The sequence below is a fragment of the Xyrauchen texanus genome, chromosome 14, assembly GCF_025860055.1.
Source record: "Xyrauchen texanus isolate HMW12.3.18 chromosome 14, RBS_HiC_50CHRs, whole genome shotgun sequence".
NCBI lineage: Eukaryota > Metazoa > Chordata > Actinopteri > Cypriniformes > Catostomidae > Xyrauchen > Xyrauchen texanus.
The window spans coordinates 2,778,189-3,024,803 of record NC_068289.1 but is presented as its reverse complement, the minus strand read 5'-3'; the positions used below and the strand labels follow the sequence as shown (position 1 = coordinate 3,024,803).

General features: G+C 39.3%; 6 protein-coding genes and 1 non-coding gene across 16 annotated transcripts; 3 read left to right on the top strand and 4 right to left on the bottom strand.

The window, feature by feature from the left end:
* Positions 1-3,590: 3,590 nt before the first annotated feature.
* Positions 3,591-38,717, top strand: slc39a10 (solute carrier family 39 member 10). The gene is made up of 10 exons (XM_052141817.1): positions 3,591-3,661; positions 23,734-24,972; positions 28,485-28,656; positions 29,115-29,290; positions 29,514-29,687; positions 31,763-31,877; positions 32,959-33,267; positions 33,376-33,456; positions 35,778-35,968; positions 36,250-38,717. Exons 2-10 carry the CDS (start codon positions 23,755-23,757, stop codon positions 36,400-36,402), a joined length of 2,589 nt encoding a protein of 862 aa, XP_051997777.1. The 5' UTR covers positions 3,591-3,661; positions 23,734-23,754; the 3' UTR covers positions 36,403-38,717.
* Positions 12,849-17,828, bottom strand: LOC127654604 (zinc finger protein 862-like). 3 transcript variants are annotated; one of them, XM_052141826.1, is made up of 9 exons: positions 17,492-17,828; positions 15,071-15,257; positions 14,636-14,963; positions 14,390-14,509; positions 14,143-14,301; positions 13,897-14,029; positions 13,659-13,812; positions 13,429-13,567; positions 12,849-13,306 (listed from the first exon to the last, which is right to left on the bottom strand). In XM_052141826.1, the coding sequence occupies exons 2-9, from the start codon at positions 15,079-15,081 to the stop codon at positions 13,022-13,024; spliced, it is 1,329 nt and encodes a 442-aa protein (XP_051997786.1). In that variant the 5' UTR covers positions 15,082-15,257; positions 17,492-17,828; the 3' UTR covers positions 12,849-13,021. The 3 variants fall into 3 exon arrangements, with proteins under 3 accessions (XP_051997786.1, XP_051997785.1, XP_051997784.1); XM_052141825.1 differs by lacking the exon at positions 17,492-17,828 and adding an exon at positions 15,461-15,557; XM_052141824.1 differs by lacking the exon at positions 17,492-17,828 and having other exon boundaries at positions 15,071-15,528.
* Positions 38,718-38,886: 169 nt separating the features above from the next.
* On the bottom strand, positions 38,887-150,549 carry dnah7 (dynein, axonemal, heavy chain 7). Its single transcript, XM_052142623.1, has 65 exons — positions 150,538-150,549; positions 150,354-150,425; positions 150,180-150,264; positions 149,874-150,021; positions 149,699-149,789; positions 149,209-149,389; positions 148,826-148,898; positions 146,183-146,308; positions 145,721-145,840; positions 145,329-145,512; positions 144,987-145,166; positions 143,922-144,194; positions 143,701-143,828; positions 140,309-140,387; positions 139,975-140,199; positions 139,446-139,592; positions 138,747-139,067; positions 137,515-137,882; positions 136,918-137,104; positions 129,880-130,073; positions 126,990-127,188; positions 124,680-124,820; positions 124,102-124,314; positions 123,836-123,945; positions 123,576-123,744; positions 119,767-119,869; positions 118,132-118,259; positions 115,608-115,820; positions 109,176-109,274; positions 108,750-108,998; positions 108,098-108,247; positions 105,036-105,218; positions 102,592-102,768; positions 97,988-98,119; positions 96,118-96,339; positions 93,640-93,837; positions 90,544-90,699; positions 90,052-90,220; positions 89,324-89,450; positions 89,006-89,225; positions 88,026-88,898; positions 87,550-87,779; positions 86,548-86,878; positions 84,862-85,208; positions 79,011-79,191; positions 77,105-77,290; positions 72,236-72,399; positions 71,612-71,766; positions 63,189-63,379; positions 61,778-61,911; positions 61,229-61,564; positions 59,916-60,042; positions 59,106-59,300; positions 58,897-58,989; positions 58,189-58,365; positions 56,789-56,950; positions 55,839-56,039; positions 54,610-54,771; positions 51,549-51,731; positions 49,541-49,678; positions 48,919-49,149; positions 45,807-45,959; positions 44,046-44,223; positions 41,794-41,897; positions 38,887-39,164 (listed from the first exon to the last, which is right to left on the bottom strand). Exons 1-65 carry the CDS (start codon positions 150,547-150,549, stop codon positions 38,958-38,960), a joined length of 11,991 nt encoding a protein of 3,996 aa, XP_051998583.1. The 3' UTR covers positions 38,887-38,957.
* A 6,490-nt stretch (positions 150,550-157,039) lies between these two features.
* Positions 157,040-157,148, top strand: trnal-caa (transfer RNA leucine (anticodon CAA)). The gene is made up of 2 exons: positions 157,040-157,077; positions 157,103-157,148. It is a non-coding gene; the product is annotated as a tRNA-Leu (tRNA).
* Positions 157,149-157,555: 407 nt separating this feature from the next.
* Positions 157,556-168,842, bottom strand: rubcnl (rubicon like autophagy enhancer). 2 transcript variants are annotated; one of them, XM_052141823.1, is made up of 12 exons: positions 168,761-168,842; positions 167,470-168,270; positions 165,985-166,153; positions 164,383-164,425; positions 164,162-164,294; positions 163,722-163,855; positions 162,516-162,580; positions 162,185-162,423; positions 158,860-158,921; positions 158,462-158,615; positions 158,074-158,164; positions 157,556-157,843 (listed from the first exon to the last, which is right to left on the bottom strand). In XM_052141823.1, exons 1-12 carry the CDS (start codon positions 168,761-168,763, stop codon positions 157,743-157,745), a joined length of 1,995 nt encoding a protein of 664 aa, XP_051997783.1. In that variant the 5' UTR covers positions 168,764-168,842; the 3' UTR covers positions 157,556-157,742. The 2 variants fall into 2 exon arrangements, 1 of the variants encoding a protein (XP_051997783.1); XR_007971953.1 differs by having other exon boundaries at positions 157,706-157,843; positions 158,431-158,615.
* A 1,102-nt stretch (positions 168,843-169,944) lies between these two features.
* lrch1 (leucine-rich repeats and calponin homology (CH) domain containing 1) lies at positions 169,945-234,319 on the top strand. Of its 4 annotated transcripts, none has more exons than XM_052141821.1 (20): positions 169,945-170,300; positions 190,166-190,310; positions 193,200-193,326; positions 194,965-195,070; positions 195,662-195,798; positions 196,545-196,675; positions 197,086-197,173; positions 199,680-199,785; positions 200,377-200,462; positions 202,166-202,233; positions 202,437-202,499; positions 202,939-203,016; positions 203,327-203,363; positions 207,042-207,098; positions 211,119-211,188; positions 212,464-212,577; positions 217,578-217,687; positions 218,425-218,562; positions 218,685-218,762; positions 234,171-234,319. In XM_052141821.1, the coding sequence occupies exons 1-20, from the start codon at positions 170,072-170,074 to the stop codon at positions 234,282-234,284; spliced, it is 2,082 nt and encodes a 693-aa protein (XP_051997781.1). In that variant the 5' UTR covers positions 169,945-170,071; the 3' UTR covers positions 234,285-234,319. The 4 variants fall into 4 exon arrangements, with proteins under 4 accessions (XP_051997781.1, XP_051997779.1, XP_051997782.1 ...); XM_052141819.1 differs by lacking the exon at positions 234,171-234,319 and adding an exon at positions 226,468-229,101; XM_052141822.1 differs by lacking the exon at positions 212,464-212,577.
* A 3,892-nt stretch (positions 234,320-238,211) lies between these two features.
* On the bottom strand, positions 238,212-245,461 carry esd (esterase D/formylglutathione hydrolase). 4 transcript variants are annotated; one of them, XM_052141833.1, is made up of 9 exons: positions 245,399-245,430; positions 244,850-244,928; positions 244,681-244,769; positions 244,166-244,264; positions 241,598-241,722; positions 239,651-239,770; positions 239,441-239,539; positions 238,898-239,065; positions 238,212-238,452 (listed from the first exon to the last, which is right to left on the bottom strand). In XM_052141833.1, the coding sequence occupies exons 2-9, from the start codon at positions 244,915-244,917 to the stop codon at positions 238,372-238,374; spliced, it is 849 nt and encodes a 282-aa protein (XP_051997793.1). In that variant the 5' UTR covers positions 244,918-244,928; positions 245,399-245,430; the 3' UTR covers positions 238,212-238,371. The 4 variants fall into 4 exon arrangements, with proteins under 4 accessions (XP_051997793.1, XP_051997791.1, XP_051997794.1 ...); XM_052141831.1 differs by lacking the exon at positions 245,399-245,430 and adding an exon at positions 245,188-245,364 and having other exon boundaries at positions 244,850-244,933; XM_052141834.1 differs by lacking the exon at positions 245,399-245,430 and adding an exon at positions 245,188-245,363.
* Positions 245,462-246,615: the final 1,154 nt, after the last annotated feature.

The following is a 246,615-nucleotide window of genomic DNA, read 5'->3' as shown; positions in this document are numbered from 1 at the left end:
ATAATATAAATCTGAATAAAACTGTATATTTATGGTATTATCTAATCAGCCGATCGTAAAATTAATTGTACTTGGGTAGCCTTTCTGTCAGATCAACAAGGCGCTTCCTTCCGCAGAACTGCCCCTCACTGGATGTTTTTTGTTTTTGGCACCATTCTGAGTAAACTCTAGCGACTGCTGTGTGTGAAAATAGCAGGAAATCAGCAACTACACAAAATCCTCAAACCAGCCCGTCTGGCACCAACAATCATGCCAGGGTCCAAATCACTGAGATCACATTTTCCCCATTTCTGATGGTTGATGTGACCCATATTTGCATGATTTTATGCATTGCACAACTGCCACATGATTGGCTGATTAGATAATCGCTTGAATATGTAGGTGTAGAGGTATACCTAATAAAGTGTTAGGTGCAGGTATATACTGTATATATATATATATATATATACTACAGTGCATCCGGAAAGTATTCACAGCGCTTCACTTTTTCCACATTTTGTTATATTACAGCCTTATTCCAAAATGGATTCAATTCATTATTTTCCTAAAAATTCTACAAACAATACCCCATAATGACAACGTGAAAGAAGTTTGTTTGAAATCTTTGCAAAGTTATAAAAAATAAAAAATGAAATAATCACATGCACATAAGTATTCACTGCCTTGTAGAATTTTGAGGAAAATAATGGATTTAATCCATTTTGGAATAAGGCTGTAACATAACAAAATGTGGAAAAAGTGAAGCGCTGTGAATACTTTCCTGTATATATATGTATATATTCCATTAAACTATTGTGCAACATCTGGACAAAGTTCCACCTCTTTTGGTTCTCTGGCCACATATGTCAAATGTCTGGTGGTACAGAATCTACCAGGATTGCTTTCTCATTGCTTTCAGTTAACCTGTAATAATTTTCTTGCTAAAAACTATTCAAAGGGTCAATTTTTGTACCCTGGTGTGGCATGGGGGGCATGGTCGTGTGTCGGTCTGCAGGAGAGAGAGAGAGAGAGTGGTAAGGCTTGTCACCTGGTTTGTAATTACCTCTAACACCTGTGTCTTATTATAGTGATACGGAGAGAGACATTTAAGGAACGCCAAGTGTCGAGAGAGGGAGAGAGAGTGACCAGAAAGCACGAGAGCAAGAGAGTGTGTTACAAGAGTGCTCATATATAATATTAAGTTGTTATCGACGGTGACCGTCGATTCTGTGTGACCAAAGAAAGGGAATAATAAAAGGACTGAACTTGAACCTGCCTCGTCTCCTGACTCCTCCATTGCTCCAATCAACCCAGTTCACACCTGGTTACATGAATATCAAACTAATACGTATTTATGTTAAGTAGCTATGTTAACACAAAAGGCTGACTTTACTTCTGTAAGAAACTCTTGCTCTTTCTCTTTTGAATGTACGATTTTTGATTCATTTCTCCATTTGCACGTTGGCAATTCATTTAGCAATATATCACTTCACCCGGTCCCTTATCAGGGTAATTAAGCCTCAGAGAGGGATAAAGGCCGATTGCGGACGGTGGTGCGACGAGAGAGAGATCGTTTTATCGCTCGTGTGTGTGTTTGTCTTTTGTTTAAGTTATCATTAAACTATTATTTATGTCGTCAAGCCGGATCTCGCCTCCTCCTTTCCATTGCACTGCTTTACACCCTGTATTCTGGAGGAGAAGATAGCACCGATACGCTGAATGTCTAGATAATTTATGTCTCTGAATTATTTACGGTTACTGTGCCCTCACAATCGTGACTTTGCCATAGTCGAAAAGAACTTCCAAGGATTGTAATTGCTCTCTTTGGTACCCCTTTGACGTAAAGAAATAAGGAGTAGCCATAACTGATAGCTATCCTCTGATATCTGATCATAAGTTTGTCTCAACCAAGGACAGGACCTCGATTCATGTTGTGGCTAACAATGATTGACCGCATGAAGATGGAAGCAGTCCATATTTGGAAAATGTTAAAATGTTTGAAGTAGTTGACCTACCAGAATACTAGAAATTGTGGTATGATGACACCTTTAATGTAACTTGCATATGACTATAATTGCTTTGGAAAGTTTGTAAACTTCACTTCGACTTCCTGTCTTTCTAACTGTTCGTCGGCATGATGCTTATTGAACCTGCAGAGAACAGTCATTTGATAATGGCAAAACCTGTCTCTGAGTTTTATTCTTCAATACACATATTGAGGACCCAGATGTTACACCCTATAATGGGTAAGAAGGATTTTAATAAAACAAAATAAAAAAAAATATATATATATATTTTAAAGAATAGATCAAAATAGATTAAACCTTTTTGGTGTCTTGATTTACATAATCCTACATTCATGAGTTTTAAAATGTTACATATGCCAGTATTTCTCCCTCACCCATACTTTGAACTTCTTAACGATACATTAATAATAAGTATCAAAATCAAATAAATTATCCTTTGCACTTTTCCTCTAAGAACTTTTCAGGACATATTCAGTTCATTTGAACAATTTTGATTTTTTTCAACAAAGAAAAAAAGAACTGCTTTCCCAACAGTTGTGCATGAAGCGATCGTCTGTGTTCCGCAACTGCTTTTGGGTCCTTGAATAACATATAAAGGGAGAGTAAGGGCAGCCGGTGGACTTTCTGGTGCCCTTCTAGGGTAAGATTGTGCCCCCTAAGGAGTTGGTGCCCTACGCAGACTGATAGTATCCGTATAGGGAGCAGCGGCACTGGGTCTTACCTTTAAATGCTTCTTTATATTATGTATATTGTATTCAAATTTGTATGTAACGGTAACAAATGACAGTTACAATTTTTGTGTGATTACGTAATGCCGTTACAAGTGTTCTGTTACTCCCCACCCTTTGTGTATGTCACTAATGTGTATGTTACATGTATTTTCACCAGTCTGGCAAGACATGAAAAGTGTCAGCACTTCACTACACAATAAATATTGAATAGCAAACAGAGATTATACTGTGTTTTCTCTGGAATACTTATAGTATGTTGCAGGTAGACTAAGAAAGAGAAAGAAGATAACATTATTGAGTGTTTTCCTTTCAATGCCAAATAACTGCCCTGACTGTGGCACATTCATTGACTTTGTATTAGCTGAAATTCTTTTTGTCATATCTTTAGTGTTCCTGTCACCTGTGACCAACAGCCGGCTGTTCCCATAAACACCATAAGGGCCTTTTTAACATTTGCTTACAAATAATATGCACAGAATTAAAATAGATGTAATAATAAACAGAAAAAGCAACAATGATAATGGTTAAAGCCAAACATGTATTTTCCTTAAACACCCATAATTACATATATTGGTCAAATGACACTAGTTTTTTGTAAATACATTTTTTTACAAAAAGTAATTAAGGAATGAAAGGATACACTTCGTCATGTGGCGTTATTAGCTTTTTAATAATAATTTCAACCATATGGCCGACATCTATCGGCCACGAGCTCAGCAGCAGGCTGGCGGAAAACACGTCAGAGCTAGTCCCACTCTGCGTAAAATGCGTTACACTCATCAAACTGTGTCGACAGATATAAGTACGTACCGTAAGTGGCTTGGAGAATTTAAAACTCCGCAGTGTGGTCGCAGTTTGGTACGGTGTGCGGCGTGAGTGTTTTAGTACCGAGCGGAGAGGAGATGCACACGGCACTCGAGTGAGGTAAACTATATAAAACCCGCTTTGTTTTCATACACTCCCACAACATGGAACCGATCAGCTTCAGATGGTCACATGAAAGCAGGGATTTAGGATATAAAGCGCAAAGTTGTATTGATAATATGGGGTTCTGTGCTAACAGTGTTAGCTGCTGTTGTGTAGATTTATAATCTTTCCGACATTTCGCATTTCAAAGCCGCTGCTCGCGCTTTTCTCGCGGTGACAAACGTGTTAAATGCGAATCTAGTTAATAAAATGAAACATGTTGATGTGTCTATGAGGTGATTTAATGTGTTGTGCAGTGAAAACGAGGACGTTTAAATTAAATAGCGTGGTTTGGGGTTTAGGATCGGTCATTTTAGGAAGTTAAGCGTGTTTAGTCTCGAAATGATGCATGTTTCAAAATAGATATTTATTTTTAAAGGTAAATATCGTTGTTGTGCTGCTTTTTTACTTGAGACTGAGGGGATAATCTGTTTTATTTTGTTTCTTTGACGTATCTGTGCACATAAGATGGGATGTAATTTGTAATTACACCGTTTACAATGCTGAGGTATTAATTAATAAGTGCACTAGCCACTTGTTTTTCCAGTTTCTTTGCACACTCTGCGCCAAGATGCTGAATGTGTAACATATGTTTCTATCGACATGATATGAGTAGCATAGTAGAGCTGTGGACTGTTTCAGAGAGGTTAATAGATTTAATATTTTTCGATTTATTTTTGTATGACATTAGATGGACGTCACTCTAATTTACATGTTGATATGAATCTAGCTTGATGTAGGACAAAAATAAATATTATGCCAAGTTGAACTGTTTTGGCACCGGAACTTCGTCATATGTCTGGATTGCGATGACGCCGGTTTCCTGTTCAGTGCACACCTGCAGAAGTGTTGCCATGTACACGTTGTGTTAAACGCAGTAAATGGGGTACACGAATCTGCAAAGTATCTGCTTAGAAAAAGCTAAATTTAAGTGTTCAAAATGTGAAACGTTTTCTTTAAATCTAAACCATTCCATTTATTATAATTGTTTGTATGTCAATGCAGCATTCACCTTGTCTCAAATGTTGCTGTCAGATCAAAAACACAAAGACATGCACAATTTTATGGAAAGCACCGTCTGTATCTTCATGGGGTGAGGAATATGATCAAAAACGTATATCACGATAACAATATACAGTTGAAGTCAGACGTTTACATACGCCTTAGCCAAATTCATTTAAACTCAGTTTTTCACAATTCCTGACATGTAGTCATAGAAAACATTCCCTGTTTTACGTCAGTTAGGATCACTAATTTATTTTAAGAATGTGAAATGTCAGAATAATAGTTTCAGCTTTTATTTCTTTCATCACATTCCCAGTGGGTCAGAAGTTTACATATTCTTTGTTAGTATTTGTTAGCATTGCCTTTATATTGTTTAACTTGGGTCAGATGTTTTGGGTTTCCTTCCTCAAGCTTCTCACAATAAGTTGCTGGAATTTTGTCCCATTCCTCCAGACAGATGCACACAAATTATTTAAGCTTAATGCCATTTTTATGCCATGTTGATCATAACATTTATCAGCTGAGGGCGCTATTATGCTGCTGTTGTTCTTGACAAACGCTACTGCTCGAAATATCAGCTTCATTAAAGCTCATATGGTATCTTGAGTGTGAGGTTTTGGAAAGAGGGGGTGTGGCTAATCTAACGTTTTTGTTTGTGGAAATTCTCGAATGACTAAAATCGCTTACAGACCCTTAATTGGATGTACATGTACATTTAGGGCTGGGCTATAAAACGATATAGCTAGATATATATCACGATAAAGAAAATCCAGATATCGCTTAGCCCTAATATCTTCTATAATATACATATAATTTTTTTTTTTTAAAAAAGGTCTTTGTTAAAGATCCAGATGATGCAATAAATTGTAAAATAATATATTAAATGTGGCCTGTTGTTTGTTAATGTTATGTAGTGGAAAATATTGGATATTCAGATGTGGTTCTACCTGTCAACGTTGCATTTACAATGTATGTTATTGTTGAGGATTAAATCATGTTAATTATGTTATGGGAAAAACGAGTGACCATGTAAACAGATTCTGGTCAGTATAGGGCTTTTCACACTGTGCTTGACCTCCGGTTAATGTCTTTTTAAACCCCGCTTTTAACCTCGCGTAAAGCAATGCTTCACACTTGTATTTTTGAAAGGAGTCAAGGCAGGCAGAGAAGGGTTAGCATCGCATTGCGGTGCCAAAAATAAACCGTGTGAAACTATGCAGTTTTAGAAAGTTGTTTAGCAATCATATAATGCCTCTGTGCTTACCTCATTTAATATTCATGCACTTTGTACAGTCGCTGAAACCTTCACGCACCGTTTATGTTCTCCATCTGAGAGAAACGGGTAAAGTGTCGAACAGTGATGGCAAACGCGATAACAGCGATGATGAAGAGACAGTATTCCTTGTTTTTATGGCATATTCCAGAAGACGAAAAACAAACAGAGCTTTGCTTGCGAACATTTCCACAGAAGAGCAGCTCCACTGACAGATTGCATGTTAGTTGTGAGCTGTATAAATAAGAAAGTTAACCCAGAGTTTACGAATGTACAGTGTGAAACCTCGGTACGTGTACCTAGGGTTATTAACTATTAACCCCTGGTAAAGTATGAAGGTTAAAACATGATACAAAATAACCCTGGATTTTGTTTTACCCAGGGTTAAGGGTGACCCTGGGTTAGTTTCATGTGTGAAAACCCTTGTGTCAGTAACTCTCCGGCTTAACCAGAAAAGGCTGCATTACCGGTTATAGACTGATAGAAACTGTGCAGTTGCTTACTTGCATTCTTAACCACAGAGACAAACACTGTGTCCTAACCAGATGTGACTTATGAGTTTTTATCCTAAGCAGCTCCTTCAGAAATGTGTTCATTGCTTGGTTTCTATTTCTGAAGTGTCACAAATTCCCACTCCTCATTTAAGTATGAAAAACATCAAATATGTCCTGATTGGTTATGATCATGCAGCAGTTATTGTTCAGTGGATAAATTGCTTATTGCTGGAATTGTACAGAGACACTGATAAGAGACACTGTGTCTCCTTATGGAATTAGTGGGACCCCCCCAACACAATCTTTTTTTCAACGTTAGGTTTAAGGAATTTTAAACTCCTTTTTCAGCCAGTCTGAAAGTTGAGCATCTTGTTTGTATTATTTTATTATAAACGGTCTCGGACACAGTCCCACAGGCCAGCATTACACACAAATTATGCAAATACGGCCTGGTATTTCTTCATGTGGCTTTTATTATTGGAAAAGAAGACTTGAGGGTAGGTAGTAGTGGTCCATAAGATTGTGCTCCTGATCAGCTATAGCCTGTATGTACTGACCTGCTGAGTACACGGTCTTGCACTGAGATTAAGGCACAGTGTCTCGGCGGGTGCGGTTTCGTTAGGGATAAGACCGATTATATTGACAGTTAAGATTTTAGGTTACCTGATAAAGCCTGTTAAATGTGTACGTTTATAGTATCAGATAAAATACTTGATGCTGATGCATTTTTACGGCAAATGTTGTGTGTGTGTGTGCGCGCGCGCATATATATATGTGTGTATAATATACGTGTGTGTGTATATATGTGTGTACGCGTGTGTATGTATGTGTGTGTGTGTGTGTGTGTGTGTGTGTGTATATATATTTATGCGTGTGTGTGTGTGTGTGTGTGTGTGTGTATATATATATATATATATATATATATATATATATATATATATATATAAGCCTGTGATCTTTTCCATGTAACAGTGTCTTCAGTTATAACTACTTCTGGTAAAGTATGTAGGGTGTATATAACTTGAGCATTCAATGATAATGAGTACTCGGTCTAACCTCTCTTTCTATTCTACTAAAAGTCAGGGATTAGAAAAAAAAAAAGGTGGGCAGTGTACTATTCTCAGACTTTTTCTTGTAATTTTTTAGCTCTGTCAGGGTTCGAAGAACATTTGTTGTCTCTGTTGAACTTCCTCTCAATGTTCTGGGGTAAAGTGTTTCTCGCAAGAACCATTTTTAGTCATAATAAACCCTTTCGTTCTGATAATGGCACTTTCAGGGACTAGACTATACGTGCAAAAGCAGCCATGAGTCAGAGAGTCTGCTTATGTCTGAAGTCTTAAGCCACACTGTTGGGCCACGTCACCTTTTTAACCACATTGTTGCTTGATAATGGTTAAAATGTTACATTTAGCCCAACTCTCTAAGTGGTGTAATTTCCTCTTGTCCTGTGCTTTAGCAATTGCTGTAGGAGTTATGAAGCCCACGATTTATGTGGAATCATTTGTAACCATTAACATTGTCTTCCATATGGTGTTGATCCAATTGGAAGATCAGGGTTTCTCATTACAATATATGATCCATTTGGTTTCTCTGAGCAAACCTAAACTATTCCTCTCTAATATTCTCCCCTGTAGCCCCCACACCATTGTCAAAATTGGCTTGACAGGCGTTAAAAATCCCTCCGATTAGATTCCTGGCTTCCCTTTGATAATCATCACAGTCTGCCTCCACTTCAGATGATTTGGATAATAGCTCTCTTGTGTCTGATGGACTTAAGCGATTGATGTCTCCCTTTAATTACAACCATCAAAGAATTCTCTCCTACACCATCCACGAAAATGCTGGATCAATACTTAAAGGAATAGTTCACCCAAAAATGGAAATTCTCTCATTATTAATTTATCCTGATGCCATCCCAGATGTGTATGACTGTCTTTCTTCAGCAGAACACACATTAAGATTTTTAGAAGACAGAACTCTTGTCAGGTCCTTATAATGTACTGTACACTGGTGACAGCATTTTGACGGTCCAAAAGTTACATTTAGGCAGCAAAAAAGTAATCCATGTGACTCCAGTCGATCAATGAAAGTCTTCTGAAGCGAATTGATACTAGGGCTGGGATAAACGATTATTTTTGAAACGATTAATCTAACGATTAATTATTATTTTTTTCAGTTTGATTTCGATTATCTCCCCATTAATTGACTAATAGCAATTTATACATGTTGATTTACATATCTGAATGAAAAAAACATGAATTCCTTAACATTGCAATATATGTTTATTGCTCTTAAAATTCCAAAATAAAAGACAACAACAGTCCTTCTGATTTAGGCTACATTCATGTTTAGCCTATTTGATGCTATAAATTAACCAAGGAAAAGATGATCGGTTCACAAGCAGCTTTAACTGAGGCAATCTGTCACGACACATTAAAGAGCCACAAAATAGTAGGCCTATTTATGGTTTAATTTTCTTTGAATGACCAAATTTGAAAGTTGAGACTTTATTAAATGTTACCTGCTTGGTCCTGTCTGTCAGCGCGTTGTCAGTGTCCTCTATGTATTTTTCACGACATTCATAGCTATAAGCGCAATATTAATAGCTATAAGCGAAAACTTTAGGTGTCAACAACCTATTATAACCTACTCCAACATCGAGTGCAAAGTGGGGAGTTAAAAAAAGTATGGTGCTCTGTCATCTGCAGCTGCTCCCGGGTGGCGCCTCTTCAGGTGCTGGTGCATTGGCATGGTGCTAGATTGGAAGGCCGTCTCCATTTTGCAAAGACGACATATCCCGGAATTTTTTCCTTTTAAATTAAAGAATTCCCATACTTTAGAGGAACGAGTGCGTGCCGCCTTGCACTTCTGATCTGAGTCTGAGGAGCCACTCGTGTTGCTACTACTCTCCGGCGCCGCCATCTTTGTTTTGAGTCTGATGAATCGACGCGCATATTTTGCGTCGATGCGTTGTCCCAGCCCTAATTGATATGTTTATGTAAAACATAAATAAATAATTAAAACATTATTAACTCTTAAAAAACGCTTCCTAACAGCAGCTGACGCGAAGCGAGTTTAAAAGTTGCAAGAATTCGTAAGCAGCGTTTGCTTACAACAGAAGAACGAATGTCATGCGAGAGTTTGGCCATTTCAGACAGCATCAGAGACCTGGATGGAAGTGCCTATTTAAAGTTAAAAACATTGTTTATTACATAAACCTATCGATTCACTTCAGAAGACGTTCATTGATCGACGGGAGTCACATGGGTTCATTTTATGGTGCCTAAATGTGACTTTTGGACAGGGCTGGCACCTGTGTACATCCAATATAAGGACCCGACAGAACTCTATCTTTTAAAAATCTTAATTTGTGTTCTGCTTAAAGGCAGTCATACACATCTGGGATGGCATCAGGGTGAGAAAATGAGAGAATTTTCATTTTTTTTTGGCTGAACTATTCCTTTACGGTGTAGGCCTCTTCCTTTGCTGGGATTTAAACCCGGTTACTGACCTTTGAGTCCAATTTACGGATGTTGTTGTGCACACAATGTTGGCTGTAGTTTGGAAACAAAGCAGTGGTAGCAAATTGCATGGATTTAGTTTACTTTGGATGTAGGTGCCGTCACAAGGAACTGTTTGATTGGTGAGAAACTTTTTTTCTGTATTTGATATCCACTTTAGGAGCTTATTGGCTTAAATCTCTCCCTCCACCCAATCCTACATACCCACCTTAACACACTTACAAATACACACACTCCCCTCTGCACTAAATCACTACTTTTGAAGGGTTCAAAGCATCAGAGCTAGTTCCATATTGCTGTAGAAGAATATTCGCTGCCAGAGTTGACTGTCTATGACCTTCTCGGACAGAAAGAGGTAAGCTGTCGGATGCACCTGCAAGCAGATCTACAGATCCTAGACTGATCTGTATTGTAATTTAACACTTTGGATAGATTGTCCAAAGCCAGTCCTAGTTGTGTGAAGATCAGCAGTTTTAAGCAAGACCTAAGGATCAGCAACTCTGGTTCATTTTGGGGTTGGTACTTTTTTAATGGAATCGTCTTTAATTGCCACTAATATTGGATCGGATGTTAGTGCTTGTAACACTGTAATACTTGGTTATGTTGTTCTTGCTCTAAATATTTTAGGTTATTTAAGGTCGTCCCACTGATGTAACAGTTGATGATCAAAACACAGGTGTTAAATTGTTACCTGTCCATAAAACTTGCATTTAAATGACTCCCGTTTGGGTGAAAACATTTCAGTCTGTTCTGGGAATGTTTGTGGTCAATGTAAAATTAAACTTTGGGGGTGTCGTGCATTTTGGTGTCCATCTGTGCTGTTTTTCAATTGTTTCCCTATGTAAACACATGGCATGCCATGGATTCGAACTTGCGACTCCAGGTGTTGTAGTGTTGCAGCGTCTTTACTTGCTGAGCTACCCAGGCCCCCCACAAACTCTCTTATTAATAAACCTGCATATTGCCAATTTTATAAATGATAAGAAATGCACAGTGATGCATATATTTTGAATCAAGTTGTGAGTCATCACGTTATAATCTAGCTGCAGCAAGCGCACATGCTCCAGGGATGAGCATCCCCACCCCAGAGTGTGCCTAAGCCGGGTGCAATTTCAATCTCTCCCCCTTAGATCGGGATATTCGCGCAACTCAGAGACGAGGTGCACAGAGAAATGCCTTGAACTTTAATAAAGCTGTAATGCATATATATATATATATATATATATATATATATATATATATATATATATATATATATATATATATATATATATATAACTGCATTAAAGTTGTAACGCTGGGGTGTTTCCTTTAAAGATGCTCCACACAAGTTTTGCTAAAGTAGAACGGCGGCTCCGCTAATTCAACAACGAGAGTGCTTCTGTATTTACTTATTTGGTATTTTTGTATAATTCCCTTGTACTTTGCGATCTATATCACCTGAAGCTGTTTGGAAAGTTTAAAGTGCATCTGTACTGCGAGTTGTTTTCTTCCTCTGTCTGGCACGAGCTGCAGTGCTGTTCTAGAGTTTCATATGATGTTATGTTAAATGAGATCAAACGGCTATTTGACAATTAACGTTTTTGTAGACCATTTTTTTTTATTGTCGATAACGTCGACTAATCATTTCAGCCCTATTTAAGATGCTGTCAACATTTTAAAATGTGTCTCGAGACACCTGCATTCTGTTATTTTCATGGCGCTACGTCTAGGATTTTTTAATTATTTGTTTTTAGCACAATGACTCATTTAGTGTGAACAGCCCCTTAATATCTTTTCTTTTAACAGTGAGATTTGACCATGTCTTTACCATGCATCAGGGTGCATTTTAACGTGAGCCGAATTACTTTTTTTCTGGACCTGCTGGAATTATTGTTTATTTTGAAGGTGTGTGTGTGTGTGTGTGTGTGTGTGTGTTTGGAGTCAAGAGGTCATGCTTATCTGAGCTTTGATGCTTAGCTTTCCACACTCCACCCAGTCCAACACAGGCCTGAGGTACTGGAGCTGGACTGTCTTTATTTTTATTTTTTTTTAATGGGGACTATATTCAACCCTCTTTTACAAATCTTTATGAGAGGTTTAGATGTTCACTGTCAGGGAGTCTACAACCAATGGACTGTATCTTCTGTCCCTTATGCAGCTATGTGTTGCTGTCATTTCCCAGAATTCCCTGTCCTTGCAAACATGTGTAGTTCCCATCTGTTGTGTGGCATCTACTCATCTGTCATGCCTCGAGGCTTCTTCTGACATATTTAAAGAGAAATCGTTATGTCATTTTTTTTCATCATGTTTGTGAAATGACTCTTGGGCCCTGATTCCACCTGATATTACGATGCCTCTTGGGTGATCCGATCACATGTGGTCAGGTGAGACACATCGCTATTTACACCTGGTCACTTAAATGCGTCTCCTGTGATAACTTGTGTTCGGATTTGGAGGGGAGGGACTCTGTTTCATGACAACATACATCAGTCACTATGTCGGTGTGTTACTGCATGATAATTAAGTTAGAAAAGACAAAGCATGAAAAACGGTGCATTGTTTCTCCCAGATGCTGTTGAAATTTAATCCAACCCTAAATGCAACGTCAAGCAGAATTATCCATTATTTTAGTGGATTACCTGTATAAAAAGATGTACAGCAGGGCTCCAGATTAACTTTTTGCCTTGGTTGCACTGGTGCGCCTAACTTTTTTATTTAGGTGCACCAGCACAAAATTTAGGTGCACCCAAATTTTTCCTCGGTTTGCGTCGCCTTTAACGGCACAATTTCAAGGTCACCTTTTTATCACGCTCCATATACATTCATATATTATGTAAATGATTTTAAACAAGAATAAGGTGTAGGTAAATACTTTTTTTATTTGAAGCACAATTATGCTGCATATAAAAATAAAAATATTTTTTAAAAAAATAAAAAAAAATGTTTAAAGTGCTTCACTGAGCTTCCAAACTAAAAACATTTAAGCAAAATAAAACATTTCAACACTTCCCTGAACTGAGACCTAACATTTCATGGCTCAAAGTCATAGCGGGTCCCCCCTTGCTGTCGCATGCCCCTCAGATGGCCAACACCTGTAACTTGGCCTTCTTGCCCTTTGGCCTTGGCTAAACCAGCTTGCCACACTCTTCCTAGCATCAAAATCCTCCAAACTGGGCCCCACACTGATTCTTATCAGATCTTCCACTGTGTCTGTGTGAAGGGATGCTCTGGTATCTGATTTGATTCTCTTCTGTGAAGAGAAACCTCTCTCACAAACAGCAGATGACACAGGGAGGACCAGCAGAATGTGGACAAGGTGCAATATGTTCTGAAAAACATACAAAAAACACATTAAAACTTGGGATGTACAAGCTGTCAAAGTTGTTTTGGATACCAAAGTTGACCATGACATTGATATTGAAATGTCATTAAAAAAGAAAACAGTAAAACCTTGTACTCTGAACTGTATGGCTCTCTGGTTAACATCAGCTCCCAAAGGTTGAGATAGGTCTTGTCCTTGAACATCCTGGTGATTAACAGCTTCAGGTCCACAAACTCTTCTTTTGCCAGCTCAGTGTTGACACCATTTCTGGAAATGACATGGATTAAACAGCCAATCAGTGTTTAAATTAACAGGATTGCCACCAGCACATATACTGTGTATTTGTCCATCATGCTACCTTGTGAGAACAGGGGAGAAGTGATCCAAGAGGAATGCAAGGTCATCAGCACCATGGTCCACTAATTCCTCTTGGTCTTCAGGCCAGCTGTCATAATTGAAGATGTTGAAGCATTTGACAGCCTTGGTTGTGGCAGAGTTGGCATCATTCTCTCCTATTGGAAGGATAAAGACATCTTAATAAATGAGTAACATAATTTCTGATCTATCAATGTGTTCATAAGACAGAGTACACTTGCCTAGGAGGCTACAGAATCTTGCTTTCAAATGTTTGACAGTGGATTTGATTGTTGCCTCCATTGCTCTTTGAAGTTTAGTGTTAGCAGTACCATCTTCTGCCAGTTTAGACACTTCACCTTTCAGTGCAACTGTCTGTGTGTGACAAAGCATAAACACATATTGTGAGTTCGATTTATAAATAAATAAATTTATAAATTAATTTTTTTAGAGTATTTCATATATCAGAAACAAAACCATAAATGTACCTGGAATTTGTATATTGGCATTTCACCATGACCCTGCTCATCCTGCTGCCTCTTCTGTAGCCTAAGGTCAGCCAGGAACTGGGACAGTTTGCCGCCAGGCTTAGGTCTTGCAGCCATTACCTCTGTGGTCACCAGCAGATTATCAAGAGCACAAACTGCCTGTTTAGACATATCAATGACTTTTACAAATACAGCTGAACCTAATAACAAATATAAGTTACAATTATATCTCATTCATCTCCCTTACTTGAGGTAGGATGGTCTCATTTTTCTGAAGTAGGAGACTAAACTTCGTTATTCCAGCAAAAACATCAGCCAGAAAGTGACAAAAAGCCACAAAAGTGCCATCTTCTATTGATTTCTTGACCTGTATCATATAACCACAGCAACTATTCAGATACATTAACAACATGGATAAATTTAATTATTGGGGGAAAATGACTGAAGGTAAAGTGGCACTAATTTAATAAATTCCCTGTGGAAATTCACTGACCTTTGTGGCTCGGCCTGCAACATCTGCATTGGCAGAGGACCCTGCCAAATGGTCCATATGACAGTGGACTGTAGTGAACTGGCCTTGATGGTCATTCTGTCCGGGTCTGAGGAAGGTCTCCAGGGCCCTGGAGACATGTGGAAGCCATCGTGTTCCTTTAACCCCACCAGGGACTAACACATCCACTCCCAGGTCCTCTCCAATGTCTTTCAGCTCCCTCATTGATTTTGGACTAAAATGATAGGTCTTCCACACCAAATGAAGCATATCATACACTTGACGGATCATTGCATTGTCCTTCTGGACCGACAACATGGCCAATTCCAATCTGTAAAGATATATCTCAATTCATTTACATATAGATACCGCTTTATAAGAAAATACACAAAAGCATGCAATGTGCATTGGGGTGTCAGGTACAAGTCTTAAGCCTACCTGTGTGGCATACAGTGAAAGGGTATGATGAAATCCCCTGCATCTTTCTGTAAAAGGGCTATAACTCCGCCTTTGCTACCAATATTAACTGCAGCACCATCAGCCCCCAGAGCAACTGTTTTTTCAAGCCAGACTCCGCACTGATCCCCAAGCACAGCAAATGATTTCTTTTTGGCGGCATATATTCCTAATAAACAAAGAAAAATGATAATGCAGGTCACTAGCCTATAGCTTGCCAGATCAATAATTTTAATATGATCAAGGCTTACTTACATTTTTATTTATGAATTTTTAATAATATTTTAGGCTATACAATTTTCTTAAGATTTCTGTTTCATATATCATGTTATATTGTGGGTAGGCCTTAACATAGGGTAACGTTACACTTACCTTGTGCACTTCAATGTGTCCAATTAGTATATTGACCGGTCTCCCTCCCTCAAGATCCGGCTGTAGACAATCACACACTCCTTCGTGGAAATGTCTGTGTCACCGTCGATCATAAATGAAATGTATGTGGAATTCGTGATGGCAACAGTCGTCTTTTTTTTTAATGTGTCGGCTATTACCCCAATAAATTGGGCACATGCAACGTCATTACTGTACATCGGGTTCACGTCTAATCCATTTTTCTTCATCAGAATAATTTCCGATCTAAATTTAGTGAATGGCAGCTCTTCTTTTGCGATGTTATAGGCGACGTTGAATTTTATTATCATCTCTGATTGTTCTGAGGACCTGATAGCTGCTGAAGTGTGTTTTTTTTAAATATTGTGCTTTTTCAGCGTTTCGAAACGTTGTTGATCCACTTACAAATGCACTGTTCCCTGCCATGCTCTGGCCACATTCTTTACAATAAATGCAGTGCATTATGTTCTCTTTCTTATTAAACCTTAACCAGGGAAACTGGTCTAACCAGTCTTTATGAAATATATATGTTTTTCCCTTTTTATTTTAAGTCTCTATCTCGGGCCCGGTAACGTTAGGCTCTACCTCCGTCTCTGAGTCGGATGCCATCTCCGACGAAGGACCAGGACTTGGCATCTTACCAGGGACTGGGGAGACTGGCTGAAGTAGCTCCGTGTCTGGGCTGTTGTCGGAGCATTGACCAGGTAGAGTGTAGGGAGGAACAGGCCTACTTTTCTTACAGAAAAAACTCTCTATGGGTCTATTTCTTTTCATTATTCGACTTCTGCGTTTTTTTTTTTTTTGCTGATGCTGATTGCCGTAACTGATTCTCTTTTGCTCCGGTCGCAATTTCAATCACACAGCACGGAGCCTACATGAATATCTGGACCACAGCCAATAAGAGGCAAAGACCCACCCCATCTCTGTCTCTGATTGGTTTAGACCACAATATGATCCAACCATGAGTGAGTTCTGTCTAGGAGAACAAACGCTTAGTTCGCGGGAAAAAAAAAAAGTTTGCCGAGAAGCAGCGGATGCGTGCGAGGACGTTAGGTGCACCGGTGCGTCCAAGGAAAAAAATTAGTCGCACCCTTACAAATTTTGGTCGCACTCTAGAGCCCTGTACAGGTGTCCGTGCTTGTCATCTGTGTTGAAATCAGACACATTTAAAAGATCAGTGAAGCTCACGTGTTTGTTATTTCCGAACTTTAATCTCTTGTTTTAGCGCAGCGGTTGATTGACAGGTGAGGTGTGGCCATCTTGTGCCGATTGTTTGTGCCCTGGAAATTTGCCCACGCTGTACCTCTGACGTTAGACCCCTTTTTATCTCCATCTAGTGAGACACTACATTTGCACAGATGTAACAAAGAATGTGGTTTTGTTCTCTTCTGGTAAAGCGTAGGCTATATTAAAGTAATTACTCAAATGTTTCCAAAAATCATGAAGGAACACGGTTTTGGTCTCAGGACTGGCACGCATTCTGTGTGTGTGTGTGTGTGTGTGTGTGTGTGGTGAAATACAATAATACTGTAATCGGTGCAGAAATTAACAGCAATAATTTATATAAATAAATCCTTTAGTCCAAGACTTGCCATGGACATATGAGTCTTGAAATGATGTTGACTACTGGTTGGTAACAGTGACAATCTATAAATTAGTTACTAAGTTACTGGAGTGGTGGTGGTGGTCTAAGCACATAACTGGTAATCAGAAGGACGCTGGTTCGAGCCCCACAGCCACCACCATTGTGTCCTTGAATAAGACACTTAACTCCAGGTTGCTCCGGGGATAAAAGCGTCTGCCAAATGCATAAATGTAAATGTAGTTACTACAGTGGTCTATTTGGACAGAATTTCCTGCAGTTATAAAAACTTTACAACGTTTGACCTTATCAGAATAGCAAGCATTGTGTCTAATGTTAACGAACATTGCCTAACTTTTGAAAGGTAATTTATTTCAAAACATCAATGTTTCCAAAAAAGCTAAAACAACAGCATAAGACATGGCACTTACCTGCTCAGATGACATGTTTTCGGATATCCATCTTTTCCTTTCATTATTTTATTTGTCCATTTGCTTTGATAAGATGTCCTGTATTCACGTGTACTCGAACCACATTCATCCGCGCAGAGGAGCAAAGCTGAAGCACAACTAAATAATGTCCTTCCGCGAGACACAAGCCGTTTTATTTTTTTAACTGCTAGAGGGCCAAAAGTTACATGGTGTAACTTTGAAGTTATTCACCCCATGTTGTAAAAGCTGCTTTATTTGATCCGGACACACCCTGCCCAGCGTTGTTCTTACAGAAAGTATTTTTTTCCCTTTGTAAGCAAAGGAATGAACTGGCAGTGGACTCAGGCATGACTTGCAAAATGCTCAGTCTAGGCATAAGCCTTGTGAGAGTCATATGAGGCATCTTAAGGGTTCACTCTATCTCTCTCTCTCCATCAGAGGATCAGGTTAATGTATAATGATGATAGGACTAGGGCTAGCCGTCAGCGCTCTCAAGCAATGGATTCCACTGAGCATGATGTCAGTATAAGTTACCATTGTAAATACAGTAGAATGCAGCTTTCCAGCTCATAGGCCATTTTTTAAGTCTTGTTGAAGAGTGTTACTTAAAACGATTAGGCTAAGTTGTCATGTAGGCACCCATGCCATTTTGAGTTCAAGTACAGCAATCTGCATATTATGTAAGGCTATAGGCCCAAATTCCAGATTGAATTTGACTTTGGCCATGTGATGGTTTGGTGTATTCTGGGAAACATTGGCTGGAATTCAAACAAATAATACAGGTGAAATCAAGACTTAATTTTTCATACTTTTCTCACATGCTTTTATGAAAACACTTTTAGGATGTCTTTATTAATGAAGCCAGTGTTATTTATTGTTATTTTATTTTCCTTAGCACATTTGCCTGCCATGAGTAACACTGAATTATCCTGTAATTTCCCTCTGGATCTCTCAATCTCAGTTACAATTGTCTCCACAGAGGGGTGCTATAGACGTGTGCCGTCAAGGTTTTGGTTGAGTGGAGACATGGTGTCTTTTTATTTTTTATTCTTATTGAATTCTTCTCTCTTCAAGTCTTGTCAGAGTCATGCAGACCAACCAACATAGATCTGTTTTCATGGTGGAAAGCAAATGCGAAGCGGTACAAGAAACTTTGAAGCTTATCAGCTTCCATTTAAAAGCTTACTTTTTCATTTACAAGTAATCTAAGTGTTTTGTGGGTTAGAGTACTCTACTACAAAATAACGCGATCTCTAGTTCAGATTTAGAATCGGGGAAAAATAAGATATTCTATGGTGCAATTATTGTATTTTGGCTCCATTTGGAGGGTTTTTAGTTAATCAAACTCTTAACGTATAACTCGTGTATAACACATTGGCTTCAATATTCAGGTTGTGCTTAAGTGCATCTGCTTGAGACTTAAAGCCCCTGAAGCTGTTCTGATCTCAGTCTGTGTTTGTGAAGGCACTGGATAAACACATCTTCGTAAACAGCAACTGCTGTTTTCATTCACAGTTGAGTTGAAATGGCTGCCCTTAGATACCCTAATGTTCAGTATTCATCTCTGCTTGTTATCATTCAAACAAAACACAACCTGCAGAAAGCATGGCTCCATCTAGAAATCTTCCTGTGCATGTATCATTTCAAGACATGGACAGAGAAATGGTATAATCTATTTTGGTACAGCACACAATATAGTGTTAATGTACAAAAAAATTAATGTCTTCATTCTTTTGCATTTGATGCAAGCATGGCTGGTGCTATACAAAAGAATGGCTCACCTTATAGAAAACCCTTTTTTCATGGTTTGGGCCACTGCCTCTTAAAATGTCTGTGCACAACACTTGCGCACATTGGATAAGCCGGTAACAACGCTGGTAAAGGTGTTTCCAAGCCATGAAATTTGTGTAATGGGCATAAAAACTACAATTGTTGTTTTGCTCATAAGACCTTAACTGGATAAAGGAAAACTGCTTGCATGACCACACATGTCAGCTTAAGGATAATATGTAAGATCGTGCATGTAAACACGCTCACTGAAACTTTAGGATCGTACTACTGTAATGTAAATCAAATGAATTAATCATTGAGGAATGCTCTGATCGATCGGCCAATGATCCAATATTAACTTCCTATAAGATTAGTATTATAAATAGCAATATTATTAATGAATTGCAAATGCAGTTATCAATATTAATGCTGCATATTGTCTGTTGCATAGAAATGTACATTTGACTGTGAAGCATTTAGTTGTGAGGGAGATGTGAATTTACTGATATTAACAACCGTAATCTTTGAAACTTTACATAGCTTCATCCTTAATTCACATGGGTTAGGCTTTAAAGCTCTTGTTAAATTCTGTAATTATGGTTTCTAAAAAACTTTGATATCGAAAATGATTAAAAACAATATCCATGTAGAGACTATAATCAACTGCCATGAAAGTGACTTATATTCCACTAATATACAATATTTAATATAATTATAGTGACAAAGAATATCTCAAATATATGCAATATTTCTGCCAGACCACCATTTCTACAGTTCGTGTTACTAACTGCAGTGCAGTAATAATAGAGATGTGTGGATTGAAAATAATTGAATTACCATTGAATGACACAATGATTTCCTGTTTACCTCGTCACTGCTGTTTAGAATACCAGGGCTGTTTAATCCGGTTTCAAAGAGCTTTGCACAGAGCCTTTAAGGTTTTCATATCTCGTGCTGTATTTACCACGGGCAGGGTCGGGGAGTAACGGAATACATGTAACGGGATTCCGTATTTAAAATACAAAATATAAGTAACTGTATTCCACTACAGTTACAATTTAAATAATTGGTAATTCGAATACAGTTACAAGTACGTTTGGAGCTTAAAAACAAATAAACCTTGTGTAAATTGTTAGCTTTACGCTAAGCTAAAATGCTATTTCTAGCCATTTTACATGCACATGTTACCAGACGCGGTCATATATTTTTATTAAGAAAATTCACATTAGATTTCTTTTTTTTAAACCATATTACATTTATTTGACCGAGTGCTAAATATACTTTTCATGCAGGACACGGATGTACACGGGGGCTTTGAAGCCAAATTGTGCTAATGCTATCCATGCGGCATGCGTCAACTGGGCGTCCCGCTAAATGTGAGCTCTATTGACAGGATCCGTGTGAGCGCCTCAACCGTGCGCTCCTTATAACGTGAGCTCTCGTGACAAATGCAGAGCGGCTCACATGTGCGATTTTAATTTGGGCTTCCATCGATATTGTTGCGCATGCAACCCATTTTACTTTACATGAGAATTTGCTATTTTAAAGTACCATGGAGGAGTTCAACCATGTGTTTACAAAATGATATCCATCCATCTTCAACCGCTTATCCGAAGTCGGGTCGCGGGGGCTGCAGCTCCAGCAGGGGGCCCCAAACTTCCCTATCCCGAACCACATTAACCAGCTCTGACTGGGGGACCCAGAGGCGTTCCCAGGCCAGTGTGTCCACCTAATCCTGGGTCTTCCCCGAGGCCTCCTCCCATCTGGACGTGCCTGAAACACCTCCCTAGGGAGGCGGCCAGGGGGCATCCTTACCAGATGCCCAAACCACCTCAACTGACTCCTATCGACGCAAAGGAGCATCCATGGATGATATCCATCCATCTTCAACCACTTATCCGAAGTCGGGTCGCGGTGGCTGCAGCTCCAGCAGGGGGCCAAAGCTCAGGTAGTCTACTCCGAGCTCCTCACGGATGACTGAGCTCCTCACCCTATCTCTAAGGGAGAAGCCCGCCACCCTTCTGAGGAAGCCCATTTCGGCCGCTTGTACTCGTGATCTAGTTCTTTGGGTCATGACCCAGCCTTCATGACCATAGGTGAGGGTAGGAACAAAAATTGACCGGTAGATCGAGAGCTTTGCCTTCTGGCTCAGCTCTCTTTTCGTGACAACGGTGCGATAGAGCGAGTGCAATACCGCCCCCGCTGCCCCGATTCTCCGGCCAACCTCCCACTCCATTGTCCCCTCACTCGTGAACAAGACCCCGAGGTACTTGAACTCCTTCACTTGGGGCAATACCTCCTTCCCTACCTGGAGTACAGACTCAATCGGTTTCCAACTGAGAACAAAATGATAATGATTGGGATTGTCTGATCAAATGACAAGATAATTGGTATCAGCTGTAGAAATCCTGATTGAAGAATCCCTAATAATTCTATTAATAATTTAATAATTCAACATTTCTGAAATTAACATGTTTATTTGATGATTTAAGTGCTCTATTGAAAGAGCCCCTTTGAATTTTGTTTTCACATTGTACATCACCACAGATGTTTCCAACAGAAAAATTCTAGTCTTTCAGTATTGTCTTATATTTCTGCACATCACCACATGACTAGGCTGGTTTTAAGATTTATTTTTTTATAAAATGATCTGCCATTTATTATTTTTTTTTTAAGTCATATAAGCAACAAAGAGCTTATTGAGGCAGCACATTGAGGCAGGGTTATCTTTAAACGGGCTGCGCTCCTGCCCCATCATATCTCCTGAAGGGTTCAGAGGTCACTCCACTCATGTTTATAAACACTGTTGTCGAGAGGAAGGACCATAATTATAGTATGTTTTGACCACCTTCACGCCTCCATTCAATTTCACACACTTTAACATGCTGAAGGAGCGCAGGCTGTAGTAAGTACTGCTCACTGAATTCTGTGACTAAAGAACCGTGTGGATGTAATAGATTATTTTGCATGATATAAAATTGATTATGTTAGTTCTTCAAGTGTGTGCTAGAGTATTTTAAATAATTGTTTGCTCTAACAAATATTTTAACATGCATTGTAACACACAATCGTGGTGATCTTTATGTACTTTCAACCCATGCATCGACTTTCAACTGTTTGGCTGACTCGTGATCCCTTCCAATAGGGAAGTTGAGTTTAATAAATGATTATAGCAATATACTCCTCACCTTTTACACTCATATAAATGTCTGTGGTGCTGTAAACACAATTTGCAGTCCGTGTCATGTTTCGGTAACATGTTGTTTTCGTTGAACACATTTTGTTGAATGTTGTTTTTAATTCAGTCCAGCATGATTTATCTGTTAACAGGTGCTTAAAAGAGGCTTAACGCTGTTCTTTTTATGTGCTTTGACGCTGTCTACCCAAACACATTTTGTTTTGATTTGCCAAGCTTGCCAGTGACCTAATAAAGATTAGCACAATTTAGCACACAGTACAATCTGCAGACATTTGTATAAGTGTGTGTGTGTGTGTGTGTGTGTGTGTGTGTGTGTGTGTGTGTGTGTATATATCTCTATCTATCATTTGTATGCAGATCTTAAAAAAATTCTCATGCTGAGATCTCTTGACAATTTAATTTAGTAGCAGTGATCATGCGTTTCCCCTCTAGGCTCACAGTAGCTGCTGTAGGGGTACCATTAAGGCTCCAAAAAAAAATAGATGCTTTTTACCCTTTTTTGACCCTTTTTTTTTTTATTAACCAGATAAGGAATTCATTATCTTTTCAGTAGAATCTGAGGTGTAGTATGTGTTTATTCAGAGTTCCCACAATCATGGAAAATCTGTAATGTGAATACACGACTTTCTAGTTGTGCATATTCCAAAATATTATGCTACACCATATTTTGCTCTGGTGTCGATGATATGCAGCGTAGAACTTGATTGCAAGCCATTTAGTGATTTTGTTAGCAAATTATTTTTTTTAGTCAAGTTATTTATGTTGAATTAGTTGAACCAGTTAAAAAATGGTCTGAATGGCTCATTAGCAAATTAGCCTGAATCAAAATCCTTATCCAGTAATCACTGAAACGGTTATGTGTGCTTTTCCACCATCGGCCGACCTGTACTGAGCATGGTGAGTAACTATTCCAGTAGCATTTCCACTTGAGCATGGTTCGGTACGATTAAATGTCAAACTGTTCTTAGGCCGGATTTCTGAGCATGGTTAGCTAATTGTACTCTACAGAGAACCATTTTGGTGGAACGCTTTTACTGATGTGGCGGCTCACAATTGGTCACTTGCTCAGGTAGTCTATTCTAATCCTGAAGTTGTAGCACCACAGTGGAAAAAGACATTGTAACCTTGCCAACGAGCCCGGATTGGTATGGAACAGCACTGTTCCGCAACAATAACAGTTCAGCTCGATGGTGGAAAAGCGGCTATGGAAATGCATTGGTCCAAAATTATGGGAACCACGTTTACTTATTCTTCGATTTCTGTTTCTTCACAGGGGTTTCCAAGCGAAGAGATAATGAGAGTTCACACACATACCAGATTCTGCTTTCTCTGCGTGCTGACCCTCCTGTTCCATCAGTGCTGTCACTGTCATGAAGGAGGGGCCCACCATCACGACGGGCACAGCCATAGTGACCATGACCATGTCCACAGTGACCTGCAGATTTCAGAGTCAACCTGTGGAGGTTTGTCAGACCGGTTGCCGCACGTCAACCACGGCGAGCCAGCGGAAGAGCAACGTTACTACATTCAGCAGTTGTTCTGTAGGTATGGCCAGAAGGACAGTCTGAATTTTACAGACTTCCAGAGTCTGCTGCTGAGTTTAGGGCTTGGCAAGGTGAGGGTTGTGGGACTGGAGCATGAAGATCTTGGCCATGATCATGTGGCCCACTTAGATATTTTGGAAGTTCAGGAAGGCTGGCATTCGCATTCTGACTCTAATCCTCACCCTCATCCAAAGCCCCAGAACACTCACCAACACTCCCAGCACGAGGAAGAAGAACACACCCCTGCTGAGGAGCTCCCCTGCAGTAAAAGACGTGGCACTGGAGCTGAGACCACCATTGATGGTCGATCAGAAAACCATGATCATGAGAAAGATGGTGATCATAAACACACACACATCCACAAACCTGACAAAGACAGTCCTCAGACTCAAGATCATGACCATGACCACGATCATGATCACAAACACACACACAGTCACGAACAGGACAGTGACGTGACACAGCAAATGGACCATGACCATCATGATCAAAATAGTAAACATACACATGAAAATAATGACTTAAGTGAAGACCATATGCATGTCCAAAACCACGATGACCATGGGGACAGTACCCACCATCATCATGACCACCATCATCACAAGCACCCCCACTCTCATCTCCAGCACAGTCCAGACAGTATGGACCACACCACGGTAACTCCTCAGCTCACACCCAGACCGAAAGTTGCAGCTCATGAGTTCCAGCCGTCCACACAAACTGAGCCACCCACCAAACAGCCCAGAAGAAACAAGAGACCACCAAAAGGCAGAGGCCAGCGGAACCGAAGCAAGACCACCAACACTGTTACTCATGCCACCGGCTTATCGGATCCTGAGACCAGCGGAGATGACCCGGAGAACAGCAGCCAGGACCAGAGCTCTCGTCAGCCGCAGAGGGGGAGGAGAGAGGTGCAAGGAGAGCTCATGAATCCCACTGTTAAATCACATGCGCATCAGCATGAGGAGGTACATCTTTATAACATTCATACTATGTGGTTATTAATATATGGTATTTATTTATTGTGTGTGTGTGTGTAATGTTTTTTCTTAGTGTCTTAAGGCCAATACTTAAGACACTGTGACGAACTACACCATAGGCTCTGCATAGTGATGTTCGCGTTGGTTAGCATTTATGGTTCTCTGTTGGTGTGTCTGTGTCATTGTGAGAGTACACAAATTGCTTATTAAAAATGTATTCACAGGTATTTATCAAACTATTTTAGCATTAAATACAAGTTCAAAGTGTGTGAACATGTTGAGATTTACAGTTGAAGTCATTCAATTAAATGTAACCACTCCACAGATTTCATATTAGCAAACTATAGATTTGGCAAGTCGTTTAGGACATCTACTTTGTGCATGACATGACTACCTTTTCCAACAATTGTTTACAGACAGATTGTTTCACTTTTAATTGACTATCACAATTCCAGTGGGTCAGAAGTTTACATACACTAAGTTAACTGTGCCTTTAAGCAGATTGGAAAATTCCAGAAAAGTATGTGAAGCCTATAGACAATTAGCTTCTGATGGGCTAATTGGAGTCAATTGGAGGTGTACCTGTGGATGTATTTTAAGGCCTACCTTCAACCTAAATGCCTCTTTGCTTGACATCATGGGAAAATCAAAAGAAATCAGCCAAGACCTCAAACAAATTGTGGACCTCCAAAAGAATATATGTTCATCCTTGGGATCCATTTCCAAATGCCTGAAGGTGCCACGTTCATCTGTACAAACAATAGTATGCAAGTATAAACACCATAGGACCATGCAGCCATCATACTGCTCAGGAAGGAGACGCATTCTGTCCAAGAGATGAACGTAGTTTGTTGCGAAAAGTGCAAATCAATCCCAGAACAATAGCAAAGGACCTTGTGAAGATGCTGGAGGAAACAAGTATCTATATCCACAGTAAAACGAGTCCTATATCGTCATAACCTGAAAGACTGCTCAGTAAAGAAGCTACTGCTCCAAAACTGCCATATATAAGCCAGACCAGTTTGCAAGTTCACATGGGGACAAAGATCGTTTTGGAGACGAAATGTCCTCTGGTCTGATGAAACAAAAAATGAACTTTTTGGTCATAACGACCATTGTTATTTTTGGAGGAAAAAGGGTGAGGCTGGCAAGCTGAAGAACACCATCCTGACCATGAAACATGGAGGTGCCAACATCATGTTGTTGGGGTGCTTTGCTGCAGGAGGACTGGAACACTTCACAGAATAGATGGCATTATGAGGAATGGTTACAAAGCAGACACAATGCATAGTTACATTTTTGGAGAGGTGCACATAAACTGCATGGTAGGTTTGACACACAAGTTGCATTGATATAATATGATTCTGTTTAATTCTAGCGCATAAACTCGATACTTCAAATGTCACCAACTGGTTTGGAAACCAGTTTTTGTCGAGAAAATTGGCATTAACGCAAAAATCTAGTGATGCATGATAGTTTACCCCAATTGTAAGCCTGTGTTAATCATGATGACAGTATACATCATTGAAAGCTAATTTATAGTATGTGATGATGGATTGATCTTAATGCCTTTATAGATCCGATACTGCAAGCATGACACTTCCAGGAGTGCCATCACTAATATCTCGTATCATGCTCATGGAGAACAAATGAATGGCCACTCCTTGCAATTAATTTATTAATGGTAGACATCCGTTTATTTATTAAAGTTGCTTTTACACACCATTCAAAATAATAGACGTCAGTCACGGAATTAGCCCACAATACAAAAAACATATTTCTGACCATAAAGATGTTTTAAATTAAAAATAAATGCACAATACCAGGAGTAAAGCTTCAGTGGGCTTTTTTTGGAACACTAACATTCTATTAAATTATTGATTAGCTTTTGAAAAAATGCTGTTAAAATTCCCTGTATGAAATTAAATGAATTACCAAATGAAAAAATATATATATTTTTAGACCTATATATGCCATTTATTACACAAACTTAATTTAGCTTTACCCTGTTCTGTAGACAAAAAAGTCTGCTGAATTAAATTCTCAGAATGTTTTAGACTTTTTCAAGACTATTTAACTATCAGAACTATGTGCCCAATGCTGAGTTTACTTTCAGAAAACAAGCTTTTGAACATTTTAAAACATTTAAATATTTTAAATCTAACCCTCGGATCGCATTCGCTGAGCTTCTTCAGAAAATGTAAATTGCATTATTACACTAAAATAAATTGTAGATGACAGTCAAGTTCAGTTGGTGGTTAAAAGTTGCTGGAGAAATATGCGAGACATAATGCAGTTGTGATGGCGATGCTTTAGATTAGATTAGATGATTATTCAAAACAGCCTATTGTATCATGATATTACACAGCATATATTTTTCTTTAATAGTTGTGCACACAGCATATACACATGGTCCTAATACTAAGACTGAATGTTTCCCCCACTACATGATGCAGGTTTCCAGCTTATACAGGGCCATGATGATTCACTTTCGGATCGGAATCGGTGGCAACCAGCGATAGACGTAACATCAGGACCAATATTACAGTCCTATCAGAAGAGCAACTGCTCCCTTTTGATTGCAATTCCTCCTCCTGATCGCATTTATTAGTGAAAGTAAAATGACAGTAAGCTGACTAATTTCAATGAATTGCCTCAAAAATCTCCCCATTTTACCAAAAGTTCGGAGGAAAAAAATTAGGGACATCTGGGAGGCGAATTAGCGATAAACACACCTTTCTGAATGGAAACGGCTTAAGGGCAGATTTCTTTCACGATAAACCAAAAGTTATGCGACAAAGTGTTTTATTTTAGGCATGAAGTCATCACACAAAAATACAATTTTAGTGATAAAAGGCCATTTGAATGGAAACCGGCAGAAGACGGCAAATTTGGCACTTTGTCGATAACAAAATAGCGTGAAAAGTGGAGGAAAACTAGCCTATTGGGTTATAAATAAACCATCAGTTTTTCGAATTGCCGTTTTCATGCTTATAACCAATATGCCGATGGTTTTAATTTGGCCTATACATATCGGCAGCCGAGATACATCGGCACATCCCAAATTTTGAGGATGGGTTTGTGCAATAAACTGTTATCCTATTGTCAGTCACCCTATTGAAGGGCTGTACTTAGCAGCCATATATCTCTAAAATGCAACTGATCAGTTTGGTGAAACTGACTGTAAATCAGCCTCATTTTAATTTAACAGTATGTTTACATGCAGTTATAGTTGAGCTACAGTGGGTTTTTGCATTCTCAGTCCGTCTTAGTCCAAGTATACAGGACAAAATGCGTGATCAAATATTTGTAAGGATGGACATCAAATGAGTCGGGTTAAATTTACTTGAGGTTTTGAAAATATATACTTTTGCACATTCAAAGTTCTAATATTAGATGTGATATATATATATATATTGATTGGTTGGTTGACTTGTAAAGGTTGAGAAATGAGTCGAGGACAAAGGCTTAGCAAAATGTGTATCTGTATTTTCTCTTAGTGTCTGAATTTAACGCAGCTGCTGCAGCAGTATGGACTGAGCTCCGAGTCTCTCATCTCTCCAGTGCAGTTTACCTATTTATGCCCAGCACTACTCTACCAGATTGACAGGCGCTTCTGCATCCTTCATTACCATCACGTTGAGTCTGACGCCCAAGATGCAACACCTGCAGGTACAAGTGTTCCCCTGCTAGTATGTTCATGCACCCATAAATTCTTGAGTGAATATATACAGTATATCAAATGTTGTACTTGTAGCTTGTAAAGCACAGTAATAGCAATACCAAGGTTGTGGATTTGATTCCCAGGGAACACATGTACTGATAAAATGTTTACCTAGAATGCACTTTGTCACTTTGGATAGAAACTTAAATGCTGTGTAAATGTTATCTTCAAATCTGTCTAATTTGCTTCCCAATAAAGAGAAACGATTTTTCGTTTTTTTTTTGATTGTTACAGTTTCTGAAATATTTGCAATAGATATGTCAAAGGCAGCCAGAGTTACCATAGTGATACCAGGCAGTGAGAACGGGCCATTTGTGCAACTGGATTTTCAGTAAAGGCCTCTAAGATTGAAATCTAGATGTAGGAGTCCCAGTCTTACCCACTGCTGTTGTGTGTGTTTTTGCAGTGTGGATCTGGATTTGGGGCTTTGTGTCCATCACCATCATCAGTCTGCTGTCTCTACTGGGTGTTATTCTGGTGCCCATCCTCAACCAGTCCTGCTTCAAGTTTCTCTTGACCTTCCTAGTGGCTCTGGCTGTTGGCACCCTCAGCGGGGATGCTTTACTGCATCTACTACCTCATGTGAGTTCATTCTTTATGGGCCAACACGGCAAACAAGGGACACGTTCATGTAAACTGAATGCCATGGAGTCAGCTGCTGGTAAATTTGAGTGTGGTTTAGAGCATATACCTTTTGCAAAGATTTCCACGCCCCACTCAAGTGTTCTGTACACAGTGCAAACAAACAAGTTATTTTCACATTTCTCATTATGTGAATGTAAAAGTTGGTTTCTAAACCTTGCAGGCTCAAGGAGAACATGATCACAGTACTGGAGGGCACATGGAGGAAGAACACGAAGAGGATTTTCTGACAAAGTTTGATGGTGTTTGGAAAGGACTGACAGCATTAGCAGGAATCTACCTCCTCTTCATCATAGAGCACTGCATTGGCATGTTCAAACACTACAGCGTCCGAAGGGTGAGAGACACCTCGACACTGTTAACACAGGAAAGCACAGAACATAACAAACGATCCAAAAATGTCAAAGTTGTTTGTACTTCACACATGGATGTTCAGGACTGACAGCAGAGAATACAACTCCAGGAGTGGTAGATTAAAATGACGTCCATAATTGCTGCAGATTATTGGGCTTTTAGTGGCCGAGTAGCAAAGCAAGCTTGTTCTTTCAGAGCCTAGTCCTTCAAAGCACTTCTGTCTGCTTATACAGTTGTGTTCAAATAAATAGCAGTGCGTTAATAAGTGAATAAAGTGCAAATATTTTTTAATAGCTTTTATTTCCATATTTCAAATGTAGTGGAAACATTTGATCAAGTGTGCAATATTCTTTTACAGGAAGCAAAGAAAAGGAATATTAATCTGTTCATAAAAATAGCAGTGTCGACACATTATTTAGTTGCATAACAATTGTTTTTGATAACTGCTGCGCATCTGCGTTTCATCGAGTCAACCAACTTCTGGCACCTAGAAACAGGTATTTCAGCCCAGGGTGAACAAACTACATTCCATTTCCTCTACATTTTTGGGTTTTGCTTTAGAAACTGCATTTTTAATGACAAGTTTTCAATGGGGTTGAGGTGAGGTGGATTGAGCTGGGCAGTCCTTACATCAATCCTTTTTGTCTGGAACTAAGATGTTGCTCGCTTACTCGTGTGTTTGGGGTAGTTGCCTCTTCGGCATAGGGCAACATAATCTCAAGTATTTTGATGTATTCAAACTGATCCATGATCTCTGGTATACAATAAAAAGGCCCAACACTGTAGTATGAAAAACAATCCGTACCATGATTTTTGCGCCACCATGCTTCACTGTCTTCACTGTGTACTGTGGCTGGAATTCAGTACTCGGGGGTTGCCTGACATACTGTCGATGACCACTAGACCCGAAAAGAACAATTTTACTGTCATCAGTCCACAGAATGTTTTGCCATTTCTCTTTGGGCCAATTGATATGTTCATTTGCAAATTTTAACCGTTTCTGCACGTGCCATTTTATCAACAATGGTGCTTTACGGGGGCTTCTTACTGATAGCTTCGCTTCGATCAAACGTCTTCTGACTAACCGTACTTACAGGTCATTTAAATGATCTTTGATCTTTCTGGAGGTGATGATTGGCTGAATCTTTGCCATTCGGACTATTCTTCAATCTGTTTTAACAGTAGTTGCTCGTTTTTGTCCATGTGGTTTGGGTTTTCTTTGCCATTTTATAGCATTTGAGATCATTTTAGCTGAGCATCCTATAATTTGCTGCACTTCTTTATACGTTTTCCCCTCTACTTTTGAATCAAATGACATTGTTCCTCCACACAATAATAATAATAATAATAATAATAATACATTTTATTATTTATAAGGCGCCTTTCTCGGCACTCAAGGACACCGTACAGGGATACATAAGACATTTAAAAGCACCAAAATTAAATAAACAACAACATTAAAAAAAGAGGTAGAGCAATTGATATCATGTGAGAGAGGCATTTTTGAACAGATGTGTTTTGAGTTGCGATTTGAAGTGGAAAAATGAATCGATGTTTCTAAGTTGGGGTGGTTATGAGTTCCGGAGACGGGGAGCAGAGCGGCTAAATGCTCTGCTCCCCATAGTGGTGAGACGTGCGGGGGGGACAGACAGGTGTATGAAGTGACATGTTTGAATGACAATGTTTGCATTGGCCCATTTTACTTCGCAATTCAGAAGGAAATATTTTTTTTATAACAATGTGTGAAACATTTGCTTCCTTCCTTAATAAAGGACAATTAAGGGCACCTGTTTTCTCACAGAATGTATGAATTCTTTAATTAAACTCCACACTGCTATTATTTTGAACACGCCCCTTTCAATGAACGAGTCAATTACTCAAGCAGCGTGCATGTCATGACAGTTGGTCTGTTGTTTTTCTATTACACTACATCTACCAGTAAATTATTTGCAATGCAGAAATATCATCTAAATATCACTACTACTAATAACAGTGGTTCATCAGGTTACTGATGTTGTACTGCTATTTTTTTTTTTAACATAACTGTACTTTCCACAGGGAAGCCTCTGCCAGAAGAAGAAAGAACAGGCAAAGATTGGGAGTAAATTATCAGACCACAAACTCAACAGGCGTTCAGATGCTGAGTGGCTCCATCTGAAAACTGTAACAGAGGGTGGGTTCTCCATTAATTCGTCAGACCCCAGCATGGTATATTTGGATTTTAAGTTGCTAATATACTGAACCCTTATAAGGAGGATACTATAAGAATGAATCAAAGCTGTTTAAAACGGCAAAGTTATACATAATGTAACGATATTTACAGGGTTCCCAAAAAAACCTTGAGAACCTGAAAATATCTGGAAATTTCAATACAAGTTAAGTTTTATCAAAACCATTTATGACAATGTATATTACCAGGAAAAATAATAATTTTGTCCCTCTTTTTAAAAAAATTATAATTTTAGTGTGATAAAATCACTTATTTAACCTTTTCTGTGTCGTTACAGTCAATTTTACAACTTCGTTGCCATGATGACGTAACGGTGACTGTAAAAAAAAGATGATTTAAACAACTTTACAGCTGAAATAATACCCAAGTTTTAGCAGAAAAATTCATTTAAGTGCTTTTATAAAATGTTTAGCTTTACATTTGAGCCATTTTAAACCCTCCAATAATTGGCCCCATTCACTTCCACTGTAAGATTAAATCAATGCAATTAATACAAAAATAATGCACTAAAAAACAATGTACGCAAATAATCATGACCGTACGACTATTCCATAAAAAAATTAAGTTCCTCCCAACATAGAAAGTCAAGCTTGAAGTACTATTGACGCATGGGTGCTGATGGAGAGCTGTGTACATGCATACAATTATTTTGATTAATGTATTGAATTATATTTATTTTGGGGCTTTATTAATTGGAATATCATGTAATTAGTTTATAAATGAATCGATTGACAGCCCTAGTTTTTGTATGATAGATCAATAAATATAGCTTTGTAACGATGTCTGATTTGTAAGGGACATTTGTAAAAAAAAATATTTTTTTTTTTTAAGTTGGATCTTGTCAATGAATTGGTCAAATAGGTTTATAAAATGGTAAGAATTAGAGAATCTGTCAGAATTTTAGTAATTCTTAAAAATTCTTACGTAGCCATCACAAACGTCTGGAAAGTTTTGTAAACGTTATGGAAATTGATTAGTAAAAATTGTGGGAACCAAAATTATTACATTTTACATTTTTATGCAGGAGAAGTTATGACGTGTGAAGCTGGGCACAATGACACTCAGATGATGGAGCTGCAGCCTTTGGATTCCCCCAGCAAGATGCCGCTGGCCATCGCTGATTCCGATCACACCTACAAAGAGGCAGTCAAAACAGAGGACAGTGGGACAAAGGCTAAGACAAAAAAGCATGGACACGGACATAGTCATGGCCATTCCCATCATGGGCACTGCCACTCTGACCAGGAAATGAAAGATGCCGGAATCGCCAGCATAGCATGGATGGTTATCATGGGAGATGGCATGCATAACTTTAGTGATGGACTTGCTATAGGTCAGTTTGTGTACAATGATCTGTGAAACCAGAACGAACCAGTTGGATTACTTTGTTTTACAGAAGGGCTTCTAAAGTATAAATTGAGGAACTGTTTCTCGCTTTCAGGTGCTGCTTTCAGTGCCAACATCACAGGAGGCATCAGTACTTCAGTAGCTGTTTTCTGTCATGAACTTCCCCATGAACTGGGTAAGTAGCTTAACTAGTAACAGAATGACTAGTGGAGAGACATCAAATATGGGAATGTTTGTAGCAGATCCACTTTCTTTTACTTCACCTCCAGGTGTGCAGTACAAGTAACAATCAAAGATCTCAACATGTGCTCTCATACTGAGAGAGGGCAAGGTTTAGTTTTAGGGTGACAGCAGCTAATCAGAGAAGACGTTCAAGCCCTCTTGCTGTGCTGCAGTCCTTCTGTGAGCAGTGACATTTTATTCGCAGTGATGTCCTTTATCTATTATCGACATCAACTCAAGAACATTGAGGAGGAGTACTCCAGCTGTCTGTCTGCGCATGGCTTTAAAGGGATAGTTCAACCAAAAATTAAAATGACCATTATTTTACTCACCCTCATGATGTTCCAAACCCAAATTACCCAAATTTATTTATTTTTTTCTTTCATGGAACACAAATGAAGAATGTTGATGTCACTCGACATTCAAACACATGAAAGTGTTTGTTGACTGAAGTCTCTAGTCCCTAACATTCTGATTAACATCTGTTTTTTGTTTTTTACTGAATAAAGAGTCATGTGTGTTTGGAACGACATGAGGGTGAGTAAATAACTACAATTTTCACTTTCAGGTCCCTTTTAATGTTTTAAGCGATGGTTCACCCTAAAATGAAAATTCTCTCCATTTACTCACCTTCATGCCATCCCAGATGTATACGACTTTCTTCTGCTGAACACAAATGAAGATTTCTTTTCCTAGAATATCTCTGCTCTGCAGGTCCATATAATGCATGTGAATGGTTATAGGAAATAAAGTCAGTATTAAAGTAATCCATAAGACTCTAGTGGTTTAAACAATGTCTTCTGAAGTGATCCAGTTGGTTTTGGGAGAGAACAGACCAAAATATAACTCCTTTTTTCACTGTACATCTTGTCATTGTGGTCTCTAGGCATGATCGTGATTTTAAGCACAATTACACTTCCTAGCGCTGGATGGTCCTTCAAACACTAATAATGTAGCAGCTGTCTTCGCCTGAGGCCCCATTTACTCCTTGCATTAGCATGCGTTTCATATCCGAAAAGCATCTGGATATTCTTTAGCTGAATTGCATGTACACATTGCAGTCAAATGCATCTCCACTGTGATCGGATAGAGATCCGATCAAAGTTACCGGCACAACATCTAAAACACTACTTACGAATAGCCATCAGAGGCTGTGATAACTGAAAATTCTCCGTCTTTTAGCAAAACATCGATTAATCATTTAAAAGCTTTACATCACTTTAACGGTCACATTTTTGGAGGCCGCCAAAACTACATTTTGGGTCCCTGAAGCACATGTAATGACATTCATCTTGTACTTTGCATAAACTTCTCATCTGAAACGCGAGTGAAGACTTGTTTTAAGCGAGCGTCGCAGTTGATTAGATAACAGGAATGAGACACGAGCAAGTGGGGATTTCAAGAAAGACACAAGATATTCCAAGTGTATTACAGTGGATTAATTCATGGAATATTATTCATTGTTTGGGTGACAGTATTGCAAGACGGCAGTGTCTGTTGTGTCCTTCACATTGCAATGGCTGAATTAGCAAAAAAGTAAGAGCACATGACACAGCGCTTAACGGAAGACTGTAGCGAATATCACGTAATTAATTACTGACGTAGTTTTATCCGAATAGTGAAATCATTTGCATTTACACCATCTTTGAATGTGGTCAGAACCTGTCCCTGACCACCTCCGAATGTGGTTTTAGTGGTCCGATAAGGATCCACTCATGCATCTCACGATACATTTACACCTGGCATTTAATGTGGTCCAGTGCAATCCGATAGCGATCTGATCACCGAAAACGATGTTAATGCAAGGTGTATATAGGACCTCAAGGCTCCCCATGCTGTGGCTGGTAAAAACCCGCCATGATAGGTTTTTTTTTACCACCCTGCAGTGCTGTTAATTGCCTTTTGACGAATGTTTTATCTGCCAGTTTACACAGAGTGAAGGTTTGGACTGGAGTGTAGAGAGGACTGAAGCTTGAGCAAATACAGCTCAAGAATTGATGGATCTGAAAGCCTCTTTCAAATATATTCCGTAATTAGCAGGAAAGGATGATGGTAAAGCAAACTGAATGAAGCGCATTTCTGCCGTCTTGCCTGTTTTCCCTGACTGATTGAATAGGACAGCCAGATCTCGCAGCAGTCATTGTCAATTTAAGCATTGGTTAACAGAAATACACTGGAGCAGAATCCAACGAATAGTCCCATATTGCTGAACTGTTCTTTATTGTTGTTCAATAATAGTGTACATTTCAGTTTTCTTTTCTGTTTCTGTTTCAGGTGACTTTGCTGTTTTATTGAAGGCTGGAATGTCAGTGAAGCAAGCTATTGTTTACAACGTCCTCTCTGCTCTGATGGCCTATATCGGCATGGTTATCGGCACAGCCGTGGGACAATACACGCACAACGTCACTGGCTGGATCTTCGCCATAACCGCTGGCATGTTTCTTTATGTGGCATTAGTGGACATGGTAAGTGACATGTTTTAATACTTCAGTTAACAACTGAAATTCAAAGAGATTATTGTAATCTGCCATTTCAGCTCCGCTTTGCTCAAGATTTGAGGTAATGTCTTGACTATATGAAACAATCATGTCTTTGTTCTGCAATGCTATGCAGCGAAACCTTGATTTTTATTTAATTTTTTTATTTAATTTTTTCCAGACTATGTTTGCTAATTGTTTGGCCTGTGTACTTTTACTAGTGATGCCCTGTTATTCTCCTAACATAAGTTCCTCCTCCTCCTCATCAGTTGCCAGAGATGCTTCATGGTGACAGTGAAGAACACAAGCGCTGTGAAATGGGGCACTTCATCCTGCAGAACTTTGGCATGCTCACTGGGTTTGGCCTCATGCTGCTGATTGCCATTTTCGAGGATCACATTGTGTTTGACTTTGGCTTCTAGCCGTTGACTGGCATCATTCATTACTTTAATCACACATGTGCTTTGCCTTTAAGTGGCTTTGTTTTGTGATGGTACAGTCCAGCATGCATGTCTAAATAGACCGCATCGGTGGCTTACATTGGACTTGGACACGCAGACAAACGTGTTTACATTTCATCATCTCGCATCTTTCCCTCTCTAGGCTACACAAACCGGTTACTGTTTTCCTTCAATACTCTTGTAGCTATAGCTGGATCTCAGTATGCTGGAGCTTTTTCTCTTTATTCCTTTTTGATTTGAGTAGGTTTATCCAAACAAACATATACACCTTGCATTTCTGAGAAGCACTTCCCAGTATTTGGGACTATCCCTTTAATATTGAAGTGTTGTTTTAGGACCGTGTCATTGATAGAATCACTCATTGCAGCTGCCCAGTTCAACAGTCACCCATTAATTTGAATGTGTTGAGCATTGTGTCATGTTTAGCTCTTTCATTCATTTGTATCTCACAGTCCATTCGTTGTAACTGATGTTTTGTGTCATGTACCTCTCTTGTGTCCACCATGGTAGTGTCAAGAACAAGTCACAGAACTGTGTGCTAAAATGGTGCAACGGAGCCCAACTGGCATTTTTTTTTTATTTATTAAGAAGAACTGGTCCGCATCGTGTATCGGGATTAAACACGACAAACATGATGCTTTTTAAAAAATAACTTTTTTCTTTGAGCTTTGCTGAAAGCTTTGACTACTGGTTTCTTACTTACACTATATGTATACTGTTGATAGTGATGGGAGAGTCCTCATTCTTACAATTTCATTTGTTTAAACATTTATTTTCTGCTATTAATATTATTGGTTAATATTGTACTGTTGTTTTGACCATGTTTGAAGTAAAAGGTGAGCAACAGTATAAATGAATCACCTCTGACACAGTGCTGCCGAAAGACCGAACACGTTGAGAAGGTCAATTAAAAAGTCCAGTATTAACTTTAATGCTGAAACACTGATACTTGAATGAAGAACAGTTAGATAAGCATATCTGTACATCAAGGAATAGATGATCTTTCTTTGGAATGTCTACTTATTCATTGATAATCATGATTATTTATCTGAATATAAATACAACTTATTTCCATATCAAAATGTTGCCATAGATAATGACTACACTTTTTATTTTATCCCAAACATCAAGGTTACAGTCAAGAAATAAAGTTAATAATCATCAGGTTCCCAAAAGGAAATTTGCTACTGAAGATTCTTATTTTTGTTAAACATGCTAGCATTTTGAAACATCTTTGTTGCTTTTTAATTATATTAAAGTTTTGTTATTGCTGGACTAGAGTTTTTTTGTGACAAATGCAAGTTCATAACTTTTTTTACATTGCCCAAATAAAGTAACGTTCCATACAAATTTGGGGAAAACCATTCCTTTTTTTTTTTTTTAATTTGTCAAGTTCGCTATAATGTCATTTACTTATGATAATCTAAACGCTTTCATTGTTGATTCCATCTTGTTATTGAAATTTCTTACATTTCAATTATTAGACTTATTTGTACTTGCATACAGTCAAATCTATACAACATCTCTTGATTGGTCCTTTTGTTGAATGTTGTTTTTGTTTTACAAGTTTTGATTGTGCCAAATAAGGTTCTGAATTTGACACAAACACTGCCTTTGCCCACAGTCACCTCCACACTTTCATGTTTGTTGCTTGAATCCTCTACCGTCATGAGTTTGTGGTGCTTGTTATGTGATTCATGCATATCTTGTCACCATGTGACCCATTTGTTTGTTCTCATGGGTATGCATCATTATTAATTACATTTGTCAATGTACATTATTGAATGGAAACATGCATGGGACAAATGGAAGAAGCAAAATGTTTTTGGCTGCATTTAATTTCTGCTATGAATTTTATTTAATTTTTTTCCACTAAAGTCCTTAATTTTTACAGTTTGATTGTAAAGCTAGTGAGTTTGGGGATCAAGTGCAAAAACCTAATCCCAGTTCACAGAGATTGTCTAAATTCTGTTTGTGTCTGTAAAATAAAATTTTCCATGTAGTTGTCGTTTTAATTTTAGATGTTAAAAACAGAGTGAAAGAAACCGCTCTAGAGCTCAACAACAATTGGAATGAAACCCCTTTGGAGGAGTGTTGCAAAGAAATAGTTCAATTAAAAAGGACCATTCAGATATCAAGCCAAAAGATCCATTACTTACATTTTGTAATGTCAAATCTGGACAATAAAAAAATAATTTTGTTTACTTGACCATTAAAAGTTCCCATTGTTGCAGATTGTCTGTGCTTTCTTTGTCAGAAGAAAAAAATAAAGTTTGCAAAGAGTATATAGTGTGTTTGAGGTTATTAACAATCTTATCTAATACATCTTAATAAATTATTCTATTACATTTTGGGAAAACTTTGCCTCAAGTGTTTAATAAATAGTATCAGTTTTTACTTTGATCAGGTATGTCCAAGTGAACATTACAGATGTATTATTATACCAAAATAATAGACTGCCACATATAGTGTACCTCACTGAGGGTTGAAAGGACACTAGATGCGGAGCAGCATATCTATGAGTTAAGCTGACACAGTAAGGCCACCCCACGACGGATCCAGTGCTCTGGGGGCACATCTGAATTTAGCGCCATAGCAATGACATAGTTGGTGGAGTGACCTGTAGTAGAAAGAGTTCCTCGTCTCTCGCTGGTCTTGTATACAGGAGACACGTAGCACATCCGATCGGGAATGTCCTGCTTCTTCATGGGTTTCAGCCAAATCTGCAAACGGACAGTATGATAAGTTTGAAAGTTTTTTTCTCTACTATCAGTTCTCATTTCTATCCTTCTACCATATTCGTTTTTAAAATAGCATTTTATTGTGATATATCATTGGTTATTTCATCATTTCTAACAGAATGAAAAAAATCACTTTCAGTCAATAAGGAGTCACTGATATGAATAACAATATGGTAAATCAACATTGTCTTTTAATCCAATCTTTCAATTTTGGTGTTTAGTGACGGACTATTTTCACCAAAAATACGTTACGAGACCTTTATCAGACCTCTGGAAAAAAAAAAAGTCATACGTTTTATTAAAATTGTGAAAATCTAATATGAGTTTATTTATTTGCTAGTTTTAGGTGAGATGCATTCTGTTGAAATTAATCATGGCTTTGAAGAAATTAGCATTTCAAAGTTGTTTTTACCAAAAGTAACAAATGCATGTTTAATAAAGTTCCGTTCTAGTCAAAAACTTCTGGTAATAAGTTGTTCTGGAATGTCTGAATATTAAATAGCATTGAATGCATTATTTATAGTGGCAACATGCATTGTGCTAAAGCAGACGGGGAAAGATTTATTTCATTTTTTTCTCTTCATGTTCTGTAATATTTACCAACCTGTTTGAATATCTCACCTAATATGGTATCCATGCATTGTATAGACATAATTAGCACTTCTTTCCCCTTCAGTATTAAATACCAAATGTTTTATTGTGTAAAGTTTTCGGCTCAAACTCCCTATGCTTCCAGAGGCCCCAAGATGATGACTTGGTTTTATTGTAAGATGATGAAAAGATCTGCCTTCAAGGAAATCTGTAAAATGTGTGAAATCTGAAATATAAGTCAGCGCTGCAGAACCTCTGCTGGGTATAATGATGCAGAAGTTCAGATTTCCCTTTGTACTTGCTTTTGCTTATTATGTGGTACTGAATAGAGAATAACGTGTTGGGTGTGTTGCGGTTGAGATTGTATTTGTGTTGAGATGAAAGTCAACATGAAATCAAAATGGACCCTTTTTACTTAATGCACATACATGGTCTTGTGCATGATTCATCAATACATAGTTTCCCAAAAATAATCAAAATGTAATAACTTTTCTTTTGGTTGACGTCACCAAAATGTTGAAGACTATTGTTTAATGTGAATGTTGGTTAATGTTAACCAATAGCCAAATAGCTATTAAGGCTAATAGTTAACGCAGTAATGCTGATTAACATTAATAATAATAACAATAATGGTAATAATATCAAATAATGCTCAATTTGAATCTAAATCTTCAGCCTCCGCATCTCAGTTAAAAAGTCTCAAAGGTGCATGCCGGCAAACTGCAAACTCGCGTTCAGGTCTGGATTCCATGATCATGATCTGATCAATCATATGGTTAAAATGTTGTCATTTTCTTCTCATTAAATATCCTTTTGACTTCGAAATGCACTACATTACGAGTTGTGAATGTTGTTTCATGTTGTCTTTCAAAACCTCTTGCATATCCATTCTGTTTTCTCATGCCATGAGCTATCTGTTGTGTGGCCGGCGTAACTTTGTCACTTGATGACAGCCGATAATCTCATTCTTTTTTTTTTTTAAATCCCCCTTTCTCCTTAACTTTGGAGTGCCCAATTCCCACTACTCCTCATGGTGTTGCAGTTACTCACCTCAATCCGGGAGTCCAGGGCTGGACTGTAATCTGGCATACCGGGCATTTTCCCGGTGGGTCGACACGCTTTGAGGCCGTTCAGGGGCAGACTGGCCATTGGGAGAACCGAGCGGGTCAGTGGGTTGGCAACAAAACGGTCCGAATGGGCCACGATAAGCTAAAATGAGCCGCGTTATGCAGAACTGACCACAAAATTGCGCCACGATAAGGAAGTGTGCATGACACCACAGAGACTCACAGCATGTGGAGGCTCATGCTACTCTCCACAATCCACGCACAATTTACCACGTGCCCCATTGAGAGCGAGAACCACTAATCGTGACCACAAGGAGGTTACCCCATGTGACTCTACCCTTCCTAGCATCCGGGACAATTTGGTTGCTCCTGGTTGGAGTCTCTCAGCACACCCTGGATTCAAACTCGTGACTCCAGGGGTGATAGTCAGCGTCAATACTCGCTGAGATACCCAGGCCCCAATAATCTCATTCTTTAACAACTGGACTAATTTGAAGACGAAAGATAAGGACCTGAAAGTGTGGATGCTGCTCAACATTGTAATTTAACATTATGATTAGCTGGTTCATATTTTGTGCATGGCTACATATGCCCTGCTGCTGTAAAATGAGAAAATGTCATAGTTTCTATCAGAATTGCTTCTTGTTTCTATAGTTACTGTAATAGTAATAACCCTGCAGGCAAATCTTTTTTTAACTGTATTGAAACCTGCCGGTATTTGAGGGTTTTATACATTTTACTCTGATTGAAAAAATGTAATTCCACTGGAGTGACATTCCTGTGAATTTAATCTCTCTGTATAAAAAAAGTACCCACATGAGAGGCTGCCATCAGCCTCATTGAAATATTATAATATGTAGCTGAAGGTTAAATCAGTTAATACAGCTGTATTTTTTGTAAAATTATGCAATCATTGTGATACAAAGTGAAGCCAAGTAAGGAAATTCTCATACCGCAGGCATGGTGTCATGCAGGATTTTGGGGAAAGATTCGGCCAGTCGTTTTGTCCTCCGATCCCAGCGGGCACCATCCAAGTAAAGGCCACGGATGTAAACGCCTGATAATAGCATACACACACACACACACACACACACACATTTTAAATATTTAAATACATCCACTCTTACATTGAAAGTAACACAAAAGGCCATTAGTTCAGATAAATATGTTTACAGAAAACTTGCAGGTCGCAAATGTCAGTATCCAATCATTCATATCAAGGATACAAATAAAAATGTGTCCACACACTGCGATACCAAGTAATAGCTGATACTAAACAGTATCTAGCCAGCTGTTTATGTGAGTTTGTACGGCTATGGCTCAGGTGGTAGAGCGGGTCGGCCTCTCGATTCCCGGCCCACTTGACTCCACATGCCGAAGTGTCCTTGGGCAAGACACTGAACCCCAAGTTGCTCCCAATGGCAGGCTAGTGCCTTGCATGGCAACTCTGCCATCATTGGTGTGGCTCAACAAGTGTATGTTCATGACCCCAGCTTAGCTGAGATATGCAAAAAAAATTATTTCACTGTATATGTGCCAATATAAAATGTGTGACAAAAATAAAGGCTTCTATTGTAACACAAGCTCAATTAAATGCACTGTTGGGTTCCAAAATGTGTCAGAGCAAAGTTCATAACACAACGCAAGTACACATTGCATTCTCAGCGTTGCCACAAGGGGCAGAATTGCAGACAGTGTTAACTGTCCACTTCTAGGGGGATTTTTGTCTTTCAAATCAATAACTAATAGCGCAGCAACAGCTTAAAGAGAATATTGCCGAGCAAGTAAGTTAAAGTTAATATATTTATAGCAACATACCTGAATAATAGCCTCAAAGTTTCATGGCAAAAATGTTTTAAAATAACTCTTTTGCCTTCTTGAGTGCTGAGGTTTGTTATCGCCACAGAGAGCCCCTTTACACAGACAACAGAAAGCAGTTTATTGCAATAAAGCTGCTAAAGACTGGCATATGCATTTACACGCACTGTGTGATTGGCTTTCTCTTTACGACCATGTACATGTGGCTTGGTTAGAAAGCAGCTTTATCCACAGCAATGTCATTTCCTCATGATGCTTGTGTAAATAACAAATATGGGATCCGAGAAAGACTTATTAGTTTATTCTGTTTCTTAGATTTATTCCCAGATAATCCAGAGGTGTTGCTGTGTTTGCTTCCTTAACTATCTATTATAAGCTGCAGAGGAACTACACTGCAAAAGTGGGGTTTCCCTTTGACTTCAAACTCTGGGATTCCCCCAATGTATTTCAGTGCATTTACACAGAAGTGAGTGACAGTAGTCGATATTTTAAATAGGTGTGTATAAATGGCTATAGTTTATAGTGGATGTGTTTTTTTCCTTTTCCCACTGTACTCTCAAAAATATTTTAATTCTTTCCACTACGTTGACATGTTGTATGGCTCCATCCTATGATGTTAGTTATCCGGTCTGTTCCACACATGCACATGAGCACTTGCACAAACACAGCTTATGTGTTTACATGGCCACATTTATCTTTGAGAAATCCAGGAGTGTTAAAACACTTTCTCTTAATTTCTTAAATGGGGTAAGGAAAATTACATCCTCATTTGCAAAAACCCTGGAATAAACAATTTTCTTAAGTGCGTGAAAACGGGGTCAGTAACGCAAGAATGCACGTAAAGTATGTTCAACCAGACTGTGCATTGGCAATGGGATGGCCAAGCACTCGAGTAAAGTACAGTATGTATCTGGTCTTTGTTTGCAAATCCAGAATCCATAATCTCACTTCAAGCCTGTGCACATGTTCGAGGGTCCCAAAAATGAAGATTAATCAAGATATACATACAGACATGCAATAACTAAAAACTCTCCCCATAATATACACTCTGAATGAACTCTACAAAAAAGTGAGTAGACCAACACCAAGTATCTACTAAAACGCAAACACACACATAAACAGTGCCACATGCAGTGTGTGATGGCCTCAGATAAATGGGTTCCCTCTGGAGAGATGCTCATCATGCACTGATGAAAGAGCAGCAGGGGTCTGATGTCACAGCACTGTAATGTTGACTCTGATTGATGGCACTCATCCACGGCAAGGGGTTAATGAAACTGTGTATTGCTCTTTCCATTTGGCTCTTGTTATCCATTTCCCTTTCGTATATTTTACATTTCATACTTGTTAACTCGTTCTTTCTTTTCTCCCACCCTCTTTGTCTCACCATCCTCTGGGGAGATTGTGTACTCCTTGTCGTCCATGACTTCAAAGTCGAAGCTGAGCAGGTCAATGGGAATGGTGTATTTTCGGGCGTAATTCTGCTGACTTCCAGTGAGGAAGGCCTGAGTGAAGAAGAAACCTGAAACCCAGAACACTGCAGGAATGCCATCCATGTACCAATCCTGTGTGGATGACACAGATGATACCAATGTTAAAGACTAATCAGAACCAACAAACAAACATAAAAAGAACCATAATATTATCACAAACACATTGACTCTAAACACAGATGACACTTCTCTTCTGAGTGCTTAATCTCATTCACGCACAGTGTTTGGTTGTTTACAGGAGTGAAAATCTCATTCTATAACTGAATTAACTCAACCATGGTTTTAACATACATTAATGTCCAGTGAGAGCATGCACGTTTCTTTTTGCAGCACAAAACACCAACAATTAGCTCTGGCTATCACTATTTCAGTCATTGCAATTACTAGAGTCACCCCGTGTTCTGTATACACACACAAAACTGTAGTTTAGAGGATACGCTCCATCATTTAAATGCAATTTTCACTTCCTAACTTTGCATTGTGTGTGTGGACTATTTGTGATCACAACTGATTCTAATTTCATAACTTGAAGGCCAAAAGAAATCTTTGGAATGTAATAGGCCCCTAAAGTAATTGTGTCTAAAAGCATGTTTTCTTTTATTGAATGGAAGGGCACTTATATAATACATTTGCAGTACGGTCTTTTGCAGAGGTAGTGCTGTAATCTGAGCTCAGTGAATAAGACAGTGAGTCAGTAGCATTTCATGTGATTTTCACATGGCTCAATGCACAATAGAATTTTCTGTTTGAGCTACACTCACTGAGCACTTCATTAGGTACACATGTACAACTACTTATTCATGTGATTATCTAATCAGCCAATTGTGTGGCAGGAAAGCAATGCATAAAATCATGCAGATCAGGAGCAGGTCATGCAGGTCAGGAGCTTCGGTTAATGTTCATCTTAACCATCAGAAAGGGGAAAACATTTTGATCTCAATGAATTCGATCCTGGCATGATTGTTGGTGCCAGGCGGGCTGGTATGAGTATTTCTGTAACTGCTGATTTCCTGGGATTTACATACACAACAGTCTCTAGAGTTCACTCAGAAAGAGGCCCAAAACAAAAAACATCCAGTGAGCAGCAGTTCTGCGCCTTGTTGGTGAGAGAGGTCAACAGAGAATAGCCAGACTGGTTTAAGCTGACAGAAAGGCTACGGTTACCCACTCTGTACTATTGTAGTGAGCAGAATAGCATCTCAGAAGGCACAACATGTCGAGCCTTTCTACAACTGCAGAAGACCATATCAGGCTCTTTATTAGGACCACATTGTTCCTATTAAAAAGTGCTCAGTGAGTGTATAATCAGAATACCGTGTTGAATTTTCCAATGACTGACTAGAAAACAACCAATTTATAGTAAATGTTTTAAACTGATCAATTGAAATCCCACCCATTAATATATACAGTATTGTGATTATGGAATCCAAATATGTAACATTCAAATTTAAGTAAGGAAAAGTTTTTCTCTCATATGCATTACATTGTGTGTAATTCTAACTTTTGGGGATTTTGTTTGACTAAGCAAATGTTGCAAATGTGCAATTTCCTTACCAAATAAAGTGGCCCAATCTATGGCGAAATCATCAAGCGTCATACTAATACAAACACAGTGACACAGTAACATAAATATGCTTTATGACTTCAGAGCTTACATGTAAAAACTTGAGTCTGTCTAGAAAGTCATTAATGTAGCTTCCCAGTGGTTTGAGGCTGGGATACGACTTCTTCATCCACATGGCAGGGATGCGACCCTTCAAAATACTGCTTACTACCTCCTCAAGCTCAGAAGACATAACCACCAGACCCTATGACAGTGGATACACAAACACACATTCACAAATCTTTAATGTCTATAATAAATAGATATATGTATGATCAATTTATATTCATTATGCAACAATTTTTCTAGGTCCTGGGTCTTTTGGCGCCTTAAAGATACGATATGATCAAAGACAAATATACAATGCTTTGCTTTACCTACAAGGGTATGCTAAAAAACCTTTTGTAGTACTGCATAGTTAATAAATATTTCACCAAGAGGGCATTTGAATGAGGATGACGCTTTTGTACATTCATCAATGGTGTCATACTTCTCTCTGATTGCCATTGCCACACTACATAACAGAATCCATTTTTAATGTCTAATGAAAAGTTGTCATTTTGTAATCTTCTTTATCTCCATCCAAGGGACTGCATTTAAACTTATGCATCTGGTGTGGTACAGAGATGTGTGATTAGAATAATGATGAATGAGGGATGGAAATCAAGCTTCAGTCAGGAATTATTTTAGGATATAAAATTTATTATTTTAGATTTAGATTATAGGATTAGGGTTCACAATGCATAAATGAAAGACTTGGTTATGATCAGATTTTAGAACTCGCCCTGCGGGATGAGCAATGCTAACTTGGATCAGAGCTGTCAGACACACTAAAGGAATAGGAGGCTCAGTATGATGGCTTGTCCTGGGGCAGGATGAATTGTCCTTATATATTTCAGCAGGAAGTGTATGTTCATAGAATTTTTAAAAGTTTGCATATCTTCCAATAAAGGTGTGTGGAAAATATGAGCAGTGAAATTTTTCAACTAAAGATAAATGTAGTGGATGGTATGATGCAAAGAGTAGAAACATGGCATTATGAAGCTTTCCTGATTTTATTATATGAATAAAGGTTATTGTAGTGTGATAAATTGTTAAAACAATTAAGAAATTAATCATGTCCCTGACCTGAACACAAATTCAGTAATGAGGGATTTCCTGCCCTCTGAGTATGTATTTCTGTTGGAAGTACTACATTTGTCTTTTTGCAAATCCGCAGGCAACTTTGCCATTAAACCTCACTTTCTAAAAGCAGGCAGCACAGAATTAGAAAAGAGCAGGGGTCTTGCCACATGCTTTAAGTTGAACAATAAAAATATGAAGTCTAGCACATCCAGCTCAACACAACAAACATTGACTTAACCAATGATGTGAGTTTGGGGCAGGATCTATCTTTTTGTTTGATCAAAGGCAGATGGGGGGCATATTAGGAAAGACTGTTTGAAAATAATATTTGTTTTTGCAAATCTTTCACTGGCGCTAGTGGCGCAGAAATTACACACATCAGCTTTAAAAGGGACATGTTATGACGAATCAAATTTCAGAAGTCAAATCTTCTTAATGCAATAAAAGCAATTATTGAAACCAAGTTGCAAAAACGCCTCATTTTCTACTTCCGCGACTTCTCTACGCCACTAGGGGGCTCATTAATTCCTGACCACCTCTACAGCGGAAAAATATCAATGCCTACTTTGCATCATCACACCCTTGGCCCCGCCCACTGGAGCTCCATTCATACTCAGAGAGAGAGAGAGAGAGAGAGAGAGAGAGAGAGAGAGAGAGCAGGACAAACAGGCCTAGTGTGGCCTAATTAATCCTGAACACCATAGGGGACCCATCTGAACTATTTCAAATAATTTTTGTATATAAACATGCACTACACAGATGTCTTTAACCATTGTCATGTATCTTGTGCCACTTTTAAAAAGACGTGTGTCAACTGTTGGTTTGAGCACAAAGTCCTCCGTGCTTGTGAACCAGTTTTAATATGATTTAGGCTTTGCAAAGGAACTGTTAAGCATGGGGCAGTTAAAAACTCTTTTGGACTGATCGCAAAACGTAAGTAAAAAGTTTCATTCACGAATATTTCAAATGTCACGACTTAACAGTTGTACTTGGGATGAACAGTTTAATATATTTGGATGCATTGTGTTGGATGTGCATTAAGTGTAAACCCTGAAATGTAGTTTTATAATGTTGTGGAGCTTGTTCATTCTCTTCTGATTGAATTTAAAATATACTGTATATATGGCTATATTTGAGGGGCTGCACGATGTTAGCCACTCATAATAGTGTGCATTTACGTTGAAGTTTTAAGGAGGTGCTGAGGCCAAAACAGAGTGTTTCAGTCAAAAGGCCAGAGTCAGGGTGGAAAATGATCATATATTATTAAATTATGACTGTTTAGGTGCAAAAACTTTGCTAAAATTATCAGTGGACTTCAGTGAAGATAATACAATTATATATATATAAAAAAAGATGTTCTTGTTCATTACGGGTTCATGCACACAGTGTTAATGACATGCAGTGACATAGAGGAGGAGACACTTTCACACTATTTCTGTGAAGATAATAGAATGAAGAAACTAAAAATCTTAAAGGTCTTCTTTTATGTGAAACAAGGGCTTGTGGGTTTACATGGAGAGCCTTAAAATAACGTGTGAAAGTGAAGTTTTTAGGACAAAAATATTTTACTATTGCAAATTTAATATAGTATAATTAAATATAATCAAATATAATTTAAAAAGAACAACCGTGTAAATGTAAAATGGACCAAGACTAAAGTTAATGATGAATAAATTAAGGTGTGTGAATTACACATATGACAAATAATCCGGAAAGCCCTAAAACAGACAACTAATCTTCATAATTGCAATTATTTGTTTGACAATTAATCATCAGCAAAATTTTATAATCGTGACAGCCCAAGCCCTGGTAACTGAATGTGAACAAAATGAATGTGGCTAACTGGACCATGCTATGAGCATATGGATAGGAAATTTGCTCAAAATAACAGCTGAGCTTGTTACTATTCTGACAGCAATGCTTCTGTCAGACTGCAAATTCCCACTTTGAGTCCAATTTGTGCTCCAACCAGAAAGAATGAGGACTTGAAAACATGATGGACTGAAGTGCTAAACCTCAACCTCAGCTAATGTTCTGACCTTGATGGCCTTTTGGATGTTGGCACAAGAATCCCGGATGGTCTGCAGGAGTTTGTTGAATCGTCCCATCTCTTGCACCAGCACTGTGTTCATGCTTTGGTTGTAGCTAGTTGGGAACTTGCGCATGGAAGCATCTATGTCGAAGTCTTGAGGAAGTTTATTAAGAATATCTGCAGCCACCTCGTACACCATGTCATCCGAGGACGTGGCACTACCACCTGAAGAGCGGGACTATGAGGGAAAATCGAGCATGTTCATTTTATATGGTGACCCCATGGGGATAAGACAAAAGTGCTCAGAGAAGTGGTTCAATTGTTGAGCCCAGGACTCTATCATCAAAAATTTCACTCAAATCATTAAATCAATAAAAACATTGCATAGTTCAAGATAATAGTTCAAGAGCAACTTTTTACTTTGATGTAAAACTTTCAACAATGCAGCAATGGAACAGCTTAGACCAGCATGGATTTCCATGCTGGTTTAAGCTGATTTGAGGCTGATTTTGCTTGGCCATCTGATGGTTAGTGCTGGTTGAACTGGCAGCCCATCATAGCCATGCTGTTCACCAGCAAAAACTGCTGGTCAACCAACATGGTCTTTCTGGTAAAATGTGTTGGCGCACCTCAGTGAGAAGAATGCTGTCAAAGAGCAGCTGGGTTTCCACTTGGTCCTTAGTAATATCAGCATTGGCATTCATGCCAAAGACTTCAGGTGAGGGAATTAGAGGAAGTGTCTTGGTGTACTCAACGTAGCTGTGATACTGGAAAAGAAACAATCAGGGAAGGCAAAACTAAATAATGGCATGCACTTAAAAAAAGGCTACCCTTGAGATTGTTGATATTTATAATAATGGCTATGCAAATGACATTCATGAATAAAAGATTTCTAGAGAAAATGCCAAATAAAATTGGGCATAGATTATACATGTGCTTGCAAATAAATCAGACGTCACCACTGGCAGCAACCTGCTGTGTTTAGTTATTGAACTTATAGTTCATTATACTTTTAGAACTTTTAGAAAGAGGCATACCACTGCATCTCCAAAGACATATGTTTTGATTACTAAAGTCAATTATATCTGCAGGCATTTTAAACAGCTCCCAAAACCATATAATGCTGGAGGGTTTCTGACCTACAGTAATGAGCTCACAGACACCCAGATGCTCTCAAACTTGAGTTTGTACAAAGACAGTCATTGTTTTCACTTGTTATTGCTTTCTCTTGGGTTTTGTCTTGAATGAGAAATCTGGATCTGCTGAGCTGCATACTGTCCTCCTTTGAAAGAAATATGACTGTGGAAGAAGAATCAAGCTGTGATTCTGTATGGTTTCTGAACCAGTGTAGATAACCTCTTAGAATTTTATATGAAGACATATTGAACTTCCTTTAATGTTAACTGTAGAAATTCTGTCTGAAATAACCTCTCCACAACTGGACAAGTTTTTGGACAATAAAATATATTTTTGAATGGTTGATAACTCAAACTCAATAAATGTTTCTCCTCTATCTGCTAATTCAGGGAAAAAAACAGATTCTCAGTCTGACATAGAAAAGCCTATAGATGATTATAGATTTATTTTTTCCCCCAAATTATCCAGCAGTTGTTCAACCCATAGTAATTGACCCTTAGCTAAGCCCCACCTTAAAAGCATTTCTGACCAATCCTATTTTAGCAACTGCTGACATCTGCCTTTTTATGCTATCTGACTAGTGTTTGCTTTCTTCCAATGAGAGTCTATGGGAGTAATGTGTGTTAGAGTAGGAATTTTGGAATTTTATAGAAATGCTAAAAAAAAATTGAACATTTTGTTGGGTCACTTGTAATAGTGACATGAGTTTCCTAGGAAGTTTCCTCTTTCTTTTTAAAAATCTTTAAATAAATCTCGAGAAGAGCATGCTATGGATTAAACTGTGTCAGCCCTCATTCTCAATTGAAAATGTATAACATCAGCATTGAACTAAAGATAATAACTTAACGTTAATTAATTTATGCATTGATTCAGGTCTTATTAAAGATGATAGTAAATAAAGAGTTTGCGGCATCAAAGTGAGTGTGTTATGAGAGGTTATGAGCACTTCTGTTCACTTACACTAATGTTGTCAGGTGTGTATTGCCATCAAATGATGCATTTCTCTTTTCAAGTTACTGAGATAACTATTTGCCTCAATTCTGATTCACAGTCTCCACAGTTTTCAATCAAATTACTGTTTAATTTAGTAATGCATTATAATCAATTCCTTTATGAGGCTTAGCAAAGGGTCAATACTTGTTGAGGTTTAGACTATTCGAGGAAATAATAAAAAAGCTTGAATATTGTGCTTACAGAAGTGATGTTGGTTAGTAATCTGCTCTGATCCCACTGTGATAATATGACCATAGTGTGCTGTTCTCTTAGAAAACACATTACAAAACATAAGATAGCCAGCAACTGGGTGACATGAACATTTATCCCACAATAATGTCTCTATTATCTTCTATTAATGTCTAATACTAAAATCTTCCACATAAACGATTTTTGCAAATACCCTTATAATATGTTTAATACATTTAACACCAGGATTTGTCTTGCTAATGTTCTATAAAGAATGAAGATATAACTAATTTGTCAGTTTAGCGTGATGTGTCTTACATCTCCTTCAGATGGTGAGTAGTACAGGCCACTGGGGTCAAATTTGTAATCGAGGTCAATGATCTCGGGTGTGTAGAAGATGGAAAGGATTGTGCCCAATGTTCTGCGATCCCAGTCGTCTGTGACTCGACCTCCATAGTTACACTCTCCTGTCATATAGCGAAGAGCATCAAATGGAATCTCCTAGAGAAGACACATAAAACAAGAGACATTATATTTAGCCTGCACTGAACAAAACAATATTAGTTTTTAAACTAACATTAGAGTAGTTTCTAAATTATGCAAATCAGTCCTACAAAATTTTCCTTCTGAGCAACACTAAAGTTGAAAAAAAGTTAAACTATACCTAACATGGTAGGTGAAAAACTCTGGGATGGTCAGACTAACAAAGCAAAATGTTTCATTAATAATCTTACAGTAATTATCTGCATTTAACCCTCTGGGTTCTGAGGGTGTTTTGGGCCTTGGAGATGTTTTGACATTTGTGCTTTATTCAGTTGCTTAAACACACATTAATAGCTAAAGTCTGATAACACTGTATTCAGCACGAACTGGGCTACAATAATATGTGTGCAACATGTGTGTACATGTTTGTATTTTTGAGAAAATAACGTTCATGCATGGTTTTTAAAAAAACAAAATTTTTAAGTAATTGAAATAAGGCCATATAACACATACTAAACATTTGTCCACAAGACTTTTGAGAACTGGATCTTGTAGCCTAGAGTTTTTGCTACAGAATGATGTGAAAACCATCCTGATCACTCATTCATACAACCCAATAAAGTCATTTCACTTTTGTAAGACAAAACTTTTGTAACTTTTGTTAGAACGGTCATATGCGAGGAGGCGTGAACTATCATGAATATTGATTGTAATTCACACCTGAGGAGACAAAAGACCCTCCCCTCGGCCTATCAATGAGGAATGTGACAGAAAGAGAATGAATGTGAGGAGACTTAATGATCAAAATCAAATTTTAGGTTAAAAGAAGTAATCTGACTGTACATTTTCTTTACATAAAGACTTAACTTAATTTTAGACCTACACTACCATTTAAAAGAAGTCTCTTCTGCTCACCAAGACTGCATTTATACAGTAAAAACAGTTATATTGTAAACAGTTTTCTATTTGAATATATTGTAAAATACAATTTGTGATCAAAGCTGAATTTTCAGCATCATTAATGCAGTCTTCAGTGTCACATGGTCCTTCAGAAATCATTATAAGATGGTGATTTTCTAATATGGGCATATTTAAAGTGCATTTTACAAATTTAAACTGACACAATTTTGCAAGCACAAGCTTTGTTGATGATAATGAGGCAGCATAAACACTAGTTAAAATATAATCTAAACATTCATATTATTTTTATATCATATTACATATCATATTTATGTCATACAGCATACAATTTAAATACCTGCTTTAGCTGAAACAGCATTTACAGGTAACTAAAACTTGCCTATTAGGACATATTTCAAATGTCAATACTCTGAATCCTGGCTGGCAAGTCTGGAAACAGTCCCACTCGTAAAATATGTACATGTTTATATAAAATAGTATGTCTGTTAATGAAAACTAAATGACTTACTCGTCCGAAATTGTATCCTCGGCTGGATCAAGTCTCTCTTCAAAATACAAACGTTCATCGGAGTCCTGCACTTCTTCTGAGAAAAATGTTAACTCTTCGTCACTATCCAGGAGTTTTCTCACTTGCTGTCTTCCAAATGTGCATAAAAGTGAATTAACTTGTTTTTAAGGCACAGTCGGGGGCGCCTCAGAACATTAGCGTATGAATTGCGCCCTCTGCACATAGCTGTGATCACATTAGGGATAATTAGCGGAGCCAGGAGAAACTGTACATTGCTTGGTTTCATACAGATTACATTGCAGGAGAATATTTGTTTTAAATTTGAATTGTTTTATTTAAAAGTAGACATTTGAAGCTTTCTTTAGACATATGTTTCATGTTTGTATGATAAGTATTTGCAGAGTTTCAGTTCATATTTGTGACATGTTTGAGATATAAGCTTGTTTACCCAGAGACTGCTTACAGCTCACCCTTTATATTTTCTTTATTTTACAAAAGCACAAGGTTTTGTTGTTATTGTGAGAGTACACAAATAAAAGTAGACCCTTTATAGTCTCTAATGATGTCTTACACTTATCTGTATGCCCCAAAATGACGGATAATTTTATGTTGTTTCCGCTGTAATAAGTACGTGCCGGCGCATCTGTCGACCCCAGAGGGCTAAAGGAAGCAGATAACAAGTCCACTTCTATGACAAATATTATTTATTACAAATTGACAGATATTAAAATTCTGGCTGATAATGGTATGTTGGTAATATTTTTATATTATGGCTGTACTACTTAAAATTATGCCAACAACTAATATGGTTCCGATATATAGGTGTATATATACGATATACCTACTATTTATCACTGATATTTAGCAAAAAAATTATAATAAGACACTCAAAGCTAGATTTAGTTAAATAAAAAAATAAAAATTATTTGGTACTACAATAGTGCTACATGTAAGAAACTACTTTGACCATGACTCCAACAGACATCTCAGACGAGGGGTCTTTTTCAGCCCATTTTGAAATTACTTTAAAAAGGGTGGAAAGAAACAACAACCCTTTTATGGGTTTTAAAAGCATGGCTGCTAAACAAAGACCCTGGTGGGTTCAATATAACAATCTTTAGGGGAGATATGAAAAGATGGACAGAGGGGTGGCAGGATTGTGACATTTCCTGTTGAAATTTTCCTTGCTAATGCAGTGGGTGGCACTCCATATCACTAGAGAAATGTCAGAGCATTCAGAGAGGCTCTTGATCAGTTTATGCAGACTGCTTGTTTTGAAAGGCGTAAGGGAAGTATGAGGAATGCTTCTCTGAAGTTGGGAAAATGTCAAGAGCACTCTTGGGGGGGTTTAAGGGGCAGACTGGAAAGCATGAAAGAAAGAGGGAAACGTGAAAAAAGTGTGTGAAAGTATTAGTTTTTGAGAAATTAGTTTGTGTGTGAATGAGACAGGAACACGTGTGAACTCACCTCATACTGGTCCAAGAACATGTGTAGCTGCTGGACAGAGATGCGCAGGTCTGTCTCATTGAACTCATATGGGATGTTCCACCCAAGAGGGCCAAATTTCCTCCTCTCCTGGGCCAACGCATGGAAGAAGCACAGGCTAAACAACAGCTTCTTAAAGACAGCCTGAAACACACACAGATTACGGTTTTACATATAGATTTGTTAAAAAGACCTCTGGTGAAAAACTTATATTTTGAATTATATTTATTTATTTATTTATTTCTCACCAAATTATATTATCAGCATAACAATTTGAGTGAAAAGTTTTATTGAAAAGTTAACACATTTTGGGAATATCTCAGTATTAGGTATTTCGCCCTTTTGATTTAAAGGGACATTTCACCCAAAAAGAAAAAATATTTTACTCGCCCTCATGCCATCCTAGATGTGTATGACTTTCTTTCTTCTGCAGAACACAAAGATTATATATACAAAGAACATTTCAGCTCTGTAGGTCCATAAACTGCAAGTGAATGGTTATCAGCATTTTAAAGCTCATGAACGTGCATTGGAGAGAGACCAGAAGTAAACAATTATAGAGAAAACAACTTAAATATTGATCTGTTTCTCTCCCAAAGCAATCGTATCGCTTTGGAAGACATTCATTTAACCACTGGAGTCTTCTGGTTTACTTTTACTATCACTGTCTGTGCTTTTTGGAGCTTTAAAATGCTGATCTCCATTCCCATGCATTGTATGGACCTACAGAGCTGAGATATCCTATTAAAAATCTTTGTTCGTGTTCACACTCATCTTGGCTGACATGAGGGTGAGTAAATGATGAGAGAAATTATATTTTTGGGTGAAATGTGCCTTTAATGACAGCATGCACTTAACTTGGCATGGACTCCCAACGTTTCTGCAAAACTTCACAGCATGATTTCAGAATGTAACATCACAATTTTTCTTTTTTTTTATTAGTGACCAAAAATAGTGCACAATTTATTTCTTCTTTCTTTTTAACATCATAACATTCCTTTGTTTCACATTGTCCTAGCACCTGTTTATTTTCAGGTGTGAATTAGATTTTCAATCCCAGATTTTTAATCTGGACTCTTGAACAACACTGCATATCAAATAATTAATAGGCAGTTTTGATTATCAAGGAGTAGACATCAAAATATGACCATTAAGAATATTAAATGATGTGCAAAGTTGTGAGAGCCCCTTAAAATGATTCCCTTGCCTACCGGCTTTGAGCTGCTTTCAAAGAACTCAGGGTCGGATATGGGGTCCATGTTGAAGGAGCGGATGATGTTGGAGCGCAGCCCCTTGGGGGCTTCATTGGTCATTTTGACTCCGTTTTGCAGTACAGCCACAGGAAAGTTGGGCGAGGGGTAACTAGTCAGCCACAAACGGAAGTCTGGGTGAGTGGTATCTGGGTTCAGCTCCTGGGGAAAGTCAAAGTGCTGCTTCAGAGTATGTTCAATGGTACACTAAAAGCAAACCAAATACTAATAAAATAGTTCCATTTGCAAGTCCTGCATATAAGATATGATGGGCACAAAAGTTGTAAACACTGACTTCAAGCACAGAACATTCAAGACATTTAAAAGATGTTTCCATGATTATAAGAATTCAAAATCCTTCACCAATAATTCATCCTACTGCCAAGGAGCTATACTGTGTATATTAGTACACCTAGAACAAATGCGTTTATGTTTGTATACTGCCCTACAAAGTAAAAATGCAGTAAGTTTACCAACAATGAAACTGAGAAAAATAGCTTCAAATTTATTTTGATTGTCTAGCCAAATGTGACACAAAATAGTCTCACTCCATTTCTCTGAATCGGAGTATAATAGCCAAATATGATTTCAGTTATAACTCAATGTACTCAGTGAACTCAGTATAATTACATTCTTTTGTCTTTGCAGGGCAGAATACATTGTGTATATTGTACACATGCATACATTGTACACTATCAGTACAATATAAACACTCAAAATGTTAACAATAGCAAAAATAGCACAGAATAATGCATTCTTAATGACAATAGTGTAGTGTAGCTAATTTTTAGGGTACATCAAAAATGACATTCCAAATGCATTAACAAATTAGCAAGAGGGGTGAAAATAATGCTATGAACGGGCACCATCATGCTCCATCACGTTTTGATGATCAAGTCTTTGTAAATTACCTCACAGACACGCTCAAGGGTGGACATCCAAGAGGTGGCCAGGTGGCAATTTTGTAGAACCACCCAGGTTCCCTCCTTCACACCAATCTCAATCATGTTCATGGCAATAGGGCCCTGACCCTGGCCCAGAGACAGAGAGCTAAGCCTGTTTCCTGTGAAGCCCTGAGCAATAACCCAGACAGAGTGTGTAAATAATAACAGAGCATGTTATTAAGATAAACATGAAATGAATGAGTGGCCACTCATCACACCTAAACCAAAACAGCTTGCTTTAAGTTTCATTATTATGTCCAAAAACCTTTGCAAAAGATGCAAAAAAATTAAAGGGGCACTTACCGGTAGTAAATGTGTTACTCTTGTATATATATGTAAACATACATATATTATCATGATGACATATTTGATATAAAGGCTCCAGTCATATCAATAACCTTATAAAAGCTGTTTTATTCTACATGGAGAGGGTCCCCTCATGGGGGCTACCATGTTAGGACCACATGACTAGCCGACTACTACTCGCTCAACCTCAGTAACAGCCTAGTTATAGAATAATTTCACTTGTGGATTAAATTAATCATGGCTGACTGTGAATAGTGATTTTCTACAAGGGGATCTTTACCTGAAAACTATTAGGTTTGAATGATGCTGCATTCATGCCCCTAGATGCCAGTGTAAGTCTAAGACAACATGAGCAAAAATGTCCTAAATGCATCTTTAAGGCCCCAATATACTTCCAGAAAAGTTCTTCTTCGTTCTTCCTTTAGAGGTAAAAGAATTTCTAAACATCTGAGCAATGGTATACTTTTTGCGAACATTCAGACACCCTCCTCTCCGCTGTGGGAGGTGATTAGAAGTACATTTAAATATGAAGACAGTCAGTAAAACCTTAACTAATGTGACTTTAAAATGTGTTATCAATGACTTTATGCCTTATTCTATGAGTAGAATTCACACGAGGTCCGTAAAAGAAGTTGTACGATACACTTCATACAAATGTGATATTTGTCTAAAAAAAAAAATAATATTATTATACTAGCTGTGCACTAGGTCACACCTACCAATGACGTGGACCAATGGAAGTGAGAAGGTGTTTAGCAGCTGGTAAGACATTTTCCTAAAAGTTTGCCCAGGCGAACTGTTACAAACCACCGATACAAAAGCAAAAGCACCTTCTTTTTTGGCCAGATTTTGTTCTAAATTACGTCACACCCGTTCGTTTTTCTATTTCGAGTTAAGTATATCGGGGCCTTTAATCTAACTATAAAAATACTTTCTGTTTAAACTCATGAAGCTTTAGAAAGAGCTATTATTTTGGAAATCAAGATGAATTAAATCCATAACCTAATATCCTGAGTGAATATCTGAATCAGTGGAGATTTAAAGTGCTTAATTGTTTGTACCTGCTCCTCGCCAAACTTGAGCAGCGCTGCCATGGGGTCTGATCCTGGGGACAAGATAAAAATGAGCGCAGCGCAGCAGTGACTGTCCGCAAATGCTGCGGCCAGATTAAAGGGTGGCACCTCAATAAACTGCTGCCCCATGTTGTTTGACACAAACTCTTGTACCATGGGAACAACCTGAAACAAATACATTTCTGGAAAATAAGTAAAAATGTGTGAATTTCTACTATATATTAGGGGTGTAAATATTTGCTCAGATTTTTTACCGTTTTATTGCGATACATCATGAAACCTGAAATTCGTGATTCGATTATTTTGGAACTATTCAAATGTATTTTCACAAAATGCTGAAGACACAAGGGCAACTGGAGGGACAATTTATAATGTAATTGAAAAATTGCCACTAAATAAATAAATAAAATCTATGTCGTTTTACATTCAAAGGGACAAAAAAAAAAAGTCAAATTTGAAGAATACAAGACTGTCTTCATCTGTTGCAAGAGTGGTGCGAAGTATCAATGCAGTTTTAGACCCCTACTATACAGCATTATAGTCTTTTTGATCTATAAATGGTTATAACATGTATGCTACAACATCAAGCCACTGTTCCAGATAGTTTAACTATCTATTCAAAATGAAGATGCATTAAAGCTAAAAAAAAAAAAAAAAGAGTTTGAAAAAAAGAATCATGTTAAACATGAGCATTACCTTATCTGGCCGTAAGCATCTTATAACCAGCATCCTTTGGAACTGTCCTAGTTTCTCCTGCCACTCTGAAGGGAAAGGAGTATGATGAGGGTCCTGCAGAACACACACAAACCATAAAATGAAAGATCTGCTGTTATTTTCAAACTCTTTCTGTTCATGTCACACCACTGAGCAAGAAAGAAATAGTGTGTGTTTAATCTCGATGGCACCTTGCTATCATAGACCTCTTTCCAGCCCTCCCGGAGACGGGCCAGGTCTTTCCGCAGGCCTTTAAAGCACTCTATCTCGTCCAATCGACAGATCTCGTCCCAGGATTTTTTTGGCAACCAGGCACAAGGATTTGAATGAGGGTTATCCAGACCTACTCCACCTGTGAGGAGAAAACGCCATTGCTTCTCATCCACCTGGAAAAGAATGGAAGAGAAATTAAAGTTTTCTTTCTGAATTAAGTTACTTTTTTAAGAGAAAGTCATCCATGCATAACCTCATTCTTCTAAATAAGTTATAACTACCTTGAAAATTCTCCTTCACTTTATAAAAACAATGAGACAGGACTTGTTTTTCAACAGCTTTGCAGAGCAGAGCTGAGCAACAGTAAATGAGTCCTAAAGTCACTTTTAGATAAAGCTGCAGTTACTATGAAAATAAATATACTGGTACATTGCCCCCACACCAGGAGCTGACAGAATTACTGACATCACACTAAACTGATGATAGACACTTGAGACAAAAGTAAGAGCACAGGCATAGTGAGCCACTATAAAGATAATAGATCATATCTCAATGAAACTTTCAAGTGTTTTTATGTGAAGGAATTTTGCAGGATTGTTTGAAACAGTGAAGACATCTACATTGTCAGACTGAAAAATGTGATGAGCATACAAATAGGTAATTAACCTTAAGATGCCTTGTGCGTTCTCACTATTCTGTTATTTATCAGCTGAAGTAGTCTTTTCTGTCTTGAGCATATTGTCCCAATGAATCAAAGCTGTGTGCTGAGAGTGGAGTAAGTAACTCACAAGTTTGTTGTGTTTGAGCAGGTTGACATTGAGGCAGAAGGAGAAGAGTAGTTTGTCCTTCTCAAAGAGAGAGCGACAAATGTTGATGTAAAGGGAGTATGTGAAATGGTCCTTCAAAATATGCAGTCTGAATACAAAGAGAAAGACATGTGGTACAAATCATGTAAGCATCTTCAGAAAAACAGGGATTCCATTTCAGACATTGGTTTGAGATTTCTGATATAGACAGAGCCTTTAGTAAACAACCCCACCCTTGTTTTGAGGACCATAATGCAACTGCAAATCTAGTTCCAATTATTTTTCATCATCAATAGAATATACTGATATATCCTTATAGCTTTTGCATTAGTGATAAACTCATTTATGTCCAGTGTTTAGACATATTATGCCTACATATTTTTGTACATTTCAGTGAGTATTAAATAAGGACTTGTTGCTGCTGAAGGCAGCTCTCTTTTATCTACTAGTGATCTTGATTTGGTGCCTCTGCCCTCTAGAGAAATGGCATTTACTGGATGCATTCTTTTAACTAGAGAATGTAGCCATGAGCTGAAGTGTCATTGCATTCCTTCAACTCTTAGCATCACACTGACACACTCACATTAGAGAGCCATAAGAAATACAGTAGTTATAAACAGTTGTTCAAGAAACACTGTCTTCACATTCTTTTGTTTACGAAGCTTCCATGATAAATGTCTATAATCCCACAGCACCCATGTCTCTCACCATGCTTGTCTCTCAAATCTTTGCTGCCTGTTTTACCAGTTGCATGGAAACTGTAGTGGCTAAGCATCAATATGTGCTAAATATTGAAATTGTCTTACAGGTGTCACTGTGAACTTTCAAAATATTGTATTAGCTGTGATCTAACATGTTAGATTTCCATAATAGGTGTAATCTATATAAAACTAGTAAAGGAAAGTTTGAATTTTGAATGCTGGCTGGACTAAGCTTTGTCTGAAAGAAATGGAGATGCCAAATGTCTTAAAGTATGAAGATTATTTAGACCTTAGGTAGTTTGAATAGCTGGGCAGTATGAAGAGAGATTTAAAGGTTTAAAGCTGTGTGCTTTGCTAGGGTGTTCTAGATAGTTGTTAGGGTTATGATAAGTGTCTGCAAAAGTGTTCTAGCTTTTTATTTTTATTATGCTTGTAGACAGACAGACAGAGACAGAAAGATGACAGACAGATGATAGATAGATAGATAGATAGATAGATAGATAGATAGATAGATAGATAGATAGATAGATAGATAGATAGATAGATAGATAACATAACATAACATAACATAATAACTGCAGTGACAGAAATTACCTTTGATCAAGAAAGTCACTCTTTTGGGAATTGTCGATGGACATAATGAAGAGATTGATGAACCAGGTTAAAGAGTACTGGTACATAGGCTCTATGTTGGCCAGGTCAGCGATGGAGAAAAACAAAATGGCAGAATGGATGGCGATGGGGGTGTATCCCAACCGTGTCTGATCAATCTTCTGCTCAGTAACCTCAGCAATGGCCTGTTTTTCTGAGATCTCATTGGCTAGAACCTTAGACGATGAGAGGATCTCAACAGCAGTTTCATCTTCTAAAATGTTTCCCTCTGAGGCAGAGAGCACTTCTAGGATTTTATCCTCTATTTCTTTTAGCTGTCTACAAGGAAATGAGAGGCAGTTTATGGTTAAACTAACACAAATACTAAAATACCGGTTCAGTTTGTGTTTAACATTCTAAATAAACCTCTGAACTGCACTGTTGCTCTTTTCTCTCACTTTTACAGCAGATAATTATTAACCTAAAGATTTAACTTTTTATTTTAAGTAGACTACTTTAAATGGTCCGGTTAATTGCATCTCTGGACTGTACCTCTTGTTCTCAGCCCCTTGTAAGATCAGGGCTTGCTTCTCCTCCTCAAGGTCAGGTCTCTCTCTGGCCACCACAATGCCCAGCAGCTGATCTTGCATCCCCTCTGGGGTTATCATAAAGTTCAGAAGAGTGACCTGAGCAGCACATGAGAAAAACACTGATATTGCTGGGACAATGGGGCAGCTAGAAGCATGTCATAAGAATCTTCGTTTCATGTTGGCAGACTGCTTAATATTGGCAAGAGAGTCTGAAGAGCCTTCTCCAAGCATAAAAGAACTCATTTTAATTTCCTAGAAAATAATGTTCCTCGGTTGGTTGCGAAATCTGTCTCTACCTCTCTTTTCTGAGATGTATAATATTGCCCCTAATATTTCTTTGATTTACAGCTGTGATACATATGGGCCGGTGGTGGGACACATTTTGCGATGAAGGATGGAAATGCTAAGCTTCCCTAGCAGTATCATCTGTTTTGGCCTGTTGTGAAGACGACATTCTCATCCTAAATGGGAAATTATGTTTCAGGCTCATTAGGGAGTCTAGGTAGCAAAGGAGGCTGTCAGAATCCAAAGCCAGTCTGCAGAATTTTTAGTGCATTTTATGTCATTTGTAGAAAGTGGACATTTTACTTTAGTGATATTTAATGTTAATGATGGTCATGTAGCCTGGATGTAACCCTTAAATTAGAAAACGTCCACATGTAGAAGTTGAGGCACATTCAAAGGGAACATTGGTATAGATCATGTTTCAGCAATATCACTAGATGTTTTTTGAGGAGTCATTGTCAAAAAAAACATATTGCTGATCAGTTTCTGGTTGCAGTGTAACAGCACAATAAAAGCAAATCTGGATGTAATATCCAAGAATGTATATAATATGTGTATGCATATTCAGGATTGATGGACCAAATGTAATCATTTAAGAATAAATCACTGAAAAGACTAATCTGAATATTGCTTTATGATGGTTAATGGCCTGACATCTAAAATGATTGCTAGACTAATGAACATCTTATTTCAATACATCTAAAAAGAAAGACTAACAAAAAATGATGTTATAATCATAATGGATAGGACAACTTGCTTTAATCATATGCTTCAAAGACTGATCACTCCATAAATCTGTCCCCATCCACACGCCAAAACTATATCAATATAGCTCAGTGTTTCAAATAAACAGAAACAATAGACAATATGATGTATATTAAAATCAATGCACATATAGCAATCTGATTTCTTTCACCAAGCCTGTTGTACATGCTGGTGCTATGGGGTATTTGATTAGCCATGTGTTTGATTCAGCTCACGTGATTCATAATGACATTTTATTGCGAAACACAGCATGTGTTTTGGGTTATTTTTGAGCTTGTGAATGTGTGTATTTGCGTGTGAGTTTACATGTAAAGCAGACTCACCTTGACTGAGACTTCAGGCAGATAATGTGGATTTCGTAGCTTGGTTGTGATGTAAAACCGGAAATCTGGAGCATAGTCAATAGTGGCGTCGCCCAGCCGAATACATATACTGCCGCCCTGTTTAAAAGTCTGCTTCAGCAGCAGGGGTTCAAGTATTGGATCCAGCTCTTCACCAACATTCTCCAACAACACTAAAATACATTGCAAATTAATAGTTGTTTTGACCTATTTTGCTATTTAATATATTTCATTGATCTATGTTGTGAATGAGTTTGCTGCCTGTTTTATGTTTGAATGTATAGTATGCACCGACAACTTGCAAGTAAAAAAAAAATTTTTTAGGACCCTAAATGCCTACTTCCTCTTATTCCAACAGAAGATCAATGAAAAAATAGTCAAAGTCAAGTAGCAGAAATGGAAACTATCTAAAGAAAGTATTTAAAAATAAGGAAATTATAAAGTACACGTGAAATTAAGTGTGGCCAACCTTGGGTCAAAATATTATCTTTGTGTAGACACATGGGAGGGGTAATAATTGTGCTATGAGTTTCAGTTATTGTTAACAAATGGTATTGAAAAAAAAAAAAAAAAAGAATTGGCTTTAAACATCTGAACAGATTAAAATACTAGGCATCATATACTTACCGAATATACAAATAGCTACAGACAAAATCTGGGCATCACACACCAACAACTGAGGATAACACAATACCCAAATGTCGATCTGATTTCAAACTCACACAGAAACACACGTCCTCCCATTCTAGGAGATGCATGACAGATGTAAAAAAACAGATATGGGAACTAACTGCTGTTGTTGTTGCTGCTACTCTGTGTTCAGTCACGAAAGACACAGGACAGATGTATTTTTGGAGGGAAGACGAGGCCAGTATGGTCTCTAGAGACTACAACACCAAGTGGAAGTGAGTGCTGTTAAAAGTTCAACACCACTTGAGTGCTTTTTCGGCATCTCCATTTCTTGAGCTTCGTGGCCCTGTGGGGTCCATTTCCATTGGCTGCTCATCAGAAGACTTCACAATTGGGGCCTGGGTAGCTCACCAAGTAGACACTGACTACCACCCCTGGGGTTCTCGAGTTCAAATCCCGAGGCATGCTGAGTGACTCCAGCCAGGATCCCTAAACAACCAAATTGGCCTGGTTGTTAAGGAGGGTAGACTCACATGGAGTAACGTCCTCATGGCTGCTATAATGTGGTTCGCTCTCGGTGGGGCACATTGTGAGTTGTGTGTGGATGGCGTGAAGCCTTCACATGCGATATGTCTTCACGGTAACGTGCTCAACAAGCCACGTGATAAGATGTGCGGATCGATGGTCTCAGACACGGAGGCAACAGAGATTCGTCTTCCGCCAACCGGATTGAGGTGAGTCACTACGCTACCACGAGGACTTAGAGTGCATTGGGAATTGGGCATTCCAAATTGGGGAGAAAAAGGGGAGAAATAAAATAAATAAGACTTCAGAATTGAGTTGTGGAGAATCATACACTACAAAATTTCTTCTGTAGTCTTGGATTGTGGCTCAAAAATACCAAACATGTTATGAGGGTAAAAAATCATAGTCAGGACCCATCATACACTATGCAATTTTCTTCTACTCTGACTTCCCAAAATCTGCAGTCTGTAGCCAACAAGCACCAATTTGACCAGACTGAAAAACTGGGCTAAAATTGACTTTAAAGTCGTGTAGTTTAATCCAGCCTTAAAGGAGAGCAAACGCTCAAAACAAAACAAAACAACAGAAGAGAGCTGTAACAATAAAACAAACCAGAAAAAAAAGCTCAGCAAGAAACACTAAGAAGCAGGAGGAAGGCAGAGACCCACAAAACAATAGGTTACTATCGTAACTGCGGTTCTCTGAAACATCGAGTGGAGAGATCCACCTAAGGGAAGGGCATCCGCACCTGACCTATGCAGAAGCATCCAATTGCACCAAGTCTGGCCTGACAGACAGAAGCGCGTGTCCAATGCTCGGTAAGGGACCCGCCCCTTACCAAGTGCATAAAACACTAGTACGCGCTATCTTACCTCAGTGAGCATATTCGCTTCTCGTGCAGCAAGCGGGGAAGCTAGTGGATCTCTCCACTCGATGTTTCAGAGAACCGGGTTACGATAGTAACCTATTGTTCTCTTTCATCATCTCGTGTTCGAGATCCACCTATGGGAGATATGGACAGCTCCCCGATTGCCCAATACACTACAATGAGGCCCTGAAAGCCAGAGGATGGTCACCTCGAAAGGCGGTGCATGACACGCCACACGGAAACCACCCCACAAAGTGAGGAAGCCACTTTAGCAACAAAGAATAGCATATGGTAACATGCATTCGTGAATAAACCTGACCGCACTATCATGGTGAATATATGGTGCCAGGTGCAGAGTAGAAACATGCTTAGTGACTTTAAAGTGCTGGACTAGGCAGCCCAGACTTAAAGAGGGGTGGAGGGCCTAAGAGCACAAAGCTACAAAGAGCCGACACCCAGGACAGAATGAGCTACCGGGGTTCTGGTAACATCTAGCCGGTAGTATCTGGCAAACGTATGGGGAGAGGCCCAGCTTGCAGCGGCACATATGTCCTGCAAAGAGACTCCCTTAAATAGAGCCCAAGAGGCAGCCATACCTCTAGTGGAGTGAGCTCTGATGCCCTCTGGGGGCTGCACTCCCTTTGATTCATATGCCAAAGATATAGCTTCCACAAGCCAATGAGAAAGGCGTTGCTTGGAAATGGGGTTCCCTGAGTGCGGGGGGCCCCAAGAGATGAAAAGCTGGTCGCCTTTTCTAAACGAGCTGGTCGTGTCTAAGTACACCCGCAGGGCACGTACAGGACACAAAGTGTTCAACCTCTGATCCTCTGTGGAGGAGAAAGGAGCTGGGTGGAACGCGGAAAGCTCAATCACCTCACACGTGAATGCCTGGAAGCATTTTGGCATAAAGGACGGGTTGGGCCTGAGAAAAACCTTATCTCCACTGAGAGAGAATTTAGTGCACGAGGGATGAACAGAGAGTGCATGCATATCACTGTCCCGCTTGGCAGATGCCAAGGCCAAGAGCAAAGCTGTCTTGAAAGACAAATTCTTAAGGGAAATACTCCCCAGGGGCTCAAACGGCTGTTGAGACATTGCGTCCAGCACCATGGAGAGGTCCCATTCAGGAACGACTCTCCTGGGGACTGGAAGAGAGCGGCGTGTGTCCTTCATAAACCTACTGAATAAGGGGTGTTGCCCCACCGTAGCGCTGTCGAACCCCACATGACATGCAGCGATAGCCGCTAAATAGACCTTAATAGTGGAAAAGGATCTTCCCTTGTCCATAAGGTCCTGCAAAAAGCATAAGATGTCGGTGATTGAGCACTGATATGACGTTACCCGTCGCCCTTCACACCACTCTTCGATCACCCGCCACTTACAGTCGTAAAGAGACCGTGTTGAAGAGGCTCTGGCACACTGAATGGTGGCCACAACACGTGGGGGGAGCCCCAATGTGTTTAAGTTGGCCCTCTCACGGGCCAAGCCCAGAGGGCCACCCTGTCTGGGTGCGGTTGATAAATTTCCCCGTTCGCTTGAGACAAAAGGTCTGTGCGAAGTGGGAGGGGCCATGGCTGGGCATACAGCAGAGGGATAATCTCTGAGAGCCACGGCGCCTTGGGCCACCTGGGAGCTATCAAAATCATGGTCAAGCTCTGTTCCCTCACCCTGGCCAGAGACGGCGTTATGAGGCAAAGGGGAGGAAATGCATAGAGCAGCACGTTGGGCCACGGGTGGGCCAGTGCGTCCACGCCGAGGGGGCGTCCTCGTCCCGTGAGCGAGAAGAACATAGGACAATGGGCGCTACGAGGCTGAAGAGATCTACGGTTGGCTGGCCAAACCTCCTCCACAGTAGACACACTATCTGAGGATGGAGGCGCCAGTCTCCGTGAGAGCCGGTTTCCCTTGACAAGAGGTCTGCGCCCTGTTCAGTATGCCCGGGACATGGGTCGCCCGTAACGACAGGAAATGCCGCCTGCTCCATACTAACAGCCTGTGAGCGAGAGCATGCAGCTTGGAGGAGCGCATCCCCCCCTGGCGGTTGATATAACAGCTGTCGTGTTGTCGCAGCGCACCAGCACATGATGCCCCTGCAAGCGGGGCAGAAAGTGATTCAGAGCCTTCCACACAGTGAGGAGCTCTAAATAATTTATATGGGCTGAGTGAAGTGTGCTTGGCCACACACCATTCACTGTTCTGCCCTCTTGCGTGGCTCCCCATCCTGTTAAGGACGGGTTTGTCGTCACTACTTTCCGCAGCATAATCGCCCCGAGAGGGGTCCCATGCACGTAGAACTCTGCGTTCCTCCAGTGGCGCAGCGCTGCTGTGCACGAGCGCGTCACTGTGACAGAGCGGCGGAGATCGCTTAAAGGGCTGAGATGAAGAGTTAAAACCCACTTCATGAACGCCCTCATTCTCAGAAGGCCCAAAGGCAGGACATGTATAGCCGCAGCCATAAGACCCTGTAGCCTGAGACATGCGCGAAAATGTATTCTCGCCCCTTCTTTGAATTGCGAGAGGCAATTCGTTAAGGAGAGAACGCGCTCTTGTGAGAGACGCCACGATTGTAACCGAATTCAGCTCCAAACCCAGAAAAGTAACTCTCTGCGCTGGAGTGAAATTGCTCTTGCTCACGCTCACTCTGAAGCCGAGTGATGTGATGTGAGCGAGCACACGGGCAGTGTTTTGCATGACAATCTCTCTCGAATCGGCTATAATCAGCCAATCGCCTATGTAAGTCAGGATTTTGAGCCCCGCTATTCTCAGCGGGCTAACCCTGCTTCCGCACACGCACAAAACACTCTTGGACTGAGTGCTAGGCCAAATGGAAGTACTGTGAATTCGTAACATATGCCTTGGAAGGCTAAACGAAGAAACTTCCTGTGTGGCGGGTAAATGTTGATGTGAAAAACGCATCTTTCAGATCGATCGATGTGAACCAATCGCTCTGTTTTATTGCACGAGAGAGAACGCTGTGGGTTAACATTCTGAAATTGTATTTCCTTAAATGTTTGTTCAACACTCTGAGATCCAGAATAGGACGAAGTGAACCGCCCTTTTTGGAATCAGGAAATAACGGAGTAAAAACCCTGTTGACATTGATGCGAGGTACCACTCGCGACCGCCCCCTTCTCGACGTAAGAGAAGAGATCTCGCTCTTTCAGAATGTGCGCCGAGCTCTCTTCTGTGTGAGAAAAGATAACTCCGCTGAAACGTGGCGGTTTTCTGGCAAACTGAAGTCTGTAGCCCTTCGTAATGGTGCGAATCACCCATTCTGGGGCAGACACAGACTGCCAGGCTGTCACGTGTGACGTGAGAGAGCCCACACTCACCGGCGAGTTGCCTAGGGCAGGCAATACAACCGGATCGTTCATTTGTGATACAATGGCGCCATCTAGTGGACAACTTAGGGGTGACATGTAGAATTTCAGGGGAACAACAGCACTTGGCAGAGCTTTCGCTCTCAGTGTTTGATATTTTTGTTGTTCTTGTTTTTTTGTTGTTTTTATTTTTGAAACACACACAGGGAATTGAACTTTTATTGAATGTGTGTGAAGTGGTTTGTGCAAACTGTGAAGAGACTGTGGTTGAGCACTTTTCAACAGTGGAGGGGCACACCTGGACAGTGAATTTCCCCCCAGTTCTGGAACTGGAAGCTGGGAGGGAATTTTTTATGGACCACACCTGAACTTGTGACATGTCCATATTGAACTGGGGTTGGGCACCCGAACGAGGAAAAAGGGGCCCTCGAGCTGAGAACTTCCTCCTTTTGGGTAAAGGGGGAAAAACTCAAGCTTGTGTCCACTGGGCTGGTCGCCTGAAAACCTGGACCGAGAAGCCCCTGGAGCTGAGCATCAGGTAGGCCTCTTCCTCTTCCCGTCCAGACGGGGTAGAGTGGGTGGGCTTTTTCGCTGCAGCCGCCGAAGGATGTCTTACCCCAGGGCTTAGGAGGATGGTTGGGCTGCTGGCTAGGCTGCTGGCTGGGTGGCCTGCTGCGAGCCTTAGGCCTGGCTGTATTATGGTACGGCCGTCCTGTGGCTGGGGCCTGAGGGGGCCGTGCGGGGGGCTGGTGTGGAGTGGCCTTTCTAGGCAGGCACAGTTTAAACGCCTCATCCTCCTTCTTCTTATCATCGCACCGCTGTTGCATAAGTGCAACAGCAGGGCCAAAAAGAGCCTGGCCTGGTTCCACTGGGGCTCCTGCTATACGTCTTTTCTCGCTGTCGGGCAGACCAGAGAGATTGAGCCAGAGGGCCCGTTCCCCCACAACACATAAGGCCATGGAGCGTCCGCCGGCTTGGACGGCCTGGCGGGCGTTACGAAGGACCAGGTCGTTCACGGTAACGATCTCCTTCCACAGCGTCGGCGATGGCACGCCTTTCTCCAAATGAGGCCGAGAGGAGGGAGGAAACATTTAGAGCCCGTACCGCGAGAGCCGAGGCCTTGTACGAGGCCTGGAAGACAGATGCTGAGAAGCGGTCCATCTTATTAGGGAGAACTGGCTTAGGAGGGGCCAGTAACCCTCTCTGCGAGGGGTTAAGGTGTCTGGCGATCGAGGGCTCGATGGTGGGAGGGTCGCCCATACCACACGCTGCCATATCCTTAACCTCCAGACCCGCTAAGCCGTGCTTAAGATCTAGCGGGTCCTTCCAATAGAGTCGCATGTGCTTAGCGCACGCAGGGAGTACAGGCATGAGCTGCTTCCTAGGACCGGAAGGGGGACCTAGGAGTTTGCCATCATACACATCCCTCTCTTGGTCGGAGGCGTTCTGGAGGGCCGGCCATTCCATGCCGAGATCGAGCGGCCGCCGCTCACACACCTCGAGAAGGACCGCGTGCGGCAGTGTAGTCGAGCCGCTAACCGGGGAGCTTGGGCGGAAGGGGTGGTTAACTCGTCGTCCGAGCCCTCAAGTATAGCGGGTCCTCGTCCGAGCCTGAGCCGGGCGGCTCGTCGTCGAACGAGGAAATAACGGGAAGGATTTCTCGAGTAGGCCCTCGCTAGACTGGTCAGCCCAACTGAGAGCAGGCATGCTCTGGGAAGTCCCCGAGCTGTAACGCTTTCACCTACTCCAGCGTCCGAATCGTAATGATCGTCCGTGCCTTGAGAGGATGCAACCTTGAGTCTTCGTCGAAGAAGCTTCCTAGGCAGGGCGAGGCAATGGGTGCAGTTCTCAGGAAGTGAAAGCGCTTCCTGCGCGTGTCTTAGTCCCATGCACACCACGCAGAAGGGATGGGCATCCCTCGCGGCAATGAGTGAACCGCAGGTGGTAGGGCATGCACACGACTGCACGTCCGGTAGGTTACCGGAGAGCTTATGATCCATTGGAGAGGTGAAAGTTGATAAACAGGCGGGCAGCCTGAGCAAATCCAGGTAGCAAGCGTGGGTGGCTTGCAACCCGAAATAATCGCAACTAAACGCAACCGTCTGACAATCACGCCTGGCGGAGGCTGATCAAATGGATATTTCCTCCTGTTGACTGTGGTGAAGTCAGCGAAAACCGTAGAGCTGCGAAGCAAAGAGGTCGCGAGAAGCGAATAACAACTGAGGTAAGATAGCGCGTACTAGTGTTTTATGCACTTGGTAAGGGGCGGGTCCCTTACCGAGCATTGGACACACGCTTCTGTCTGTCAGGCCAGACTTGGTGCAGTTGGATGCTTCTGCAGAGGTCAGGTGCGGATGCCCTTCCCTTAGGTGGATCTCGAACACGAGATGATGAAAGAGAACAAGATTATCCGGCTCATTTGTGTATCTCACGTTGAGTTTTGCACACCTCCTTTACATTCAAGAGAGTCAAATTAGATGGAAATTGTGCTTTTAGGCTGTATATGTTATGTGAGAGGCAACTATGACCCTGGTGGAGGTGGTTGTTTGTGTGATTATGTATAACTTGCACTGTTTGAATCTAACTGTAATGTCAGCCTGTTTTTCATGGTGGAAGGAGACCCCTGGAGGAAAAACAGGGGTATTGCACCTGGGGGGAACAGATTTCCTTTTCTTGTCTGTCTTTGTTGATTTTTCTTTAAATTAATTTAAGAACAAACAGAAAAATTGGTCAATCTCTTAGAAAATAATAATAATAATAATAATAATAATAATAATATATTATTAAAATAATAATAATAATATAAAGCCTCAGCTACATCAATTATCATTCCCAGCAGATGTTAACAATCTGCCCTCTGAATTTGTATTTTTTGGTGAACTATATCTTTAAGATTGCTGCATAAGGGTGCATTATTTCAACGGATCTATAATCCATTACTAACCGACTGAAATTAGAAACAGCATGACATAAAAAATAAAACATATTTACACAAGTTGCTTAGAAATTGATATATTCTGAATAGTGCTCTCATTATGTTTAAAAATGTCAGTATTTCTCACCTGGAGTGCCAAACTGAATGCAGTTTTCCAATGTGCGCACAAAGTCAGCGTCAGTCAGCTTGATGACGTGGAGACTGTTGGATTTCTCCATGTTCTTAAGCCACTTGTTGGCCTGACCCTGAGGATCAATCATCAAGGGCCACCTCCTCGCATTACTGCAGAAATAAAAACATCTCAAGAGCCCTCCACAAACAGCATTCAAGAACGCCCTGCCCACGACAAATCATCTCAAATAACAAAATCAAGTGTTCTGAGAAAGTAAGTATTCTATACTAGACTTTCCCCTCACAGAATAACTTGTTCTCTAAAAGTAACAGATTTCTAATTATTGTTGGTGTTTATGTAGAGGTATTTTAAAGAACTTAAAATGTATTTGAAGGAATATCACACAGAATTCCCCAAAACACAATATCACAATATCTGCTTCAAAGAGGCTATTGCTCTATTCAAGGAGAAGTCTTTCAAAGGACAAGATTATTTCTCCTAATGAGATTTTTTATCTAGTAGTATTTCTGAACATACTGTTTACTTCCTAAGATAACAATTACATTTCTAAATATAATTTCCATATAAAAGGCAGTACAAATGTTAGACCTAAAGCTACATATTGGCAAAGAAACTCACGAGATGATGATTGCGTTGTCAATTGAGAAGCTGTCTGATGGGAGGCCAGCAATGGTCCAGCTGCGAATTTTTACTGGCTCACCCAGTGAGTTCATCAGAGACATGTTCTTGGAGCAGGGAATCCCTTTTGTCTTACACATGTCAATCCATTCTTCTGTAGCTTGCTGGAGAGGTCAGACAAGAAAACACACACGGCTAAAAAAAAAGACACCATGCAGAAACATCCACTGAACACCCACTGTAGTGATACGTAAGTCTGGGGGGGACAGATCCATAGATTCTTCATTGTACTACAGACAGTACTATTATTATCCTGATAGCTTTATTTCTTGTTTAAATCTAATAAAGACTTAGAACACACAAAGGAAATAAGCTGCACGTCATGTACCTGCAAGAAAGTGTTCTCTGTTGGGAGAAAAGATATTGCTTTCATAGAGGGTAAAATATTAAACCCAAACTACTCCTTGTTCCCCGAGTGCTGCTTCAAGCTCGCCACAGCATATCTGACATGGTACAAAGTATTTTCACTGAGTTCATTTATTTTTTATGGATCCTGCTCTGTGTTAAAAGTAACCAGCTGACAATGTATAAACAATCATTTCTATAGAAGTATGTATATCAAAAACACTTTAATGTCCCTCCACATGTGACGCATGTAACTGTTCAAAAGAAGATCAAATCACAGCGCTTAGACTGAAATGTAATATAAAACCAAACAAGCCTCAAAGTTATGTGTCAGAGTGAAATAAACTTCTGCCAGACAAAGTCTTTCACAGATGTATTTCCATGTTTAATAGGCCATCCCATACACTGTCAAATATGGCCAGGTTTCTACCATTTTTTACCAAGGTTTTGGCCATCAATTAAATAATATATATTAGATTTTACATTTTGGCTATTAAAATTGACTTGTAAGTAAATAAAAAAAAAACAAGAATAACCAGATCACAGGGTTATTTTGGGAATCCAAGAGTGGGGTAATACCTATAAGCTCTTGCACTTTTAAAAACTATAAAAACATGGGCAATCATGGGGACATTTTATCACTATTTATTGTTGTTCATGTTGCTTTTTGTAAACAGCGTTTACGTGACTTACAGTGATGTGTTCCCTTTAATAAACTCTAATCAATTACCTTCTGAAAAAATAAAAATGCATTGCAAAAGAGTACATTTTGAGTTCCTATTAGGCTATGTTCACGCTGCAGCTGAATGTGGCCAAAGCTCATTTTTTTCACTCACATGTGACAGATTTGTTAATTGGATTATAGTGTGAACAGCCACAAGCGCACTGAATCTGACATTTTCAAATCCGATCTGGGCAACTTTCATATGTGAAAATAAATTGGATGTGTGTCTGATTGTTTTAAATTTTATTTGCCTTCAGTGTGAACAGTCAGGTTGGATTTAACGTGATTTATACACCAATCTAATTCAACATTTGTTATTTGATACTTTATTTTTACATTATACTTTATTATACTTGTGCCAATCGCACAAAAAACAGCAGATTTTGTTTTTCGAACTGGATCAAAACACAAATTCAAGTCAATGCAAATCTGAAGTAAATATAAATACAGTAACTCTTTTTAACTAACCTGACATATGTATATGACAATGCTGTTTTAACCTGCTGCCCTTACATTTTATGGTGTGTTTCACTTGTAAGAAATGTTACATTCTTGAGCTTTGATGCAAATTAACCCTCTGGGGTCTGAAGGTGTTTTTGGGCCCTGGAGAAGTTTTGACAAGCCTTGAGATTTGTGCTTTTTTTAAAACATATTAATGGCTAAAATCTGATAACACTGTATTCAGCACAAACTGGGCTACAATAATATGTGAGCAACATGTGTATACATGTTTGTATTTTTGAGAACATGACGTTTATGCATGGTTTTTGAAAAAACTTAAATTTTTAAAAGTTTTCTAAAAAAAATGAAATTAGGCCATATAACACATACTAAACATTTGTCCACAAGACTTTTGAGAACTGGATATTGTAGCCTAGAGTATAAAATATAGACATTTAACTTTTGTAAGACACTTTTAGTGTTAGAAAGGTCATATGCAAGGAGGTGTGAATGAACATGAATATTGATGTGATTCACACCTGAGGAGACAAAGACCCCTCCCCTGGAAACAGAATAAAATGTAATATCTGATATAGGGCATATATACAAAATATATATATATATATATATATATATATATATATATATATATATATATATTCAGGATTCTTTGATGAATAGAAAGTTCAAAATAACAGCATTTATCTGAAATAGAAAGCTTTTGTAACATTACAAATGTCTTTACTGTCACTTTTGATCAATATAATGCATCTTTGCTGAATAAAAGTACTAATTTGGTATTAAAAGTATTAACATGGAGTGGTGGTGGCATAGTGGGCTAAAACACTAAACTGTTAAGCAGAAGGTTGCTGGTTTGATCCCCGCAGCCACCACCATTGTGTCCTTGAGCAAGGCACTTAAGTCCAGGTTGCTCCGGGGGGATTGTCCCTGTAATAATTGCACTGTAAGTCACTTTGTATTAAAGCGTCTGCCAAATGTATAAATGTAAATGTAAATTAATTTCTGTCCAAAAAAGAATTCTTACTGACACCAAACTTTTGAACGGTAGTGTATAATGTTACAAAAGCTTTCTATTTCAGATAAATGATGTTATTTTGAACTTTCTATTCATCAAACAATCCTGAAAAAAACTGTACACAACTGTTTTCAACATTGAAAAAAATAATTAATGTTTCTTGAACAGCAAATCGGCATATTATAACTATTTCTGAAGCAAAAAAAATTATCTTGATTCTGAGATAAACTTGGAGGAGCTTGGCAAGGTATTTAAGGTCTTGCCTACAGGCAAGGCTCCGGGGCCAGATGGTTTTGCCGCTGAAAAATTTAGATCTTATGTTACATAACTGGCCCCACTTTTGCTAGAAGTTTATATGGAATCATTAAGAATGGAAAGCTTCTGCCAACTATTACACAAGCCGATAACTGATTAATTAAAGTTATGACATCTCTTATACAAATAGATCAGGTGCGGTTTATTTGGGGCCGTAGCTCTTCTGATAACATTTCATCAATGGTTTTTCATCAATATCATGTGGTCAGCGACGAATGAACAGACTCCGGTCACTGCTATCTAAGTTGATGCTGAAAAGGCATTTGATATGGTACAATGGGATTATCTTTTTAAGATTTTGGAAATATATGGATTCGGGAATAATTTAATTGGATGGATTAAGTTACTTTATAGACACCCGGTAGCGGCGGTACAAACAAATTGATTAATTTCAGATTCTTTTACTCTGGATAGGGGCACCCAGCAGGATTGCCCTCTTTCCACATTATTTTTCTGTCTTGCCCTGGAACCATTAGCAGCCACGATAAGAAAGGAGGATGATTTTCCCGGGGTGGTGGCGGGAGGTATGGTGCATAAGCTTTTTCTTTTTGCAGATGATATTTTATTATTCGTCTCCAACCCAACTAGCTCTATGAATTGCCTCCACAGAATTATTAATTCCTTTTCTAATTTCTCAGGATACAGAGTTAATTGGTCTAAATCTGAAGCTTTGGTTCTGACAGCTTACTGCCCAGTAACATCTTTTCAGTCAGGCCCATTCCAGTGACCCAAACAGGGCATTAAGTATTTGGGCATTTTATTCCCTGCAAATTCGTGGGGAAGGTTAATGTTATTAAAATTAATTGTATTCACAAGTTCAACTACCTTCTACAATCTCTCCCTGTAGATGTCCCCCTCTGTTACAATTTGATAACATAGTGAAGTCCTTCATTTGTAATGGTAAACGTCACAGATTACATTTCAGTAAATTGCATATGCCGATTGACAAAGTTGGGCTAGCCCTACCCAAGATTTTGCTTTATTATTATGTATTCGGTCTCAGACATTTGGCTCATTGGTCGCTTCCACCTGAGAGCCCCTCCCTGGTTTTGTATTGAACAGGAACTACTTGCCCCTATTTCTCCTTTCTATCAAACTAACCGGAAAAGTTAAGTTACACCCCGTTATCTCGCATTTGTACGTGGTATGGACAATAGTATTTCGTGTTTAATTCAGATATTTATTTAAATGTTGCTTGGAGCATATGGTAGAACCCCAAATTATGTAGTAATAATTCCCCTTTCTGCTGGACAGAGTGGATTGTGAGGGAGGTTAGTACATTTGGTGACTTGTATGAGAGTCGAGTGTTGAGATCCTTTGAAAATGTGGTTCAACATATTGGGATCCCCAGGTCTCAAGTCTTTAATTATTTAGAGCTGCGCCACCTGCTTTGTACTATTTTTGGGAGTAACATACACCCCCTAAAGCAGCAGATACTCTGGGAGTGTTGATTACTGCTTTTGGAAAAGGCCATGAGGCATCAGTGTATTACTCCCTACAAATTCAGAGTCTGGGGGACAGAGCTTCAACTTCTCTCAAGAGATTATGGGAGAAAGATTTAAACTTGGTATTGGAGGAGGGAGTGTGGGCTATAGGATTCTAAAAAGTCTACATCTATAGATGCAATGGTGCGCCCTATGCAATTTAAGATTTTACATCGATTCTATTGGACCCCCTCTAGATTGTACAGGCTTGGTCTTAAAGAAACACCCACCTGCTGGCAATACCAATCCGAATATGGGGACACAACCCATGTTTTTTGGTGGTGTATTAAGATCCAAGATTTTTGGTCGAGGGATTTTATGGGGGTTAAAAGCTGATTCTATGCATATATGTTTTCTTTTCTGTTTCATGTGTCTGAATCAATAAAATGTTAAATAGGAAATAAAATAAAAAAATCATTAACATGCTTTATATGAGAATTTGATTATATTATGAGATGGCACACCTGTCTGTAGCTTGAGGTAAAGGCACCCAGGTAGGCTACTATAGCAGCAGAGATGAGAATGTCTCCTGTCAGGTTGTTATAGAGTTCACCCAAGTTAAAGGCTGTCTCACTCCAGCGGGTCTTCTCTCCTCCTAACCCACCAATGAGCTGCTCTGCACGCTCTAACTTTTTACGGCACAACTTGACCTACAAATAAAAAAGAAATAAAAACATTCACATGGAATATGTGAGACCTAAATGATTTATATAAAATGGTAAGATGCATGGACAGTAATATAGACATCCAGATAATTACATTTAGTTTAACAGGTGCACCAGAACATATTTTTAGTACATATTTTCTGATGTGTACCTTATAGACTATAGGCCCTTTCTAGTTCTTACACTAACACGTTAGAATAAGTTGTATTTGTTAACATTAATTATCATTTTTATGGTATCATGAATTTAAAATGAACAATATATTTACAGCATATATTTACACTTTATACTAAGTTTCTATTCATACAATTGTTCATTGTTTGTTCATGTTAATTCATATTGCTTTAGCTAATGTTAACATATACAACTTTTAATGTACAAATGTATGTAGAAAATAACATTTGACAAGCTTAATAAATGCTTTAATTTGTATTCCTTGTTAGTTTATTTAAACAATTGTGTTAACTTATGTTCACAAAGTGTTACAATTATTACCAATGTGTCCATTTTAATATGATTACACATACTGATTTTACAATATTACCAATTTTAACAACAAATACAATGCTAAATAGTTATATTTTAAAGAAAAAAGAAAAAAAGAACCATAAAACGATGTTCACTACACTAAGCATTTAATTGATTGTCTGATCCACTATTTCTCTAGCCCTCTTTCATCAAAGATATATAGATCTTTTAAACTCCAGTTTGACATCACACAAACAATGTCTTTGTGTAAAATGTCAAAGTGAGCCTACACAGCTACTGCAGGGTGATGGGTTCTCAGTGGTTGGGCACAAATCTGACAGCACAAGGTTCCGATAGTTGTGCTCGCACCCAACCCAGCACATCTTATGTACTCCCTATGATGGTACTTTACTAATTCTTCATGACATCAGTGCATCCAGTGCCAAAATTCTGTATGCTCCTTTAGAGAACCACAGAAACTGATTGATTCATCATTCCCATTCAATCTTAACCCATATCCCAAATTAAGAAACCATTGTAAAGAGACTGAGTTTGGAAGTGGAGCTTAGGAAAAACAATTAACAGGTAGCCTTTATTCTGGACATGCTTGAGAGAGTATGGAATCAACAACGTCTACCCTCCAATAGGGAAAACAGACAACCTGAATTATAAAAATGGAGAGAAGGGGATAAAAAGAACAAGGAACATGAAAGGACATGAAATAGGGCAGAAAATGGCAGCAGGTCCTTGGTGATGCTTGGTTTACCCAAGTCTCCATAGACTAATGAGAATAGTGATTGTGTGTGTGTGTGTGTGTGTGTGTGTGTGTGTGTGTGTGTGTGTGTGTGTGTGTGTGTGAGTGAGAGAGAGAGAGAGAGAGAGAGAGAGAGAGAGAGAGAGACAGAGTTGTGTAGGTTTAGAAACAAAAGCTTCACTTCTAAAACTTTAAAGTTCAAACATGAAAATGATCTGAAGGAAAGTAAACAAAGAAGAAAAAGAAAACATTCCCATAACTATTCTTGATGTAAAGATACAAACAACATTTCTTTGAAAGGGAAGTTATGTAAACAAACTTCCAGCAAAGAGGGAAGACTGTCAGAAGACGTGGGCTGTTCTGGAAGAAATACTTGAAAATGGTGTAATTAATACACAAGCCTTCATGAACAGTAAGTGTTAGTCGATTGTCAAAATCTTGTTTAGCATTGCAGATTTTTGTGCCATGAGGTTCTCTTCTTACCTGATTCTCAAGGTCAGCCTTTTTTTTCTTATTGGCTTCCAGGGTCTCCTGTAGTATGGCCAGTTTGTCCTGAACTTCCTTCAAAGCAGCCTGTTTCTTCTGGAGGCCTTCCATTGCCACCTTCAGTTCCTCCTCTGCCTGCACCAGCTTCTCTTTCTTAGGAGCGACTACCTTTGCTACCCTGTGAGGGAAAAGAGAAATAGCAAAAGCTTTTGCCATGAAAAGGCGTCTTTTACATATTTAGCACTGTTGAAGGAATTGTTCACCCAAAAATTATAATTCTCTCATAATTTTCTCACCCATATGTCATCTCAAACTTGTACGAGTTTCTTTCTTCTGCAGAACACAAAGAATGTTTGATGGAGATATGGGGCTCTATTTTAAGAGTGCTGGCGCAAAGTGCAGCTGCAGCACTATCCTTTAAGTCAAATGACGATGGACACAATAAATCTTGGCATCTGCCATCTCCATGATAACAGCTAGATATCACTTCCTCAAGCTTGACACATGCGCAGAACATGTGAAGATTTATAATGAAAAAGGAGTTACATCTATTTCTTACACATAACCAACAGTCTCGCTTCAGAGGACATTCATTTAAACAACTAAATCATATGGATTACCTTTGTTGCATTTATGTCCTTTTTGAAACTTAAAATTGTTGGACCCCATTGTCATAAATTGTATGGACAAAAACATCTCCATCAAAATATCTCATTCTCTGTTCTGCAAAAGAAGAAAAGTCATATGAGATTGAGTAAATTATAAGCAAAATTGTATTTTTGGGGTGAACGATTCCTTTAATGTTCATATTACTATTGTTAGTGAAATGAAAAGCAGTGCTCCACAATAAGGACTGCCCGATGGCCCAGGGCTAGTGTGAGAAATATTCGGGACATTTGCTAGAACGGTCACTTGCCCGATCGGTCCAGAGCTGCATTTATAACATTAGTGCAAGCAGACAACAAGAGAGAGAACAAAAATTACACAGAGCGAATGATGTCTTCTAACCGAGGAGCGAGCGCGAGTATATTTATCTCACAAACATGCACAGATGCATAATATACAAGGCACAGACGCATGCATGCACTAGATCGTGCAGACACCGAGCGCACTCTCCTAGCACTGTCCTCACTCTTTTCCAAGTGTCTTAGCAGCAGCTATTACCAATGTGTAGAAAATAGCAGGAAAAAACCCACTTAATGAATTTCATAGCGGGATTTAACATCTTGTGCAACATTTTAAGTATACCGCAGCATTCTGTGTTCACAGTGCGTGATATCCCCACATTTTTCATTTTTACATGTAGGTGATAATTAGTAACCCACACATTGGAACACAAAAAATCAACAGTTTCTTTCTTATAGGACTGAAAATCCATGTCCCTCCATGCATATGTCTCATCATCATCTCTCTCCGTGTAGCATAGTGTTTAACATGCATGTGCTCTCGTAAAGGGACAGAGCGCTAGTTTTATTCCCACTGTAAAAAAAAAAAGCTTATTTTCTCTCAATAATTCACCTTTAGAGACGAAGCACCCGATGAGACGTAATCAACTTTGTTAAACCCCAGTTATACACATGTCTGGAAATCACGAGCTGTTCAAAATGTAAACATTAATTCAACATGATAATGGCATTTGTTATGAAAAGAAGCAAAATCACTCATGGCTATTATGCATTTATTATCAGAGCTGTTCAGCTGCAGGGTGAAGATGAATATTTCAAACAGTCTACTTCATTCATCCACATAAAACACCTGTTACATGTCTCATTTCTGGACCGTACAGGTATTTTTGTTTTTGTTCTTTGTATATCAGTCAGTGTTGTTCTTGTTTGGGTTGTATGATTTCATGTTAATTCACAGATTAGGTCTAATATCTCCCTAATGTATATTACTCGTCACAACCGATTTAGTAGCAAGTCTGTTCTCTCAGACAATAATCACATCTTTAACTCAGTGAATAATCTTTGATCCTCCTTGTGAAAACAAGCATGACAGCATGACTAAACAGGTGACCGAAAACCCATCATCTCCTCCACAGAACTCTTTGCTTATAAACACATGTGTAAAAGGCAGGACGGCTGAGGTTAATATTATGAATTTATTGACTTATATCTGTAAAGCGCATATATGGGATTACATAAGGCATAAATCATATCTTGCAAATTATAAATGTGATTCAATTTTGGGGGACATTGTATTTTCATTTTTTTTCTCCCCTTTTTCTTCCCTATTTGAAATTCCCAATTCCCAGTGTGCTCTAAGTCCTCGTGGTGGCATAGTGACTCGCCTCAATCCGGGTGGCGGAGGACATATCACAGTTGCCTCCGCGTCTGAGACCATAAATCTGCGCATCTTATCACGTGGCTCATTGAGCGCTTTACCACGGAAACCTAGTGCATGTGGAGGCCCACGCTATTCTCCATGGCATCCACACACAACTCACAACACGCCCCACTGAGAGCGAGAACCACAAGGAGGTTACCCTATGTGACTCTACCCTCCCTAGCAACTGGGCCAATTTGGTTGCTTAGGAGACCTGGCTGGAGTCACTCAGCACACCCTGGATTCGAACTTGTGACTCCATAAGCCATGATGTTAAAAACAGCTATTTGTCATTTTTGTGTTGGAGCCAATGAAAATTTTGGCAGGGCCAATAAAAATCTGAAGCACTGGCCCAACCGGGCCAGTAGAAAAAAATCTTAGCGTTGAGCCTGAAAAGGTTACATAACTACACATCAATTATTCTATATTTCAGCTGTAAAATGTCACTATCCTATAAATTCATTGTTCATTTTTGAACATTAGACACCCATATCATTAGGTCCCCTTTTGTCACTCACTCGATGTTGTGTCAATGAAGTGACACTAGGGGTCGATCTTGAGAGCCCAAAATACCTTCAGATCTTTGAGAAAAGGCCAATGACAATTGGCGAGTTGAATTTGCATGCCACTCCTGTCGACATACGGGTATAAAAGGGAGGTCAGCAGGCGAATTCATTCAGATTTCTTCTTCAGTGCCGAGAGGTCGCACTATAGCAAGCTGAAGCCGTCTGCTCACTCATTCACCTTCGCTCTCAGAGCATTGCTGTTGGATCTACGGCGCTATCCAGCGGTCTCTCTCCACTCTGCACTCTAGTATTCTCACTGCGAGAACATGACCATGGCCACTTTACAAGCTCGGCTCTCCTTCTTCCGAGGGAGTGCCTCTTCAGCCATCCCCCTTGCTGGCCGTCCTCCCTACGGGTACGGCGCCGATGTGGCTGAAGCTGGAGACGTTTCTGGGCTTCACTGGGTATTGTCCCGCCGGGTAATTCCCCACATGCCGCCCACCCCGCAGCGCGCTCGCTGGCTTCTGTCCATCTCTGGGATGAGACAGGCAGCTTGACTCAGTGCCAGCCTAATGTCTCTCCCGGGGCCCGAGACCCAGATGAGATGTCAGTCACTGCATCAGAAGACATCCTTCGGGTGTGGCAGCCCGTTCTGAGGCAGATGCTGAAATCACTGCCATGCATTCCCAGGCCACCCCTGATCACTTCTCGGGTCACGCACCACTCGCAGCCTCCCCCCAGTTCCATTCTACCTGGAGGTGCATGACGAGCTGATGTGCTGCCCGGACCCGATCCTTCAGCTCGTCTGCCCTCACTACGTTTATGCCACAATTTCCCAGGTGGGTAAGGTGATCGCCTTGTCAAGAAAAGAGTCCAGTCCACATTGTCAAGAAAAGAGCAGTCTCCTCTCTCCTGAGGTTAAATCGGCAGTGTTCCCAGTTGCCGCCCGTGCAGCCACTGAACACTGGGTGATTACAGCCCCGGCATCACAAACGCACGCCACCCCCGCCTTCTCGTGCCTGGCTGTCCCACACAAACCACATCCCCAGCCAGCCGCCAGTGATGTTTCGAGGATGCCCGAGAGGCCCTCCTCCTCTGTTGCCGGACTCATGAAGGCAAGTGCTTGGAGGGTCCCCTCAGCACTCCCGCCGCAGGTCAGAGCCCCTCTCCCTTACGCGGCTCTTCCTGCTTCCCCCAGCTGCGACGTCCCACCCCCAGGAACGTCGGATGTGATCCTTCCCCTAGTGCCCCTTGCCTGGAGCTTGGCGCATGGTTATCGCTTCCCAACCCGTCGCGCTGGCTGGCCAGAACCATCCAACTCGGCTATGAGATTCAATTCGCCAGGCGTCTGCCCCGGTTCCACGGCATTCTCTTCACGTCGGTGAAGAACGAGAGCACCGCCGTTCTGCATGTGGAGATAGAGCCTGTCCCTCCAAACGAGATGTAGAGCGGCTTTTACAGCATTGTTCCCAAGAAGGGCGGTGGGTTGCGCCCAATGCTGGACCTGCGAGTCCTGAACCGGGTGTTGCACAGACTCCAGTTCAAGATGCTGTCACAGAAGCACATTTTGACCTGACGGATGTGTACTTTCATGTCTCGATTTTACCTCGACACAGACTCTTCCTACGGTTCGCATTCGACGGTCGGGTCTTATCAGTACAAGGTCCTCCCCTTCGGCTTGTCCCTGTCCCTCCCCTGTCTTCATGAAGGTTGCAGAGGCTGCCCTTGCCCAGCTAAAAGAAGTGGGCATATGCATACTGAACTACCTCGATGACTGGCTGATTCTAGCACACTCTTGGGAGTTACTGTGTGCACACAGGGACCTCAGCCGTTTAGGGCTTCTAGCACTTCCCGGTTCAGAGTCATGCCACTCGGGTTGATGCATATGAGACCGCTACAGCACTGGCTCCAGACCCAAGTCCCGAGGCACGCATGGTGCCGCGGCACACACCGTGTGTCTCTAACGCCCATGGCTCACTGCCTTTTCAGCCCTTGGACCAACCTTGTGTTCTTGCGAGCAGGAGTCCCCATAAAGCAAGTGTACAGGTGCATCGTGGTGATGACAAACGCCTCCAAGATGCCTGAAATGGGCACGAAGCTGTGGGCTCCTGGATGGGTCCTCACCTGCGTTGGCACATCAACTGCCTCGAGTTGCTGGTGATACTGCTCGCCCTGCTGAGGCTACAGCCATTGATTCAAGGCAAGCACATGTTGGTCCGGATGGACAACACCTCGACGGTGGCCAAGGCGGTTTATGCTTCCGTCTCATGTCACAACTCAGGTCACTGTGCGCCACTCACATTCCGGGGACCTCAACGCCACAGCAGATACTCTTTCACGGCAAGTAACACTCAGAGGAGAGTGGAGACTCCACCCTCAGATGGTCCAGCTGATTTGGAGTCGATTTGGCAGGGCACAGGTAGACCTGTTTGCCTCAAAAGTATCCTACCACTGCCCGCTCTGGTATGCCTTGACGGGATCTCCCCTCGGCAGAGACGCGCTGGCCCCGAGGGCTATGCAAAAATGCGTGCCCCCAGTGAGCCTACTTGCACAAGTTCTGTGCAAGGTCAGGGAGGACGAGGAGCAGGTCACCCTCATGGCTCTGTACTGACCCACTCAGACTTGGTTCTCAGACCTCACACTCCTCAGTACAGCTCCTCTCTGGCGGGTTCCCCTGAGGAAGGACCTTCTTTCTCAGGGACAGGCACTCCATTTTTCTATGGAGAAAAAATTTAGAGAGAAAACTTGCCAATTCTCATTGGCCTAATCTAAAAGATGTGTTGGGCTCTCAAGATCGACCCCTATTGTCACTTCATCGACACAAGGTCTCATTCCCTCCATCAGGGAATGGAGGTTATGACAGTAACCGAGACATTTTGGTTTGATGTACTTTTTCCTTATAAAGTACTTTGATCAAAGGAAAAATGTGATATAAATTAATCTCATTATTATTAGTAGTTGAAGTAGTAGTATCATATATAATAGCTTGATTTATGTTTAGGTTTGGTATAACTCACTTATCATAGGAGTCCATAGCACAAACCCATTTACAGAGCCCCTCTGCAGCAGTGGAGGCCGTACGGATCTTCTCCGGCACAAAGTCTGGGTTGGTGATGTATTTGTTGCGGATGACGCTCATGTAGCTGGCTGGGATATTGTCCTTGTTGTATTCGTGAAGGCTCTGGAGGAACTTCATGTCTCCAAGCAGTTTCTTTGTTGGGCCCCAGAAGTCCTCCACTTTCTTTCCGGAGCCCGAAGGGTCTGGGACACGGTCTGGTTTTAAGCCTTTCAGGATGCAGATGGCTTCCATAACCAGCTTGACACCAGCTGGAGGATTCTTCATGGATTTAACCAAAGTTATATCCTACAGAGTGTTACAGACCAATTGGTATGGAATAGTGTGAAGAGTACATACTAAGAACGTACAACTAACAACTAGATAAATATATTTCAGAAAGCCCCGCTAAGACATTGCTGCAATTTATGGTGATCTCATTAGTATTAATAGATATTCTTAATTAATGCTTACACATACATTTTTGTATGGTTGGATAAACACTGAAACAAACATTCACAGCATCCAACCTTACTAAACAGACCAGCTTAACAAGCATGCAATTTCCATGCTGGTCTACATTTATGCATTTGGCAGACGCTTTTATCCAAAGCGTCTAGGCTGGGTAAAGCTGGTTTTGGTGCTGGTCTAGCTGGTGGACCAGCATAGCCATGCTTTTCACCAGCAAAACCTAGCTGGTAAGCTGAATGACCAGCATGGTCTTTATGAAGAAGCTGGTTAAGCTAGTTTAAAGGCCAAGTGGACACACCAGCACACCAGCAACCAAAACGCAACATAAGCTGGTGACCAACAATGCTGGTCTTTTCAGAATGGAAAACTTAAGATCTTTTACATATGCTGAGCTTTATAAACATATATCGGCCACAAGGAGGTTGCTACTCGGCCATACTGCCTCTCTGACATTTTTAATTATATTAAACTTTTTTATATCTTTTTAACGCATTGTCGGATTTGAAAGAAAACTGGTATGCTTCATCAACATCATGTCCTGAGGATACATGAGCAGTTTGCGACAGCACCACATAGTGGTCAAAATGCTTTTTCAATATTAGCTCCAATTTTGGTTTATTACTGCATCTGTGTGACATACCTGTGTGGTGTGGAGATGAAAAGGGTGCCGGTTCAAGCCCAGCTCCAGGCAAGTTCGAAAAATGTAGAAGTTGCAATGAACATCGTATCAGGACTATTCTTTCTTTCAGTTGTGTTTGATATCAACTATATCGGCTCTTTTGAATGCATTGTCAAATTTGAATGGAAATTGGGATGCTTACTGAATGATTGCAGTGCTGATTGAGTTTGTGATTTTCGTCTTTGTTGTAAAGTTACTTCAATATTAAATTGTGGTAACCGCTGTGTTTGGCTGTGCTTACTGTCAGCATGGTATGACACTCTTGTTGTTGTCAACCACGAGGCAGTATGGTTCAGTGGATTATGAATAGAGCTTTAATATGGAAACGTACATGTTTGAACCCTACTTAGGATGACTTGTATACCAGTGTACATTTGCAATATACACCATAGCCACTCTTGATGGTCCTATAGGTCATATAGGCAATGTAGGGGGCTTGGCCCCGGAATAGCTGCTTACAGCTATATTATTATAAATGATGTTGCTTGTTTCTCTGACCTGTGTGGTGAGTGTGTCCAATGCAGCCATTGCAGTTTGCAGAATGGGCAAAGCAACAGCCAGATCTGCATCACATTCATCTTTGATGGCCTTGGCAGCCATTGCCTGCTCGTTGGCCACTGCTTCATCCACACGAACCACCTTCTCGGTCTTGGTCACCTCCACAGACTCATGCTGAATGACTATCATCATCTCATCCACTTTTTTACTGGCCACAACCAGCTGAGGCTGAAGGGCTTCCAGCTCCAACTGCATTGTGGATACCTGAGTTGCGGCCGATTCCAGCTTTTGGAGACCGACCTCATAACGACTCTTCAGCTTCATGACCTCACTGAGAAAACAAAAAGCAGAGATGCTGTCATCATCAACATCATCATATTGGCACAAGATTCTGATCACACAGGACAGTCTGCACTATTTTTTAATTGTCAGTTTCTGTTGTTCTTAGTTTTTTTCAATATTTCGCCCCATTTTGAAGTTAAAGAGGTTCTTATAAAAACACAACTCAAGAGCCCTGCATTCTGTTAGGTCAGTATGTTATAATCGAGCTACCACAGGTTGTTGTGTAGTGGAGCTGTCTGTCCAAGTATACATGATTCAATGCGTAATTGAATATTTGAAGAAAGGATGTCAACTGAGAAATTGCAGGTTATACACGTTGCTCTTCATCTCTGTCTTTCGGAGCATGCGCACAATGCAGAGGTCAAGTCTAGTCCAATTAATGTGTATATATATTCTGGACGAAGCCGAGCTGCAATCACATTATGTAGGTCAGTTAGTCTGACTTCAAATTTCAGTCGGACTACAATTTCAGTCGGACTGAAGCATTTACATGATATTTAATAAAGCTGAATTATTGTTTTAGTCTGACTGAAATCAAACTTTTATAGTAAATATAAACTTACTGATTCGGCTATGCTCTGTTTAGCTGTTTGTTTTAACTCTTACACTTAAACACAGTCAGTTATTCTAACACAATGTCTCTCAGAGCAGATGCCTTACTCTCTTCTGTGCTGCAGCAGGTGTTTGAACATGGAGATAAGCTCCAAGTAGGAGGTTGGTGTGACATAGTTGTAGCGTTGAAGCTCAGAGAGGAATTGTGCAGAAAGATTAATGGTGGAGGTGTGAAAGCTCTTGCACATGTTGATGCAGCCATCGCGAGTGCTGTCTGTCATTTCAACATCCTCCAGAAAACGAGTTGCCACAGCCTGCAGTGCATCTTCTGGCCAGCTCTGTTAGTTGAAGGTGGGGTTTAAACATAACAATAAAATTATATTGTTAATCTTTGACTAAATAAAAAATGTAAAATATATTTGGTAAAACAAACGGTTCTCAAACCTTTGACAAAAAAACTAAAAAAACAACAGCACAATGTAAAAATGCAAACCTATTTAAACAGTCGATTCTCTTGCAATTTTAAGAGATGTAATGCTTTGAATAACAGAAACACAACCTACATTGTATTGTAAAGCACTGACCTGAAACCAGTCAATTGTGCAGCAGTTAATGAGAGCAGGAAAGCGTCTCAGGCGGCTTCTGAAGGTGTCACCAATAGGACTCATGGCCAGTACCACATGCAACTGGCTGCGACAGCGCTCCAAAAACATGTTAAAGAGGGCCAGCGGGCTACCATCTGTCTGCTTATCACGGTCACGTTGACGGTCCAAGACGCGCATACGTTCACAAATTTCCTGTTTCTCATCTACAGCAAAGACATTGGGAACCTCACCTGTATTTAACAAGTTACTCACATCTTCCAAAAATGACTCCAGTTTAATCTGAGTGTCAGTGAAAAGAAAGACCCCATGCGTGTCACCAGATGTGGACTTTTGCATAATGAGTTTAAGGTCATCCCGCCACTCTGTTACTCCATAACTCTTGGAGATCTCCACCTGGAAGAGTTCAGCTTCAGCCATGTGGGCAGCCAATCGGGTCAGCGACTGACGGCCACTCCCTCCAACTCCCACTAAGAGAGCATGACCGCAAGGCTGTTTGAGAATGCGGGAAATGCGACAGACATGTTCAATGGCAAATCGGAAAAGGACAAGATTCATGGGAGCCTTGCTGATGTTGTTGTACTCTTCAAGATGGGCCTCCACCACCTGACGAAGTTTCTCGGGGTCACCCACCTCGCGGTAATTGCGGTCATCACCCTTAGAGTCGTGAAAATCACAGAACATGAGGCTCCGAAGGTCATCTTCGGTTACTCTCCCATCTGAATCACTGTCCAGATGCTTGAAGAGCTGATGGAAGTCTTCTTTAAGATGAGACTTGGAAACCTCTTGCAGGAAGCCCACCATCCACGCACAATCAGTCGGGTGAACTAAACGATCATAATACACCCTTAGGACCTACATAAAAGGATTGAGAGATGTCAAAATGTCAGTTTATCTAATATAAAAGATCAGTATATAAGTGCAGTGTTTACTGTCCTATCATGTTGTGGGTTTGCAGATACCTCATGCACCCATAGGCGTTTGATCGCTGTAGGGTCATCTGCAGTCTCTGGCCGTGACAGGCAGATCCCCTGGATGACACGGGAGAAATCTCGCAGGTTGAAGAGGTAGTGGGATTTTGCTGGGGTTGGCAGGAGATTCTTGGTGGCTTCCTGATACACAGTCATAGTGGCATTGACGATCTGGGAGGTGATGCTGGCAAATGGTTTGGGAAATGGAAATCTGAGAAAAGGTTAAAAAAAAAAGACATTTAAAAACAGGAAATTGATTAATTTTTGGATTTTCATTTTTTTAATCATATTTGTATGAAGCATTACTACCTTATGATTAAGTGCCAGTCCAGAATTCTTGAGAATATGGTGAACATGGTTTTGTCATCAAAATCATTAATGGTCACTGTGTTGAAATGACGTAAAAAGCGAGGAGTCACGGGGTTCCTACCACCACCTGCACATGACAATGGACATGTCAAACATGGAAAGACATGGCCAAGTAGTCTCCATTGTCCAATCTATTAGGCTGGTTGCTTAGTCCATCCTATGATATCAGACTTGTTTTCTTGGTTTGCTACAACAGAATTATGAATATCTCAAAGTTGCACATAGGTACGATCCACTTCCTAAAGCATGACAGTTATAATATACTGTGACCACTAAAACACTGTGATCTAAAAATGATCTTCATGTGGTAACATCAAAATGAATTTCTATTAAAGTAAAAAATGCAAGTTAAAATGCCTAAATCAACCTACATAAGGCTACACCACTGATAGTAAATGACAAGGCTCAGATCAGGTAGAAATAGCTCATTACGGTAACAAATGCAAGTTTTGAGTTTGTACAGTAATTGGTAATCAATGAAGATTTATATCCAATAGTACTGGTTAATTGATTGATTGATTGATTGACTCATTAATTAATTAATTATTTAAGTCCACCACCTTCTTTATCTTCATAGTTTCAGTTTATCCCCATGGTCTGTTTGTGTGTGCATTTTCTCTTAGTATAATTATGCCTGTAAAATGATAAAATTTACCACATGAACTCACCAGGAGGACCCATGGCACACATGATCTGGATGTCCATTAAGTTGATCATGGAGCAATCCTTCAAGTCATACCAATTCCAGTGGTCCAACCACTGCCGCAGGAGCTCCACTGGAGGCTGGGCTCCATACGTTTCTTTTGCTGGCATGTTTACATCATCAACAAACACCACCTGACAAGAGTCAAAATAATAAATAAAATAAAAAATACTTTTTTTTTTTAACACTACTGTAATGTTAAATTACGGTATACTGATGCTCTAACATTACAGTGTTGTATTCTATAGTTGTTTCTTAACCATTGTAATCATAAGTGTTGAGAAGGAATTAAAGACTCATTTTATGAAGTTTATGAACTTTTCATTAAGAGTTTCAGGCACAAATTATAAACATAACATAAACTGAAGAATTGCAAAGTTCAATTTGAATGAGAGCGAATCATAAACTCTACAGAAACATAAAGAAAATTATGTTTAAAGCAGATTTCCCAATATACCATTTTCTTTCCTAGGGGAGGGCCAAACACTCCTTTCCGTCTCTTGTCGAGTTTAGACATAATGATGTTTTGGGTCTGCGCTGCAGTCGTTTGGGCTGAAAAGTTGATTAACAGAGGACTGTACACATCTTTCTTCAGATGATTCAGCAAAAAGTCCTGTGGTGGATTTGGTGATACTTCATGAATTAGACTTGGTCACTTCGTTATTTCTAGTTAGCACAGATATTGCATCACAATACATTTTTTAAACCTGTGTTGAAAGTGTAAAAAAAATTATCTTTCTATTAAAATGTCTAACACTTGCCATTAAAAGAGACGCTGTAAGTATGCAAGTCTATGAAAATTCTTTCTAATATGCAAATTATATTATAAAGGAACACAGAAAAGGTTAAATGGATGGCTTTAAATCCCATTAATATCTCAGTTGATCTCAAGATGAAAACTAACAACATGCACAACCAACCTAAAAACACTTCTTATGGATTAGCCATGTGTTGACAAATTAATGTAAATGTATGCACATCAGAGAGACCTCATTCATTACAGTTTGAGACGCCTGTGAAACTAGTTGTTACCCTTGTGCCTGACATACAATCTCTTTTATCCCCTAAACTCAGTGAAAGAGCAATGTTGCCAAGTGTGAAAAATGACAATTTAATATTCATGTTCTGAAATGAGGTTGATGAAGTCATCAGCACCTGCAGGCATTTCACACTCAAAACATGGACACTTTGAGAGTCGTTTAAGCATTTTGTACTTTTTTGCCAAAGATTAATGAGGGGCAAATTATGAATAAATAAATATAATTTAAAAATAAAATGGAAAGAGGAGTACATATAAAGTGAGTGTGTGGGTGCATAAATTAATCCTATTAAAACTAGTTCACTGAAATAACTCTTGATTCAGATTAGATTGATTTGCATGAGACTTTTGGACAACATTACCCAGTTTCATTTGAGCTGAGGTATGTCATTGCTGCCAACATATGGAATTGCAAAAATAATGTCTCTTTTCAAACAGTTTTCTGTCTGTCAGACAAACATAATCCCGCCCCAAACACCAGTCATTGGTTGACCCAATGTTGCTGTGTCAGGCTGGTTGAAATGCTGGTTGAAATGCTAAAAGAAACTGAGCAATGTTTTGATATTGCCACAGAGTCACAGTGTTTACACTCTTCAGGAAATCAACTAAAAAATGGCTTACTTATATTTGTCTCTGCATATTCAAATCGATCACTCATACATTTAAATGTAAGTTAAAAAGAGCAGGTATGACACATACGTGAAATTTATATTTTGTTTAATTCAGAAACTTTACCAAGAACGGTTTCAAAATAAGCTAACTTTTGCAACATTGCGTTTCTTTTGGAAAAAAATTAAATATGCATTAATTCAGTTCTCATTACATTTCTTAATGCATTACTGACTGGATTGTAAGTGCGAGAACTGGTGAGAGATCCAGAGGGAAACTGCGGTATAATGCAGCGTTGCCTACAGAAGGCAAATTGACAAAGGAAAATCAACTTGCAATATTCAAGTAGTATTTTAAATAGTCGATTGGTGCTGAACGAATATTCAATCAGTCGATTACTTGTGAACATCCCTACATAACCCAAGCACATTCTTATCTCTAAATCAAAAAGAACTTCCCCTCCATAGAGGAAATGCCATCAATGAACATTGAACTTCCACTATGGCACTTCCACAGTTGTGAATGAGGAGTTTTTATGTTGGTGACACAAGTGTGTGTTCAGTATGTAAAACTAAACCATAAGGTAATGCCGGTACTTTTTGGCTGATCTCCAGCCGTGTGAATTTCAAACCATACCACTGACCAAAAACTGATTTCATGCTGAGATGGTGTGAAGTTAGAGAGAGAGAGAGCAAGCATTCAGCACTAAATACAGGACTATACCTATGGACAAGACTAATACTGTTCTTGTGTTTAAGAAAGTACAGTATTGTTTGGGGTTTGGGCAGCTCAGCGAGTAAAGACGCTGACTACCACCACTCAAGTCGTGAGTTCGAAACCAGGGCGTGCTGAGTAACTCCAGTCTGGTCTCCTAAGCAACCAAATTAGCAAGGGAGGGTAGAGTCACATGGGGTAACCTCCTCGTGGTCGCTAAAATGTGGTTCGCTCTCAGTGGGGCACATGTTGAGTTGTGCGTGGATGCCGTAGAGAATAGAGTGAAGCCTCCACACGCGCTATGTCTCCGCGGTAACGCGCTCAACAAGCCATGTGATAAAATGCGTGGATTGACAGTCTCAGATGTAGAGGCAACTGAGATTCATCCTCTGCCACCCGAATTGAGGTGAGTCACTACACCACCATGAGGACTTACAGCGTATTGGGAATTGGCCATTCCAAATTGGGGGAGAAAAAGGGGAGAACGAAAAAAAGAAAAAAAACGTCTGTTGTTGTTCAAGAGATATTGAATTCAAAGATTTTCTGCCTGGTAAAGTGTCAAATTCTTGAACTTCTGTGTGAATTATATTTATGTGAATGTGATTGTTATTGGTTTAAGTTTTAAACAATTTGTTTTTGAATAGCTGTAGATTCCAGCAGAATCAGAATTGCTCAAGAACTAGCAAATATATTACAGAACACTACTCAACAATAAAATAGAATTTGCAATTAAAATGTAACTTTTTTCATAACAAATTATATTAGCATAACAGAATTCACATTTCAGAATTTGGTATGTCCCACTTTTTGCTTTAAAGATAGCACACTCTCGAGCTGGAATAGACTCCACAAATTTGTGCAAAACTTGATGATCCATCTTATCCTGAAATAATTAAAAAATGCGCCAAAGAAAGTAAATCTGATCCAGTTCCTATGGTTAATGTCACAAATGTTCTTATTTAATTAGTGACATAGAAGTAATACAGAATCTTAAATATTTCTTATTCATTTTATGTCATTATGTTCTATACTTTGTACATTTTTCAAAATCCTATGTTTACATTTTATTGTAATCCCATATTGTCAATGTGGACTCAGGCTTTTGAACAGGAATGTATATTTCTGACAGGAAAGCCAAACTAATGTATTAGAAGACTGATATTCATTGTAGAAATGCCCTGTAACACTCACTAGAATGTAAACACTCTTGCCAGTCCCTGTGGGGCCAACAAAGACAGTGGGCTTCTGATGAGTGATGAGCAGCTCCATGAGAGCAGTGTAGCGTATTGTGTTCTCCGTGGGCACAATTATTTGATTGAACTGCACATCTTTGGGGATGGGGGGCACAGCCTTCAACTCCTCAGTCCACAGCTCCCACCTGCCTGGACCCTGTAAGAGCATCAGTGCTCATGTAAGCCATTTTCACAAGGTTATTGGCTCTATTAGAAAATCAATAAAATAAAGCTTTTTTACTTTATGATTTATTTGAATACTAATTGACATATTTGAATCTAGAGTGTGTGAAAATGGTAAGTTCACTTAAAAATGAAAATTCTGTCTTTATTTAATGACCCTCATGTTGTTCCAAACCCATATACTTTCCTCTGTGGAACACAAACGGAGACGTTAGGCAGAATGTTAGCTTTAGTCACCATTCACTTTCAATGCATCTTTTTTCCATTCAATGAAAGTGAAGGGTGACTGAGGCTAACATTCTGCCAGATATCTCCACCTGCATTATGCAAAAGAAAGAAAATCATACACGTTTGGAACAACATGAGAGTGAGAAATTATTTCAAAATGTGCATATTTAACTATCTCTTGCATTGTTTCCAACTTTTGCCATAATGCACCCTCTGAATTTTCATCACAGTACACTCTTTGCAGAAGCGTTCTATGCTTCACAAAAGCATTATGGGCTTGTTCATGGTCCTGCCTGTTCAGACAAAAAGGCTTTTATCTACAGCAGAAAAATGTAAGCAATCCATTTCTTCTCTAATAAATGACATTTCATTTTCAGCCTTTATTGAGGCATGAAATTGGCAAATTAGTCCAGGTTATGCCTGAAGTTTTATTACATAGAGATAAACCTTGTGATTTATAACATATAATAAGTGCTCCTGAGCAGAGAGAGCATTTGCTTATTAGTATTTCAGAATGTAATACAAATGATCAGATTCAAATTGCTTAGGCCCCATGAATTGAGTTGTTGACTGTACACTTTGTATGTATTTTAAATATAGAGCAAGCCAAGTTGGCATTTTTTATCCTGAACCAAGCTAGACATTGTAATTGTACAATTGCTCAACATTAGTGAACATACAGAACTCTCAGATGAAATGTGATGAGATGAGAAGCTTCAAAAGTGCATATTGATTTGTCACAATACCACATTTTCAGTTGTTGGAACCGAGACCCAGGGCCGCATTAAGGTACTTAAAGGGCTTATAGTTAGGGTGATGTTGTTACTCTATGACATGCGCTACAAGGATGCATTTTGTTATTTATATATAAGTAACACTGCTGATATGAACAAGTTAAGAACAGCACATTCCAATGGTGTGTCCAGAATTTTTTGACTGGGGTAGTAGCCCATGTGCATTATTGCAGCCCTGCCGATACCAGTAACATTTAAAGATTCTTGATACCACTTTCGATACCACAGGATGAAAATGGTTCGTATGCTATTGAACACACTACTTTAGCTATTATAATGTTCAATTTCAATGTAAATAATAAATTAAAACCATAGCATGTTGTCTTCGAGTGTTTCTCAATTAAGTAAATATTGCTTCAATTTAATCTGTATTTCTGAATTCCATCAAAATTGTCAATAATCAAATGAATCCACACTTTAATCAAATTAAAAAAGAACAATTTCTTTCCAACAAAACAATTCTTTTTTTTATTTTTTATTAAGTGCTAAAGATCTAATAAATATCTGTGTTTTAGGCAAAATCTAAAACATAACATTGGTCTTATTTTCAATAAAGTCCTGCACAACAGAGCATCACATTATAAATGTAAACATTGTTGAAAACATCTATTCAGTAAAACAGCACCCTAGCTTGTAAGATATAGATTCAATAATAATAATAATGTTAATTATAATAATAATAAATAAACACTAGTAATACATTTCTGTCACAATTTCTTATATTTCACATGTGAAGCTTTTATTTTGAATTTAATGTTTTTTTTCATGAATGCATTTCTGGTTCTGTGCTATTGCCAGAAGATTCACACTTCCGGATAAGACGTCGGTTATATGACCCAGTGTAATTATTGAAGCGCAAAATGCTATGATTTAATTATATAATATATAGTCTGCAGGTGCCGCGCATCACATTAAATGAGTGCTTTCTTCTGTCAACTACTACAATAAGCACAGCATGAGTAATGTTTTATTATTTGATATTTATATTACCTTTTTTTATTAAAACAGAAGCCCTAGAGCATGACATCATATTGAGTTGCAAGGTCCAACAAAACGTTTCTTGCTCAAAGCATAGTGAGGCTGTGCATTTAACTTCAGCAAATGAGTTGCAGCTGTAAACTGTATGTGTAAGTGACCATGAGAATTACAGAAATGTAAGTAAAACTTCCCAAATGAGCTCAATCTGTATCTCTCATCATAATTGTTCAAGTGTGTTAAATACATTTCCTGACCTCTTTGAGGAAGCGGTATTCGTAGAGGGTGCCCTCAGTGGGTAACGGCACTGTCAGCTGCTTGGTGGGGGGCTCCACATGTTCTAGGATTCCATGGTGTGTGCGTGTCTCTTCACTGAGACCACCTGCCAGCATCTCTCTCACCAAACCATCAAACTTTACCCGCCCGGCCTCAGTACAGCTCGCCCCAACTGACCACATGAGGCAGAAAACAAAGATACCCTATACGGCAAGAGAAAGTGACAAAGTGGAACAGTAAAGACAGAATCTGCTACAGATTTAAATTTCCTAATTGTGTGTTTGTGTACATGTTTATACTACCTTGTGGGGCCAAGCCAGCGGTCCCCACGAGGGAGATGGCTTATTAAACATACTAAACGCTGATTTTTGGAAAATGCAAAAATGATTGTTAGATCTGTATAAAATCCATAAAATGCATGGAAGTCTATGGAGAGTCCCCACAATAATATAAAACAAAGTTTGTGTGTGTATGTGTGTTTGTGCTTTCATTTTTATGCAATGGGAGAGGTCAAAGCTAGTGGTAGTTGTAAGACTAACAAACAGCTCAGTAACATCTTGCTGTTGACTGTAATTCAATAAAATAATAATAACAATAAAATCGTATATTGGATTTCTTAAATGATGTAAATCATTACTTCGTTCACTGCTCCATTTAATCACTGCAACCCGTTGCTGACCTTCCCACATCTGCTAATTCAGTTATTCCTACATATTCCTTTACAAACTCAATTCCACCTTTAGAATAATCTCCTGCAAAAATGACAACCAATACATTCACATCGTCATTGATTTGGGCAAAATGCTTTGTGTTCTTTACATTCATGTGCAATACACTGAATTACAGCTGAGAAGAAGCAAATAAAGTCATTCCTATCTTTCTAGGCATTGATCCTGTACCAGCTAATCAATGAGACCCGCCGTCTAGGTTGGCACGTTTTGATCCACAGATGTGATCTATGTCTCAAAGGAGCAGGTTGAGATTATTACCCTTGGAGTAGTAATGAACACAATATTGATTGACTTTGGCAATACTTTGGACAACACAAAAGGTGGCAAAAGTTGCATTCAGACAAAGAGATTACCTGTAAGTTATTTGTAAGAATCAAAAAAATATAATGTATTGGCAGTGATCACACAATCCATAAAACTTGCCATTAGCCACGTATGCTTATGAGGACTGAGTAAAACCAAGTGTACTAAATATGATTTTTTTAACCATGAGAGCTGATTACATCAATGAAAAGATGAGGTCCTTGAGATTATGCAGTCTTTCTACATACATGTATTATGACATCTCTACAGTATATCTATACTTTCTATACTATCTCTCTATTGGTCAGATATACTGACACAAATGTTAAAACTCTAGCACATAACGTTTGATCAAAATTAAAATAGATTTTTACATTTTTGGGAGGTAGCAAGGCCATTGGTTGCTAAGGTGTTTTGAGTGGAATTTAGCATATTGCTTTGTGATTGGTAGGTAGGTCTGGGTAGGTTTTAGGTGGTTGCTTAAAGGCCCAAGTCAAAAGAGCCCACACTAAAATCTCTGAGGTACTCTGGTCCTTAGAGTTTTACTGTTTGATCGCTTGAAAAGCAATAGCACACCTCTTCTCCAAAAACTGGACATTATGAGGAATCATTCATGTCTGTTGCACAAAAGGAGCAGCAAATGTACGTTCTAAAATGTAATACATCAATCTCTAACCCTAAGAATGACCAATAATATGATGCTTGCCTTAGAAAATCAAATCAATAATCACAAACAATGTTGTTAGTTTTTGCCCCATCTTAACAATAAATGCATACCAAATGCTTGAGTAAATCAGTTTCTGAATGCTGCTCTTACTTCCAGCCAGGAACAGATGTCTCTCTCATCCATCCCCTTCATCTGGCTCTCCTCTCTGAACTCATCCATCATGCAGTCCATCAGATTCATCAGAGACTTCACCAGGCTTGTGTTGGATGTGGGAGATAACTCCTGAATGCAAACACAAACACACTTCATTAGTCTGGACCTGGAACCTGCAGCTAGATGATTGTTTGTGTGCCATCATACTGGGCAAAACTGTCTTAAGGGTACACAAGACATTCTGTGATACAGGAATATTTAGGTTTTCAACATGAGAGAATAAATAATAGCACAATGCTTGAATAATAAATGAGAAACATAAGATAATTGAGGCTGTAAATGAAGAAGAATGAAGAACCGCTTGCCCAAACAAAAATGGTATTAACAAACGTGCACTACAAGCACTACCAGACAAAACATGACTCTCAGGAAAAGTGTTTTATTTTTATAAAACATTTTAAGAAAGCACAAAATTAGCTTTTTATTTGAATGAGCTTACAGAGTTCCGGCTTGGAGATCGGAAGAAGGAGACCCTATCAATTCTGGCCAAATTTCTGAGATCATCTGATAAAGACCATGTGTTACGTGAGGAGTAAAGGAAGGCTTTTTTGTAAGAACCATGGCATTTTCTTGTACCCAGACTTTGCAAATTCGACAAAAGAGAAACTTGATTGATTCAAGGAATGCAAGAAACTCTTACATCAACGGAAGGTCGCTTTTGCATGGAGATTCTTGGCCAAATTGAGAAGAGATGGTAAGGATGGTTGTAAAACATTTACATGGCCACAGAAAGCATTGTCCTTCATAAAGTCAATGGACTGAGTAAGTTACTGTGTGATGCAGCCAAGTGGACCTGACTCACTAAACATTCACTTGACTGTCCGAGGAAACTGAGTGCCTTCTTTGTTTCTTTTTGTGCTGTTTCGCTTGTGGCTGGAGTTTGTTTTGTGGAGAAACACACCTTCGGGACGGTTATGTGGATGAATCTACATGTTCTTTGTGCTTATGCCTCATATTTCCTGGAGTTTGTTTTAAAGATTATTATTTGTGTAATTCTTTCTAACAAAAATTTGTATAGAAACACCAAACTCAAGCAATTTGATGGCAAAGATGTTGCGGGGGCTCTCGTAGGCATACATGAACTGTTTGAGTTTAGAGGGATGGACGATGGTTAGCGCTGTAAGTTTTTTCTGGGGGAAGTTCAAGGTTTGTTGCTCTAATGTTGGAATGTGGTCTTTATAATTTAGTTTTTGATACACAATCTATATTTTCTTACATGTCAAAATGTCAAATATTAATATGACTGGATTGTCTCTCTCCACGTGGAATGTTAATGGGTTGGGGCACCCCATATAAAGAAGGAAGGTTATTTCTTTTCTTAAACTTAAGAAATAAGTGTGGAGCGGAGGGGGGGAGCGGCCGATCAGAATATCGCGCGCCCGGTCCCCAATCGGCCTGATGAGGCGCGCGAGGGATAAAGGCGGCCGGTGACGATGGTTCGAGAGAGAGAGAATTATGGGCATGTCCGTCGTGTGTGTTTGTTTATGTGTTTTGGTTTAAGTTTTCATTAAATTATCATTTATATTGACAAGCCGGTTCTCGCCTCCTCCTTGCCCATCCTTGAGCTATTTTACAATATGATATAGTGTTTCTTCAAGAAACGCATCTATCTCTGCAGGAAGCTGAAAAATTTGGGAAGATATGGGGTGGACATGTTTTCTTTAGTGCTGGCTCAAGTAAGAGCAGGGGAGCCATTACATTGATAAGTAAATATCTACAATTCAAATGTCTCAAAACAGATTAAAGATACATTAGGATGAGTCATTTTTGTTCTAGCAGAAATTCAGAGGCAATGTTTGATTGTGGCTAATATTTATACACCTAACGCTGATGATCAGGGATTTTTTGTAGATCTTGAAGGATGTTAGAAGATTCTGGCATCCCTCGTGATAATATTGGGAGGAGACTTGAATCTTTGGATGGACTCAGTCCCTTATCATAGTGAACCAAAAGTGTGTAAGCCCCCTAGAGCAGCACTGACTTTTGAACCCATCTGGTAGGGACTACAAATTGTTTCATCAGTCGATAAGATTTATTCTAGGATAGATTTTTTATATATATATCCAAGTCCCTCATTTCATCTGTTATTGACTGCTCAATTGGAAACGTTTTAGTCTCAGATCATGCCCTGGTGAGTTTAGAGGTATTGCCACATATGGAGAAAAGAAAATCAAATAGTTGCCGCTTTAATGTATCCCTTTTGCAAAATCCTGAATTCCAACAAATGCTAAAGGCTGAAATCAATGTCTTTATGGAGACCAACTGGACCTCAGTATCCTCTGTGGGCATGACTTGGGAGGCAATTAAGGCAGTTCTTAGGGGTTGGATCATACAGTTTGACCAAAAAATCCAAATCATGAGAATTTGTGGAGTTGGAAGGGAATATTAAATGTGCCAAGGCAGAGCTGAAGCACCGAATGTCATCTGATGGCCTCAGAGAATTTACCTGATTGAAATACAGATATAATACTATTTTGTAACAGAAGGTGGAGTTTTGTCTATTCAGGGCAAGACAGTCATATTTTGAGTCGGGGGACAGAGCAGGGAAGCTTTTGGCTAGATATATACAACAGAGAGAGTCTTTTTCTGCCATTCCCTCAGTGAAATCTGTTGGTGGTGAAATTAATGTGAAATAATCAGCCATTTATATTAATAATGCTTTTAAAGAATTCTATCTTGATCTCTATAGTTCCACATCTTCATCTACTGATGAAGGTATCAGAAATGTTGTGGAATCATTAGAACTGCCTAAATTGACAAATTAGCAAAATAATTATCTTGATTCTGAGATAACCTTGGAGGAGCTTGGCGAGGTAATTAAGGCCTTGCCTACAGGCAAGGCTCCGGGGCCATATGGTTTTCCCGCTTATTTTTTTTAGATCTTATGATACAGAACTGGCTCCACTAGAAGTTTATACAGAATCATTAAAGAATGGAAAGCTACCGCCAACCATGACACAAGCCAGGATCAGTCTGATTCTTAAAAAGGACAAAGATCCAAGTGAGTGTAAGAGTTACTGTCAAATTTCCCTGACCCAGCTAGACGTAGAAATATTGTCAAAAATGTTGGGTAACCAATTAAGTGAAGTTATGACATCTTTTATACATATAGATCAGGTGGGGTTTTTTTCATAGCCGCAGCTCTTCTGATAACATTAGGCATTTCATCAATATCATCTGGTTAGTGGCAAATGATCAGACTCCGGTTGCTGCCATCTCACTTGATGCCAAAAAATGCATTTGATATGGTACAATGGGATTATCTTTTTAAGATTTTGGAAATATACGGACTCAGGAATAATTTTATTGGATGGATTAAGCTACTTTATAGACACCCGGTAGCAGCGGTATAAACAAATGGATTAATTTCAGATTATTATTCAGATATATTATCTCTAGATAGGGGCACCTGGCAGAGTTGCCCTCTTTCCCCATTATTGTTCTGTCTTGCCCTGGAAACATTAGCAGATAAGAAGACGATTTTCCAGGGGTGGTTGCGGGAGGTGTGGCGCATAAGCTTTTGCTTTACGCAGATGATATTTTATTAAATCTAAAACCAAAGCATTGGCTCTGTCCGCGTACTGCCCAGTAACTGCTTTCCAGCCAGGTGCCTTCCAGTGGCCCAAACAGGGCATTAAGTATTTGGGCATTTTATTTCCAGCAAATTTGTCTGATTTAGTTAGAGTTAATTTTGACCCCTTAATAAAAAGTTATTCGAGTGATGTGGTCAGGTGGGCTTCATTACATGTATCTAATGATTGCGAAGCTTAATGTTATTAAAATTAACTGCATTCCAAAATGTAACAATCTCTCCCTGTAGATGTTCCCCTCTCTTATTTCAAGCAATTTGATATCATAGCGAAGTCCTTAATTTGGAATGGTAAGTTTCCTAGATTACATTTTAATAAAAAGGCCGATTTTATTGTATTATTATGCAGTCGGTCTCAGACATTTGGCTCATTGGTCGCTTCCACCTGAGAGAGCCCCTCCCTGGATTTGTATTGAACAGGAAGTTATTGCCATTGCAAAGCGTTTTTATCAAACTAATTGGAGAAGTTAAGTTACACCCCGTTATCACGCATTTGCACTCAGTATGGACTAAAGTGTCCAGAGAGTTTAATTATGACATTTATTTAAATGTTGTATAAAGAATATGGCTGAACACTAAATTATGTATTAATAAGTCCCCTTTCTGCTGGTCAATGTGGATTGTGAGGGAGGTTACAACACTCGGTGATCTGTATGAAAGTGGAGTGTTGAGATCTTTTGAAAATTTGGTTCAACATTTTGGGACTCACAGATCTCAGTTCTACAGGTATTTAAAGCTGCACCACCTGCTCTGTATTGTTTTAGGGAGTAGCACACACACAACCTAAAGCGGCAGATACTCTGGGAGAGGTGATTACTGCTTTTGGAAAAGGTAATGAAGCATCAGTGTATTACTCCCTGCTAATTCTGACTCTGAATAATGCTGATTGGAAAAAGCTGCCTTCTAGTTGAGCGAAAAACAATCATTATCTATAGATCAGTTACAGCTGTACCTTAGTGCCTTTGCGAATAAGTTGCAGACATGCAGGTAGCATGCGGTCAAAGATGCCAGTGATAAAATCTTTGTGCATGGAGCTCAGAGTGGACGGCAAAGTGTTGAGCCAGGACAACAGCATTGGCCTCCATCCCAGCATGTGAGGCTCCATGTAGATCATACCACACCGAGATACCTGTGCAGAGAGTAGTCATTTTCAAGCTTGCTTTAAAATGTTCAAAAACAAGTTCTGACCAAAACATTTGATTAGGCACTGACATTGCACTGAATAACTTCTCTTTACTCATTAATTATATACAGTCATAAACATCACATCACAGAGCAGCATACAAACAGGACTCATGAACACATCAGCTCTTACTAAAGGATGTGGACATACTCAAAAGGGTACAAAACTTTTAATATATTACTAAGCCATCTGGCATGGCACATAGTTCAAGCAACTTACATTTCATTAATCTGTGCGGCAGCTGCATTTGGTTACTCTTAAGATAAAGGTCTTTTCTAGCTCAGGTTTGATGAATAGCACATCACCAAGGTTACATGATGGAAACAGCTGTCAGAAACTGGCTCCCATAGAAGGCACAATAGAATAGTAAAGGTGTAAGTAGATTGTAAACTGAGCACGTTTGCACAGGTGTTAAGCCGTGGGACTCATCTGAGCCTAGCTGACCTATGAGAACATGTTAGCTTATTCAATGGAATTTGGTCTAGTTTGCAGCAGGCTCTTTGAGTCAAAGTGCGAAAAAGAGATTGAGCTAGAGTGCTTTCTTTTTCCAACAAAGCAAGACAAGAGATCCAGACAGATTTGATCTCTTTTTCATTTTTCCCTCTGGCTTTTTCTCTTGCATCGTCTTTGATCTGATCTGGAGGCAGTCACAAACAACCCAAAAACACACAGACATTCACACACACTTTGATATTGCTCTCGCAAACATCCCTTCTCTATAACATGCTTGTTTAATCTCCGTTATCATCATCCATTCTTTTAAATCAGAGTCTTCTGCCCACACTGGGTCAGATAGAGCTGAGAGCCATCATTTTAAGAGCCTTTCCTCAGGCTGGGATATGTGAGGCAGATACAAACCATCTTAGCAGAAGACGCAGAGATAAAGAAGGGGAGGAAATCGCGTTGGTGTTTCTGAAAGCAGGAATCCAGCAGCAGCATGCCATTATGTCATTCTTAGGTAGGATGTGAGTGGGGGGAAGAGCAGTGTGGGTATATTATTGTGGCACAGCCAATGAATTGGTTAGGCATCTTTTGACAGGTTTGCCGAATGACAATCCAATTTGATGGCCTAGTTTTTTTGCAACCAAAACATCAAAGACAGAGCCTGTCTTGAATTTGATGGCAATTTCTAAAAGATGTATCTCCTCTGATAGGGATATATCAAATAGTCCTGGGAAATGCAATATATTTTCATAAAATTTCATCATACTTTACCTAATAGAAACAAAAACGTGCACCGTAGACTTGCCTTTGTAGGTGAAATATTTTACAGGAATATCAATGGGAATATATTAAAAATACACAATTGTCTGCTGAAGCATGTATAGCAGTCCGCAGTCTCCACCTCTCACCATCAGAGGTCATACTCACCTGAGTTCTGAGGAAATCATGCACACCTGTGGACGCTTAACTCATTATCAGACAGTGTATTTATACTGGCTTGATTACTTCATCCAGTGTGAAGTATTTGTTTACTCACAGTTCTGAGCATTAGCGACCTCGCTGACATCATCTGTGTTTTGATCTCTTTGCCTGGTTTACTGGATAACTCTTGTGTTTTGTCCTTAGGACTTTGTACTGATTTTTGGCATTGAACTGTGCTTTATCTTTGGATTTCCCTTTTGCTGTGTGCCTTGGTCCTTCTGCTAAATAAAACCTCTGCAAATGGATCTTATGCATCTGATGATTAAAATATCAGTGCTGTAGGTACATCCAAAATTAAATTAGGATTTCAATTCTTGTGTCTTAAAAGAATAGCACTATAATCAAATGCATTTCTCAAAAATAAAATAATACAATGATTATATACTATGCCATAATCAATGACGTGACAGTGTTTCTTGAGGTGCAGAGTTTGCATGTGCACAAGTGTGAATTTGATTTTAGAGCAATTGCAGAGGGGAAGATTTTCAATGAATGACTTTTGTCATTGACTTTTCTTCACAAATAGCTAGTCTGGCTTCAGAAGACTTGAACTATAGTGGATGAGTCAAATAGACTACTATTATTTTGCTTTTTGTACTTTTTGGACCTTCACAGCCCTGGATCGCTGCCTATTTTTATTTTAATAGATAAGAGCCCTTTGTGTTTCTTGGAAGACAGGAAGTCATACAGTTATGGAACAACATGAGGGTACCTAAATTATGATTGAATTATCTTTTTGGGTTAACTATTCTTGTAAAACAAGATTAACATTTGATTTTCCAACTCACCGTAGCTGGTGAAGCCACCTCCAGGTCCATGGGTTCAAAGATGAGACTCATCTGTGGGGACATCTGGATGATCTCCCCACTCATGAGACAAAGCTTCTTGTTGTCGTCTAGTACAGTGTTCATGTTCTCAATCCACACTGCGTCCACTGGCCCATCAAAGATAAGCCACTTTCTGTCAGGACTCTGGGGAGGGAAACAAAATAAAAAATTTGCTGTGTGAGTTGTGGCTAGTTCAAATAAAATAGGTATTATTGTACTTGAATTTTTTTATCATAACACTATAGATTCGAGTCAGACATGCTCGGAAATGAAGTCGCATACCGGACGCATCTGGTGGATGACTTGGCACGTTCTAAAATTGAAACGATGGTTTTCCTTGAATGTACACACACCGCCGCCAATTGCCGTCTGTTGGTGGCGCCCAGCTTCGACTACACAGGCTGCTCAAATTTCTGCAGTGCCACGGAGAGCAACTTGCATATTTTCCAATAAATTCTATCCAAATCATTATCAAAATTCAGAGATTATTTACTCTAGCCTTCTTCATTCTTGAATAAGGGAAAAATCATTGTAACTTTTGTGATTACTGTCTTCCACCTGAACCGCGTAGACATGCCTTGTGTTTGATACCTTTGCCGTGTCCTAGCCATGGCGTGGCATGGCACTTCATGTCCAGTGTTCTACCACCTTAAGTTTCTGATGCAAAGTCCAAGTAAAGTCTCAAGCCTTTTAAGGCCAAGTCTAAGTCAAGTCCCACTGTGTCAGTCTTCGATTACCCTGCCACAGCTTTATAATTTGTTTAATATCACAAGCTTGAAATGCATCCTTGTGTTTGGATCTAGTTCAGCATTCCACTGAAACATGATTTTCCTGTTTTTGTCAAGATCCTGCAGCATTATTTTCATTGCCTTGAGTGAAGCAGTGGCCAACAAATATGAATTTAAGTGTAAACCATACACTTGACACATGTCTGCTCTTATTATGTTGTTTTTTATTCCTCAATTACAGCTATAAGAAGATCTAGGCTTGTTCCTTCTTTCTTACTGCACCAAAGACAGTCAACTGTCAACCACGTCTTCTGCCAACAACTTTGGTAGCTTAAGCATTTCTATTGCAAGCCAAAGAAACAAAGCTTCAAACTGTAATCCTTTGGGAATATGGGTATGACTGCACTATGAACAACGTAAATGGCAGTGCTTACACAGTGGCACAGATTCAGACTTTGTGTTACCATGGTGAGAGAAATATCAAGGCTGTATCCTTAGGCATTAATGTAAGCACTCAGGTTTTGAAATGGCTTTAATCTAAAGGCAGAGAATTTAATGATCATTGCCAGCTTTTATGTATCTAGTAGTGGCTTAAATATGACTGTTTCTATATTAAATATAGGCAGATTGTGTAGGTTTGGGGGAGACTTAGCCTTCCCCTGGCCACAGGCATAATGTAAGTATTTAGAAAAATAGGTATGGATTGGGAATTCTGAATGCCGCTCTGAGATCATTCTGATCGTACCAGCTGGTCTTGGATCAGTTTCCTAACCTTAAATGTAAATCTTAATTACTACTGAGAAGTGGAAAGCTGACTCTAGATCAATGGCTGTGGGCACTTTTTATTTTACATTGATTTATTTTACGATCACTGCATGTATGAGCAAGGAGATTGTCATAATTTTTTAAATAATATTACATTTTAATTATTCATTTTAAATGAATACATTTTTTAAACATATATTAAATAGTGTAATTCTTGAATCAAAACATATTTATGAAACATGAAAAATGATTCACGGACTTCGCATCACAAGGTGAGAGTTAGGAGATGGGAGACAGCATTAGAAACTCGTGTATCTCTCCGTGTACTGCACACGCTCCGTGTACTGCACACGCTCAGTAAGTTAAAGGGAGTACAATCATTTTTGATCAAATTAAAATAAAAAAAATAAAATTGTATTTGTAATAGAAATAACAACATTACAGAAACTGTTTGAATTACTAATATATAAGGAGTAATTCCTTGAATAATGTCAAAGCAGAAAAATATTCTGATCTGTACTTGTGAGAGAAATATCCTTTATTGATAAAAAAAATTGATTCAAACTTGCATAATATTAAGCATGGAATATAAATATGATGCAATAGTGGCAATCTAGTTGCAGTGCATCTTTTTATTTATTTTTTATGATGCGGCCACCAACACTACTTCTTTTGCATCTGGCCCCCAGTAGAAAGAGTTTGCACACCCCTGATCTAGAGTGTTTAGTATGTATTGTGAATGTTGTACGGTAGCATTTTGAGAATTTGTTCCTATTTACATCTTTTCTGTTTTTATTGTATGTATAAATATATATATATATATATATATATATATATATATATATATATATATATATATATATATATATATATATTTATATTTGTTTTTATAATCTCTAAGGTAGTTGGGGAGGGAGGTTACATATCCATAAGGAAATACTTTCAAAGTATACTCTTTTTACTATGAGTGAGTATGAATTCATGCACACTACAATGCCTTGTGATACTCTCTTTAAGTAAAGTCAACAGCAGGTGCATGCAGCGACAATGCACACAGACGAGGACTGTCTGTGTGTTGAGAAAATCTGGTCAGACAGTCCGTGTAGAGTGTGCTGATTATGAAATTTGCTTCAAGCATACTGTTCGCGATACAATCCAGAGCATAGAAAATCGAATTATACTTTGACCTTTACCCCATGGTTTCTTCACCCACCAACTATGGTGTAAAACTTAAAGGGATAGTTCACTCAAAAATTAAACATTTTGTCATCATTTGCTCACCCTCATATTGTTCCAAACCCATATGGATTTCTTTCTTCAGTGGAACACAAAGGCTGATGGTAGTTACCTTCAGCCTAACATCAAACTTTTGTGTTCCATTGAAGAAATTCATATGGACAAACAAGAGGGTCAGTAAATGATGACCGAATTTTCATTTTGGAGTGAACTATTCCTGTTACTAAACCAACATGGTTTGTACAATATGCACAATCAATCGATGTATGGATGGATGGATGGATGTAACTGTACCTGGGAAGTGGCAAATGCCCTATAGCTGACAGCCAGGATGCCATCTGACCACTCATGGGACACAGGATCAAACTGGCCATACAGCTGGCCCATGGTGATAGACTTTGGGTTGATCACAGTTATCTGAACCCTCTTCTCATCCATCAGTCCCTGTATTTAAAACACTTGTGTTATTCATCTTTAATGGTAAACGTTAAACTGATTTAACAAAGGACTGATTTCCATTTCTTTTATATTAGCATGTGCATGAGTGTGGTTTAATGCAGTGATCTATGACAGTTCCTTCACTAATGTGTCGTCTCTGAACATTACATACATACATTTTAAGCATACAGTAAAGCCTAGGACATTTTCCCAGTATGAAATGTGTGAATGCAAGAAAAGTTTCTATTGTGCTATTTTGATACAAATTTACATCCACTTGGAATTGAAGAAAAAACATCAACTCAAAATCATTCAATAAGTAGGATAAAATGACAATCTTATGTAATGTATATGTTGTATGGAGAATTGTAGTCCTACTGTGACTATCTGACTTACACTAAAGTCCACTCTTTAATGACTTCAACATACAGATAACCTTTCATTGTCTGCAAATGTGGTACTACTAATACAGCAGTAGTTTTTGTGAACAGTTGTCTAATTACAGCACCTTTTGACAGATGTCTTGCAGGGCTGCGGCAAGCACACGGTAGGCAGAAGTCTTTCCACCAAAGGGATCTCCCACCATCATGAAGCCATGGCGCACAATCATCATTTCATAGATCTGTAGGATCTTCTCCGCAAAGAAATCAGTGACCTGCAGGTTCATAATAGCACTGTTTTCCTTAATAGCGTCAAGCAGCACACTGTAGTCTGGTTTTGGTAGCTTGATCCCAGGGAATAGATCAGAGGTGATGCCCTAGACAGATTCACAATGATAGAGAATTCAGTGATTATGGAAAAAACACTAAATGTATTGACAGAAGGATAATTATTGGATATTTACATATGCTTTGTTGCTGATTTATATATGTTGATGAATGTATAATTCTTGGCATATGAAGCATACATTGATGTGTTGTGGATGGTGTTGTACCTCAAATAAAGGGAGATCATGAGACAGAAATTTTGGAAGGTTAACATCAATAATAGATCTCAGCAAAAGAATATCCTCATTCTCTTCTGGAAACCTCAGCTGTGAGATGTTAAACACAGGGAGAGAAAAAGGTTTGACACTCAATAACATATTTGCTTGTGCTACCACTTTTTGAAGTCTCCATAGGGAGAATGGCATTCAGCATTCACATTGTCTTTGTTCATTTTTTACAATCACAGTCATTTGCAACTCAGACCCGAGTGGTTTAGAGCGTGCCTCTGTCTCAAGAAGTAATTTCAAGATGGCAAAAGTGTGCAGTCTCGAGAGTGATGGTGCAAAGATTGCTGTGAATATGACACAGACATATTCATTTCATAGAACAGCACAGATGACACAAGCAGGTGCTATTCAAATTTGGAAAAACGAGAAAAGGAAGCAGGAGCTGTCAAGGTCAATGTCTTTTTCCATTTTTCCAATGTCTATTTCAGTTGTGAGAGATTTGCTTTTTGTGACTTTTATATTACAGGTTACTTATAGTTACACTATAGCCAGAACTAACAGAAAACATTAAGAGTAACTATGGCCAAGTACATACAGCAGCAAAATAAAGTTGTCACTTTTTCTGGATGGACCAGCGACTTTGTTGCTGCAGGTCGCCAGTGACTGGTGGTTAGGTCGCTAGTGGGCGTTCCCACTACTGGTTGCCTAGTAACATTCATAAATGACATTCACGGATGCCATCCCATTGCTGTTGACAGCGAATCAGTTTTCTTGCCGCTAAAAACAAACATTTTGGAGGGAAAAGACTAAATATAAATGGAATCAGTACATAAAATGTTTTATATCAAAGATGAACGAGAAACAAGGCGTGCTGTTTGCCATAGCGGCTGTTTATCTGTGGTGAAAACACAAACGCCGGTCTGTCTGGGTCCACAAAACCATTCAATCTCGGAGTCAGCACAGTGAGTACCACCGGCTGGTGCAGGAGCTGCGGCTGGTTGAAGTCCGGTTCCAGCAGTACTTCAGGCTTGACAGGACCGTTTGATGAGCTGCTGCAGAGGGTGGGTCCCCTGATCTTTCCATTACTGCAGGAGCTGAGAGAGAGAGAAGGATCACGTGAGCTCTACCATCTTCTCTCGTATTGGCTGTCGCTCCCCTAAGTCACTCTTCATTTGAATAAAGTTAAACTTGTCTCAACTTTGTCACGTCGCTGGACACGGCCACATCAGGTCGCCAATGGTCATGACAGCTTGAGTCGCCGGAAGTCGCTGTGCTCTCATTGAAAATGAATGGGATGGTGTCGCTGTCTCACGCGATGTCACTGGCAGTGTGAACGCAGCTTAACAGTTTTATCTGCACATTTCAGAACCGATTGTTTTGTGAACCTGTCACAATGTAATGTGAAAAGAAAAGAGGCTATTGTTGAAGGATTATTGATATTGAAGCAAACCTGGTTCTTGAAGCAAACCTGCACTTGTAGTTTCTCATTCCACATTTGAGGAAAGCATTTACAATGTATTAAAGGCACAGTAGCAAGAAACAACCCATTTAATTTTAAGTGTCAGAGATAGAGTAGAAAATGGTCATGAAAAAAATAAATATGATTGGTTGGTTTTGGAACAGAAAACATTAGATTCTGCATCAGTTTTCGCATCTCATTCAAATGGTCCCTCGGGAGCCACAGAGGAGCAAGCATGAGGAGAGGAGAGAGGAGCACAATCAGCTTTAAGAACAAAAGTGAGCCAAGAGCAAAGCATGTTGAGTTTCATGTGTTCACAAAGAACACAATCAATTTCAGCGAGCACTGTGTCAGCAAGGACTCAACCCAGGCTATATACAGAGCTCATACTGAATGGGTGATCCGCTTGATATGGAGAAGAGGAGGCACACAAGTCTTGAGCCTGTAACAAACTCTTTTAAAATCTCTGCGCTCTATATTCTATCCTCTTGCGTCTCACTCATATTATCCTTTGGTTTCAAGGTGGTGACCCCTAGCTACCAATGCAGCATCAAAGTTATCAACTTGAAAGGGAACTTAAGTTAGATTGTAAGTGGGCCTAAAGGGGAAACATTAATATTATACGACTCCCTTAAATGCACATAGTCTTTACAGAACCAAACTGAACAACTATTTGTCAATTCAGTTACATAATTAAAAGCATGAGACAGCATGTTTATGGTCCAGAAATAGCACGTTGTTTAAAAGCAGCCGCTTAATGAACATTTAAGCCCTGTTTACTTGCTCTGTGCCACTAACATCAGTGCCTATAAATCAGAGACAAATGAGGATCTTCCTAATGAAGAATTCTCTTTTTCTCTTGTGCATACTAAGTACATTTTCAGTTGGAGGTTGATTTCACATAAAAGTATAACACTGTGGTGCTATAAAACATTGATTTTTTTGTTTGAGCGGCCCATCCAGCCCAACACACCAACAATGGCTCGATCAGTGGTGTGAGTTTGGGGAGGTACAATCTGTTTGGACAACCAGTGATAGATGGAAAATCTATTCTGCACTGATTGGCAGCCAGAATTCTTGAGGGTCACGTAAGGTTTTTGTTCTCAGTTTCAACAGTTTGTGTTTTTCACAGATCTGCAATTCTCTGGGCTGCTGATAAACACTATTTATATTAAATGTCAGATTCATTTGGCTTTGATCCACAGCCAAAATGTGGAGACAGGGAGAGAGGAGAAGGAGCATGCAATGGGAAATGAGACAAAGTAAAAATGTTTCACTCCTCTGACCCATGGTAACTCTATGCTGATAACAGTGGCAAGTGAAGAGGAACTGAGCAAGTTGTAGTTTGTAGTCATTCAGAATTTCTTTAACAAGTTTATAGGGCACACAGAAATGGTGGCTCAGCAGAAGCAGCTAGCACCAAAACCTATAAAGCCTACTAAATGAAATGAGATGTTAAATAAAAAAGGCTTTCAAATTCAAAGACAAAATTAAAGCTGATTCTTTAAATCACCATTAAAGATTCAGTACACAGATGTTGTAAATCAAAGTCCACGATTAGAAATGCAATGAAAAACACCACACATTTTTACAATCCAAAAATTAAAAAATAGCTGCAAGCTGTGATTAACAGGGTTCAAGCCTTTAAGGTCCTTTAAGTACCTATGTAACAGATATTAAGTATTAATAAGAGTCTGTTAGCACCTAAAACAATGATAAAGTAGCTTAATTTTCTCAAACATAAGGTTAGGAAGCACAAAGATATTGAATTGTTTACATTCCTGACTGTTACAGCACCATCAAGAGGCATAGATGGGCAATTTTTTCATGTGTCCTCAGACTGACCTCCTACTTAAGTGTTTTAATTTGGTGATGATATCTCATTTAAGAGTTTTGACCTTTTAAGAAAAAGTGTCCACGCCATTTTGACGTATTGTTGCAACAGTGCATGGAAAGCTCCACTGCACTGGTATGGTTCCGATCAGGTGAACGGCCTAGGACTAGTTTGAAAAAGTAGCTTTTTAAAGTAAAATATTAAACAAACGATTTGTTTCACACCAATGGTTCTTGAGGCAAAGATGTTCATAATGAGGAGAATATGAATAAAGTGTTTCTTGTGAAACACAGCAGTATATACAATGATCAATCCACGCATCTTATCACGTGGCTTGTTGAGCACGTTACCGTGGAGACATAGCATGTGTGGTGGCTTCACGCTATTCTCCGTGGCATCCACACACAATTCACCATGTGCTCCACTGAGAGCAAGAACCAAACATTATAGCAACCATGAGGAGGCTAACCTAATGTGACTCTACTCACCCTAGCAACAGGGCCAATTGGTTCCTTAGGAAGCCTGATTGGAGTCTCTCAGCACGCCCTGGATTCGAACTTTCAACTCCTGGTGTGGTAGTCAGTGTCTTTACTTCCTGAGCTACCCAGGCCCCTTACATTTTTAGATTCATTATACCCCCCACCCCCACACCCCCTTAAACTTGACATCTATATCAGTTGAGTGACACTTTCAAAGTCATAGTGTGAATATATAACCTAATCTTTGTATATAGCAGGATTTTTTTTAATTCAGCCATGTCATAATTATTCAACCCCTATTGCATGTAGCTGTTTCTTAAATATGTAAGGCTACACAAGTAATTGTTTTAAAATTTAAGCTCAACGTTGTAAGCAAAAATGTATTTCTATGCAAAAAATGCAATTAAAAATAAGATGTCTCAAAAGCTAATAGAGGAGATTATTTCATTACTCAAGAAAGGTCATGTCCAAGGCACTTCAATTTCCAATAGACAAAGATGTCACCACCATTCAGACATTTTTTAAATATGGTACAACAGTAACCTTCTTGGGGTGTGGGAGAAAGCAAAACATCACCAAGGGAAATGTTGACTTGAATATACAAGAAGTAATAGGAAAGAAGTAGGAAAGTCCTGTGGAGTCCTGAAAGAAGGTTTTATAGACGTAGGACACTAAAAAGAAAGTGAGTTTTAGACCCATGGGTCAGCAGTACATCTGGAGTAAGATGACAAGGTGATGACAAGAACGACACCATCCCCACAGTCAAGCATGGAGGTGGGTCAGCCCTGTTATGGGGGTGTTTTGCGGCTGCAGGAAATGGCTATCCTGACAATTTGTCTGACAACACTCTTTCAGATTTCAGGCCATTTTGCAATGAAAAATGTAATGCCTTCAGTGTGTAAATAGAAGCTAAGTTATCACTGGTCTTTCCATCAAGACAATAACACCATGGAAACATCAAAGTTGTATCAAATCTGGTTCAGGGATAGGTTGTGGAATGTCCTTAAATGGCCCTTTCAGTCCATCATTAAAATCCAATTGCAAACCTTTGTTAGGATTTCAAGGAAGCAGTGGCAGCACAGAAACCAAAGAATGTCAATGAGCTGGAAGCTTTTGCTCATGAGAAATGTGTACAAATTCTAATAGAGAGGTTCTGAGAACACTTACGTGAAACATTTATTTGCTGTTATTAAGGGTAAATAACATGCTCACATGGATGCTCCACAAATGATTGAGTATGGGGTTTGAATATTTTTGACATGACATTTGTGGAGAGAATTAGTAATTTTTAATTGTAATTTTTTATTTTTTCTCAAAATCACACAAATGTGTATTAAAAACTTACTTTGACTGTTTACTGAGGTTTTATTTTACATCACCAGAATATATTGCTGGTCAGGGTGTTGAATCATTTTGATTGCAACTGTCTGTGTATCAAATTTGATGACAATACCTCATTCCGTTCAAGAGTTATAACCATTTCCGTAAAAGCTAATGTAAGTGCAACGTGTTGGGACTCTGCTTAATCTTTATGCACTGGTTTGGTTCCGGTTGGGCAAACAGCCTAGGAAGAGTTCATTTAGAATTTTAATCAAACAATCCAAAATAGTGACTCCAGCCAGGTCTCCTAAGCAACCAAATTAGCCCGGTTGCTAGGGAGGGTAGAGTCACATGGGGTAACCTCCTCGTGGTTGCTATAATGTGGTTCACTCTTAGTGGGGTGCATGGTGAGTTGTGCATGGATGCCGCGGAGAATAGCGTGAAGCCTCCACACGTGCTATGTCTTCGTGGTAACGCGCTCAACAAGCCAAGTGATAAGATGCGTGGGTTGACGGTCTCTAATGTAAAGGCAACAGAGATTCGTCCTGCGCCACCTGGATTGAGGTGAGTCACTACGCCACAACAAGAACTTGGGAGTGCATTGGGAATTGGGCATTATAATTAAAGGAAAAAAGGGGAAAAAATTTAAAAAATATCCAAAATATTGGGAAAAGGAAGGGATGGAGCCAAAAATAGCTTTAGAATTTAGATTTAGGGGGATTTGGAACCATCCTTCCAAGTTTGGAATCTCTATGACTTAAGGTCTCTGATGCCCAGACACATTTAGGGCAGAAAAAAAGAATAATAATAAGAAAAAAAATCAGAACACTATATCACTTTAAAGTTGCACTTTGTAAGATTAATAAATTGCAAATATTAATATTTTGAGCTGTCAGGTAGGATTTGGTGTGAAATCGACATGTGTAATACAATACAAACACAATTGAAGATAAAACACTTGAATAATCATATTAAAATATACTGGTAATACTGGGATACCCTGTTTTCTATGTAAAAGTGTTTTGAGTAGGGAAACACCAATCCGATACCTGGATCGGTATCGGCTCCTATACTGAAGCTTTTAATGCTATTAGGTAGTTGCACTTTACTTAACTTTAAGGTTCAGCAAGCTCATGAAATATAAGGAATTAGAAGACATTTTCAAACATTTTTAAATGTATCAAAACGTAGACAGCATTTTCATTCAGACAGCATATTGTTTTTTGTCAGGTTCCATTAAAATAAATTATGTGTATAACAACAACAAAGTATTTTTATAACAATTTAGTATAACAACAATAATGCAGGATTAGGGGTATAAAAGGGGAACCAGGGCCTACCTTCAGGTTCCCTGCGGCAGTGAGAACAGATTTGACAGCCCTCATGCCATAATCATAGTGGTGCTGGGACGAGAGCTGCTCAGAGCACAGCCTATACGTAGCTACAATTTTCACTGAGAGAGGTCGTGCTCTGACAAATCCACAGGAGTACAGCACAATCTCAGCTATCAGAGCATAGTCTGGCACCATCATGGCTACTGTTCGAAACAGAGCCTGCAATAGACAATTACAAAACAATTACAATCATAGAACAAGTGCAATGATGAAAGTAAACAGTGACAGCAAGAAATAGTGGAATAATATAGAAACATTATAGATACTATTTAGTAAACTACTACAGTGCTGTGGAAAGTATTTGCCCCCATCCTTATTTCTTCTGTTTTTGTGTATTTTTCATACTAAATTGTTTTAGATCGTTAAACGTGATATAACATAAAACAAAGGCAACCCGAGTAAACACCTTAGAAAATCTAACACCTATATAATTTCAACATTTCTACATTTCTGCGAGGCTACGTTCCATACAGAAGCCTGCAGTCGGCACTTTAATCTGTCTTGAATACTACTATTCTGATGCAAGTGAAACTTTGTAATACAGCACTTTTCATACCACTGTATGCTTAAGATGATTCACTTATAATGTACAGTATTCCTCTTTGGTTGCTTTGGATAAAAGTGTCTGCCAAATGAATACATTTAAATGTATTTAATTTATCACCCATGTGAAAAACTTTCAATTGAATAGCTGGTTGTGCCACCTTTACCAGCAACACCTGCAATCAAACGCTTCTTATAACTGAAGATTAGTCATTCACAACACTGTGGTGGAATTTTTGCCCACTTTTCTTTGCAGAAAAGGGTTTTCCGAATAAACTGCCCGTTTAAGGTCCTGCAACAGCATCTCAATCGGGTTCAAGTCAGGACATTGACTAGACCACTCTAAAACTTTAATTTGGCTTCTTTTGAGCCATTCAGATGTGGACTTACTCCAATGTTTTGGATCATTGTCTTGCTGCATTATTCAGTTGCGCTTGAGCTTCAACTCACGGACTGATGACCGGACGTTCTCCTTTAGGATTTTCTGGTAGAGAGCAGAATTCATGTTTCCCTCAATTATTGCAAGTCGCACTGGCCCTGAAGCCGCAAAGCATCCCAACTATTGTATGATGTTCTTTTTTGGAGTTCTGCGTTTGATTTACACCAGATGTAACGGGACCCCTGTCTTCCAAAATGCTCCACTTTCAACTCATCAGTCTATAGAACATTCTCCCAAAAGGTTTGAGGATCATCAAGGTGTGTTTTGGCAAAATTCAGACAAGCCTTAATGTTCTTCTGGGTTAGCAGTGGTTTTCGCCTCACCTGTCTTCCATGGATTGCATTTTTGGCCATGAACAGTGAGTTTTATTGATGTGAGAGAGGCCTGCAGTTCCTTCTATGTTGTCCTTGGCTTTTTTGTGACTTTCTGGATGAGTTGAGGCTGTGCTCTTGAAGGAATTTTGGAAGGATTTGGAAAGTTTTCTACATTTGGAGATAATGACTCTCACTGTGGTTCTTTGGAGACCCAGAACCTATGAAATAGCTTTGTAAACCTTGATGTATTTCAATCACCTTTTTCCTCATAATTTCTGGAATTTCTTTCGACCTTGGCAGTGTGCTAGTGGGTGAGACCCGTTAGCCAACTTTATGAAGAAAACGTTATATTTAGGTGTTGATGTGATTGAACAGGGCTGGCAGTAATCAGGCCTGTGTGTGTCTAGTCTAGCTGAACCCCATTATGAATGCAGTTTCATAGATTTGGGGATTTAGTAACCAAGGAGGCAAATACTTTTTCACACAGGCCCAGTTGATATTGGATAACTTTTTTATTTTTCTTCACAAAAAAAAAAAACACAAAAAACTATGTTTTGTGTTTACTCAGATTGCCTTTGTTTTAGGTTACATTTTGTTTGAATATTTCAAACAATTTAGTATGAGATATACACCAAAACAGCAGAAATCAGGATGGGGGTAAATACTTTTCAACAGCAGTGTACCGTATATAGTAAGGCACAACAACAAAAGTCCATAAAACAGACTGAAACCAATTAATCATTATAAGAATAATAAATCATAATAATTAATGGATACAATGTTATTACTCAGTACTTAATTTATTACACTGTAACAAGAACGCTAATGTAAAATGATACAAATACTTTTCTCATGTTATTCCCATTGTGGCTAGCACTGCTGGGTGACCAGCAGAATGTCAAAGAGTCTTGAAAGTTATAGACTTTTATAGATTGTATTGAAATTCAGCAAAAGGCTTTGGCTAATTTCTGTAACTGAATCAAGTTTTTAATAAAAGAAAAATCTGCTATTTAGCTGCTGTATTAGTGATTTTAAGGCCAATAAATATATTAGACCTTCAGTTCTTTTTGCTGGAAAAAATTTTAGTGCAATTGGTTGAATCTGACATGGTCAAATTATAAATCGTATTCCATATGCAATGCACTTCTTTGAACGTAATAGGTTTTCTACATACCTTCAGGTTGTCAGGTAGTTCAGAGCGCCCCGCATAGCCAGGGTTCATGGTGATAAAGACAGCACAGGTAGGGTTCAGTTTCAGCTCTGTTCCCTCAAACAGCAGCATCTCAACATGGGCAGAAATACCTTTAGAGAAAAAATTATCTATACATCCGCACTTAAGAAATCTCCTATACTAAATACATTTCTGCAACTTAAAAGATATAGTTGAAATAGAAAGGGAACATCAAAATCCTGTCATTATATTCACCCTCATATTGTTTCAAGCCAGAATGACTAGTTAGGAGGAGATGTTAGCTATAATGTTAGCTTGTCACCTTTCATTTTCATTGCATCTTGTTCTCATACAATGAAAGTCAATGGTGACTAAAGCTAACATTCTGCCTAACATCTCCTTTTGTGTTCCATGGAAGAAAGTCATAGGGTTTTGGAACAACACGAGGATGACAAAATGATGATAGATATTTATATATATATATATTTAACTACAGTATAAGCATCCTATTGCTTGCATTAGCTGGACTCAACTTATTGTGTTCTAATGTAGGTGGGTATTAAGTTTGATACTGTGCTGGATTATTGGAAAGAGTTTTTCTGTGCAGTAGCTCCATTGATTGAACCTTTAAAGGGGTCATGACATGGTTTTTTTTATTGTATTATTATGTTCCCTTAGGTGCAATTATAGTATTAATATATATATTTTTTTTAAGAAAAACTTTTAAAATCTAGTGATTTATGACCTTTTCCCACCCTGTTTCTCATCCTCTGATTCAAACAGTCTGTTTTGGGGGCGTTTTCCATTTAAGACTTCAGTGTTAACGCCCACTGTTATGATTGGCTAACGTCAGTGCCTATGTATCAATTATTGACGCCCCCAGCCAGAACAATATGCAAGTAAACTAAGTAAAAACACTGTGATTATTCATAATGAATGAAATTGCGCTTTAAAAAGTAGTTTAAAGTTTAAAATAGATTACTTACAGTTTGCGTCGTCGTTGTTCCCAGAATAGTCGGCACGGACTTATCTTTGAGCAACAGTTTTCTGGCAAAGCCAGCATCATATTGAGATTTGTTCTCAAAACAGTCATCCTTAAAATGTACAGAACAAACGCTTAAGTTAACACTGCCGTGACTGGGACGTCCTCAAAAAATAAACTGCATCCATTTTTCCCTGACGTCTGGATCTTTCGGCAGCTTATTCAGAGGTTTTGTTTGACCACAGCCAGGAACAGCACATCTGTGTGGCATCGTAATTTTCCTGTGCACAAGTAGTCTCTGTCAGAGCTCGCTGTCCATCGACTGAACACTTGTGAGGCGCACGGCGATACGAAATGAGCGTAGTTGTCTTGTGCTGGAGGCGGTCATATGCAAACGCTGTTACGTCACTTCTAACCGACACGTCACTTCTAACCATGAATCCAGAACGAGCTGTATTTTGAGCTTGATTAAATAAATGATTCGTTTAGAATGGGGAGGACGTCTTAAAATATTAAACTTGCAGGATGTTTTAATGATACAAAGACCTCTTATATACCAAAAGATCAAGGCAAATTTGGTTTCTCATGTCATGACCCCTTTAAATACATTTAAATCACAGCTGAAAATAACTAAGAATGTGCAAACAAACAGACACCTCTCTGGATGGTTAAAATTTGCTGAGCCACCACTGAAAGTACTTCCAGATCAATGCGGTTGAACTCGTCAAAGCAGGCCCAGGCACCAGCCGACAGCAAGCCCTGGAAAAGACCAAGAATCTGTGCCATGAGTCTCATCAGATGTAGTCAGAACACTGTGTACTGCAGTATTATTATTACTGTTGTCAGTCAATTAAACATTTTAATTATGATTAATCACATCGTTTTTTGTTGTTAATCACGATTAATCGCATACATTTTTTGAAGTTAATCACGATTATTCAAAGATTTTGAAGGTTTTTTAAATTTAAAAGTATACAGTATATTCTTATTTTCCTGTTAAAATGCATTTATTTCCATCTTAGGAAAGAAAACAAAACAACAGGTAACAATATAATGCTTTATTAACATTTTCAAACAAAGCCTTCTAAAGTATAAAGATAGAAATGCACTAAAATAGCAACAATTCAAGTAACATTAAATGGTTCCCAAAGTCTAGTCTAGTAACTAGTCTACCCATAGTTTGCATTTTCATTGTAATTGGCAATAAATCTCTTAACCTGTTGATACGCACCCCTTTTTGAGCACATACCATGAAAATGACATACCTGAACTTAAATGGTTGTATTTACGGGACCCTTTGGAGTTTGGACACAGTTGTCGTATCTTTTGAAAGAGACACTTTGGGCTTTATTTCTCAAGTTTCAGAATTAATATATGTTGTTAATTTTTAAAGTTAGAGAAGCTGAAGTTTATAGTAATGGAAATATTTTGTGCTGAACGTGTTTTTATAATCTAAAAAAACAATAATAAAAGTGCCAAGACACCCCAGAAATACAATGTTCTCAAAGTCACGAGTCTAAAGAAGTTACGCTTCAAATTTGAAGATGATCGAATAATAAATGAGTTCCTGCAGCTTTAATCTCTGTAAAATCTCTGGAAGTGTTCAGAGTCAAATTAAGGCTCCGCCTCTCAAGACGACAAAATCTGACGGCACTGCTCGACTATTATGAATAAAACTATACCGCATTTTTAAAAATAGACTTTGGAGACGGGCTGGTTTTGTTTATGAGACTCTAATATATCAGATCATAAACAGTTTTACAACATGAATGCTGCTCAGATTGCAGTTTGTTGAAGAACGATGATGAAGGAGAGATCTCATGTAAACAATGGAGAATATTTCAATATTTCTCACATTTATCACTTTTATGGACAAAAAGTGCGATTGGATGTTTTCAATGAACACTTGTCATGGACGATTGACCCAAGTGTGTTGAACTGGATTCATCTGGCGATCGTGTTTTCATAATAAAAGTCCCGTTTTGATATTGCATGTGTTCATTTGTACTCCTGCACAAATAACTCAATTATTCGCATGCATTATTGCATTAATTCTGACAGCTCTAATTATTATATGTTCTTTTTTTATAGATACCATCTCTGTGAGCGGTGAGTGGAGAGTGGTGGTGGCGTAGTGAGTTAAAGCACATAACTGTTAATCAGAAGGTTGCTGGTTCGATCCCAACAGCCACCACCATTGTGTCCTTGAGCAAGGCACTTAACTCCAGGTTGCTCCGGGGGGGTTGTCCCTGTAATAAGTGCTCTGTAAGTCACTTTGGATAAAAGTGTCTGCCAAATGCATAAATGTAAATGTGAGCTACAGCATAGTGTTGAAACAGAAAAATGTACACTTATGCCCTAGGTGTACTTCCATTTTGAGGCTAATGCTCAGCGTCAGTGTACAGACGAACGCGAGGCCTACGAAAGCTAATTGATACCAGACTATTTCGCTTCAGCAGTTCAGACCCATAAAGATATCTTTATATTCCTTCAGACTCAAGATAAACAAATACAGGTATCTCCAGACCTCCTCACACACGTGCTTTTGATTCTTGCAAATGTTTTTGTTTTTATATTTGTTTCCTGTTTTTTAACAGTGATTACATCTTCTCCTAGCACTTCTTTGTGACAGCAACGGCTAAAATGTTTCCACCACATGGACCCACTAATTAGTGCAAATAACTCCAGACGCATGCGCATTTTGTGCGTTCAAAAATGCACGGTTAGAAAAAGTATTCTTTGGGCTTTACAAAACACTATTCACGACATACATTATTCTCAACTGTTGACTTTGTAAAACTTACTGATGCATGTGGCTAGAGTCCTTCCTATATTGTATATTTTTGATTACGCTTGCTTATTGATATTATACAAGCATATTCATGTATCCACAATTATGTACTCAACTATAATCATATACTTCACATTTATGTAATTAGCTTATATAACATTATCACTGTATTAATAATCCATGTAGTCCTTATATGTCCATCCTTGTACTTCTGTGTTTATACATGCATGTTACCAGAAGAAAGACTTAAATGTTCAATATGTGTGTTAGGAGACACATGTTGAACTTAATATATGAACTTGTCGCCCTTTTGACAATGTACAGAAGCCAGTTTGCACACACACACGATGCTTCTAAAGGCAATTTTCCACTGCACGTTATGGTTCGACTCGCCTCAACTCTACTCGCTTTACTTTTCTGAGCTTGCATTTCCACTGCAGTTTATTGCCACCTCAACGTGGGTGGGATTATAGGCTGATCGTCATAGTTGCGCTGCCTCTACTGCCGTGACATCATCTTAAACATGACACAAACTGATAAAAACAATAACACGACCGCTAGCTGTTAGCTACTAGCACATTGTGCTGCATAAAGCAGTTGTTACATGGTGATTTTACACAAGTGTAACAGTTAAATTGGCCTGGTTGTTTTAGAAGCTTCCAGTAGCTGTTCAACTAAATAAAGTGAAGCTTTCAAGCAGAGTATAAAGTTAACGTAACAACACGTACCATCCTCCATCTTGGATCAACGCCAGTCCAAGGTTTAGATAGCGTCCATTTGGTCGAACCACTTCCAATTTTCCTTGATGGTTCTGTAGTCACTAAAAAAGATTTTTTAACTTTTCCCTACACTGTTGGTAGGTCCGTGTGTGGCCAACGGCTGAGACACTTCCTGAGAGACTTCGTTTCGCTCATCGCTAACGAGAGGACCAACTGCACCTTGTTTACTGACCATGGCGTGGTTTTGCGCACAGCCATTTCTTTTTTCACAATTTGAAAGTCACGTGAACAAATGATACTGTTATCGCTGTTGCTAACTTTAAAACATGTGGGTTGATGTCGCGTGTCAAAAATCCAGTGATGCTGGTAGTGACGATTCTCCCTGACCAAACAGTGATCTGCAGGATTTTGACGTTTTGTATCGGCTCGGCTCGCTTGGAACCTTGACCAAGGTGGTACTAAAAAAGTACCAGGTACCAGGTACTATCCACAGTGGAAAACCCCCCAAAAGCGAGCAGAATCGAGTTGAGTCGAGTTGTACCGTGCAGTGGAAAAGACCCCTAAGGCAGGTGTTTGCACTTTGGTGAGATCATGATATATACAAGCGCTTGGCAAGACTGTATGCACAAGCTAGTGTGCAGCATGTTTCTTCCAATTAACCACAACTTTCACACTTTTGTTGTTGCATTTACTTACTTAGTTCATTAGACAAAGACAAGACTTTTTGTTGTTAAGTTTATTCCAGGACTTAATCATTGTATATATCCTTAAGATATATCTACTTAACACTTATAATCAAACATTTATTTTCTGTAGAATTGCATTAATTTTCAGTATTCATTATTTCATTTTTATTTATTTATTAATCTTTACAAATTAACGTTGTTATTCATTCTACAAATCATCTGATTTATTGAAGTCATTTCCATCTGCTGGATCTCACTGCATCACTTACCTTAAAAAACTTGCCCAGCGCAATGTAGTCCAGGCCATCCGAGCAGTTAAATACCACACACTGCTTAGCTACAGCTTTGGCCAGATCTTTGGTAGTTTCGGTCTTACCGGTACCTGCAGGGCCCTCCGGGGCACCACCCAAGTGTAAATGTAGAGCTCCAAACAAAGTTCTGGTAATGAGGAAAGGTTGAAGAGTTGCAGCTAAACAGATAATGTAATGCCTTAGGACTAAACATTATTTATAATGTAATGTATTCTGACCTATAACAGCGATCAGTGAGTGGGGTGATGACCAGTCGTGGGGTGTTTCCAAGATACTCATAGCCATAAGCTAAGCCTGCATTAATCATTTTTGTCTGAAGCTGGTTTTCCTACACAGACAGGATCAAAATGAAGAGAAAAAGAGTATCAAAGCAGAACATCTTAAGTGTACAAAACAATAGCAAGACACACTATACACACTGTGAAATTAAACATAAGGTCACACACACACACACACACACTTACAGACACTCAAACAGACTTACAATCCAGTAGTAGCGCAGCTGACTGAGCCACTCGAAGTTGGTGTCATCATCCACACCTTTCTGGACCAAAGAAGCCATCACATCTCGGCCGTGAACGTCAAGCACTACCAGTGCTCCCAGTGTCACTCGGTTCTGTTTAGACAGCTTACCACGCACCAGGGCCACAATGTCATCTATCTGAGTATTGTTCTGATCCAGATAGGCCTGCAGAGCCTGATGCAGATCACAGGAATAATTCAGTCATATAATGGCTGATATTATGTAAGGGATAATGTACAGTCAGAAGGCCATTATCGCAAAATAAACCCAGACAGGGCTTATAAACCCCTGAAGGGGTTTATTTTGCGATAATGGCCAGTTGATTGTACATTATCCCATTTATTACATGCCTACCTACCAAATAAATTACTAAATGGACATGAAATATTGATTTAAGCTGAGATTATTTTATTATGTGAAAAGAGAGAGACCACAGAGCAATATGAGTGGCTTGACAACAGTCAAATATACAGTTAAGCAGTCATTACACACAGATATTTGGAGAATGCAGCAAAGATTGCAATATGTATAATACATGCCTTTGGTCCCTTTGCAATGGCTTCATGAATGTCCTTTGTCCAATAAACCTGTGAGACACAGAGTACTGTCTGACCCGGCCAGGCCCTGACCCAGTTGATCCTCGGGTCTTTGGGATATGCTTCAAATGCCTCTCCTACCACCTGACAGCCAGGAGCCAAGAAAAGTGGTTTACATTCTTTTACATTTTCAAGCATGGCACAGACATGGAAACACATAAAAGTATTAATCTACTCTGACTTTTCATAATTCATGGTTTTCTAGATTGGAACCAAGATATCCATCCATCCATCCATCGTCAACCGCTTATCCTGTGTACAGGGTCCGGCGGCTGGAGCCTATCCCAGCTAACATTGGGCGAAAGGCGGGGGACACCCTGGACAGGTCGCCAGTCCATCGCAGGGCCGGAACCAAGATATTCCAAATTTAATTGAAAATGTTACCACTAAGGCTCTACAAAGAACATATATTTCAGATATTTAACTTACTTGATTTGATTAGAATGAAGTTAGTGCATTGTATCCAAAAAGATAGTTGGATGTGCTTGCATTCATTATGCATTTTTTTGTCAAATGATTAGAATTAAAAAATAAATATATATATATATGAAAATTTGTGGCCATAAGTAACATAAATTAAATTAAGTGCATAGTCCTAAAAGGCTTCCAAAAATATATATATTTTTTACAGGTCCTGTAAGTCATTGACTCATTAACTTTATCAAAAACTAGGGATGCACTGATCTGATACCTGGATTGGTATCGGCTACGATACTGACTTTTTTAACTGGATCGGGTATCGGTCTGATGACCCCTCTCCAAAACAAATGCTGTGTTAATCATGGACTTTAATGTCAAAAAAACAATAAAAGCACCATTAAAGTAGTCCATATGACTCAAGTCTCTTGAAGAGAAACTATAGCTTTGTGAATTGCAAAAGGCTCAGTTTAATAAGCATTTACAGTATACTGTATAATATGCATGTATAGTGCGTTTCAGTGAATGTGAGCTGCTCTGTTGACAGACTCATAGCACACATGGGGCTATGGGCAGCTGTTTTCAGTTCTCAGAGTGGTGTGTGATATGTGAGCGTATAGGTGCTTGATAGTTATATTTGCTTATAGCTTATATTGGGAACGGCACCGGAGTAGCATTTCACCATAATTTTTATAAGAAGCGTATTAAACTACTGTGAACAAGGGTACATATACACACTCTGCTAGTTTTTTGCCAAAGTAAGAGGCCATGGATTAAGTTAAGGAGGCACGGCTATATACAGTATATGTTACTAATGTATAATACAATTCAAAAGTTTATAAATAATAAAAATATTTATAATTATAATAGCTATAACATTAATTATTATTATTTGTTTACAAATTACAACAATATTTAGGTTGACTGGGTTTCAAAAAATAATTGTGTAAATGAAAAGTGGACTTATCCTATTACAACTGAAGTAAACAAAAAAGAGATCTGAATCCAAATACAAGTTGAAAATAAATGTGTGCAAAGAGAAAGGTCATCTTTTCTACTGAAGACTTTTAGTGTAATTAAACATTCTGAATTACATTCTTTGATTAACCAATCAGAGGACTTTGATGTGCTTTCTGCCCGTCAATCATTTTGCATGTTCTCATAGTGTAGTAGTTGAAGCGGGACATTAGTTTAATGTCATATTCAGATTCACTAAAGTTGTTAGTTGAGGGCACTATTTTGCTACTTTTGTGTTTGACAACTGCGAGAAGACACACTGCTCAACGCTATATTTGGAGGGTGGTGTTTTGAAAAAAGGGGGCATGTCTAATTCAACAGCTCGGTCACATGGAAGTTCACTTAAAGCACCTTTAAGTTTGCTGCTGCATTATCCAGTAGACTAGTTAACAATAACGTTTTTCTCAAAAGGCTAAACATTTATATTGAATTAATGAGAAGTTAAAGGTTTGTGATTCTTTTCATATAAAAGAGTACCCCTAATAAGTTCCACTAATCAGTGAGGTATAGATATTATAAACTGATATAGAACAAAACACTGGTATCAGATCGGGATAGGTATCGCCAGATACAGAGAGTTCAGATATCAGAATCGGCTCAGTAGTGAAAAAGTGGTACCGGTGCATCCCTATAAAACATTTTATTTTTCAAAACTTGTCATTGTAATTACCTGTGTAAATGATCTATTAATAGAACAGCAGTTTTTCAAATGAAAGTTGACAAGAAGAAGCCAGACAAAACTAAACTGTATTCAATCACTGGTTTCATACTGCTGTTCAGGAGTTCACAGACTCAGGGAGAGGTTACACATTTCTGTACCTTGTGTATGGAGAGGAGCATTCCATTCTCCAGCTCCAGGAGCCATTTTTCCACCTGCCCTCGAGCTTTAGAAGTAGAGATGATATCCAGCAACTCCACCACCTCTCCTTCACTGCTCTTCATATGAGTGATGTCCAACACATCAGTGAACACTACGCTAGCAATACCCTCAAAGCACTTCTTGAAGTGGGGTTGTACCCTGAAATATTACATCATGAAGTTAAGGCTTTTGACACATTTACCATTTACACTATGATTATGTATGGAATGATATTCCGGACATTATTCAAAAGGAATTGCAAATTGTATTTGCAATTGCATTTTCAATTTGTGGACGCATAAAATGTGACATAATCCAAACGCAATTGCAAATCGCGCATTACCGTTTGCAAATTCGTTTAAGCGAACGCACAGTGACTGCCAAATTTCAAATGGAAAAGCAAAGTCCGTTTGCAACTGTGTTTCCCATATCTTAAGAGTTTTGGCCCTGTCATATTTAAATAGCAATTTCAATTACCACATCTGCTTTTTCACTTTCTCAGCGTCACGTATGTAGCCAGCCAAAACTCAAATGGAATACTAATTCCCTTAGTAATTCCATTTCTGATGCCTTACACGGAAACCTGTCAATCAGGGTCAAGGGTGGGATTATGCTATGGGGCGTGTTTGTCTTGGGAAGTGACGTCACTCACAGTCTATCACGATCAATAATTAGCACTGCACTTTATTCATCTATAATCTCACACTGGACTGTCAACATATTCTCCTCAATATACTACTTCATAGATATATATATATATATATTTCATATACTCCTACTTATTGTATTGTATATTGTGTGTATTGTTTACTGTACATTGCATATAATTATTGTGTTGTGTAAGTATGTGTACATTTGATTTGTAAATTGTTTTGTGTAAGTATGTTGTTTACTGTAATTGGTATATGTCTCGTCACTGTCATGACTGCTATGTTGCTCGGAACTGCACACAAGAATTTCACCTACTGTTGCACTTGTGTACATGGTAGTGTGACAATAAAGTGATTTGATTTGATTTGATTTGATAAACCGGCATCTGTTCAGGGCATCACCTCTTGACCGTCGACTGTGAGTGACGTCACTTCCCAAGACAAACACGTCCCATAGCATAATCCCACCCTTGACCCTGATTGACAGGTTTCCGTGTAAGGCATCGGAAATGGAAATACTAAGGGAATTAGTATTCCATTTGAGTTTTGGCTGGCTACATACGCGACGCTGAGAAAGTGAAAAAGCAGATGTGGTAATTGAAATTGCTATTTAAATATGACAGGGCCAAAACTCTTAAGATATGGGAAACACAGTTGCAAACGGACTTTGCTTTTCCATTTGAAATTTGGCAGTCACTGTGCGTTCGCTTAAACGAAAATGCAAACGGTAATGCGTGATTTGCAATTGCGTTTGGATTATGTCACATTTTATGTGTCCACAAATTGAAAACGCAATTGCAAATACAATTTGCAGTTCCTTTTGAATAATGTCCGGAATATCATTCCATAATTATGTGTCACCAATAACACTCATACTATGTGCGAGTAGCTGTAATTACATAGTGACAGATTCATTTTACAAGACTGAATGCATAAATCTGTTATTTTCCATTGGAAGAGTATTCATATACACTTTATATGTGATATGGTAAAAGACAATATGTTCCAGAGACAGCTAATAGAGACTAGCTTTGTGGAGTTAGTAGTGACCCTATTAACCCAACTTCCTCCCTATCTCTTTTTAGTGACCCATGCCTCTGCATTATAAGATGTAAAAGACCAAAAGCCTTAGCACTTACACTCATGTTCATTAATAAAGAAATATCTGGGGTGAAATAAGACATGATGTGCTAATACATCATGGAAGCCACATCAGAGAAAGGAGAGCAGTGTGTCATAGGAAGAAGAAAAAGCTCTATAATTACATTCCCTGTAAATAGTGGATTTTAAGGGGTTAAAAATGAGGTCAAGCTAAAATGCTTTTCATTTGTCCTTCCTTGTCTCCTTTGAGGTAGGCAGCATTGGTTAGGCAGAAATAACATCTGTTGGATGTGCCCAGGGAAACAGGGCAAACTAGGCTATGTGAGAACATAATATCTATTAATAAATATGAAAGACTTGAGATTAAAGCTACACAGAGTGATTTTTTCTTATTTCATGTTATAGTAAATTACATCTAGCCTAATGTAGATGCTTCATCGAGAAGGAAATTCCTGTGTGTTCTAAACCCTATGAATCCATGGGAATTTGGAAACAATTGGTAGCTATATTGATATCCAAAACGAATAAAAATAAACATCAGTGATTTCACATCAGTGTAGCTAAATGATAAGAAGAACATCTCCAAGTTATATTTCAGAGGAGCATGACAATACAGTAACATTTCTTTATACATTTCCACTAATTGAGGGCTGTGCGTTCTTCCTGAAAATTCAAAAAAAGAAGCAGCACTACACATCAAAGATTTACCAAAACTTGCATCACCTTATGGTTTTTTGAATAATTGATCAAAAACAGACAAATCTATCGTATTTCTTTCCGACATGCAGTCATCCAATTTAGCAGAAGTATGCAATCTATCAACTACGCAAATCCCAAACAGAAAGAATATTGGAAATAGAAGCCCTCAAAATCTATAAATCACACTTTTTCCAGAAATGTCTCTCCTAAGCCTATTTCCCAAGGAGAAAGAATGAACATGGATAAGAAAGAATGCAGAGAAAGTGTGAGATTAATTCACACCACAGTAAGACTACTGGCGAGATTGCCTGAACAAAGCCCACAGAAATTCGGACACTTTTTATAGCTCAAGGAACTCCTGCAGAACTTTGTGCACATTTGGCTCATACAGCCTGAGTACCTTGTTGGATCTTTAGTCTCGGAGAGGATCTCTAGCAGCTCATCATTGGACAAGAAGAAGAAGCGGGGGAAATAGAGTCTTTTCTTCTCCAGGTATTCGTTCAGACCTTTCAGAATGAGTTCCAGCAAGTCGTTGCTGTTTTTCATCTTGTCTAGCATCTTTTCAATGGCCACCACTGCCAGGACATGCTTATCCTAAAAGAGGAACACAACACAATGTAATGCAGAGTTTACCACACGTGTTCAATTTAATATGACAATGGAATATTTTTCAACTTTTGCACAGTTAGGTAGGTACAGTAGGTATAGATTACCTAATTTCAACATTTGCAGAAGAAAATGTTAGGGGTGCTTGCCCATCCAAAATTTGCCCTACGAACTTTGAGTGGGTGTTTGCAAAGGTCTTCTAAGTGGTTGCTTACTGGCTCAAGCCAAAAAAGAGCCCATCCCTAAATCTCAATGATATTCTGGTCCCAAGATATGGCTCTGTGCCCAGTTGCATAAAGCACCTTAATTTTTTCCCTTAAGTGTAACACTTAAGGTGTTATTTCCCCTTAACCAAGGGAATGACTTGAGGGTGTTGCATACTGTATAACCGTTTTGACACTTCTCTTAGGTGAAGAAAACCATTAAGGGTTTTACTACCGTGAGCCAGGTTTTTACCGCAATAAAATTCTACTGTTACCATGGACACGTTCGTCATGTCCCTACCACTGATCTATAATATAATATTTGTGCAATTTTAACACAAAGAACACTTTTTTTCATTTTAGTGACTAATAAAGTTTCTCGGTATCATTATTGATATGTAAATTATTGTCTGACCTCTTACAAATTAGCACGTAAACGGCATTGTCACATGGCAATTGTTACTTTTCTCATCACAAATGAAAGTTGTTTGTGATTACGGCAGATTACTGCATAAACTCATTTTCTGGAGGTTACACGGCTAATTTTAATTTGTTTCTCAGGTACAATCCTCAAAATCAATATATTTAAAAACTGTGTGTGTGTGTGTGTGTGTGTGTGTGTGTGTGAGCGTGTATTTATCACTTTGTGGGGACCAAATGTCCCCATAAGGATAGTAAAACCCGAAATTTTTGACCTTGTGGGGACATTTTGTCGGTCCCCATGAGGAAAACAGCTTATAAATCATACTAAATTATGTTTTTTGAAAATGTAAAAATGCAGAAAGTTTTCTGTGAGGGTTAGGTTTAGGGGTAGGGTTAGGTTTAGGGGATAGAATATAAAGTTTGTACAGTATAAAAACCATTATGTCTATGGAAAGTCCCCATAAAACATGGAAACACAACATGTGTGTGTGTGTGTGTGTGTGTGTGTGTGTGTGTGTGTGTGTGTTTTCTGTGTGAATTAAATTACGTCTTCAGTTAATCATACGGAGCAATTCATGGAGGATTCTGCTTTAATGGCCGGTGAGTGTCCACTTCAGGAAAACACATTTAATAGTGAGTAGTGGAGTGAATTTGAGGTGTTAGCTGTGATACTTAAGGGAAAAATTAACATCTATGGGAAATTGTAGGGGATTATGACGTTTTACCAATAAATACTCATAAGTAAAATGTAAGGGTTGTTTTCTGCAACACCATTCATTTTAAGGAAAACTTTAGGGAAATCTCATTTCAGGTGCTTTATGCAACTGGACACTGGTCCCTCCTTCAATTTAATTCTATAGGATTTTTCCATCATAAGTCTGTTCGCTTAGAAAAGTAATACCACACCTTGCCTCAACAAGCTGCATGATTTGATGTATCATTCATGTCTATAGCACAAACTAGTGATGGGTCGTTCATGAACGATTCATTAATTTTGAACAAATATTTTATGTGACTCAGAAGAGCGAGTAGTCTCAGAGAATGATGAATTCATTTTGTGTTGGCCGCACATGTGCATTGCGCAACCTCCATTCGTTTGTTATGTGAAAACCGCATAGGCACTGTACAGGAAACAGAAATGCTTGGTTCACCTTTCAACTCTTTTGGTCCGAGTCGTTCGTTCTTTTGTCACGTGACAGCTGTATACGCTATGCATTGCTCACACAGGAAAAATACATTATTAGTTCACACCTATCCAGTCTTCTGGTCCCAGTCGTTCGTTGTTTTGTCACGTGACAGCCAAAAACAGACAAAAGAACGAACGACTCAGACAAGAATATTCCAGAGGTGAACTAATCATTTCTGTTTCACATAATTTGTCCTTGGCTGCATTATCAATTTTATAGTTCAGTATTGTGTACCATAGCTGTGCTTAATAAAATGCTAAATGCTGTGCTAAATGAAGCCTCCATACTCAGTGAGATGTTTTCAAATTCAGCTGCAGTAAAGATGCTCAACAATCCTTTCTTAACTTTAAAATCATAGGTAATGATATAACATAATACTCATTGTAATTTGCTGCTCTCAGAGTTCAGACAAATCAAAGGATGAAAAGAGGGCTAGTGCAAACCAGCAGTAGTGGAAGCAGTAGTCATATTTCAATCCTTTCACAAAACAACTCATATATAAAGGTATTTCCTAAAAGGAAAAATCATCCTGTCTATCACTTTCTGATTTTCAAACGTTGTATGAAGGCCATGTCCTTTATTAGAGAAAGAGGAAACAATTGGATACCCCACCCCCTCCCATTCACCCCTCACAGATGCTGGTCACCTGTAAACAGATAATAATTGCTTTTTCCCCATTTCGGATATCTGTTGATTTTCTATTACCAACGGTGACTAGACTTGAAGCACTCACGAGGAGACTGAAGTTTAACGATCACTTTTGAATGACAAAAAAAAAAGCCTGAGTTTTCTGACAGACACTGAAAGGGAGTAATGAGGGGTTGTTAATAAGCAAAACCTACTCAAAATAACCTTTTTAAAACATAAAACGATGCCGCTGTATAGCTGTAATGAAAGAGAGGGGATGTTTTATGCAAATTACTGTATTAATTATTCTTTCTCAATCACATTGAATTACATTGGAGTGGAATGGTGAGTGCTGCCAGAATGTGCCTGAATAGTATTTAAAAAAATAATTTGCTTCCTTTCACAGGGTGTAGAAATATCCAGGTGGGCTGCTAAACACATCCTGATATTCACAGTTACTGATCACGTTTTCCTCATGAATGTGCTCTTTCATTTAGCCTTGTAAAGAAATGCCTCAGGACTCAGAACAGCTTCATATTTGTTCAGCCCCCTACTAGTGTATAAAGCAAAAAAAACAAAAAAACATGGGCTTTAGGCCAAAAACTGCATCCACCAATATTTTCTCCACATACTGTTACTATAAGCATCTCTTTCAAGTATTTCTTTATTTACGGCTATTCATCAAACAAGCTTCACTAACGCAGCAACAGGCAAGAGCACCTGCCTTCCAACTGAAATAATATATTTGCTTTTCAGAGAGCAGCCGTTTATGGCTTATAATGTGGGACAGAAATTATGGAGAAGTTTAGGAATTATTCAAAAAGGAAAACATCCTCAAATAAACCCAAAGTTTGAATTCAATTACAGAATGTTTATCTCCTTTTCTGTCAAATGTTGAAAGCACGAAACACATTGGAAAAGAGTAAATACAATCTGGAAGAGGCAGACAGCCTTGTGTATACCATGGATGAAGAGAGACACCTAGTGGACATTCTGATATTGCAGTCTTTTTACGGTTTGATTAAGCACCAGTGTCCGTCATTATTTAACTGAATTGCTTTAATTGAGTGCATAATTTAACATTAAAGAAACATGCAGAAACATGCAGAAAGATATTCTGATTTTGTCTTTGTTTAGGGTTATTACTGAGCTTATCTATGACCAGTGCCGGTCCTCCCCAGAAGGTATGGGGTGGCAGCTGCCACCCTAAAAATGAGCTTGGCCTAACTAGCAAAAAGAAGGTATGCACTTTTATCATACTTAAAATTTGTATTTAATCTTTATATTATCATTAGAAAGCTCATTCTCCAGGGGCCTGATGTATAAACGTTGCGTACGCACAAAATTGGCATTGAAATGTGCGTAGACAATTTACCAAGCACATATCGTGATTTCCAAATAATGTCCGACATATGTGCACACCATACGGACACTCTTGACTATGAGTACACACTCTTTTACTGGTGTGTGTGAATAGGCGACTCCAGCTGGACAAATAATGAACTGAACTGTCTGATTATAAACACATTTAATTCATTTCATTTCACATTTAGAATAAAAAAGTATGTAGTTAAGCACTTGAAACAGAAGTAATCGTTATCAAGCCAATAGTAGGCTAAATTATTTTTATTTAACTAACTGAAAAGGCATTCAAATATAAGCTGTAATAGGGAAATATTGGTTTGGGATGCGCTGTGTTTGGAGAACTTTCCCATGTCATCATAGAGAGGGAACATACTGTAACTAAAATGACAGCGAAGATTTCTTCGTTTGAGATATTTTCTGTTCTATTACAATGATGTACTGAGGTAAGTAGGCTATAGCATTTGAATAAAGTTTATCTGTAATGCCATGCATACTTGACTCTGAGTGGCATGAAACGGCTCGGTAAAACGGACAGTAGCTATAAGACTATAAGCTATAAGGCACTGCTGGCCACATTCAGTAGTCTGATCAGAAACAGTATTGTACAGCTGCAAACAGGTACAGCAATGCACATCAAACGTGCTGCCTGCTCCACTTCATCCCGACCCTCATCGCAATGAAACCCCCATTCTAGTTTGATGATGAAAAGTGCATTTGCCGTTCAGTTGTTTAGTTTTTTTATTAAAATACCAGTTCAATATAAAATCTTAGTAATCCGATGATATCAGACAATGCTGCACAAGAATTTTAGTCATTTTCATATTGTTTCCAGAACAAAATATTGAACTTCTCAATAAAAACACCCTTAAAACATTTTAGAAGGTTTTCTGACAAGCAAAATTGCCTTGGTTATATTTATGTCTGCAAAGATAAAAACATTTTGCCAAGGGATATTCAAGATATATTCTTTGTAAACAAGTTCATATCTAAATAAATAATCATTCTTCATGGTGCAGCATCTAACCGTTGGGCACATGTGACATTTACAGTCTTATCCCTTATAATACAGTTTCTCGTACCGTAAAGTAATCACATGTCTGGATGGTGAAATGCATTTGATAATTGTATGCAGATGAGGATAAGCATAGTAAAAACAGGTGTTGTACACTCCATATATTATGGATATTTTGGGGAGGAGACAGGGTGGGGAATAAATCACATGCATGTATGCACAATCTTCCGCTAGCTGGGATTCATTAAGGGAAATATATGCAGGTTCTGACATACGTACGGGTTTATAAATCTGAATTTTTTGTGTGTACGCAAAATCTGACTTTTGTGCGTATGCACACTTTAAGGAAGATATCGAAGCAGAGTTTTATACATGAGGTCCCAGGTCTCCAGTTTCGATATAACACTGTTTATGACAGAAATGCCACATCAAAAGTAATGTCTTGGTGTTTTTAATGTCATAAAGAAGCACATACCTATATTTAGTCATGCAAGCTCTGCTGAATGTCATTGCAATGCTTCAATAAGATTACACCGTGCTTTGGACTATATATGTATGTGGATGCGTCTTCAGCGTATGTCAGCATGGATTGCTTGTGAACCAGTCATAAAACGAGTCAAGCTTTGCAAAGAACCTGCTACTGAAAGATGGGGCAATTAAAAACACTTGATGTATTGTCCTGATGTATTGTTTTCCATTTAAAAATATTGAAAAATTCTTGAAACAAGATACATTTACATTATAAGCAACATGTAAAATATTTAGACTTGCTTTCAGAGAATGTCTCTTGAATATAAGTGTCTTTTGTATAAGTGTATTTATTTTTTTTTAACACCATGTCTGCATTCATGGTGCGGGCACAGATGTGCGCGTTACCCCTGCCATGGGCACTGACACACCCCTGGACCATACAGACACTGGCTTTTGGACCTGACGCTGATAACAGCTTGGATGGTCCTTTTCCTCTTTGGACCGGAGAACACGACGGCAGTGTTTTTCAAAAACTACTTGAAATGTGGACTCATCGGACCAAAAAACACAGTTCCTCTGTTCTACTTTCCATCTAAGATGAGACCGAGCCCAGAGAAGTCAGCTGTGCTTCTGGACAGTGATGATGTACGGCTTCTCCTTTACATAGTAACGTCTTAACTTGCATCTGTGGATGCAGCAGTGGATGGTGTTGATTAACAAAGGTTTACTAAAGCAATCCCAAGCCCATGTTTATAATATCCATTACAGATGAATTATATATTTTTTAAGACAGTTATGTCTGAGGGATCAGAGATCACGTGTATTCAGAAGTGTTTTGTCTTGCCCTTTACGCTCCGAGATTTGACCAGATTCCTTGAATCTTTTAACTATATTGTGCACTGTAGAGGGTGAAATGGCCAAAATCCTTCCCATTTGTCTTTGGGGAACATTGCTCTATGAGTGCTGTATTATTTGCTGAAGCATCTGTTGGCAAATTGACAAGCCTGGAATGATCCTTGCTCTTGAAGTACTAGGCTGTTTCTGATCATATGATCATATATTAAATGATCATATATTACTAAATTATTAATTATGTTTTAATGCAAAAATGTTTATTAACATTATCATTGGAAGATAATAAAACTATAAAAAAAAGAGCATTTCATGACCCATTTAAAACAAACGGTAGTAAAATAGCAATCTCACATGACAAACTGATTATTGTCAAACTGATGCTCTCAGCTTCCTGTTGCCCATATATAGGCTGCACAGTGAACATGCAGAATAATTGACAGACAGAAAGGGCCTCAAAGTCTTTAGATTTTCAAAATTCCTGTGTCCATTTTTCCCCCAAAGTTTACAAAGCCTATGGTTGTCACAGTGAAGGGTGTGATATTTCATGGCACCTATTTCAATGATATCTGAATGGTAATAGGTACCTTTTCTGCATGACATTTAATTTTAAAAAGCCATGTAATATATTAAACAAACCCAGACTTGTTTCTATTGTAAAAAAGTTGCATATGTGGGGTTTTCTGGCTTACCAAGCTGACTAGTTTCATAGTGTCTCTCCAGGTTTTGTCCACGGCAGTAAAGCGACGTCCCTCCTCGGGCATCTGGGCCATGATGTCTGGGGAACTAAAGATAGGCTCAAGGTAGAGCCAGGTACCCTGAACCTTCAACCACTCATCCAGAATTTCCTGCAGCAAAAGCAGCTTACCCTCCCAGTCCCTAAGATAAGTTCATACAGGCATATTCACATTCAATAGATGTATATTAGACAGCTGCTTCCTCTAAATTCACATGTGAAATGTGAGGGTCCTACATGTAGTGTATATAAATGTACAATGCTATTCTGGCCAATATACCATCTGTGTGAAAGTATTGAATCTTTGTGCAATACACTCAGGAGGCCCTTTTGCTCATACTGAAGGGCAAAATATGATACTGGATACTGTATATAGTGGGTAGCAAAATTGTAAGGTCACTTAAGAAATATGTTAGAACTTTGTTTTACATTGTTCAAAATCCTAAAACTATATTCAGCTTTAAATTAGATTTTTACAACCCAGAATTTTGATGTGAAAACAGAGTTTTGAACCCAAATGTATTTAAGCCTACAATCATGAGCAAACCCTTACCTTATCTCAGCTTCAAATGGCTTGCTGAAGGGTGAGCCTCTCATTGTCTGGGTCTTCACAATGTGGTCGTCAAGCAGCATCTGGATCTCATCCAATGAGGACAGAATGGAGGTCCCGGTTTCACGATAAGGCAGGAGGGTGAACTCCATCTCTGCCCAGTCAGTGGCCATACGCTCCATGGCCTTCTCAAGGAAGTGTTCCTTACTGGCCGCTTCACTGATGGTTTCAAAAGTAGAGAGGTGAGCTTCCAGATGCAGGGGAAGAAACTGAGCCACACAGGCATCCTGATCTGAGGGCTTGAGGGGGAAGCCAACAACTGCAGACATGGCCTCCCAATGCCGTTCACGGAGCCCAGGGTTACATAGCACCTGCCGAAACAAATAATCCACATAATTAATCAGTAGGTCTACAATGAATCTATGCCCACAGAACTTCCTAGACAGCTTTGCATATTTCTGTAAAATCACAAAATTATAAATATTAAAAATAACAAAACTCTAAATATCCCCAACCCTGTTTATTTTATAATGCTTTCAGCTACCAATAAGAATGTAGCACTCCCAACTCTGTTTAACACATTTACCATATTTAAATCAATTCGGCAGATTTGACCCCACAATCAGAGCACCAAATGTAAATAAAGTGATTCATTAAGGGCCTACTTATGATTTGAACAGATAGTTCACCCAGAAATGTAAATTCTGTCATCATTTACTCACCCTCATGGTTTTCCAAACTTATATGCCTTTTTTGGTTCCATTTGAAGGGGGGATATGGGGTGTGAAGCTATCTACACTCTTGAACGCTTGTGGTGTGATATCAATCGGCAGAGGAAACCTACTTGGAGTTGGACTCATGATTGGGCCCCCCGTGGAGCCTCAGTCACCATTCACTTTCATTGTATGTAAAAAGGATGCAATGAAAGTGAATAGTAACTGCCTAACATCATCTTTTATGTTCCACAGAAGAAAGTTCATTTAAAATTTGGAACAACATGAGGGTGAAAAAATTATGACAGACTTTTTTTGGGGGCACTCTTTTAAATCTAGCATAAAAAATCTTACAAGGGGGGTAATTTCAGAATATTAAGGTGTTGCCATCATACAGTGATTTGTTTCTTTGAAGATTAATAAGATTAATAACTCTATAACTAAGAATTTGCACAGATGTATAACTCTTTCTAAACAGTTCTCAGGTAGCTCAATTGAAAAACATCATATCTCGCAGCACACCTGCACTAGAGGAATGTGCTCCTTAAAGGCCTCCACTTCAGTTTTCACACAGGTTGCGATGTGGAGAGCTTTGGGAATGTCCTGGAAGCTTTTCTCAAGCTTGTACAGGGATCGGATATAGTTACCCACATCCGCTTCCAATTTATCTGGGCTGACATCTGTGAGCGGCCCGTGCAACCAATCCCTGTGCTGGACCTGAAACTCAGATGCTGTCTCATACAAGCGCAGGTATGGGAGCAGGCGGTCTTGAACCGCCTTGCGCTGAGGGTACTGAGAGACGGGCCAACCAAAGGCCTCCTCCTCCTGATTAAAGCCACTGATCTGATAGATAAGAACATGTATGAGTTTGATTGTGTAATTGCAGTGATAAGAGCTGTCATTCTCAGCCACACTCTAAAACTTAACTGACAAATACAGATTGTGTGAAATCTTGTATGTTTTGTTATTTGCACTCAGCTTGGCTTTGAACATAGCCCTAAAATGATTGCTACTAGCTTTAGCGCATTAGCCAAGGTTAAACTTTTTAATTGAGTAAACCATTGCCACTACAAACTCTCAAGAGTTATGGGAGAGCTCAGTTACACATTCCATTCTTTTGAAAGTTTATAGAAAGTAATGGTTGTTCTTGATTGTTTATCTACACAGATAAATATCCCAGCAGTGAAATACAATAAAATATTTTTGTCCACAGTACAGTACCTTGTCCATAACCAGGTCTAGTTTGGAATTGAGGGTCTGGGCTTTTTTCAGGTACTTGGCGAGCTCAGAAAGTTCACCAAAGGACACAAACTCCTCTGCTTGCTTTGAGTAGCACTCTAAATCCTCCACAATTCTCTCACACCTCAACTAGGGTTAAACACACACAAACACACACTTATTACAGGAATTAGCACTGCATTTTGAACATCTGTGAACATCTTTTCCTTCTGTCATGGGTGGGGATAATTAGATTTATTTTTTACTGGTTCATATGTTTGAATTACCGCTTTACTTTATATTTTATAACTCTTATGTTTCTGTTGTTGTTAGGTGTAGAACAAAAGCTCATGCTTAGAGGTTCCTTCTTCTTTTCCCTAATTGTTGTTGCATAATAAGTTTGTTGTGTGTGTGTGAACCATCACCAAGTGTATTTGTTGCCATGATGACATTGTATGTTTTCATGTTTGGTTTGACCAGTTGTGTTGAGTGCTAAGAATGTAAATTATTTTCACTATAATGTTTCTCACACCTTGAGGCCATCCTGGAATTGTGCGGTTTTCTCATTAATGATCTGCCGGTGCTGATCAAAGATGGATGGCATGCATGCATGACGCTGGAAGGTATCGCTATTCAACTGCATGTCTCTAATGGAGAATGTGACATAATCCACCAAGAAACACAACCTGCTCTTGGACTCCTGGAGCTTTATTTCCAGCTGAGGCATTTCCTCTGCCTCCACCTTTACCATTAATTCCTAAAGCACCAGCCACAAACAGAAAATGACATGTAATCACTTTTTATATTCAACCATTTCAATAGCAACTAAACAGAGAAGATTTACGGAATGAACTGTCAAGTATTACCTTAAGCTCCATAAGTTCCTGTGTGTTTGAAGGAGTGCTGAGGGCTTTCTTTGATATTGTATCATATTCCTCACACAACCTATAGTTTAGTGACAAAAATTACTAAGCTATGGAGCAACAAGTTACAGACAAAGGCTATGTTCATGCAACAGAAAATACACATAGCAGCAGATTACAGTTATCAGTCCTGTTCTAGAGTGCTAAATATGGTTATGTTCACAAAGTTTGGTTATTAACAAGAGTGACAACTGCATACTACAACCCTGAGGTGCCCAGACTTTTTCATACGAAGGGACAAAACTTACTTTGAGGGTTGTGGGCCGAAAGTAAATGTTGCATTATAACAAACTAAGGCCGTAAATTTCATTTCTGAAAATGGGGGGAATTCCCCTCTTACATATGGGCATTTTTTACCTTTACAAAGGTCATTTCTTTTAACCTTATAAAATGACTGTCATACTTTTATGTCAAATACTTTAATTTAAACAATCAATTCAATTTTAAAATGGCATGTTTCAATAATTACAAAATTGCATGATCTCTACATTGCATAATGTGCATTGTTACTGAAAACTTTTTTTATTCATTCTCATATTTCCAAATATTTTGGCTATTAAATAAAAAAATTAAAAATGTAGCTACTTCTCTGCCGAATGAATACATCAATTTAAAAATAAACATTTAACAGTTGAAGTAACATTGAACATCAGAGATATGATTCATACACCAAAAGTAGTTCATGTTATTATTAAAATTATAATTGTATCATTAATAACATTTTATTTAATATCAAGGCAATTTAACACATCCAGATATTACTTTTGTTATTATTATTATTAACTACATTGTAGTATTTGATAATTTTAGCGTGGGAGCACAACACCGAACTGATGCGGATCATCCCCTCCTTTATGATTTCATTATATAAAAAACATTACTCTGCATTCTGCTAAATAAAGCAATGACAAAAGACAGCCTTTTTTTCTTATTTTCCTCTTGTCATATACCACAAGATGAGCCAAATTAAAGGTAATCACGGGCCAACTTTGGCATCTTTTGGGCACCAAACTGACACCCATAAATTTGCATGATGCACATCCTGTGTGAACATCATTTCTGTGGTCTGGGAGCAACCCAAATGTTGCTCTATACACTCGTTAAAGGGATAGTTCAAGCAAAAATTTAAATGATCTGATTGTTTACTCACCCTTACGCCATCCTAGATGTGTATGACTTTCTTTCTTCAGCAGAATACAAACGAAGATTCTTAGAAGAATATCTCAGCTCTATAGGTCTTTACAATGCAAGTGGATGGTAATCAGCCCTTTAAAGCTCCAAACACCACAGACAATCATAATAAAAGTAATCCATATGTATTATAAAAGGATACGATCACTTTGGGAGAAACAGATACATTTTTAAGTCCTTTTCACTATAATTGTTTACTTGTCTGGTCACTCTCCAAAGCACGTCCATGATGGGACTCGGATCATGTTGCCTCTCGCGTGGTGTAAGCGCGCTGGCATGTTTGAATGAAAGCAAAACCAATGAAGCTTATTAACTTATTACTCTTATTAACAAATCAAGCTGCACTTCTGGTTGTATTGCGTCAGTCCCCTCGTGAACGCATATCGGAGAGCGCCTGAAAGTAAACAATTAAAGACTTAAATCTTGATCTGTTTCTCACCCAAAACAAATTGTTTAGCTTTAGAAGAAATTCATTTAACCACTGGATGGAGTTTTACTACGACTGTCTGTGCATTTTGGAACTTTAAAGTGCTGATCACCATTCACTTGCATTGAAAGGACCAACAGAGCTTAAATATTCTTCAAAAAATCTTTGTTTTTGTTCTGCTGAAGAAAGAAAGTCACACACATCTGGGATGACATGAGGGTGAGTAAACGATCAGAGAATTTTCATTATTGGGTGAACTAATCCTATAAAAATAACAAGCATTTGAAGCCGAAGATTTGACGGAAGAATCTATCCTTCGATTGGACTTGTTTATTAAATTATGTTGTGTCAATTGTGTTTAGACTTTACGATGTTATGGAAGTCTCCAGGTGCATCCCAAAACACACACTTCTGCACTATTCTACACAATTTTGTAGTGTAATTAGTGTGGGTAGTTTTTTAACACTGAAAATGAAACAAAAAGATTTGTACTATGTGACAGGGCGGAGGGCGGGGGCGGGTGGTGATTCTACACACCCGGTCCTTTATCAGCCTGAGAGAGGGATAAAAGCCGACTACGGGAGAGAGAGATCGTTTACGGGAAGCTGACCATCATGTGTGTGTTTGTGTCTTTTGGTTTACTTCTTCATTAAATATTATTTATATTGTCAAGCCGGTTCTCACCTCCTCCTTTCCCTTATATCCCTTTACACTGGTGGCGAAAACCCGGGAAGGAGGAGGGATATGGTGTAGTAAAGTTCTTTGCCGGGGGACGGAGGAGCCCGGCCACCTGGAAGCGGAGGAATGGCTGCCGACCGCGAGGGGAGAAGGGGCTCCTAACTGACCGCCTGGACCGAGGGGCGGGGAGGGGCTCGCTGCCGACCGCCACCAGGGGCTGGAGGACTGCCTCCGATCCGCCCTGGGGAGGTACGGCTTTTGTCCGTTAGAGGGTTGAGGAGTGGCCGAGGACCAAGCTACTGCGTATCGGAGAACAGGCGAGTAAGCGTTTTTTTTGACAATATAAATAATAGTTTAATGAAGAAATAAACCAAAAGACACAAACACACATAACGGTCAGCTTCCCGTAAACTATCTCTCTCTCTCGCACCACCTCCCGTAGTCGGCCGTTATCCCTCTCGGAGGCTTGATTAGCCTGATAAGGTACCGGGTGTGTAGAATCACCACCCGGCCCCGCCCTCCGCCTGTCACATATTAAAAGTACCCAGATTATTTATTCAACAGTAAAAACAGAATGTGGAATGTTGACACTTCGTGCACTCAGCCAATGCCACACTCCGTATGTAGCAGAAGGGGCAGAGATACCTGGCTGTGACACTGCTCTGACAAAACTATTTTAAATAATGGAGAATGTGGCAACTAGCAAAACATCAGTGAAGACAGCACCTTACAAATGTGACTTGAATGCTTTACTATTACCCCACTCTGTGTGAACATGTTCATTATAAGTGTTGAACTGAGTTTGGCTAATGCGCTAAAACATCACGTACATTTGAAACGTGACTTCCCTCAGCTGATAAACAGCAAAAGCTTCCGTGTAGCAGTTATTCATTCATACAGACAGTTTTTAAGCCGCTACTTTAGCGTGTTGTATTATAAGGATCATTCGAGGGTCACACCTGTTGGTTAAGTAATCAGTTGTCAAACCCTTACTGTATGAACATAGTCCAAATTTTTCATAAATTTGTCGGTGACTCACTTCTTATTTAACTCTTGGTGACCTTGCAACATGTGAGTGACTAGTTTCTCCAGGAGACCCTCTGCTCGCTTTACAAGGGTACGGACCAGCTCATGGGAGTGCACTTCATACATACCCAAACGCACCACCTAAAACATAAAAGAGTATATATATCAGTCATAGTCCTTTGGGGAAAGGCTGGTAAAATGTGAACAGTTATAATTAATGTAAATAACATCAACCTTGAGGGTACTGTGCTGGATCTCATCAACCAACTGTTGGTAGCGGGTCACCTCCATCATGAGCTCCTGAAAAGAGTGCTGCTCCAGCAGGAACTGGGAAACATCCTCCTCAGCTTGCTGGGACACCAGTGGGGCATACTTATCATAGACACGGACATGTTCCAATGGTCCAGCACTTTCTGAGTGAATTACCTGTCTGACCTTCTGCTGCTCTGCCTCCAGAATCTCTGGCAGTATGATGGGTTTCAGGGTACTGTGTGTTTCTGTGCCTGGCTAAAAATAGAGGAATATAAAATGTGTAAATATAGAAATCATAAATGGTATTGACCATCAAAAAAACTATTGTGCCAAAAATCTTTACTGCCATTCATAATTTAGTTTAATATTCCATCCACTCTCTTGTGTGCATTTAAGACTTTTGTGTAAATGCTCTTTGAAATGAAAAATAGCGCTTTTATTTGTGAGTTCAAAGTCACAAAACAATCCATGCTGAAATGTGATGCTCAAACTCTTTAGATCAGACTAAAAGAATTGGGGACCTTATTAAAAAACAAAGTTCTATAGCTAATTTCTAATGCTGGGATCCTTCTAAAGGGTATGCAAAGATGGCCAGGTAACACACATAGGTAAACTTTCTACACTTTGAACTCGTGTAAGTTCTCCTGGTGTTTAGGAATAAGAGTATCTAACCTACATCCTCCTTATTTCCCCACGGTGACTGGGCGGGCCAAGTTTCTGAACACTGAATAAGCAATGTTGACATATAAATCTAGATGGTCATATGGTAATGGTTTCGTTTTCTGATGTCAGAAACCTGTGTATTTCACAATGAAATAAATGGTTTAAATAAATGGTCTTTTTGGACTGGGGAGAATCTTTGAGTTTTGAAAGTTTACAGTATGTTTTCAAAGTACACTGAAATCTTTTATCTCTAAAGATCAAGTAAAATTCCATTACTCATAATCTGACCCCTTTAATACTGTACATCAGCTATCAAACACACATACAAACTGCAAGATACTGTATAAGCAAATAAAAAATGTAAATTAAAAAACAGAAGTTTACCCATTTCAAGTACAGCTTCGTCTCCACACGAGGAATCAGACTTATGGATTTCAACATCATGTCATAGACATTTAGCAGGGTGACTTCAAAATCTATGAAATCAGGCTCAAATTTGATAGTATTTTGATCCAGCAGCAGCCTTAGGACAAACCCAGGATGTTCATAGGCTCGCACCGAATGCTTCAATGGGGAAGAAAGATATGTTATTTCTTACATCAGAATTCGAGGGTTGTTATTTGGACTGAAAAAGGAAATAAAGTATTGACAATCATGAAATGTTGTTTGGAAAAATGGAAAGAAAAAGAGATTGATATCCAGATACAGTGGTGCAGCAGATCTTACAGGGTCCTGGGCGATGAGCTTTGTGTAGTCCTGAATAGACTTTAGAGCCAGGCTTTGAAGCTGGGAAGTCATGAGTGTGGATACACAGTTGTAGAAGGACTGGAGCCGAGTGGCATTAGTGGTGCTGGGGACCAGTTTATGCTTGTTACCAAGGTAATAGATTTCCTGCACTTTAAGTATCCACCTGTTTGATTGGGGGGGAATCCAAAGTAAAATCAACTAAATTATTTGAATATCTGTTACCATGTTGCAACTGCATATTGCAAGAATTATTGTCAAATTATTTCCTTTATCCATAAAAAACATAAAATATACTGTATAGCTGTGGTGGATAATCAATTCATGTGATCGATGAAGAAGTGACGAATGTGAAATGAGATAAAAATGCTTACTTTTTGAGAAGGAGGTCTTTGGCAGATTCAATGTTTTTTTTAACTAACAGCTGAAAGGCAGACAACTCCACAGACTCCATCTCATTTTGAAAGTCCTCTACAGCAATAAGACGTAACTTACTGCAAAATTAAACAAGGAAATGTGGAAACTGAGGAGAAGTAGAACAAAAGAGTGGGTACCACAGTGATGGAACTGAGAATATCACTTTGAGATTACTGTGGTTTAACTGTGAATATAACTGATGTTTCTGAAGTTTAACTCTGACCATAATTAAGGGATTACAACAGTTTTATTGTGAACATTTGTGAGATATTATGGTAGTTTTCACTGTGAACATTTCTGTTTCATTAAGATGTTGGCTTGATAACTACAATGCAAGTGAAACACTTTCCTTCAGTGTTCGTTTTCCAGAAATGTTACAGTCTTCTGTATATGTTGTCTTGTGTTTATCCTACACTTACTTGAAAGACACTTGCCACAGATCCATTACTGAGAGCATGGTGGGATTGATTGAGTGAAGCTGGTTTCTCATTCTTTTTTTAGCCTGAAGAAATGATTTGTTCCAAGGCTTTGGAACCATTTCCATTCTGCAAGAGACATTGACAACACTACCATTAAAATACTTAATTAGTTCAAATCAGTATTTGTTTGTTCACCATATTCAGTGCTCTGTGCTTCGAGTTTTGTCTCTTTACTTCTGGATTGTATTGAAGCTACTGAGAAAAGTCGATCAAAATGAATTAAGTCTGGGAACTGTAAGGTATGGCGGAGGATCAGTGCCTTAACAGATTCCCGAACAAACAAGAACTTACTGTTAAAAACCCCCCTAATTACTGAAATAGCGCCAACCAGCCTCCACAAGCACAATAAATGTATTGACAAAGAGACAATGAACTATTGACAGAGAACCGCATGTGACATCCGCATGCTCACCACGTGCTTATCGTGTGGACAGGAAGGGGGAAACTTTGAACGTAAAAATGTGTGTGTGTGTGTGTTTTTCAGTTAAACACAGAACTGCATATTGCTAATGAAATACGTGTAATCCCTGTATGTTGTGTATTTCTGAGGTATATCAAACTCGTTAGAACTGTTTCGTTGTGTGTTTTAAACTCTGAGGCCTCATATTTAATAGCCTCAGTGTATATTCCCTTATTAAGTGTACTAAATATACCTTTCTTGGTATCAAATTAAACCTTACGATTTGTCCGAGCTGAATTCGAATATAAGATCTCTGTAGAATGATATTACGCGATGTTTTACTATCTTTTGAGTCATTCAGCCCAAAATCTCTTACTGTCATAAACATGCAAATGAGCTTTGACAAAGGAACTCTCTCATGCTGTAATGGAGAGTAATGGAGGCCTTTACGACCTCCAAAGGAATGTTCAGAGAAGTGCTGACCCTCCCTTCATTCTCTTACTGAGAAAGAGAAATGAACCCTGTTAATCCTATATATATATTCTATATATCCATGTGATAAATATTGACATGTATCTAATGTGCCATCTCACATTTTCTCTTAAATGTGCTTGATCTATGTTTTCTTGCAAACTAATGGGTTAATGTTTCAGACTTTGCATACTATGGTTAACCAAAATCATATGTGTGGCATATTTGGTCTCTATAACTTGGTATTTTGAAGATTGAAATGACTGTGTACATGATATGTCGATAACAACAACATATTAGTATTAAAAGTATATTTCCTATTTTCTTTCTTGCACATGCAATGGGCAATTTTACAACAAAGAGCAATAAACCAAATTCCCGCCTAGAACTCAAACCCTTCTTATTGGTCGAGCCAATGAGAGGTGGGACATGTGTGCTAAGGGTATAAAATTGCTGCGCCCACTTCTCTCTATCTCTTAGCCCTCTCTCTCTCTTATCTCTTCGCTCTGTTATGCTCCTCTGGCTTCCTGCTTTTCTGGTCCTCTGAGCCTTGTGCTCTCTCACTCTCTCGCTGAATGATGCCAAACTTAGAAGGCCCCAAGGACTCCCAAGCGTGTGCCAGGCTACGGCCTCGACTGCCCATTCACCAAGATCCTCTGACTCTCACTGGTTCTCTCTCATCAAGACAACATCATCAAAGATCAACTGGAGCCTCAACAAATTGCATCAGGACAGTTTAATTCAAATGGGACATGCAAGTATCAAACTTAGTCTCATTATTTGATACATTAAGTATCCTTAACCCCTTTCTAAAAAGGGCGTGTCAGAACTAATATGATGGTTTGCTCAGGCTGTTGATCTGCTGAACTTCAAACAATGCTATAACTTCTTGCCTTCCTGTATTCTGCTTCAGCCCTCTTTCCCTTGGTAAACTGTATGAATGTATGTATATGTATGTTAGAGTAGTTTAAATGTTTAGTCTAGTTAATAAAGTCTTGTTCATGTCACACGTAAAGTTGTCTGTGTCTCAAGCTCATATCTAAAGTCACTAATCATAGATTTTGACTACTTGCTCTTAATACTTAGTAAGAAAGACATTTCCCTTGCCCCGAAATGTACATTTCTATTAATTAATTAATTAATAACCAAAATTGAGGGTTCACGGGATGAACCGAGTATTTGGTTGTAATGTTAATGTAGCTACATCAAGTTAACCCGATTAACTGATCCAAATATTCATAATCGATTATAACAAGTTATGATTGATTATTAATATTTCATAGAGCTGATTCGCTACCTAATGGTGGAAGAATATAGAGCTGATTCGCTACAGAACAGAAAGTATTTTTCACCAAGAGTTGATGGTGTGACTACACCACTCTATAATATAACCTGTAAATCCACAACGCTAATTACACTTTGACATCATCACCATAGATATATATATAACAAATGCTAGACTGAAAGTTCAAAGATAAAATGTTCAAGATGGCTGTGTGCTAGTTTCACTGGCGCATAAGGTGAATACTGTATGACGAAAATATCAAAGAGCTTTAAGGCATGTCATTTACAGAATATGGAGAAAATATCTCAGAAGGAAAGCTTTAGGGTTTTCTCCAAAGTGAATATACTAAAGGCTTACAGTGTGCACATCACTGCCTCGATTAGAAAACAATTCACAGAAATTAATTACAAAAATTAGCAATACGCACTCCTGTCTGTGGGGGGGAAGATCTCTGGCTTTGTCTTCTTGATTCTCTCTGGGGTCCTGCAGTGCAAAATCCACTGTAGAGAGAATAGAAGACCTTTATTCATGCAACTCTGAAATCTTCACATAACATTTTTTAATGTAAACCGATTATTTTCATGGGCATTGAAACAGCAAGAAAGTATTACAGTTCATTTTTAAAAAATACTGTGGATTAAAAAGGTCAAAAAGATTTATCTTGTCTCAACAACCAGCAAAAATAATTATTTTAAAACACTTTCACTTATCTTTGCATATCAAGATTGCAATAATTTAGACCACCAAAATGTATAATGCAAGCGCTGTCTACTTTGCAAATAGCCAGATCAGCAAAACATAAGGCTGTACCAATGGCTTTTTTGACACTGAGCAGGTAGTCATCTCTTATCTCATCTGAAAGAGCCTGAATGGTTCCGCTTAAACTCTTCAGCTGCTCTGGGACTAAAGCAAGAACATTCTCCATCCAGGAGTCCTCCATGACTGCCACATCTTCTGTGCCTATTCCATGCCGGATATAGTAGTAATACCTCTGTAAGAATAAACAAATTAAACAAACAAATTAAAACAAGAAAAATCCCAGATGTTTGAGGTAACAATGCTTGAGGATATACGGTACAGTATTTTTATTCAACCAATGATCGCCTTTTTGTCACTCATTTGACAAGACACATAGCAAAAAAGCTGAACTGAAATGAATATGTCAGTGCCATTTAGAGGACATGCGATTTTGTCAGCCTCGGCACTGTTCGTAAAGCACTGCATGATACGCAAAGGTCAGACTGAGTTAAAAGTTAAAGGATGAAAGTGGAACACATACATCTTAAAGACCGTCCCTTACCAAAATGTCCTTCTCTGCAGCAGTAGGTGAACCAGAAATGGATGTGGAGCTGTCTTCTCTGAAGGGTGCATCAGTGCCCTTTTCACGCTGCCTAAATCATTTTGTTCTTTTAGTAATGGTCTGTGACAGGTACAATTTGTCATCAAGAAATCATCTGTATGCCAATCAAACCCACATAATAATGCTGAGAAGAGCACTGCGGAACTGCTCACGGTCCTTCTTGGGCTGGACACTTCCACTTCCAATCCCTCCATCTTTAGTCCTCACATGCCGAGGACTTTGATGATAAGTCTGCCGCCGTCGCACCCCTGCTCCTTGCACGTCTTCTAAAGGATATTTGTAAGCGTATTTTGACACATATCAACTGTATCTATATGAATTTTACATGGAATTACTTTTTACAAATGAAATAATTCAGGGCTGTTAAAGCTACAATAATAGCTTATGTTATCTCCAAGTCACAATGTATAGTACTCCTTACTGGAGAGCAAAGAGCCATGGGTGTCCTCTTGTGCTGGTCTCTCAAAGCTTGGGCTCGCTTCATGCCACCGAGGTTTCGACCGAATCTGAAAGTCATAACCCATAAGTGCTGTTGTTGTTGAGCAGACATAAATCTTGATTAATATGGATATGGTGCATCTGTACAAGACTTTACCTGTTGTAACTGTGGTAATAGACCCACTGTGTTATCTGGTCTCTTGGGAGGCTTCCTTCTGACAACTGAGCTCTGAAAGAGGTTCAGTCCCAGTTTTATTTAAGGAATTTGTTTAGCTATCAGTTGATAGTTTAAATTAGAGCAGAGACTGGATGAGAATAAAATCACTTCACTTTTCACTCACCGGTATCTCCATGTTCAGGAATTTAGGAGCACTTATGAGTCTTTACATTGAATAAACTGGTTGTTTTGACTTGTCAAGATAATTCAGCAAATAAGTCGCTTCAACTTTGCAGATGTCAACAAATCTGTGACGGGAGAGTTTTCAGATAATATTTCCGTTAAAAAACGTGAAAGCCGTTTTTAAAAAAACGTCAAACGTCGCATGCACATCTGCTGCAAATAGCTGAAACACGGTATTTTCTTTTAAAATAAAAAGTTATTGTTCAAATAAGTTTTAATAAAGCTGTTTTGCTTGTTTACCTGCGTTTGTTGCATGACTTGCTGCTTGCGATTGAAAAAGTGTCTTGGCGTTGCTAACCTGGTAACCAAGGAAACGAGAAGGGCGCTGCGAAATGGGCTCTGATTGGTCCACAGTTCACCGCAGTTCCCGCTCAGGCGCACAATAAAACTTAGTTTTATTTTTGCTTCTTTATTATATTTGCTGATTTACTGTTCCAAAGAGCAGAACATACATTATATTTCTGAAGAAAGTAATGTAAAACGTTAATATTTGGGCTAAGGATAATCATTCGTCACGAGACATCTTCAAACACAGCAGGTGCAAGCGAGACAAGATAAACAAATCGAAACAAAAATAAACAATAAAATACATTACGTTATATGTGGATACATTACTCACAGAAATGTAAGTCACATAAATGTAATTCCACTGTAATTAAATGTTTCAATCAGTGAAAAATACATACTAAAAAAAATTTGCCTGTTGATTTAAAGGGGTCATGACATACTCTTTTTTTTAAATATAATTTTATTATCTTCCCTGAGGTCCACTTATAATGTTAGTATAGGTTGTTTGTTTGTTTTTGCACCAAATGGTCATAATTTATTCATATATAATAGTTTTCCATGCACCCTGTCTCTGGCCATCTGTCTGAAACGCTCGGTTTTAAGCTGTCTGGACCTTTAGGCTTCAACGTAAACGGACGCTGTTGTGATTGGCTAACATTGTGCAGCCCTTCTAAAGGCCGTCTCACATGGAACACGGCAAGCATGAGTGTCTAGTTCATTTTCAATAAGAGGCATGCGGAGAGCGGAAAATTGCTGGCAGTTTTGCTAGCTGTGCGCAGGCGGCGTGCAAGCGCTGCACATACACCCAAAATCCTGCCGCTTTCACATGCATGGCTCTTAAATATTTGGCTGTGGCAGCCGTGGCAGCCGTGTCTGCCCTTACTCGCACGTTTTACGTTATTCAAGGACCCGAAAGCAGAAGCGGAACACAGATGATCGTTTCGCGCTCATGTCACTCGAACCCATACCCCCCAGTCACGAAGTTGGTGACTTTGTGAGTTCTTGTTGATTGTAACTATGGCAACAGCTGCCCCCTCAAATCATGACGCCAGCACTGCCTTGACTGCCCAAATGCTTCCTCTATGAGAGAAAGCGGCAGCCACGTGGCGATTCCCCCGCTTGTCGCACTCCCTGTGAAACTGACTAAATACAGACATTTACACAATCCGAAGAAAGCACGCCAATTGTATGTGCCTCACTGTCACCCAGATTTTTGCTTTTTTTTTTTTTTTTTAAGAAAAGAAAATTAATTTTTGTGGTCTTCAAATGCTGTCGATTGAGCTTAACTTGTACTGAAACCGGAACATTCCTTTAAGGAGGACGTTTTCAGTTCTGAAACTTACAGTATGTTTTTATAGTACAATAACCTCATATATGTCAAAAGATCGAGGAAAATTTTATTCCTGTCATGACCCCTTTATGACAGCAGCAGGGCACTGTCATAAAGAGAGTTTGTGAATGAGGAAATCATATTGCTAAATGAGTACCCAAATTAGTCCAGTTGTTAAAGCATGAGATTATCAGGTGCCAGTATTACGCCGGCCACACAAAAGACAGCTCATACTTTGAGAAAACAGAATGGAGTGCATTCAGTTCTTCTTATTGATGTGCTGGACTAGATTTAAACCTCAGAACAACCACAATCATGCTCCACAATACATGGATTGCACACCTGCAGTGTTCTGGAAGTCTGTGTTCTTCTTCACAGCAAGCCTTCATCACCGAAAGCCAGAAGAACTCACAAATACACAATTCCCATTGACCTGCGAAAGTCTCTCAATAAAAAAAGCAATGTGAAGGAGTCAAAAAAAAAAAAATAAGAAAAACAAAAAGGGAGGTGAGAGTGAGGAGAGAAAGAAAGCCAGAATTGACTAATATTAAATGTTTGACATGAAGGCAAATGGATGATGGGGTCAAAAGTAACGAGCGAAACAGAGTATCATTAACCCCTTACAGTGGATGTGTGCCATCAGTCAGAATCAACATTACAGTGCTGTGACATCAGACCCCTGCTGCTCTTTCATCAGTGCATGATGAGCATCTCTCCAGAGGAAACCCATTTATCTGAGGCCATCACACACTGCATGTGGCTCTGTGTATATGTTTGAGTTTTAGCAGATGCTTTGTGGTGGTCTACTTAATTTTTTGTAGATTTCAGTCAGTGTGTATAAAATGGCTATGGTTGTTTCTTGAATGAAATCGTCCTCCTTTCAAAACAAGTCTTTCCTCAAAATCCTGCATGACACTACTGTCCTCCTGGGCACCACTTTGATCTAGGTCCTGATGCTGACTGGTCAACACCCAGCCATGCTAACATACATGATATAGGAACAGCTATGGCACGTCTCACATTATAATTTCAATTCAAATATGGCTGATGACATAATTCACAGCTGATGTTTGTAAAACAAAAGATTCACATAGTCCCATTAATGTCACTCCAGTGGAATTAGACTTTCAGTACAAGGAGAAATTATAAAATCTGCAAATATCATAATTACATTATCCTATAAATGTGGTTTATGAGGACACCCCTAGTGTCCCTATAATTCAAACAGCTTAAAAAACATACTAAACAATTAAACCAATGCCAAAAGGTTTCTGTGAGGGTTAGGGGATTGAATATACAGTTTGTACAGTATAAAAAGCATTATGTCTATAGAGAGTCCTCGTAATGATAGCAGTACCAACATGTGTGTGTGTGTGTGTGTGTGTGTGTGTGTGTGTGTGTGTGTGTGTTGTGTATGACCCGAAAAACTTACTATGTGCTAACTAAAAAAAGTATGGTAACAATAATAAATAAATAAATAAATATATATATATATGACTATCACCCCTGGAGTCACAAGTTCAAATCCAGGGTGTGCTGAGTGACTCCAGCAGGTCTCCCAAGCAACCAAATAGGCCCGGTTGCTAGGGAGGGTAGTCACATGGGGTAACCTCCTCGGGGTCTCGATAAGTGATTCTCACTCTCAATGGGGCGTGTGGTGAGTTGTGCGTGGATTGCAGAAAGTAGCGTGAGCCTCCACGTGCTGTGAGTCTCCGCGGTGTCATGCACAACAAAACACATGATAAGATGCGCAGATTGACGGTCTCAGAAGCGGAAGCAACTGAGATTTGTCCTCCGCCACCCGGATTTAGGCGAGTAACCACGCCACGAGGACCTACTAAGTAGTGGGAATTGGGCATTCCAAATTGGGGAGAAAAGGGGATAAAATTATAAAAATAATAAATAATAAAAACACTTATTTCAAAATAAAAAAACACATTTGTTATAGGTTTAATGAGATGACAAGATGTAATCACAAACTAGGAGAAAAACTGTGAAAATAACAATTAATAAACAGTAAATATTAATTAATAAACAATCACAAATGTAAAAAATAGTTCTGCCACATGCTCAGTAAACTTTAATGTACACATTTGCACACTTTGTTTCCCTCTTTATGTAAATGTAAGTGTGAGAGTAAATACCGCAATTTACTTGTGAATTACTATTATAGCAACAGGAATGTCTTCAATGCTGTTATGTTGCTCATTAAAGGGAATTAACCTAGCTTATATGTTATGGTGAACACAATGAAGAACAAATATAAAATTGCATATAAACATCTTCATTAATAATCCAAAATATATGTTATTAAAGTGTTATATAGAAGAGTGGAAACTCAGAGACGATGCTTTCACAAAAGCAAAACAAAGGATGGTTGCAGAATAGAATGTGCCACTGAAGAAATGTGTTCAACAATTCATTAACTTCCCTGGTTTCATTATAAATTGTAATTTATTTGTATGTAATTAATGTTATTAATGCATATCCATAAATGTAATTCACAAATGTAGCACTTTACAATGCTTAAGAAGATTAAAATGTGCATAGATGTAATGTCAATATCTAAAAATAGCAAAGCAATTAAAACAACTGCAATATGTTCTTCATTTAACATTTTCATATATCTATTAATGCAAATACAACAATATATAGATATGTACCCTCTAAGTGTTTTTTTTAATCATTTCTATTGTATAATGAAGCATGTGATATGTTCCTCAGTAAGTTACTCTTGTACATGCTATTTGTTGATAATACAGCATTCAAAAGAGAGAAGAAGAAGAAGAAGAAGAATTCACTTCCTTGTTACCAACATGACTTCCTGTAGGGCGACATCGCCACTAGGGGGAGCTCATTCACTAAGGCAACAATGAAATTGGGACAATCACATACTAACAGGTTACATCATCAGCTCATCAAGATCTTTGACATAAACTGAGGATATTAAATCCAAAGCGACATCCCAAATGTGCAATGTTGGTGGTCCTCCAGAACTGGATTGAACACCTGGTCTATGCGACATTAAGCATGTTCAGTCCGCCAATATGTCATCAAATTAACATTTGTTCACTTTCAAATAAATTGGTGTCCGTAAATCAAATCCCAAAATAGCTCAAATTGTCCCCAAATAATTAGATTGTCTTCTCTCTTAATTTTAGAAGTTAAATTGGTGTCCATAAATGATGCACCCACTGAGAATCATGTTGAAAGAGCCCTGGTTATAGGAGATTCTGTAGTAAAGAATGTGGAAATAGAGACTCTATCCACTATTGTTAAATGCATTTCCGGTGCAAGAGCATCTGACAACAGATCAAATTTACAGGTGTGTGAACTTGCAAACACGATGTCAGACACTGTAATATGCTCTGGCCCCCTCCCTGCTCATTGTGGTAATGAGGTTTATAGTAGATTAGAGTCACTGAATGTCTGGATGTCTGAGTGGTGTCTGGAGAATAACATAGGATTCATAGACAATTGGACGAGTTTTTGGGCTAGACACGACCTGCTAAAGAGAGACTGACTCCATCCCTCCAGGGAAGGTGCCGCTCTCCTCTCTAGTAATTTGGCTCATAGTCTTAATAGTGATAGTATTTGACTAACTGGGGCCCAGGTCAGCAAGCTAACTGGCTAATCCGAATGTCTGCTAGTTGCCTTGAGACGTCACACAGGTCACATAAACTACAACCCATAAAGACTGTATCACCTAGATATCACATAATAGATATAAATAAAACAATCTCTGTCCTCTTTTGCCCTTGCTACAGTATTTAGATCACTTGGGCCATATACAGATTTCCTTAGTGAATTTGCTAATTTTCTATCAGATCTAGTAGCTACTGTAGATAGAGCTTTAATTGTTGGTGACTTCAACATTCACATAGATAATGGAAATGACACATTGGGATTAGCATTTATTGATATTCTCAAATCTCTTGGAGTCAGACAAAATGTGAAAGGACCAACTCATTGCCATAATCATACACTTCAATAATTCATAGTCTTAATTCTGTCATATGGATTTGATGAAGCGCTATACAAATAAACATGACTAGATTTGACAATGTGTTTTATCCCTAAAGATACAATTTCTGCAAAAATAAATAAATAAATAATCTGACAGTGATTGCATCTCACAGCTCTGTGCGAGTCCTGCCACTAGATAGAGCGATTGCACAACTGTACCATTTGCTTTTCACGCGGATGGTTTAATGATTGGTTTGTTACATATGCTTGTGAATAATGTTTGTTGAAAGTTGATTTTCAACCTAAACGTTGAAAATGTTGTTGCAAAGACGCATTGTTACGCCTTTAATACGTTTTACTTAACGTGAATTATTGTTTAATGCGGGACATAATCCCAAACTGTTCTGTAGCAAAGACAGAAAAGACGATTTTATTATAATCTTAGTATGTCAAGCATTACAATTTCTGTATCAACATATTATTTTTCTTTAACGCTCATAAACTGTCAATAAAACAGTCCAAAAGCAACCGGATGCTAAAGTTAGCGTTCGAGCAGCGCTTGTGAGATGCAAATCCGTTTCTAAACTTCATTGGAATTAATTAATATTATATTACCTTACCCGAAATGTGTGTTGTTTAAGAAAAGTAGTTGTTTTAATGTTATGTCTAGTCTAGGTGTGCTGTCGGAAAGTTGAAAATTCACTCAAATTTTCGAACAACCCACATGCAAGGAAATAAAATAGCAATCACATACACAACTTTGATTTATTTGATACACTCTGCTATTTAGAAGATTTGTGAAAGTTCTTTAAATATACAGTTGAGTATCATATAGCTATTAGTTTTCTAAATGACGTATGTCAGGATGGCCGAGCGGTCTAAGGCGCCAGACTCAAGGATGAATCCTTCCTAATCACGGGGTTTCTGGTCTCCGAATGGAGGCGTGGGTTCGAATCCCACTTCTGACAATAGATTTTTATTTTATTTATTTTTATTACTAAAATAGTTGGATTTTTTTAAGTCACAATTTTCAATGACAAAGAAAGTAGTTGCTAAAATTATATTAAATATTATAACTAAATCCAATTAAAATGTTGCTGATAACATTTGTTATCTTGAAGAATAAAGTGAGCAACCAGATCATGTGTGACCAGCAAAATAGTATTGGCATGATTGTTTACATACAATTTTGCCAAGGCATTAATACACAAAATAGATAATGTTATATAGTACTAATACATTATATAGTACTAATAAAACAGTAACAAACAGCAATAACAATACAATTATGATAAGTCAATGTGTCATTTATTGTTAAAATGAAAGAAAAATAGATATGTTATGACTTTTATTGTTATTATGAATATATCTCTTATTATTGCTGGGTAATGCTTATTTAGTGGAAAATGATGTACAACAATCATTACAAATATGAAAATGTCTTTAATCTGTGCTATACAAAATATAATACATTTACATATAAAATGTCAGTGCAACTATTCTAGGGCTATGAACACCTGAAAGGGTCCACTTTTAAAATTATGCAATTTTATTTTTATTAATTAATTTATGGCTTCCTGGATCTTCTTTCGTTTTTGTAGTCGGGCACATTTGGGACATGCTTCATCATGGAAACATGAGATGTGGAAACAGGCTCTGCAATCTACAAAACCACAAGGTACAAGGCAAGTGTTATTTAATGAAATAATGGAATGAATGGCCATAGATCAACTTATAGATCTCTTTTGAGTCCTCAAATCACACGACTGCTGAATGATTAAAGGTGGACAAAAAAATGTTTTAAAATCACTCAAGACAAAAGCAACATTTTAAACTTTGAGTGTACTTATTAACAGAATATTTGGAAATGCTTGCGGTGTGTTGATGTCTGACCTTGGCAGCGAATGCAGGTGTCTCTCTGAAAAGGGAAAAGCACTTCCTTCCTGTGACAGAACTCACAGATAAAACCTTTTGACTGACACAGCTGAGGAACATAAGAGAGCGGACTGTAACAAACATTCTCGGTCATAAAATGTGACTGTGTACGGTATCTACTGGAATACACACACACACACACACACACACACACACACACACACACACGAGCCCAAAGGTGTCACACAACACATCACCGATTCTACAACAGTCAGTGTGCACTTGTTAATCTATAAGTGCCATCTTAAAAGGGAACATATGATCATGCATCCCTATAATGCACCATATAAACTAATTGCCAATAAAGCTGTTTACATGTCTTAATAGTGAGCTTCAATTGGACAACCTCACAAATGTCTATGTGAGCAGTTGCAGACTGCAGTATGGCTTTCGCTGTGGTACAGAGCTGACCCTTTTTCACCCCGATGAAGTCATCCATGGAGAAGAGGTGGAGTTCCTGCATCAGGTGACAAGGAAGTTGTTCAAACTCAGCATGGACTCTGATTACAGAGAAAAGGGAGACAGAAAATTTGAAACCTACCCACCCCATACCTACAGTATAATGCTCTCTTCAGCAAACATCACATTGAATAGATGGTTTATTGTAGTTTTAAGGCAATGACAGGTTGTTTGTGTGAAGTTAGAATGATTTCTAAGAGTGAGCATTATGGATTCGTTATATTGAAAATGACCAGAACACGTGGCTGAAACAATAAGGCTGGGCAAAGTAGAGAAACAAATCACCCAGCTGATAGTCTGCATGTGCTCAGAAGCTTTTTGATGGATATGAGTTGCTCCTGAACGTCCTAAAGGAATAAAACATGCAATGAATATCATGTGAGTAAAACTACTGGCTACATCATTGGCTGATATTTCCAGAGTAAAAGACAATCTATCAAGAGTTCATGCAAAGGCCAAAAAGCATCCTAGCGCTTTATACTTCAGTACAATGTGTTACAGTTATAAAACTTAGAATCGTATTTATATGTCATTATTTATTTAATGCATTTAATGGCTGATTTTACATTTTCCCCTAGTGGCATATTCCGGGTTCAATACAAGTTAAGTTCATTTGTGGCATAATACTGACTACCACAAAAATTCATTTGGACTTGACCCTCCTTTTCTTAAAACTAAGCAACAATCAGGGTTCCAATGAGGCACTTACAATGGAAGTGAATGGGGGCCAGTCTGAAAACACTGAAATACTCACTGTTTCAAAAGTATAGCCACAAGATATAAACACTATGCATGTTTACAGGGTTGGTGGTTCGATTCCCAGCACACACGATGCCACTTGTCCTTGGGCAAGACACTGAACCCCAAGTTGCTCCCAATGGCAGGCTAGCACCTTGCATGGCATCTCTGCCGCCAATGGTGTGTGAATGGGTGAATGAGTCACAGTGTAAAGCGCTTTGAATACCGCCAAGTTTAAAAGGCGCTATATAAGTGCAGACCATTTACATGATTTTAGTCTGATAAAATCACTTAAAGGTATAGCCAGTTTGCAACTTCATTGCCATGACGATGTAATGCCAACAAACCCGAAGACAAATGTAAAAATGATGATTAAAACAAAATTACAGCTCAAATAACACAGTTTCAACAGAAGAATTAATGTAAGTGCTTTTATACAACTATAAAATTCACATTTCTGCCTTTAAACCCTCCAGAAATGGGCCCCATTCACTTCCATTGTAAGTGCCTCACTGTAACCTTTTGCTTTTTTAAAAGAAAAGGAGGGATGAGTTATCAACATTATGCCACAAATGCTGTTGATTGAGCTTAACTTAAACTGAACCCCAAAAATTCCTTTAATATAGGGTTCGACCGATCTGTTGTGGTCGCTACTTAACAACGGCCTTGAATGTGGCTTAGCCAATCATTTTATAACAATCAGTTAACAGTTAGCCAGTTTACATGCACACTAATATGCTGATAGCTCCCAAAAATCAGCCTATTAAACAAATCAGATAAAGCAAGAAAACTCAATTTACGTGAGTTTTGAAAGCAATTCCCTGCTTTTGACGTCAAACCGTGAAGAGACATATTCACAACACATTCGTTTACTGGATAAGTCATTAAGAACGCTGGTAAAGATGTTTACATGCAAAGTGAAATGACTGGGGTAAAGTTGTTTTTATATTGGACATTCGTTAGACATTCAGCATGCAAAGTTAGGGAGTTATTCTGCTTTTATGCCTACTTGAGGAAGACACATTTGAATTTGAGCAACTCACTGTCAGATAATGAGATGGAATAAATGTGCAGGATATCGCAGATTAACTTGCGGTGAAATTATTTTCATGCATTTACCCATACAATGTATACATTTGTAAGGTGAGAACATGTGCTTCTGGTATGTGTGTGTTTCTGTGATGATATTGGCATGTTTAAACCATTCAGACTTACTTATATCACTAATTTGAAACAAATAATTAATTTGTGTCTGATAATATGTCCCTACCAACTTTCAAACTGATCCCACTCCCGCTTAAAACAAATACATTTGTCAAATAACATCATTATTACTGTTGCTATTATACACTCACCTAAAGGATTATTAGGAACACATACTAATACTGTGTTTGACCCCCTTTGCCTTCAGAACTGCCTTAATTCTACGTGGCATTGATTCAACAAGGTGCTGAAAGCATTCTTTAGAAATGTTGGCCCATATTGATAGGATAGCATCTTGCAGTTGATGGAGATTTGTGGGATGCACATCCAGGGCACGAAGCTCCCGTTCCACCACATCCCAAAGATGCTCTATTGGGTTGAGATCTGGTGACTGTGGGGGCCATTTTAGTACAGTGAACTCATTGTCATGTTCAAGAAACCAATTTGAAATGATTCGAGCTTTGTGACATGGTGCATTATCCTGCTGGAAGTAGCCATCAGAGGATGGGTACATGGTGGCCATAAAGGGATGGACATGGTCAGAAACAATGCTTAGGTAGGCCGTGGCATTTAAACGATGCCCAATTGGCACTAAGGGGCCTAAAGTGTGCCAAGAAAACATCCCCCACACCATTACACCACCACCACCAGCCTGCACAGTGGTAACAAGGCATGATGGATCCATGTTCTCATTCTGTTTACGCCAAATTCTGACTCTACCATCTGAATGTCTCAACAGAAATCGAGACTCATCAGACCAGGCAACATTTTTCCAGTCTTCCACTGTCCAATTTTGGTGAGCTCTTGCAAATTGTAGCCTCTTTTTCCTATTTGTAGTGGAGATGAGTGGTACCCGGTGGGTTCTTCTGCTGTTGTAGCCCATCCGCCTCAAGGTTGTGCGTGTTGTGGCTTCACAAATGCTTTGCTGCATACCTCGGTTGTAACGAGTGGTTATTTCAGTCAAAGTTGCTCTTCTATCAGCTTGAATCAGTCGGCCCATTCTCCTCTGACCTCTAGCATCAACAAGGCATTTTCAGCCCACAGGACTGCCGCATACTGGATGTTTTTCCTTTTCACACCATTCTTTGTAAACCCTAGAAATGGTTGTGCGTGAAAATCCCAGTAACTGAGCAGATTGTGAAATACTCAGACCGGCCCGTCTGGCACCAACAACCATGCCACGCTCAAAATTGCTTAAATCACCTTTCTTTCCCATTCTGACATTCAGTTTGGAGTTCAGGAGATTGTCTTGACCAGGACCACACCCCTAAATGCATTGAAGCAACTGCCATGTGACTGGTTGATTAGATAATTGTATTAATGAGAAATTGAACAGGTGTTCCTAATAATCCTTTAGGTGAGTGTAATTTACAGTGTTATCTGATTGAGACACAGCATGAACTGCCACTATTTTGCAATTGCATATCCAATTAATCCAATTTATGTTAAAGGAAGGATCGAATGTCTAACAAATCTCCAATATAAAAACAACTTTAACGCAATAGTGAAGTGGGGTAATGGGCAAAAATCTGTGTCGATCAGTTTTTTTTTCTTACACCATTTATGACCGATAATGAAAGCTGTTTAATGCGTTTACATGACCACAAACATTGTTGGCTTATTGAGCATGATTGGTGTAGATTGTGCCAGAGCAGAGTGAAACACTCACCCTGAAACGCTGTAGCTCTTTGGCCTGGCTGTACAGCTTCTTTGCCACACTTGTGAATTTGAAGAGAGGCTGCTGCCATATGGAGTCCAGTAACTGCCTGGAGAAATGGCAAACTGGATACCGCGCAAAATCCCAGTTACTCAGAACCCGACCGGGAATCACTGATTCACCACCACCATGGCAAACATCACAAAAGTATCTACCCAGGTAGTCACAATATCTCAATTTCTTTATATACCCTTGGGAGAGAGGAGCAGTTGAACATAAAGTCGGAGGAGTGGAAGTAGAGAGATACTCATATGCTCAGATTGGCAGCTGCTTCATTACTCACTGGGTTCTACTTCAGTGCCACATCCTGCACACAGGAAGTGCTGGGAAGCGATGACATCACTGCGTCTAGTGAACAGATAAACAGAAACACTTATTTTAAATAATTCTGATCATCTGTCATCATCAGGCATAATGTTAGTCACCGTTTACTTTTATTGTATGGAAATCAGATGCAGAGAATGAGAATGGTGATTCAGGCTAAAATTCTGCCTTATATCTCCTTTTTAGAAACATATTATACAATTTTGGGGTGAATTATCCCCATTAAGTTTGGATGCTACTATATTATGAAATAAGTTTACGCTTAAAACATTAAAGTCCCCGGATGCATAAGTCAGACATGTGATAACGTAGAATCTGAACTTGTCATAAATGATCATCACTTTTGCAACTTTGTTTTGCAATTAATCGAAAACTAGACTGAATGTCTTTGGACCAGCACGTCTGTGAGGGCTAAACTCAGTTAGAAAACTCCTACATTTCAGATCTGCATATTGTGCTAGAAAGTGAACATTTCTTAATACTGGCTGCCATCTAGTGAACTAAAATAAGACTTTTTAAAGGGAGATAGAGTGAACAGAACTAATATTACATGCTTGCAAAGTTAGTACAGCAACAAATATATATATTTGTTTCTTCTTTAAATTTGTGTTCATCATACGATTGTAAACACACAATTTTTTGATGAATAATTGGAGCCACTTACTAGTGAAATGAACTTGTGCTTACTGTACACACACACACACACACACACACACACACACACACACACACACACACACACACACACAGACACAGACAAACACACAGACAGACAGACACACAGACACACACACTCACACACACAGACACACAGACACACACAAACAGACACACACACACACACAGACACAAACACACACACACACAAACACACAGACACACACGCACAAACACATACACACACACACACACACACACTGAGAGCTTGGCAGTACAACACTGTAGATGTTGTTGAACTTTGTATGACAGATTGCTTGCTATGTTCCTCATTTGTATGTCGCTTTTTTGCAATTAGTCTACTGTATGTGTGAATTGTGAACTTTTACATTTGAGTGTGAAACATTGCAGGTGGCAGCCCAAAATAAACCCAAAGAGTTTCAATCAGTCACCGAGGCGTTTCAGTGAGAGCCAATCTGTACTGTGTGGATGTGGTGGCCTTTCTCACCTGTGTATTGGTTGAACACTGAAGATTATTTGAAATCTGGGTGGAGCCCAGATTAATGTTCCTCTCATCCTGCTCTTCTGCCTGATCTCTTCAGTTAGACTGATCCGGTTCCCTGCCATCATGGGAAAAGAGACCTGCGGAAGAGACAGTTGGAGCTGATAAATAAGGACTCATGCCGTAAGGAATAATGTACAATCAGCCGGTCAGTATCACAAAATAAACCCAGACAGGGTGATCTTTACTGGCATCATTCGGAGGGAGTCTATAAGCCAATTCAATAAATAAATGAAAGAAAGAGAGAAAAGAAAAGAAAAGAAAGAGAGAGAGAGTCTGGACGAGATCATGACCCTGTCCACCCTGACATGTACTGTGTGAATTTCTGTGGCTGCACATGTGTGCTCAATGCATGCGTGCGTGTGTTTATGCGTAACCACTCTCACTTCCTGTAGAGCTGAGTTGAGGTTGTCAGGGTTATGCAGTTGCTCAGAGGGGAACCACTGCTTCCTGATCTCTGACACTAAATGATGGGCTAAATGTTCTGCGGAGCATGGCATTCTGGAGCTCTGGAGAGGACTACAACATGCAAACAAATCTTAACTGGAAACAATGCAACAAAAATGTAACACAGACTTTGTACAGACAGAATTTAGGTTGTGCATACCTCTCAAAAGAAGCCAAAGAATATCTGTTTGTTGAGCTGAAGTCTGTCAGACATAAGGAATATAAAAAACCATGAGAAAGAAATACAATTCCTGTTTAAAAAAACACAATATCTTTGAAAATGTATTGCACATATGTGGACAATGTCTTGGTCAGTAGCAGATAACAATTTGCAATTAACTAAATATAAACACAACTTTATTATAATTGTAATAAATAGAATATTCAGGATTTGAATATCCCTTTAATAATAATTGTATTAATAGACATTTAAATAACAACCTCCAAACTTTTCTTTTATGATGATGTTTTTGTTTTTTAGAAACAATTTAAATTAAATTAAAATTTAAAATTAAAAATTTACTTTACTATTTCTTGGTCTTTCTATGTATAATTAACAGCTTTTAATTGTATTATCAGGTCTTGTAAACATTTCATAAATTAGCAGGTTCCTCATGACATTAAATCGTTTTAACTGATACCTCCATAAATTGGTGTATGACTGGTATTTTCCAAACTGCATTTTTGCGCCCTTGGTGTGCACTTCGGTAAGGGGACGATCCAAACAAAAGTAAGAAAGTTATTTTTTCCACATAGGGCCCTTTTAGTCTTTTAGTGAAGGGTACATTCAAACTGTAATGCCATGTTCTCTTTAGAGAGCCCACATCAAGAGCTTTGTCCTTTGTAGTTAGTAGGGCATAGGGATGATCACTTTCGCCCATTTGAGTATCATAAATTGCGCTACTTTACCTCAGACTACAAAAAAACAACAACAATAACAAAAACCCCGCGAATTTTCCAGCTTGTATAACTAATGCGCATTCGCGAATTGATTGACAGGTAATGCCTGCATCTATAAGGTGATTGGCTCTTTTACCTGTAAGGCGGGACTTCCTTGCTACATCCGTTGACCGTTGGGTGCTCAGAGCTGCGGTTGGGCGTTCCAATTTCTCCTATTTATTTTAATAGAAGTGGCCCGTCTCTGCTAAATAATCTCTGGTATGAGTTTGCGTGTGCAAAATATTCATTTTTATTTTTTTATTTTTCAAGTAAAAAGGACTATTTTTGGTTTAAGTAGGTCTATTTAAGGAATACATTCATATACCACTCAAATATGTCCCTTTCAACCATACAGTCAAGTGTGATTTATAATTTTTTTATCATATTTCTAAAGCTTAACATTATGGTTGGATCTCTACTTGCTTGGTTATATTTTTGACCCTACTGTTTCATGGCTGTTCAGCAATATTCTTCTGTTTATGTGAGGCACAGAAGTTTGTGAACTGTTGCTGCCACTACAGCATTGGCAGGACCTATCCAGCCATGCAAACAGATGTTAAGGGGGTGGGGCAGTAATCATGTGGGGACATTGCTCTTTTGCCCCCCACAATTATTACACTTTTTTTTTTTGCACCCAAACAAAGGTCTATCGTACAGTTGAGAAGTCAGTTAAAGAGAGATTGATTTCAGCTAAATACTCTCTGAAGCAAATCCTTATTAATGATTAAGAAGCTGCTATCTAATCACTGGCAAGACAACATCACATGTGGATAAAACTGAGCTTTGTGAATTCTGCCAATGTTTCAACCCAGTTTGATCTTACCCTCAAACCCGCTGTCAAAGGAGGAGATTGAGTCGGTTTTCGTGGTGTTGTGTGTGTTATGTCTTTCTTTATGTGGATTTGTGAGGTTTAACTGTTGCAGACACACAACCCATTTCACAGACTCGAGCACTTCCAGCATCATATCCACAACTACAAAATGAGCATTCTCCTACACACAAACACAGACAAATACAAAAAACACACACTTTACTTTGTCGCCATGGTAATGTGGGAGCTCTTAAAAAACACCATCATCATCTTTATCATCATCCATGCTCTGTTATTTCTGTTTAAGCTGCACACACACACACACACACACACACACACACACACACACACACACACACACACACACACACACACACACACACACACACACACACACACACACACACACCTATGAAGGCCGGAATGGTACACAAGGTGGTGGGTAGCCAGCACCACACCCGACCACCTTTGTCTCCCCAGTGGCGATGTTTACACACCACACCAGGTACTCATTTTAGGCTGAGTCGACCTAGGGGAGGCCCGGGACCAGTTCAGATAATCATCACTGGTGTTGGCCATGAGCAGGAATCGAACTCGGGTCACCAGTTCATAGCGCAGTGCGCTAACCACTACCTCACGCACGCACGCACGCACGCACGCACGCACGCACGCACGCACGCACACACACACACACACACACACACACACACACACACACACACACACACACACACACACACACACACACACACACACACACACACACACACACACATATGTTGTGTTTCCATGTTTTATGGGGACTTTCCATAGACATAATGGTTTTTATACTGTACAAACTTTATATTCTATCCCCTAAACCTAACCCTACCCCTAAACCTAACCCTACCCCTAAACCTAACCCTCACAGAAAACTTTCTGCAATTTTACATTTTCAAAAAACATAATTTAGTATGATTTATAAGCTGTTTTCCTCATGGGGACCGACAAAATGTCTCCACAAGGTCAAAAATTTCGGGTTTTACTATCCTTATGGGGACATTTGGTCCCCATAAAGTGATAAATACACGCTCACATACACACACACACACACACACACACACACACACACACACACACACACACACACACACACACACACACACACTCCTTTGATTGTATAGTTTTAAAACTGAGCCAAAGATACAGTATTCACCCGTTCACTCACAGAAACCTTTTTGTTTGTGATCTGAGATGACATGAGGGTCAGTATTTTCATTTTTGTGTGAACTATCCCTTTAAACTATTTTCCTTGTGGCTCCACAATGTAGCATTTTTCACATTTTGCTATCCATGTAGGGACATTTGGACAAAACCAGACCCCCATACACATATGTGTTCTATCATGGTGGGAATTTTACATTGACTTTTATTTTGAACAAATTATATTTTCTATTACCTAAACATAACCCCTCCCCCCCCACCACCCAAAAAACAACAACAACAACACACACCCACCTGGTCTAATTCAAAACTGCTCCTGTAGAGGTCTTTTGTGCAGTATACATCAACAAATGACCCACTTTTCTCAGCTTGGCCTGAACTCCTCTGACCAGATACTGATGGGATGTCAGAACAGGCTCTTCTTTTAGGCCCTGACTCGGGGCTCTTATTTTTGGGGACTCTCAATCTTCTAGAAACAGACTCAGAGCTGAGCTCACCAGAGGAGTAACTGGGAAGTGACTGAGGCTCTTGAGAGGCTGGTGAAATTCCACTTGTTCCACAATTATCTGTGAGCAACTCTGACTGTCCTATAGACCCCTTGGGTGAACTGCAGTTCCCAAGGCAACAAGGGGGAGAGGACTCGTCTTTGTTTATATCTGGCTTAGATACTAAAGCTTTGTTGGGTACTACTGAAGGTTTTTCCCATTCGTCTAAGCCAATTAGATGTTCCGATGTATGTGGATGTGAATTGTTGGAGTTAACTGTTGAAGATGAAGAGGTGGATAGTGCCGATCTATCACAAACTGGAGGTGTCAAAGACGGGCCAGCGGGAGATGACTGGTGTTCTGTCTGTAGCTCTGTGTGAAGTCTCTTGCAGGATATGACAGGACTGCTCCGGGGCAGGTGGTACTGTTCCTCAGGGTCAAGCAAGCTGGAATCCAAGTCACTGAGTAGGGGAATTAATTCGCACCCCTTCAGTCCCCTTTCATCAATGTCATCATCACTGCTGTCGGAGTGATTCGCATTTAAATCTGAATTAACTAACCAGCTTACAAAGTGCAGATCTCTGACGATGTTGCCAGTTTCGTCGTCTGACTGGAGGAGGGAAGAGAGAACGGGACAGCAAAATGATCAGGGATGCAAGGGAAAACATTTTTGGTGGGCTCAACTTAAGCTCAACTAGCAGGTGTAGATTATTCAAAACCAGAACACTTGGATATGCATCACTGCCATTTAATTCCCTTGATTGGTGATACTGCATAATAGCAAATAAGACATTTATTGACTTGTCAAGGAAATTATAAACTACTCATAGATATTTATTTGGCATGTATACACTCTGAATGATCCAAACAATCATTTCTTAATTCATATATATATACACTTGATTCAAAATACAATAAAACTGAAATTGCAATCACAATTGCAACAATTTAAAAGCTGTGGCTACTTTGGATTAGCATTACCCATGATTCTTACCGCTTGAACAGCTCAGAATAGTTTAAAGACATGGGCTTGAATATTTGAAAGCCATCTAGCAGGATAAATACCATTTACCCCCATTCTCTCACCAAAAACAACTTACCATATCTCATTCGAATGTTCAGAAACTACTAGAGAAGACGTTGCTTTCATTTGTGATATGATCTGCTTCATCTCGAATCTTTCACTTCCTCAGTTTGTAAATGAGGCAGTGCTCGATTGCTTTAGAGAAGCAGAACAGCGTTGCACTTGCTTGACTAGATGACTAATCTGACACTTTGTCTGATGGTGAAAATGGCCTGTATACATACAAAATATGACTAATATAAGAGCAATAATCCAATATAAAATGACGGCCTGATTATTGTTATGCATGTAAAATGAGTAACACTTTAGGTTCCATTTGTTAACATTATGCATTAGAGATCACGAACAAACAATTAACAATATACAGTCTTTACATCATTTATTAATCAATGTTAGTTAATAAAAATGCAATTGTTCATTGTTAGTTCATGTAAGTTCATAGTGCATTAACTAATGTTAACAAATACAACTTTTGATGTATGTATTAGTATATGATTAAATTAACATTAATTTACATTCTAATAAGTATTGTTCATTGTTAGCTCAATTAACCAATGTTGTTAACTAATGTTAAGAAATGGAACCTAATAGTAACGTGTTTCCGTAATATGTTTTAGGCAAAATATTTGCTTAATTTGAAAGCTTCTTTAGGTGTCCATGTACCCTATTATGGGAAAGTAATTAATACAGCCAGCAGTTACTGTTATTACTGTGTATTACCCATATAGACGATTCATAAATTGTCATTAATTGTAAGCCTACAAACTAATTTTAATAACATAACTATGTTTGTGAACAATGTGCCGCTAGATTATAATCACTTAGATGTTCATAGCAAAAAGATACAAAAAGTTAAAACAAAGCTATAATTTGTTTTATGCCAAATTTTAATATATAAAAAAAGAAAAGTAATAATAATAAACTTAGCCCTATTTGGGAAATTATAGTTTGTTGAGAATGGTGCATTTATTGTGTACTTAATACAATTTAATTGCTTATAAAATAAGATTTAGGAAAGAATGGGGTTTTACACATTTTTATGGTTGTCCATCTAGTAAACTTTAATAAGTGCGTCGTCATTAAACTCAGCGACACAAATGGCTGTTTTCGCTCCTGTACAGCAGATGGCGCTGTAGTACAGGTCAATATTATATATTGGCACGCTGTCAGTTCATAAACAGAAACTGCGCAGATGCGTTAAGGACAGTAAGAGGAAAGTCCTCTAGGAGGAAATTCACGCACTACTGTTACTCGAGACAAGCACATTTCTTTGGGGAATACCGATCGCAGAGCCTCTAGTTTTGTATATTCTTCCGATTGGGCGAATATGGCGACGCTGGGACCAGAGCCCCGTCCTCACTCCCAGCTGCCTCCTGCCGCATTACAGGCGAACCTCAGCGGACTGGGCTCAAACACGAACCTGCCTATAAACCGGGGCTTGGAGAGAGCTCTGGAGGATGCGGCGAACTCTGGATTTCTAAACCTCAGCACAAGAAAACTGAAAGAATTCCCTCGGACAGCGTCTAATTATGACCTGACGGATACGGTTGAAGCAGGTACTGCCACAGGATGATGATGCTTTATTTGTGTTTAAGCCCCCTGTGCGCGGGATATGCGTCGAATATTTTTCAAACGCGGAACCTCGTGTGAAATGTTGCTCAAAATGTGTTTTGTCGTATATTTTTGAACAAATTATAGATCTGTAGGCGATTGTATCCTAGAGCTAAGGCCTCCGTCATTCAAAAGCAAAACAAACTAAACGTCTGTGTCTATAGTGAGGAGGAAATGCTATAAAGTAGATGTTGTGGACAACTAAGTGTCCGGGATGAAGATAATGGGGCTACTAAACTTCTATTACAGGCTTTAGATGCATTATATACTCGCTGCACCATGATGATATATGGGACAGAAGTACAGGATGTTGTTGTCGTTGGGGGACTGGCCATGTACACTTTCTATTTGACCAGCTTGTCTACATACTGAGTTCTCTGGAAATCCCCTAATGACAGGAGAAATATCTCAGATCCATCTTTGGAGAACAAAAATGAAATGAAAGTGAGTTTACAGTAAGACAGTTTTGCATTCGTTTATGGGTGATTTTCACAAAACATACGTCCTGAAATCAGAACGAACAAATAAGAAATTATATATTTTTCATATCGAAAATGAAACATATTTTAGGGCCTTTAAAGGGATAGCTCACCCCAAAATTTAAATCTCTCATCATTGACTCACCCTCATGCCATCTCAGATGTGGATGACTATCTGATCTATTATCTCAGATCTTTAGGTCCAGTGCAAGTGAATGGTGACCAGAACTTTGAAGTTTCAAAATGTTTCAAAGTTCAGGCCACAATTCACTTTCATTGGGCCTAAAGATCTGAGATATTTCTCAAAATCTTTGTTTCAGCAGAAGAAAGTATGTCGTACACATCTGGGATGGGATGAGTGTGAGTAAACAATGAGAGAATTTAAATTTTTGGGGAACTGTCCCTTTAAGATTCTTTACAGTGTGACATCATTGTTTTTATTGACAGTTAAGCCTATTTTATCCCCCAATTCTCATTATCACAATGCGGAAAAAAGATTGCGACGCTCTCATTATCGCAACCTGAACAAATTACGCATTATTCAAATTGTAAAGTACTTATACATCCATTGTACTCCATTGTACATCAGCAGTTTTTATTTACTGTAATACTGTAAAAATGAATGGCACAGTAATGAGATCCTATAAGTGTGGTAATGACAAATTGGGGGTAAAATGTGCCTAAAAATGTTGTCCATCCATCCATCTTCAGCCGCTTATCTGAAGTCGGGTCGCGGGGGCAGCTGCTCCAGCAGGGGGCCCCAAACTTCCCTATCCCGAGCCACATTAACCAGCTCTGACTGGGGGACCCCGAGGCGTTCCCAGGCCAGTGTGGAGATGTAATCTCTCCACCTAGTCCTGGGTCTTCCCCGAGGCCTCTTCCCAGCTGGACGTGCCTGAAACACCTCCCTAGGGAGGTGGCCAGGGGGCATCCTTACCAGATGCCCAAACCACCTCAACTGGCTCCTTTCGACGCAAAGGAGCAGCGGCTCTACTCAGAGCTCCTCATGGATGACTGAGCTCCTCACCCTATCTCTAAGGGAGAAGCCCGCCACCCTACTGAGGAAGCCCATTTCGGCCGCTTGTACTCGCGACCTAGTTCTTTGGGTCATGACCCAGCCTTCATGACCATAGGTGAGGGTAGGAACAAAAATTGACCGGTAGATCGAGAGCTTTGCCTTCCGGCTCAGCTCTCTTTTCGTGACAACGGTGCGATAGAGCGAGTGCAATACCGCCCCCGCTGCCCCGATTCTCCGGCCAACCTCCCGCTCCATTGTCCCCTCACTCGTGAACAAGACCCCGAGGTACTTGAACTCCTTCACTTGGGGCAATACCTCCTTCCCTACCTGGAGTATGCACTAAAAAATTTTGTCACAATACAATATTAATAGTTAAAAAGAAGGAAAAAAATCAATGGTCCTAAAGGTGTCATTTAGAAAAACACTTAATATAAAAATGCCAGAAATTAAATTAATTCATTTAAAAATCATATATCAAACTTATATCTAATTGGCCTATGTTGTCATGACAGTTGACAGTTAGAAATGATCATGAAGTGGGAGACCCGTTTCCGTTCCCCTTGAATTCCAAAACACTCCCCTTAGGGGGCAGAAGAACGGCTAAAATAGGAAACAGGAAAGGGCAGTTCGTGGTAATTGTGAATTCCTAGCATTCTTAAAAGCTCTTTCTGAACTACTTTAATGCAGGATATCGGACATTCAGTCCACAATGACATTTCGGAAGTTAAAAAGTGTTGGTAATTGACCACAAGTGTTATCTTTATCTGTTTAATGCTGACACAGCTCAAACACATCACCACCCTTCCCTCACACTGTGTCTTTGATTTCAAATAGCAAAAGATGGATTGAAAGTCATAATGGATGTAATGAGCCACATTAAGATTCATGACTTCATGATATGCTTCTACATCCAATGTAAATGGCCTCTTTTGCTCTTAAACATATTTGTGTGTTCCTCCTGAATAATGTAAAACATTGTTGACAGGGTAGCTGTTAAAAGGGCTCCAGCTGAAGTGTTCAATGTGGTGACTCTGAGTAGCTGAACTCAGGATTTCAGCTACCGAAGGACCAGGATTCCTCCGATGTTGTCAGTTTTCCTGCTTTTCTACCGATGCAAGATAGTTCAAGCTGAGACTTGTTGGTCTTAGGCACATAAGATAGTTCACAAAAACGGTTATTTATATCTTCTGCTTTATTGAGTCAAAATGACATATACATTTTAGACTCCCAAACATTACTTTTGCATATAGAATAGAAGAACAGGGAGCCCTGCAGCAGATTGCATGACCCCCACAGAGCCCCCCACTGAACATCGGGTCTGATATTACATGAAGAGACAACCTAAATAGATTGAAGAACTGTGGAAGTAGAACTGTATAGAAGGAGCTTGGAACATCCTATTCAACAACCAAGAAAAACGGTTTCCTAGGTGTACCTAGGAGAAATGGTGCTGTTTTTAAGGCAAAAGTGGTCACACGAAATATTGATTTGGCCTTATTTATTTATTTTTTTACCATTTTGTGGCAAGAATGGCTCACATATATCCACAGGTGCTGTTGTGTTTTGTATTTTCTACTACTAACAAGACCCCTTGTGTAGTTGTACTTGTAGCCTTGAGCTCTCTTTAATGTCATCCATTCTTCGGGTGTAAATGCCCTTTAATGTTGCTCCAGGACCTGGTACACACCAACACTGTGTATACAATAAATTAGTTAAGACAGTTGAAAGCAGAACAGTGGTCCATGCATAGCAGAAATTTACTGGAATTGGGGGATTTTGTGGCAAGTCCCATCATATCAAAGAAGGGTTTCTATAAAATTCCAACACAACTAAAAGTGAAAGCACAAGTTTATAATAACATTTTTAAATGCTCATCAGTGTGGGGTGATGAAACATGACAAACGTAGGCACATGTGTCAGAGGGCATATCATTAGAACGTGTAGGATAATGCAGAGAAAGGTAAATATATGCACTCACTGAGCACTTTATTAGGAACACCATCACACCTATTTATTCATGCGATTATCTAATCAGCCAATCGTGTGGCAGCAGTTCAATGCTATACAATTCAGATATGGTTTAATGTTCACATCAACTATCAGAATGGTGAAAAATGTGATCTCAGTGATTTCGACCATGGCATGATTGTTGGTGCCAGACGGGCTGGTACGAGTATTTCTGTGCTGATCTCCTGAGATTTTCCTGTGCAACAGTCCCTAGAGTTTACTCAGAATGGTGCCAAACAAAACAGAAACACCTTGTTGATGAGAGAGGCCAGACTGGTTTGAGATGATGGTATGGCTATGGTAACTCCGATAAGCACTCTGTAGAATTGTAGTGAACAGAATAGCATCTCAGAATGCACAACACGTAATGAGGTGGATGGGCTACAACTAGGGCTGGGTATCTTTCAAAAATGTTTTATATTGATACCGATATCTTGACTTAGATACTGGTTCCTAAACTATACTTTTTCGATACCAATTTTATGAAATCCATTTGAACAAGATTACAAACATTACCTCAAAAAATTTGGTTTTATTTTTTCAGTTTCTTTACTTTTTTTACAGACTCAAAGAACCCTCTCCTGAGCGTTCTGGTCTCCTCATGCCAGGGGCGGCAGGGGCAGAGGCTATAACATTAATGGGAAGAGGAAAAAAAACAAACAATAAAGCTAAACTGTTAATTCAGCTGACCCTAAGGATAAGCCGATTTTGTTTGCTAAACGTTACCTGTCAGTGTCCCAGTCATAGCGCCGCTGCATTCATCAGTAGTTTTGGAGGAGGATTAGTGTGGTGGGCATGTTGAAGGAAGGTCTGTGGCAGGAGGACGCTGACAGGATAACCGCACCGGCTCGGTTTTCTTGCAGTCGAAGACAGAGCAACTTTCTGCTCTTAAGTTTATTCCATGCACTGTCAAGTGCTTCATCAGATTTGTTATGTTGCCGGTCTTGGCAGCAATTATCTTTGCACTGTTGGCATCGAGCCTGGTGAAATGTAGCCACACTTTTTCACAGGCAATAATCAAAAACCTGTGTTTTTAATTCAAAGTTGCAGACAAATAGTCACAAATGTGTAAACTGTCATTCACATAAATGCAATGACAGACACAAACTTGCATTTCATATTTACTTTAATTTAGTTTCACATTACAACCACAAGTCTGTACTTTTGATCTTTTCCACATCTTTCACATGTATGGGGGTTGAGACGCATACACACTACAGCCTGAAGTGTGAGCCGCATCTCTGGGCGTAACCGGCGTGAACTAGTGTTTTTCTTTGATGCCTAAACACAGCCAATCACCGGCACTTTTAGATTTAGGCATATCTAGCATGCTACATGCTTATCACGAACGTTGACGAGATTAACCCCTTAGGTATCAAAATTTGGTACCGAACGACAAGACATTTTTTGACACTCGATTGTTTAGAGGCAATTCGGTCGGTGCCTAAAATGTATTAAAATGATACCCAGCCCTTGCCACAACTTTATTACGACCTTAGTGTTCCTAATAAAGTGCTCATGTATTTATGTTTTTTATTTTTTTTATTTTCGAAATTACTTTTGCTTGCCACTTGCCAAATTACCCCTTACAGAAATCTTTCTGGCAGCTACTTTAATAAGACACATCCAGAGAGAGTCTTTAATCCCGAGATGGAGGAGTGCAATGTAGTTTTATGTAATGACTATGTAACGGATGACCTACCACATACACTAACACACTCCCCCACACATACATACACCCACCCGGTGCTTGTTGCATACAGTATGGCCTGTGCCTCACACCTCTCATTGATGAAGAGATGCTCTTCTGCACATGCTGTTACTGTGAATCCATCTCTCTCTCTCTCTCTCTCTCTCTCTCTCTCTCTCTCTCTTTCTCACCTCCCACTTCTACTCTCAACCTACGCAAGTACGTTTAGAAGCCATGCACAAGCTCACACATATACACAAACATTGTTACACAACGTATGCATTTTTAAACTGGGACATACACATAGACACTCACAAATTATACTCTGCACAGACACACAACACAAACCCTCTTCCACATGACAACATTTTCATAAATGTGGGCATGCAAGCGCAAACCCTATTTCTGACAAACAATCTGAGTCATTGCTTTTGTTGTAGATGTCATGGTATAATTTCAGTGTTGCATCTGCTAATAGGATCATAGTACAGAGTGTTGAGTGAAGGTCTTAATTTCAAAACCATATACTGTATCTTTAATACCACATGCCATTTAAAAGACATTCTGGTAAAATAATCTAATTTTCAATTTACTTTTCATGGGGAACTTGTATGCTTTTGTGGGTGGATGCAGGGGTGTTGAATGCTTAGTTAAGGGAATTAGGCTATGTGATTATCGCCACACGCAATGTACACACTCAAGCTTCCTTAAATATTGGGTATCTGTGTAGGAGTGCATCTCGTCTCTGGGAAACAACACGTTGGATAAACATTATGCATTAAAGATGCATTACATCAACACCGTTCAGATTGTTTGCTGATGCACCATGGCAACAAGCGCTTACTGATTATAAACCTCAACAGTCTCTGATAAGAAGCAAAAGCACAAAGGAAACAGGAAGGGAAATGGAATGCAAAAAATAAATGAGACTTTCACCAACGGTGTATATATAGACGACTCTAATAAACCTGAAATTATCTTCCTTATATCTGATCAGAGATAGTATCAGGAAGCGATACTTTTTTATGAGCGAATTGTGTGCTCAGCATGGCAGCTGTTGAATAGAGGTCCTGCCTTTCAGTTAAACGCCAAATGCATTGATTCATTTATGAATACATCTGCATATTTCAGAGTCAGTGGACATTATTACAGTTAAGAAACTGATGAGGCCCTGTTTAAACAAGGATTTCTAAAGAGGGCTTATATTTTTGTGTGTGTGGGTGTGAGACTTAATGGGGACAGCAGTGTCCTGAAGGGTTTGGCTTAAAAGGCTTTAGGGCTCTTCATAATGTATGCAATGTTATTTTGAGTTTCACAGAGTTGCTTTTATTGTCATTGTGGAAATGATAAGAATGACAGAAACGTGAGGTATATTTTCATTTCTGGATTCAGCATTGAATTCAAAGGTGCTTAACGAGGCATCTGTCTGACTGTAGCTTCTGAGAGCGTTTATACACCTGACTTGTTTGGAGCATTTGTTTCTGAACCTGATGCTTTTTCTCCCTTAGTTAGGTTTGTTTGTGCATATCTGAATACGACAATCGCACTCGGATCCGCTCCAAAACAATCAGTTGGACCGATTGCAAACTAACTCTGTGGCGGTGCGCTTGTGGTGAGAATGCAATCCTACCCAAAGGACCAATGAACCAAAAACATGATTTTTACAAATGTTCATTTGCTGTGCAACCTCAGACTGGAACATGCATTCTGATGATTTCAAATCCCTCATGAGTTTTCAGCATACCCCCGACCAAAGATTTTCCTAGTCGTCTAGTTGTCGTTAGTTTAAGCCATTAGTCAACTAGTTGTCGCACGTGTTTATGATATTAATTTAAATAGCACATTTATGATATTAATTAATGTTAAGTAACATTGCTAACACTGTTCTACATTACAGAGAAATACTAAACTGTATTAAATATAATACCCTTTAAAATATAAATTTTACAAGTGCACGCACGGAAGCGAGCAGCAGTGACTCTGGCAAAAGTGGAAATGATTCTGATTGTGTCGGAAAAACCAGCAAGGAGACTGTCTGAACATTTTTTTAATTTATAGAGAGAAATACATATCAAGTTAAACATGCAGTAAGTGAGGTAATTATTTAGCTTCCCCTCTCCCCACAAACACTTGGATAAGCATAATAGCGCATATTTATCTAGGTTATCTAACGATGGAGCGAGCAGCCATGCTAAGTGGCTAACGTTAGGCTACTTGCATGTTTCAAATGATAAGCCATGTTTGAGGTCGATGAATGATTGCAGAGTTTGCATGGCACCTTCTTGGGGTCATCCTTTACCCACTTGAAATGATCCCACACTTTGGTATTCCTGTCCGACATAATTACTGCATGGACCAGCTATGTAAACATCACATCTGAACGTAAATGACTGCGTGACTTCGCCACATCCTGTGGATTTTTTTTTTTTGCAACCAACCAATCAATCAAAACTTGGTCGACTATTAGGGGTCAGCCCTACATGTAACTCTTAAGAAACTGGTCACTGCACATTGTTTATGGCTAACTGGGCCTTTGGGCTCATTTGGAAAAGACTTGATTCATAAACTCAAGTGGAGTCACAAGTTATTGTATCAGGCTCAATGTACAGTTTCAAGTATTCTAATATTACCTAAGCAGGTTTTCATGTGTTTGGGAAGGGGTGTGTTTCCCATTTTTCTCCTGGAGGAAATGGCCTTTTCTGCACGTGTTATCATACAATGAGCCAGGGAGGAGACAACATCCTGCCTCTTTCTTACAGACCAAACCTGTGTGTATTATGCTGTTATACAGTAAGAAAGATAGAAATGCATAAAACAGCATAAAAAAGTATGAATGCAGAGGTATCTGGCCATGGTCAGGGATAAACTGAGATCGAATATATTGTATGAAGGTAAAAAGGTAGAAAAAAATGAGATCCTGTAGATTGGAAAACTTGTAAGTTTAAAAATACACTCACAGCCCATTGTGAAAACTTATAAAATAAAAATCTGAAGTTAAATGTTGCAATCTGCACTCACAGGCAATAATCAAAAACCTGTGTTTTTAATTCAAAGTTGCAGACAAATAGTCACAAATGTGTAAACTGTCATTCATATAAATGCAATGACAGACACAAACTTGCATTTCATATTTACTTTAATTTAGTTTCACATTACAACCACAAGTCTGTACTTGCATCCCCTCAAAGCTTAAAACTTAAAAAAAAAAACCTTGACTTTTGCAACAATTTTTGTGTGGCTGTGGCTCAGGTGGTAGAGCGGGGCTGCTTCTAATCAAAGGGTTGGTGGTTCGATTCCCGGCCCACACGATTCCGCATGCCGAAGTGTCCTTGGGCAAGACAATTTGCTCACAGTGGCAGGCAAGCACCATGCATGGCAGCTCTGCCGCCATTGGTGTGTGAATGTGTGTGTGTTTGGGACACAGTGCTATATAAGTGCAGACCATTTACCATAATAGCCAGTGCTGGTCCTAGCCTTTTGGGCGACCTGAAAGGCTAGTGTGTTCATAACCCCAAAACTATTCCCCCACCCCTCAAGCCTTTCTCGCCGAGCAGATTTGCAGTAAACAAACAACTGTGCCTTCATTTGAAGGGACATTAGTATTTATCAATTTTAATACTAAAAATAGGCCAACGGGATATAATGTACCACATTTCAGAAAATAAAACAAATGGACAGTCTGCAGAGTCAGTTGGCTGGGCATTTGCTGGCTGTACATTACTGGTGCCGCTGGTCTTACTGTTGATGAAATTGAGAATTGTCGTTGAGGGCATACAAGTGCAGAACAATTTGATTCTTCATTTCAAATGACCTAACACAATGCAAAGTAATAATATCAGCTAAGTTTTCATTATTGACAAAGTTTATGCATTTTATTTTGACTTTTTAATTAAGTCAAGTAGGGTAGGTTAAAAGCAACAACATTTCTGCTAAAGTTGAAAGGACAGTTAAGTATCTGTGAACTATAAGAACTTAAACCTAAAGTAGATTAAACACGAAACAAGTTTAAATGAAATGCATTTGAAATCAGAAGTTTCAATACAGCTCAGCCAAATACATTTGAAAGTTTTTCACGATTCCTGACATTTAATCATAGAAAACATCCCTGTTTTAGGTCAGTTAGGATCAGAACTTTATTTTAAGATTGTGAAATGTCAGTATAATTGTAGAGAGAATTATTTATTTCAGCGTTTATTTCCTTCATCACATTCTCAGTGGGTCAGAAGTTTACATACACTTTGTTAGTATTTGGTAGCATTGCCTTTAAATTGTTTAACTTGGGTCAGATGTTTTGGGTTTCCTTCTACAAGCGTCTCACAATAAGTTGTTGGAATTTTGTCCCATTCCTCCGGACAGAACTGGTGTAACCGAGTCAGGTTTGTAGACCTCCTAGCTCGCACACGCTTTTTCAGTTCTGCCCTTAATTTAGGTCAGGGCTTTGTGATGGCCATGCCAATACCTTGACATTGTCCATTTGGAAGACCCATTTGATACCAAGCTTTAACTTCCTGGCTGATGTCAATATATCCACAAAATATTCCTTCCTCATGATGTGGTCTATTCTGTGAAGTGCACCAGTCCCTCCTGCAGCAAATCACCCCCACAACATGATGCTGCCACCCCCATGCTTCACGGTTAGTATGTTGTTAATAATAATAATAATACGTTTAATTTATATAGTGCCTTTCCGGAGCACAAGGACACTTTACAGTAGTAACACAATAATACACAAACAAAGAACAGTCACAAAAACACAGTTCAGATAGTACAGTCATTGAGAGTGAATACATAACACATTAAGATAAATAACACTGAGAAAACAAAAAAGTTTTAAATTGAAGTTTAAACTCCGATATAGAAGAGATGCTGCAAAGAGTCTGGGGGAGTGAATTCCATATATTGGGTGCTACTACACAGAATGACCTGCCACCCATAGTAGAGAGGCGAGATCTAAGGACAGAAAGGAGTCCGGACCAAGAAGACCCAAGTGAGCGGATCGGGTTGTAGGGGAGAAGCATTTCACTAAGATAGTGAGGTGCCAGACCATGAAGTGATTTAAATGTAAGCAGGGTTAGTTTATATTTAATGCAAAACAAAACTAATAACCAGTGAATTTCAGACAGGAATGGAGTAATATGAGCTGAGCACTTGGTATGTGTAAGAATTCTAGCAGCAGTACTTTTAATATATTGCATCCTAGCGTTAGAGTTAGCAGGTAAACCAATGAAGAGGGCACTGCAATAGTCAAGACATGAGGATATAAATGCATGAACCAGAGGTTGTAGTTAAGCCATTTTTGTATTTTATTTACACATGTTGGTAGCGTAAATAAAAGAATTGATTTAAATGGTCTGGAGAGTGGGAGCAGATCTACAAGCTGTACATATTTGAATGTCATCAGCATAACAGTGGTAACTGAAACCGTTGCGGTTCTTCAGCTTGCAAGCCTCACCCTTTTTTCTCTAAACAAAACAATAGTCATTATGGCCAAACAGTTTGATTTTTGTTTCATCAGAAAAGAGGACATTTCTCCAATAAGTAAGATCTTTGTCCCCATGTGCACTTGTAAACTGTAGTCTGGCTTTGTTATGGCAGTTTTGGAGCAGCGGCTTCTTCCTTGCTGAGCAGCCTTTCAGGTTATGTCAATATAGAACTGGTTTTGCTGTGGATATAGATACTTGTCAACCTGTTTCCTCCAGCATCTTCACAAGGTCCTTTGCTGTTGTTCTGGGATTGATTTGCACTTTTCACACCAAACTACATTCAGCTTTAGGAGACCGAATGTGTCTCCTTCCTGAGCGGTATGATGGCTGCGTGGTACCATGGTGTTTGTACTTGCATACTATTGTTTGTAGAGATGACATCTGGCATCGAGCCTGGTGAAATGTAGCTGCACTTTTGATCTTTTCCACATCTTTCACATGTATGGGGGTTGAGAGGCATACACACTACAGCCTCACGTGTGAGCCACATCTCTGTGCGTAACTGGGGTAAACTCGTGTTTTTCCTTGATGCCTAAAAACAGCCAATCACCGGCACTTTTAGATCTGGGCACATCTAGCATGCTACATGCTTATCATGGACGTTGACGAGATTAACCCCTTAGGTATCGAAATTTGATACGGAACGACAAGATATTTTTTGATACTCGATTGTTTAGAGGCAATTCGGTCGGTGCCTAAAATGTATCGAACTCGATACACAGCCCTACCCACTGGACATAAGGTGTATATAAACTTCTGACTTCAACTTTACGTGTTTCTTGCTCTCTTGTTTCACCTTCTTGGTGCTTTGTTCCACTCCTGATGGGGAACTTTAAAGTCATAGCCATGTCTATCTACTAGCCTATATCTACTGATATGTCTATTGGTAGTCGATGAACAGATACAAATTTGAATATACAGTATATGATTTAGTTTGTTTTCCATATATTTAAAAGTACATTAAAAATGATCTGTAAAGCTTTAATTAACATATATTTTATAGTGTGTAACAACAGAGCTGGAGATAATGTACAGAATATTGAATATACACGATCTATAGTTTCATTTCTATGTATTTAAATATAACAAATGATCTATAAGGTTTCGTATAATGTAATACAGTGTTTGTTAATTTTATTAATGCAACAAAGTGTAACTTGGTTATGAAATAGATTATTATTGTGGAGCGGAGGGGGGCGGGGCCGGGTCGGAATACCGTGCGCCCGGTCCCCAATCGGCCTGATGAGGCGCGCAAGGGATAAAGGTGGCCGGTGACGATCATTCGAGAGAGAGAGAATTACGGGCATGTCCGTCATGTGTGTGTTTATGTTTGTGCGTTTGGTTGGAGTTTAATTATATTATCATTTATGTTGACAAGCCGGTTCTCGCCTCCTCCTTGCCCATCCTTTAACAGTGTTACAATTATGTTTAAAATGTCACTCATTTTCTGTGTTACCTTCCCCTCTTCCTGTTCTTTGCTTTCTGTTTCATAAACACATATACTGTATGTAAATATATTCATAATAATGCACATATTGTATTTGCCTGCTAAATGGAAAGCAGTGCTGCTCAGTGATCCAGTTAAAAGTAAGTTTATATGTACAGACTCCAGCTGTTTGTGTCTTTGAGACTGATGTTACCCAGATTAATTTGACCTACATACATTTAGAGACACACATTATCAGAGCTCCACCCAGACACCAAAAAGAGGGTCAAAGTGTGTGTCCTGATAAGGGTGATTTGCTTGTTTGCATTTGTAATTTTATTGATCCATTTTACTCCTAAACTTTGAGTCTCTCTCTCTCTGTGTGTGTGTGTGTGTGTGTGTGTGTGTGTGTGTGTGTGTGTGTGTGTGTGTGTGTGTGTGTGTGTTTTACTATCTGTACATTTGGTGACAAAATAATGTCTTTATTTACTTCTTCACATTTCTTATAATTATTTGTTTTATAATTACTGTAACATATTGTAAGAACAATTGATGTCAGTGGAAAATCCTCAGCTAGATGTTTTCTCTATGGGGTCAATTAGATGGATGAATGTGTGTGTGTGTGTGTGTGTGTGTGTGTGTGTGTGTGCACGTGCTGGGGACGGATGGACTGAGCTTGCTAAGCAGGTCAGAAGTCATGTGGTAGAATAAATCAGACCTCACAGTGAGGGGTGTAAAATTCATTGATACTAGGGCTGTCGCGATTATGTAATAATCGCCTGATCGCGGTTATTTGAGTTAACCGCGGTTATTTGAGATAACTGTGATTTTAACGCATTGGCCCTTTCACAAACAAGCCATTTGTAGTGCAAAAAAAATTATAATAAATAAAACCAGACTTTTCCTGTTCTGTCTCCAATTGCACTTTTAACAGCTCACACATTTAGCAGTGAAACAATTTAAGGATGCTCGACGATAAACAATGAAGAAATGTTCCGTAACTTGCCAGGCGTGGAGGAGGTATTAGAAGCCCTCGTTCTCTGTAACGCTGAATATCTTTACAAATAAAAAAGGCGATCGCGTCTGTTATTGCCTTGAAACGAGCAGAGCTGTTAGCCAGCGGGGAGTGAAAAAAAGTTTTCATCGTTTGCTCACCCGGCATCCTGCTATCAGTACCGCAGCTGCTAGTAGCTACAGATGAATCCGGGGGCGAGGAGGTGGAGGCGCTTCAATTGTGTTGTTAAATTAGTCATACTGCCTGTATATTTTATAGTGGCATGACATATTTTACAAACTGCATGTGTTTTATCAAAATTTCAATCTTTCTTATAAATCCCAAAGTGTTTCCAAACATTGGATTTGTAATTATTTGGTGGAAGATGCAGCTCTACCTCTGCCAGGTTAATCTATATTCTATGTGACTCTCAGGATACGCCTCGGTCTCCGAAGTGTTGATACACCATATTCACGTAGCAGCAGTGGTGATGAGAGAATGCTCTTGAGAAACAGAAGAGAAGAGAAGTCATCTACATATAAAGTATTGGTCACAAATTATTGGTCACTTTGTTTTTAACCTATGCAAATATGTTAGAAACGATGCATTGCGATACAAATGCCAACTTGCAGCGCATCGTTAACATTTATGCAGATGCACCGATGCGAGTCGTTGAATCTTACCATCCCTAATGTGTAACTAAAACTACAGATCCTCCACTATCATTAAAGGGTAACTAAACCCCTGCTCAGAGTCTGACTCCACCCACTAGCAATATTTGAAAAATGCTGGAAAAGTGGGCAGACCCCAGCGGGGATAGAGGGGACGAACCGCGGGGGGGCATGCACCTGAGACCCGTAGTGACGGATTAATTGACAGCTGCTGTCAGACTCTAAAATGGAGAGTGAGGCAAGTAGCTTTGCCACGGAGCGGTCTTTTGAAGTCGAGGACTTTTCTCCCCCACCTTCACCTGAAGTGGAGGAGGGTGAATTGTCTGTGGACACAGGGCCGGAGCCATATCAATTCGAGCCGCTGGCTCAAACTGCGGTTTTAACTCCCGCATCGCGATCGGCATGCGACGATGCTTGCGAAGCAGCCGCGCAAGGGAGAATGGGGCCAGGTCTAGCTCGTACCAAGGGCGTGGTGAGCTGGAACCTGCTTACGTCAGCTATCACCGCTTACGTCACGAACTACCGCAAACAGCCAATAGGAAAATTCAACTGCAGTAGCCACCGTTCAACCTGAAGAGGGCAGCACTCAGACGTTTTTACACCATATATTGTAGAATTAAAACACTTTATACACAAATGTCAAAAAAATTACTTGAATCAATGACCAGTACTAATAAAGCCCCATTCTTACAGATCATTAACTAAAAAAAGTTGGTTTAGGGTTTAGTTACCCTTTAAAGTCTCCTGTTTGGGAACGTTATGGTTTCTCATTTAACTACAATGATGACGGAGAAAGGCAGGTGGATCAGACGAAAATTATTTGCCGGCATTGTTCAACTGCAATCGGGATTGTAGCTGGCTGTATGTCGAACTTGCTGGCTTATTTGAGATGACATCACCCGATTGTGAACATCACTGGCACAAGGAATAACTGAGTGGAGTGCAAACCCAGCTCACCGTGGCATTTAAGCAGCCTCTCACTCAATTACGACCAGGCCAAAGCTATAACAAACGGCATAGGTGTTTTTATAGCAGCGGATATGCGACAATATTCTGTTGTCGAGAACACGGGGTTTAAACACATGTTGAAAGTACTCGAGCCCCGTTATGAACTCCACAGCGGGAGACATTGTTAGTGCCAGCAGATCTGCAAACAATGCGGATACGTGAAAATGCAATGAATCTCAGTACAAGCTGGGACTGTTAAAAATACAGTTAATTTTTTTGCAGAAATGGCACTCTTAAGCTCTAAGCATTTTTTAAGAATGAACACATTCACGCAGATTCAACTTTTAACCACATCAATGATAGTATGTATGAATGGGAGCCGGGCTCTGTTTTTCTGTTTGGATCTCTGCTTAGCATTTACCTTGTGCTCTTTGATGGTCTGTTTTCTTCTTCACATTTTATCATTACATCTGAATTAATTAGAGAGGTGTAACAAGAGACGTGCACACATACACACACTCCACCCATCCAGTGCAATTCGGATCCCACTGTCTGTCAGAGAGAAACAGTTTGCTTATTCAACAGAATTAAAAGAACACACTTACACAGTGTGGGCACACAGAGGAATGCTGAATAGCAGAAATGCACATATACACTTAACACAATGTAACATTCCACTTGTTCGTGCATTGGAATTGGTACATGTTGAGACTTGATATAAGTTGAAATTAGAACCATCTGTTTGAATGCATACTGTAAATAAATGCACACACACACTCAGCTAATTATTTTGCTGCTTACAGTGCAGCTGTAAGCCACAGAATGAAGCCACACCCAGAGCACCTTAATGAGAGACTGCATTTCTGAGTCCTTTCCCACGTCGGAGAGACTCTGTGAGGAGAGTGTTCGAGTGAAGAAATAAGGAAAGTGAACTCACAGAAAGAGATCTCCTCTTCTGCACTGGTGTGAAAATCTAAGCCGTTGCATCCATCCAAGCCATGTAGGATAATATCCACATTGTTGGGTAAGGCCTCCACTTCAGTGGGTCAGGCTGGCGTGGCTCTTCTGAAAGACTCTGATGTGAATGGTCATGCCACAGATTTGGCACCCCGGGCTGCCAAGGTCACTTCCCAGACCATCCAAAAAAAATTTGTCACGACCAAATAAAGTTTGCAAACCTTGTTTCGAGGCACAAATGTGCTCACAAAAACTGGCACATTTTCAACAGATAGGCAACTTGGTGCCCGTCCGCCCTAGGGTGGGTGGCACTCAAGTGGTGGTCTCAGACCAGACCTTGTGTCCTCTGACGTGCTACTTGGATGCGTGACATGGTCTTCTGGGTATCTCCAGCTGGGGTAACACAGTCGAGCGAGGATATGTGCTTCAGTTAGCAAGGCGACTATCTCCCTTCAATGCCTTTCTCTCCTCCACTGTACGGGTGCGGGGTGTGCCAATTCTACAATCAGAGGTACAGAATCTCTTCAGCAGAGATGCGCTAGAGAGCGTACTGACAGTCAAAGAACAAAGACTTTTACAGCTGTTATTTTCTGAAAGAGCGGTGGGTTGCGACCGATACTGGCTTGACACCCTTAAATCAGATGCTCAGGAAATCTCTGGTAAAGATGTAGAGTCAGAGAAAGATTATTTCTCATTGTCGCCTTCTGGACTGGTTTGTATCAATAAACCTGAAAGATGCATACTTGTATGCGGAGATTGTCCCTCGACACAGCCCATCCTTGAGATTTACCTTTGAGATTTCTACCCGTCTGGTTGTTCTTGTGAGGGCATTATGCATGTACATTGATCGAATGAGTCAATTCATGGTGTCTGAACAACTCTTTGTTTGCTCTGAAGGCCATTTACAGGGGTTAGCCTTTCTTCAAAAATCTAAGAATTTCCCACTAGGTCGTTGATGCCATTGTACTCGCTAATGATTCGCAAGGTTTGCAGTGTCCCGTGGGTGTTGAGGCTCATTCCACCAGGAGTATGGCCTCTTCCTGGTGACTGGCTGGAGGATGGGCTTCCCCTAACACAGTGGTTCCCAACTCTGTTCCTGGAGGCCCCCAACACCACACATTTTGGATATCTCCCTAATCAGACACACCTGATTCAACTCATCAGCTCTTTACTGGAGACTGCAAGACCCAACTTGAGTGCATCAGAAAAGGGAGATATACGAAATGTGCAGTGTTGGGAGCCTCCAGGAACAGGGTTGGGAACCATTGCCCTGACACATTTGCAAGTATCTTCCTGCATGTATCTTCGCTTTCTTCACAGAGTTTTACTGAGAAAGAGGGTTGACTGTCCAATGTTCACTACCCAGTTGGCTAGTGTCATTGTACCAAAGTTGGTGACCAGGCAATCACCCTGCTCCCCTTCTTTGAAGCATTACTTGAAAGGGAACATCTTGGCTACTTATGTAACTGAATGAGACACTGCGTCATTGTGCTGCACTACAGATATTTTGCTGTTAAAAGACACATAGATGCGCTCTCCTTCCTTCAGTTGGAAAATCATGATGGTGTGGTGCTGGGCTCTGTTTTATATGCCCATGATGACGCATGCACATGGCAGAGCACCTAGTGTCTTCGGTTTCAAGGTCCCCGCCCTTAGGAAAGGCACCCACAGTGTCAGCTTCTGATGCAGCATCACATTCCCTCCTTTCAGGGAACCAAGTTTACATCAATAACCAAGACTGTGGGGATGGGGGCGTGGTCATGTGTCTATCTGCGGGAGAGAGAGAGAGAGAGCGGTAAGGCTCGTCACCTGGGCTGTCATAACAATAACACCTGTCTCTTGTTATAGTGATGGCGGGGGGAGACCCGAAAAGGCAGACAAAGCGCATCAGTCGACAGATCTTATTTGTGTGTTTATTTGGCCACTGAGTGCCCTTTTAATTTTGTGAACGAAGCTGAAGAGTAATAAAATACTCACGTTGACCGTTGCCGCTGCCTCCTCCATTTGCCCTGGGAATACAATCTCGGTTACAGAGACGTTTAGTGGGAAGAGCTTTCACAAACACATACTGTATATAGGGCAGTGTTTCCCAACCACTGTGCCGCAAAATCGAATGATGCCTCCGCATCAGTCTCCCTTGATGCGTTGATTACGCACAGACGAGCATCGTTTAAGTCAATACGGACCAGGAGGAGGGTTTGAGTTGTCGATTGAGTTCTGTTAATATTTTAATCATAATTGTTTTTTATAATATCACGTTGTTCATATTTTAGTGGCCTCCGCTGTCACTGCAGTGAAAAACATTAGTCTGCTTCGTGTCTCTGTTGTTCATCTGTTCTCTTTATAAATGGATAAATAAATGCATAATCTGCGATATGCTCGTCCTGTAAGTTCATGATTAAAAATTAAAATGTGAATGAAAATAAAAGCTATTAAATGACTTATTATCATTCAAATATGAAAATTAAAATGACGGGTAATAATTGATTTTGACGGAATTTTTACAACCCTGTCGGTCCACACGGACGATGAGAAAGTCTAACGCAAGCATGGTGTGTGACCTTTTATTTATTTGCATAGCCGAATTTTGTACATTACAAGTAAACAAGCTACTAAGATGGACAGAAAACATGGACAAGTTCTTGAAAAGTTAAAATAATGATGATGGTTAGCCTGTGTGGGATAGTGGTGTGCGGTAGAATTTGTTTAGTCGTAAAAAGTGTGCCGTGGTAGAAAAAAGGTTGGGAAACACTGATATAGGGCTGTGGCTGGTTTGTGGGCATGCAGTCTGCTGCTATGACTATCCAGAGGACTCCTGTAGTAAATCAAAAGGGCACTAAAATGACTCACATAGCTTAGTAGAATGAATAAGTTGCTACCACATCCAGTATAGATCCTATTAATGCAGAACGTTTGACCAGAGCTTTTAGACCTGTTGTCAGCATTAATCCACGTCTAGTCCTGACATGGAAACCAAATAAAATGAAATGTAGAATCCAGTCAACATCGCCTGCCTTCATTATCAGTGTATGGGTAATTGATGATTTTTCTCAGTGAATTATGGTGTGACTGAATATTGTGTTTTTTGAATATCTGAAGTTCTTTGATGGGTTGGTGTTTGCAGCACTGAGTTGTAAATGGGGTTAGTGTGAGTGTGTTTGGCTATATGTATACTGAAGTGAACTAGGGGTAACTGACAGGCCTGTATTAATGCATGAAGAAGTACTGTGAGCATCTCACGGATTGTCCTTTACTATTAGCTCTCACGCAGTCTCTCATAGGGCTGTGTGTACAGTTTCCATGGAAACACTAATGAGTAGTGACAACGGTCTATAGGTCACTGCTAGAGTTGTCATTTGTTGTATCAGTAAATGCAGATAAACATGCCTATATATACACAAGGACTAAGTAGCAAGACCTGTCAGACAGACACACACACACACACACTCAACGGCTACCCAGCTTCATTATTTTTATTATAAATATTATACATAAACAGCCTGAATCATCAACAAAATAAAGATCACATAATAAAATCAATTTGTGGTTAAAACCTCACACACACACAACGTTTACTTCGCTATTCAAATGGGGACATACATTAGACTTCTGTTGATATATATGTTGATATATAATATATATATATAATTCCTTTAGACTTACCCTAAGAGAAAATGTTTATTATGGATACATTTTCCACTTTTCAGGGACAGCGTCCCCAAAGGGAGGTTTTGTAACCAAACTAGTGTGTACACTACACACACACACTTATTATATTTCTTCTTTTAAACAATGCCATCATCTTAAGGCATTTACTTACTGTGCTCTGGTACTACCTATTATGGCTTTTATAATGGAGAGAAGGAGTGTGTGTGTGTTTGTGTGTGTGTTCAGGAAGAGTACTTAACCTTGGGAACCCCCCCGACACACACACACACACACCCACACACACAAGATATCAAGCTTGAATTTGCTGCTGGCCATTGATATTGTATAGTTCTGAAAGTGCCTCCTTGTGTTTAGTTAGAGAAACTACAATAACAGACGCAGTAACATGTAATGTAAAGTGTTATCTGCACAATTCTGCTCTGTTGATTTTGGGGCACTGGTGTTAACCAAACTGTATTTCTCTGTCAGACCTGTCGAAGAATCGATTGATTGACATCCCATCAGAGGTGTGTCACCTGGTCTCCCTGGAAACGCTGAACCTTTATCACAACTGCATCAAAATCATCCCAGATACCATCATCAACCTACAGTCACTTACCTTCTTAAACATCAGGTGAAGACGCACAAAGTGTAATATGACTTGCTGTATCTCGTCTCTGCATGCATTAAGATAACATACGTGAGAAAGTGTGAGATTGCTTAGCATACTACATACAACTCAATACATCTGCAGTGTGCAGTATGTATATTGTGCAGAGTGTGCCATTTTTCTGTATGCTTGGATGGCATTCTACATTTGCCAAGATGTGCAGTATACCAGTTATTTAATTGGACTGACAAAAGTTAAGAGAATTTTTCACACAGATTAAATAAGCAAAATAACCATATTCGTTTCCAAGCTGATAACCGAATGCTACTCGCTGAATTAATAAACCTGGCATCCAGGTTTATTAATTCAGCGAGTAGCATTCGGTTATCAGCTGCCAGGTTTATTAATTCAGCGAGTAGCATTCGGTTATCAGCTGCAAAGCATGCTGGGAAACCGGCATCGCTACAAAAATAAGTTAATGTTACAACAATGCAATATATATTTTTAGTTTCATGATTTTGGTTAAAGGGGTCATGAAGTGCTATTTTTATAATTGTATTATCTTCCCTGAGGTCCTCTGATAATGTTATAAAAGTGTTTTTGCACCAAAACAGTCAGAATTTAATAATATATGGTAATTTACCACCCTGTCTCTGGCCCTTTGTCTGAAACACTCGGTTTTGGCCTAAGCTCGTCCTTCAAACTTCAACATAAATGCCCACTGTTATGATTGGCTGACTTCAAGCAGCCCCTCAATTTCAACTAACTCAAATGGAAAAAAATGAAAAAGCCCTTCAAAGCAAAATTGCAGGGTTACACATAAAGCACATCCAACTGTATACATACTGTAAACACATTGATACAGTCAAAGACATCCATCTAGTTCATGTTTGCATACACCAACAATTAAAAATGGCACAGATGGGTGAAAGTTGTAAGTTGACACTGCGTCTTTAAAAGTCTTTTAAATAGTCCAGATGGGACCCTTTGGTGTTCAGGAATAGTTAGTCACACAAGGGCTGCTCTCTTGACTTGAACTGCATGCCAGTGGGTGGAGCCAAGTGTGCGATGATGCATGTTGTGGGATGTGTAAATACAAATGAGCGATGTTTCATGACATAACAAACAGACCGATTTCAAAACGAGACATTTCAGCAAGGTGGCAAATATAAACTGTCTTTTTAGACTAGGGAGAAAGGTTTGAGTTCTGAAATTTACAGTATGTTTATAGTACAGTTGCCTCTCATATCTCTAAATATTCTCCATTTCATGACCTTTTTAATGTTGACTTTGGTTTTATGTATGTGTTCATTAAATATACTTTAACTTACCTCACGTTTTATTAATAGTAAAGTTATTGTTACAATAATGTATTCTAGGTTTATATAGGTGGTGGCGTAGTAGGCTAAAGCACATAACTGGTAATCAGAAGGTTGCTGGTTTGATCCCCACAGTCACCACCATTGTGTCCTTGAGTAAGGCACTTAACTCCAGGTTGCTCCGGGGGGGATTGTCCCTGTAATAAGAGCACTATAAGTCACTTTGGATAAAAGCATCTGCCAAATGCATAAATGTAAATGTAAATAGGCTACAGCTACACATTTGAATTATTCTGTAGATCACATCATGCTAATATTAGTCAAGTGAACCAAACAAACATTATTTTCACTCTGGTCACCCTTCCTGCCTCTGGTCACATCTATTAAATATAAAAATGCCACACACACACACACACACACACACACACACACACACACACACACACACGTATTCTCACTCTGTTTGGCCAAATGTTCTCGCGCTCGCTCTCTCTCTCTCACTCAATTTCAATTCTCTCTCTCTCTCTCACTCTATCTCTCTCTCACTCGCTCACTCTCTCTCTCACTCAATTTCAATTCTCTCTCTCGCTCTCTCTCTCGCTCACTCTCTCTCTCTCGCTCTCTCTCTCGCTCGCTCTCTCGCTCGCTCGCTCGCTCTCTCTCTCTCACTCGCGCTCGCTCGCTCTCTCCCTTTTCAATATTCGCACTAATTAGCAGTGCAATGGTTTGTGATGAAGCACTAAGCTCTCATGGTTTGAGAAGAGCGAAAATAACCCGGACATGGAAGATTAAGCAAAAGTGCACATATTGATTTTTTTTCCCTACAATGTCTCCTTCAACATCTACACACACACACACACACACACACACACACACACACACACACACACACACACACACACACACACAGCTGGATAATTGTATATTTGTCTGTCGACTTCTAGTCATAACAGGAAAATTCCACAGTTCATCTAATACTATTCATTAACTCATTAACAATTCCCTGAAGTTTATCTTTTTCCTGTTAAATATCGCCTTTCTAAGCTAATGTTCAGACATAATTGATGAAGTGTTACAAGATGACTAGGACAAAAACATGACCAAGAAAAAAGCAGATGAATAATCATTTATGTTTGGATATTATTGAGTTAATAATAAACATAAGCCTCTCTTCAGTAATGTCATCAGTTTCCAGCTCAGCTTCAGTTTGTTATGGATTGTGTTACTCTACACAACAGTTATGTAGTGAATTTTTACCCATACATTTAATATACACAATAAGTGTATAAACTCAAATTGGTTTATTCTGTAATAAATGGACATTAAATACTTATTTGTATTGAAACTATTTTACTATGTGTGAGAGCCCATGGAGAGATATGAGAGACAAGTGGTCACAAATATGTTGGATATCGCTTCCTGTCTGAGACAGCCATCAAATATACATTTTAACACACATTTGTACACAAATATTTGACTGCTGAATGCCAAGATTGACCAATCGGATTCAAGTATTTCACAGATATATTTCTGATTCTAGTAGCATTTAGAAAGAAGTTCTAACATGTTTTGTTTAATTATTGTGGTGCTGTAGCCGGAACCAGTTGTCAGTACTGCCAGCATGTGTGTGTGGTCTTCCCTTGCGAGTGCTCAATGCCAGCAATAACAAACTCAACGCACTTCCAGAAAGCATTGGCCTGCTCACCAATCTCATGGAACTGGTAAGTGTGAGTGATCTGCATATGTATGCAATGTACACCGATGAGCCAAAACATTATGACCACCCACAGGTGAAGTGAATGACGCTGATCATCTCCTACCAATGCCACAGGTCAAGGTCTGGGTAGATTAGATGGTAATTGAACAATCAGTTTTCATAGTCAACGTGTGGAATGCAGGAGAAATGGACAGGAGTAAAGACCGGAGCGACTTTGACAAAGGGCCACATTGTTGTGGCCAGACGACTGGGTCAGAGCATCTCTGAAATGGCAAGGCTTGTGGGGTGCTCCCAGTCAGCAGTGGTGAGTACCTACAGACAGTGGACTGTGGAGGGTCAAACCACAACCGGCGTCAGGGTGTTGGGCACCCAAGGCTCATCGATGCATGAGGGCAAAGAAGGCAATCCTGTTTGGTCCATACTGACAGAAGGTCTACTGTGGCACAAGTCACAGAAGATTGTAATGATGGTTACGAGAAGAATGTGTCAAAACACACATTGCATCGGGCCCTGCTGTGTATGGGGCTGTGTAGCCGCAGAACTGTCATAGTGCCATGATAATCCCCGTGCACTGTCAAAGTCCCTACAATGGGCACGTGAGCATCAGAACTGGACACTGGAGCAGTTGAAGAAAGTCGCCTGGTCCGATTAGTCACATTTTCTTTTACAACACGTGGATGGCCATTTATGTGTGCGCTGTATACCTGGGGATGGTATGGCACCAGGATGCACTGTGGGAAGACGACAAGCCAGTGGAGGGAGTGTGATGCTCTAGGCAATGTTCTGCTGGGAAAGCATAGGTCCGGCCATTCATGTGGACATCAGTTTGACACATGCCACCTACCTAAACATCATTACAGATCAGGTGCAACCCTTCATGGCAATGGTGTTCCCTGATGGCAGTGGCCTCTTTCAGCATGCACCCTGCCACACTGCACACATTCTTCGGGAATGGTTTGAGGAACATAATGCAGAGTACAAGGTGTTGCCATGGCCTTCAAATTCCCAATCTCAATCTGATTGAACATCTGTTGGATGTGCTGGACCAATAAGTGCAATCCACAGCAGCTCCACCTCGCAACTCACAGGACTTGAAGAATCAGCTGCTAATGTTTTTGTGCCAGATACCACAGGACACCTGCCTCGTTGAGTCATGATGTTTTGGCTCATCCGTGTATGTAATATTTGCTCTGTGTTGTGTGCATAGTTTAACATGTTCATATCTGTTCATACTGAATGTACTGCTTTTCAAATGTTTTCTTACTCTCTCGGTTTTCTTTGTCATGTTTAATGCAAGAAGCAACAGAACAATACTCCCACTGAGCACTTTATTAGGTACACTACGGTCTTAATAAAGTGCCCGATGTGGTCTTCTGGTGTTGTAGCCCAGCTGCCTCAAGGTTCGATGTGTTGTGCATTCTGAGATGCTATTCTGCGCACTAAAATTGAACAGAGTGGTTATCCGAGTTACCGTAGACTTTCTGTCAGCTCAAACGAGTCTGGCCATTCTCTATTGACCTCACTGCCGCTCACTGTTATGTTTGTTTTTGGCACCATTCTGGGTAAAATATGAGACTGTTGTGCATCTTTTGTTTGACAATAAGAGAAACTCTAAACTCTTACCCTAACTTTTGCCCATCAGGATGTAAGCTATAATGAAATCACAGCTCTTCCACGTCACATTGGCCGACTCAAAGCCTTGAGGGAACTCAATGTGCACCGAAACCTTCTCTGTGTCCTACCAGAGGGTAAGTAGTGTGTGCGCGTGTGTGTGTGCGCGTGTGTGTGTGCGCGTGTGTGTGTGCGCGTGCGTGTGTGTGCGCCTGCGTCTGCGCGTCTAAGTCTGTCTGTGCGTGTCTACGTGTGCGTGTGTGTAAATTTTCTAATTTCGAATGGATCTGTTTATTTGGTCTGAAAACACGCACATTTTAAACCAATTCAAGGGGTAGTGATGTCATCGTGAAATAATCCTTCTGGTTGCTTGATGCTCTGATATTTTAAAGACAACCGTAAGGACAACTATTTTCATATAATTTACTGTTAGCTAAACACTACAAACACTTTTGAACTAGCCCCCTATGAAACAAAGACACATTATTGCACATGATTTAATGCCCATTTTAGACGGTTCATTACACATTCCTTTCGGTAAATTGTATTTACAGGTCAGTCATTTTTATTCCACCTCTTCTTTTCAATATTTCTCTGAAATATATAAGAGATGCAAACTATTTTTGGTGCAAGGTTTTCCTATTCAATTTGAGATTGTTGCAAAGTCCTTTCTTTACCTTTCAATGTGCTTCAGTAATTGTGTGTGTGTGTGTGTGTGTGTGTTTTAGATTTGGCAGATCTACCTCTGGTCAAGTTTGACTTCTCCTGTAATAAAGTTTCCACTATTCCTGTCTGCTATCGAAAAATGACCCACCTCCAATCACTACAGCTAGAGAACAATCCACTTCAGAGTCCACCTGCACAGGTAACACACACACACACACACACACACACACACACACAACTGCTATATGCACCTTAAGGCCATGTGAAGTGTTGAAAGCCCGCTGACAGGAGGTCACGAGGCAGACCCAGATGCCACGGGTCGACTGACTGAGATGACTGGCTGATGGACCACCCGTGCCTCCCACTGTGCCAACTTGCTTAGCCATCCAGCGCTCCGCTCCTTGTTGTGAGTGTCGCTCTTCCGCCCTCCGTTGTTGTTGTTGTTGTTGTTGGAGGGCGACAGCCTCCAACTTCCCAGTAGCATCCTTCACAAGCCTCCTCCACAGAGGCCGATCTTGACACCGCTGGTACCTGTTAGCTCCACATCCTCCTGTACCACATCACTCCATCTCCTCTTCAGCCCGTGCTGCACCCATTTAGCCCCATCAATCCAGCCGAACAAAAGCTGTTTAGGCATGCGGTGGCTGGGCATGCGGGCCACACTCACACACACACACACACACACACACACACACACACACGTTTACTTATCTATCTAAATAGGCCCATACCATTGACTTTTCCTGTTTTATATAAAGCTAGTTATTATTACTGTTGACCCACATTGTACCAGCCTCTAAAAGAAAATGTATTGCATGTTAAGAATTTTAAAAGACAGTATTTGCTTTGTTTACAAATTGATTTTCCTGAATGTCCCCAAAGAGTGTTTTTCCCCTCAGTACTGTTCTTTCACAGCTGCCAATGAAATGTATTTTCTTTTTTTAGATCTGCATGAAGGGTAAGATCCATATATTTAAATACCTCACCATGGAGGCGTGTCGTAGTGACAAGATGGCTGATGCCCTGTATCTGCCCATCACGGACCGGCTCAGCTTGACACGACCCACCAATGGGAGGTCAGTCCTCATGATTATTAAGTAGTATCAGTATGGCTGCATTAAAAGACATGAATGTAGAAAACAGTGTTGAATCTCAGAAAAAATCCAGGTTGTGTGTGTATATATGTGTGTGTGTGTGTGTGTGTGTGTGTGTGTCGGCTGTCATTACCATCCTTACCTCAGGAGAATTCTTTTAATAGACTGCGGGGGTCACTCTCACAAGGCAGAGAGAGAGAGAGAGAGAGAGAGAGAGAGACTGTAGGATCTTTTCCCTTTCTCATATGAGATAGATAAGCTCCTCTCTTTCTCACGCTCCCTTTTCTCTCTTGGTCTCTCTGCCCTTCACAACCCTTGTCAACCTTTAATCCCCCTCTTCCTTCTTATCTTCTTGATCTTTCTCTCCCCTCATTTTGTTTTCCGTGGCTCAGCACTGAGGACATTGATCAGCACAAGAAACTTGACAGCGACTCTGGGGTGGGCAGTGACAACGGTGACAAACGCCTCTCCGCTACAGAGGTCAGTGTGTTTGTGTATTTGTGTGGAAGTATAGAGCCTGACCATCTTCATGTTCATAGCATGTGTCCTGTAATGCATCAAAGTCATTTATTTTTTACCAGAGCTACCCATTTAAAGGAATGACACTATTAACGTTTGTTTGCTAATGCTTTGGCTGCATCAATAAATGCAATCATGACTGAGATCAAATGCTTTAGGGCCAATCGTCTGATTGAGTTGTTTGTGGCTCGATCACACTGTCACAACACGTGTTGTGGTGAATTCACTACACAATTTAAGGCCCCTTAGTTTGTTTCGGTGGCTCATAATAGCTAGACCGGGGTTGAACTTTTAGGAAATCTTCTTATTGGCTGCGTAACACTTTACTGCCATTGGTCCACGTCATCAGTTGGGGTGACCTGGAGCTCCACCTACACTCTTTTATACAGCCATCTTTGCATTCGTATCAGTGTCATTATAAATTTCAATAACAGAGTGTAATCGGTGCATATTATGGCCGCATAGTATAGCATGTTAGCGCATTAACGTCATGAATTCAGAATGTAAATAGTACAAATGACACATTATTATTTTAAATCATCATCGAGTGGTTAAAACCGCTTTTGTTGCTGATCTCATGTGAATTCTTCTCATAGAATGAGGCGTGAAGTCATTGATAACACATGTTAATATCACATTAGTTGAAGTTTTACTGAGTGTCCTCCTATTTAAATGTACTTCTAAACGCCTCCCGCAGCGGTTTGGCCCATTTCTGAATGTTTTGCAAACAGTATACCGTTGCTAAACCCTGAACGAAGAACGATGAAGAACTTCTGCGGAAGTATATCAGGGCTTTTAGCCACTTTAGAGCACCGTATTTCAGCGCAAAAACCTTCGCCTTATTCCAGGGGTCGGGAGCCACAAGTGGTTCGCCGAGTCTCTCACCATTCACCAACACATGATCATTTAAAACTAGACTTTTCCAGCAGAAAGTGTGGGAGCGATTACAAAGCTTGAAGTCAATGACACTGTTTTGGTTTCCTTTCTCCCGAATTTTACAGCCTACTCCTGGTGAACAAGGTTTGAAGGATTTTTCATGCCGAGTATTTTGCTGATGTACCAGCCACTGTAGAAGGCGACCTGAAAGACTTGTCGGAGAGATGTATAACAAGAAATTAGACACAAAGACGAAACGTGATTATATTTTGAAGACCAGATCGAAAGAAAAGCCGCCGATGCACGTCTGATTTGATGTGTGCGCAGCGAGATCTGGGTGCAATGAAAGCTTCTTTAGCAGCATAAACTGTATTAACAAACACATTCGATAAGAACACACATTTGGCAGCATTTTTGGGGAACACAAGGAAACTTATTAGGCTTATTTATGACGATAATTATTAGAATTATCTTTACATTTATAATTGGCTTTAGTTCTTAAGTTGTATGCTGTAATGTTCACCTGTTGCTGCATACTGATACTTGCGTGATGCAAATGGGGTCGTTGGAGACGGTAAATGTTTGGATTTGGGGAGGTGGTTATATATACGATTTTTTTATCACTTCGTTATTTGTATTGCTTTTTCGTTTCGTTTAAAGTGCAATTTGAATTTAGAAATGTCTTTTGGTTCAAGTTTTTTCATGCTTCACTAAATTAATTACATTTTTAGAGCTAAATCAATAAAGCAAAAATATTCACCGACCTTTGATTATATTCACCATATAATCGGATATTGATATTTTAAATGCGATTATCATTAAAATGTTTTTTACATATCGCCCAAAAGGGAAGTTAAATTTTTCATGAAGTAAAATGAAGTCCCGCACAAACACGTGTACTCAATTCCATATTGCAACATGTTACCTGTTATTATTTGCATATTTGATTGTTTTTGAGTAGTCTTATTGAAAAACTTAGAAAAATTGTAAATTGTAATTGTAAAATTGCCCAAAAGTTGTTGAGTTGTTGGGGTGGTGGGGGGTGTTCGCTGTCCTTTTCTGCATATCGCGGCGCCGTTTTGTGATCCGTTCCGCATAAAGCGGCGGCTCATTTTTGCTTATCGCAGCCCATTCTGCACGTTTCACGGCCGACCCACTGGCCCGCTCGGTTCTCCCGCTGGCCAGTCCGCCCCTGATCGGCCCCAAAGTGCGTCGGCCCACCGGGAAATTGCCCGGTATGCCACATTTTCAGTCCAGCCCTGGCTCTTTCGAAAAAATATATCGCCCAAAAATAGTGGAAAAAGGTTCCCGACCTCTGCCTTGTTCACTAACCACAGTTGTAAAATCAAATGAAGTATTTATTTTCAGTGTAATTGTTCAACACGGAGCGCCACTGCTGAAAAGCGGTGCAGGAATCACTAATGCAGAGAAAGCGTTAGTAAGCCATTCGTAGGTCGATTCTCCCGAAAACTGTAAACAATGTGGCTCTTGAGCATCCTGACCAGCAGTACTACAAACACTGACTCAACCATTTGCACAAGTAAGGGGTGGGACTATCTGTCATCGTTATTTTTTGCAATGTGTGTTCCAGCCATCAGATGAAGAGAGTCTTAGCCTGAATGTGCCCATGACCAACATCACAGAGGAGGAGAGCCTGAGCAAAGACGACTCCACTGAACACATCAGCGCCCTGACAGGTGCAGCTCGCACACAAACACGCCCTCACAAAGTCAGCATGTGTGTGAGTGTGTGAGTGTGTGTGTGTGCACAGGATATTACAAGCCTGTAAAGAAAACATCCTCTTACTGGGCTGACACAACATTATAGTTTCACTGTAGACAGCAGACTGGTTTATGTAAGTGTGTGTGTGTGTGTGTGTGTGTGTGTGTGTGTGTGTGTGTGTGTGTGTGTGTGTGTGTGTGTGTGTGTGTGTGTGTGTGTGTGTGTGTGTGTGTGTGTGTGTGTGTGTGTGTGTGTGTGTGTACATGTGACCCAGGTTAAACCCATGGGAACATCCAGGACAGGAAGTGTTGATACTGGCTGGGAAGTCAGTATCAGCACATAAGGATTGAGGGAGGATGAGATGACATTTTAGCACATTTCAGGCAGAAAGTAAAGAGTGTGTGTTGGAGTAAGTGACTTGAGAAGTGTTTGCATTAAAGCGAGTAATGCTATAGAACAAGTTTTGTCCTGAACACTGTGTCCTCTACTCTGTGGATGTGAATGTAGAGTTAGTTACATTTACAAAGTGACTATAATAACACTTTCACATTTCTTGCGTTCTGTAGCAGATAAAAGTCCGTCTGAATCTCTAAAGGAACAGCTGGGCTACAGAGGCTCCTCTCTCAGCTCACCATTTGTCAACTATATAAAGGTGAGAGTGTTCAACATTGTTCCGTCAGAACTGTGAATGGCTTTCCAAGTAACCGAATCAGTTATGGACAACTGTTCTGTAGGTTTTGCCCTGCTCAGACTTCCAAAGCAGAGCAAATTTCACAGGCATGACATCCTTGAATTTACTTGCTTAGTGTCATTTTTAAAGTAAGCCATTTTAGAGTAGTTCACACTTAAAGGAAAATTCTGTCATCATTTATTCACCCTCATGTCGTTCCAAACCTTTGCAACACAAAACAAAAAATTTTGTGGAATGTTATGGCAGATTTTTATGGTACAGTGAAACTGAATGGTGACTGTCGAGCTCCAAAAATGACGAAAAGCCTCATAAAAGTCGTCCACTCAACACATACGCTATATTCCAAGTCTTCTGAAGTAATGCAATGTTTTTGCATGTGGAAAGGACTGCAATTAAAGTTCACTGATAATCTTCTCCTCTACTGTAACTCAAATCTTTTTCATGATCTTGATACTCCATTATGGCACATCATGCAACATGACATCATCAGTGCCAAATGTGATGGTTCTTGTGTCTCGTAACTGATCGAAACCAAATTTGAATACAGAATAAACAGCATAAACAGCATATGCAAAACCAAACAAATGAGATTAGATGGCTGTGATGGAGGGGAAGATTTGCAGGGCATAGTGCTTTGTACAAAGCTATCGTATGAGTTCAGAAGACTTAAGCGCAGGAGTCGTGTGGACTGCTTTGATGGGGCTTCTTGTGAATTGTAGAGCTTGACAACCTCTGGTCACCAATCGCTTGCATTGTGTTCCATGAAAGAAAGAAAATCATACATGTTTGGAATGACACGAGAGTGAGTAAATGATGACAGAATTATATTTCTTTGTCATTTCCCTTCTTCTGTTCCCTTTATTTGTCTGTCTCTGTCTCTCTATTTTCCCTTTTTCTCTCTCTCGCGCGCTCTCTCTCGCTATCGCTCTCTTTCGCTCTCTCTCTATCGCTCTCTTTCGCTCTATCGCTCTGTCTACCTCTCTCTCGCTCTCTCCCTCTATCTCTCTCTCATCTATCTTTCACCGCCCCCCTCCTCTCTATCTCTTTGTTTTGTCAAACATTCATGAAACTTGACATTTATAGAAGTATTTTTTTCTGTTCTAAAAGATTCATAAAATACTGTCCCACTTTACAGAATAATACAGGCTGATCCAGTTTGAAAGGGAGAAGATTTTTTTTGTACTTCTCCTTTTCTTTTTTTATTTAAAGTAAGCTGTTTCTCATTTTAGATGTAGTTCTCTTGTTTTAGCCCTGGCGTCAATATTTTAAACCTCATTTATCTCCATTTCCTCTACTGTATGGTCCCCTCTTATTCTTCTCCATATTTGCAGATTTCTCGTCATTCCATTCTTTTCTTTTAATTATTGTCATCTATCTCTCTTCCCAAGTATTTGTATGTGCCAGTCAATCTGATAACATCTCATGGCATCATTGGATTGGCAGCAGACAGTGTTTATGTGTGCATCAGCAGTTCCCTTGTGAAGTAATCAGCATCTAGCGGGACATTGTGTGCAATGGGGGTGTTTGTATTCCCATCTGTGTGTGCGTCACCCTCTCCGTCGGGCTGTGTTGATTCTGGATGATTTTAAATTCCAGCCAATCAGGCCTTTTAGTCCGTAATCACATGACAAAAAGTTGATGTTTGTGTGGCTGTGTGTTTGAAGGGTCGAGGTGCTGACATTGATGAGCCCCTCAGGATAGAAGAAGACAGCAACTGGACATCAGAACAAACGTTTGTTTCTATCCAACTTCTTTCTTTGTATTTTTCTGTATCACTCTGTTACTGCCCCCCCAAACAACCAACCCCCTCACTCATATCTCACACTCCTCCTGTCTGTTTGTCCCACCCTTACTGCAGTATATGGGGGGCTTTTATTAAATTATTTGATTAGTTATTCAATAATGTATTAATTGAATTGAAACTGTGTTCAACAGGTCAAAGGTCAATATGATCAATCAGCTAAAGGAGGCTGTGGAGATGCTACAGGATCCTAACAGGTAGATTAACAGGTCACAAAACATGGATTATATCGGAGCGTGACTCGCTCTGTTTAATTTTGCACTACCTGTTACGCAAGTATTTTGTTATTCATTGAAAAAAAAAAAACTGTTCTGTTTCTCATCAACATTGCAAAGTCACTGCTTAGACAAAGCATGTGATGTAATGACGCTATAAACTATTCACAGTATAATAGCAGATGATTTGTCATCAAATGCATTTCTTTGACTAAGTAATAGCACTGGCAACAAAGAAAGGCCTGCCATAACTTGCACGGTTAGTTCAGTTGGTTGGACTTGATTAGAGGAATGTAAAAAACAATCTGAATTTGCCATTTTCTACCCTAGTTTGGTCTTCTCATTGATGGTGTTGTTTTTTTGATCGTTGATTTCTCTGAAATGAAGCTAGTGTTAATAGTGTTCATTTGTATGTGTGTAGGGTTAACCTGAACTCCGCTGATCTCTCTGGCATTAAACTTTACCCTGTGGAAATGGTCACTGTAGACGAATCGCTCAAGTAAGTCACAACTGTCCCTGATTCATCTGCACGTACATCTTCAGCATCACAGCTTATATGTTTTCACATATTGTTAGCTGGTCTAGCTGGTCTCCTAGCCTGGCCAAGCTGGCGTTCAGCTGTTATATGTAGATGTTACGCCAGCTGTTATCCCAGCCTGACCAGCTTGCAAGTACTCAAAACTCCTCTAAAACCATCAAACCTGACCAGCATGATCAGTGCTCATCTTAGGCCAGCAAACCGCACTAGGCCCGTGGATGAGTTGGTAATGTCAAATTTGAAATCATGTTTTTTGTTTGTTTTCCTGCAGTGGCCAGGACAGTGATGAGGGTCAGATGACACCTAAGGTAAGCCATCATCCTTATTGATGCGTGTAGATCGATGTGTTTCTAGTAACTCACAATCTTTATCATTGATGAGCAAGTTTCGTATACTGAAAGCTTCAGGCAGACCAGTGAGTCACACTGGTTCCTCTGAGCATCAATTTCAGTTCCTCTTTGCTATGGTGCTGTTGACTGCCATGTTTCTCCAGAGTTCCTCTGACATCAGTGGACTATTGTGAATGGGTCACCCAGTTTCTCCATTAGTGCCTCATGAGGATTCAGTTTCACAAACCTTTTAGACTAGTTTTTGACCTCATAATTAACACATCCTCGCTGAGAACGTTATTAGGAACACCTGTACACCTGCTTATTCTTGCGTATCTAATCAGTTTATCTTGTGGCAGTAGTGCATAATACATGCAGATACGGTTCAGGAGCTTGAGATAATGTTCACATCAACCATCAGAATGGAGAAAACTATATGTAATCTCAGAGATTTCGGCCGTGGCATTATTGTTTGGGCGCGACGGGCTGGTTTGAGTATTTCTGCAGGGTTCCCACTCATCCTGGAAAACCATGCATGGTGGTGTGGCCTTTACACCTCAGGCTGTAAATAAATACTTGATAATGCAACCATCACAGTTCGCTTATATGGCAGTTTCCACATGTAGGACCCAAAGATTTCCGCAATGTGGAAAATACGGATGGGAATCGTGGAATCCAGTCATAAAAATGGCATTAGCTACAAACCGCAGAATGTCACGGAATGAAAAATGAATGTTTGATGCATCATTTCCTAGCGTGACTTAAACCGCAAAATGCTGTGATGAAATTAAATAAATGATCTGCAGGTGCTGCCTACTTCAAAATAAAAGTGTTGAATGCTCTTATTTTTGTAGATGACAAAAGTGCACAGCACACACAGACAATAAATTATACTGTACATATTTAATTAAATCACAGCTTTTTGGGTTTTAATAATCACACTGGGCCATGTAGCGAACTGCTTGTCCGGAGGTGAGAAATTACTGTTCTATCAGGAAGACTCGCAGACTTAATTGAGATTTAAAATGACATTTATTTGATGAATATAAAACAGAAATGTAATGTCTCTCTTTGGCGTAAGCCCCGTCTGGCGGTCCGAAGTTGTACTCCGGAGATAGGAGGCAGGGGTGAGGAGCCTACACCCGTGCAGGACGGGACTCAACAGGTGGTGGTGGGGTGGAGGAGGTTGCCGTGTTAGCACACTGAAACAGCAATGTGATTGGCTAGATTTATAAAGCAATGGCTTACATGTGATTGGCTAGGAGTTACCCAGCTAATGGTGCGATGATGTACAGCTGCGAGTCTTCCCGCTAGAACTACACTGCGCATACATTCACAAACGCACAGAAACGGCAAAATAACAGCTTGATTTAGATGGACGTGTGAAATGGGATAAAATGGCCAAAAAATTATAATACTACTGCTTATATGTACTGCTATAATAATAATAATATATGTTATGTTAAACATGTTTATTGATTCCATTTTCATTTGATCCAAATTTTAATTCATTAATTTGAATAGACACCATTTTAATAATAAAATGTCATTATACTGTTTAATATGGAATTCAGAAAGAATATAACCATCTAATAACCACAGTATACATCATGACCTCTTGTGTGTTTTTGCTTAAATATTTAACCGTTTGTGCTCATAAAATGTCCTGGAAATGTCCTAGAAAATTGTGCCTTAAAAACAGTGGGAACCCTGTACTGTAACTGCTGATCTCCTGGGATTTTCATGCATACATTTACATTTATGCATTTGGCAGATGCTTTTATCCAAAGTGACTTACAGTGCACTTATTACAGGGACAATCCCCCCGGAGCAACCTGGTAGTTAAGTGCCTTACTCAAGGACACAATGGTGGTGACTGTGTGGCTAGAACCAGCAACCTTCTGATTACCAGTTATGTGCTTTAGCCCACTATGCCGCCACCACTCTAGTCATGCACAACAGTCTCTAGAGTTTACTCAGAATGGTGCCAAAAACAAAAACATCCAGTGAGCGGCAGTTCTGTGGATGGAAAAACCTTGTTGATTTGAGAGGTCAGCGGAGAATGGCCAGACTGGTTCGAGCTGATAGAAATGCTAGGCTAACTCAGATAACCACTCTGTACAATTGTAGTGAGGAGAATAGCATCTCAGAATGCACAACACATCGAAGCTTGAGGTGAATGGCCTACAACAGCCGAAGACCACATCGGGCACTTTATTAGTGTTTCATAGTGTTCCTAATAAAGTTCTCATTGAGTGCACGTGTGTCATATTGTGACATTAATTACAGTATGTGATGTCATAATTAACATAAGTTTCTGATCTTAATATTACAAACTGTACCAAATTAAAAAAAACCTTTTGAAAAGTTCTAAATGAAATGGTCCATTGGTGCAATGGTAGTTTTGTCATGCAGTGGTCTGTCGCAGTAGTTTTTTGTGTCTGTTTATGTTTGAATATGCTCTTAATATTTGAATCTCGACCATTATTAAAGGGTATTAAAACTGTAATTAACTCAAGTTAATGTGTTGATGTTCCGTCGCCGAGTTGTGAAACAGTCTGGGTTTGTTTTGTCAGTTGTAATGTTTTGCGTTTAGCTTGGGAACATGTTTGTAACCGTTACAGGCCATTAAACTCCAACTGCAGCTTATTCCCAGTTCCATGTTATCACTGGTGTGATGGGCAATGTGGTCAGGAAAATATAGTATGATGGTGTTAAGGGCAGTAATTATCATTGAAGGCAACTCCTGGAGAATGCTGGGAGTTCCAGAGGAAGAGACAGTACATTCTAGAACGGGCCCGGCTCGATGCCCAGCTTGCATGCCAACAGTATGCCCTGCACCTGGCACAACAGGTAATTCAGCATCTAGCCTATAGATGCACCTTGTTTGACCTGTGAGCCCTTGTGCAACCTGTACAGGTCAAGACGTGTCATTGTTACAGTGATTGGAACTTTCATCTCACAAACAAATCATTTGGTGCCAGTGTGTTTGTGATTCATCTTTTGTATAGAAACCCCAAAACAAGTGGTTCCAATGTGTCTGTCACATTATTGATATTTGTTTGTGCTGTGGTGACTGCTTTCTTGTTGTACTATAGTTGTGGCATTGTACATTTACAGTTTCAGTTTCACTCTATTTATTTGTTATATTTGTGGTGCTGGATGCATGTCTGTTGTGTTTATTTGGTAACACTTTACAATAGGAATCCATTGGTTAACATTAGTTAATGGCTTCGCTATTCTTAAACAGCATTTATTAATCTTTCTTAATGTATAGTTAACAAAAATACAATTGTGCATTGTTAGTTCATGTAATGCATTAGAAAGTGTTGAAATGAACATTAACCAAGATTAATAAATGCTGTAAAAGTCATATTCATGTTGACAAATGGAACCTTATTGTAAAATGTGTAAACTGCATGACCTCATGAAATTGCTATTAAAGTTAAACTCCTATGGGGATTGAGAATCATGCGTTTGTCTTTCTTGATAATCTACAGTAAGAAGAAAAGCAAACAAATAGTTAGAGAATGAGTTGAGACACAGTGATGTAGAGGCAGAGAACACTGATGCATTGTTTCACTATGTGTGAATAGCTGCTGTGTTAAATATCTTACATCATCTCAAGAATCCCACAGCCTGTTTTCTCACTCTTAGGGGGACGTGATTGGCCAGGAAGGATCAGGTGATAGTTGTGAGAACCAAGATACCCAGGTAAATCCTTTTGATCCTTACTTTTATGGTAGTAATAACTCTGGCCAGATGCTTTAGTTTGCAAAGTACACCATTGATTCTTGAGACATGGGACAAAACATATGCCACAATTATACATGCCATTTGCTTTGTAAATAGCAAGATTTCCACTTTGAAATGAATCCACTACAATGTTCCACAAATCTACCTTCTCATTTCATTAATTCATTACATACTCTCCATAAAACAAGCTGTCATCTTTACTCAATATAGATTAACCTCACCAACTCTGGGGCATTTATGAGCTGCCGCCTGCAATCGTTCTCAATCATGTGGTGTTGGTGGAGCTCTAATGCATTTTAGCCCTCACAGATGTGCTCGTCCATAGATATTCAGCCTAATTTTCAGTTTATGCACCACTCCTATTGGTTCTTTGAATATCTCAGCCTCTGAGTGGACTAGAAACCAAATCTAGGTGTCTTTAGAAAGCGGAGATCCTTCCCATTGCAATAGTCGATAACATATATTTCCGATGATTTGATTAGGATGCTTGTCCTGCTGGACCGGACATCTATGATATAACATCGGATTACTCAAACAAGCAAGCTCAAAGACAAGTAAAAAAATGGCATTTTTGTTTATACAACTGCGTAAGGTACATGCAGATTTAAAGTTTGTAGCTATTTGAGGCTTACAGAAGCAGTGATCGGCGAATAAATGAGACATTTGTATTTGATGTCTTACAGATATCGTGTTTCACATTGTGATTCTTTTGGAAAATCTTTCGCACTGTGGTGAAAGGGCAATACAATAATGTACAGTCACATTCCTGAGAATGAGCGCTTTCATTTGATATATAACGTGTCAATTTAAGTGATATTCGAGAGACTTTTATATTCACATACGTTTTTCTACCACATGACCTCTATGTGGCACTGATTGGCGATGCAAATATTTTCAGGTGTTTTTATGTAACATAAATGCAGAATTGATGGATATCTATGAAAAGTTCAGATTCTAAGCTTTCAAATGGATCCCCATATGCATACTGTCTTATATATTTGGAGTTGGGTTGCACGGTAGACCGGTGCTACAGTAGCATCGCTTCACGCAGTGCCCTTTTAAGAGCACAAAATGCCGAAAAATCTAATTTGCCCCTTACATGGTATTGTTTATTTTTAAATGAGTGGTTTTTCCATACTGCAAACTAGTGTTGTCACGATACTAGAATTTCTAACTTCGATACGATACCTTGAAAAATATCGATATTCGATACCATTTTCGATACCACAGAGAAAAAAAACTGCCACAATATTAAGAGGGTAGAACTGTCTAGAACATGACAATGAGGTATATTTTACATGAACAAAATGTCCTGAGGTATTGCACTTGTTCAAAAGCCTCTCAGATTGCCATACATTCAAAAACCAATGAAGTGCAAGTAAATAAAAAGTGCAATCTTTTGTATTTCCAAGTCAAATCAAATCCAATCTCAATGTCAACAAAAGATACTTAAGCGTCAAGGGAGGGAGGGGGGTTGGGGTTGACTAGCTTTCATAAGGTCTCTCCCTCTCTGCCGTGCACGCTATGTATGTTGTGTGGCGCTATCTATGTTATGCGTGCAGTATGTTCTGTCTCGCATAGTGCTTATAGATTCGGGAGATTTGAACTAAATTGCGGGCATCAGGGAGAAGCTATCAATATCGCGGGAGACTCCGGAACTTCCAGGAGACTTGGGATGTCTGGCTTCATATCAAAAATATTTCCAGATAGCACTCCTGCTGTGTTCTTTATCAAACAAAACTGGTCGTGAGCGCGCATGCACTCGCCATCTTTACATTCACTTCACTTTTGCTATTTAACCAGAGCGAATGAGAGGAGTGCGAGTGTGTGTGGTGTTTGTCAACGCGCCTTTGGAGAGAAGTGAAAGTGACAGCTCGGCTAGTATCGATACTTAGGGAAATTAGTATTGGTACCGTTCAGATATTTCAGTATCGATATTTATCGAAATATCGATATTTTTGACAACACTACTGCAAACACGTCTCAATCCTTGTCTTCTAATCGATAATATGGATATAAGTAAAACTTTGGAGAGTGTGAAGAACACAACATAATTCACGTAGCGAGCTTTGGAATTATTTTGGGATTTGGCTGATGAAACCGGGAAAACCCATCATCTGTGAATGCCTACAGAGATTTCAAGCCAAAGGGGGAAACACCAGCAACCTTATTAAACACCGTCGGACACATCCCACTGAATACACGGGGGTTAGTGCAGTATCTGAACTTTTACAGATTTACCATTTCTCCGAAAGATTGAATGTTGTACTCCCAATTACAAATGCATGGTGGCGGTAACTTCGCTAAGCTCGCACTTAAGCTGCGTTCACACTGCCAGCGACTTTGTTGCTGCAGATCGCCAGTGGCTGGCGGTGAAGTTGCTAGTGGGCGTTCCCACTACTGGTTGCCTAGTAACGTTTATAAATGACATTCACGGATGTCATTCCATTGCTCTTGATAGCAAATCGCTTTTCTTGGCGCTTAAAGCAAACATTTTGGAGGGAAAAGACTAAATATAAATGGAATCAGTACATAAAATGCTTTATATCAAAGATGATTGAGAAACAAGGCGTGCTGTTTGCCAGAGCGGCTGTTTATCTGCGGCAAAAACGCAAACACCGCTCTGTCTGGGTCCAAAAAAACATTAAATCTCAGAGTCCGCACGGCGAAGTACCACCGGCTGGTGCAAGAGCTGCGGCTGGATGTAACCATATCCATATCGTAGAGCACTGGAAAATTGCTAACAGCAAAAATTAGCGTTTCATCCATCTTTCCATTACTGCAGGAGCTGAGCGAGAGAGAAGGATCATGTGAGATCTCCTGTCTTCTCTCCTATTGGCTGTTGCTTCCGTTAGTCGCTCTTCATTTGAATAAAGTTGAACTTGTCTCAACATTGTCACGTTGCTGGACACGCCCACATCTAGTCGCCAACGGTCGCGACAGCTCGTGTCGCCGGAAGTCGCTGTGCTCTCATTGAAAATGAATGGGATGGAGTCGCTGTCGCGCGTGATGTCACTGGCAGTGTGTACGCAGCTTTATGATTAGATCACGTCCGTCCATGAGCCGTGAGATCAAACCGGTGTGTGTGTGTGTGTGTGTGTGTGTGTGTAATCTACATTTGCGCAGCTGTAAACTAGGAGACCGGGGCTGAAGCGGTTATAATAATGAAACAGCTGCTCAAAATAGTATTTCAACATTACAATATCTTTATTTTTATGTCACCAACGTTCAAATAATCACGGAAATAATATAATTAAAAGTCTTAAAACGTTGCTGTTACAACGTTGGTCCATTTCAGCCTTCTCCCTGTTCATCCATCGGTTATTTTCACCACTTCCGGAGCAACAAGTGGAATGTCTAGTTTCTAAGAGCCACCTTTGCTATGACAAACTGTGTTAAGAATTAATCGTGTGGTATCGTGATATTACTTGGTATTGTAATACTTTAACTGGTATCAGGGCTGGACTGGGAAGAGAAATCGGCCTGGAATTTGACATAACAACTGGGAAAAACCCCTTTGGGAAAAAAAAAATGGCTGCTGCATGTAATGTAATGTAATATTAAAAATGCATCATAAGCTGTCAATTCAAATGTTCAAGTCTGGCATTGGTGATAATTCAATAGATGGAGCTGAAAATAAGTTTGAACCCATCCTGTAGTCTCCATTCATTCACTCATGAAAATGCTAGATTTGTCAATATTTGTAGTAAATAATGACGACTTCACATTTGTATATAGCTGACGGTGTTAAACTGCTGTATTAAATATGTAATGAAAAGCATTTTGTAAGGAAATGGAGAAAAAAAAAAAATATTAAATTCCTGGAATATTAAATGTTAAATTCCTTAGTACATACATCATTTACATTATTTTATCCCATGTCTCGAGTCAGTGACATTTTACGCTTGACATGTTCTTGACTTATACTGAAAAATTGTTCGATATACTTGTGCTGAGATGTGTTTGTGTGTGCACCAGAATGAAGACAAAACACCAGTTTCGAGTCCCACGTTAAGCTCGCCTCCCTTTGGTCTGAAGCCAAGATCAGGTGAGAAGAGCTTTTACTCACACTCATGATGTCAGTGTGCTGGTTGGCATTTTGCCAGGGGGCTGGCATGGGTGTTATTGCACCACAGAGGATGGTACACATTTTGGGTTCTCGCCACATTTCAGTAGTTAGCAGAAATACTAAAGGGGGTGGAAGTGTTTGTTTGTGAGCTTGAACGATTATCTTTTTGTCTGTAGCAAACACGTCTTATCAAGCTATCAACAGCCACACTATAGCCGCACAAGCCAATCGTATTAGCCCTTCATAGTGCACAGTGCATACTCTTGGCCTTGAGGTCTAAACTGCATCTGGAATAGTTTAGAAACAACTTCGAGAAACGCAGTACCTCCGGCATTTGGGTAGTTTACGTGACATGTCAAGTACCGACAGCATCGTCCCGCAGTGACGCATGTTAAACTATATCTAAAAGTATCTCATTCTTTTATAAGGATTATACATGTTCTTTTTATGTACATCATATTAATTAAGCAAATACATGGAATATTTGTTCTTTTATTTGACACACAGCAGGACTACAAGTCAACTGCAAATTAAAAAAAACAATTATTAGACATTTTTGACAGAACCTAAATTATACACTTCCTTTTACATACATGTACATAGTGTACATTTTAACCTGAAGTTGGTTATTCGTCAACTACTCATTTTTTGTACTTTTGAAAAATACCAATATTTTTCTGCATATGGTTAAATACCCAAAACCACCTTCTTCACTTCATCTGGATGCAGTTAAATCAGTGTAGCTTTTTGTTTCGCTTCCTAGAGGCTTGATGCTGCTTCCCCAACTAACATCTAAGCTATCGTTGGCATCATTATCTGTGGTTTGTCTTACGTTAGCATCATTATCATGTCCTGAGCCTGACTGTAAACATAAACAATAACCATGCCATTTATACAATGAGCAATAACAGCATGCTGAGAAACGGGTACTGTGAAATGCCGCTAACCTTGACTTTTGTTTTTTAATCCTTTCTCTTTTGTGTTTGCTGTATCAATTTTGCTTTGCATAACAACCCCTGTCACACTCTTCCCTTTCATTTCTTGCTACTTGCTTGATCAACTATATTGTCAATGTTTGCTTTTATTACACACATGCTTTGTTTGTTTGCTTGACTCCATCTCCTTTTCCAACTGGTGCCTGAAACTCCTCCCTGTTTCCTTCGGTTGATTACTATGTTGATGTTCTTTCACGTAATTTGCTCAATGGCTCCTCCTTGTTCTGGTGCTACCCTTTATATTGACGCCTACATCTAGCTTCACCCTCTGTGCCCTGCTCGACTCCGCCTTGTCCCCTCCCCCTTACACAGGCCCTGCCCACCGATAGAGACATGCCCCCTAGCCCAGCTGAAGGAGACGTGTCAAGCAGTGGTAGGTCTGCTCAATACATTGTCCTGTGTAGTCACATCACATGCACATTTTCTTGTCAAGGTGAAATTGTTTTAGATTGTTCACCCTTTTTCTTTCCATATAACCATGTTTTTTCCCCAGGTTTTGATAAAAGTTTAGTTTAAATTTACTTTGCAGTGTCTTTTATTTAGATGTGTGCGCCCTGGGAATCACTTTGGACAAAATGTATGGCTTGTTAAGGAGAGGGATATTATTTAAAAAATTTTAATTGATCATATTTATATATATATATATATATATCGCCAAATCTAGGGGTACAATATCATTTGGGCCACTTGCATTTTCACTGATCTGATTGAAAAAGCTCATTCTATGTTCACTCGGCCTCATCAAAGTTTCTTTGCCAAACGGATATAAATCCGATCTTCAATTCCCGTGCGTTATGCAAATAAAACAAGAGTTCATTTCTGTGATTATGCTGGTGAATTTTAAAGATGTGCTTTATTATTTCATTCCAAGTGACTGCCCAGCATGTGCTTTTCTGTGTGGGCGCGAGCTGTGTATTTTCCCCCTCGAGGCTTGTCGAAGGAAAGATGCGTCATGTGTGTCAGCTGCGCTTATAGTCAGTGTTTAGTTTCAGTTTCGTCAGAGATCTTCATCAAATAAACTCTCCTACAACTTATTTGTATTGCTATTGTTTACTGCATTACTGAGCCCTATGCAAATATTAGGTGACAGCTGTTATGTTTAGCATTTTTTTCTATGCAGAGGTAGTGCTGTTTGGGCGGAGTAAAGCTAATATATGTGGCTAATATTTACATTTACATTTACATTTATGCATTTGGCAGACGCTTTTATCTAAAGCGACTTACAGTGCACTTATTACAGGGACAATCCCCCCGGAGCAACCTGGAGTTAAGTGTCTTGCTCAAGAACACAATGGTGGTGGCTGTGGGGATCAAACCAGCAACCTTCTGATTACCAGATATGTGCTTTAGCCCACTACGCCACCACCACTCCACATATATTGAACAGCTGAGTTTCCTCCTGAAGTGGTTTGAGTGGTTTGAGAGATCGGATTATAATTTCGGGGGGCATTTACACCTGATTTGTTTTCATGATCCGATTAGTGAAAATGCATGTAGTGGCCAAGTGTATACCCCAGGGCCCCTATTAGAGACCTGATGGTGGGCTCTTCGGACTTAAGCCTGTAAGCAACCACCCAGAACACCCTAGCAATGGCATAGCAACCCACTATAAAACACTCTGAACACCTTAGCAACCATATAGCAACCATATAGCAACACTCCGTCAACCACCCACTTTACCCTTGCATAGTGGTGTTGTGATTTGCACAGGCAAGCACCAAAACATATTTTTCAGAATTTGCAGAATCAGTCACCCCACTGACCATCTCATCAACATTTGATTTGTGCTTTCCACTTCTGTCTGATTCAGATAAGATGGAATGACTTATAAAGACTTATTCCTTGAAAAGATTCCCTAGCACCAAATGCTAATAAAAATCAGCCCTCATTGTGTATTGGCAGAATCTTTGTGTAAAAGTTGAAGTCTGGCACCATTTAAAGGGTCTTTTTATACATAGAATGTAAGTGAGACAGGGATTGTGGTCAAGCTGAAATTTGGGGTAGCAGAGTGGCTTTTAATGGAGCTGTGTGTGTATTTATAGAGCTGCCATTTTGAAGCATTAGATAATGGCCCCAAAGGGAAAATCAGACCACCATTTAAGTGGAAATTTCTTGAGAGGATGAAGAAATGCCAGTGCACATGCGTACTTACTCATTGTCTTTAGAGAGAGAGAGACGGAAAGAGACAATACAGGACAGGTTAATAATGAAATGCTCAATACTAACAAGTAATATTGAACTTTATATTATAAGCTATTACCTCTTAGGGTTAAAGAGAAGGCATTTGTGGAGTATTGCTATCATGAAGAGTAACACGCTACTAGAGCAGAACAGTACAGCAGTATTTCAGTTAAGATGAAATGTTATTTTATTTATGCTCCTGCTCCTTAAAGACCTCTTCTCTCCATGATCACCATTGTTGCATACTCCAGGCTTACGGGAAAACGGTGAATTTGTAACTTCCTGTTAGACTATGGAGTCTCTCCTGTGGGAAAGAGGCCCGTTTGAGGCCTCTTTAAGTGTGCTGTTTGTGGATATTATTCTGAGTCAGGGCTCTCTCTCTCTCTCTCAAAACAAGTGGCAAAGAAACACAGACACTGGACAACAGATAATTGTAAAAGAGTGTTGTGGATTTTAACCCCATTGAGCTTTTGGGGGATCAGCTAGACTGTAAGATGTGTGAGAAGTGCCCGACAAGACAGTCACATCTATGGGAAGTGCTACTTGGGGTGAAAGGTCACCTGAGTATCTGGACAAACTGACCGCTAGAATGGAAAGGAATTTTTTATGAGAACTCTTTGAAGTAGTTTAATAAGTTCTGATGCCACTTCGGTGACTAAAAGTACCAATTTCTTTCCATAAGAGCAAAATCTGTACATTATTCCAAACTTTTGGCCACACACACACACACACACACACACACACACACACACACACACACACACACACACACACACATGGATATATAGATAAACTCAGCAAACTTAACATGTGTAAATATTTGTATGAACATAAAAAGATTCAACAACTAAGACATAAACTGAACAAGTTTCACAGACATGTGACTAACAGAAATGGAATAATGTGTCCCTGAACAAAGGGGGGGGCAAAGTATCAGTCAGTATCTGGTGTGGCACCAGCTGCATTAAGTACTGCAGTGCATCTCCTCCTCATGGACTGCACCAGATTGGCCAGTTCTTGCTGTGAGATGTTCCCCCACTCTTCCACCAAGACACTTGCAAGTTCCCGGACACTTTTGGGTGGAATGACCAATTGTTTATGGTTCATTGAACAAGAATGGAAAACATTGTTTAAACCCAATTATCTTTAAAATACAGTGTCCTGAAAAAGGAACATTCCTTTTTTTGCTGAGTTTACATACACCTCAGCCAAATACATTTAAACTCAGTTTTTCACAATTCCTGACATTTAATCATAGAAAACATTCCCTGTTTGAGTTCAGTTAGGATCAGTACTTTATTATAAGAATGTGAAATGTCAGAATAATAGTAGAGAGAATGATTTATTTCAGCTTTTATTTATTTCATCACATTCTCAGTGGGTCAGAAGTTTACACACACTTTGTTAGTATTTGGTAGCATCACCTTTAAATGGTTTAACTTGGGTCAGATGTTTTGGGGATCCTTTCACAAGCTTCTCACAATAAGTTGCTGGAATTTTGTCCCATTCCTCCAGACAGAACTGGTGTAACCGAGTCAGGTTTGTAGACCTTCTTGCTCACACACACTTTTTCAGATCTACCCACAAATTATTGAGGTCAGGGCTTTGTGATGCCACTCCAGTACCTTGACTTTGTTGTCCTTAAGCCATTTTGCTGCAATTCTGGAGGTACAGTATGTCCATTTGGGAGACCCATTTGAGCCGAGCTTTAACTTCCTGGCTGATGTCTTGAGATGTTGCTTCAATATATCCACATAATTTTCCTTCCTCATGATGTCATCTATTTTGTGAAGTGCACCAGTTCCTCCTGCAGCAAATCACCCCAGAACATGATGCTGGCACCCTCATGATTCACAGCTGGGATGGTGTTCTTCGGCTTGCAAGCCTCACCCTTTTCCCTCCAAATATAATGATTCTCATTATGGCCAAACAGTTCTATTGTGGTTTCATTAGACCAGAGGACATTTCTCCAAAAAGTATAATCTTTGTCAGAATGCGTCTCCTTCCTGAGCGGTATGATGACTGTGTGGTCACATGGTGTTTATAGTTTGTGTACTATTGTTAGTACAGATGAACGTGGCACCTTCAGGTGTTTGGAAATTGCTCCCAAGGATGAACCACAATTTGGATGGAGGTTCACAATTTATTTTCTGAGGCTGATTTCTTTTGATTTTCCCATGATGTCACAGAAGCTAATTGGCTAATTGTCGAAAGGCTTGACATCATTTTCTGCTAATATAAAATTTTGTAGAGTGGTTAAAAAAATAACTTCAACCTAAGTGTATGTAAACTTCTGACTTCAACTGTGATGTGTGTGTGTGTGTGTGTGTGTGTGTGTGTGTGTGTGTGTGTGTGTGTGTGTGTGTGTGTGTGTGTGATCTGTAATATCCAGATTTTCTGCTAAAACCATGAGTGAGAATTGTTACTTTATTTGTTTCCCAGTTCCTTTTATCTGAATTTGACCTTATGCAATATTCATTCATCATTTTCTTTCTCCTAATCCTCCTCTGCCTCACTGACATCACACAGAACACGAACACACACCTTTTTGTATATCGCTGCCCACAGAAGTCTAGCATGTTCTAGTACATCACTGTCCCAGCACAGTAAAATTGGCTCCGGGGCTTTAAACTGTGGAACACACAACAACAAAAAAGGGAGAAATGCATTGCAATACAACAAGATCCTTTTAGTGTTTCCTACATGGCATGACATCCTACTTTACCTTTCATTTTCTTTACAAAATGAGTAATTATGCAACAAATATGTGGAGTGGAGCCATTATACTGTTTGTTTTTTTTTCTGTTTTTTTCTCAACCTCCCTTTTTATCATGTCTAGTGCTCCCCCTTGTGAAAAAATATTGTATAATAAAAGGTAGTGAGTTGGCAGATGCAGTCTCTCAGTATGTTTATTGAGATGAAAATAGATTATAAAGGCCTTGGATAAAAAGCAGCAGTAATACTAAGAATAATTACATTTTTAAAATATTTATTTTTTACACAATTGCCTAGTGTTATGCCTTTTTTAGTTGTTTTTGTAGATTTGTAATGGTGTCTAGGAATGACAACCATGCTATGAAATGAAAGTGACTAAACGAGAGTTAACTTATAGGAAAGAGTCTGTGACAGTGAGACCGGTAATACTGTAAAATGTGCATTGTGCAGGCTGATGACGGTTCAGTTGTGTGACAGTGTTTTTCAGGACGCACAAGCCTCTGGAATCAGTGGATCCTCAGTTTACCATAAGGAGAAAGATGGAGCAGCTGAGAGAGGAGCTGGAACTCACAGAGCAATTACGAGAGGTACACACACACACACACAGAAGCTTGTAGATCCTTGTAGTCAGTTCTAGTGGTGACCAATACATGTTTTTCAATGGCCGATAGCAAAATCTAGAGAGCAGGATGGCTGATATAAATGCTGATATACATAAAACAATTTAACAACATCAAATCAGATGTACACACAATTTCTTAAGTGAAACAAACTCTTAATTTATGCAATATATTTACTCAAATTTGCATAAACTTGAAAAGAACAAACATTGAGAACAGAAAGTGTTGACTATCCATTGACAAATCTATTGGTGCATTTTGGAACAGACACATGTGCCGATAATTACAAAATTGCCAAATATCATCAGACACTATGTCCCAATCACCCATTCACACACACACACACACACACACATTCACACACCAATGGTGGCAGAGCTGCCATGCAAGGTGCTAGCCTGCCATTGGGAGCAACTTAGGGTTCAGTGCCTTGCCCAAGGACACTTCGGCATGTGGAGTCGTGTGGGCCGGGAATTGATCTGCCAACCCTGTGATTCACAGCCGACCCGCTCTACCACCTGAGCCACATTATCAGCTGATTATCTTTGCATCCTGCAAGGTAGTTTCATCAGGTTTTGCATAATCTACTGAAGACATTCTTGGAAAGTTGTGCCCACAGAATAGCTCCAAAATGTCTCTGTATGAAAAACAGATTTGTATTTGTGATGTGTTAATAATTCTACCCATTCTGTTTAATTTGGCAGAGTATTGAGAGCAGATTGAAAGTAGTTCTTCCTGAAGATCTGGGCTCCTCTCTCATGGACGGGGTTGTGCTATGTCACCTAGTGAATCACATTCGGCCTCGTTCAGTGGCCAGTATCCATGTACCTTCCCCGGCAGTGGTACGCCTCTCAGCTACCTTCCCACACATTCAAATAAACTGCATATGTGTGATTTAGACTGAAGTTTCTAACCCGTGTTTCTTCTTTTTTTTGACATGTGTATGATGTTGTTAAAACTTCAGCCCAAGCTTAGCATGGCTAAATGCCGCAGAAACGTTGAAAACTTTTTGGATGCCTGCAGGAAAATGGGAGTCCCTCAGGTGAATATTTGAATTTTTGCTGAATGCCATATTAGACCTGTTTTTCAAGGGCCACTGGTTGAACAGTTTTTTTTTTTAGGACTGATATTAATTTGTGTGTGAGAAACTGTAAAAATGGGGGTTTGTGGTAATGACTGGGACTAAAACCTGTATGCACAGGGGCTACTTGAAAACAGGTCATAGTTACAATATGTAATCGCTCAGTAACAGCTAATTTTAAGTCAAGTGTGTGAATTATCAAAATTTATTTTGATGAGTGTTTTTGAGTTTTAGAAGTCTGATGCAACATCCCAGTTGCACTTTAGAGAATGACAGAATTGGCATTCATACATGTTGACATGCATAGACATGAGGAGGGAGGGGCCTGGAGGCCAGTGCTGCCAATATATTCAAGACTTACTCTCACTGAGCACTTTATTAGTAAACCTGTACTAATACTGGATATGGCCTCCCTTTGCTCTTAAAACATCCTCAATTCTTTGTGGCATGGTGTAAAGCAGTTCAATGGGAAGGAAGAGGCGAGAACCGGCTTGGCAATATAAATAATATTTTAATGAGAAACTAAGAGACACTGAGAGACAAACACACACATGACACATGACGGACATTTCCGTAAACCCGCACAATCCTCCGCAGTTGGCCTTTATCCTTCTCGGAGGCTTGATTAGCCTGATAAGGGACCGGGTGTGTATAATCACGACCCGGCCCCGCCCTCCACCCTGCCACATTCCTCCCTCGTTCTCTCAGGCTGGGGAGCCCCCGGCATGATGTACCCCCCCCCTCCCCTTTTGCCCCGTCTGCCGGCAGGTCATCCCCGTCTTCCTGGACGAGGGATGGGACAAGGGGAGGAAACAGAAATAATTAAATAGGGGGGGTACTTCCTGTAACAGTGTAGTACCCCCAAAAAAACACTGTAACATTTAAATGAGAGGGAAAAGGCCAACGTGGCAGTGAGAGAGAAATTAAAAAAAAAAAACACTTACTCGCCAGTTCTCCGATACGCCGTAGCTTGTTCCTCGGCCACTCCTCCACCCTCTAACAGACGACAGACGCGCCTCTCCGGGCGGATGGGAAGGCAGTCCTCCAGCCCCTAGCGGACGAAATGCCCCGCTGCGATCTCGGGGAACAGAAGCGGTCTCCCCCGCCCCTGGCAGCGGTTCTGCCGCTCCAGGCGGTCGGCAGCGAGCCCCTCCCCGCTGTCTCAGACCCCGCCGCGTTTCAGTGGCTGGTAGGGGACTTCTCCGCCACTGGCAGCTGCCCTGACCGCTCCAGGCGGTCGGTTAGGAGCCCCTTCTCCCCTCGCGGTCAGCAGCCGTCGTCCTCTTCCAGGTGGCCGGCCTCCTCTGTCCCCCGGCAGATGGCCGCGGCTGTTCCGTTGGGGTGGACGGTAGTGGCGAGAACTCCACTACGGCATATCCCTCCTCCTTCCCGGGAGGTGGAGGTGAGAACTGGCTTGGCAATATAAATAATATTTTAATGAGAAACTTAAACCAAAAGACAAAACACACACATGACGGACATGTCCGTAAACGATCTCTGTCTCCCGCACAGTCCTCCGCAGTCGGCCTTTATCCCTCTCGGAGGCTTTATTAGCCTGATAAGGGACCAGGTGTGTATAATCACGACCCCGACCTCCGCCCTGCCACACATGGATTCCTCAAGATGTTGGAAACATTCCTTTGAGATTCTGGTCCATAATTGCATCGTGCAATTTCTGCACATTCATGCTGCAAATCTCCCGTTCTACCACATCCCAAATGTCTTCTATTGGATTGAGATCCAGTGACTGGGAAGGCCATTGAAGAACAGGGAACTCATTATCATGTTCATGAAACCAGTTTGAGATGACTTTTGCTTTGTGAAGTGATGCATTTTCATTCTGGAAGTAGCCATTAGAAGATGAGTAAATTGTGGCCATGAAGGGATGCACATGGTCAGCAACAATACTCAAATAGGCTGTGGCATTCAAGCTATGGTTGATTGGCATTAATGGGCCAAAAGTGTGCCAAGAAAACATTCCCCACACCATAACACCACCACCAGTGTGGACTGTTGACACAATGCCGGTTGGGTCCATGGATTCATGCTTTTGGTCTGACCCTATCATCTGTGGGCCTCCGCAGAAATCGAGATTCATCAGTCCAGGCTATGTTTTTCCAGTCTTCAGCTGTCCAGCTTTGGTGTGCCTGTGCCCACTGCAACCTCAGTTTTCTGTTTTTGGCTGCCAGAAGTGGAACCCAACGTGATCTGCTGTTGTAGCTCATCCGCCTCAAGGTTCAACATGTTGTGCATTCAGAGATGCTATGATGCTCACTACAATTGTACAGAGTGGTTAGTTACCGTAGCCTCAGCTCGAACCAGTCTGGCCATTCTCCGTTGACCGCTCTCATCAACAGGGTGTTACTGTCCGCAGAACTGCCGCTCACTGGATGGTTTTTGTTTTTGGCACCATTCTGAGTAAATTCTAGAGACTGTTGTGCATGAAAACCCCAGAAATACTCAAACCAGCCCATCTGGCACCAACAATCATGCCACGATCTAAATCACTGAGATGACATTTTTCCCCTTTCTTATGGTTGATGTATGATTTTATGCATTACGCTGCTGCCACATGATTGGCTGATTGGATAATTGCATGAATAAGTAGGTGTGCATATGTTCCCTAATAAAGTGTTAAGTGAGAGCACATTAGAAATGTTGTTGACAATACATTTCTGTCAGTTTTTAACCATTGTCAACCAAGAAATTTTGCCTTGAACAAATGTGTTGTGGTTCAGATTCATGCATGTTTTGAGCTATTCAAATTGAGTCTTTTTGGTCAATCACAGTGTAGAACTGGCCTCTATAGACCCTTCCACTTCTAATCTGAATGGTTGAAGCAACTGAGTTTGCCTTATATTGGTCTATGATCAGTCATGCCCTTGAAAGGCCAGAAATACTCATTATAACCTCTCCGAAATAATTTTTACCTTTTTGTTTAGCAGCTTCAGCAACTTAAAGGTCCTTCTCTCGTTATGGTTGAGAGTTGTTTTGGGAAAACTGATCCTAGATCAGTATTTATAGGCACATTCTCACAACCTTATAGTCCCCTACTTGAGCTGCATCATGCCTTGTATTAGGATGTTGTCACCATGGCTTCAGGCTTCATATTTACCCAGGGCTCCATTCCATCCTGTTAATGGCTGTGACCTGCTCTTTAATAATAAATCATGCTCATGGAACGTTTCTTTAAGCTTTCTATTCTAAGATAACTGATACAAAATTCCAGTGTATGGATAAACAGACAATGGGCCTCACCCATGAAAATAAGCAGAATTAAATTCTGTAAAATCATTCTTACGTGAATTATCACATGATGTGAACTGTTGCTTCATAAATGAGGCCTAATGAATGTGTGTGTGGGTTTAGCCTACATGTGAGGACTAGACAAAAATGTCTTGAAGGGATCATTAACCCAAAAATGAAAATTCTCTTATCATTTACTAACCCAGATGTGTATGAATGTATATCTTTTGCTGAACACAAAGTTTTTATAAGAATATATCAGCTTTGGAGGTCCTCACAATGCAAGTGAATGTGTACCAACATTTCTAAGCTCCAAAAATCACATAAAGGCAGCATAAAAGTAATCCATACGACTCCAGTGGTTAAAGCTATATCTTCAGAAGTGATATGATAGGTGTGGTTAAAAAACAGATCAATATTCAAGCCCTCTTTACCATAAATGTTCCTCCCTGCCCAGTAGGTGGCGATATGCCCAAGATGTGCGAATTGCCAAAAACAAAAGAAGAATATAAATGTGAAAGTGGAGATTTATAGTTTAAAAAAAAAAACGTAAATATTTATCTTTTTCACCGCTTCTGAAGATGTGGATTTAACCACTTGAGTCTTATGGATTACTTTCATGCTGCCTTTGTTCTTTTTGGAGCTTAAAAATTTGCTACCCATTTACTTGCATTGTATGGACCTAAAGAGCTGAGATATTCTTCTAAAAATCTTTGTGTTCAGCAGGAGGAGGAAAGTCATCCACATCTGGGATGGCATTAGGGTGAGTAAATGATGAGAATTGTAATTTTTTGGAGTGAACTATTCTGAACACTTGTTCAGTGTTATGTTAAGGGGGGGAGGGGTGTGTGTGTGTGGGGGTGGGGTTGTTGTTGGTGTAGAAAAACTAACTAAATTGTGCCCAAAACCAAAAAATTACCAAATTGTCATTTGCAAGTGGGGTGACCAGGCTTTGGTCCATGGCCACCCCATAGCTCCACCCCTGGTTTGGAGACATTCGGCATATTCTCTTTTGGGAAGAAAAAAAAACCGTATAATCACAAATAACAATTGTAACTATTCTAACGATGCAAAATGTTTCCTTTTAGGGGTAGGGTTAGTCTATAGTAATCATAATTGGCTTTAAAAAAATAATGTGTGTGTGTGTGAGCCAGCCAAGTGAGGTTTGTTGGTCAGTTTTGGATTTGCGACTGCTCTAGTTTTCCCACTCATGCTCAAACTGTTGAAAAGTTTCCATTGGTTGTGCAGTTCTCCCCACAGTAAATCTGTTACAAAACAATATCTATGGCCTCTCTGGTTAAACCAAATGGTGGAGAACCCAGATGCTGTCTTCTGCTTTATGGATTGAGCTTGGTCCAAGCCATTTATAACAGGTTTACAGGAATCTGCTACATGTGTAGCATGTGTATGTCATGGCTTGTGTCTGTAGTAGCAGAGCTTCTACAAGTCTGCATGGCAACTAGCTTCATCAGTATTTGTCTTCCGTGGCTTTTTAATGTCGATAGGTGATTTTTAAAAGGCTAGTTTATTTTCTTTGTGTATTTTGGATTCCTAGTGTGAGCCTTGTTTAATTCAGTAAATATCAGGATTGTATTAAACATTATATTTGCTTTGCTTATTAATCTGGGGTGTGGTCTCGCACATAAGAGTAGTCTTAAAGTGGAGTTATGCACCATTTCAAAAGCTCTGCTTTGGATAACTGGCTTTTTTGCAGCTCTCTTTCTTTTCAATGTTTTTAAACACTGCCGCTTGACTTTGTGACTTGTGCCTGGCATATGCTGCACATTCTCTGCTAACCATCATCCACTTGTGCACCTGCTAACAGCATCTCCCCCAACACACCTTACACCAGCCACAGGTGCCCTCTCAAAGAAAGAGAATGAATGGGAATGTGTGACCTCTTGGTCAGAAAACAGTTTCTCTCTTTTTCAGAAGGCAGTAAGAGGGTTACTCTCAGGAAATTGTGCCATTTGTGAAATCATATTTACTCACCCCAGGCCCAAAGTGCAGTAGCAGGGCCTTAACTGCCATATGCATTAGGGGGCCAACACCATCCTCCACAAATATGGCTTGTTTAATGGCGAGTCTTAAACTATTACCTTTAAAAGTAAACTTAAAGTTCAAAATACATATGCACATTTGAATTGATAAGTGGTAGAGTCCCTCTTTTATTAAAACACATTATTCTTATTGGAAGACAATTTGGCATTTCTCTTTTAAAACATGTTTTGTGCCAACCCTGTTACATTCTAAATGTTTCTGGGTTGAAGATCAGTGCAAAAATGGCTAATTGCAGCCTTAATTACAGTAGCCAATGTAAATACACCACGTCACATTATTCTCAGTACAGTCAATGTTTTTGTGCCTTTTTCTCCATAAAAATGTTGAACTATTGAGCTTAACATGGCTAATATATGTGTAACATAATGATAATGACGTACTGATAAAGATGTGGTGTGCAATGTTTGTGTATATATACAGTGCTGTGAAAAAGTATTTGCCCCATCATGATTTCTTCTGTTTTTGTGTATATCTCATAGTAAATTGTTTCAATAATTCAAACAAACTCTAACATAAAACAAAGGCAATCTGAGTAAACACAGGAAATGATTGTTATTTATTGAAGCAAAAATGTTATCCAATATCAACTGGGCCTGTGTAAAAAGTATTTGCCTCCTTGGTTACTAAATCCCCAAATCTATGAAACTGCATTCATAATGGGGTTCAGTTGGACTAGACACACACAGGCCTGAGTACTGCCAGAACTGTTCAATCACATCAACACCTAAATATAACGTTTTCAGCAGTATAAAGATGGCTGACAGGTCTCACCCACTAGCACACTGCCAAGGTCGAAAGAAATTCCAGAAATGATGAGTAAAAAGGTGATTGAAATACATCAAGGTTTACAAAGCTATGTCAAAGGTTCTGGGTCTCCAAAGTACCACAGTGAGAGTCATTATCTCCAAAACGTGGCACAGTAGTGAACCTTTCTAGAAGTGACCGGCCTTCCAAAACGCCACCTAGAGAACAGTGACGACTCATCCAGGAAGCCAAAAAAAGCCAACATCCAAGGAACTGCAGTCCTCTTTCTCATCTGTAAAGGTCACTGATCAGAATGACACTGACCAAAAATGCCATCCAAGGAAGAGTGGCGAGGTGAAAACCTCGATGATCCTCAAATCTTTTGGGAGATTGTTCTGTGGAGTCGAAAGTGGAGCATTTTGGAAGACAGGGGTCACATTATATCTGGTGTAAATCAAACGCAGGACTCCAAAAAAGAACATCATACAGTAGCTGCGGTCATGCATGGTGGTAGTGTGATGGTGTCGGGATGTGTTGGAACATGAATTCTGCTCTCTACCAGAAAATCCTAAAGGAGAATGTCCGGTCATCAGTCCGTGAGTTGAAGCTCAAGCGCAACTGAATAATGCAGCAAGACAATGATCCAAAACATTGGAGTAAGTCCACATCTGAATGGCTCAAAAGAAGCCAAATTAAAGTTTTAGAGTGGCCTAGTCAATGTCCTGACTTGAACCCGATTGAGATGCTGTTCAGGACCTTAAACGGGCAGTTTATTCGGAAAACCCTCCAATGTGGTTGAACTAAAGTAGTTCTCAAAAGAAGAGTGGGCCAAAATTCCACCACAGTGTTGTGAAATGACTGATCTTACGTTATCAGAAGTGTTTGGTTGCAGTTGATGCTGGTAAAGGTGGCACAACCAGCTATTAAGATCAAGGGGGCAGTTTTTACATGGGTGATATAGGTGTTGGATTACTTTATTTGCTTCATTATATATATATATATATATATATATATATATATATATATATATATATATATTTGAAAACTGTACACGGGCTGCCTTTGTTTTACGTTATATGTCGTTCAAAGATCTAAAACATTTTAGTATGAAAAATACACACAAATAGAAATCAGGAAGGGGCAAATACTTTTTGTGTGTATGTGTGTGTGTGTGTGTGTGTATATATATATATATATATATATATATATATAATAGTTTGTTTTTGCATTACATACCATACAGAGTCAATTGAATTAATAGAACAAAGTTCAGTATCCTATTAATATTAATAATATCCATAAGGACCAGAATAGCACACACAGATGTCACCATTTAATGAGAATGACCCAAGAAATTCTTGCTAGAGCCTTTTTGACTTTTATAACTTGCTAATCACCTTTCTTATCTTTCTCTGTTACCGGATGGACAATCTCTCCTCTCTTCTCATTTTCCTTATTTTGGTTTTATTCTTTCTTTCTTTTCTTTGATAATTTCTCCCTTCATTTATTTTGACATCCATTCCCTCATTATTACTCCATTCTCTTTACCTCTTCCCCTTCCTGATTCTCTATTTCTGCTCTTTGTCATCCCCTCCATGTTTTTAATCTCTCTCAGTCCTCTATTTGTTCGGCTTATGACATTCTGCAGTGTAACTTACGGCCAGTCTGGGCCGTGATCGGGGCCTTGCTCGTGCTGGAGAGCAAAGGAACAAAGCAGAAGGAAGGAAAGGTGGAAAGTGACAGGGAGAAAGAGACTGAGGGCAAGAAGCTTGTCCCAGAGTCCACTCAGACTCCACCCCCTTCCTGGCAAATATGGGATCTGATTGGCTCAAGTTTGCTACATGTTTTCTGTCTGGTGGTGCTGTTTGTGGCCTACAGCTGGAGTGAATTGAAATAACATATATGCACAAACATTCCAATAATGTATGTCACTCATTGATTCTGGAAAGCACATTTAACCGTTTGGGTTGGTTAAGGTGTGGTAACACTAGACTTTGGTGCCCACGATAATTATCGGCAACTGTATATGATGTCACGCTGTAGAGCTTCTGTTTTTATTGAACAATAAATAACCAATAGTACTACTCCACTTTCCTATGACACTTAAAACCATGCAGTTTTTGTTTTAAGCCAATAGTTCAATCTGTGTTTTTAACGTTTAAATCCTCTATTGGTGGAAAAGATGAAACTTCTTCACATGTGCTTGTGTTTGCTCTTCATGCGTGTATATCTCGAGTATGCACGGAAGTGACAAAGTCTAGTATGGCCACACCTTTATACTTGAGATAGTTTGTTATAAAATGGACACTGCAAATTTGCGATTTGTAGTTTCGTTATTTCATAAGTTTCACTAACACTTGCTTTTTGATTAGGCTATGGTAAAATCATACATAACATACTGTACAGGCCGATTTAAACTTCTGCGTCAAACCTACGGCGTAGCCTGACGTGCACCTCTCCAAAAATGTAACCATGCGTCGTGTTGACGCAGACGTCAACAGCTGTGATTGGTCCTCTTTGTAACCAGAGATGTCCCCCAGGACGACAAAGATATCTGAGGTAGGGTCGCATTTTCTCCAAGATTATTTTAAGATCTATGCATCATGTCACATTGTAGTTGGACTCGGAAGCATTGTTTTCCCAGGACTTTTACTCCGTATATATTTGGTATGTGAGCGACACTATTTTAAACTTTAAAACAACACCCATTATGTGTTGGTCAAGCGAGTAGACTAGCTATAATTTATTTGTGCCAAACTATTTATTTATTATTGTTCTAGAGCAAGCATACAGTTTATGCCGGATGTTTTTTTTTTTCTCTCTGCATGCTAGACACGTTTAATAAATAATATAAAACGGATAGTTCCAGTCCTGGATGCTGATTGGTCAACAGCTGTGCTTTATTCATGATAAAGCACAGCTCTGACCTCATCATGGAACCTTTATTTATATCACTCCACAGCACCCATAACTGACAGTTATTCTTGTTGCCTAGCAACGTTCTGTTTATTGTTTACTGCCAGCAACAAGAAAAGAGAAAAGCATTATTTAATGGCGATTACACACCTCAAAACATTAGTTTAAGTGAACAGAACTGCTTATAACGTCTCATAACACACTCATTTTGATGCTGTGAACTATTTATTATTATTTATTTACTATTACCTTTACTAAGAATTGAATGAATACCTAAATTAATTAATGTTAAGTTATTAGCTTTAATTTACCTTGGAGCAAATGTAGAGTGTCATCGCTGATGCTATGTATATATATATATATATATTCATATGGGACAAACAGAGGTGTAGTGGTAAAAAAAGAGGTGGGTAAACTATAAATTCTGGTGGACCACGACGTGGTCACCCGGTAAGGTGGGCCACTGCCTACCGGTGTATGTGTATCCTGATGACATCGCTATAGGCTATCATTTGATGGTACTACCAAGGGTATCACTGGTTGTTCCCTCATCATAGGTCACACAATCACTATTCAATTCATACATTAATCTAAGTTCTTGTTAAAGAGACCCAAGAAGGAATAATATGGTTGAAATCTATAAAGTTTACTAAATGACAAAACAGAGAGAACAAAAATATATTTAAGAGAGATAGAGAGGGAGGCTTATATCCAGGGCTTCCAATGCAATGCACTTGTACATAATGATTAGGGATTTGGGATTATTTTCATAGTCGATTAATCTGTTGAATATTTTCTCGATTAATAAATTAGTTGTTTGGTCTATAATATGTCAGAACAATGTGGATCAGTGTTTCCCAAAAGCCCAGGAGGATGACGTCCTCAAATGTCTCGTTTTGTCCACAACTCAAAGATATTCAGTTTACTGTCACAGAGGAGAGAAGACACTAGAACATATTCACATTTAACAAGCTGGAAATGTGATAACAAATATCAACGCTGACCGCCACACATTGATTTTCGATTTATTTTTTATTTTTTACTAAGCCTATTTAAAATCGTATTTGATTGCAGAGAGCCGTAGCGCATTCGCGCAGCACTAGGCTACCTCTCGCTCGTCCCTCTCTCTCTCTCTCTCTCTCACCCGTACCTCTCGCACTCTCTCTCCGTCATGGAACACCGCTGCATAAATCTGTCCAACACAGCACTGTCAGTTATTACTTATTAGCCAGCATGCAAGGAGCCTAGCTAATAAGGAGAGCTAAGTTATTGTTAGAATACAGCTGGATTTTTGAGGTCAGCACGCTGTATATACACTCACCTAAAGGATTATTAGGAACACATACTAATACTGTGTTTGACCCCCTTTCGCTTTCAGAACTGCCTTAATTCTACGTGGCATTGATTCAACAAGGTGCTGAAAGCATTCTTTAGAAATGTTGGCCCATATTGATAGGATAGCATCTTGCAGTTGATGGAGATTTGTGGGATGCACATCCAGGGCACGAAGCTCCCGTTCCACCACATCCCAAAGATGCTCTATTGGGTTGAGATCTGGTGACTGTGGGGGCCATTTTAGTACAGTGAACTCATTGTCATGTTCAAGAAACCAATTTGAAATGATTCGAGCTTTGTGACATGGTGCATTATCCTGCTGGAAGTAGCCATCAGAGGATGGGTACATGGTGGCCATAAAGGGATGGACATGGTCAGAAACAATGCTCAGGTAGGCCGTGGCATTTAAACGATGCCCAATTGGCACTAAGGGGCCTAAAGTGTGCCAAGAAAACATCCCCCACACCATTACACCACCACCACCAGCCTGCACAGTGGTAACAAGGCATGATGGATCCATGTTCTCATTCTGTTTACGCCAAATTCTGACTCTACCATCTGAATGTCTCAACAGAAATCGAGACTCATCAGACCAGGCAACATTTTTCCAGTCTTCAACTGTCCAATTTTGGTGAGCTCTTGCAAATTGTAGTCTCTTTTTCCTATTTGTAGTGGAGATGAGTGGTACCCGGTGGGGTCTTCTGCTGTTATAGCCCATCCGCCTCAAGGTTGTGCGTGTTGTGGCTTCACAAATGCTTTGCTGCATACCTCGGTTGTAACGAGTGGTTATTTCAGGCAAAGTTGCTCTTCTATCAGCTTGAATCAGTCGGCCCATTCTCCTCTGACCTCTAGCATCAACAAGGCATTTTCGCCCATAGGACTGCCGCATACTGGATGTTTTTCCCTTTTCACACCATTCTTTGTAAACCCTAGAAATGGTTGTGCGTGAAAATCCCAGTAACTGAGCAGATTGTGAAATACTCAGACCGGCCCGTCTGGCACCAACAACCATGCCATGCTCAAAATGGCTTAAATCACCTTTCTTTCCCATTCTGACATTCAGTTTGGAGTTCAGGAGATTGTCTTGACCAGGACCACACCCCTAAATGCATTGAAGCATCTGCCATGTGATTGGTTGATTAGATAATTGCATTAATGAGAAATTGAACAGGTGTTCCTAATAATTCTTTAGGTGAGTGTAGCTGGTAGTAGTCAATATCGATGCACGCGCATGGGAAACACTGGCAGCAGCGCATTATGAAAGACTTCGTCTTAGGTTTAACAACCTATGAAACTAATAATGAACAATATGAAACTAAAACGACATAAGCTTAATTTAAAATGGCTTAGGAACTATCTATTTAGAGGTGGATAAACGCAATTTAGAGGTGGGTAAACGCTATTTCCGAATTTTGGGAGGTGCGTAAACGGCGTTTACGTGCGTTTAGCCTCCACTACATCCCTGGGGACAAATGAATGACAGCATGCTCTTCTCAATATTTATTTTAAATATTTTGTTTTTAAAAAGAAGAAAAAAAACAAACACCGCGTGTTTCATCTGTAGGTATCTCGTGTCACTATTACAAATGGCCCAGCAACAAAAAATGTTAAACTCTTTGGATCATTTCGATAAAATCCCACTTAAAACTCCTCAAACGCACATTACTCCCATAGGCTCTCATTGTAAAAAGGCAAACCCCTGTCAGAGAAATGGCATCGGGGCAACAGTTAGTTAGACAGGATTGGTCAGAAATGGTTTTAAGGCGGGGCTTAGCGAAGGGTCAATTTTTTCAATATACTAGCACTTGGCTGTGTACTCACAGAACGATGCATACACACTAATGCAGAACTATATATGCGAACAACTAGACTATGGCGTAGGTTCGAGCAAAAGTATACACGGATCAGCCATTACATTAAAACCACCTGCCTAATATTGTGCAGGTCCCCCTCATGCTGACAAAACGGCACCAACCTGCATCTCAGAGTGCTGTTCGTCTAACCACAATAGTACAGATTTACCGTAGACTTTGTCAGTTCAAAGCAGTCCGGCCGCTTTCCGTTGACGTCTCTCATCAATAAGGTTGTGTTGTTGGTGCCAGACGGGCTGCTTTGAGTATTTCTGGGATTTTCATGCACAACACTCTCTAGAATTTACTCCAGATGGTGCCAAAAACAAAAAACATCCAGTGAGCGGCAGTTCTGTGGGCGTAAACACCTTGTTGATGAGAGAGGTCAATAGAGAATGGCCACAACAACTGACAAAGTCGACGGTAACTCAGATAACCCCTCTGTACAGTTGTGGTGAGAATATATATATAATCTCAAAATGCTGTTCTGAGATGCAGGTTGGCACTGTTTTGGCAGCACGAGGGGGACCTGCACAATATTAGGCAGGTGGTTTTAATGTTTTGGCTGATCGCTGTTAATCGGCCTAAACTCAATATACAAAACATCTGTATGAACAACATGTGCTCCTTCAGTCTGGTTTTAGATTAAAACAGATTTTGAACATAAAAAGCCACTTGTACATTTGGGAAAGTGTTATTTATTTGGGGAATATCATGTTGTTCAGTTTATTAAGAGCTATTTATTAGTCCTCGCAGAATGCCGAGGAAACCATCTTTGAACATGGACTTTTATAAAAGTACGAGGTGCACTTTAATGAATGGAAAATGGACACGATCTCACTTTCAACTCTACTCACATAAAACTATGAATTTCAACCGTTATACTGCTGAACAATGCACGTATAAACGTATACAAGCAGTAGATTTATTTGCATCTGCATAACAAAACAACAATAAAACAAGCGGATATGGAGGTCTGGCCTCATGCCGATCATGCCAATCACGCCAATCATGCCAATGATCAGTAATATATATCTACAGGAATCAAGCACATCTTTAGTCTGCTTCACAGAAATAATATCAGGACATTCGTGTAAGCGAAGGCCCAGATGACATTAAAGCAAAATAATGGATTTGTTTTTATGAAGAGGTTAAATCATTAAAAACATGAATCATTAGCATTAGGGCTAATTAATCCATTAAAAAGCAGCGGCTTTTGGCTAATAGTGTTTATAAGGATTGGCATATATTTTGGAGTGTATATCATGTTGCCCATGTATATCACATGAATCTGTAAATGTTAAGATATGGAATAATTAAAGATCCTGCACAGTCATTGTAAATTATTACAGCTTGTTATTGTGTATTGCTTTAAGATGATTATGCATCTCTAGATTTGTTTTTCCTCTAAAAGAGATAAGGATAGGAATAATGATTCTTTGCTTTCATTTCCTGATTATTTGTACAGCAAAATGACATACAGAGAACTAAATTGAAGTTTGAATGAATGCAGTGACATTCCACAGATATGTCACGACTCCAGTTTAACCAATGATGAATAATGGGGTCTGGAATAAGACATTGTTCATGTGTTCTATCGGTGATCTGTAATAGAGACACTGGCGAGTCTTCATTAATGTATCAGATTGAAACCATTCCAGATTGTAGATTGTATCTGGTTTTGTATTTGAAACCATGAAGAAGCAGCAGCCATTAGTGATGATGTCATTTACACGTCAGTAAGCCACTGGAGCTCATGATATCACTTCCTTTTAACAAAATACTTTGAACCTTATCAGTGTGATCACAGCTGTTGGCAGTTATAATTGGTACTGAATGCATCATCCACTTTGACAAAAAATAAAACTGTTCAGGACCTTTAAAAATGCAAAACAATGAATTGGTGTCATTTCCTGTTATCTCCCAGAAAAGCTACCGGATGCCAAAAAGTCTTAAATATGGCTGCATTGGTTCCTTTGAGCGCTCTGATGCTTCTGTTCTCTTAATAATGCAGCCTGGTGGATGTTTTGACTTCTCTTTCAGCGTTATGTTTAGTTCTTATGACACTGTAAATGAAAAGGAATAAATGTACAGTTTGGGTTGTTTTTCTCATCGGTGTTTCAGTCTTAAACACTAAAGCCTAAACAGTTATTTTCCTAAGATGTGAAACATTCAATTGTTTAAATAATGTCTTTCATATTTGGCATCACTCCTAAACGAGGTGAGTCTTTATTCGTTTTAATAACTGTATTTTAAATGCTCACTCTTTTATTGTTTCTTTCTTGAGCTTCAGGGTTCCCACACCTTTTGAGTTTTCGGTTTCCATCAGTTATTTTGACATTTCCAGTCGTTAATGATGACTAAGATTAGCAAAAAGTCCAAATTGTTAACATTTAGTTATTACATGGCTCTCTGGAAAACTCAATGGCGCCATCTAGTGGTGTTATATGTTTGGGTAACAACCGCACATCCAGGGATTACGTCATATCGGAGCAGTTACCGAGTCATCTTTCCTACTTCTAGTATCACTGTCTGACCTACAACTAAGCTAATAAAATGATTTCACGCAAATCAATATTTCATGTCCATTTAATTATTAATTTGGCAAGTAGACTTGAAAATAAGCCATATAACGAGCAGTCAGATGGTCATTATCGCAAAAGAAACCCCAACTGGGAATTCATCTATTTAGCGATTTTTCTTTCTTCTCACATAATAACATAATTTCAGTGCAAATCAATATTTCATGTCCATTTAATTATTGATTTGGCAAGTTGTAGTGTAACAAGCATAATCATTTACAGTCAGTTGCACGGGGATACGTATATTATCTCTTATGTAACGCAATAGTTAACACGAACTAGCAATTAATATTAATTTTACAGCATTTATTAATCTTGGTTAATGTTTATTTGTACATATATTAAGATTTACAGCAAAGTAGTATATTTTAACATTAGCGTACATAATATGAACGAACCAAGATTATTAAAAAACCATTAGTTTGTGATGCCCATCACGAACCTCATTGTAACGCGCCCCTAATTTGTAAATATCATTACACTGAGATTGCCCTCAAAAGCAACTTCTAGGTATATTTTATAGCTAAGCATATGTACAAAAATGTGTTTTCGCTTCAGGTTTTTGACTGTGGGAACCCTGTCTATTTCGATCATGACTTGGCTCTTGATTGTCGTCTTTGTGAATCTGTCTGCAGGACCGGTTATGTCTGCCTCATCATATTTTGGAGGAGAAGGGGCTCATCAAAGTTGGCATTACTGTCCAAGCTTTGCTGGATGAAACTTCGACGAAACAGACACTCTTCACATGAGTCCACACATGCTAATTCTTTACCGCTAACTGACACACTGATTCACGTGGACAGACATACACCTCTCGCTGTTACCAGCTGACCTTCACCAAAACATGAAATTCTATGGACAGCAGCCATATGTTTCAATTATATCAGATCCTCAACTGCAGGTATATGATCATGTTTTCCATATTTTGCCTTTTCATTTAGTACCGTTATCTCATCTGCACTGTTGCCCCCTCTATAGTCGCCATGGAGATATACAAAATCTGCTCGAAACCTAGATTGAGATATGAAATTCCTTATTTAACATGCATATATTTATTAAACTGCTATTTGAGAGATGTACACAATTGGAAGAAAGACAGCTCTTGATGGGTATATATATATATATATATACACCTTTTGTGTAGAATTTAAGTCGTCTGTGTTGGACCTTCAGTGACTACATTTAAAAAAGCACGTCCTCCAAGTGTTTTATGTAAAAGGTGTTTTTTTTTGGGAGACGTTGATGTTGTGTCTCAGGGGAGGTGTGGCCTCACTATTATTTCAGCCTCTGCTTACCTTTTAAGTCAGGTATTTTTCACTAAAATAATGTTTTATATTTGTACAGTAGAAACCAACATGACTAACATCTGTTTTAAGTGTGTGTCTATATGAGAAGAACATCTTCGGCAGACTGTTTCTGAGCGAGAGCACATGTTTGCACTTTTTATGCAAGTCTTTATGTAATTATATTATTATGGTTTTTTATATTCACTTGTGCGATTTGCTCATGTAACGATTGATTTCCAAAGATTCAGCCCAAAAACTTTGAAGATGGTCTCTCGTTGAAGATTATTTGAAAGTTGCCAAAATTATTTTTATAAATCAAAGTGATGTATAAAGAAAATATTCAAAAACATTTTTATTATTTTTATTATTATTGTTTAAATGATATGAGTTTTGTATTTGTAGAAGGATTTGTAATGTGATAATGGTTTATGCACGTAGTAAAATGTACAGGACGATTATAATCGAGGTGCATAATTCAGTGAGAATATATATATATATTAATAATACTTATATTAATGTAATCTAAAGGGCAATAAATCAACTTCATTATTACAATCTAAGGTTCTCGTGCAACATCTCAATATCTGATTTCAGAGAGACTCACTTGGCTGTAGTTTCATATTCAATACTTGGTCTGCATGCTATAATTATAAATAACATTACACTGACTTTAGCATAATTATCAACAAAAACCTTGTTCACAAGGATTATCTGCTCTTAAAACTAAATCAGTCTATGACAGACATATTACAAACTAAAAGCCGGCCCAAAGTTAAATTTGGTGTGCAAGAAAAGTAATTTTTCATTGATGTTTTTGGATCTCGCAGAACACAAACGTGTCATAAAATCATTGTAATTTCATGGAGACAAATGTTGAAGATATAGTTGGAATGGAAATGGCATCAGAGATTTGTTTTAAAGATATCAGAAGGGGAGAATAATTACATTTAGCGCTTGAAATGCAGTTTTGAGAGATATCATCACCTTCCTAAAATAACATCCTAAGGCATTTTTGAAAAAAATGGACTTCGGACATTATTTTTGGAAGGTGACGATATAATATTGACATTTTTCTAAACTTTCATAAACGGGGTATTTTCTGATATCTTTTGCATGCTGCTTTAACACTCAAAATCTGCATCCTTTAGAAATTCACTGCTGTATCTTTTGAGAAATCGTGCTCTTGGGTTTGTCCTCGGGCTTATTGATTGCTAACAACATCTCCGCTGCAGTGGGCAAGTTGTGCAACAATACTGTAACATCAACATTCCCCACCACTTTAGAGAAGCTACTTTTCAATATTACACTAGATTCGATTTTCAAATGACAGTGTTTTGCACTTTATGTCTTTTTTGGCAACTGGCAAATAGTATTATTTGTGGTATTTATAACAGTATTTGGAGAAACTAAACTATTATATCAGCTGATCAAATCACTGTAACGTGTTTGATACAAATCACCAAAACTTGGGAAACAAATCTTTAACTGCTGAATATTATTTGGCTTTTATGTCATTTTTCTTGATGTATAGAGGAAAAAAAGCTTGTACTAAAAAATTTGTACTGTATTTTTTTTAAAAATATATATAAATAGGAATTATTTTTTCATGTCTTTTCAGTGTTTGACATTTTCTGATGTAGCATGTTTTACCCTTTTGTAATTCCACCTTTTGACATTTGCAGTGCATGCGGAGTAATGTTTTTGGGAAAAGCGTGCATGTCACTCCTACACCTTTTGCCTTAACCTCTGTAAATAAAAATTATTTGTACCAACTTCCAGTAAATAATTTCACCTTCACAGACTAGTTTGTTTCTTTAACAATCCAAAGTCATGATGATAATGTTCTATGCTAAGACTAAGTTGCTCCTATTTTCATGTTTTTATTTTTATTTTTTACACGGTTCTGTATTTGAGTGGCAAGGAAAAGTATGTGAACCCTTTGGCATTAGCTGGTTTTCTGCATTAATTGCTCATGTGATCTTGTGATCTCATCTTCATCAAGGTCACAAGTGTAGACAAACACAATGTGCTGAAGTTTACAACACAATTATAATCTTTCATGTCTTTATTGAACACATCCCTTTAAACATTTACAGAGCTGTGGAAAAGTAAGTGACATTTTGGTAGCTGCGAATTAGAACTGCAGAACGTTCAGAAGGATTTCTGGATCATTCTTCCTTACAGAACTGCTTTAGGATATCTGGTGTGAATGTCTCTCTTGAGGTCATTCCAGAGCATCTCTAATGGGTTTAGCTTTGGGCTCTGACTGGGACACTCCAAAGATGGGTTTTCTTTCTTTGAAGCCATTCTGTAGTGGATTTACCTCAATGTTTAGGGTCATTGTCCTGCTGCATCACCCAACTTACATCCTGTAGGATACCTTGGTAAATAAATTCCCCCCTCAATGATGGCAAGCGGTCCAGGCCCCAAAGAAGCCCCAAATCATGATGCTCCCTCCACAGTACTTCACCGTTGGGATGCGGTGCCCTTTTTATGCAATACGTAGTACTGCGTGTTTTTAAACCTTAGTTTCATAAGTCCACAAAACATTTTCCCAGTAGCATTTTGGAGTGTCGTGGTGGCCCTTGGAAAACTTCAGGTATGCAGCAATGTTTTTTGTTGGAAAGCAGCGGCTTCCTTCGTGGTCTAAGCACATAACTGGTAATCTGGTAATCAGAAGGTTGCTGGTTCGATCCCCACAGCCACCACCATTGTGTCCTTGAGCAAGGCACTTAACTCCAGGTTGCTCCGGGGGGATTGTCCCTGTAATAAGTGCACTGTAAATCGCTTCGGATAAAAGCGTCTGCCAAATGCATAAATGTAAATGTTAAGCAGTTGCTTAGCCCTGTGAGTCATCTTGGCTTGACAGCCACTTCTAGAGCAAGTAGCCACTGTACTGAACTCCATTTATAGACAATTTGTCTAACTGTGGACAGGTGAACATCTACGCTCTTCGAGAAAATGTGTACATCAACAATTCTTAATCATAGATCTTCTGAGATCTCTTTTGTGAGGCATAGTCCACCTCAGCAAATTATTCTTGTGAATGGCAAACTCAAAATATTTGAAGCCTTTTTAGCTCTAACCCACACCTCCAATCTCGTTTCATTAACTGGATGCCATGTTTGCCAACTCGACTATATTAGCTTTTGTTGACGTCATTAGCCTAGAGGTTCACATACTTTTTCCAACCTACACTGTGAATGTTTGAATGATGTATTCAATATGTACAAATTAATACAGATTGTGTTTGTTCCTTATTTTAATGTAGATGATCAATCTAAACATAAATGCAGGTGATTACAAGGGGTTCACATACTTTTTCTTGCCAATATAATGGTGCAAACAACATTTTAGCTTCTTTTACTTCTTTCACAGCAGAAAAACAAATGCAAAATCTCACCAAAAGCCTTTATTATAGGAACGAGACAGAAGGAAATCCAGGAGGGTTGCACTAGGATTTTAGGGATACCAAAACGGTTTAGGTAAACCATGTGATGATCTGATAGGCACAAGGGCTGGTTACCATAACCCAGCTGTGGCACAGTTTTCAGGCATTCAGATACTTGGCATGATGCTTGATATGGTCGTTGATGAAGGAGAAGATGAAATAATAGCTGTGATCGTAACCCTAAAAGAGAGAAAGGAAAAACAGGACTGAACTGAACAGGACTGCACTGAGTGTGGGACTGCTGCGGTCCATTTTATGTCCAATAAAATGCTCTCGAAAATGAAAATATACCCTCCTTCTAATACTTCCGGCAACTGATAAGTAACATGTTTCACATGATTATGTTATGTAAACTAAAGGCTATTTAACAAAGAGCAAGGCCTTCCATTCTGTTCCACCCCAACTTCCTATTTCAATAGGAAATGCATAAACACAGCACAGAAACCTGCACTTGTCAAATCACTTCATGGTTCCTTTGAAGTCTAAAGGGCTGTCCAACTATATCAGAACTGTTATGTTCATTATATATGAGACCAGCACCGAGGCTTGTGACTATTAGCAGAAGAAACCCACTTACGTATTATCAACTGCCATCCGTTTCATCATGGGGTATTTCAGTACTGACCTGCTGAAGGCGGAAAACTACTGGAATTTTCTTCTTGGAACAGGCAGCAATCAGATTGTCAGGAAGCAGCTGACTGGAAGACAAGAACTGGTCATCACGGCCTTGATCAATCAGAATATCAAGCTCTGGACCGGAGTACGACTCGGCCAATACAGTAGCATCATATGCCTACAGATATGACAGAGGAAGAGAACCAAGACAAAGAGATTCACAAGGTTGGACAATGTTGTTTGCTAATGTAATGTTTTTATGCACCGCTAGATAAACAGGCCAAAAGTCTGAGACCACTTTAAAAAATCTGGGATTCAAAATCGAATTTAAACTTGGTTAAAAAAAAAACGTTTTTGAATTATAATATTTAACTAGTGCAAAATCTTATAAGTTTTTTTTGTATTCACCATATTAACTTATTATTGCTTCCATTTTTTTAATTCATGTACATTTTTTTTTGCTGATAATATCATTTGCTATGAAAAAAGGGGTCTCACAGTTTTGGACCCCAATTTATAAACCTTATAATGTATTCTGTATAATGTTTCTTACCTCCCAAGTTGACTTGTCAGGTCCAAGATAGCCAGAAAAAGCTTTCTGTCCCCATGCACATTGTATGGGGTTACAGATGGGGGCAAACGCTGAAACTGCCTGTTCCAGCAAGCGCACACACACACACACACAAAATGACAATTAAAACTCACTATTTAAATGTAAAACTACTACATGATAAAGCAATGCATGTAATCAAAGGTGGCATGCCTTATATTTCCCAGGATTCTTCAGGGCACAAATAAGTGCTCCGTGGCCCCCCATGGAGTGACCAGAGATGGACATTTTCTCCGGATCAGCAGGAAAGTTCGAATTTATAAGCCGTGGGAGCTGAGAACAAAGGAAAGGTGACAGAAAAGTTATTACAAAAGGATGTAAGGCATAATTGTTTAATACAATTTCAAGACAGTCGTCACACCAGGGCCCGGTTGCATAAACATAGCCATTAACTTAAGACTGCATCTAACAATTAGTTTGACTATCTAAAGACGCCATAGAAAGCCTGTTGCATAAAACAAGCTCACAGTTGTCTTTAGTAAGACAGTTTAATTTGCATTGCAATGTGGGAAAAATAAGACACTGAACAGCTTAAAAAAAAATGGCCGACAGTGGACACTCAATACATTTTTTATTCGCTGAGAATATTTGCTTATTAGAGGACTACAATGCTTCAAAATGTATTTTAATGAACACATTTAGTGATTTAACCCAAATAATTAAAAACACAACATTTTGTTACCATGTTTGAAGTCAAAGTCTTCAACCAAGTCTCAACTCAAACCCCTTTCAGCCCCCACTGGCTCAGCTGACAGTTATTTTCAATGGCAAAATGGAAAGTAAACAAAAGTTAGCCTGAGGTGTGCTGTCTTACATTTTGGTCTTTAATTAGACTGATCTAAGTTTTTATGCAACTGACTGAAAACATTAAGTCCAACATTTTAGATCGACTAACTAGTAAGACTAGTCTAAAACAGTTTTATGCAACCGGCCCCAGGTTAATCAAAGCGGGTCTATGTGTGTCTATATTAACACTGCAAGGCTTAATGCAGAAATCTGATCTACAGAACATAACCCGATTTTTAGTGCCATTTATTCTACTGCCTTTAGCTAATCCTGCACATTTAATTGAACTAAGTAAAAGTGCCGTCCATCGATTCAAATGTTAATTAAACGTGATTCGTCGGATTAGATTTTCCAAACAAAGCCTTCCACAGTATAAAGATAGAAATGCACTAAAATAGCAGCAATTCAAGTAACATTAAACGGTTCCCAAAGTCTAAGTGGGAGTTTGACTAATTGTAACTAGTCCCCACATAGGTTGCATATTCATTGCAATGGGCTTTAAATCTCTTAAACTCTCCTCCTCCACTGTGGCTATCCGCTTTGCTGCAACAATCATGAAGTTCATGATTCGCATCAGGGCATCGACAGCAGTGTCAAGCGCCACTTTGAACTCCACATGAAAAGCACTTGCACACAAGAACGCCTCATTCTGCATTTTGGTGATAGTTAAGATGATGTGTGTGGCAGGGCGGGACCGGGTGTATATAATCCCGACCCGGCCCCGCCCTCTGCCCTGCCACAATGTGCTTCTGTGGTAATTTATTAGCATCTTACATAGGTTGAAATACTTGATAAGTCTCATCTGGGCTTGTTTTATGCATCAAATAGTGTTAAGAGGTCCTTTCTCCATCATTTTATCCTGAGTGTATTGTAAAACTTTCTGATAGACTTCAAGGGTCTTTTGGATTTCATGTTTGTCTCCTCACTGAAAAATGCTGGAAAAATGACTCATGTCATGCACAAAGTAGATGTCCTAAACGACTTGCCAAATCTACAGTTTGCTAATATGAAATCTGTGGAGTGCTTAAAAAATTTGTTTAAATGACTTGAAAGTGTATGTAAACTTCTGACTTCAGCTGTATTCGCTAACGTTGATTCATTAAATGCATGTCATGTTCTTTAATGTAGTCAACAATGATGATAATGCAAGTCAAGCACATTATTTATATAATAATAAGCACATAATTTAGCATCAGATTTGGCTTTTTGTTCGGTTTACACGTGTGCAACAATATCCAATCTTTGTCAGATGAGAGTACAAAATTCAGATTTTTTTGTAACAGTGTAAATTCAGTCTGCCTCTACAATACACACCTCCTCGGTGACATACGAGTACATGTGGTAGTTGGTCTTCCAGGGCTCCTGGGTGGCATTGACGTAGAACCCTGCACCTGTTCCGAAGTCCCAGCTCTCATCCTCTCCTTCAATATTGCAGCCACCTGACAAGAACGGAGTCATTTAGCATGTGCTAATTTATTAAGGAGTCATTAATAAAGTCATTACGTCTGTAGGATCTTTCCTGCAGCCGACTCAGTCACATTTCGTGCCGCCTCCGGCTGTCTACAAAACTCTGGTGGGTGTCTATATGGAAAACACTAACAAGCGTTGCACTCGGTGGATTGTCATTTGTAACTACAAATCTTGGCAATAATAATAAAATTATTCCGTTTTCGAATAGTCGCTTGATGTTATTTAACATAACATGAGATCGTATAAAACAATAATGATGACACGTGAGACGAGAGGAGCGCTGCAGCTCGAGTGTCTGATAGAAACACAGATCACAGCTTGCCGATATATCTTTATTTCATCCTTAATTAAAGTTCATATAATAGGGGAGCGTGACATGTAAGTAAACACAAACATGCGGTCAGAGCTGCTTCAACCAGTCGCAGAAGAGACCCGATCTGAGCGGGAGTCGAGACCGTGTCTCTAACACGGAGACGCTCGTCTCTCACCCCCCCGCTGTCTGCAGCTCGCAACAAGTTGCATCATTGATGAGATCATCATGATAAGAGCAATCTTATGTGAAAAATAACACTAAAATGACAACAATAAAGCGTGTAACCTTGACAACTAAAGCTTGACTAAAAAATACATAAAAATATGTTGACTAAATATGATAAAAACTAAAAAGGACATTTGACACAGGATTAAGACTAATGGTGCGTTCAGACAAGAGGCGTCGAGAGCGTCAAATCGACCGGGAGTCATTCATTTGATATGGCAGCCAGCGTCTCTCAGCGGTGAGAAACGGTGCACCGCGTCTTGGGCGTCAGAGGAAAGTTTAAATGCAGCCAACATTATGGTAATGAGCTGTGATGCGGTTCGGCGGCAACCTATTGGAATATAGAAGTGCTCCGCTCTAGTGAAGTCTAGAGAACACAACCGTGTAAACTTTGGTTACCACCAAACATTCGTTCCGAAGACAAAATGGAGGAGAAACTGATTATTGCCGTGGCGGGTTTTCCCGTAATATTTGTTCTGTCCCTGTTTGCTTACAGGGATATAAATACAAAAAAATTAAACTGTGCATGTACAGAGGTGCCTGAAATTGTTGGTGTGCCATGTGAGTTGATGAAGTGGATATTATGGTTTATATAATATAATAATATATGAAAAGATTTCATGAGGATATTCGCTACTTGTGATATGTCGGCATGTCTGGATGTTTTGCAGCCCCTTTAAATATAGTTCACAAAACCAGCACTCAACATACATTGCCGCCTATTTCAACTACGTCAGAGCGTCCACGAATCCTCAATAGCGTTGTTGTCGCCACCTCTGGTCTGAACGCATGGTAAGACTAAATAAAATAATAAACAGCTGACAAAATTAACACTAGTATTCAGTTGCTAGGTCATTAGAAGTGTATTAACACAAAGCCAACGTTTACATGTTTTTAACTAGGGGTGGCGGGAAAAATCGATTCTTAGATGCATCACGATGCGGACTTGCACGATTCTGAATCGATTCACAAACGTCAAGCTTCGATTTTATGAATGTTTCTTGCTAACGTAATGTTGACGGAACGCAAAAGATGGACCTCGTAAGTGTGCAACTACAGCGCCCGGACAGTCTTTTGGCACGCACTTAACACGAGACACAGATGGCTCAGCAGGAAATTCGACCGGCACCCTCGGGATTAAAAGCAAGTGTATGGAAGCACTTTGGATTCCATGAAGACGAAGGGAAACGTGAGTTGAACAAGAGCCACACTGTATGCAAAGTTGTGTCAAACTAAAATAAAATTAAATATTTTGGAAACACGACAAACATGAAAAACCATATTACACGTTTCCACCCGGAGGAAGAAAATAAACTGCCAGTTGTAGCTGCGAACCAGACGACTATCGAGCACGCGATGTCAAAGCTTCCACCCAGCTCTGAAAAGGCTAGATTGCAATATTTATCGCCAAGGATTTGCATCCTTACTCGGTTGTTGAAAACCAGGGCTTTCGGGGTATGTTGCGCACGTTGGAGCCGAGATTCAACATCCCATCTCGTAAATACTACACGGACACAGCGATCCCCACACTATACAGCGAGACCAAAATCGATGTGATTGAGTCGCTAAAGAAAGCAACAAGGATAGCGCTAACCTGTGATGCGTGGACATCCATTGCCACAGAATAGTATGTGACGGTAACTGCACATTTTTATCATGGATGAGTGGCAGATAGTGTCTCATGTGCTCCAAACAAGTATTGTATTGAAAAAAAGATGCATCGATAATCGTTTTATCATCGAATCGCAGCTGTCTGAATCGTAAGGTGTCTAGAGATTCCCACCCCTATTTTTAACATCACTTATTTGATCAGTATGGTACCAGCTTCACCAGGAAAACCCTGGCCATACATTGTAAATGTTCAGACTACTTACGTGGACTGGTGTCCGGAGCCACAATGATGATTCCATGCTCAGACGCCGCCTGTTGACTTCCTGCTTTAGTGATGAAGTTTTGCTCTGTGCATGTCAGACCTGGTAAACACAGCATAGGGCTAAATAAACTAGACATGCCACATTGGTAACATTTTACAGTACGGTTCTATTTGTTAACATTAGTAAACGCATTAGGTATCATCAACTAACAATGAATAATACTGTATATTAGTACAGCATTTATTTATATGTTATAAATTCAATATTTTTTATTTTTTAGTTCATAGTGCATTAACTAAAAGAAACTAATACAACTTCTAATTTTAAAAATGCATTAATATAGGTTGAAATTAACTTTAATCAAGATTAATTAAGTCTGTAAATTAATGCAACCTTATAAAGACTGAGAATAAGAAAAGATTTTCTCAGTACACTTATAGTTAGAGAATATATCAATAGTCACATTATACACACAAAGTAGATCTACAGTAGTACATGAAATTGAATTAGCCTACCCGAAAGCCAATATAACACTGGACATTTGGAGCTCTCAGCCTTGGGAGGAAGGTAAATGGCAAACTTCATTTTGCATTTTAACTCGGAGCTGAAAATGGCAATCATGTTAAAATCGGTAAAGTGAAAATTAAATTCAGGTGTTTTAATGAAACTTGCAGTCTCTCTCACCTGTCATGCTCGAACACTTTCTGATAGCCAGCGCTGCACTTATTAGAGGAAACTTGCGTTAATGCCATTGCACCGTTTACTGCACTAAAAAAAATCAAAGTACAAGTTACGGAAGATAACATGTTGAATCCCATTACATTGACAATCATATGCATGCAAAACATATAAACAAATAACCTAAATGTGAATGCAACAACAAACAAACGGTGGCCGCTTTGAACCACTATTAAGGGTGGCCCTAAAGATCTTAAGTGTCTCTGGATACCTGAAGAAGCTTGTCAACGACTTTCGTTAATTACGAAATATTAAACAATTCACTAATGAACTCATGGACTGACCATCTGCGCATGCGCACTGCAATGACAGGCCTGCCGACCTCAGAACCCTTCTTGCTGAATTGCAAAAAAAAAGCTTTAAAGCCGCCCTGTGGAAGCCTTAAACTATTGCAGTGGTGACTAAACATAGGCAAAAGTTAGCTAGGTTTCATTTAGCCCCCGTATAATACTCTTCTTCCTGCATATAGTGCACTATATATTTTCACGCGCTTACCCGCTGCAAAAGGACTCCGTCTCCAATATGACGTCAGGCGTACGTAGGACGTAAAATCACGCCCCCTACGTTTTCTTTCTTGATTTGTGGGTCTTTTATTTGCCCGAACGGGGGCGCTCGAGATAGATGTTAGTTAATAGTTTTAAGGTGTCCTTCCCTCTGAAACAATTTTTTATTTATTTTTTTAAATCATTAACACATTTCTCATTTATTCATAGTAGCTGCGCAGCTGAAAATGTTTTCAATATATTTTAAAACAGAATAATACCAGTTTCAACAGGGCTGAAGCAGAACTTTTTGGCTTTTACAAAATTGTCCATGTAAATTCCCATTATATCTTATTATTTGTCATCATATGCTCTCCCCTTCGCCTACACCAAACAAGGTGCTTATTCTCATGGGCCTTCAATGAACTTTATCCTTTTGGTGTCCTTCAATTCGAACTCTTGAATCTCTGATTTCTGTCTCAGCCATACTCTCGAAGTACAGCCATTATTTACAAAACACTTAGCATAATTCAGTCCCTGCTTCCTCTGCACGCTCAATGTGATCAAGATGAAATGGCAACCTCCATGGAAACATATCATGTCCAGCTTTGAAAAGCAATAAGCAGGTCTCGTCTAAAAATAAATCAATAATGACAACAAACTGAGGAAATGCATTAGTGTTCACCAGTTAAAGACAAATTGTAAGCCATCCAGACAATTACCAGTGCAAAGAACGGAAAGCTTTACTTGATTTGATGGCAGATACACAGTGTGCAGAATAAAACTCAATCAATCCCTCTCGCTCCATCTCCATCAGCCATCTATAAAGGCATTTCATTTTATCTTTTACATTTGTTTTCTGATAGTTTTCTGATTAGAGAAGAGAACCACAAAGTCATTTGAGACAAAAGTATGTTCCCTCATATTATCTGGAAACAAATATCCTTCTGAAGAAATCCTATATAATCATGTCCGATCTAAGTACGCCATGTTTATTCCACATTATCATTCCTCATGTCTCACATAAAGCATTCGGTGGTGCTATACTATAACACTGTTTTCTGAAAACTAGCATGTTGTTAATAAGGTCCACACATGCAGCATCAGCCATGAGCCAACGGTTCCTGAATATATTGCTGCTTTCCAAATGCACTTTGTCTTTCCAATGACTCACATAATATATGAACACCAAGTCTAGCTGAAAGGGGGCTTGATCGCGCGTGCACCGGT

Bases quoted from the DNA above. Each gene is read 5' to 3' on its own strand.
- dnah7 (XM_052142623.1), bottom strand. The intron at 145,841-146,182 runs GTAAGTGTAGGA...TTAATTTTGCAG, and splicing joins CTGTGGCAAGTGTCTTTCAA to TAAGTTACGTCTTATTGCTG. The intron at 140,388-143,700 runs GTGAGTCACCGA...ACTAAACTATAG, and splicing joins CACCAAGAGTTAAATAAGAA to GTTGTGTGAGGAATATGATA.
- LOC127654604 (XM_052141826.1), bottom strand. The intron at 14,510-14,635 runs GTCAGTGAATTT...TATATGATACAG, and splicing joins TTGCAGGCCGAGCCACAAAG to GTCAAGAAATCAATAGAAGA. The intron at 14,030-14,142 runs GTACATTTATGG...TGTCACACACAG, and splicing joins TGCCAATATACAAATTCCAG to ACAGTTGCACTGAAAGGTGA.
- esd (XM_052141831.1), bottom strand. From the start codon at position 245,312: ATGTTTAGTCACCACTGCAATAGTTTAAGGCTTCCACAGGGCGGCTTT. The intron at 239,066-239,440 runs GTAAGAAACATT...TCATATCTGTAG, and splicing joins CTGACAAGTCAACTTGGGAG to GCATATGATGCTACTGTATT. The intron at 238,453-238,897 runs GTCAGTACTGAA...TCTCTCTTTTAG, and splicing joins TAGTTTTCCGCCTTCAGCAG to GGTTACGATCACAGCTATTA.
- lrch1 (XM_052141819.1), top strand. From the start codon at position 170,072: ATGGCGACGCTGGGACCAGAGCCCCGTCCTCACTCCCAGCTGCCTCCT. The intron at 195,071-195,661 runs GTAAGTAGTGTG...TGTGTGTTTTAG, and splicing joins TCTCTGTGTCCTACCAGAGG to ATTTGGCAGATCTACCTCTG. The intron at 200,463-202,165 runs GTGAGAGTGTTC...GTGTGTTTGAAG, and splicing joins CATTTGTCAACTATATAAAG to GGTCGAGGTGCTGACATTGA.
- rubcnl (XM_052141823.1), bottom strand. The intron at 162,424-162,515 runs GTGAGTAATGAA...CTCTCTCCCAAG, and splicing joins TGGCACTGAAGTAGAACCCA to GGTATATAAAGAAATTGAGA. The intron at 158,616-158,859 runs GTGATTTGTTTC...CTCTGTAATCAG, and splicing joins ACATGCAGACTATCAGCTGG to AGTCCATGCTGAGTTTGAAC.
- slc39a10 (XM_052141817.1), top strand. From the start codon at position 23,755: ATGAGAGTTCACACACATACCAGATTCTGCTTTCTCTGCGTGCTGACC. The intron at 28,657-29,114 runs GTACAAGTGTTC...GTGTTTTTGCAG, and splicing joins CCAAGATGCAACACCTGCAG to TGTGGATCTGGATTTGGGGC. The intron at 29,688-31,762 runs GTGAGAGACACC...TACTTTCCACAG, and splicing joins AACACTACAGCGTCCGAAGG to GGAAGCCTCTGCCAGAAGAA.